General features: G+C 53.5%; 3 protein-coding genes across 16 annotated transcripts; 2 read left to right on the top strand and 1 right to left on the bottom strand.

Annotated features, from left to right (window-relative positions):
* The first annotated feature begins 15,307 nt into the window (after positions 1-15,307).
* CHRNA2 (cholinergic receptor nicotinic alpha 2 subunit) lies at positions 15,308-37,904 on the top strand. Of its 2 annotated transcripts, none has more exons than XM_006116743.5 (7): positions 15,308-15,609; positions 24,498-24,948; positions 27,136-27,287; positions 29,911-29,955; positions 30,731-30,840; positions 32,521-33,592; positions 36,512-37,904. In XM_006116743.5, exons 2-7 carry the CDS (start codon positions 24,876-24,878, stop codon positions 36,635-36,637), a joined length of 1,578 nt encoding a protein of 525 aa, XP_006116805.3. In that variant the 5' UTR covers positions 15,308-15,609; positions 24,498-24,875; the 3' UTR covers positions 36,638-37,904. The 2 variants fall into 2 exon arrangements, with proteins under 2 accessions (XP_006116805.3, XP_089633127.1); XM_089777001.1 differs by lacking the exon at positions 15,308-15,609 and adding an exon at positions 16,579-16,741.
* Positions 37,905-41,059: 3,155 nt separating this feature from the next.
* Positions 41,060-182,159, bottom strand: PTK2B (protein tyrosine kinase 2 beta). 12 transcript variants are annotated; one of them, XM_089777000.1, is made up of 32 exons: positions 182,019-182,038; positions 117,356-117,451; positions 100,917-101,164; positions 77,971-78,149; positions 77,091-77,178; positions 76,453-76,532; positions 74,838-74,900; positions 73,707-73,761; positions 72,910-73,050; positions 68,765-68,839; positions 68,375-68,476; positions 65,176-65,293; positions 64,372-64,411; positions 63,838-63,884; positions 63,061-63,114; positions 62,399-62,496; positions 61,693-61,777; positions 61,210-61,310; positions 60,482-60,597; positions 59,810-59,910; positions 59,217-59,306; positions 58,199-58,403; positions 56,469-56,577; positions 55,424-55,489; positions 53,809-53,934; positions 51,722-51,868; positions 49,161-49,196; positions 47,698-47,725; positions 47,120-47,175; positions 45,914-46,057; positions 44,420-44,500; positions 41,060-42,228 (listed from the first exon to the last, which is right to left on the bottom strand). In XM_089777000.1, exons 3-32 carry the CDS (start codon positions 101,121-101,123, stop codon positions 42,013-42,015), a joined length of 3,054 nt encoding a protein of 1,017 aa, XP_089633126.1. In that variant the 5' UTR covers positions 101,124-101,164; positions 117,356-117,451; positions 182,019-182,038; the 3' UTR covers positions 41,060-42,012. The 12 variants fall into 12 exon arrangements, with proteins under 12 accessions (XP_089633126.1, XP_075779432.1, XP_075779429.1 ...); XM_075923317.2 differs by lacking the exons at positions 117,356-117,451; positions 182,019-182,038 and adding exons at positions 108,903-109,025; positions 171,388-171,588; XM_075923314.2 differs by lacking the exon at positions 117,356-117,451 and having other exon boundaries at positions 182,019-182,159.
* A 10,456-nt stretch (positions 182,160-192,615) lies between these two features.
* TRIM35 (tripartite motif containing 35) lies at positions 192,616-204,865 on the top strand. Of its 2 annotated transcripts, none has more exons than XM_089776999.1 (7): positions 192,616-192,766; positions 193,830-194,256; positions 195,778-195,873; positions 197,209-197,388; positions 199,005-199,027; positions 200,037-200,158; positions 204,020-204,865. In XM_089776999.1, the coding sequence occupies exons 1-7, from the start codon at positions 192,708-192,710 to the stop codon at positions 204,583-204,585; spliced, it is 1,473 nt and encodes a 490-aa protein (XP_089633125.1). In that variant the 5' UTR covers positions 192,616-192,707; the 3' UTR covers positions 204,586-204,865. The 2 variants fall into 2 exon arrangements, with proteins under 2 accessions (XP_089633125.1, XP_075779426.2); XM_075923311.2 differs by having other exon boundaries at positions 192,617-192,766; positions 197,209-197,439.
* Positions 204,866-218,757: the final 13,892 nt, after the last annotated feature.

Genomic DNA, 218,757 nt, shown 5'->3' with positions numbered 1-218,757 from the left:
AAATATTGGAGACCGTCAGCCCTTGGCATGGATACAGCAGGGTTGCTGGAGTCCCAGCTTCTGCACATGGACATTCCCGGTGCAGAAGACGATTAGAGGTTCCAAGGGACAGAATCTGAGCTCTATGTGAGGCTGGGTGAAAGCAGGCTCGAGCGTATAACAGGAATGGGGAGGGGGTGATTTATATTTCTGTGGACTTCACTGGTGAGACCACGCCAGGACTATTACGTGTGCCACTCTGAAAAGGGCCTTGAACCATTGGAGAAGCCACAGGACCGAGCCCCATAAATAATTCAATGGTGGCAGAAACTCTGTGGCTTTGCCTGGAAGGAGTGGAGGGAAAGCCACTCTGAACATTGCCATTCCCCCTTTCCCGGGCTGGAGCCGCATGTGTCACCACTAGTGGTACTCACCTGCAGGCTCCACCCCCACTGCTCCCATTGGCTAGGAATTGCAGTCAAAGGGAGAAGCAGTGGGCGGGGCCTGCAAGCAAAGGGCCATGTGGAGCTGCCTGTTCCCTCCCTGCCAGGTAAGGACCCTCCTCCTGCAGCCCCCTCCCTCTCAGACCCTGCACCTGCATCCCCAGCCTGCTCCCACACCTTCTCTCCTGCCCCGAACCCCACACCTCCACCCCCAGCCTGCTCCTGTACCCTCCCCCCCACCCAGACCCTGCATCCCGCTCCCGAGTAACCCCCTCCTGCACACTGAATCCTTCATTTTTGGCCCCTCGCCAGAGCCTGGTGGGTCCCCACAAAATCTACTAACCCAGGATCCCCAGAAGGCTTAATTCAGCCCTGCCCAAGGGGTCAGATGACAGGATCGGATGGCCCCTTTTGCCTTAAGCTTTACAAAGGGGACCCTTCTCTCAAGCCCGAGCCAGTTGGGTATTTACAGAGAAGGGTTTAGCTGCTGCCCTCCCCTGGCCGGGATGTCATTTTCTGTGCCAGGCAGCAGCTCGAAAAGCCCTGAAATCTCCCCCTGGCGCAGAGGCAGCACCAGGCCTGGCCACCGCTCAAGCCCTGGCAGTGCACATCCACCCTTGCCTGAGCCACAGAGGGAAAGGCTGGTGGAAGCCCATCCAGGACGGTGTCCCAAAACCTCCAACTTCCAGAAGCTGGGAGCGGATCACTCAGTACTTGCCTGTGCAGTTCACGTCTTCTGAAGTGGCTGGGATCCTAGGCTAGATGGACCATCGGGCTGACCCAGTGTGGCCATTGGCATGAGCTTTCGCTCCAGCTCTTGTGCTTTCGCTCTCTGGTTTGATGTCCAGCTAGGGCAGCCCTCGCTCTTTGTCCTCATGCTGCTCTACACCTGGCGTATGCTCCGCTTCTGGGTTGATTGCACCTGGTCTCTGGGGACATCAGCATTTGTAAGAATGGCCATACTGGGCCCACCCATTCAGCACATACCATCCCCAAGGGCATGCACACGTAACCACCACCCTGGGGATTCAAACCGGGGGCCCTCTGCAGCTGAGCGTAGGAGCCTCTACAGCAGTGTGGCTCACCCTTTTTTTATAAAGTACCCCCTTTTCGAAAACAATTATAAGTAGGCAATGATAAGTAGGCAATTATAAGTATTAACAATGATAAACTAGGCAAATATAACTTAGATAGGGCCACGATAAGGTGGGTGCATAATTGGCTGGATAACCGTAGTCAGAGAGTTGTTGTTAACGGTTCTAAATCCTGCTGGAAAGGGATAGCAAGTGGAGTTCCTCAAGGGTCTGTTTTGGGACCCGTACTGTTCAATATCTTCATCAATGATGTAGATATTGGGATAGAGAGTACGCTTATTAAGTTTGCAGATGATACCAAACTGGGTGGGGTTGCAACTTCTTTGGAGGATAGGGACATAATTCAAAATGACCTTAGCAAGTTAGAGAAATGGTCAGAGGTAAACAGGATGAGGTTTAATAAAGAGAAATGCAAAGTGCTCCACTTAGGAAGGAACAATCAGTTCCATACATACAAGATGGGAAGCGACTGTCTAGGAAGGAGCATGGTGGAAAGGGATCTAGGGGTCATAGTGGACCACAAGTTGAATATGAGCCAACAGTGTGATGCTGTTGCAAAAAAAGCAAATATGATTCTAGGTTGTATCAACAGGTGTGTTGTAAGCAAAACTCGTGAAGTCATTCTGCCGCTCTACTCTGCACTAGTTAGGCCTCAGCTGGAGTACTGTGTCCAGTTCTGGGCGCCACATTTCAAGAAAGATGTGGAGAAATTGGAAAGGGTACAGAGAAGAGCGACAAGAATGATTAAAGGTTTAGAGAACATGACCTATGAAGCCAGGCTTCATGAACTGGGCTTGTTTAGTTTGGAAAAAAGAAGATTAAGGGGGGACATGATAGCGGTTTTCAAATATCTAAAAGGGTGTCACAAGGAGGAAGGAGAAAATTTGTTCCTCTTGGTTTCTGAGGACAGGACAAGGAGTAATGGGCTTAAAGTGCAGCAGGGGAGGTTTAGATTGGACATTAGGAAAAAATTCCTGTTAGGGTGGTCAAATATTGGAATAAATTGCCAAGGGAGGAGGTGGAATCTCCCTCTCTGGAGATATTTAAGAACAGGTTAGATAGACATCTGTCAGGGATGGTGTAGACAGAGCTTGGTCCTGCCTTGAGGGCGGGGGGCTGGACTCGATGACCTCTCGAGGTCCCTTCCAGTCCTATTATTCTATGATTCTATGAAGTACCCCCAGTACCTACAGTTTTCAGACACACATTTTTTTTCTACCGTTGCAACACATTTCTTAAAACAACTTAATCGTAGCCGGGTGGGCGATGAAATTGTTGGATGTAAAAAGGACAAAAATAATAAAGCACTGTAAAACGTAAAACAAAAATTCAGTTTTCTCCAAATTTCAGTTGTGTTGACGTACCCCCCTCTCCGACTTCTCTTGAGTACCCCCAAGAGTGCTCGTACCACTGATTGAGACACACTTCTCTGCAGCGTGAGCTATAAAGTCAGCTGGCTCGCAGCTTAGTCTGCTGAGCTCCCTCGATCCTATCGCTCGCTGTGAGTGGTCTAAGTGCCACTCCATGGGACAGTGAACCACACAGGCATGTGAATCCCCATGCTTTTGGAAGGGCACATTCCGTACCTCCACTGAGAGCAGGAGGAGGTGTCAATGTAATGTCAACTAGTGGAACTGAACCGGGGACCTCTGGAGCTTAGTGCATGAGCCGCTATCGCGGGGGCGGGGAACCTTTTTGGGGTTGGGGGCCGTTGACCCACAGAAAAATCAGTTGGGGGCCGCACACAAGGGAGACACCCCAGACTGAAAAGGAGAGAGATGCTCCCCACGGTTTCCCTGCACCACAGAGCCTAAGGAGGCCCAGGTTAGTAGATTTGACATGCTCCAGCCCCGTGGGCGGGTGGCAGAGGGAGTGAAACACCAGTGCGGGCTCCCTAATGCTGGGCAGGAGCCATGAGCCTTGGGGGCCAGATCTAGGCAATTGGGGGGCTGCATCCAGCCCCTGGGCCTGCGATCCTCCACCCCTGCTCTACCGCTTGAGCTAAAAGCCATCTGGCTCGCAGCTAAGCTTGTAAAGCAAACTCATTCTTCCTCACTCTGTAAGCAGTCTAGTCGACATGGGACGGTGCACCACACCCAGTAGATGTGTAGGTTACATCAGCTCCTGCCAGGACCTCAGGGGACAGAAGATCTCTTCACCCCACCCCCACCTATTGCTGGGGGTCCATGTCCCTGCTTTTCCCCTCCCCCCACCATTCTCACTCCTGGATGCCTCTGAGCTGGATAAGCCGTCTGCTTCCGAACTTGGAAAAAAACAAAAACGAGCTGCAATGACAGGTCCAAAAAAGGCTCAGAAAGCCGCCGACCCGCTGAAGCCTTCCCAGCCAGGAAAACATGGGAGGCTGAGATTCATTTCATAGCAAACTCTGCACAGTTCGTCGGGGGAAGTGCATTTTGCCCACAAAAGCTCATGATTCTACACATGCTGGTGCCACCGGATCACTCGTGGCTTTTAAAGTTACAGACCCACACGGCCACCCTTCTGAGACTCTGCACAGCTTCGCTCTGGGGCGATCAGACTTTGAGGGGAGGAGAAAAATCTGCCGTTGGGGGAGATGCTTTGGAAGCTGCCACAGCATGAATCCCTCCAGATCCTGGGCAGGGCAGGGCTGGGGGCGTGGAGGGGGGTTCTTTGGCTCTGGTACCTGCTGGAACTGGTTTTCCAAGTAGCTAAACAAGACCAGCTCGCTGGTAACTGGCGAATCGAATGCCTCCAATTTCTCTCTACCCGTCGGCATGAGATAAGCAAGTTCTTAAAAGCCTGGCAGAGGCAGACGAAGGAGACACCGAAGTCATTTTTCACAAGAGGTTGCGCCGGGCTCTTCACAGCCCTTGGTTCATTAATACAAACAGTTGTTGGTGTCACCATTAGAGGAAACTGAGGCACCAGCCTGGTTAAGGCTAAATCATGCCAGGGCCCCTTATGGTAGCACATGGGGGGGGGGGGGGTTAGGCCTCCACCCTTCCCGGTGCAGCTGCATCTTAGACCTGGGAGCACAGAGGCTGCTCACTTAATACAGTTGCCCACAAGTGAATGGGGGTGCCAGGGCTGGTGGGAAGAGCTACATAAGAACATAAGAACGGCCGTACTGGATCAGACCAAAGGTCCATCTAGCCCAGTATCCTGTCTGCCAACAGTGGCCAGCACCAGGTGCCCCAGAGGGGGTGGACCGAAGACAATGATCAAGCGATTTATCTCCTGCCATCCCTCTCCAGCCTCTGACAAACAGAGGCCAGAGACACCATTTTATCCCCTGGGTAATAGCCTTTTATGGACCTAACCTCCATGAATTTATCTAGCTTCTCTTTAAACTCTGTTATAGTCCTAGCCTTCACAGCCTCCTCTGGCAAGGAGTTCCACAGGTTGACTACACACTGTGTGAAGAAGAACTTTCTTTTGTTAGTTTTAAACCTGCTACCCATTAATTTCATTTGGTATCCTCTAGTTCTTCTATTATGGGAACTAATAAATAACTTTTCTTTATCCGCCCTCTCCACACCACTCATGATTTTAAATACCTCTATCATATCCCCCCTCAGTCTCTTCTTTTCTAAACTGAAAAGTCCCAGTCGCTTTAACCTCCCTTCATATGGGACCCGTTCCAAACCCCTAATCATTTTAGTTGCCCTTTTCTGAACCCTTTCCAAGGCCAAAATATCTTTTTTAAGGTGAGGAGACCACATCTGTACACAGTATTCAAGATGTGGGCGTCCCATAGTTTTATACAGGGGCAGTAAGATATTCTGGGTCTTATTTTCTATCCCTTTCTTAATGATTCCTAGCATCCTAATTGCTCTTTTGACCGCCGCTGCACACTGTGTGGAAGATTTCAGAGAACTGTCCACGATAACTCCAAGTTCTCTTTCCTGATTTGCCAAATTAGTCCCCATCATACTGTCCGTATAGTTGGGGTTATTTTTCCCGATGTGCATTACTTTACACTTATCCACATTAAATTTAATTTGCCATTTTGTTGCCCAATCACTCAGTTTGGTGAGATCTTTTTGGAGTCCCTCACAGTCTGCTTCTGTCTTGACGATCCTAAAGTTTGGTATCATCCGCAAACTTTACCACCTCACCGCTTACCCCTTTCTCCAGCGCTGACTCAATGTGTGCATAGTGCATGTTACAAAGAAGTGATCCGGTCCAGCAGAACCGTCGCCACCCTTCCCATCCAGCAGATGCCTCTGAAGCACCCTGCTTCCCTAGAGCTTACAGCGGGTAGCTGCTCCCCAACCATCTCATCCTAAACCAAGTCTCTGACAGTCACGTGGCCAGGAACCACAGCAGTGACCTCACCGCAGAGGAGCCACGTGGTTCACCTGGCTGATACAGCCCTCCTGTTACTATAGGACCTGAGCGCTTCAATTGCAACCTCACAGCCCCCCTGTGAGGCAGGACAGTTATCCCCATTGTACAGAGGGGAAACTGAGGCACAAAGCGACTCACCAAAGGCAGAACAGGGCATTGAACGCAGGTTTCTTTCAGCTTCAGGGACCCATCCACTTGGTCGTCTCTCTGCCCAGGAAGGCTGTTTCCATGCTCTCCAGAGCTGCAGCAAGGGGGGCTTTGCACCCATCTGAATGGCAAGAGCCCGCAAGCCGACACGTCTCCAGTGAGGAGGAGAAAGCTGCTGCTGTCTCTGTCATTCTTGGGACAGCCAATGCTTTCCCCCGGGCCTTCCATTCAGGCTTCATCGCAATTGACCGGAAAACACGGGGCGAGCCAGGGACAGGCCTGTGACTGGAACGCGCCCCGACGGACTCTGCCAAGAAGCCTGTCTCTGTGAGACAGCTTCATCAGGTTCAGACAGAAGGCAGGGAGGGCACCGTCTGGCCTATGGCGTTGTGACATCTCATCTCAGCAGCTGCCAGTCAGTAACTCGCTTGGTAGGAAATGCTCCTTTTCACAGAGAGAGAGAGAGAGAGGACACATGTGGCACAAGGAGGACCATGTTGCTCCAGGCCTGACAGTGTGGCCCAGTGGTTAGAACAGGGAGGGGGACAGGGCTAGGATAGTGGCTTTTTATTAGCTAGTCTATGAGCTAGTGCCACTTGCCCACTGTCTGACTGGGCAAAACATTTAACCTGTCAGAGTGAGATTGCCAAAGGAACCCAGGGGAATTAGGTAGCAAATGCGCATTGGAATTCAGTGGCAGAGGAGGCTCAAACTCCCTATAAAAATGGACACTCAGAATTGGGATCTGAGTTTCACGACGGATGCCCAGCCCAACTGGAGGGAGCAGCTCCGGTTGCAGGTGATCTTCGCCCATTCGAAATGAAATCAGTTCAGAAACTCCTCACCACGTCGCTCCAGTTGAGTTTCACTGGGAGTGCCAGGCTTCCTTCAAGTCCGAAACAAAATGAAATCCACGGGGATGCGGCACACACGGAGATGTGGGCCCGAGGAATTGCTCGACTTCACCGCAGCCAGTGTGCTAGCGCTAGTGGCCATTTGACCCTGCAATCATGACTTGTTCAAGGGCCATCAAGACCTGATTACTTCCGAAGGAAGCTGGTTAGCCCTCCAACCTTTGACTCGGCCCCTTTCTTGAAGAATGAGGTGAGGCCAAGAGGCCAAAGATAGCAATCTGGGAAATTCAGCTACTTCTCTCCCTATCCCTCCCACTCCCCCATCCAGCTCCTAAAATACTACGAGGCTCCACCCTGACGATGACAGTGGATGTGTCCAGACTTTGGCAAGAGGAGACGCAAAGCTGGAAGAGCTAAATTGATGAGTCCCTCACACAAGACTCTTACAACCAGGTTACTTTCAGCTCTAAACATTTCACCCCCAAAACTCCTGCAGGGTTTGCTCAGTAAGCGGGGTACTGGCAGAACGGTCGTGGCATGGAAGTGGGGCTAGGGAGGCGCTGAACCTGGGGGAGTATGAGGGTAGCTGCTTAAAGTGAGTCCAAGGGCACATGCGGGTCGCAGCTTGGCACTGCTGTGCACCCAGCCTCATGAGACATTTAAGGAGTCGGCTTGTGAGTGCTGATTAACCGGTGCTCTCTGACGTGACCTGGTCGTGGATTGGAGTGTCTGTGTGTTCATCAGGGAACATAGACCCTGCAGCAGAGCTCCATTGGGAGGGAATCATAGAACATTAGGACTGGAAGGGACCATGAGAGGCCATCGAGTCCAGTTCCCGGCACTCATGGCAGGATCCAGCACTGTCTAGACCATCCCTGACGTGTGTTTAACTGCTCTTAAGTATCTCCAGTGCTGGAGATTCCACAACCTCCCTGGGCAACTTATTCCAGTGTTTGACCACCCTGACAGTTAGGAAGTGTTTCCTAATGTCCAACCCAGGAGTGGGCAAGAGGCAGTTAGGGGGCTGGATCTGACGCGCAAAGCCACCGGATCTGACCCATGGCTGCCTCACTAGCACCTTAACTACAGAGCAGAAGCAGCCGCTTTAAACAGCAGGCTGCTAATTGCTCTGCAAGCTGAGCAGGGAGGAGAAAGCTTCATGTGCTGTCCCCGACCCCTAGCAAAATCCCCAAGCTCCCATTGGCCAGTTTCCAGCCAATAGGAGCTAAGAAATTTTGATGAAGGCAGGGGGAAAGGATGAAGACTCCTCCTTCCCTGTGCTGGAGCAGAGCCCCATGGAAAAGCCACCCAGCACACAGACAGGGAGGCTGCAGAGCTGCTGGCTGGGAACCACCTAGGTCAGCTCCTGCCAGCCAGAGCCTGCCTCTGGCACCCCGGCGAACTACTGACCAATCAGCTTAACTTCAGCACCGGGAAAGATACTGGAACAAATGATGACAAACTCCATTTGTCCACAGCTGGAGGAGCGTGGGGTCATCAGGAATGGGCGGCATGGATTTGTCAGGAGCAAACCACGCCGAACCAACCTAATTTCCTTCCTTAGCTTGATTTTAATAAGGTTTCTGACACAGTCCCACATGACATGCTGTCAGCCGACGGTCAGGGCAGTGAGTGGTGTGTGTGTGTGCTATACACCCGAGACTTCAATTGCTGAGACCGGGGTCCCTTGCAGCGGGCAACCTGGAGGAGGTTGACGAGTGCCCCAATTCTGCCAACCAATGGTCAGGGCAGTGAGTGGTGTGTGTGTGTGTACTATACACCCGAGACTTTAACTGCTGAGACCGGGGTCCCTTGCAGCGGGCAACCTGGAGGAGGTTGACAAGCGCCCCAATAGGTATACAGGGAGAGCTTATTACACTTCAGATTTCAGCTGCTAGAATTCATAATTCCTTCGCAGCGGGCAGCCTAGGGGAGACTGAGAAGTGCCCCAACGGAATTTGCCACCTGGGTGTGACACAAATCCAAACGCCCAAGCTCTCCCTATATCTGTCCCTTTATGACGGGCTGAAGTTCTTTTAAATTGTGCTTGGTTCTATTACAGCAACTGAAGGAGTCAGGTTAAAACTTAAACAGTTACAGGTTTATTTGAGGAGGCTTATAAATCATATGGTTGCAATGGCGATTGTTCTATTTCTTAACTACTAGCAAAATATAGATCTTAAAAATGGTTACAAAGAAGATAAAGATAGAAAAATAGAAATAATGGTACCAAGTAACAGCTTACTCTTTCTATGTGTACACTTAAGACAGAGGACCACATCCAGGTATAATTTTTACTCCCTTCTGTGCCTCTCGACTCCAGCATGTCAGGCCAGGGCCGGTCCCTCAATTCCTAGGAAAGACGAAAATACGAGGTGGGCGTCCGCATAGAACCTCGGGAGGTCAAACACCTAACCCGACCAGCAGGTAGAGGGTAGAATGACACTCCAAGTGAGTGTATGCTGGACCTATCTTATATACCCATGGGGTCACGTATTTCTCTTTCTTATCTGTCATGCCAAATGGGGCTGGTCTGTCTTTTGTGAGACCAGCTCTTACAAGGGAGTTGTGAACTTAATTTACACTTGTAAGAGAGATTTGAGATGAATAAATTGGAAGTACTGGGGATTCTTTTCTCAGTGGGAAATTCCTCTCCCAGGGACTGTGTGTGTGTTTGAATCAACATGGGTGCCAGCCGGGGGCAGTTCTCACAGCCTCGAGGCCAGCTTATTGACTTAATCACTCTCTCTCCACATATCTGTTTTTCCAGCTTCTCAGGATCAGATGAGCCAGCATAGACTATGCTGATTTTACTGCTCCTTCTCTGCCCTGTATGCTTCAGAGAGGCAAATAAGATGGATGATATGGGGGGGGGGGGGAGGGCTGTCTGGCTACACATGCTCACGAGACCACTAGGGAATTGTGGCCAGGAAGTCTGGCAGGGTGCAGAAGGGGCCGCAAGGCCATATTCAAAGAGTTGTTATCACTGGTTTGCTGTCCAACGGGGGGGGGGGGCGGGGGAAGGTTAAAAAAGAGGCCCAGCTTAGTCCTTTGTAACTGGGACCGTGGCAAGGCCCTGACCACACCCCATGGGCCCTGCACTCCTGCGGGTTAGTGTTTGCCTCAGAGGCTCACTGGGGCCCTCCACACGGCTTCCTTCTCTTCACTAGAGGCAGGGATCCCAGCCTACTGAGACACCCTCATGACGGGCTCGTTCACGGTTTGGGGAGACACCCCCCCCCCCAGTCCTGGTCTTTCCCTTGACTCTGTAGGGTCATGGGGAGGGTTGGGGGGAACCCAGGCCCGCCCACTACTCTGGGTTCTGGCCCAGGGACCCTTCCGGTCAGCAGGAAAGGGGAGTGTTCTCATAGACTCATAGACTTTAAGGTCAGAAGGGACCATTATGATCATCTAGTCTGACACCCTGCACAGTGCAGGCCACAGAATCTCGCCCACCCCTCTTAGAATAATCCTCTCACCTATGTCTCAGATATTGAAGCCTTCAAATACTTTGAAGGCCCCAACATGCAGAGAGTCCTTCAGCTGTGATCTGTGCCCAATGCTACAGAGGAAGGCGAAAAACCTCCAGGGCCTCTGCCAATCTACCCTGGAGGAAAATTCCTTCCTGACCCCAAATATGGTGATCAGCTAAACCCTGAGCATGTGGGCAAGACTCACCAGCCAGACACCCAGAAAGTTCCCTATAATGAATGGTCAATTAGTTACCAAGATCATGTTATTTCATCCAACCATCCCCTTATCATAGAATCATAGAACTGGAAGAGACCTCAGAAGGTCGTCAAGTCCAGCCCCCTGCTCTAGGCAGGACCAATCCCATCTAAATCAACCCGGCCAGGGCTTTGTCAAGCCGAGACTTAAACACCTCTAGGGATGGAGACTCCACTACTTCCCTAGGTAACGCATTCCAATGCTTCACTACCCTCCTAGTAAAATAGTTTTTCCTAATATCCAATCTGGACCTCTCTCACCACAGGTACCTCCCAGACAGAGTTCAATGGCTACAGTTCAAGGCGTGCAGTAGCCGTTCTCGGTAGGTCCCCTGGAGAGTCAGGGCTTGTCCAGTCTCCATTCCAGGCAAATAGGCCCTTGCGGGTTTCCAAGCCAGGCTCAGAAAGTCTCTCTCATCAGGGCCCCAGTGCGTTGGCTCGCTGCCCAGCCGCGGCTCCCCTATACAGACCTGTACCATCCGGCTGTCACAGCCCATTCCACTCACACCTCGGTCCACGGTTCCTGGGGAGATGGGGGCAGCTGCCCTGAATCCAGCTTCTCCGCCATTCGGCTGCTGCTTCCCCTCTTCCTGGTGCAGAGTCTTTGTGGCCTCCTCCTTCTCCTCGGCCAGGAGGAATAAGCCAGGCAGGGGGGAAGGGATAGCTCTTCTCCCAGAAGTCAGCTGGAAATTAGAGCTGCTCAGCTGTGTGCCCAGCTGGCCCTACAATCTGGGTAGTGTACATCTAGCCGGACATCCCGTCTGGTTGCTACCAAATGCAGCCTGGGTTCAGCAATAGAGTCCAGAGTGACCTGGACAAATTGGAGGGTTGGGCCAAAATAAATCACATGAGATTCAACAAGGACAAGTGCAGAGTCTTGGGATGGAAGAACCCTGAGCACTGCTCCAGGCTGGGGACAGACTGGCTAAGCAGCCGTTGTTCAGGAAAGAACCTGGGAATTACAGTGGTTGAGAAGCTGCATATGAGTCAAGGGCGTGGCCCGTGTTGCCAAGAAGGCGAATGGCATGTTTGGCTGCACTAGGGGGAGTGTTGTCAGCAGATTGAGGGAAGTGATTATTCCTCTCTATTCAGAATACATAAGGCCACATCTGGGCTGTGTCTAGACTGGCCACTTTTTCTGGAAAAGCAGCCACTTTTCCGGAAAAACTTGCCAGCTGTCTACTCTGGCTGCTTGAATTTCCGCAAAAGCACTGACGATCTCATGTAAGATTGTCAGTGCTTTTGCGGAAATACTATGCTGCTCCCGTTCGGGCAAAAGTCTTTTTCCAAAAAACTTTTGCACAAAAGGGCCAGTGTAGACAGCAGAGATTTGTTTTCCGCAAAAAAGCCCCGATTGCGAAAATGGCAAGCAGGGCTTTTTTGCGGAAAAGAGCGTCTAGATTGGCCACAGACGCTTTTCCGCAAAAAAAAAAAAGCATCCTGCCAATCTAGACGCGCTTTTCCGAAAATGCTTTTAACGGAAAACTTTTCTGTTAAAAGCATTTCCGGAAAATCATGCCAGTGTAGACGTAGCCCTGGTGTATTGCAGCCAGTTCCGAGTCCCGCATTGCAGAAAGGATGTGGACACATTGAAGAGAGTCCAGTGGAGGGCAACCAAAATGATGAGGGGGCTGGAGCACATGACCTATGAGGAGAGGCTGAGGGATTTGGGCTTATTTAGTCTGCAGAAGTGAAGAGTGAGGGGGGATTTGAGAGCAGCTTTCAACTACCTGAAGGGAGGTTCCAAAGAGGATGGAGAGAGGCTGTTCTCAGTAGTGGTGGATGGCAGAACAAGGAGCAATGGTCTCAAGTTACAGTGGGCGAGGTCTAGGTTCGAATTAACGCTGTAGTGTAGACATACCCTTAGTTGGGATTGGTCCTGCTTTGAGCAGGACCGTGGACTCGATGGCCTCCTGAGGTCTCTTCCTACCCTACTCTTCTATGATTCTGAGTCTCTGTTCAGGGCCTTTGTGTTTTTACTGGAGCCTTCCCTGCCAAGAACGAACCCAACCCAGCTGGTAAGAGCCAAACAGACTCAAGCTCTAGGGAGCCGTGCCTGGGGATGAAAGCTGCCTGAGTGTAATTAGCCTTACCCACCACCTTACACTTGGCAAGGTAACCCGGCTTCCTTCCAGATGAGTTCCTGAGGCTTTATTGCTCAAGTTCCCAATTAATCCAGAGCACGGACGCGGTGCTAGCACAAAACCAGTTGGGATAAAGGAAGCCATTGTACTGAGATCAGTCCAGCAACCAATGCGTGGCAATTCGGTGGTGAAACAGGCTCAGACTAGACCTGGATTAACTGTCCTGGGTCCACTCACCACTAGGCTCCTCTGCCTAGCCACTAGGGATTAGCTCCCTCCAGGTGCTGCACTCTCCCGTGGCCATCTATCTCTTCACCCGTTGTCCTCTCTCCTGGCCCCTCTCCGTCCAGGAGCTTTCACTTCCAGACTTGGCCCTGGCTGCTACACTCCGCTGCCTGCTCTGGGTCGTTAGGGGGCTGCTAGGGGGACCGGAACTCGCCTCTCCTCCGGGTTCCAGCTCAGGTCACCGGCCAAGACCTGCACAAACCCAGACCTCGCTGCTTTCCCCGGAGCTTTTCCTACCTGCCTGATGCCCCCCCTTGGCCCAAACTCCCTCCCCCAGAATTAACAGGAGGGAACCTGCCTCCCTCGCTCACACTGCCCCACACTCAAGCCCTCCAATGGGAGGAAGGAAAGAGGGCAGAGGCCCAGGGGCTACTGCGGCAACAGCAGTGGCTGGGACCCCGGGCCCTTTAAATCACCTCAGAGAGCGAAGGCACCCTGGACGCGTACACACCCACAGCGGCCTGTAAGAATTCCCGTGCTGGATCAAAACCAGGTGCCTTCTAGCCCAGTAGCCTGACTCTGAGGCCAGCACTGAATTTCTCAGAGGAAGACGTAGGAAACCCTGTGGGAGCAGATGGGGACTAGAGTCACCAGCTTTCTAAATACTGACAGCCAGACCCTCCCATCCCACTCCCTGCTCCGCCTCTTCCCTCATAGCCCCACCCCCTGCTCCACCTCTTCCCTCATAGCCCCACCCCCTGCTCCGCCTCTTCCATCATAGCCCCACCCCCTGCTCCACCTCTTCCCTCATAGCCCCACCCCCTGCTCCGCCTCTTCCCTCATAGCCCCACCCCCTGCTCCGCCTCTTCCCGCAAGGCTCCGCCCCCTTCTCTGCCTTTTACCCAACTCCCCCTTCCCCTTGGCCAGCTTGTTCCTTCAAGCCCTGCCCCCTTCTTCTTGCCTTCCTCATTGCTGGATTCTCTCCCTCACCCTCCCTTCCTCTGCTCTGGGACTGGGACCGGAGCTGCTACAGCCTGCCTGCCCATGTGATGCAGGTGCCAGCTCGGGTTGGTGACCTGGCACCCCCCCCCCCCCCGTCCATGGTAATCTGCCCCCAGCCCATGTAGATCTGATACTGACATCACACACACACACACACACACACACACACACACACGATTTCTCCTCTCACTTACTCTGAGCGCAAATTAGGAGTGGCACGGATCATGAAACCAGATCCCTTTGCCCAGGACTTAGGTGATGGACCAGACAGACTCCAGGCCTGAGGCCAGAGAATTACCTCACTTGATGTCAAATGTCAGAGAGAGACAGAGAGAGAGAGACGCATATGTCCGGGAGGGAGGGACTGTATCTCTGTATGTGTCAATGCGTGTCCAGGGGAAGAAATTTTGTATATTTGTGTGAGCGTTATTGTGTGTGTCCCAGGAGAGAGACTGTGTCTGTGTGTGTCAGAGTATGTTCAGGGGGGAGAGAGTGTGTGTGTTTGTATATGCGTGTATTATTGTGCGTGCTCCAGGGGAGAGATTGTATCTGTGTAAGTACATATCCAGGGAGAGAGATTTTGTGTGTGTCTGTCCAGGCTGAGAAATTGTCAGTGTTTGTGTGTATGTGTATCAGTGCATGTCCAGAGAGAGAACTGGTGTGTGCGTGCATGTCCACGGGGAGAGATTGTGTGTGTTTGTATGTGTGTGTTAGTGTGTGTGCCCCAGGGGAGAGACTGTGTGTGTGTGTGTGTGTGTACACGTCCACAGGAAGAGATTTTGTGTTTGCATGTGTGTGTTATTGTGTGTGCCCCAGCTGTGTGTGAATTTGTGTGTATAGATGTGTGTGTGTCAGTGCATATCCGGGGAAGAGATTGTGTGTGTGTGTATGTGTGTCAGTGCATATCCCGGGACAGAATGGGTGGGTGCGTGGGCCAGTGAATGCCCAGGGAGAGAGATTTTGTGTCTATATCCAGGGGGAGAGATTGTCAGTGTGTGTGTGTATGTGTATGTGCACGTCCGGGGGAGAGATAGTGTGTGTGTGTGTGCACTTGCACACACATTGTAGCCCCTTCCTCTTTATTTTACATTTGCTTCCTCCCCCCGCCCTTCCCCCAGGCCTTCTCCTACACAAGCTGCTCCGGCTGATGCGCGCCCGGGAGAGCTAGTGAGTAATTCACGCCGCCCCAGTGCCGGACAGTCTGGGGAAGCAGCTCCGGGAACTCCCGCAGAGGAGACGCCCCAGCCGATCTATTTGTCACATTAACCCTCCATCTCCAGGCCCCGACCACCCCCTGCAGCCATCACTAACCCCAGGGTGCCTCCGCCCCTTACTCCCTTCGTGTCGTCATGGCTTAGTGTAAGCGCTGGGGGGATCTTCGGCAGTCTCGCCGGCGCTGGCTGAGATGCAGCATCCCTGAGCCAAGAGGGCCTGAAAGAGAGCGAGGACCACTTTGTTACCACGGCACCGGTCGGTGAAGCTGAAGAGAGGTGGGCTGAAGAGGGGGGAGCAGGGGTGTTTGTGGTGCGGGGGAGAGGCCACCTGGCTCCTTCGCCTGTACATCTTCTCCCCTGCTCAGCCCCTGCACTTGGTGGGACCGTGGACGGTGCAAGATGCTTCCCTTTCTGCCTGCACTTTGGGTGGACGACGCTGAGCGGGGCTCCGGCTGGCGTCTCCCTAGCCTCCCCAAGGCTTCCTCCTCCACGCCCTTCGGCCGACGGGTAAGGGGGGTCTCTTGCTGATGGGGGCAGGTTGGCTGCTGGCCCAAGGGCACGCCAAGGGAGGTGGCATGCGTGTGCTTAACATCAAAGGGGCAGTGGAGCACAGCTTAGCCAGCAAACTTGGTGAGGCGGGGAGGAAAAAGACGGGGAGTTTTCTTGCTGGGGAGGGGAGGTCCTGTTAGACCCCTTCTCTCACCTGCTTTCTACACGCTTTTGTGTGTGCCGCAAACTATCTGCTTCACTTTATTGCCTGTCTGTTAAAAAGTCTCAGAGGGGGAGCTGTGTTAGTCTGTAACTTAAAAACAATGAGTAGTCCTCTAGCACCTTAGAGACTAACAAATTTCTCTCTCTCTCTCTGGAGAGAGAGAGAAATCATGAGCTTTCCTGGGCAAAACCCACTTCTCAGAAGAGTGAGGCAAGAAGGCAAAAACCACTTTGTCCTGCTACAGCCTCGGAGCTCATTAGCAGAAACAAAGCATAGATAACCTTACAATGCTCATCCATAGGATTCACACTGCAGCACCTACAATATATATATGGACCACAACATTGGTATATATGGTTGTGACAATTTTCTTCCACTATTTGATCTGAGGAAGTGGGTCTGGCCCATGAAAGCTCATCACCTATTAAACCATCTTGTTAGTCTTTAAAGTGCTACACAGTCCTGTTTTTTGTTTCAGCTGCACCAGACTAACGTGGCTACATTTCTACCACTATATGGACTCAGGCTTTCATGGTATATATTTCCATACACACACGCACACACACACCCTCTGAAACCTGTCAGAACAAGAGAACAGCGCACTATTCAAACCAAGCCTGCAGAATGCCATTAAATGCAGCAAATTCATGATCCAGTGCCTAAGCAGCTCTGTCCTTAGCCTGACCTGTCTAGGATGGGGTTAATAAGTGACTAAAGAAACGTGGCTCTTAAATTCCAGGTGAAGCAGAGTGGCACCAGGATGTGAGCCTTTGGGGAGCTCTCACACCATGAGTTGCAGCTGCCTGGGAATAAGTGTCCTCAGTTCCCTCAGTTGTTAGTGATTACAAGTGACAGGAGAGAAATGGAACCTGGCCGTTAAACACGCACCGTGAAGAAAAGGAGCTATGCAGGGCGTCCCGTTCAAAGGTACACACTGATTTATTGGGCACATTTATTTAGGCTGGAATTCCTAAAAGGCAGAGTGATTGATGCGATGTGTAGAATTACTCAGTGAAGCAAATGGAATGGGGTCCTTAGGGAATGTGTGTGTTTGTGTGTGTGTGTGAGAGAGAGAGAGAGAGAGAGAGAGAGAGAGAGAGATCTCTGCCTCTCACACATCACAAAGTCACACATCACTCATTCACACACATGACACACAAAACACAGCAGGCTCAAAACACCCATTCTCACACATTACCCAAAACAGTCAAACAACACCCATCCACACACACATACAACACATATCAGCCACACAATGCACACATTACACATACCTATCTCACAACAACACACATTACATACACACACGCATAAAAGTCAATCATGTGCACACACACACACCATCTTAGTTTCATAGGTTTTATCCTGCCTGGACTTATCTCCCTCTATTGTTTATTTATTTATCTCTACAATGTCTTCAATGGTGATGTGTCTAAAATACTCAACTTTCTTTTGCATCACATTGTATCATTCTGCCCATAGAGATGGATTCGATGCTGGCAAAGTCCCTTGTGCACTTTGCTAATTGTTTCCCTTATATTTCAATTTCTTCGCCATACCCGGGGGGATAGTCTCAGTCATTTTCTTTTCGACACACACGAACGAGCATTATTTCTTCTTTTGTCTTCAAACCCTTTTACCATCAAGACATTAATCAACGCAGCAGTAAGCTGACAACTGTTCAAGACATAGTGATGAGCTAACAAGGTCTCTTTTTTTGATTAAGCGAGTCAGGGAAAAATGAAGCCCAATGAAGCATCTTCTTTATTAAATAAACTCGTCCCGCTTCAGATTTGCTCGGAGTAAAAGCTGAGAGATCTTTAATGAACCCAGCTTTTCGGGGGTTAAAGAAGATGCCTGTTCTGGAGCAGCATCTGGCGAGCGTTTGGAACTCAGGGTCAGAGCTAAGCAAATTACAGCTACAAATGAAAGAGGGGTCTTTTCATTTTTAAACCAGCTAGAGGGACGATGCCTGCCAAAGATGCCCTGTGTATTCCCTTCCCCTTTCGTGCTCTCATCAACAGCTGCTTTTCCAGTTACTATGGTCTAGAGAGGAGAATCTAGCTGTGCTACATACAAATTCTGCCTTCTGGTCCTTTTCCAAACACTGTGAAAATCATTTCCCTCCTTAAAGGAGAGAGCTTTCCTCCTACAGCACAGAGCGGAAAGATTCCTACAATGCAGCTGAGACAATTAAAAAGAATCTCTCTTTCAGAACTGATCTATATTGGGGACTCTGTTTTCCCCCTTCCCCAAGGAGTGAGGTCTCAGTAGGTACGAGGGATGCAAGCTTTTCTCTGCTCCCTTTCAAGACCCAAAGCAAAAGGGGCGAAGCACCCAATGAATTTGTTTTCCAAACTTCAAGAAAAAAAGCAGATGGGTCCCAGGGCAGATTCTGCACTCGTGCATCCCCTTTGTGCTGCCCCATTGATGCAAAGGGGATGGAAACAAAAGCCTACTCGCTCTGGAGGCAGAGGGGGCCGTGTCCTGGACTGGAACACCTTCAAAACAGTGTCGCCACTGCCGCCACCCTAGAGCCACCCTGCCCATCCTCCGGGATATTCCCTCTGCACAACCCCCACCAGCCCTAGGGCAGCCGCATTGCTGGCCACCTCCTGCAAGCCTGCCCAGCGGGGGAAAAGCCTCGTGTGTTCTCCCCTCTCGAAGGAGACACCGAGCCCGGAAACAGCCTGGGACGGGATGCTGAGACCGGGGAAGCTGCTCTGCAGGGTCTCTGAGTGGGGACGGGAGCAGCGTCACGGGGACACTGTCCAGTGAGGGAGTGACGCCGGGGGGTCTCTCTGTCCTGAGTCCCTCCGCTCTTCCAAGGGCTACCACCCTCCCCCCATTGCCATGAGACGCTCAGATGGCTGCGCCACTGCCCGGCTCGTCGGCTTCTCCTGGCTCAACTGCAGCTGCTGAGCACGTGTCAGGGCTGCTCCGTACACACCCCAGCTGGGGTCGCGCACAGGGCGGGCCCCGTCTCCTCCCTCCCTGCCTCCCCCGGCTCCGTTGCATGGAAGCCTAACAACTATGTGAGCTCTGCAGCTTCCCTGGGCTAATAGCGAGCCGGGGTCCCTCCTTGTGGGGGAGCAGACAACCATCCACCAAGGCGTCCCCAGTCAGGGCCTCCACATGTAGGCCATACATCATGCCTAACAAGCCAGGCATCTTCTGAGCCTCCCAGACGAGTGCCACGAGGCTAGACTAGTCCCTGCAGCGCCAACAGATTCTTCTAGAGCAGGGAGGGGGAATCTGTTTGGGGCCGGGGACGTATTTCGACACACAATGCACAGTCAACCTGTGGAACTCCTTGCCAGGGGATGTTGTGAAGATCAGAATTATAATGGGGTTAAAAAAAAGCCAATTAATTAATTAATTAAACCCCCAAATCATCACAGAGATGTTCCCTGGCTGAGAAGGATAAAGGCGCTCCCCAAATTTCCGTCACACATTGGAGCCTAGTGGCTCGTGGGGCCCGGCCTAGTAGATTTTGTGTGCTCCAGCCCCCACAGTGGGGTCGCAGGACGGCTTGAGTGTCAGTGTGGGAGTCCTAATGCTGAGGGGGAAGCTCTGTGCCTCCGGGGCCAGATACACGCAAGGCCGAGGTTCCCCACCCCGTCCTAGGCTACGTCTCCACTACGAGCCTCTTGCGGCAGAGCAAATGCAAATGGAGCGCTCATTTGCATTTGTCGCGCTCTCATTTGCATTTCCTTTTGCGCAAGAGTTTTTGGCACAAGAACCGTTCTTCCTACACAAATGAGGCAGGAGGTTCGTCGTGTAGATGTAGCCCTAGAGAAACAGCAGCCTCAGCAGCTCTCGGCCCGGTCGGGTGCTGCGTGTGGAATGACTGGGAAGCCACCGTCACTGCCTTTGCCCAGATGAGCCCAGAGTCGTGTACTCTCCTGGGTAAACAGTAAAAGGGCATATGTGACGTCGGTGCCTCGGTTCTGTTTTGTAGCATCTTAGGCACTCGGGCCTAGCCCCTCAAAGGTACCTCGGTGCCCACTGCCCATGGAAATCACTGCCCCAGAGCATGAAATGGCCGTTGGGCACGAGCTGGGAGGAGAAAGACATTTCCACTGCTACCAACGAGGCACAATCCGGGTAGTCTCCTTTGACGCATGTGGTCTTGGAGAACATCAGAATGGACCAGCCCTGCTGGGTTGGATGGACCACTGGCCTATTCGGAGGCAGCCACTCCCCTGCTCCGACATATCCTCAACTATCACATCTCATGCCCCTTGAAGGTGGCAATTTGCTTCTCTCGCCCTCCTGCAGAGTGGCTATTTGGCTTCCTCTATTTTGCAGCCAAACTTGATCCACCAAGCAGGCGTGTGAGGGTTGCAGGGGCATGGGACGCTGGAAGGAACTTACAGATCTTCCCTTGTTTTTGTGATCCTGCAATCACCCACTACAGGGATGCCATCAACAAGAGCTGACCCCGCAGCCTGGTCCATCTAGCTCAGTGTCCTGTCTGCCAACAGCGACCAACGCCAAAGGCATCAAAGGGGATGAACAGGACAGGGACTCATCAAGTGATCCACCCTGAATTGTCCACCGCCAGCTTCTGGCGAACAAAGGCTGGAGACAAGTACCAGAAGGGGAGCCCTGTGACTCTTTCATGCATCTGACCAAATGGGGTTTTACCCACAAAAGCTGATGCCCAAATAAAGCTGTTCGTTTGTAAGGGTGCATCTACACTTGCTCCCTGGTTCGAACTAGGAATGCAAATGTAGGCGACTGAAATTGCTAATGAAGCGGGGATTTAAATATCCCGCGCTCATTAGCATGATCTTGCCGGCACGTTACTCCACTCAACAGCTGTTTCGAAAGTGAAAGTGCGCGCCGGGACACATTCGTTCAAACCAAACCCCTTGGTTCGGACTAACATTACTCCTCAAAGCATTAGTTTGAACCAAGGGGTTTGGTTCGAATTAACGCATCCCAGCGTGCACTTTCACTTTAGAAACAGCTGTTGAGTGGAGTAATGCACCAGTGAGATCATGCTAATGAAGTGTGGGATATTTAAATCCCCGCTTCATTAGCAATTTCGATCGCCTATATTTGCATCCCTAATTCGAACTAGGGAGCAAGTGTAGACATACCCTAAGATGCCTAAACAAGATCCTGCTTGTTTTTTGAGGCTAGAGATGCTCAGAGCATCGGGTTGCACCAAGCTTGCCCTGCCTACCAGCTATTCATGGACCTACCCTCCTTAAACATACCTTACTCTTTTTTTACCCTGGTTATAGTTTTGTTCTTCTCAACACCACTTGGCAAAGAGTTCTACGGGCTTTCTGTGCTTGGTATGAAGAAGTACCTCCTTTTGCTTGTTTTAACCTCTTGATTCTGTCGGGCAACCCCTTGCTCTTGTGTAATGAGAAGTAGTACATAACACTTCCTTGTCTACTTCCTCCACCCCAGCTGTGATTTCATAGACCTCTGTTACATGCCTCCTTTAATCATCTCTGTTCCAAGCTGAGAAGTCCCTGTCTTATTACTCTCTCCCCATATGGAAGCTGTCCCACACCCCTAGTCACTTTATTTGCCCTTCTCTGCCTCTTTTTCCATGCCAAGGTATATTTTTTCAAGACAAGGTGACCAGATTTGAACACAGGATGCAAGATGTGGGTATACCATGGATTTAGAGCCGTGGTCACCAACCAGTAGATCGCGATCTACCGGTAGATCTCGGAGGCGCTAAGAGTAGCTCTTGAGCCCTCTTTGAACTGCGCGCCTGTGCAGTACATTTACATTAGATTTCCTCATTTGAGGAGCAGCTACTCACGGAGCAACAGCACAGGTGAGTAGCTGCGAGGAATGGTGGGAATTTTTTTTAAAGTAGCAGTATAAGGATTGGGGATAGCAAGTGATGGAGAGGAGGAGAAGAGAGAGGGCGGGGCTTCAAGGAAGGGGCGGGGCAGTAGATCTTGGCTTGGTCTGTCATTTAAAAAGTGATCTTGGGTGTAAAAAGGTTGGAGACCACTGATTTAGAGGCTACATCTACATTGCACTGTTATTTCGGAATAAGCTATTCTAGAATAGTTATTCCGAAATAGCATATTTCAAAATAGCACGTCTACACTTCAGGGAAGCCTCAAAATCAGTCCGAGGCAGGCTCCCCTAATGTAGACGTACTATCTCAATTTAGAGCCTCAGGAGGAATAACTTAGAATGTCCCTGGTGAGGGGCTATCATATATATAGTAGCCCAATGTCTGAGAGTTTGTAACGCTGAAATGCTGGCTGTTCCCTCTGGGCGGCGCTGTTGCCTGAAATGCTGGCTGTTCCCACTAGGCAGCGCTGTTGCCTGAAATGCTGGCTGTTCCCTCTGGGCGGCGCTGTTGCTGAAATGCTGGCTGTTCCCTCTGGGGGGCGCTGTTGCCTGAAATGCTGGCTGTTCCCTCTGGGGGGTGCTGTTGCATGAAATGCTGGCTGTTCCCTCTGGGTGGCGCTGTTGCCTGAAATGCTGGCTGTTCCCTCTGGGGGGTGCTGTTGCTGAAGTGCTGGCTGTTCCCTCTGGGTGGCGCTGTTGCTGAAATGCTGGCTGTTCCCTCTGGGTGGCGCTGTTGCTGAAATGCTGGCTGTTCCCTCTGTGTGGCGCTGTTGCTGAAATGCTGGCTGCTCCCTCTGGGTGGCCCGTGCTGCATGGGGAGAGCGGGGCCCAAACGGCCGCTTGCTCCCCCGCGGCGGCCCGGCTGAGCAGTGCAGAAGTCAGCCGAGCACGACGGCGGGAGGCGAAGGGGGATGGGGCAGTGACGTGCGGCATGACAGCAGCTCCAGGCCCTGCCCCCGGCTGTGAATATCACCGCCCTGTCCCCCTTCGCCTCCTGCCGTGGCACTCGGCTGACTTCTGCGCCGCTCAGCCAAGCCGTCATGTGGGAGCAAGCGACTGTTTGGGCTCCACACGCCCCATGCAGCACGGGGAGTACGGCGCCCAAATGGCCATTTGGGCTCCACGGTCCCCCGAGTGAGAGGCAGGAGGGGGAGGAGAAGAGAAAGAGAGAGACAGAGAGAGAGGCAGGAGGCAGAGGAGAGCTGAGAGAAAGAGAGGGGAGACAGTAGTAGGAAGAGGAGAGAGAGAGAGAAAGAGACGGAGCCAGAGACAGAGCCAGAGCCAGAGACCAGAAGCTCAGGAGAGAAGACCAATGTGGAGGAGAGACCTGAAAACACCTTCTTATGATGGGCTAATTGGCTAGTTTTGAAATAGCAGAAGTGGAGTGTCCATACACGCCTTATTTCGAAATAGCGTTATTCTTCATAGAATGAGGCTTACAGAAGTCAGAATAAGCCGTCCGCTATTTCAAAATTATTTCAAAGTAATGGAATTGCTGTGTAGACGCGCGCATAGTTATTTTGGAATAACGACCATTATTCCGGAATAACTTTGCCGCGTAGACACAACGGCTACGTCTACACTGGCATGAATTTCCGAAGATGCTTTTAACGGAAAAGTTTTCTGTTAAAAGCGTTTTCGGAAAAGAACGTCTAGATTGGCAGGGTGCTTTTCCGCAAAAGCACTTTTCCGGAAAAGCGTCCGTGGCCAATCTAGATGCGCTTTTCCGCAAAAAAGCCCCGATCGCCATTTTCGCGATCGGGACTTTTTTGCGGAAAACAATACTGTGCTGTCTACACTGGCCCTTTTGTGCAAAAGTCTTTTGGAAAAAGACTTTTGCCCGAACAGGAGCAGCATAGTATTTCTGGAAAAGCACTGATGATTTTACAGGAGATCGTCAGTGCTTTTCCAGAAATTCAAGCGGCCAGTGTAGACAGCTGGGAAGTTTTTCCGCAAAATCAGATGATTTTGTGGAAAAACTTGCCAGTCTAGACACAGCCCCCCTGTACAGAGGCAATAGGATATGTTCAGTCTTGTTACCGTTCCATTTCCTTAATGCTTCCCAACATTCTGCTTGCGTTTTTTGACTGCCGCTGCACGTTGAGCAGATGTTTGCAGAGAACCACCCACAGTGACTCTCTCTCGAGTGGGAACAGCTCATTTGGCCCCGTCATTTTATAAGTATAGTTGGGATTGTGTTTCCCACTGCGCTTTGCATTTATCAGCATTGAATTTCACGCACACGGGCATTCCCCCACCATTTGAGCTAATGGTTAGCTCCATTAGATGGATCAGTAGTAGGTTGTTATCTTATACAAGGACCTGGCTCGTGGTGGGAGCCCCAATGACTTTGCTAATTACCTGTGCTCTGCATCTAGTTCCAAAGGAGCTGCTGTAAAGCCCTTTACATCCATTCCTGCAATGCTGCCTTTGCACCCCTGATTTAGCAGAGCAGCTTGGGGGTGCAGGTATCAGGAGGCCTCCTGCAGCGACGGTGCTCTCGGGAAGCGTGTGCTCTCACCAGCAGTGCTAGAGCCCCACTGCCACAAATCCCCGGTATAAGGACCCAAAAGGTCACTACACTGCTCCTCTTAACTAGGAAAGGCTGGCGCCGCAGCTGAGGTAAATCAGCGCGGACTCATTGAACGGAGCAGGGGCAGGTTTGCAGCCAGGGTAACTCCACTGAAGGCAGGCGAGTAGCACCGATCAAACAAGCTGAAATCTGGCTGAAAAATCAAGGTCTCCAGGGCCCATTCTGTGCTCCGCCTCACCTGGCCCAGCCCGATGGAGCCGGGTGCCTCTGGATAGGCCTCTGACAGCAGTGTCTGTTTTTTCTGGTTTCTAGGAACACGGCAGCCCGAGGACAACTCCTGTGAAGGAATGTGGCTCATCCCATCAGGTGAACTAGCCCCTGGGTCCGGCGTGGATTGAAAATCAGCCGCTGCCGCAGCCCTCTGATTAGCACCCACACTTTCAGCCCTCCAGACCGCCCGCCGGCACTCCCCACCTCCTTGCTCGAGGACACCGGCGCGTCACTTGTTCCCACGCAGGGGATACCACCGCTGGCTTCTCTGCCGATTCGCATCCGCTGCCGCCGTCCCCCCGGATTCACTCCCCGCTCGATTTTGCCTCTGGCCAAGGCTTTGCAAATGAAAGCAGCTGCCTTCCGGAGGGTCAGCGTAAGAGGAGGTGGTGGGAAGCGGTGGTGCTGGCCGCTCCGAAGATGGAGCCGTTCACCAGCAGATTCCCACCTCTTAGGATCGTGGTCGCATGGTGCTTCATCCTGCTACCCTCAGGTAAGGGGCTTGCGTGAATCAGGAGAATGACAAAGGAGCTCCTTTTGTTCCACTCCCGGTGTTGCTCCCTGAGACCTGGGCCTACGCCAGGCTCTTTAACTTCACTAAGCCTATTTCCCCCGCTGTAAAATGCTTTGAAAATCAACAGCTACTGTTTAAATGCCACCTATGACAAGCTTCCCTGCTGGCTTAGCCGCAGCGTCTTTAGCAATCCAAGTATGAGTGTCCATCCCTTGACCTATAGGTAAGGGGTGGCCCATCCATATAGGCGAACGAGGCGGCCGCCTGGGGCCCCAAGTTAAATGGGGCGCCAAATGGTGGCTCAATATCGTTGAGGGGTTTGGAGGTGGGGGCGCCGATTGTATGGTTCGCCTAGGGTGTCAGTTGCTGGCAGCTAGTCTAGGGGTGACTCCTTCAGCTGCCAGTTGTAGTAGGCTGTTATGTATCCGCCAGTGTGGGGCCCAGAGAGCCATCCCGTACCAAGTGTGGTCCTGAAGGCTCCCAAAGGAGTTCTGCAAACTGTCAAAACATTTGTTACCAAACCGGGAGGGTGTATCTAGTGGGGACTCACAGGGTCCAGTATAGTCAATATTTTCATCAATAACTCTATGTAGCAGGTTGGGTACAGCGCAGTGGCACCTCCTGCTGGCCGTCCTGGGGATTAGCTCTTTCCAGCCCTGGAGTGCCCTCTCCTGATGGCATCTCTCCTGCCATTACTTGCCTCTGCTACACTGAGATGTGTGCCGCTCCCCGACTACAGTGCTCCTTCCCTTGGGCATTGCCCTGCGGCCATGTCTGCCTCTAGAGTCCTCCTCTTTAGGGGACCAGCTATGTATAGTCCCTCCACTCATCTCAGGGACCCACTGTAGTCCTAGGTCTAGCCCCGCCCTGCAGGGGCAAACTGCATTCTACATTGGCCACACTCTGCATTGGCAAGCGTTGTGGGCCTGCTGCCTATTTCATCCCCTACATGCCCCTGTGCACCCCTTGTACGCTCTTGGGCCCTTGTGTCAGGGCCTCAGCCTGGCAGCTGGTCCGTCCAGAGCTCCCAGGCTCTCCCTGACTTTCCCCAGTGCCTCAGTGCATAACACATTTATTCCGCACATGGATGGAAAAGATTGGAGGGAACATCACTGTCCCTGCCTTCTCTGTGCCCTTCCCAGCCCGGCCAGCTGCCCAGGGACAGCGGCTGCCTTTCTCTCCCCAGATGTGTGATTGCTCCGGTCATAAAGCACCACACAGCACTTCCAGTGCAAGCCGGCTTTGTTCTGCAGGTAAAAGCGATACCAAGAGAACACGTGGAAACAAGGAACAACTCACCCTGAGTGCTAAGTTCATCCCTGCCTCCAGCCTCTGCCCCATCCCACAGTGGTATCTATAAAGCTGCTTGTTTCTCTCTTTGCGGCCCTTTTCTTTCCCTTCTTGAGTATGTTTGTCTTGTTTTGTCTTCTGGGACACTGGCCAGGTCTTTGGCCAGGTCTACACGGGGGGGAAAAATCAATGGAAGATGCACAACTCCAGCTATGTGACTTACCCTGAATTTCTGGGGTGCCCCTGCAGTGGGAGGTTGATGGGAGAAACACTCCTGTCAACTTGCCTTACTCCTCGTGACAGCAAGGAGTACCGGTGCTGACGGGATGCCCTCAGCATTTGATTTAGCAGGTCTTTACTAGACCTACTAATCAAACCCCGGAGAGTTGATCGCCAGAGCGTCAATCCTCCAGCAAGTGGATTCTTCGTCTTTAACACCAGCAATCGGAGCCAAACCAGCCCATCTCAACTAACTTCTTTGTTCCCCAAAGGGGCAGTTATTGCCCTCAGAGACACCTGCTAAAAGACTGTCCGAGGGGTGGGCTTGCTTCTAAAATCTCTCTCCAATTAAAGAGAACAAGGGATATGGTTAAAACAGAAGCATCATTTAATACGTCGTATTCCAAATGCTTTAACTGTGTCTCAGGTTCTTTTCTGTAAAAAGTTTAAAGAGTTTTTAATGGTGTGTTTGCCAGGTCGAGATCTCTGCCTACCAAACCCTGAACCTCATGTAATACTGTTTGTTGTTGGAAGCGAGAGGGTCATGCTAACGCTTTTGGCTTTATTAATATTTCATTAGGGGAGGGAGCTCAGTGTGTTCTGACTGACAGTGAACAAGCATGTCCATATGGCTTTTCTTGTCTCCCTCTGGTACAGTGTCCATCCAGGACCGGACTCACACCCATGCCGAGGAGCGCCTCTTCAAGTACCTGTTCACCAGCTACAACAGGTGGTCCCGGCCAGTCTCCAACATCTCTGATGTCGTCATCATCAGATTTGGGCTGTCCATCGCACAGCTGATCGACGTGGTACGTTTGCAAAGCTGGACTCTATTTCTACTTCTAAAACTTTCCACAGAAGGGTGGGGCATTTATACTAGCACCTGGAGTTACAGCAGGCAACTTACGCTCAGCAAGAGCTGCATCAGCCCTCATGTTTCAGGGTCCACGTGCATCACTAGCTGGGGTCAGGAAGGAATTCTCCACCAGGGTAGTATATTGCATAAGTAAGGGCTGTAAGAACTTTTATCCTTTCAGCCTTGGGGCTGGTTCCTTTTCCGTGCTCTGCCATAGACCCACTGTGTGACTTTGGGCAACTCAGTTTACTGCTTTGTACTTCCTTCCCAGCTGTAGAACGTTGGGTGTAAACTCTTTGGCTATGTCTAGATTGGCATGATTTTCCGGAAATGCTTTTAACGGAAAAGTTTTCCGTTAAAAGCATTTTCGGAAAAGAACATCTAGATTGGCACAGACGCTTTTCCGCAAAAGCGCCTGTTATATGTCATATGTATGACTGTTATTGGGGGTCCACAAAATTCTTTTGAGTTTAAAAGGGGTCCGTGGCCAAAACAATTGGGGAACACTGCTCTATGTAATATATGGAGATATACCATCTCAAAGAGCTGGAAGGGACCTTGAGAAGTCATTGAGTCCAATCCCCTGCCCTGACAGCAGGACCAAACACCATCCCTGACAGATTTGCCCCAGCTCCCTAAACGGCCCCCTCAAGGCTTGAACTCACAACCCTGGGTTTAGAAGACCAATGCTCAAACCATTAACCACCCAGACCAATATTTACTAATAACAAAGCCACAGCTGGTGACACAAAACTGAGCTAGAGGGACTGTTGATCTGTTCACTGCAACGATCCCTCTGCTCTACTCAGCCTGTAATTTCTCTCCAGCGCTTTTGGGAGACCAAGATAAATGAGCTCAGCCAGAAGTTGGCTGACCCAAGATCAAGTCGGAGCCAGGCCACCATGAGCATTTTAAATGTAACAGCAATTAACATCAAGGGACCGAGTGTTGGCTTTGGTCTGTAAAAGGAGTCTCAAAGAGAACCTGGTGACAAAGATAAAATGCATTGGGATGGGTTTTACTGAGTATCATTCATTCCACCTTCAAGATCTCAGTTCTCAACCATCTCATGCCAACCATGGCTTATTATGACAGGATGGGAGATGGTACATTGTTAGCCCCTGGGCATGCAACATGGGTCATTATCTTCCACTTAACTGAACTGTGCCTGTGGTTCCAGCTGGCTGCAGTATTCTTCTCTACTTCCTGTCCTACACTGTTGTCCAGTGTTTTTCAGCTGTTGCAGAGGTGGAATAGAAAGCAATTCCCATATATTTAGATTAATACAGTTGTCAGGCCAGAAGGGTCACCGTGATCATCTTTTCTGCCCTCCAAAACACAGGCCCCGAAGAAGTCTCCAGCCAAATCTGTAGGTCAGTAGAAAGCAAGCTGCAAAGAGGATCTCCCAAAACTGGGTGACCGGGCAACTGAAATTCACTGCTAACAAAAGCAAAGTAATGGACATTGGAAAACATAATCCCAACTGTGCACACACAGTGCTGGAGTCCCAATGAGCTGTTACCACGCAAGAAAGATCTTGGGAGTTTTTTTGGTAATTCTCTGAAAACATACACTCAATGTGCAGCAGCAGTCAAAAAAGCAAACAGTATAGGAATGGTATAGATAATAAGATAGAAAATATCATGTTGCCACTGTATGCATTTGTGGAATGCCCACATCTTGAATACTGTGTGCAGATGTGGTCACCCCATCTCAAAAAAGATTAGAAGTGGAAAAGTTTCAGAAGAGGGTAACAAAAATGCTTAGGGGGTATGAAACAGCTTCCACGTGAGGAAAGATTAATAAGAGGGGGAGTTTTCAGCTTAGAAAAAGAGACAACTAAGGGGGGGATATAACAGAAGACTGTAACATCATGAGTGGTTTGGAGAAAGTTAATAAGTGTTGTTTTTTACTTCTCATAACATAAGAAGACGGGATCACCCAATTAAAGTAATAGAAAGCAGCTTGAAAGCAAATGAAAGGACGTATTTCATCACACAATGCAGAGTCAACCTGTGGAACTCCTTGCCAGGGGATGTTGTGAAGATCAGAATTATAATGGGGTTCAAAAAAGAGCTAGATAAGTTCATGGAGGATAGGTCCATCAATGGCTGTTTGGGCACGGAGGCAACCCCACGCTCTGAGTGTCCTAACCCTCTCGTTGCCAGACGCTGGGACTGGCCAATGGTCGATAATTGCCCTGTTCTATGTATTCTCTCTGAAGCACCTGGCATTGGCCACTGTTGGAAGCCAGGATACTGGGCTAGATGGTCCATTGGTGTGACCCAATATGGCTGTTCTTATGTAATGCCCATACTTTGTCACTACTAATGGCACGCCGTTGCCACCTAGTGGCCATGTAGCAAAAGGAGATAAAATCTCTCCATAGCTGGCACTGGTTCCTCCCAGTAGCCGGGCTCTGGAGGAGGATGGGAAGGGTAGGGGAGCAGCTGGTCTTGCACCGAACTGGCCCAGAAAAAGCAGCTGGTTGCAGGTCTGCTGTTGGTTTTCTCTGTTATGATCAAACAAACGTTCCTCCTCTCTCCTGTCTCCCCTCCCCACCGTGCCCCTAACAGGATGAGAAGAACCAAATGATGACCACAAACGTCTGGCTGAAACAGGTGAGGGATGTTTTCCCAGCTGGGTGCTGAAGGAAGAGGTGGGTTTCCCAGGTCACCAGGGACTCTCTGGGGATTTAGGAGTTTGGTTCAGGGAAGTCCAGACCAGCCTGGTAAGTCTAGTCTAGCCATCCCACTTGCTGGATTTCAGTTTGTGCCTTCTGATCTGGGGGAAACCCAAGAGCCACGATGTCCCAGGGGCTTGGCAGAGGGGGCTTTGCCCATGCAGACACAGTTGAAATCCAGCCCATGTGAGAACTGGATGCTCAGATGCGCTGGTACTTCTTAGGCCAGGGTGCTGGGAACAGGCACCGAGTGACCCCCAGTGATAGAGGCTCTGCCTGGGCAGAATTTACAGCATGTGAATGGGACTGTCCATCGGGTGCTGATGACATTACAGCCTCCACTCTACCTAACCTATACAGAGGGACCTGCACTTGGCTGGACTGCAGCCTGGGCCCTGTCAGCGGCACTGAATTGCCCCCCGGTGCCCAGACGCCGTGGGGATGGGCACATTGTCAGTGAGCCTGCTAGCAATGAAGACTCATTTGAAAAGAGAAATCGGTGCAGGAGGAACCTCTTTAAGTTGAGTAATGACCCAGAGCCCCGTGTGGGAGGGGCCCATGCTTCTGGCACTACACATCCCACGGTGAGCTTGTTGCAGGAGGACACTGTTCATCTTGCAGCCATGGTGGCCCTGCTCCCGTGGAAGGCTGGATCCCCAGCCCTCCCTGGGCATCAGGCCCATCTCAGCCGTTCTCGTTCTTTCCACCCCCAGGAGTGGAGTGACTACAAGCTGCGCTGGAACCCGGCGGACTTTGATAACGTTACCTCCATCCGGGTGCCCTCTGAGATGATCTGGATCCCTGACATTGTGCTGTACAACAAGTAGGTGGCACCTCTGTGCAGGCTTGGCCAGGTACAGAGCTTGGGGATGGAGAGGGAGTCCAGGGGTCACGCCGGGCAGTACAGGACTGCCAGCAGTCCATGCCACACCTGACACCTCCAGGCCGAGCCTCACTGAGACCCCCGGTCCTGATCCCACTGGTGGTTGCACCGATGCAAATCAGGAGTCACTGCACTCAAGTCAGTGGGTTTACACCAATGTAACTAGGAGCAGAATCAGGTGTGAGGCAGCAGAGAACCAGAGTGAACCGGGGGAGAGGAGGGGGTTTCCAGTAGCCTGAGCCACAGATCCCCTTCCCACGCATTACAGCCCAGGCCTCCATGCGATTGCCACCAGGCAGGGCCCCACGCTTCACTACAGCCTGTTCCTGCTCCCGCTTCCAGTTGCAACTGGTGACTTGCTGCCACCTCCTGGTGTGTCTCGGTGACTGAAGGAAATTCTTGACCCAGCTTTAGTAAGCCTCACGGAGCAACCGGGGGACTCCTGCTGGAGATGAGTTCCTGGGTTTCAAACCTGCCCCAAGTCGTTTCATGACCGGCTGCCTTGACAGCCTGGATTTTCCTCACCTTCTGGGACCCAGGCCTGGCCATGGGGTTCCAGATGGCTGCCAGCTGCGCTCGGTTGCAGGGACATCTCAGCCCACCCCCAGGTCTGATCTCCTGCGCTGGGGCAGCCCCATGGACTTCTGCCAGGTCTGTCCAGCCAGACATGCTTGTCACCGCAGAAGCTGGGCTCCTGCCGTGGGGCTGCGTTGGGTCACTGGGCCCCTCTGTGTCTCCCTTCATCACGCATCGGAGCTCTTCCCAAGGACACGGTCCCCCCACTTCACCGATGGGGAAACAGACCCAGAAGAGTTAGGAGTGAAATTCCCCCCAGTGCAAAGGGTCAGACACTGCTAAGATACCTAAGTGGGGCATTGCGATGGCTGTCCTCATAAGAGTGGCCATACTGGGTCAGACCAAAGGGCCATCTAGCCCAGTGTCCTATCTGCCGACAGTGGCCAATACCAAGTGCCCCACAAGGAGGATCATAACAGGGAATCGTCACGTGATCCCTTTCCTGTTACCCATTCCCAGCCTCTGACAGACAAGAGGCTAGGGACGCTATTTCTGCCCATCCTGGCTAATAAGTATTGCTGGACCTATCCTCCATGAATGTATTAGTTCTTTTTTGAACCCTGTTAAAGTCCTGGTCTTCACAACATCCTCTGGCAAGGAGTTCCACAGGTTGACCGTGCTCTGCATGAAGAAAAACTTCCTTTTGTTTGTTTTAAAGCTGCTACCTATTAATTTCATTTGGTGACCTCTAGTTCTTATGTTATGGGAACAGGTAAATAACTTTTCCTTATTCACTTTTTCCACACCCGTCCTGATTTTATAGACCTTTATCATATTCCTCCTTAGTCTACTCTTTTCTAAGCTGAATAGTCTCCGTCTTTTTAATCTCTCGTCATATGGCACCCGTGCCATACCCCTCATGACATGGGATGGGGTGATTTGCACCGGGGATATGTAGCAGGGCCAGGCACTTAAACGGAGAGCTTTTGAAGCCCAGAGCTAATCTAATCACAAGCTTTCTCCCCCACCCCTGGTTGGTTTGGCCTGGCCTCTCCTTTCCCCCCACTTTCTCCAAGCTCTGACCCCTGCTCCTCTGTCCTCCAGCGCCGACGGGGAGTTCGCAGTGACTCACATGACCAAAGCCCACCTCTTCTCCAACGGCAAGGTGAAGTGGATGCCGCCAGCCATCTACAAGAGCTCATGCAGCATCGACGTGACCTTCTTCCCCTTCGACCAGCAGAACTGTAAGATGAAGTTTGGCTCGTGGACGTACGACAAGGCCAAGATCGACCTGGAGAGCATGGAGCGCGACGTGGACCTGAAGGACTACTGGGAGAGCGGGGAGTGGGCCATTATCACCGCCGTGGGCACCTACAACACCAAGAAGTACGACTGCTGCACGGAGATCTACCCTGACATCACCTACTACTTCGTCATCCGGCGCCTGCCCCTCTTCTACACCATCAACCTCATCATCCCCTGCCTGCTCATCTCCTGCCTGACCGTGCTGGTCTTCTACCTGCCCTCCGACTGCGGGGAGAAGATCACCCTCTGCATCTCCGTGCTGCTCTCCCTCACCGTCTTCCTGCTGCTCATCACCGAGATCATCCCGTCCACCTCGCTGGTCATCCCCCTGATCGGTGAGTATCTGCTCTTCACCATGATCTTCGTCACCCTCTCCATCGTCATCACCGTCTTCGTCCTCAACGTCCACCACCGCTCGCCCAGCACCCACAAGATGCCCCGCTGGGTGCGCTCCGTCTTCCTGCACGTCATCCCCCGCTGGCTCTTCATGAGGAGGCCTCCGGGGCTAGCCCCTGGGGAGGGGCCCACGGGGCAGTACGACCCGCCGGGTATCAGACTCAGCGCCTCCTGGGGCTGGCCGAGCACAGACATCGATGACACGTGGGAGGAGGAGGAGGAGGAGGAAGAGGAAAGGAGACACCCTGGACACGTGACCCTCCAGACAGGCACCCACAAACACAGTGTCCAGTGCCGCTCCAGCTGTAGCCACCACCTGGGCAGGGGGCTGGGGGCCCGGGCGCGTCGGCCGCCGGCCAACGAGGACAGCTTGGTGTTGGAGCCTGGCCTGCTACTGTGCCCCAGGATCCTGAAGGCCTTGGAGGGGGTGCAGTACATCGCTGACCACCTGCGAGCCGAGGACGCTGATTTCTCGGTGAGTGCGTCCTGCAGGAAGGACCTGCCGAGGTCCATGTGGCGCGAGCGGGCAGTCAGTGATAGGCCATGGGGGGCTGGCTTTCCTCCTATCACCACAGTGGAGCCCAAGGTGGGGGGAGGCCTGGCGCTCAGGCAGGATGAAGGGGGCTTTGGCTCCACTCATTGCCCCTGCCCCGCCGGCGTTACAATCACCTCCAGTCATTTGTGGCTGTTCGGTGAGTTCTTGGCTGGGTGTCTCATTGCCAGGGATCAGGGGAGAGCTAGGAAGAGGTAATCAAGTAGTCCTAGGCCCGCGATTGGCTGGCAGGAGAGGCCTGTGCAGTAAAGGAGCCAGTTGATTGGTCAAATGAAATGAGGCCAAATTTATTCACCGGAGGCCTGAATACCGGGGTCCGGACAAACATCGGCACACGGCTGCAGATCAGAGTCACGGGATCGCAGCGTGAGGGCCTGTTGGGCATCAGTGGGCCCGGAGAGACTGAATTAACAGACGCCCTTGCTCAGCTCTGCAGTGAGGGACCCGGTGCAACTGGCCTGGGTCTTCTCAGCGCTGGATTAAAGCTCCACGTGGCCTGCTTGGACCAATGCTGCCAGGCCTCAGTCGTTGCTCCGGCATTTCCAGCCAGCTGGGCAGGTGTAAGGTTTGGTGACCCCCTCAGAGCAGGTTTTATTTGCCCCCGAACAGTGGCTTTAAGAGGGGAGTATTGTCTCAGCTCTGGCTCTGTTCTCACACAGCCTCCCTTCCGCCCATGCTGCAGACCCTCTATCCGTGGGGTATTTAGCCTCTCCTAAGATGGGGGAGGTTGTTAGTATCTTTTACCCCAGAGCAAGACACCCAGGCAAGAGTGTGGGGCAGCATCTTTACCCCAGAGCAGGACATCCAGCCCAGAATGTTTGGGGCAGCATCTTTTACCTCAGATTTGTGAGTTCTCAGACCAAAAAGTCCTTTACTGGGTCCTTTCTTGCTCCCTCCACCCCATCCTGCCATTAACAGTTGGGCTACGTCTAGACTGGCATAATTTTCCGCAAATGCTTTTAATGGAAAAGTTTTTCCGCTAAAAGCATTTGTGGAAAAGAGCATCTAGATTAACACGGACACTTTTGCACAAAAGCACTTTTGCGGAAAAGCGTCCGTGCCAATCTAGACGCGGTTTTGCACAAGAAAGCCCCGATCGCCATTTTCGCCATTGGGGCTTTTTTGCACAAAACGGTTCTCAGCTGTCTACACTGGCCCTCTTGTGCAAAAGCATTTGTGCAAGAGGGCTTTTTCCCAAACAGGAGAATCAGTGTATTTGCGGAAGAACACTGACAATCTTACATGAGATCATCAGTGTTCTTGCGCAAATTCAAAGTGGCCAGTGTAGACAGCTGGCAAGTTTTTCCGCAAAATCATCTGCTTTTGCGGAAAAACTTGCCAGCTGTCTACACTGGCCGCTTGAATTTCCGCAAGAACACTGATGATCTCATGTAAGATCATCAGTGTTCTTGCGGAAATACTATGCTGCTCCCATTCGGGCAAAAGCCCTCTTGCGCAAATCATTTGCGCAAGAGAACCAGTGTAGACAGCACAGTACTGTTTTGCGCAAAAAAGCCCCGATGGCTAAAATGGCGATCGGGGCTTTTTTGTGCAAAAGCGCGTCTAGATTGGCCACGGACACTTTTCCGCAAAAAGTGATTTTGTGGAAAAGCGTCCGTGCCAATCTAGATGCTCTTTTCTGAAAATGCTTTTAACGGAAAAGTTTTCCGTTAAAAGCATTTCCGGAAAATCATGCCAGTGTAGACGTAGCCTTGTGGAAAAACTTGCCAGTCTAGATGCAGCCATGCTGTCCTCAGAGGTGCATCTGTGTAAGCTCACCTCCCACCCCTTGCTCACTTGGCTGTCCAGACTCACTCTGCAGTCACCCTGCTCCACTGTCCTGCTCTCCCTTGGGGTCACAACACTTAACACTGCTGTCAGCAATATCAGCTACTGACGATACAGCCTCACTGCTAATGCACCCTGAACCATTTCTTATCTCAGAGATTTTCAAGGGAGCCTTTACCAGCACTGTTATAACACAATAAACAGAGAAAGGATGTGGCAGGGTCTAGGACTTTGGGCAAACCCCACACCACTAGGTACAAATACTTTTCCTTCCTTCCTTCCTTCCTTCCTTCCTTCCTCTTTTTTTTTCCTTCCTCTTCCTTCCTTCCTTCCTTCCTTTTCCTTTTCCTTTTTTTTTCTTTCTTTCTTTCTCTCTCTCTCTCTCTCTCTCTCTCTCTCTCTCAAAACTCACTGGGCTTTAGCACCTCTGTCCCCTGCCTAGCAAGTGCTGTTTAGCTGATGGGGAGTCCCTCAGTTGTGATATGCCAGGCACAGTTGTTGCCCTGGATTCACACAACAAGGATAACAACCCATTAATACCTCTGCCCTAATAACAAAGTGACTGTTGATCCAACACAGACAAGAGCAATCATCTCAGCAAATCAGTCCCAGCATGCCATGCGCCTAGGCCAGGTGGGTGTGACCATGCAAACAAGGGCAGCTCCTGGTCTTCTTCTATAGCTTACCACTAGATGTCAGGGGAGAGCTCATTTTGAGACCCTACTTAAATAACGTTTCAGTAGACCTGAATGAGAATTGGGTTGTTTTGGGGCATTTTGGATTGTTCATGGAAAATTTTGAGATTTTTTTCAACATTTTATCATGATTTGAAATGGAAAAAAATTCCAAACTCTCCAAACGTCTTATGGGATGGAAAGACCCCTTTCCTACCCACCCCTGCTCCCGAGTTCTGCCGCAGGCCACGTCCACGCAGACAACCTTTCTCTCACAACACAACAGCCTCTCCTCCAGGTTGCTGGGCCCTTGTGACCCCTGCTGCTCTCGTGTCCCCTCCACTCCCCACTCCTCACCATGACTCTTGTCTGCTTGCAGGTGAAGGAGGACTGGAAGTACGTTGCTATGGTGATAGACCGGATATTCCTCTGGATGTTTATCATCGTCTGTTTGCTGGGGACCATCGGCCTCTTCCTCCCTCCCTTCTTGGCTGGGATGATATAGGGTCTGTGCCCTGCGCTGCTCCCAGATCTGCACCCAGGTCTGGGGAGGGGCAAACTAGCCGACCTTGACGGCTGGCTCTGTGGACCCCCTTGGACTTGTCCACATTGGAGGAACGTTGTCAATCCACGGCCCCATTTGGACTCCAGCTTCTCTCGGTGAACCCCAGCACCGCGCCAGTTCTGATGCCGCACGTCAGCGCCAACCATGTAGATGCGCACCCGCATCCGGTTTGTGCCAATAAGTGACCAGTGCAAGAAGGGGGGAACCAGGGGAACCTTGCAGTGAAATCCCATCATGATTTCTACTTGAAGAGCGGAAACTGCTTAACACTAAGCAGATCCGACTGGAAACACTCTGGGAGCTCTCTGTTTGAAATTAACGTGCCCGTAGCTACCCTGCCAGAGGGCAGATGTGTCCCCTAAGATGGCCCTGCTGTTGGAACTTTGCTCACACTGATTTGGCGACAAGAGTCCATCTCATACTATTTCTCGTAGCCATAGTCACTGAGTAGAATTTATCCCCAGGTCCAAATATAATCCAATGGGTAAAGGGTGTTAGTGGCCCCTGTCTGTACCCTGCAGCTGGGAAACCATAGATATCACAGCTCATGCTTTTCATTAGGGAACTCCCCAGACCAATCCCTGGGCAGCCATGGCATAAGCATCCAGGAGTTAATTGGGTGATTGGCACCTGGGTCACTCTAGCTAGTCACCATTTTCAGCTGCCTTCTGCCCAGAGCACCCTTGGCAAAGAAGAGCTGGTTGAAAGCTTTCCCGCCCCCTCCCCCCCACTTCCCCGCCAAGCAAGCAAACTTTTTCCTTCAAGATTCAAAATTTGTTGCCGAAACTAATCACAGACGTTTTTTTGTTCTCACCTCAAAAACGTGTTTATTTCAGGTCCCCGCCATCTTTCCCACATCCATTTTCTCAGGAGAAGGGAAAAAATAAAAACGTAAAGTTTTCCATTAAAATCTTCCCACCGATTTTTCATTTGGATTCATTTCGTCAACAAATCCAGGGAAAATTTCCAAGCAAAGTGAACAAGTTAAAGGTTCAAGTTTCTCCGTAGTAAATACGCCCCGTTTTCAACCAGCCTTACTGAGGACAAACTCAACAGGCTTTATGGCCATCTTCCAGATGGAGGAAACTGAGGCACAGAGAGAAGGTGGCAATTCACTGGAAGTCTCCTGCCAGTGCAAGGATACACACACGTGTTTTTAACGGCCCAGACTAGCACTCCAAACACGTAGCATCAGAGCTGAGCCAAGAACCCAGGCATCCGGGTTCCTCCAATTTAGCCAGCCAATTTGTACTTTAAGTCAAACTTAAGTTCTGTCTGGCCCAAGTCAGAGTTTCTGTGCATGGTGGGGTTAAAACCAGTACCCCAAAGCCCCCTACCGCAGGAGGGAAAGAGAACATCACATCCGACTTTCTGAAACATCAGAGAAAAACTCAAGAAAGCTTCTCTGTTATCCTTGCAGCTGGGTCTCTGATGTGTGTCGGAGTAGAAATAGGACTCTTGTCTAAGTCTCTGCCGAAGGGCCAGATTCACTTTCAAAGGGAGGATCACTAGGTGGGCATTAATATGGTGATTGAATAGTATGATCCTGCCTCGTGAGGCTGGGGGTCCAAGCTGTATATACCCAGCTGGATGCAGAAAGGACTGGATGACATTCCACATCAGGGTTGCTAGCGACTGCGGTATTTGGTTTTCTATTTCATTCCCAGCTGCTGGACACAGAGGGTGTGTCTAAACTACATGCCTCTATCAACGGCGGCATGTAGATTAGACAGATCGGCAAAGGGAAATGAATCCGCAATTTAAATAATCGCAGCTTCATTTAAATTTACATGGCTGCCGCGCTGAGCCGACAAACAGCTAATCAGCTGTTTGTCGGCTCAGCGCGCTAGTCTGGACACTCCCGTGCCGACCTGAAAGCCCTTTATTGACCTCCCCGTTATGCCTCGTAGGATGAGGTTTACCGGGGAGGTTGATAAAGGGCTTTCATGTCGGCAGGGGAGCATCCAGACTAGCGCGCTGAGCCGACAAACAGCTGATCAGCTGTTTGTCGGCTCAGCGCGGCAGCCATGTAAATTTAAATGAAGCCGCGATTATTTAAATTGCGGCTTTATTTCCCTTTGCCAAACAAACAAATCTACATGGCTCCGTCGACGGAGCCATGTAGTTTAGACGTACCCAGAGAGGCAGTGTAAGGCACCTAACTTTCTTTCCAAAGCTAAAGGAAGTTTGCAGCCCTCCTGGGGAGCTTGAAATTGTGAAGCACGTGCAGCTTTGAAAGCAAAGAGAAAGAAAAGATCGCACGACTGGGAAACCAGTCTCAGGATTCGGTGGAGGGGGGGAGGATATGATTCTGGAACGCTTCAGAGTGGGCAAACACTGAACCTGCGTTGTGCAAGATGTCCGACGAGGTGTTCTGTGTTTGGACAGAACCTACCAGGCCCGGAGCTCCTACATGCTCCAGTGATACAGATAATAAAGCATCATCTAAGCCTCTCCAACAGCAAGGTGATTTCCCACAGCTTTTCGGTGTTATCGTCCAAGCATCAGCCAGAAACATGCCCTACCTGCTCATTCCAACCCTGCCATGCATGTCTAAAGTATCCTTACAAACAGCAGCTTTCCAACCTGCACCTGCTGCTAGTGCTGCGCCCGATTCCCCTGGGTGCTGACCTAGGGAGAAGTGGCTGAGGCCATGTTCATCCAGGATGCTTTAATAGGAGTCCAGGGGGACGCGTTTCCAGATAGGACTATAAAGAGGGGTGCGCGTGGACACGTCTGAGTGGATGTGTGGAGGAGGACAGGGAGAGGGGTTTGTAATCAGTGGCGGCCCGTCAATACAGGCAAACTAGGCGGTCGCCTACGACGCCAAGATAAACGACCATTGAGGGCTTTGGAGGCGGGGGCACCGATTGTGCGCCGATCGCACGTTTCGCCTAGGGCACCAATTGCCAGAAGCTTGTCTAGGGCCGCTCCTGTTTGTAATAGGGATGTTAAGAGCTGGGTAACTGACACATCGTGTAGTCGATACAATTTGTCGATACAGAGCCACCCAGCTCTGACGACATTTATAGACTCATAGACTTTAAGGTCAGAAGGGACCATTATGATCATCTAGTCTGACCCCCTGCACAGTGCAGGCCACAGAATCTCACCCACCCCTCCCAGAATAATCCTCTCACCTATATCTCAGATATTGAAGCCTTCAAATAGTTTGAAGACCCCAAGATGCAGAGAATCCTCCAGCTGTGATCTGTGCCCCATGCTACAGAGGAAAGCGAAAAACCTCCAGGGCCTCTGCCAATCTACCCTGGAGGAAAATTCCTTCCCAACCCCAAATATGGTGATCAGCTAAACCCTGAGCATGTGGGCAAGACTCACCAGCCAGACACTCAGAAAATGCAGAGCTGCAGTGGGAGTAGCTCACGGACCCAGCGCAAGATGGGACCAAGCAGTCCTGGCTCACATCAGTCCGGGACCACTGAACCTCTGTGTTTCAAATGTAATCAGAGCCAGACGGCTCTTACTATATTTAAAATGTAGAGTCGCAGCGTCCCAGACCGGCACGAGCTGGGACTGCTTGGTCCCAGCTCGCACCGGGTCCATCAGCCCCCGTTCACGGCAGCCCCCCCCCCCAACCACTGCTGCTTCTGATAGAGCAGCAGTGGTGGGGAGGCGGCACCACGGAGATGGTGCTGGGGGGAACCAGCTTTTAAGCCAGCTCCCCCCAGCACTGGCTCCTGTTCCTGCCTCCCTCCCACCCGCTGCCTCTGATACAGAGGCAGCAAGGCAGGTGAGAAGTGAGTAGTCGAGTACGCAACCCGACTACTTGCTTACATCCCTAGTGCGTATGGCTTTCAATGTGCATCTCGGTGTAGCTTTGCAAGGGGAGGAGTGCGTGGAGGGGCTTATGGGAGTGTGTGAATGGCTAGAGAGAGACGTGTGCGTGAATGGGAAGGGTGTATCAATCAGAATGTTTTGCACCACTGATGTCACTACAAGAAGCAAACCCCGCAACGGCTGTAACCCGCCTCCCCCGTAGCCCGCAGAGACAAACAGAACCGGTTTTGTCTCCGTTTTCACGAGCCCTTGGACTTCAAGGTCCAGCAGAGCCTGTCCTCACACAGCGTAGCCAGCCGGAGCAAGAGCAACACTGCAAGCAAGCCTAGTCTACGGGAGACGCCTAGAGATTCAAACAACCGTGAGCCTCCAGGGCCTTGGATGCCTGCCCTCAAAGAAAACCCCTGACCTTGCATCTAGCACGCCGGGAGCTTTCACAGACACAAAGGGCCATGTGAGAAGAAGGGGGGGCGGGCACAAGGGATCCTGTGGTCACCCCCCACCCCCAAACACAGCTCTGTAGAGTCCCCGACTCACACACCACAGAAAAGCAAAGGCACAATCAAACTTTGTACATCATTTATCTCAACCAGAACAAACAGCTGCATGGGACTTACTGGCCACGGCCAAACCGTACAATTTTGAATTCAACCACAAACCAAATAGAAAGATTTTTGTTGTTGCTTTGTTGGTTTTTTGTTTTTTTTTTTCTCCACACAGAATCTTACAGAGAAGCAAAGACCAGAAATACCGTCGTCGGGGCCGGTTTGTGGTTTTCAACGTCAGAACCAAGGCGACAATTCTCAGGATCAAAATCCCCATTCGGCGCAGTCCATGCTCTGGGATCGGTGCATTCCAGCTGCAGATGAGGAGGGCTGGGAGCGGATTGGTTCCAGAGATGCACACAGATCACACACGGTCATTAAATAAACTCTTCTATACAATATACAAAAAAAATAAACAGTCTCTTCGTGGCCCAGTGGAACATTTCCAGAGCCCTGGGCATCTCATCTAACGCCCGGGTCTCTGCCAGCAACGTCCAAACACCCTAGTTTCCCAATGCCTGCAAATGTAACAAGGCAAAAAATGTCTCCCAAAGCTGCCTGCACCTGTGAAATTCGGCAGGCTCCTGGCAGCTCAGAGGGCGCTTTGGAAGCAGAATTGATATGAAAGCTCCCTGGCAGGACTGGGACCTAGCAGGTGGGTGAGTATTTCTGCTTGTCTATCCCCACCCTACCCCCATGCTGCACACCCCTCCAGTGTCCTGTGTGTATAGAATCAGCCCCAGCAGCATGTTCTATGGGACACAGGAAGACAGCGAGTTCCCCACAAGCATGCCCTGTAAAGGGGAGGAGCCAGACCAGCCTCCGCCCTGTTTTCAGAAGACGGACACAACAATATATAAGACATGAGCGATTGCGGGGAGGGAGGGCGGAACATCGAGGCTGGAAGAGATATTGAAAGCCGGGCCTTCCGGAGCCGATTCCTCTCCCGCTGCCACCAGCAGTTTGTCTTTCTCACTCCAGAGAGAGCTTCACCAGGTTGGCTTGGATCTTTGCCTGATCCACAGCATCCAGCAGGTTCTTGGCATCCACCGCCAGGGTGTGGGAGGCCGTCAGCATCTGGCGCTTGCACTCCTCGCTCAGCGAGGTGACGGCGTTCTGCTGCGCCATGCGCATCTTGTTGATTAGCTCGCCCAGGTCCTTGTTCAACAGTTTCTGGGTGCCCTCGATCTGCCAACACAAAACACATCCGCGGCAGGAAGCATCAGAGGCAGCGGCGGAGGAAGTAAATATTTATCTGGCATGATAAATGCAGAAGTGAGGGCCTGCAAATGTACCCCAAAACCTTATCTTTCCAGGCTTTGGTAAAAACCTTCCCCCCAAAATCTTAACAACCTAGATTTTGGGGATAAAACTCCGCTGCCACTACCCAAGTAGTGATAAAGAAACCAGGCAGAGATTACTTGGGAAATCTCACCCCTAAAGTACAAACCAGGACACAAAAATTAACCAATACCAGGTTAAAAGAAAAAGAAAAGAGAAAGAACTTTGATTATCACCACAACGTTCCTGTTGCAAGCATAATGACTAGATGGAAGTCACAAGTAATACTCATAGGGAAACTCCATCATGGGCCTAGAACTTAGTTACAACGGAAAGCAAAAAGCATTTTTAAATGCACAGACATCAGATCCCATATCCCAAACCATAAAACAATAAAACCTAATGGATTTCTCTAAACTTTACCCAACTTACAGAAGAGTGAAGAGTCTATTCTGGGAGGGAGACATTCTGTCTGTCCCCCTCAGTAGATGGAGAGAAACTGCTTAGGACAAAGGAGAGAAAAACCAAAATTTTCTTTGTCCCAGTTTGAAATTCCTACCTACATTCCTATTGGCCGAATCTTCCTGACTTAGGTAAGGTTAACCCCTTAGTTCCCAGGCTGCTGGCTAACCCTGTGATCATGACAAGGACATTCCCCAAGCTGGAGGCCCTCTAGTGGCTGGACCGCATGGGGGATAACAGCCTACCACAGCTGCCAGCGAATGGAGTGACTCAGCTAAGTTTGCACTCCCTCCCAGTGTGTCAGCAGTTCCTTCCAAGGCAGCTCTATCCAGGCCAGGATTTAGGGTGTTACGAGAGGCAGCACAGCCTGCTCAACTCAGTCTGAGAGTAAGAGATGACCACGGGGTCTCTCCATGTCCGGCAGCCTCAGTTAAGAATCACCTTTACAATCATTACACCTGACCCCTGCCTCTTTTCCACTATGCCTTGCCAGGGGAAGATCATGGGGAATAGACCAGCAAAACGGAGGTTCTCCCTGTTGAAGCTGCATCCTTGGATTTATCATCTGACCATGATGCCAGACTGAATTCTAATGCCATCTCCACCAAGCGGGCCTTGGCAATTCACTCCCTTTGGACAGTGAAATCCGCAAAAGGGGGCCCGATTCATGGCTGGCTAATGAGCTACACTGATCAGTGTGGCCAACTTTCCCGATGCTTCTCGAGTCTTGCAACGCTTGGTGATTTTCTGAAAGCCCCAGCTCCTCGAGTCACGCGACAGGACGGGCCTCTCCGTGTTCCTCGACAAAAAATACCCAGTTTCCAGATTTTTCTGGAGCCAAGGGGCCTCCGTAAGGCTCAGAAAGCAGAAGTCACAGACAAAGAAACCCCTTTGTATTGTCATTGATCACATGACTTGGGGGCTGGGAAGGGGGGGGGGGGGCGCGAGTCGTGATTTTGGAACATTTGAAGCCGGCTACTGCATTGCAAGGGGGGAGGGATAGCTCAGTGGTTTGAGCATTGGCCTGGTAAACCCAGGGTGGTGAGTTCAATCTTTACAGAGGCCATTTAAGGAGATGGTGCAAAAATTTGTCAGGGATGGTACTTGGTCCTACTGTGAAGGCGGGGGACTAGACTCCACAACCTTTCAAGGGCCCTTCCAGTTCTAGGAGATAGGCAATCTCCATTAATTTATAATTTAAGGGAAGTTTGAGCTAAAAACCTGCCTCCATTCATGTGGGATGGGCTCCAGCTGGCACTTATGAACAGTAGCTCAAGGAATTCTCTGACTGACAGCCTATAGCCCCTGCAAGGACTCCGGGGTGTCCCTGGGGGTGGTCTCTTTAAGGAAAAGAGCCAGGCCTGTGCTATCACCTCTAGCAGGGGGACAGTTAGGGAAGTTGCACTTCCCCTGTGACTTCAGCTGCTCCCCCCGAAGCACGCTGTGCACGGCGTCTGCCCTTGTGCTTTGTGAGCTCTGAAAGTCCTAATGGGATCTACTCCCAAGACATACGGGCAGGGAGCTGGGGAAAGACCATGTGCATTTCATTGGGATGGTCCATTACTCCAAAAGTGGGGGGTGTCCCACACGATGCCCCCCCCCCCACCCCTAGCATCATGATGTGCAAGAGCCCTACCTCAGTGCGCGATGCTGCAGGCAGAACCGGCAGGATCTCGTCCACGCTGCCGATCAGCTTCCGAAGGGACAGGCCCACGTTCTGTGAGGGGGGAGGAAAAGCAGCGTGAAAGGCGTCTCTGGCTTCTGCACAAGGCTTCGGTCACAAGGCTTCGGTCTCAGTAACGACCTGGGCCTGTCTTGGCTCGGGAGGGCCACTGCAGAGAGATGCACTCTGGGAAATGCTCCCCGCCGTTGGTTCAGCACCCCCATCAGGGCCAGGAGCATCATGGGAAATGTTCCCCACTCTTGGGTCAGGACCACCAGTGGGGAGAGGTGCATCTTGAGAACCGTGGCAAGAGCAGAGAAAGGTCTAACGTGATCAGACGGCTGACGCGGAAACCAGACGAATTCAGACTGGCAGTGAGGTGTCAATTTGGACTAGTGAGAGTAATTAAAGGCTGGAGCAGTTTACCAAGGGCTGTGGGAGATTCTCAGTCACTAGCCATTTTAAAATCAAGTCTGGCTGTTTTCCCAAGATACTGGCTCTAGGGCAGTGGTCCCCAACCATTAGAGGCTGCCGGGCGCCTGGGGGTGGGGCCACTCACACGCCAGGCGCCTGGGGGGTGGGGCCACTCACACGCCAGGCGCCTGGGGGGTGGGGCTGCTCACGCGCCGGGCCCACGGGGGCGGGGCCACGTGTCCAGGATCACCCCTAGGGCCAGGGCTGGGGCCGCCCGAGCGCCTTGCCGGTGCCGCCACCCGAGCTGCGCGCCTGGGGCCGGCACCGGCGCCGCTCGAGCACCGCACGCCCGAGTGCCTGCATGTGCCCCAGGGCTGGGGCTTCCCGAGCGCCACGCACCCGGCGCCGGTACGTGTCGCGTGCCTGGGGCCAGCGCCTCCCGTGTGCCGCGCACCAGGGGCGGGGCCGGCCCAGGTTGTCGGCGGGTGCGCACAAATGCCCCGGCGGGCACCATGGCGCCCGTGGGCACCGCGTTGGGGACCACTGCTCTAGGAATTATTGTTGGGTAGGTCTCTGGCCTGTGCTAGACAGAAGGTCAGACGGGGGGGGGAAGCCTTTTTTTGCGTCAGGGGCCTCTGACACTCAGAAAAAAAATCAGTCAGGGGCCGCACACAAGTGAGAAGCGAAGCAAAAAAGAAAAAAAAAAAAAACCCTCACTAACGTGGTCCCTGACCGAGGAGGGACAATCCCCACATTCCCCTCTCACGCCAGAGCCTATGGAGGCCCAGGCTAGTAGATGTGTGTGTTCCAGTCCTGCGGTGGGCGGCAGGCGGGCTGGAGCCCCAGTGCAGACTCCCCAGTGGTGAAGGGGGAGCCCTGAGCCTTAGGGGCCGGATCCAGGCAAGCCGGGGGCCACATCTGGCCCACGGGCTTGAGGTTCCCCGCCCCTGGTCGATAGACACAATGGTCCCTTCTGGCCTTAGGCTGTATGGGCGGTCTTAGCTCATGCCCGCCTTCCCAGCCTACCTCTCTTCCACACCCTGCGCCCTTTACCTTCACCACAATGATGTACCCCTCTGGGGGCAGCTGGCTGATCTCGTTCTTGAGCTGCAGCACCGCCTTGACCAGCTCCATGACGTTCCCATACACCGTGTCGTCCGTCCGGTCCAGGTTGGCAGTGGGGGTCGGCTGGATTGGCTGTCCAGAGGGCAGGAGAGGACACATCAGGGATGTAAAACCCCATTTCACTGGTTAAACGGCTACATATATTGGCTACGTCTAGACTGGCATGATTTTCCGGAAATGCTTTTAACGGAAAAGTTTTCTGTTAAAGAGCGTCTAGATTGGCACGGACGCTTTTCCGCAAAAGCACTTTTTGTGGAAAAGCGTCCGTACGAATCTAGACGCGGTTTTGTGCAAAAAAGCCCCGATCGCCATTTTCGCCATCGGAGCTCTTTTGCGCAAAACAAATCTCAGCTGTCTACACTGGCCCTCTTGCCCAAATGATTTGCGCAAGAGGGCTTTTGCCCGAACGGGAGCAGCACAGTATTTCCGCAAGAAGCAGTGATTTCTTACATGAGATTGTCTGTGTTCTTGCGGAAATTCAAGTGGCCGGTGTAGACAGCTGGCAAGTTTTTCCTGCAAAAGCAGCTGATTTTGCAGAAAAACTTGCCAGTCTAGACACAGCCATTGTGCAACTGGTGAATCGATTAAAGGGGAACGGGTTGGGGGGCTGGGCTGGAGCCCACGGCAGGTAGAGAGCTGCTCCAGCCCCCACTGGGTAACCTTAACTGGTAAATCTCACCTGTTAAGGGGGAGGCTTACTGGTTCACCAGTTAGCCATTCTTAGGACACGAGTCACTTGCCCATGGGGGGGGCGAGGGGGGAAGGGGCTCACCAAAAGCCCAAGGAGAAAAGATGCACAATGTAGGCCTTTCTACGCCACAGGGTGGGCTCCGCTGCCCTGGGGTGGGCTCCCACCGATCGGCCAACTAGCCGTGAGCATCAGCATGGTACATGCAGACCCCCCCCATGTCTGGGTGGAGTGTCAACCCTCCCATTGCCAAAGCCAGGCATGGGAGCATGGCGCCAGCCCTCTAATCGCTGCTCTGCGCTCCAGGCTAGGGTGCGTGCCCAGAGGCCACTCCGCTCTCCTCCCGCCAGCTCTGGGTAGCTTGGGCCTTGTTTCCAAGGGGAGGAGAAGGGGCGTGTGCAGACCGGGAGGGAGGGAGCACAGCCTGGTGCATTCTCACCACATACCTGCGCTCCTAGTCTGGGCGGCTTCTGGGGCGGGCCTGTAAATTCAGCTGAACCGTCCATAAAAGGAAAGAAAAGAAAAGAAGGATTGTTGTTCGGATTGTTATTTCTATTGCCGTCGCCCGTGGAGACACCAATCAGGCCTCGCCATGCCATGTCCTGCGGGCACCCACGGGGCCTTTTCTACACTTCGAGCGGCCCGGTGTTAATTTCCAGCTCCAGGAGACATGCCCATGATAGCACTGATCTAGTGTGCTAAAACCAGAGAGTAGCCACGGGGCCGAAAACAGCATTCTGAATGGCTATGTCACCCTCCGAAGAGCTCACAGTCTCAGATATCAGGCACTGTTGTCTACATAGGTTCAACTCCCAACACTGGTTTTGCCCTCTATGTGTTAACCAGTGGAACTCCCTGGCTCAGGGTATTATTTAGTCAAATAACTTCGAAAGCTCCCCCCATCTCAAATAAAGGATTAAACAATGTGACTGAACAGGAACTGCATATGCAGCTGGAACGGCAGCTACCAGAAACCCCACCCTTAGGCAGGAGGAGGATGGGACAGTCTGGAGTGGATACTCACTGTAGTCGGTCTCCTTCTCCGGGAGCAGCTGCAAAGAGAAACATCCACAATAAACCTGAAGAGCTGAAACAAGGGCGGGCACAAGCTGGAGTCCCCTCTGCTGCCTGGCACTAAGGGAACCCCTAGCAAGGAGCAACGACAATCTCTATGGCTGAGAACCATGGAGGTTCTGCGCCGAGACCGGCTCAAGCTGGAAACGTTGCCCCTCGAGTCCCCCTGTGAACAAAGTCAGAGAGGGGTTGGGATGACTCGGAAGGGGGGCTGTTTGGAAGCTCAGACTCCACTTCTCAAGCTCTGCCATAGGTCAGCGGCGTTGGGTTTGGACCCAGTCCTCCAGGCTGTAGAAGGGAGGGACTTTTTAGCACCAGTTTGCCCCCTGTTGGGTGGGAAGAGCCAGTCCCGTGGAAACATGGTCTGCACTTTTGTCTACATTGAACTGTGGCTCGGCTAGTGGGGGGTTTACTGTAACTTGCTGGAGGAACGTGCCTAACAGGGAAAGGCCTATGAGCAAGGTATGTCGAGCTAGGCGGAGCAATGACTGGAGAACTTGGGGGGGGGGTGTGGACGGCTGTCGAACAGCATGGCAAATGTGTAAACACCAAGAAGGGGGAGACCTGATTTGGATGGGGTGGGACTATTGTCCTGTCCACCTGTCAAGGATTATCTAGCTAGCACTTAATCCTGCCATGAGGCCGTGGGAGACGGACTCAATGACCTGTCAATGTCCCTTCCAGTCCTACGCGTCTATGAGTCTATGGGAAACTGAGGCACGGAAGGCTAAGTGGCTTCTCAAAGATAACAAAGGAAGTCTGTGGTGGAGCAGGGAAACAAATAAAGTCCTATCCGGTCATGGGCTAGTGCCCTAAGCACTGGAACAAAGAGATATCCTATCTAGCCCAATGCATGGGACAGCCAAGTCCCATTCATACTTGTTGGCTACGTCTACACTGGCACCCTTTTCCGGAAATGCTTAAAACGGAACAGTTTTCCGTTATAAGTATTTCCGGAAAAACCGCGTCTACATTGGCAGGATGCTTTTCCGGAAAAGCACTTCTTCCGGAAAAACATCCGTGGCCAATGTGGACGTGCTTTTCCGCAAAAAAGCCCCGATCGTCATTTTCGCGATCGGGGCTTTTTTGCGGAAAAGACTACTGTGCTGTTTACACTGGCCCTTTTCCGGAACAGTTTTTCCGGAAAAGGACTTTTGCCCGAACGTCATTGCTTTTCCAAAAAAGCAAGCGGCCAGTGTAGACAGCTGGCAAGTTATTCCGGAAAAGTGGCTGCTTTTCTGGAATAAGTGGCCAGTGTAGACACAGCCGTTCTGTGTCTGAAAGCAGTTTTCAGCCCAGGTTCTTAGTGTGTGTTACAAACACAGATCAAAAAGATATGTTCATAGCCTAGCCAGACAGGTCACAAGTGGGAGATGGTTCAGTTCCTATCAGAATTAGCTTTGTGTTACTCACTGGAGGAGAATTGTTGTTCAGATAGACCATGGGGTCCTGCAATGGAGAAGAATAACAAATATAAAGAGTGCAAAATCAGTGAAGAAATTATCTTTCTGTGTTACAGCTACTGTACTGTTACACCCCAAGTGGCCCCTGAAGAACTTGCAGGCTGTTATCATTGTGCTGCACATCTACTTCATGGATATACTCAGATCTTCCCAGGCCCCTCAGCTATTACCAATATAGGGCATATGACACATAGCAAACCAGTTCCAGCACGGCCCAGCAGAGGGCAGATGTATACATTAGTAGAGCTGTTTTGATATGAAACTTGGTTAAAATATCATGGAAAATTTCGTGGAAACGTTTTTGAACCCTGGCGTACGGAAGGAACTATGAATTTTGGAAATGCTTGAATACTGTTTTAATCAGCTGTAGTAGTACATTGTAAAAGTACATACAAAGTGGGTTTTGCTCATGAAAGCTCATGATAATATCTATCTATATATATATATATATAATTTGTTAGTCTCTAAGGTGCCACAGGACTACTCAATGTTTTTATTAGTACAGGCTCTTTATGACTAAATGGGTTTTTGTTTTTTGTTTTTTGTTTTTGCAAGAACAAACAAACCATTAGCAGGAAAAGAATTGACTTCAACAAATTTCCTGTTTTAAAAAATTATTGAGAAAAACGTTTCAACATTTCCAAAGCAATTTTTTTTTGCTTTACATTGACTGTTTCTGCATAGTTCATTTATAGTAAAAAAAAAAAAAAAAAAGTATTTAACTAAAAACGGATGAAACTGATGTTTTGATTGACCACGGCGGAATTTTCCCCCTGGATTTTTGGTTTACAAGCATTGTTAAGCTTTAAAATTTTTGTCCCAGTTTAGGAGAAGAAGTTTCAAAATCTTGAACATATTCCCAGGACAGGAAAACCATTTCCTGATCAGCACTACACATTAGCCATTTAGTGTTATATTGAATACTCCATAGCAAACCAAGTTTCATAGCGGAGGAAACCAAAACTAATCCTGTTTTTATCATGGGATATTTCATGTTGACAGACTTAAGGTACCGTCTACACTGCGATGCTATTTCAGGATACTGGAGTATCCCGAAATAGCTATCCCGTGTCTTCACAGCAAGCCCATTATTTCGGGCTCACTATTCTAACGTCCCTGTAAACTTCATTCTACGAGGAGTAAGGGACATTTTGGAATAGCGCTTTGTTTCTAAATTTGGCGCTGTATAGACAGCACCAAATGACAAAATAAGCTATTTCGAAATAGCATTGAAATAAGATATGCAATTTGTGTAGCTCAAAATGTGTATCTTATTTCGAGTTAACAGTGCAGTGTAGACACACCCTTAGACTGTATCTACTTTTAAAATGCCCTACTACAGATGATTTAAACACTATTCAAGCATTTCCAAAATTCATAGTTCCTTCCATACTCTAAAACTTTTCCATTACATTTTCCATGATATTTTAACCAAGTTTCATACCAGAACAATTACAGACATTTTTCATCTCCTCTAAACCAGGTTTTCTTTACTGAAAAGTGGATTTTCCCCACACAGAACATTTCTGTAACAATTTTGGTACAAATTATTATTAAAAAATGCACTGTGGAAAAGAACTGACAATTTCCAGTGCTGACAACCTTTCATGAGCAGTTTTGTGTTCTGAAAAAAGACTGTTTTTCGATCAAACAAAAAAATGGTGCCTGAAAAATTCAGCCACCTACAGATACCACGTGATGGCAACTTTACAAAATGGCCAGTATTCTCTGGCAAAGATCCCAAACTCCAGGTTAGCTGTGTTATAAGATGTAGTATATTAGACCATTAGTTTATCTAAAAACATATTTAACCCTAAAAATCTGTCTAAGGTCCTTGTTACTGTAGCCTCAGAACATTTCAGTCTTGAATGTATTTATCCTTCCAGCACCCCAGGAAATAGGGCAGTCCTGGTATTGCCATTGGACAGATGGGAAACTGAGGCAGGGAGGAACTAAGGGGAAGTGTACTGCAAACCAGGGAGCGGTGCCTAGGTCTCTGGAGTCCCAGCCCACAGCCCTGACAACTGGACCGCTCTACCAGACCAATATGCTAGTCTGATGTTGGCCATAGCTGGGCTAGAATCGAATTTTCCATATTGCTGGAAATTTCACAATTTTGAAAACTCTTCTGTTCTGACACAGAACGAAAACAAACACACAGAGATATTTCCCAAGGAATGAAATTCTGAACAAAAAACCCACCCTGTTTGGGGGTCGATCCAAAGGTTTTATTTGGAATTGTAAAATACTAAAAATGTTTTAGTATATAAAACATTTTAAGCACTAAAAGGAAAAGTCAGTTCAGAAAAGTGAAACCTTCCCTTCCAAGACTGGGCCAGGGAAGGTTTCGACCTCAGAGGGACACTCCGATCCAAGGTTATCTCTGAAATGAAACCGTCAAACTGGCCACATTCCTGGGAAACGTTTTGCTTTTGACAAAGTGGCATTTTCCAAGGGACAAAGGGGTCATTGCAAAATGTCTAGACAGCTCAACCCGCTGTACCCACTCACCAGGGACTTCTCTTCTTGCCTCAGCCACTGATAATCCTCCACCATCTGCTTCTGCTGCTTCTCAAGCATTTGCCGCATCTTGGCCCGCTCCATCTCCCACAGTTTCTGTGCCTCCTCCCTGCTGGCAGGCCGGAGGAAGTCCTCCTCCTGGGAGACAGAGCGTGGGCTGTGAATGAGGGAGTCCCAGCTCCGGGACGGCCCACCTACCTGCATGAGCCACGCACGGGCAAGAGGACACGCCTCAGAACCCACGGCATAATGTCCATAGTGACACCAGTGTGACTCCACAGGTACTCCAGATTGACCTCAGTGGAGGTTACTCCGGATCTACCACACTGTAAACGAGACCAGAGTCTGACGACACCACGCAATGGCAACTTTACGAAATGGCCAGCATCATTTCAGTGTCCACTGTTATGGTGTGTCTAGACTACATGCCTCCTTCGATGGAGGCATATAAATTAGACAGATCGGCAAAAGGAAATGAAACCGCGATTTAAATAATCGCGGCTTCATTTAAATTTACATGACTGCCGCGCTGAGCCGACAAACAGCTGATCAGCTGTTTGTCGGCTCAGCGCGCTAGTCTGGACGCTCCGCGCCAACCTGAAAGCCTTTTATCGACCTCCCCGTTATGCCTCGTAGGATGAGGTTTACCGGGGATGTCGATAAAAGGCTTTCATTTCGACAGGGGAGCGTCCAGACTAGCGTGCTGAGCCGACAAACAGCTGATCAGCTGTTTGTCGGCTCAGCACGGCAGCCATGTAAATTTAAATGAAGCTGCGATTATTTAAATCGCGGCTTCATTTCCCTTTGCCAAACAAACAAATCTACATGGCTCCGTCGACGGAGCCATGTAGTTTAGACGTACCCTTAGTGACTAGTGTCTCCGCTACTAAATTCTAACAGCCTTGCTGGACGCTTGAAGTATTTCTTTTCACGGCTGTTCCTTCACTCTATACATAGACACAGGTAAATTATATTTGTTGTGGTGGTTTACTGAGCGAGAGAGCTGGTTATTATGGTGAGTTACTGACTACACTACAGAGTTTTTCTGAAAAAACTTCACTTACGTCCACATCACAATCGTGTTCTTTCGAAAAAAAATCGAAAGAAGAGTTTTTCCGACATTGGTAAACCTCTTTCTACAAGGAAGAAGCCTTTTTCTGAAGAGCTCTTTTGGAAAGAGGCGTGTGTGGATGGGGAAATGGGAGTGCTTTCGAAAGAAGAGGAAAGAGGAAAAAGCACAGGTGCCCTGTTGGCCACTCCGTCCATAGTCATCACAGCTGAAATGCGAGAGAGCACCCATTCCGTGTGGACGCTCTCTTTCAAAAAAGCAGATTGCTTTTTCGATGTGCTTTGGCAGTGTGGACACTCTTTCAGAAGACGTTTTTGCGGAAGATCTCTTCCGGAAAAGCTCCTTCCGAGTGAAGCCTGCAGTTTAGACGTAGCCTGAGCAAGAGAGCTGTCTGCCCACATGGGGTTGTTGTAGAGGGTTACGGAGTTGCCCGCATGGGCCCATTAGAGTGGAGTTGCTTCCGAGCACTGAGTACACACTCTAGTAGGTTGTTGTATTGATTTGCACTGTGGTTGCTCACAAAGGCACCATCTGTGCTAGGCTCTGGACAGACACACGCAGTGGCAGACCCAGTCCCTAACACAAGAAGAACACACGAAAGGCCACACTGGGCCAGACCAACTGTCTGTCTAGCCCTGGTGTCCCATTTTCTGACCGCAGCCAGGTGCTTCAGAGGGAATGAACAGAACAGGGCAGTTATCAAGGGATCTGTCCCCGTTATCCACTCCCAGCTTCCGGAAGTCAGAGGTTTAGGGACACCCAGAGCAGGGGTGCTCCCGGGCTCAGTAGCACGGGTTCGTCTAGGCCAGCCGGGAATTATTTTTGCATAAGCAGCGGACACGGCAGCACAGCAAAGAGCGAGGTCACACAAGGCAGCGCCCCCTCCCCAGATGCCGGTGGCGGAGGGCAGAGCGCCCCCTGCTGGCTCACACTGCACCTCACCCCCCAGCGCTGAGCTTAACACTCCCTTGGGATCCAGCCAGGAGGCAAGCAAGCCGGCCCGCCTTACCCTCATGCTGTGGCGCTTGAAGACGTTGTGCCGATTGAGCGGCGGGGTGTGCAGGGAGTTGACTGGCGACTGGTACTCTATGGGGCTCGTGAGCGTCGGGGAGCTGGCACACAGACCCTCGGGCACCTGTTTGGGGGAGCAAGAGGCACCGGGCACAGACACAGACATGGACCATTAGCAGCAACAGACAGAAGGAGCGGAGAGAGCAAGTACACAGAGCAGGGAGCGCTTCACAGAGGGACCTTCGCACTGGGGCAGATGTGCAGGGAGGGTGACGGCTGGTGGCCCTTCAACAGAGATTTGCTTCTTCTCCCCTGCCTCATCCCACACTGCAGCACAAGGGCAGGGCTGGCCTAGTGGTCTGAGCAGAGATTCGGACACCAGGAACACTGGGCCTTTCCTCTCCTGCTTGCCCAGGGTGGGGCAGGTCAGCCAGGCTCCAGGCATCCAAGATACTGAGACTCCCAACATGTGTGGCCAGGCCTGAGCATTGTGACGTAACTTTCCAGGGCCCTGAACATCCACAGGTTCCCACACTGGGTGCTTGTCACTCTTGGACAACCAGGGCCTCTGAGGCCTGGAGTTGGGCCCCAGAAAAACAGGCCATCCATATTTGAAAATGTGGGCTAAGCCTCTTCCTGCCTCAGTTTACCCCTTTGTACCAGAGGAATATTTCCGCCCTCCCAGGACAATAATGCTTTGTCTTTCTCTTGCTTCTTCTTCCCTAGGATTTCAGAGGCCTTTACAGGCATTAGCCAGTTAATTCTCCCAACCGCACCCCCTGTAAGGTAGGTCAGGATCATCTTCCCCATTCCACAGATGGGGAAACTGAGGCAAAGGGCAGTAAAGTAACTTCACCCAGGTCACACAGCATGTCTGTGGCAGAGCCAGGAAGAGAGCATCGTGCTCCCGTGCCCAAATGCTGCGCTGGAACCACAAGACTCCACTACCCATATCTATCAGGCCTGATCCTGATCTCAGTTACAGCGGCATAAGCGAGAGGCCAGTCCACTGAAATCAGCTGAGTGCTGCTGGTGTAAACCCAGGGTGGGATCAGAATCGGGCCCCGTGGCGCTCTGTTTGTGCTGGGCTGGCACACGTTGCACTTCACTGCTGGGAGAGGTGTGCGGGCAGGCGGACCAAGCGCAGAGAGCCGACTTCCGGGCCCCGTTCAGCAGGCGTGCAGGGCGCAGAGCAGAATTCCAGTGGCCAACTCTCTCCAGCGGGCAGCAACAGAGCGAGACAGGTGGAAACTTTTTTCTCTCCTAACCCCCAGGGAAAAATCCGTGTGTGTCAGGATCCCACCCCCAGGGGGAAAGTCTCTCTTTGCGCCTCAGTGCACACACATACACTCACTTAGAGCAGCATGCCCTCCCTCCACCCCGACCTGTGCAGGACCAAACCCCAAGTGGCGCTGGGCACTTGTTCCGTCGTCGGGAGGAAGCCGGGGGGCGCTCTGCAGCGATAAGATTCGGCTCAGAGTAAGCGGCACACAACAGTCCCCCTGCCGCAATGCAAAGGTCTCATCCCACCCCGCTCTGGTGTGTGCCAGGGAGTTCCGCTAGCCACTATCCTGTGGCTTTCAGGCTAGGAAGTTACAGCCAGGAGATCTTACCTGGAACTGCAGCTTGGGAGCCAGTAAGTTGGTCTGAGGAGGTGGCTTATATTTCGGCCTGCTGGGCTGTGGGAAGACAAGGACATGGAAAAGCACAGAGGGGCGCGGTCAGTGGTGTTGGGGGCATTCGGACCCTGGCAGCAAGATGAGCCAGAGATGTCAGCCCACTGTTAGGAATGTAGCGAGAAGCAGGCCACCAAAAACCAAGCTGGACCAGCCCATCCCTGTAGCCTTGTGTCTCCCAAGGCAGCCAGGTGGATGGATACCAGCTCTAGGAGGGGAGCGCATTGCATTTTCCTGTGTCAGGACATGTGGATCCAGCATAACATAGCGTGTTCCATGTGACTGCACGTGAGGTCTGTCATGAGACGGCCCTCTGGACCATGCAGGTATAACCTCACCAGTTGGCACTGCTCTTGCCTCTAAGGGAGGCAAACCCATGCATCTTGCTAGATTTGCCCCAACAAATCTCCTTGTTACTAACCTCACCCTCTGAGCAAACGGGCTTATTGTTTTCCTGAATGCACAAGTGCACCGGTCTCTGCACAGGCCAAGAAAACACACGCCCTGCCCCAAAGAGCTTGCCGTCTAGGGGAGACGGGAAACTCAAAAGAAGGTGGACAGCAGGGATGGACCACAAGGCCAGGGTGGATTCTCCATCAGGGATGATTTTTAAATCCAGGCTGGACGGGTTTCTGAAAGATCCGCTCTAGGAATTCTTTTGGGGAGATTCTATGGCCGATGCGGATGATCACCGTGGTCCCTTCTGGCCTGGGGTCTAAGACACACCAGGTCCCCATGAATGCTCTGAGTTATTAAGGGAAATGGAACCTTGCCTGCCAGGTCTGAAAGCACAACCATGGGCCTCTTCAGCTCCATTAGGCAACAGCTGTAGTAGGCTATTATCTCTTAAGCAGGCCAGCGGCTAGAAGAGACCACATCCTCCTATTCTGAGTGAGGTGGGTTCTCTGGGGAAGGAGGTGGGCTCCACAGCCCGGGCAGGAGCCAGAAGCTTGTTATAGATGCAGCTCGGATCCCTGCTTACCTTGGGCGGGGGCTCCTGGAAAGACGTTGGCTCCATGATTTTGGGAGGCCGGTGGCGATTGTTCCTCTCCTGCTCCTTGGCGATTGCCTTCTCCGTCAGATAAATGTCACTACAGGCGGTAGCCAAGGGAGAGGGAAGAATTGAGCACGGAAGCTCCCTCCACTACAGGGGATATGCCAAGCAGCCAGTCAGCCAGCAGCGGGCGGAGCTGCTTATGCCCATCGCCCTGACAAGCTACAGGGCCAGTGGAAACCAGTGACTGTGTGGGGAGACAGGCAGAGGTGGGAAGAACGGTTGTGAGCAGACAGCTCCCCCCTTCCTGGCTGGCTGACTTGGAGTCTGCCGAAGCAGCGCAAACCCACACGCTTGTAAGCCTCGCTGGCAGACAGCTGGGGAGACGGTCTATGTCCTTTTGTCAGCCGAGTGCGAGGGGCTCGTGCTGCAAGGCCCGGCAGCAGGGCACTCTCCCCAGAGCTGGCTCACACCACTAGCACCAAAGAGTGATTCTGCCTCTCGGTCCATTCCCCAGAACTTACATGCTGGCGGGGAAACTCAGGTTCAAGTCCCTGACCGTAGTAACACCCAGGGGTGCCCCCGGATTTCCCGACTCAAGAAAGGCAGGTTTCAGTCCAAGTTGCAGTCGGGGAGGTCTAGGTTGGATATTAGGAAAAACTATTTCCCTAGGAGGGTGGTGAAGCTCTGGGATGGGTTCCCTAGGGAGGGGTGGAATCTCCAATCCTGGAGGTTTGTCTTGGCTTGACAAAGCCCTGGCCGGGTTGATTTAGTTGGGATTGGTCCTGCCTCGGGCAGGGGGCTGGACTTGATGACTTCCTGAGGTCTCTTCCAGCCCTAGGATTCTATAATTCCAGGTCTGTGAAAGGTTCTGATTTTAAGAACATAAGAACGGCCAGACTGGGTCAGACTAAAGGCCCATCTAGCCCAGTATCCTGGCTTCTGACAGTGGCCAATGCCTGATGCCCCAGAGGGAGTAAACAGAACAGGGAATCATGTGACAAAGAGGCTAGGTAACAGCCATTGATGGATGCCACCTCCATGAATTTATCTAGTTCTTTTTTGAACCCTGTTAATAGTCTTGGCCTTTACAACATCCTCTGGCAAGGAGTTCCACAGGTTGACAGTGTGCTGCATGAAGAAACACTTCCTTTTGTTTGCTTTAAAACTTCCTTTTCTTGGTTTTGTCCCAACAAAGAACGAAAAAACATCAGACACCCGAAGGCAGTCATGAAATGGGACTGTCGTCCTCAGCTCAGCCCCAGAGCTGCATCCCACAGTGTCTCCACCCCTCCCCTCCAATCTCCTTCCCTCAAGGACGCCCCATCCTGACCCACCTTTTCCTTCCTACCTTTGCTCCTTCCTCTCTCCCCCACGCCTCCTGCCCGCGGCTGGACAGCCGATCAATGCCAGGTGGGAGGTGCTGTGGGGGTGGGGGAGGAGCTGATCGGTGGGGCCCACTGGTAAGTGCTGAGCTAGGAGCTGGCACTTGTGGTCTGGGTTCAGGGTGACTGAACTCCGCAGGTAGAACCAGAGCCCTGGGGCACCACAGGGCTCTGGCTGCCGGGTACCAGGGCCTGCAGGGGCAGCAACATGCAGCCACTGGCAACAAGACCTCCCCAGCTACCTGAGTTACTAGTCTCACAGCTCCCCCTCCCTCGATGCCTTGGGCTGCCCCAGGATCTTAGCACCGACCTCCTCCCTCCCCTGCTGCCTACCTCAAACTGCAGACCAGCTCCTTGAACTTGGGCCGGTCGTTGGGGTCGTAGTCCCAGCAGCGTGTCATGAGGGTGTAGAGGATGGGAGGACAGAGGTCGGGTTTGGGCAGTCGATCGCCCTTCTCCAGCACCCCGATGACGTCCTTGTTCTCCAGCCAGAAGAAGGGTTGCTTGCCGTAGCTCAGGATCTCCCACATGCACACAGCTGGGCAGGCAGGGAATATGAAGTACACCCCTTAGGGATGGCAGGTGGGGCCAGGGCAGGGGGATGGGAAGCACTCACACAGGCGGGACGGGCCAGCGTGGGCAGAAGCAAGGCAGATGCCCCCTGTGCTGTGCCGACAGCCCAGTGATTAGCCAAAGCTCTTCTCTGCCACCGCGACCATGTGTGACCTTGGGCAAGTCACTTAGCCTCGCCCTGCCCTCCTAGTTCCCATCTGACCTTGGGGTACTCGCCCTGCCCTCCTTATCGAGGGGGTGGGAAGAGAAACACACTGAAGATGGGGAGATGCTGGGATACTACAGTAACAGGAGCCAGGCAAGTACCGTTGACAGACACAGCCAGCTTCCCGAGGGGTGAACCTGTCCAGCCTCCGCAGCCCAATTAGTCTTTGTGGTGACAACTCCCGGCTAGTAACTGTCCTGAGCCCCCCCAAACTCCTATTAGCTAGTAGCCATGCTGCACACTGAGGTGCCAGCAGGGCGGGGGTTTGCAGGAGCAGCCGGGGTGCCATTAGTTCTCCAGGTCCCTGCTGCCCTGCTGCCTCCCCGGCTCTGAGGAGGAAGCCCCACGGACAGGCTCTCTCGTGTGCCGAATCTGCACTGATCTCTGACAGCTCCCTCCCCTACCACAGGGCCATCCCTGGGCCCTGCCCAACTCCCCCTACACACTCCGCAGGCCTAGCGCCAGCGTAACGGCACAGCTCTGGGTTTACTCCCGGGGAACCGAGAGCAGAATTTGGCCAGACACCAGCTGGAGAGCCACATCCTGCCCCCGACCTCCCGCAGCCCCACTCACCAAACATCCACACGTCGCTGGCCGACGTGAAGCGGCGGAAGTTGATCGATTCGGGCGACATCCACTTGATGGGAAGACGAGTCACAGAAGCTTGGGGAGGAGGAAAGACGGTCACACATCTGCAGCACCCCCTGCTCTGGGCTTCTCCTCACCCCCAGCTCTGCCGATGTCCGGCAAACCCAATGCACAGCCCCCCACCCGGTCCTGGGCTCCTTCCGCTGTCTTGCTCCTGGGGGCCCCACTGCTGGAGCCCCTCAGTCTGACTCAAAGCCCACCCCTGGGTCCCCGCCACAGGAACACAGCCCTGCACTCCTCACCCACAGTCCCGGCACTCGAGTCCCCCACCAGCAAACGCCTGGCTATGCCAGAACCCACCCCACCGCCTTACTCTGAAAGCACCCTTTATCCCACCTCTTGCTGTGGAGGAGGCGGGGGGGAGACCCAGGATTAGAACCTCCTACCCTGCCCTCCGCAAGCGAATGCCCTAGAGACTGCGACTATTGCCATCTCTTGACCTGATGCGGCTCATTGTGCACAGCCGCTTTCTGATCTAGAGCAATGCCTCCCCTCCCCCGGGGCTCCTGCAGACTTACCTTTGTAATACTCGTCATCCTCGATGTACCGGGAGAGCCCAAAGTCCCCCAGCTTCACACAGTCGGAAGAAGCCACCAGGATATTCCTCACGGCGATGTCTCTGCGGGGCAGAGGGAGAGAGAGTCAGTCCCGTGAGGGCGTGTGGCTCCGCGGCTCTGGAGGGCTGAGCTCCGGGACCCACTCCCCCATTGTCTTGCCCGTAAGTGTGTAGCCTGGATTTCCCACAGGGAGGATTCTGATCTGTTAGCACTTTGCTGCAGCCGCGTGGCACAGCTCCTACCTCTGATTGGACAGGCCTGGAAAACGGTTTGGGGGTTTCTAGTTCTTCAAACATTTCTTAAAATAAAACTGTTGTGAAATCTAAACAAGTCGCTTCGATTCACCAAATCCAAACTCTTTTTGGAAAAAGCAGAGACTGAATCTGGGTTTTTTTCGGGGGGAGAGGAGGGTCATTTTCCCCTGCGACCGAAACAATTCATCCACGACGTACAGCGTCAATTTGCTTATGTTCCGGTCACTGCAAAGCCGCATGTTTCAGTCCCCCCCCCAAAAAAAGTTCGGATGAAAAATTGTGCCCAGTCCAGCGGTGAGGGCCTGCATGTGCTTGCCAACATGCTGGTTAATGCCTGCTGCCTTGGCAAAGCCCGTTCGTCACCCTTCCCCTACTTTACCTGTGCACGCAGCTGATGGCCTCCAGATACGCCAGGGCTTTGCCGATCTGCAGCGCGTACAGGATGAGGGTCGGCACCTTGAGGGAGTTCTTGTTCTGCTCGAGGTATTGGCCTAGCTGCACAGGGGCAAGAGAGCTGGGGTTAGGGGCAAACTCGGCAGCAGGGGAAGGGGACGACCCAGGCAGGGCATGCCAAAGACACCTGAGAGGGGGCAGGGGAGCAACCACATGGGAAAGAGGGAGTCGAAGGCAGCCGTGACCTGCACAGATCATAGAAGCTGGAGGGGGGGATCTAATGGGATGATCCGCTGGGAGTCCTGATACCTTTCAGCCTCGTCCATATAACTGTCAGACCCATCCACTCCACAGCAGAGGAATTATTATCCTTGTTTCACGGGCAGGGAAACTGAGGCACAGAGCAGTGACATGACTTGCCCCCAAGGTCATTGGCAGCACCAAGCCCGGAACCAGAGCTCCCCAGAACCCAGTTTCCTTCTCTAACCACTAGGCAACACCCCCTCTGGCCAGGGCAAGTGGGTGACGGGTATTTGTTACAGCAGCAAGATCTCCATGTCAAACACGGTCTTCTCCTGCCTGCCCCATCCTCTCCCCTTCTTCCCCCCCAAAGCAAGACCACCGCTGGGGAGGAAACGCTGCCTGATGTACGTCACCAGCAGCCCTGCTCCCCACTCCTAGCCCCCCCCCCCGGCCGTCATGTTCGCCCCTCACCTCCCCGTAGGGGTACAGCTCCATGACGATCCAGGTCGGCTCCTCCTCTGTGATGCCGATGAGCTTCACGATGTGGGGGTGGTCCAGCTTCTTCATCAGCACTGCGGGCGGGCGAGCGACAGGGGGGAGGGCTCAGGCACCGAGGCCGCACGGCCCGGGGGGGCGGGTCGACGTGGGGCCCGCCCGCAATAGGAAGGTGAGCCTCCCCCACCGGAGCGCAAGCAGCAGCTGTGGCGGAGCATTGGGGCAGGCCAGAGACCAACGCTCCCCCATTACTGCCTGGAAATGCCGCTCCAGCGGCCCCTTGTTCCCTCTCCATCCTCCTCCCCATCAGACTCCCCTCACCCTGAGCTGCTCTCCCCCCATTGCCTTGACACCCCGTGGGCCTGCCGGGGTCCCCGCCATGCGCCATGCAGGATACAGCCAGAGGCGCCCATGGGTGCTGGGGGCTGGCTGTTGCCATGGCTACGGGGCCCTCCGTACCAGCTTCGCTCATGAACTTCTCCTTGTTCTCGGGGGTGCAGTCCTTCTTGCAGGTCTTCACGGCCACGCTGGTCCGCTCCCCCTTCTGCAAGGAGAAGGGGCTTTCACTCTCGGCCTTTATCATGAGGTGACGTCCAAGGGGGTGGGGGAATTAGCGTGGCCCGGGGCTAACCAGGAAGGTCCGTGAGAGGCAGCCGAGGGGGGTTATGAGAGCACAGTGCCACCCAAAGGGGGAGGGTACCTTTCCTGGGCCAAGAAGAACCAGGGTGAAAAGGAAACAGGGTTGCAGGGGATATCCACATACCTGTGCGGGAAAAGGCCTGGGGTAGGGGGAATCAGGCCTGGGGGGTGGGGGGGCCTGGAAAGAGCCAAAAGCTGAGCGGGACAAGGGGGCTGGGTGAAGAGGACCTGAATCAGTGGCCTCAGATGCCCAGTGGCTATGGGCTGGTGCCAGCCAGGGGGGAGAGATCATTGGACTAGGGAGGTAATAGACTGAAAAGGGGCTGGATCTTAGTAGGGCCCCGCCTCCCACAGTGGTGTGCCCTCACAGCCACCAGGGGGCGCTGTGGGACTGGTACGTTGCTGCAGCTTTGTCTGTGGAGGGATCAGCATCTGCCCTGCTGCGCCCACCCCGCTAGACCCGCGGTGAGGATCGGGGGCCGCAGGGGGCTGGGGACCTGCCCTGGCAAAGGTCCCGGGAGCTCACCTGGTTGGTGTAAATGCCCTCGTACACCTCCCCGAAGAAACCTTCCCCCAGGATCCTGCCCAGAGTCACGTCCTCTCGGGAGATCCCGTACTGCTGGGCTGGAGGGACAGAGAAACCCGAGCAACAGGATTTCACAGCGGCCGCCCGCGAGTCCCCAGGTGTCTGTGCCTGGAGAGCCCCCAGTGGCCGACGGCTCCACGGGGCCAGGACAGCCCCTGCAAGGCCGGCAGCTCTGCCAGGTGTGCACAGCCAGAGACCGCTGGGTGTGACTGATCTCCAGCAGGCCGGTCCCTGTTCCCGCCCTGGGGGCTCTCGGGGGATGGGGCACCTCCCAGGGGGCTGTCCCCGATACAGACGCAGCCCTCGCTCATCTCCTGCGGGACAAGCAGGGTCTCCAGAACTAAGCCAACGTCCCCTCAGGGAGTCTGTTCCGTGGAGGAAGGTGCAAGGTGACGACAGTAGCTGAGTCTGCGGGGGGGCAACCAGGAGGAGTGGCTGGTGAACCCCTAGCTCCTCCCCCTCGTTCGGGAGCTAGCAATTAGGCGCCGCCCCGCCAGCCCCTTTCTTTGGAGCTGGCGTCCGCTCCTCCTGCATGAGGGGGTCTCCAGACTTCAAGGAGCAGCGTCTCCAGCCAGAGCCCAGCAGCGTCTCCAGCCACCTACCTCCGGACTTGGGTCTTGAGGCCTCATCGGGGATTTCAGCATAAATATCTGAATCTAGGGAAAGAAATTCAGCAGTGAGAGCAGCCACAGCGCTGGGACGGGGCAGGAGGGATAAAGGGTGCCCTGACAGCAAGGTGGTGGGACATGTTCCCATGTAGCCTAGGGGATAGGGTGCTCACCTGGAGAGGACAAGGTCATGGGTTCAAGTCCTGCCTCTCCTGGGTCTAGCAAGGACTGTGAAAAGCCAGATGGCCCCAGAGCAGGAGGGATAAAGGGGCACACTGACAGCCCAGCCTGGGGTATTTCTTTTAATAAGCCAGCGGGTCTGAGACCCCTGCAAGCTGTCCCTTACTCTGTTTGAAAACCAGGGATGCAACAGTGCGGAAAGCCCAGAGCCTCTGCCCGGACCAACCCCCAGCTGCTACATGCTGCAGTCTCCGGAGCATGAGTAGTCCCCCAATGCCCACGGAAGCCGCTGGGCAAGGAATGTGGGAACCACTTTGGTGAATCAGTCAGGGGGGCGGTCCAGGGCCATATTTCTGCCTGATGGTGGCCAGCGCCAACTGCTGCCAAGAAGGGTCTAAACCAGCAGGGAGCAGAGACAGTGGGGCTAACCGAAGATGTTGGCTTCACCCGACTCTGTGGGTGTGTAATAAACCAAAGCCGAGAATCTCTCCCCTGTTCCAAACTCTCCCCTCCCTCCATGTCCCAGCTGCTGCACCGGCTGCCTGCTCTCCCGGTTCCCGGCCTCGAGCGAGAGGGGCGAATGAAACTCACCCACGCTGATGCTCTCCGACAACATGGGTCTTCTCTCGTCGATGTGCCTGGGGGCGAAAACGAGCAAGCGCAAAGCTCAGCGCTGTGAGCCTATCACCAGCCGTCCTAGCCATGTATCCAGCTCTCCAGCTGGTCTGTCCTTCCATCTCACCCCCCTTCCACCCACCTCCAGCATTTCCAAGGGGCCCATCACCTGGGTATCCAGGCCCCAGGCTGAAGCCAGGAGTCCATGAGGTCTCTGAGGGCCACACACGGCCAGGGCTTTGGTTATCTGGCCCTTCCTTCCAACCTGGACACCAGTGTTCCCCTAAGCTGGGCATCCAAGAGAGATTCAAATGCCGCCCTGCTGCTTGGCAGAGCGCCGGCAGCAGCCGGCAGTATGTGTTTCTACTGGTGGTGCACATGCACATATGCTTCGGTGCACATAACAAAATTTATTCCACAGAAGGAGGGAAAATGGTTGGACATCCCCATAGTCGTGGCCCCTCTGTCCCGTACTGATACAGGTTCCTCTGATGGTTACATTGTACTTACTGCGTGGGGATCTGCGGCAGGCTCACCCGCTTCTCGTTCTCTGTGGGGAAAGGGGGAAAAGGGTCTTTATTTGTGCATCTCCAGCTGCCCGCTCCCCGGATTCTGGCCTCCCCTCTCCCATCATCCAGCAGAGCCTCCGAGGAAGATGTGGGACAGAAGGCAGAGGGCTAGGACTGAGCACTGCTTTGACGACAAGGAGTCCTGTGGCACCTTACAGACTAATAGATGTATTGGAGCATGAGCTTTCAAAGCTTATGTGTCTGACGAAGTGGGTCTTTTCTCACGAAAGCTTATGCTCCAATACATCTGTTAGTCTATAGCGTGCCACCGGACTCCTTGTCGCTTTTGCAGATCCAGACTAACACGGCTACCCCTCTGATACTTGACAAGCTGCTTTGAGGCAGTCAAAGGGGACAAAGAGACATACCCCCTTTGCTCAGTAACGGGCTAAGCCACAACACCCCCAAAATCTGCCACTGCACCTGCCTTTTGCCTTTGGCTGCCATCTGGGGTGCATGCCAGCATGGCCCACACCTGCAGCGAGTTTGGGGGCTCTCAGCTCAACCTGTAATTCAGCAGGATCGTGGTCATCATCCAGGGCAGGAAAAAAGGAGGCTGCTGAACAGAGCTGTGTGGGGACTCCGCACTGGAGTGGTCAGGGAGCTGGAAATCAAGGCTGATGGGTGCTTTGACCCTGCCCGGAGCCCGTCTGAACACCAGCCCTCGACATCCACGAGGCCTCAATCCCGCCCCATTGGCTCCCCCTCCGGCCTCCCTCGCGCCCGGGCTCAGAGAGCCGCTCACCTTTCTTAGGGCGGACGATGAGGGATGTTTCCTTGTCGCCCTGCATCCGACAGTAACCGTCTATCAGGTCAGCCATGTTCTCCGCCTCAGCCAGGGAGGAGGTTTTAATAGCCAGGGACTGTGAAGCAGGAAGGGGGCATGTGAAACCCAGGCGAATGTCCGCATCCCGCACCCACATCCGCACGCTCCTGGCTACACGGGGAACTGCGGGAGGCAGCCCCGAGATGCACGAGTCCAGCAGGCTAGAGAGGTGAAATGCCCTGCTGTCCTGCACCCACCCCCTTTGCTTCTGGGCCAGTGGGGCCCTGCAAACCCAACCCCCCAGGGCCAGACTCACAGATGAACCTGGGGCCCCAACCACCAGCGAAACAGCATCCATGGGGCTGCTGCTGGCTCCCAGCTTCCCCGGGGCCTCTGGGCCGGTGAGTGACACCACGCGAATGGAATCTGCATCCGAAGGCCAGGTCACAGGTGACGGGCAAGGGGGTGCACATGTCACACCAGTGCCAGGGTGTGTGTCTAACTGTCCCCCTCCCGGGCTGCGCTGGGGCAAGATGCATGCTGAAGGGGCAGCAGGAGGTGAAGGGCTACACCATGTGCCACCCTCCGAGATGCACCTGTCTCTGGCGTGGTGCATGAATATCTTTAAAGTACCCCCAGGCAAATCCTGGAGGATTGCAACTGAGGACAAATCAGGCCCCTGATGTATTGGTCTGGTGCCATCTACAGCTAGTGGCCTGTCCTCATGCCCTGTTGCAGCCGGGTCAGTCCCAGGATGTTAACAGAAGTGGGTCCCATAAAAGATGTTGCTCCGCCCACCTCGTCTCTCCGGTGGTACCGTGTGACTTACAGAATCGTAAAATGCCAAGGTCGGAAGGGACCGCAAGGGCCAGCTAGTCTAACCCCAGCTAAGAGGCAGGATTTGGCGTGTCTAAACCAGTGGCTCCCAACCTTTTTTATACCGCGGACTGGAACACTCGTTCAAAAACTGTTGGTAAACCAGCTCTGAAATATCTGCATTTTCATTAGGGTCATTTTAGCTCACGGTACACCAGGCAAATCAATGGGGCGGGAGACGGGATGGTTAACAAGAATTTGAAAACCTGCTGCACACACACATTTTAAAAAACCAACACAAACTCTTGGAGACTGTTCCTGAAGCTCCAACTTTAGGGAGCCAAACAGGATAACGGAGACTATTAAGAAGAAGGGGACTGAACCTTGCTGGATTTGGGGCGGACCGACTAATCACATGAAAAATCGAAAACCTCTACCAACACTTTATTCTTTAAAGGCCTGTTGACATCTTACATAAAGCTTTAAAATGCTCTCTGGGCCCCGGCACCTCATGGGAAAGCCCAGTGGGCAGGGAGAATTAAAAGCGGGGTGTGGTGTGGCAACATGCTACGGCCCAGCAGGCAGGGAGTCGTGGCTCGATGGTTGGGAACTGCTGGCCTGAGCCATCCCAGGGAGCTGGCTTTCCACTCCAGTCTCCTTCTGAGACCTTCCACAGCTTCCCCCGGCGCCTGTTCCTGTGTCCTGCTGTTCTTACAGTTCGGAAATTTCTCCTGAGATTTCACTAACTCTGCCATGCTGGAGTTCGAACCTGCTGCCTCTTGTCCTGCCCTCTGCGGCGAGAGAAGAGCTTTTCTCCATCCTTTCTATGGCAGCTTTTCAGTGATCTGAAGCCTTTGCTCCTATGGCTGCATCATCCCTCGGATCCTCATTGTTACTTGCACCCGGATCCTTTCCAGTGTCTCCACACCCTTTCCATACAGCAGTGACCAAAACGGGACACACGACTCCAGCTGAGGCCTGGCCAGCGCTGAGCAGAGCCGCACTACCACTCGCTCGCTAGGCCTCGGTCAATGCGACCTCCAATGGCATTTGCTTTTTGCAGCAGCAGCGTCCCACGGCTGTCCCATGCTCAGGCCAGGACCCGCCCTTACTCCCAGACCCCTCTCAGTAGTGCTGCTGCCAAGCCAGTTCTCCACGGGGCTGTGCCTGCGCATTCAGTTTCTCTTCCCCGACGTTTTATCTTGGTGGAATTTCATTTTGCTGGGTAAAGCCCAACTTCTTCAAGGTATCAAGACCCCTTTGGTTTCAGTTCTATCCCCCAAAGTGCTGGCAACCCCTCCGCACATACACACACTCCAGCATTGTGTTCCCTGCAGGTCAGATCAATAGATGTGACCCTGCGGCCTTATTTCTGTTACTACTAAAAGCACCTGACAGGCTTTATTGCAGCTATTTTTAGAACAGCCGTCTCCCAAACTCCCTGGAATTGTTCTCGGGTTCCCTTTCTCTTTGCTCATTTCTCTTTTCCAGCCTTGGCACTGGAGGGGTGGGGGGTGAGGAATGAATATTTGAAAACCATGGGTTCTTCAACCTAGCAGACCACATCCAGCCGCTGAGAGATGAAGCTAGACAAATTGAGACGGGAAACAAGGCGTCCATTTTTAAGGGCGAGGGGAACGAACCAGTGGACCATTTTACTGAGGGTCCTGATGGTTTCTCCATCACTGGCCAGTTTTAAATCATAGAATCATAGAATCATAGGACTGGAAGGGACCTCAAGAGGTGATCGAGTCCAGCCCCCCGCCCTCAAGGCAGGACCAAGCTCCATCTACATCATCCCTGACAGATGTCTATCTAACCTGTTCTTAAATATCTCCAGAGAGGGAGATTCCACCACCTCCCTTGGCAATTTATTCCAATATTTGACCACCCTGACAGTTAGGAATTTTTTCCTAATGTCCAATCTAAACCTCCCCTGCTGCACTTTAAGCCCATTACTCCTTGTCCTGTCCTCAGAAACCAAGAGGAACAAATTTTCTCCTTCCTCCTTGTGATACCCTTTTAGATATTTGAAAACCGCTATCATGTCCCCCCTTAATCTTCTTTTTTCCAAACTAAACAAGCCCAGTTCATGAAGCCTGGCTTCATAGGTCATGTTCTCTAAACCTTTAATCATTCTTGTCGCTCTTCTCTAGACCTTTAATCATTCTTGTCGCTCATTCTCTAAAGCAAGATCCGATTTATTTCTGTCCCCTCCCTTCCCCCCCCGAGATCTCAGCTCAAACGGGCACCGGCTCAGAGAAGTTCGCAGGCTCTGGTGGAGGACAAGCCAGGCACTCACAGCGATCCCTTCTTGCCTTGGGATCGGTGTGGTTGTGGGACAGTAAGAGACACTCTTTACCTGCGGGGTCCCAGTGAGCGTCAGCTGCAGCACGGCCTTGCCTTCCTCCACACTGGAGCACTTGATGGATTTGAGCTGCTTGAACTCTGCCAGGCAGGTGGGCTGCAACGCACCGAAAAGCCAATGTGATTGCCACTCCCCCCCCATGTTAAGAGCTATACCCAGCAGGGCACCCCAGAGCAGCACTGGACTTCGCCAGCATCCCCCCCAAAACCCAGAAAAGCAGCACCACCGCCGTCTATTCTGGGGTTGCAATCCCCCAGCCCAGGGCAGCTCCGCCTCCCTCAACTGCTAGAAGAGGAACATGCTCTAGGTCCCAGCCCCGGACTTGTGGGATGCTGGGGGGTGGCTAAGCCCTTTCCTAAGCATTTATGCCCCTCCCCCTCGTACCTTTGCTTCCTTGCTTGTCATCTGCCGGATGCCCTTGGGCCCGATCACCAGGTCCACCGTGATGTTCCACCCTTGCTGGAAGGGCGAGAGGAGGATGTGAGCGTGAGCTTTGCTGTGCCTCCAAAATAGCCCTTCCCCATCTCCTTTCCCATGAGCTTCTCAGCCAGGGGCTTGCTGGAGCCCCCAGTGCTGCTCAAGGGGGCCAGACTGACAGAACGGAACCTACAGGGGGTCGAAGAGCGAGATAAATTCCTGGAGGTTGGGTCCATCACTACTTATTAGCCAGGATGGGCAGGGAGGGTGTCCCTAGCCTGTTTGTCTGGAAAAGGATGACAAGAGAGGGGTCCCTCTGGCATTGGCCACCGTCGGCAGAGCCCTGGCCTGCAGGAAGCACCGTCCGGGGAGAGGGCAGCTCAGTCTCTGAGGCCCACACAGTCCTTGGCTTCTCGGCGGAGGCCGGCAACGCGAGCACCGGCAAGGGAAGGGTGGGGTGGACCCTTGCCCAAGAAGAACTGGGCTGAGACTCACCCTGGGGCAAACTCAGCTCAGGGCAGCCTTCACGCTCTGTGAGGGGACAGTAGCCGAGAGCCGGCGCAGCGCAGAGAGTAGCTCTGCCGGCTTTCCACACCCATGGCTCTGCTGGCCTATCTCTGTCCCCACCCACAGCACCCGCCAGGATGGGAAGCCGCTTGCTGGGCCTCTCGTGAGCCGCGCCTGGCGGACAGTTGGGCACCCCCTGTGGAAACTCAGCCAAAACCCACCGCTGACCTCACAGGAGGGATTCGAACCCGGGTCTCCAGACGCAAAGGAGCACCCGCCTGGGGAGTGCAGGATGCTGCCACTCAGCAGCCCAGCCTGGGACCTTGGCACCTTGGTCTGGGAGTGCAGCCTAGGCACCCTGCCACACTGCTTTGCGGAGTGACACTCCCCAGTGCCTGGCAGGGTTCAGTTCTACCCAGCCCCGCTACGCCGGCCCTGCTGTAAGGATCACAGCACTTGCCGGGCTGGGGAAGGCCGGTGTCTCATCGGCAGCTCCAGGACAATGACGGCGTCACGCCACTCGCTCCCTCACGACCGTCCAACTGCTGCGTCCTGCAGGCGGGGCGGCGGAAGGCCCCCTGTTTCCCAAGGGGACACGCAGCTGCGCTGGGGAGCCTGGGGGATGAGCCTGGGTCTACATTCCAGGCGGAAACGCTACAAAAGCCGGGGATTCAGAGATGGGCTCCAGCAAAACTTAAAAGGGCGCACAGCTGAGAGGTGCAACCGCAGGAGCAGGGCCGGCACAGTCCCCGGAGACCTGGAACTTCCCACAGCGCTTGTCACGCGCCTCGGCGGCTGCTGATCCCGCCACCTACGGCCAGGCTCACCCCGGCGCGACGTGAAAGGCACCGGGACCGGCTGCTGCATACTGGCCGCAGCTTGGGGCTTTGGCAGCCTCTGGCTGCGTGAGAAATTCTGCGCGGATCAGGAGATTTGCTAACACAAACTCAGACCCTTCCCCTGCCTCGGAGGCAGAGTCTGGAGCCACCTTTCGGACCGGCTGCAATCAGAGGGTGGCAAACTGGGAGCGGCTGAAATGAAAGCCCTGTGATGGAGCATGCCCTGTGGGGGGCTAGCTGGGGTTGCTGTAGGGGGAACAGCCTGTCTCCTCCTCAGCCCCACTTAGCCCAGCATCATGTCTCTGACAGTGGCCAAGCCCAGCTGGTCCAGAAGAAGGTGCAAGACACCCTATAATGGAGCAATATACCCCAAGGGGAAAGTCCTATTTAACCGCCATCAGTGACTGGCTTAGTCCCTGAGGAGAGAGGATTTATAATGGGAATACATTTTATGTCCTGTCAAATGGACTCGTAATTCAGGGTGTTCTTATCCTGACGAGACTGTACAGGCCTGTGTTATGTAGGAGGTCAGGCCTCTTAATCACAATGGTCTCTGAATCTATCAGTGCCTAGTCTGTTTTGGAATCCTGCTGATACTTTGCCCTCACTGATATCAAGTGGCGGTGAGTTCCACAGGGCAATTGCATAAACAAGTATTTTGTTGTATCAGTTGGAAACTGGCGGTTTTCCATTTTCATTGCCTACCCCCAGGACTGATCCCCAGCTGGTGTTAATCGGTGGCTGAGGATGTAGCACAGGGGGAATACTAGGGTTTATACTGATTTATACAATGGCCCCTACAAACATTTCAGTGCAGCTGTTATGCTGGAAGGTGGAACCGTGCAGACCTGTGGATATCCACGGCTCATTTTTGCAGAGGAGGATGTGGACGCAGATTGAGCACCTAGAGCCCTTCACATTTGCAGCCATCCACTTTATATCTGCGGGTATCTGCATCTGCAGATGCGATACCCTCGGATCAGTGTTGCAGCTGCGGCTCTGGATACCAATTTTCTGTCTGCCCGGGACTCTACCGAAAGGCACACGTGGCTGCTAGCAGGGGGTGGCCTCCAAGCCAAGGATTAAGGCTGGGTGCCAACCAGTCCTTCAGGAACAGGAGTCCCGCCCCTGGATGTGGTACAAACATCTGGGGACTTGTGGCTGAGGCCGGGGGTTCTAGGCCACATGGCAGGTGTGGGTGGAACCAGGGCCGGACGGAGGCATGGGCGAGCCAGGCAGCTGCCCAGGGCGCCAACTGATGGGGGGCACCTGATGGCAGCTGTAAGGGGCGGGCGGCATCCCTTACAGCTGCCATCAGGCGCTATGCGCCCAGCTCCCGCAGCACCGGCCCACCCACATCCCCGCAGCACCCTTCCCCCCACGGCCTCGGGGCCCTACACGGCCCAGCGCGCGCGCCAACAGCAACAGCCGGGATGGACTGGGCCGCGTTTGTGCCATAGCCGAGCCGCGCATGCGCTGTGCGCCCGGGGGTGGGCCTGTGCATGGGCCCGGAGCGGAACGAGGGCTTTCCCAGAAAATTGGTTTTGCAGCCTGTGCGCGATGGAGACAGCAAAACGTCGGCAGGAGGGGCTGCGAGCGTGACCCTCGGGAGCAGCGGGGCAGAGCTCCTGGGCATGGGGATGCCTGAGCCAGGACACGGCCTGCTCTTTGGAGCTGCTGGGTTCACGGAGCAGGTCTGTGTCCGGGCTTTGGGACTGCGCCAGGAACGGCCTGCTCCCCCGGCGCGGATTCCTCACCCTGACGGAAACAAGACCGCGAGGCCGGGCGACTCCAGCCATCGGGCCTGGGGACCGTGCTAGTCTCTGCCTTCTTCTGCATGCAGCCTGACACGTCCCTCCCTGCACTGGTACTGTTCTGGGGTTTCCCTGGGGGAGCTATTCCCCTCCTTAGGCAAGTCTCCTCCTGTAGGTACCTCCCACGGCTCGGTCACGGCCTGCCCAGTGATCCCACTAGGCATTCGCAGCTGGGACTCTGCACGTCGGCTCTGCGTCTCTGAGCCTCAGTCCTCCCCATCCAGCTCCTAGTCCAGGGCGGGCAATAAAACAGCAGCAGTTCACTGGGGTTAGCTCGTTGGGCTGCTGCCGCTAGATTTCCCTGCACCTCCGCAGGGGCCTGCGACTGCAGCTCCCATTGGCCAGGAACAGCCATCTGGGGCCAATGGGAGCGATAATCCCCTGTACCTGCGGGGGCGCAGGCAAATACGGCGGCATGGGGGCCGGACCCTGGCAGATTGGATCCAGCCCGTAGGCCGGTATTTGCCTACTCCGGTCCTAGTCACTCCCAGCAACACGCTGGGAAATAGCCTGCCACACATTGCCTGATCCATGGGGCAGCATGTGGTGCTAAGGATGCCAGGCTAGCGCTGATGCTCAGCTCCCCACGCCCATTCCCTTCTCATGCTGGTGTAAACGAGGAGTAACCCCCGTGACACGGTGTGAGAAGGAGCAGAATCAGGCCTTTGGTACGGTGTAATTCATCCTAGACCTTTGCCCCAGCCTCACGAAGGGGTGAATTTCACAGTCAGCGATGGCACTGGGCACTGGGCATATGAAAGCCAGCAAAGGTGGGAACATCGTCTCTCCCTTGTATCCTAGCACCGCCCCCCAGCCCTGCTCCCGGTGCGGGCCACGGAGCACTGCGTTATTAACCCATGGAAGATGCATTCGCAGGCTCCAGACAGGCGCTGGCTGGAGGCCTGTGACGGATCCGGGCCCCGGCGCCTTGCGGCCCCCTGCAGGGACTCACTATCAGCTCGCAGCGGTAGCTCTCCTGGTCGATGTTGGCGAAGGAGGCCAGGGTGTTGAGGAACTTGATGATGCAGTCCTCCTCCCGCAGCAGGGCGTACTGCTGGAACGTCTGCTGGATCATCTTCCGGAACTGCTTGGGCTGCGGGGGGCACCAGAGAGTCAGCGCCGGGCCCCCGGCGGGGCAGGAAGACCTGACAGCTGGAAGCCGGGCGGTCCAGGAGGCCCCTGCACGGCCAGACGCTTCCCTCTCCACACACACGGTGTCTCTGCCAATGCACGTGAGTGCTGACCCAGCTCCACCCGAGGTTCTAAGACTGCCCCACAGTTCTGCCAGGCCCCCTCAGCCCTGACCCGCAGCTTCCCCCCTTTCCCTCCCAATTATTCCACAGCTCTGCCAGCCCTCCTCAGCCCTGGTTTCCACTGACCCCTGTTAATTCCTGCAAGCGCTCCCCTGCCACCCCCCATGCCCCATGCTCCTTCCCATCGACCTGCCGTGCAGTGCTGGGCTCCCAGGAGCTCTGCCAAGGAACTTGGGTGAGTTCCCGGCTGTTCCGCTCCCTTCCCTGGGACACATCCTAGGTATGGCTCAAGTCCCACTCATGCTCGTACAGCCGGCTTAGTCCCAAGGCCTAGAGTGGCCCCTAAGTCTCGTCCCTCCGCACGGACACTGGATTTCACCCTCGTGCCTCAACCCAGCAGTGTGGAGCTGTTCTCCAGAGGCGTCCTGGCCTCCTGGGCTGGCCACATATATCCTATCTATCTCGGACTCCCAGGCCCGGCTCAGCAGCGCCTCACCTTCAAATTCTCCTGCATCTGCTTGGGGAAGAACAGATCCAGGCCCACTTCCTTCCTGAAAGGTGGTGAGAGCAAGAGATAAATGCACGGGATAAGGATCCACCAGGCTGCTTTGCAACGCCCTCTCCTTTCATTCGCATTTCACAGGGGCTTAGGGCCTCTCTAAAAGGGCGCATGGGGGTGCCAGAGGATGCGAGACAGGCAGCCAGTGCCCTGGGCCAGTGGCTTGGATGGGTCTTTTAACAGTGGCGACCGGAGTTCAACTAGCTCCGCCCACTCTGGGTTTTCTTCCCTGCATTCGAGCCAGGATGCTTTGAAGGACACACACAGGCTACGTCTACATTGGCATGATTTTCCGGAAATGCTTAAAACGGAACAGTTTTCCATTATAAGTATTTCTGGAAAAAGCGCGTCTACATTGGCAGGATGCTTTTCCGGAAAAGCACTTTTTCCGGAAAAGCGTCCGTGCCAATGTAGATGCGCTTTTCCGCAAAAAAGCCCCAATCGCGAAAATGACGATCAAGGCTTTTTTGCGGAAAAGACTACTGTGCTGTCTACACTGGCCCTTTTCCGGAACAGTTTTCTGGAAAAAGGACTTTTGCCCGAACGGGAGCAGCATAGTATTTCTGGAAAAGTGGCTGATTTCTTACAGTAGATCGTCAGTGCTTTTCCGGAAATTCAAGGGGCCAGTGTAGACAGCTGGCAAGTTATTCCGGAAAAGCGGCTGATTTTCTGGAATAAGTGGCCCAGTGTAGACACAGCCACACACTTCTGTCACATCCGGAGGGCATCCCACTCCACCCTCCTGGCCAGGATTTGGGAAGAACCCTAGAAGAACCCAAGCCCTCGGAGATCCATTCCTGGTTTTGCACTGCGCCCAGTGGATTCCACAGGGATGGGACTCGGGGATGGAGGGATGCTGGCTCTGGGTGGACATGCTCAGCAGTGCTGGCAGCTAGGTACCGAACTGGTGAGTCTCCGTCCATGCCGCCATCCAGGGAGCTGTCCCCAGGACATAGCATCCAGGAGGAGATGTTCTTTCCATGGGATTGGACACCCTGTGATCGGAGAGGGCTGGGACGCTCCGGGCCAGCAGGCGGAGACAGATACAGAACGACAAAGGGCACTTACTCCAGGAGGTCGAAGTTGGATTTCTTATCCAGGGCATTGTGGGGCATGTCCTTATAGAACCTCCTGCAAGAAGGGAGACACATCAGGCATCAACATGCCGGCCTCGTGCCTGCACATCCTCTGCGGGGGGCATGCAAGCAGGCTCCAAATGCCAGGGGAGCCGATTAGCCGTTGGCCCTGGCGGCTCATTCCTACATTCAGTATGCAAAATGAGAGGAGGCGTGGCAGGTGCCCCTTAGCGTCACACTGTGACCAGAGTCAGGAAAGGGACCATCAAACAAATGGGCCCAAATAAGATGCAAAGATAATGGGTTGGCTAACTAAGTCGCATCCCCCTTTAATGGCTCTTTTTCAGAGAGGAAACCAGCCTACTACTGCTATAGGCTAATGGAGTTATTCCTTTAGCTCAAGTGGCAGAGGCTTGGAGCAGAAAGTCCAGGGCTCTGTCTCAGCTGCTTACCTATGGTGGCCACGGTGTTACACAGCTTTGGGGCGCTTAATACTCCAAACCAGGTCTGGAGCTAAATTTAAATAGCGCTGGGCTAAATTCTGCTGTGAATTTTACACGTGACATTCCCAATGAAATCCTGGTTTGGGATTGAGACTTTGCCTTCTGGACTATGAAGAGCGACAGTCAGAAAAGCAGGCGGCTCTGGGACTTTCAGACTCAACATGGGCAGCTGGAGACTTTTGCTAACCCTCGTGAGCCTTGGGCAGTCCCAGTCTCTGCCTCTTGTCAGCAATAAGCTCACTGCAAAACTCGGAGGAATTTCTAGGGCTCTGGGCTTTGCCTTGCTGACTCTGCAGGAGGCGTGCACAATCCAGCGTGCATCCGCCTTGCTCGCCTTGCCCAAAGGCTGGGCCTGAGAGGAGCCTCCTGAAGTTGAATCTCTCCAGTGACTTTCATTAGGGCCCATCTAAACATCCGGCCACTCAAGTCCAGCTGGCCTGCCGGAGCGATTCAGCGGGAATGCGCACTCCTCCCCCAATGCTATTCCAGCTGAAGGGCATGAAAGAGCCATTCCCCACCAGCCTGGGAGCCACGGGACACTAGAGCCCACGGATCAGCTGCGCCCAGTTCTTCATCTTTCTCTCTTCTCCCTCCTCCTGAGCCTCCCGCTTCAGGCACTGGAGTCTGGCTCGAGCTTCCCAACTCACCATGTCCAAGCGGGGTGGGACTCTGTCATAAGGACCTGCCCTCCCGTCCCGAATGAAACCCGGAACTTCTCCCCAGTCCCTGTGCGGGTGGCTTGCTCCCGGCCACCCCTATTTTGCTTTGCTTGGGGCAAAGGGAACCATAATAGGAAAATGCTCTACCCTAAACAGGCCCTATCATCCAAGCCCTTTACAAAGCACGACCCCATTTTGCAGAGGGGGAAAACTGAGGCACAGGAAGGGGAAATCACTGGAAACAGCGAACCAGCAGCAGGGCCAGGATTCACACCCAGCAATCCCCAGCTCCCTGCCTTCTGCTGTATTAACCACTAGACAGTGCAGCCTCTCTGGATCCAAGCATGCTGGAAAGGTCTGTGGCTGGGCTGCACCTTTAAGAAGGGTCCTTCCCCCCTGGGAACAAGGCCCTAGTGGCTCGCCGCCTGCCCTGTAAGGTACGTACCTGAGCTCCAGGCAGCCCAGCTGCAAGGCCATGCCCTCGCTCACCTTGCTGGCGTAGTGCTGCATGTACTCGCTCCGGAGCTGCAAGGCCAGAAAGAGAGATCCAGAGGCCAGTTAGGGGTCCTGCATTTCCCCCCACAGCCCCTCCCCTTGCCTGGGGGCCACGGGCTGCAGGCCTGGGTGTGAATGCAGCTGGGACGTGTGAGGGCAAAGAGATGTATTTTAGGACCTGGAGCTGTTCAATCGCCAGGGATAACTCTTGCCCCTGGCAGTTCAGAGCTAAGGCCAGAAGGGGGCAATCCCCTAGTCTCACCCCCCGCAGGGCAGAGAGTCCCACTTCACAGCTGCGGGTCAAACAGAAGCTGCTGGCCGGGTCTTGGTACGTGCTGGGCCCCCGCCGCTCCCATAGACTTCTCTGGAATTTGGGGGTGCACAGAACATTTTTCAATCCATCCCCAGTGCGGGGAGAGCAAGAGGGCCACAGAGGACACGTGATCCCCGGGAAACAGCTGAAGCCAGGGGGATCACAGGTGGGCAGGGCTGGGAGGCCAAATTCAACACTAGCGAGACGGCACAATGCCACTGGAGTCGGGGGAGACCGGCCCGCTGTCCCGGGGAGCTAACGGCAAACGCTGTCACCTGCTGGTAGAAGTACAGTAAGGTGGTCCTGTCCTCCCGGAAGCTCTCCATGTAGTCCTCCGGGAGGTAGCGGATTTGGAGGTCATACCTTAAAGAAACCAAGCAGCCGGCTACTTGGGGTGTCAGCTCTTCCGAGGAAGGATCTAGTCCCCGCTGCCCAGCTCTGCCGATGCCCTGCAGTCCCAACCTGCCCATCCCAGTCTGCAACGGGCAGTGGGGCTGTCAAGGTGTAGTCGACTACACGGTTAACCGATAAGCCTGGTTACTCCTGCCGACTACACGTTCTCCCCCTTTGCTGCTCTGGATCAGAGGCAGCGGGGGGAGAGGGGAAAAAGGGAGCCAGTGCCCCTGAGGAGTTGGCTTTTAAGCCGGCTCCCCACGAGCACCAGATCCCACAGAGCCGCCTGCTCCCCCACAGAGGCAGTGCGGGCGGGCGGGGGGAGAAAGCAGCAGGAGCTGGTGCTCAGGGAAAGCCGGCCTAAAAGCTGGCTTCTCACCCACCTGCTCTGCAGAGGCAGACGCGCGGGGGGACAGGGAAGGTTGCCGTGGACAGAGGCTGCTCCGTGGGGCCCCGTGCTGGTGCCTTGGATACAGAGGCAGCAACGCAGGCTGGCTAGAGACCCCCGGGGCGTGGGGCTGGCTGCCCCCGGGGTCTGTCGTGCAGCCGTTACGCGTGGCTGCGGTTCCACGACTATTCAGGGACTCGACGTCTAACATCCCCAACGCGCCGCAGCGGAGAGGAAGCTGGGAGAGCCCCAGGTCCAGCGCGACGGGTCCGTGCCGCCCCTACGGCCCCCCGCGATGGCGATCTCCCGGACGGCTGCCTGTTCAGGGCAGGGAAGGCCAGAGAGCTCTCCCCGGCCACGCGGGCCCTTCCTACCTCCACTCGGCCTCCACGTGCAGGCACTCGTACTTGTCCTGCACCTCGCCCACCGTCAGCTCCGGGTGCAGCCAGTGGATCTCATCCGACTTGACGTGCTTGAGGCGCAGGCCGTAGCACTCGGCCAGCTGGATGTCGGGCCCGATCCTGCCGCTCAGCAGGATGGAGTTGATGACCTCCTGCAGCGGGGGAGGGGAGGAATGAGAGCGAGGACACAGCAGCCCCTTCCCCCGTGGCACCACCCCGTGGCACCACCTCCTTCCCTTGTGGCACCACCCCATGGCACCACCTCCTTCCCCCGTGGCACCACCCCGTGGCACCACCTCCTTCCCCCATGGCACCACCACCTCCTTCCCTTGTGGCACCACCCCGTGGCACCACCTCCTTCCCCCATGGCACCACCCCGTGGCACCACCTACTTCCCCTGTGGTACCACCCCCTTCCTCCAAGCAAGCAGTAACTTGGCACAGGTATCCTGGTGGCACATTTAACCCTTTGGGTGCTGGGCTTCCCAGGGCCTCCCTTGTGTTACATTCGCACACTCCCTGCAGCGGGAGCTGCCTACAGTTTGTCTAGTGCTGGGCCAGCCCCATGGAGGCTGGAACAGGAGGGTCTGGGGGTGTGGCACCCCGTGGCTTGCAACAGTTTTTGTCATGTCCAGAGTTAACAGGTTTGATTCACTAGCTCCCAGCACCCCTCTTCCCCCACCCGCTTTACAAATGGCCCCAGAGCCCCAGTGTGTGTGATCAGCAATGAACCATAAACCCCAAGGAAAAACAGCACTGCTGTTTTAACTACACCCACTAGAGGGTACTGGGATGCAGCTTTTAGACTGGCTACCGCCTCACAGCCACCAGCCCTGTATTCCCTGCAGGGAGATCAAACGCGGTGTTTCAACAGGCTGTCCTTGTAACGAAATACCACTGGCCTGGGGCTGAGCTTTGGCGTTGCCCTGGATCTAACGGAGCATCTGAGAATCTGGCCCAGTGACGGGAGGTTCAGGTGTTACATTTCTTTCAAATTTTCCTGTTAAAACTTTGATACACTCTCCCCATGCCTTAAAACTGCAATCAGAACATGAATGTAATGTCATGCAAGCTCACGATGCTTTTCAGAAGAAAGAAAGAAAGAAAGAAAGAAAGAAAGAAAGAAAGAAAGAAAGAAAGAAAGAAAGAAAGAAAGAAAGAAAGAAAGAAAGCTAGTAAAGCTAGTACATAAGGTCACTGAGTTGTTTGCACACTTGGTGACAAGCTGTACTAGTTTGTTTAGGTACATTCAGGATACAAACTGTGGTTTTCAGGGTCATGTTGCAGCTATCTTTGGTTCATAGTTTATCACTCAAACCTTGGAAAATCTGCAGAATTTGTTTTGCAGCTAAATAAAGGACATTTTCCATTTTTTCTTTTCCTTGCTCCACTTACGGCACCATGGGGCCAGATCCCCCCCGGCGGTAGTCAGTACCACTCTTGTTAACTTCAGTGGAGCGCTACCAATTGACACCAGCTGGCCACGTGAAAGCCGGGTGGTTGGCTGGCCCCTTTCATCACATCGGCAGCCTGGCTGCTTCGACCTTCCCCCCAGAACACTGTTCCTAGCTCTGCACTTGTGGTCTCCTCGGCACCTTCCTCCTTCTAGCCGCCCCCAGTTTGAGCCTTGATAAGCACAGGAGCTGGCGCCATGGGAAGAACTAGGACAAGAAATCCTTCTGCCGTCACTCATTTTGGCAACTTTGTGGCCACACTGGGTTGCCTCCCTCTGTCATAACAGGTAGGGACTCAGCTCACACAAACCCTAACCTCTCCTGGTCATTAAAGGTGCCCTGTCTCCCTTCTGCAAGAAGATGAGAATTAACCCAAGTGCCTTGGCCAAATGCCAGCTTGAGTAATTATATCCTGCCGGACGAATCTCAACCTGCTTTGATACGGTAACATTCGTCACCTTCTACTTTTTCCACACTGTGTCCTGTTAGCTGCCATGTTCTGCCCCAGAGGTGGCTGCATGTCAGTGCTGGGTAAAACAACCCCCTGGAAGTTGTATGTAATTTGTATACATCCATTTGGCAGCCATAAGGAGACGGAAGGCAGGTTATGAGCCAAATTATGAGTCTCTGCAACTAGACTCAAATCAATGGATCCACACCAGAGGTGGATTTGTCTCTATACACGGACGGACTTACGCTTGTTGCTGTTGTTATCTCAGCATGTTGGTAAATGATCACGGACTCTTTTTTGCCTGTTAACACTAATTCAGTTTCCTGCCTTTGTGGGGCCTATTTATTTCCAAAATGACTTTGTTCGGTTTGGAGCTACGGATTGTTGCTTTTAGCCTTTCTGTCACCTCAGCAGCCTTGTCCCTACAGAACTGACGCCTTCCAGGTGTGGGAGCGGTGAGAGCTTGTGACAGTGAAGGGAAAATACGGAAGGATGGGAATTCCCCACAGACCTCTGTGACGGCGTGTTGGGGTTTTCCCGTCTCCTGTGCCCCCGTAATGGCACGGACAGACTCCACCAGCCAGTAGAATAGAGGGAGTTTATTGCTTCTCCAGGACACAGCACAGCACAGATGTAATCTGGTTACAGGGCAGGCCTAGGATGCCTCAGCCCCTTTTGAGATGGGGGATACTGGGCCCCTAAATTCCAGCCCCTTTCCCTAGGCTGTCTCCTTCATGCTCCCAGACAGAAACCTAACTCACTCACATCCAGCCCTGCCCCCAGCCAGGGCTCCACTCCGCCTTCTTCCCATTGTTCTGCTCTCTGGGAGATACTGGTCAGACAGGTTCGAAGCCCCCTAACATAATGACTCATCCCCTGCCCTGCTGGGCCGTGCTGCAGACAGCAGCCAGTGGAGGTCACTCACAACCCACTGCCCAGCATAGCAACCACCAAGCTACCCCCCCACTACATCACGTCTTGCAAAGTTGCCTCTTTAAAGCAGGATGCCGAAGACCTAACAGTCGCACCTAGAAACTCCGTCTGCGCTCGGAGAGCCACTGTGCCAGGTGCTGTACGGACAGCAGACGGAGGCCATCCATTTCCCGTACAACATGCAGGCCAAACAAGGGAGAGAAAGGAACCGTTAGCCTGCTCGTACAGAGGCGAAGAGAGATGACATGACAGACGTGCAGTAAATCTCTGCTAGCAACAGGAATCAAACCGGGAACTCCCGAGGCTCAGCGCTGAACCACATGACGAGCCAACAAAGAGCCATCAAACTGTGCCTCTCTAACCACTCTCCTTTTGAGCCCTGAACCAAGACGTTCCATGGCCTGCAGCTAAACAGTCCCTCCCAAGGCAGGCCTTGGTCTCCCATTCGAAATGCACCAGTTGCAGATTTACGGGCTTCTCAATGCTCAGTGCAGGGCGAAGGTTTTGGAGGGAACCTCTGGGCAAATTGTTTTCAAGAGACGCAAGAGGCCCGGGACATCGGCTAAGGAAGCATCACCAGTCCCTGCTTCAGTGTATGCTAGCTCCATGGATGAACCAGGCTGAGGAGAGGAGAAGAGGTAGGCAGCAGGGTTGACCCAGGGGGTATGTCTACACTACAGAGTTTTGTCGGAAAAACAGTCATTTTTCCGACAAAACCTGAATTATGTCCACACTGCAATCACATTCTTCTGAAAGTAAATCGAAAGAACAGAAGGGTTTTTCCGGTGTTGGTAATCCTTTTTCTATGAGGAGGAAGCCTTTTTGTAACAGAACTCTTTCGGGAAAAGGCGTGTGTGGACGAGCGAGAGGGAGTTTTTTCGAAAGAAGAGGAAAGAGGAAAAAGCACAGGTGCCCTGGTGGCCATTCCACCCACACATAGCTTACATGTGAGAGAGCGTCCGTTCAGTGTGGACGCTCGCTTTCGAAAAAGCAGATCGCTGTTTCGATGTGCTTGTGTGTGTGGACGTTCTCTTTCGGAAGAAGTTTTTTCAGAAGATCTTGGTAGACAAAGCTACTGCATGATGGGCACACAGTTGGCTGAAAAACTGGAAAACCCAGAGACGAGCTGGCAGCGGCTCACAATCAAGCTGGAATGGACCCAGAGATCTGTCCCAGGTCTGATTCTCCATCCCTTCATAAATGATTTGGATAATAAAGTAGAGAGAACCCTTATAAAGCTGGGAAGGCTCGCAAGTACTTTGGAGAACAGGATCATATCTCAAAATGATCTGGACAACCTGGAGAAACGGTCTGAGGTACCTAGGATGAAATTCAATAGAAACAAACGCCAAGTACTCCATGAGGAAGGAATGATCCGTTGCATGCCTACAGACTGGGAAATGACTGCCTAGGAAGGAGTACTGCAGAATAGGGATGTTAAATTTAGATTAACGGACTAATCGAAAAGTTGACACAATTTGCATCGACTATTCGATTAGTCAATAAGGTCCCCAAGGCTGCTGTTACACGTCAAAGGCAAAAGCGCTGCAGGGAACACGGGGCCAGTGGGGGACTCAAGCAGTCTCCTGCTGGTCCCGTGCTCCTCGCGGTGTTTCAAAGCGGCAGCGCCACATGAAGCATGAGGTTAGTGGGAAGTCCCCTATTGACCCCAGGCTCCACATGGTGCTGCTTCTTTGAAACGCCGCATGGAACCCGGGGTCCATGTAGCCCAGGGCCAGCTGGGAAGCAGGGCTGCATGCAGGGTTTCAAAGCTGCAGGGCCGCATGGAGCCCAGGGCAGGGCTGCATGCAGGGTTTCAAAGCTGCAGGGCCGCATGGAGCCCAGGATCTGTCCCCAAGCTCCATGCAGCACTGCCGCTTTGAAGCACCCCCTCGCCTGTTCTCCCCTCCCCCACTGCCTCTTTCTGATAAAGGCAGCAAGGGGGGGAAGCAACTCGTTGACTAGTGTGTCGACTATCCGATAAGCATTTGCTTATCGGATAGTCAACTAATCGTTCACACCCCTACTGCAGAAAGGTATCGGGGGCTTGTACGGGATCACAATGAGTCAACAGCGTGACACTCATGCAAACAAAGTGAACATCAGTCTGGGATGCATTAGCAGGAGTGTTGTGAGCAAGACAGGAGGAGTCATTCTTCCTCTCTACTTCACACTGACTGGGCCTCAGCTGGGGCACAGTGCCCAGTTATGGGCACCATCTTTCAGGAAAGAGGTGGAGAAAGTCCAAAGGGGAGCCACAAAATGATTACAGGTCTAGAAAACGTGGCCTATGGGGGAAGATTGAAAAAACTGGGTTTGTGTAGTCTGGAGAAGAGAAGGCTGAAGGGGTGGGTGGGAGGTGAATGTTAACAGTCTTCAACACACAAAAAGGTTGCTATAAAGAGGAGGGAACAAAAAATGTTCTCCTTAGCCACTGAGGACAAGACAAAAAGCAATGGGCTTAAATGGGTTTAGGTTGGACATTAGGAAAAATTTCCTATCAGGGTAACGGGCCAACTATCAAAAGTGCTAGGGGGTTTTTGACCCCCAACTTTGCCCTAAGCCCCGTCTCCACTCCACCCCTTCTCCCAAAGCCCGACCCCATTCCAATTCTTCCCACTTGATCCCGCCTCTCCCCTGAGTGCTGCATGCTCGCTCGTGCTCCCTCTCCTCCAGAGCTTTCCAAATGCCACAAACAGCTGATCGCTAGAGCCCTGCAAGGATACCTGTGGATATAAAGGGGATACCAGCGGACCTACAGGGATTTACTGATCATAATGGGCAGGAGGCACGGGGAGGGAGGGGGAGGCACTGATCCATGGCGCCCGCCAGCAGGAAAAGGGTGCTGGGGGAGGGAGTTGCCGAGTCTCCAGGAATTAAAGAGTCATCTTTAACTAACCATTAGGTCGCGTGATAAAACCTCCAGGAACCTCCCCGACATGAAGCATGTAATAGCTTTGCAGAGCCCCCAGGCAATTACATGAGAATGGCCAAACTGGGTCAGACCAAAGGTCCATTTAGCCCAGTGTCCTGTCACCGACAGTGGCCAATGCCAGATGTCCCAGAGGGAGTGAATCCACAGGGAATCGTCAAGCGATCCCTCTTCCGTCACCCATCCCCAGCCTCTGAGACCAGCCCTGCACTTGTGACCACTCTAAGCCCCCACCAGGGGGGCATGACTCACAGGTTGAGAACCACTGGTCCACATAATACTTAGTCCTGCTTCAGGGCTATACTGGACCATACGGCCTCCTGAGTTTCCTTCCAGCCCCAGTAGGATTATCTCGCTTTCTATCCCACTTTGCACCTGGAGACCACAGCGCGTAGTCAACCTGTGGAACTCCTTGCCAGAGGAGGCTGTGAAGGCTAGGACTATAATAGAGTTTAAAGAGAAGCTAGATAATTTCATGGAGGTTAGCTCCATAAAAGGCTATTAGCCAGGGGATAAAATGGTGTCCTTGGCCTCTGTTTGTCAGAGGCTGGAGAAGGATGGCAGGAGACAAATCGCTTGATCATTGTCTTCGGTCCACCCTCTCTGGGGTACCTGGTGCTGGCCACTGTCGGCAGACAGGCAACTGGGATAGATGGACCTTTGGTCTGACCCAGTACGGCCGTTCTTATGTTCTTATGAGTGCACTGCAAGGTTACTGAAAGTGAGACACAGGGAAGTAAAATGACTTGTCCAGGCTCACCCAGCAATAAAGCTGGAACTAGAACCCAGCTCTGCTAAGCGCCAGGCCAGCACACAATCCGCCAAGCTACAGGGCCTCCCCCCCCAGCCTTTTTTTGGATCGTTCCTCTTGTTGATTCCATTGCAACGTTGCTGTAGCCTCCCCCTCTTCTCCGCCAGCATGGCTGACAGCTGCTCTCTTGAGGAGGGTGGCCCGGGCAGGGGAATGACAAGAGACTAGAACCTGCCCGTGCTGGGTCACTGCTCTGCAGCTCATCCTCGCCAGGGAGGCCCCAGGAGATGAACAGGTAGCTCCCATGCAGATCCTACCAGACAGGTGTCAACATGGGGACAGGTGTGAGATGCCCTCTTTGCAGCTGTCCCAGAGTTTGACTGGGCTCTGAGGGATGAGAAAGCCCCTTTCCACAGCAGGGCCGAATGTGGTGCAGCATGGGAGGGGCACCATCAGCCTCTTCTTTCCAGCACTAACACCTCGTCTCTCTCCGGTACAGCAGGTGCTAGGAGCACAGGGGGCGTCTGGCCCTGCTCCCCAGCCCCTAGCTCAGTCTAGGCCATGGCGCCTGATGAGGAAGGGCAGCACAGATGCCACACTGGCTGACTGGGGCTATGTCTACAATTTTTCTCAACCAGTGGCACGAGTACCCTTAGGAGTACTCGAGAGAAGTCTGAGGGGAACGTCAACACAACTGAAATTTGGGGAAAACTGAATTTTTGTTTTAAGTTTTACAGTGTTTTATTATTTTTGTACTTTTTACACCCAAAAATTTCATCGCCCGCCCGGCTACGATTAAGTTGTTTATATAAATGTGTTGCAATCATAGAAAAAAATTGTGTGTGTCTGAAAACTGTAGGTACTGGGGGTACTTACAGGATTTTTTGGGGGGGAGAGGTATTTTATAAAAAAAGGTTGAGAAACGCTGGTCTAGACTGCAGGCTTCTTTCGGAAGAAGCTTTTCTGGAAGAGAGTGTCTGCACAGCAAAAACGCATTGAAAAATTGATCTGCTTTTTCGAAAGAGAGCATACACACTGAATGGACACTCTCTTGCATTTAAGCTGTGATTACTATGGACGGAGAGGCTATCAGAGCAGAGTTCTTCTTCTTTCGAAAGAACTCCCTCTCACCCGTCCACACACACCTTTTTCCCAAAGAACTCTTTCGGAAAAAGGCTTCTTCCTCGTAGTAAGAGGTTTACCAATGTCAGAAAAAACCCTCTGTTCTTTCAGGGTTTTTTTTCGAAAGAACTTAATTGCAATGTGGACGTATGTGAAGTTTTATCGGAAAAACAGGCGTTTTTCCGAAAAAACTCTGAAGTGTAGAAGTACCCTGAAAGAGCGACATCCCGCATCTGGACCGTTTCCAGTCTCTTCTTGAGACTTCCAGCCAAGTCATGGCAGCAGCAGCCGGAGTTCTGAGTCACAGACAGTCGCCCAGAGCATTACAGAGGGGGACTGCTTGCATGGGGACCCGTTGCACCGAGTTGGGAATTTGGCTGTAGTGCCTGCGGGGCATGTATTCCGCAAGCCCTGCTCTGCTCCCGGAAGCAGGGTATCCTGGGAGGTTTCGCAAGGCCTCTGGCGTGCTCTGGGAGGATCCGCCTCGCTTCGCCTGCGTTCGCACTGGTATTAAACCAGTTCAGACCGAACCTGTTCTGCCTTATCAGCTTATTGAAGGACATCTGGTTTAACCGGTTCTTGGACCACATGGTGCATGCGGGGGGGTGGCTAAAAAGAGTGCTGCAAGCAGAGAGGGGCCGAGAAAGTCGGATGATGGTGGCAAAGGGAATGCACCCCTCCATAACACTGCTGTGCCCACAAGGCCAGCTCCCCGCCTCTCCCCAACACTCCCAGCCCCCCAGGGGAAAGTGCCTGACAGGAACATAGGGTCAAGGCAGCACCACAGTCAGCCTGTTCTCCTGAAAGGGGAGATGCAACAAGGGAGAGAAGGGACAGGTCAAAGGACACAGGGGAGATCCTGGCCTCAGACTAGATCCCCCCCAGCCATTCTCCTCATGCTCTCTGCCTGCCTTCTCCCTATCATCCAGCAGGGACACATTCTACCCCCACCCAGTCAACTACTGATTCCAGGCATCCTTGCCTGCTTTATAGGGGTGGGGAACCTCAGGCCCGGGGGCTGCGGATCAGAGCCCCCCCCCCCAGCATTGGGGAGCCTGCGCTGGTGCATGCAAAATCTACTAGGCTGCCACCCCCCGGCTCTGGTGGGCATGGGGAATGCCTTTCCCCTCAACTGGGGGCCATGTCAGTGAGGGGTTTTTTTGGCTCCTCACTGGTGTGCAGCCCCCAACTGATTTTTCTGTGGGTCAGCAGCCCTCGACCCAAAAAACATCCCCCCCCTGTTTTATACCTCCCCCCCCCTTCATCTAGCACAGGGGCAGTGGTCACAGGGCAGCCCCCCAGGAGGGGCAAGGCCTCGGGCACCAGGGGCCTCTGGCAGAAAGGGGCTGTTCCTTCTAGGTGTCGCTCGCCCCTGGCGGGGGGAAGAGACTTTGCACGCTCCCCCACCCACAGGCCAACCGAGAGCTGGGGCCGGGGAGTGCGCGAAGTCATTCGCTAGTCAAAGCAGCTGGCGGCTCCCTCTAGGCGCGGGGGAGCAGCCGGACAAGCCGCAGGCTGGATCAAAAGGCTTCATGGGCCGCATCCGGCCCACGGGCCATATCTTACCAACCCCTGATCTAGCACCACCCCTGTTTCCCAGCAGCCCCTGTAACACACCATTAAACCCTTGGGCTTCGTCTACGCTGCTGGCTTTGCCGGCAGTACCGATGCAAATGAAGCGCAAATTAGCATTTTGTCACGCTTCATTTGCATCATTTATTCAAGGGGGGTTTGCACAAAAACAAGCAGTACGGATGGGGTTTTTTGGTGCAAAAATCGCGTTTTGCACAAGATCCTTATGAATAAGAAACTTGTACAAAACGGGGGGGAGGGGAGTTGCGCAAAAAAAACCTCCGTCCACACTGTTTTTGCGCAAAAACAGCTTGAATAAATTATGCAAATAAAGTGTGGCAATATGCTAATCTGCACTTCATTTGCATAGGGTCAAGGCAGCAAAAGCCACAGCGTAGACATAGCATTGCGGGGGGAACTCGTGGACAGGGTGACAGAGCCAAGAGTAGAACTCACACCCAGGCCACGGCCTCCAACATAAGCGCAACCTTCCTCTGTCCCTTCAGCCTCCCTCTCTGCAAGGGAACCTTCTCCACCACAGCTGCAGCCTCCAGACACAGCCTCTCGGTACCTCCTGGCCTCTCTCCCCAACGTCCCAAGCTTAGACCAAAACCTTTCGTTCAGGTCTCTCGGGGATCGGATTCTGCTCTGGTCCAAGGAAGCACAACTGAAATGGGGACCAGAAGGCCCTGCAACCTTCTCAACGCCGTTTTGTGGCCCGCCTGAAAGGAAGACGCCTCACAAAGCATGTCTTAGGATCAGGCCATGTTAAGTGCCTCCTGCTCCCATGGCAGCCAGCAAGGAGCTCGGCACCCACAAGGATCTGACCTGTGGGCTATTTCACCTTGCAACATGAAGAAGAAACCACAGACCTGTGCAGAAAGTGTCAGTAGTTTCATAACTGTGGAGTGACGGCAAGAAGGAAATCCGGCGTGCAGAAGCGGCTCTGAGGCCATCGTGCGGCCCTAAGATTTGTATTCTTAGCAGAGGAGATCAAATAATAGCAATCCACTCCATTCCCGCCCTCAGATCCTTGAGTATTTTTGCAAACAATTCACTATGTCAGATCCGTAAGGTCCCAGGATTTAGCATTCACTAGTGTTCCAACAACTGCTACCTGGGCACAGGTAGAGTCCTTGCTAATCCCTGGAGAACTACAAACTTTAGCCCCAGAGAGTAGTCGGGTTAGCTTGTATCTGCCAACACACTGAGGAGTCCTGCGGCACCTCAGATTTATTTGGGCTTTTGAGCTTTATTTATTTCCAGCTTTGGTGGTTACAAACCCCTTTGTTAGGTGAACTGACAAAGTGGTGTTTAACCACGAACGTGTGTGCTCAGATAAAACTTGAGCCCATGTGCCAATCCACCAACAAACCTCCCCCAGCAGCCTGTCCCGGTTATAAAGCTTGCATTGTCCAATCAGAGAGCAGACACAATACCAGCTGACCTTGATGGCCAATCACACAAAACAAAGAGCAAGCCGTCCTGGGTTGCAATTCACTCCTGTGCCATGGGAGGCAGCACAGGGGTCTACACACCACTCAAAGGGGCCTTCACTGGTGAAACTAAAGGAAGGAAGGGATAGCTCAGTGGTTTGAGCATGGGCTACTAAACCAAAGGTTGTGAGTTCAATCCTTGAGGGGGTCATTTAGGGATCTGGGGCAATATCTGCCAGGAATAGTATTTCATCCTGCTTTTGAGGTCCCTTCCAGTTCTAGAAGATAGGCATCTCTATTCATTACTTTATTTTAAGGGAGGAGCCCCAAGGCCAGGCACCTCTCCGGAGCCCTACCCCTTAATTCCTCCTCTTCTTCCCCAGGCCCATGGCCGTCTAGGGAGCCCAGGTTGGTGTGGGAAGCCCCTGACCCTCCACCTGCCTCTGGAGGAAGGCCGGATGCTCAAGAGCAGTCCCCAGCCTGTGTCCCCACCCCCTGGGGCACGCTGACCAGGTCCATCTCAGTCCCCCCCACCCCAGCCAGAAATAGGCTGGCACCACTAGCAGGGCCGTGCTTCCGGAGTGGGCAGGGGGGTCGTGAGAGTTGACTGTCTCCCCCACTGCAAAACACAGCCCCTGCTCTGAGCCTGACCAAGGTTTGCAGTTTGGGGGGCAATGCGGCCTCCTGCCCCCTCAAATGACGCTCCTACTAAAAGGTGGGGGTGGGGCCCTCAGCTTCCCAAGACTGGGATCCAGCAATTCCAGGCCTACAAGGCAATGTGGATGCTCAAGCGCGGTCGCCGGAGAAACACCTCGCCCACCAGCCATGCAGACATCCCCTTGGCAAAGGGTTCACCAGCCACCCTCAGCCTCTAGGGGCGGAATTGGCCGCCCACGCCAGCTGGGCTTCGGTGGAGCCCCTGCCGAGTGTCAGGGTGTGGGCAGGGAATGGGGAGCAGGATCAGTTCGTGAGCAACTGGCAGAATAGGCAACCGTGTGACCCCTCAGCCTCCCTGCCCCCTCCAGCAGCTAGGCCAGGGGTTCTCGAACGTTTTCGGGTCGTGACTCAGTTCTGGGGCGTGGCATGGGGATCAGGCACTGGGTCTTGTGGCTGCAGGGGGATCAGGTGACCAGTGGGGGTGCCCAAGACTGTGCTGCACCCCAGAAGCCGATGGCAACAGGCCCAGCTCCTAGGAGGGGCGCACAGGGCTCCATGCACTGCCCCTGCCCTGAGCACTAGCTCCGCACTCCACTTGGCTGGGCACCTGCTGCAGGCTGCTTCTGGGGGGCTGTATGGTCTGTGGTGCCAGGAGAGGCAGGGAGCTGCCTTAGCACCCCGCTGCACCACTGACGGGGAACTGCTCAAGATAAGCCCCTCCTGGCCCAGCCCTAACCTCCCCTCCCCCCCAGCCAGATCCCACCCCCCTACAACCCAAATCTCTCCTCCTTAGCCCCACCCCAGAGCCCGCACTCCAGTCAAATTGCGGCATCAACAACTTTCTTCAATTGGGCCATGAGGAAAAAAAAATGTGAAAAGCGCTGAGCTAGGGTATCTGCAGAGATTGTCCCCCACTTCTCTCCTTCCCCCCAATGTTTTTCTTTCTTCCCTCATCCACCCAGACTCCCTGCAGCGGCAGATCCTCCGTGTCTCTATTCCCAAGTACGCGCTGTGCTACATACCTGCCCCTTCCAGCAACACTCTGTTCCCCGTGATGCAACACATCCAGCTGCTTTTTGGCTGCTACATTCACCCCTGCCAGTCTCCCAGGCCTGCTGACGGGAGGATGAAGCTGGCAAGGTTTTCACTGCCCTAGCAGCTCTATTTTAAAAGTCTCCTGGGTCCTGTCTCTGTGCAGGACGACGGAGCCCATGGCTCAGTGAGCAGGCTGCTGGCCCGAGAAGTGGCCTGGGAATCAGGTGTCCTGGGCCCTATCCCAAGAGCTGGGAGGCAGCGTGGCTGGTGGTTAGTGACAGACGGAAGGTCAGGACACCTGAAGGGTAGCCACAGCTTGTTGCCTTGTTGTTAAAGCACCAGGATTCCTGGGGGGCCAGCGCCAGCTGTGTTCATCTCCACAGGCAAGTCACGTAACCTTGTGATCCAGCCACCAACAGGTCTGGTGAACGTCTTTTCCCCTACCATGGCTAAGCATCTGTGCCCTTTCCTGTGGGATGAGGATGGAGCCAAGGTGTGGCTCCGTGTTCTCTGTAAGCTGAGTGCTTGGGCAGCTGCCCAGGAGAGATTCACACAGCTGGTGACCACAGCTGGTAACCTGTTTCTATAATGGTGCACATCCACACATACCTCGGTGCATATGACAAAATTTATTCGGCACACGAATGGAAAGCATTAGCGAGAACACTGGTGTGGTCGCCTCTAGAAGAGATTGCTGCAATGTACAGGCAGTCCCCGGGTTACGTACAAGATAGGGACTGTAGGTTTGTTCTTAAGTTGAATTTGTATGTAAGTCGGAACTGGTACATATTGTAGGGGAAACTCTAGCCAAACATTTCTCCAGAGCTCAGTTTTATTCTCCCACACCTCACTTCCCTCAGTCCTGCAGACCAGGGAGATGCGGAGCGGCTTTTCTTGCCGCGGAGGACGCGGGCGGCGGGACCGCGGCGTGTCTCGGCGGTCTGCTGGGGGGGGCGCAGCTAGTGCGGGGTTGCCTCACCCCGTTTGTAAGTGGGGATCCGATGTAAGTCAGATCCATGTAACCTGGGGACTGCCTGTACTGCCCAGGGGCTGACCTGGATGGGGGTCCCCTAGAAACAGGGGCTGGTACAGCACATTGCTGCACCCTGCTAAGCAGGGGATGTTGCCCAAGTCCTTCCTGAACTTCATTGCCAATTACGCCAGTCTAAGCCCAGGTCATTCTAAGTCTGCTTCCTCCAGGGCACCCTCTCGTATCCAGCAATGGCTCTACAGCAGCAATGCCTCAGTTTCCCTCCCAGGCACTTTGCAATAATTGACATTAGGACCAGCATCCTTACAATAAGATTCCCCTTTCATGGAGTCTTATTTATTCAGCCCCTTATCCACAACTGGCTAGCTCCACAGTCCCAGCTCTTCATTCCCCAATGCAGGAGTCCCGACCGCCCTCTCACAGCCCCCCAGAAGTGCCCAGCGCCCCATATTCCTGAGGGAATTCAGCACCAACAAAATACAAATTCTGTGCACAGTATTTTAAAATTCTGCAAGTTTTACTTGTCAGCAAATAAATGCGGAGGCTCCAGCATGGCAGTAGCAAGCCACTGGTTGCATGAGGGGGGTGGGAGGTGGGAGAGAGCCCCTTGCAGCCTTTCCCCTCTCCGCTCCTCTTAGGGTAGGGACTTGGCAGTGAGATCCCTCCGTGTGCATAGCAAAGCCCCTGCGGTGAAGGATGGAGTCAGCCTTAGCAGGAAGAGCGAACGGTCCCGCTCTGCACCAGGACTGTGCACCTGCTGACTCCGGCGGGGGAAGGTGCTGCAGCTCTCATTGACTTCAAAAGGACGGGTGAGTGCTCAGCTCTGCTGCAAATCCGCACAAGCTCCCCACCCCGAATCTCCAGCCCTGCCTCCCCAGCAGCTCTGGCTTCTACCAAAGCTGCCTTGGCACGCTGCGTTACCTGCCCAGCAGATAGGACCGGCGGAGGGAATTCCTCCTAGCCACAGGGCTGGTAGGCCTGTTCCATCTGCATTATAGCTGGGAGATGCAATTGTCAGCTCCAGAGATGGGCATGCCCAGGCTTTGATGGAGCGAGCACACTAAAAATAGCCGTGCTCTGCGGTGGGGCAGGCCAGTCCCCCAAGTACAGTAGCACCGCAGAGCTACAAGCCAAGCGGTCAGCCACACGCCTCTGGAACCAGAAGTGTGCAATCAGGCAGCAGCAGAAAAAAACCCAAAAACAGTGTAGTACCGTATTTAACCAGCCTCATTTCAATGAGACAAGCGCAGAGCCAATTTCTTTACCTCGGCAAATCTTTTTTTTAAATCTTTCCCTTTATTTTGTCAGTAATTTATGTTTGACATCGCACAGGACTGCCTTTGCTTTTTGCTGCTGTTTTTGGGGCTTGGCTGCCTCCTGACTGCACATTTCCTGTTTCAGAAGAGGGGTGTAGGGCTGACGAGTCAGTTTGTAACTCTGGTGTTTGTAACTCTGAAGTTCCCCTGCCCTAAAAAAATAATGAGAAAGCTTAAAAAATAGATTGGTCTGTGCTTGTTTCACTGAAATGCAGATTGCTTAAAGCAGCATTTTCCTTCTGCCTAGTAAATTTTCAAAGCTATATTAGGTCAACGTTCAGTTGTAAGCTTTTGAAAGAACCATAACCTTTTGTTCAGTGTTACAAACATTTGAGATTTATGAACAACATCCATTCCCGAGGCGTCCCTAATGCTGAGGCCATATCTATCCTTATCCGCAGATCGATGCTCTGGAAATTGATCTTCTGGAGTTCGATTTAGCGGGTCTAGTAAGGACCCACTAAATCGAATGCTGATGGCGCTCCTGTCGAAACACCTATTCCTCACAAGAAGTAAGGGAAGTCGATGGGAGGGTTTCTCCCATCAACCTCCCACTGTGAGGATGGAGCCAAAGTTCGCATTAAGGTATGTTGACTCCAGCTAGCTGGAGTTGTGAATCTTAATTCGAATTTATCCCTGAGTGTAGACTTGGCCTGAGGTCCTACTGTACGTCCCTAAGACCTTGGACTTGCAGCTGCAGCTTGGTGTTGGCTCTCACACAATCACCACCCATGGGGTGCCCCACAGTTCAGCAAACCATAGTACAGCCCAGTGTTCCCAAGCTGAGCACTTGGACAGCCACCCAGGAGAGATTCAAACACCGCCCAGATGATTAGCAGAGACCCCACAGTACCCACAGCCGGTAACTTGTGTTTCTACAGGTGGTGCACATCTACACATGCCTTGGTGCACGTAACAAAATTTATTTTGCACATGGAGGCAAAACGTTAGAGTAGCGGTTCCCAACCTTTTCCAGATGGGGACCCATTTTGACAATTCAGGAAGCCTGGGTGACCCAAGGCAATTCAAAAACAGGAGGAGGAAGGAGAGCGAAGCCACCTGGGGAGACACTTAGCGACCCTTTTGAAATGTAATGGTGACCCATATTTGGGTCCCGACCCATAGGCTGGGAAACCCTGCGTTAGAGAGAAGACTGGTACAGTCCACAAGCCCGAGATCTCTTGACTTTTCTGTCCCAGCCACTTTGGTACTGCCAGGTACACAGGACACAACGCTTCCCAGTGCTGCCCCAGGGGCCTGAGACACATCCCCGCAGGCTTCAGCAGGGCAAGAGTTATTGTCACAGACCTGGACACAGGCGCCTCTCCACACACCTCACCCAGCCTAGCACCTTGGCTGAACCCTGGCCCCAAAGCCCGTAGCACTAAACGACACCATTTGTTAATACTCCCAGAGCATCCGCATGGACGTGTCTTTGGCGCAGAGGACCAGGACCTGCACAGACCAGCTTGTACAAGATGTGCCTCAGCCCCGTTGTTCCCGAGACTGGCTATGTGACTTGCCCTGGCGTGACAGCTCTCCCCTTGCCCTGGCAGGGGCCGCTCTGCAGAACTTCCCTGAAAAGGGAACCAAAAACCTAGCAGAATCTCGGTGACTCACTCCACAGTGCCAGCAGCACAACCCACAGAACCCCGAGCAAGGAACAAGGTGCAACCGCGAGCAAGGAACAAGGTGCAGCTCCCAGCGGCCCACGCCTGGCTTGGCCGGAGGGCCGTGCCATGGCTGTCATCTCTCTGGGCCAGCAGCTGGGGAGCCAGCTCAGAAACTCCACTGACCTCGATCGCCACGACAACACCGCATCCCGCCCCACTGACCTGTATCTCTGTGACGACGCATCCCGCCCCGCTGACCCCGTTCTCTGTGACGACGGCGCATCCCGCCCCGCTGACCCCGTTCTCTGTGACGACGGCGCATCCCGCCCCGCTGACCCCGTTCTCTGTGACGACGCATCCCGCCCCGCTGACCCCGTTCTCTGTGACGACGGCGCATCCCGCCCCGCTGACCCCGTTCTCTGTGACGACGCATCCCACCCCCCTGACCCCGTTCTCTGTGACGACGGCACATCCCACCCCGCTGACCCCGTTCTCTGTGACGACGGCGCATCCCACCCCGCTGACCCCGTTCTCTGTGACGACGGCGCATCCCACCCCGCTGACCCCGTTCTCTGTGACGACGGCGCATCCCGCCCCGCTGACCCCGTTCTCTGTGACGACGGCGCATCCCGCCCCGCTGACCCCGTTCTCTGTGACGACGGCGCATCCCGCCCCGCTGACCCCGTTCTCTGTGACGACGGCGCATCCCGCCCCGCTGACCCCGTTCTCTGTGACGACGGCGCATCCCGCCCCGCTGACCCCGTTCTCTGTGACGACGGCGCATCCCGCCCCGCTGACCCCGTTCTCTGTGACGACGGCACATCCCGCCGCGCTGACCCCGTTCTCTGTGACGACGGCACATCCCGCCCCGCTGACCCCGTTCTCTGTGACGACGGCGCATCCCGCCCCGCTGACCCCGTTCTCTGTGACGACGCATCCCGCCCCGCTGACCCCGTTCTCTGTGACGACGGCGCATCCCGCCCCGCTGACCCCGTTCTCTGTGACGACGGCGCATCCCGCCCCGCTGACCCCGTTCTCTGTGACGACGCATCCCGCCCCGCTGACCCCGTTCTCTGTGACGACGGCGCATCCCGCCCCACTGACCCCGTTCTCTGTGACGACGCATCCCACCCCCCTGACCCCGTTCTCTGTGACGACGCATCCCGCCCCGCTGACCCCGTTCTCTGTGACGACAACACATCCCGCCCCGCTGACCCCGTTCTCTGTGACGACGGCGCATCCCGCCCCGCCGACCCCGTTCTCTGTGACGACAGCGCATCCCGCCCCGCTGACCCCGTTCTCTGTGACGACGCATCCCGCCCCGCTGACCCCGTTCTCTGTGACGACGCATCCCGCCCCGCTGACCCCGTTCTCTGTGACGACGCATCCCGCCCCGCTGACCCCGTTCCCTGTGACGACGGCGCATCCCGCCCCGCTGACCCCGTTCTCTGTGACGACGGCGCATCCCGCCCCACTGACCTGGATCTCTGTGACGACGCATCCCGCCCCGCTGACCCCGTTCTCTGTGACGACGGCGCATCCCGCCCCGCTGACCCCGTTCTCTGTGACGACGCATCCCGCCCCGCTGACCCCGTTCTCTGTGACGACGCATCCCGCCCCCCTGACCCCGTTCTCTGTGACGATGCATCCCGCCCCGCTGACCCCGTTCTCTGTGACGATGCATCCCGCCCACCTGACCCCGTTCTCTGTGACGATGCATCCCGCCCCGCTGACCCCGTTCTCTGTGACGACGGCGCATCCCGCCCCGCTGACCCAGTTCTCTGTGACGATGCATCCCGCCCCACTGACCCCGTTCTCTGTGACGACGCATCCCGCCCCGCTGACCCCGTTCTCTGTGACGATGCATCCCGCCCACCTGACCCCGTTCTCTGTGACGATGCATCCCGCCCCGCTGACCCCGTTCTCTGTGACGACGGCGCATCCCGCCCCGCTGACCCCGTTCTCTGTGACGACGCATCCCGCCCCGCTGACCCCGTTCTCTGTGACGACGGCGCATCCCGCCCCGCTGACCCCGTTCTCTGTGACGATGCATCCCGCCCCACTGACCCCGTTCTCTGTGACGACGGCGCATCCCGCCCCGCTGACCCCGTTCTCTGTGACGACGGCGCATCCCGCCCCGCTGACCCCGTTCTCTGTGACGACAACACATCCCGCCCCGCTGACCCCGTTCTCTGTGACGACGCATCCCGCCCCGCTGACCCCGTTCTCTGTGACGACGGCGCATCCCGCCCCGCTGACCCCGTTCTCTGTGACGACGGCGCATCCCGCCCCGCTGACCCCGTTCTCTGTGACGACGGCGCATCCCGCCCCGCTGACCCCGTTCTCTGTGACGACGCATCCCACCCCCCTGACCCCGTTCCCTGTGACGACGCATCCCACCCCCCTGACCCCGTTCTCTGTGACGACGCATCCCGCCCCGCTGACCCCGTTCTCTGTGACGACGGCGCATCCCGCCCCGCTGACCCCGTTCTCTGTGACGGCGCATCCCGCCCCGCTGACCCCGTTCTCTGTGACGACGCATCCCGCCCCGCTGACCCCGTTCCCTGTGACGACGCATCCCGCCCCCCTGACCCCGTTCTCTGTGACGATGGCGCATCCCGCCCCGCTGACCCCGTTCTCTGTGACGACGGCGCATCCCGCCCCGCTGACCCCGTTCTCTGTGACGACGCATCCCGCCCCGCTGACCCCGTTCTCTGTGACGACAACACATCCCGCCCCGCTGACCCCGTTCCCTGTGACGACAACACATCCCGCCCCCCTGACCCCGTTCCCTGTGACGACGCATCCCGCCCCACTGACCCCGTTCCCTGTGACGACAACACATCCCACCCCGTCCCCCTGACCCCGTTCCCTGTGACGACAACACATCCCGCCCCGCTGACTCCGTTCCCTGTGACGACAACACATCCCGCCCCACTGACCCCGTTCTCTGTGACGACAACACATCCCGCCCCACTGACCCCGTTCCCTGTGACGTCGCATTCCGCCCCGCTGACCCCGTTCTCTGTGACGACGCATCCCGCCCCGCTGACCCCGTTCCCTGTGACGACGCATCCCGCCCCGCTGACCCCGTTCTCTGTGACGACGCATCCCGCCCCGCTGACCCCGTTCTCTGTGACGACGCATCCCGCCCCGCTGACCCCGTTACCTGTGACGACGCATCCCGCCCCGCTGACCCCGTTCTCTGTGACGACGCATCCCGCCCCACTGACCCCGTTCTCTGTGACGACGCATCCCGCCCCCCTGACCCCGTTCTCTGTGACGACGCATCCCGCCCCGCCGACCCCGTTCTCTGTGACGACGCATCCCGCCCCGCCGACCCCGTTCTCTGTGACGACGCATCCCGCCCCGCCGACCCCGTTCTCTGTGACGACGCATCCCGCCCCGCCGACCCCGTTCTCTGTGACGACGCATCCCGCCCCGCTGACCCCGTTCTCTGTGACGACGACGCATCCCGCCCCGCTGACCCCGTTCTCTGTGACGACGGCGCATCCCGCCCCGCTGACCCCGTTCTCTGTGACGACGCATCCCGCCCCGCTGACCCCGTTCTCTGTGACGACGCATCCCGCCCCACTGACCCCGTTCTCTGTGACGACGCATCCCGCCCCGCTGACCCCGTTCTCTGTGACGACGCATCCCGCCCCGCTGACCCCGTTCTCTGTGACGACGCATCCCGCCCCGCTGACCCCGTTCTCTGTGACGACGCATCCCGCCCACCTGACCCTGTTCCCTGTGACGACGCATCTCGCCCCGCTGACCCCGTTCTCTGTGATGACGCATCCCGCCCACCTGACCCCGTTCCCTGTGACGACACATCCCGCCCCGCTGACCCCGTTCTCTGTGACGACGCATCCCGCCCCGTTGACCCCGTTCTCTGTGACGACGCATCCCGCCCACCTGACCCCGTTCTCTGTGACGGCGCATCCCGCCCCTCTGACCCCGTTCTCTGTGACGACGCATCCCGCCCCTCTGACCCCGTTCTCTGCGACGACGCATCCCACCCCCCTGACCCCGTTCTCTGCGACGACGCATCCCGCCCCTCTGACCCCGTTCTCTGTGACGACGCATCCCGCCCCGCCGACCCCGTTCTCTGTGACGACGCATCCCGCCCCGCCGACCCCGTTCTCTGTGACGACGCATCCCGCCCCTCTGACCCCGTTCTCTGTGACGACGCATCCCGCCCCTCTGACCCCGTTCTCTGTGACGACGCATCCCGCCCCGCCGACCCCGTTCTCTGTGACGACGCATCCCGCCCCGCCGACCCCGTTCTCTGTGACGACGCATCCCGCCCCTCTGACCCCGTTCTCTGTGACGACGCATCCCGCCCCTCTGACCCCGTTCTCTGTGACGACGCATCCCGCCCCTCTGACCCCGTTCTCTGTGACGACGCATCCCGCCCCCCTGACCCCGTTCTCTGTGACGACGCATCCCCCCCCCGACCCCGTTCTCTGTGACGACGCATCCCACCCCGCTGACCCCGTTCTCTGTGACGACGCATCGCCCCCCCCGACCCCGTTCTCTGTGACGACGCATCCCGCCCCTCTGACCCCGTTCTCTGTGACGACGCATCCCCCCCCCGACCCCGTTCTCTGTGACGACGCATCCCACCCCGCTGACCCCGTTCTCTGTGACGACGCATCCCCCCCCCGACCCCGTTCTCTGTGACGACGCATCCCGCCCCTCTGACCCCGTTCTCTGTGACGACGCATCCCGCCCCCCTGACCCCGTTCTCTGTGACGACGCATCCCGCCCCCCTGACCCCGTTCTCTGTGAAGACGCATCCCGCCCCCCTGACCCCGTTCTCTGTGACGACGCATCCCGCCCCCCTGACCCCGTTCTCTGTGACGACGCATCCCGCCCCGTTGACCCCGTTCTCTGTGACGACGCATCCCGCCCCGCTGACCCCGTTCTCTGTGACGACGCATCCCGCCCACCTGACCCCGTTCCCTGTGACGACGCATCCCGCCCCGCTGACCCCGTTCTCTGTGACGACGCATCCCGCCCCGCTGACCCCGTTCTCTGTGACGACGCATCCCGCCCCCCTGACCCCGTTCTCTGTGACGACGCATCCCGCCCCGTTGACCCCGTTCTCTGTGACGACGCATCCCGCCCCCCTGACCCCGTTCTCTGTGACGACGCATCCCCCCCCCGACCCCGTTCTCTGTGACGACGCATCCCACCCCGCTGACCCCGTTCTCTGTGACGACGCATCGCCCCCCCGACCCCGTTCTCTGTGACGACGCATCCCGCCCCTCTGACCCCGTTCTCTGTGACGACGCATCCCCCCCCCGACCCCGTTCTCTGTGACGACGCATCCCGCCCCTCTGACCCCGTTCTCTGTGACGACGCATCCCGCCCCCCTGACCCCGTTCTCTGTGACGACGCATCCCGCCCCCCTGACCCCGTTCTCTGTGAAGACGCATCCCGCCCCCCTGACCCCGTTCTCTGTGACGACGCATCCCGCCCCCCTGACCCCGTTCTCTGTGACGACGCATCCCCCCCCCGACCCCGTTCTCTGTGACGACGCATCCCGCCCCGCTGACCCCGTTCTCTGTGACGACGCATCCCGCCCCCCTGACCCCGTTCTCTGTGACGACGCATCCCGCCCCGCTGACCCCGTTCTCTGTGACGACGCATCCCGCTCCGCTGACCCCGTTCTCTGTGACGACGCATCCCGCCCCACTGACCCCGTTCTCTGTGACGACGCATCCCGCCCCACTGACCCCGTTCTCTGTGACGACGCATCCCGCCCCACTGACCCCGTTCTCTGTGACGACGGCGCATCCTGCCCCTCTGACCCCGTTCTCTGTGACGATGGCGCATCCCGCCCCGCTGACCCCGTTCTCTGTGACGACGCATCCCGCCCCACTGACCCCGTTCTCTGTGACGACGCATCCCGCCCCACTGACCCCGTTCTCTGTGACGACGCATCCCGCCCCACTGACCCCGTTCTCTGTGACGACGCATCCCGCCCCACTGACCCCGTTCTCTGTGACGACGGCGCATCCCGCCCCGCTGACCCCGTTCTCTGTGACGACGCATCCCGCCCCACTGACCCCGTTCTCTGTGACGACGCATCCCGCCCCGCTGACCCCGTTCCCTGTGACGACGCATCCCGCCCCGCTGACCCCGTTCTCTGTGACGACGCATCCCGCCCCGCTGACCCCGTTCTCTGTGACGACGCATCCCGCCCCGCTGACCCCGTTCTCTGTGACGATGGCGCATCCCGCCCCGCTGACCCCGTTCTCTGTGACGACGCATCCCGCCCCACTGACCCCGTTCTCTGTGACGACGCATCCCGCCCCACTGACCCCGTTCTCTGTGACGACGCATCCCGCCCCACTGACCCCGTTCTCTGTGACGACGCATCCCGCCCCGCTGACCCCGTTCTCTGTGACGACGCATCCCGCCCCGCTGACCCCGTTCTCTGTGACGACGCATCCCGCCCCGCTGACCCCGTTCTCTGTGACGACGCATCCCGCCCCGCTGACCCCGTTCTCTGTGACGACGCATCCCGCCCCGCTGACCCCGTTCTCTGTGACGATGGCGCATCCCGCCCCGCTGACCCCGTTCTCTGTGACGACGCCACTCCCAACCCCACTGACCCTGATCTCCGCTGCATCCCGCTTCACTTACCCGGATCTCTGTCAGGACCGAACATTTCACCAGCTTGAAGTTCTTCCCCATGTTGAAGCTGTTGCTGTAGAAACACACTTTGAGGATCCTCATTTCCTCCTTCTCCAGGTCGATGGGCAGCGACACCATGCTGGGGTCCAGGGTCCCGCCCAGACTCCGGAGCGAGGTCCCCCGCAGCCGGGTCAGGGCCTCCGGCATTCCCGACATCCTGAGGGGCACGGCGCTGCTACGAGGACAGCATCACTCTCCTGCGGGGACAAGACAGAGGCGGATGAATGGAGAAGGAACCCCCCTGGCTCAGCGCTGGGCAGGGGACAGGGCAGCGAGGCCGCTGGGTTCTCAGCAGTCACCCAGGGCCCAGTCCCCTCCAACCCCCCCAACATATGTGGGGGGAAGGGCAGGAGGCAAAGGAGAGCGGGGGGGAGGACCAGGCACTGGGCCAGTGGGGGAGAGGCAGGGGAAAGGCACCTGGAAGACGGCACCCTGCATGGGTGGGCAGGAGAACCCAGCACCCAGGAGAACCCCCTCCCCCTCCCCCTCCAAGCAGCCTGCTCCTGTCATGTTTACCAGGGGGAATTGGGACCCCGCTCCTGGTCTGTTTCCCAGCCTAGCGAGGAGCCCAGGAAGCGGAGGAGGGAGGCTCCGCGATTCCGCCCCGTGCGGCATGGCAGGCACGTGCTGCCGGGGGCCTGTCGGGGCATGCGGCGTGACGTCAGCCGGCCGGCGCCGCTCCTCTCCGTAGCACAGAGACCTGCGGCTCCCAGCCCTCGCCCCACCTGGACAGTGGAAGGTCCCGGCTCCCTCTGCCCCGAGGCGCAGCACGGGCCTACGAGCACCGCCAGTGCCCGAACGGGAGTGGGGCAAGCCAGCCAGTGGGGCAAGCCCCCACCCTCCAGCCCACGGCTACAAGGGCACAGTCATGGTCCTACCAATCAAGCAAACCTGCTGCTGCCTTCGCTCATCCTGCCCGCGGCTAGGCCAGCGTAACCTGCCGGCTGCTCTGCACCCCTCATGCATCCAGGACCAGAGCAACGCCTAACGCTCTCCCTCTCCACCCCGCATCTTCTGGTCTGCTTATGGCTTTCAACCTGGGACCGGCCCAGCCCTCTCCACCTGCCCCAGGCGGCCCTGGGAATCCCCCAGTTTTCTGCCTTCTTTCTTTTTAATCAGCCCAGTCAAACCCCCAGAGACAGTTTTGGATGTTTGGGGGGATGGGGAAGGATAAAATGATGGATTTCCCAGCCTTCCTCAGCAAGCCTACAATAAACACGCCGATGGGCACCGCCCGGCCTGGCCCGAACAAGCAACCCAAAAGCAGTGCGGGCAGCTACGCTCCCGTAATCAGCCCCAAGGACCGATCGCAGCCTGGCTCCCCTAAGTAACCCTGCACCGCTGTCCTTCAGCAGCAGCCCCACCAGAACACAACCGTGCGCCCCGCACAGGCGGCTGCAATTTTCTAAGTCTGCAGATCTACACATCATGCAGCACAATCTCCTTCAGTAGCTGCTTGCCAGGCCATGGGCTTCATCATCTGGCCCTCAATAAGATTTCTTCGCCGCATAAGATCTGCAGTTCCCCCTTTAGAACAAACTCCTGCAATGCCAAAGTCGATTGTGAGTCACGACGACCTGGATTTCTTCTCACTGGGCATGGCAGAACCAGGAAGTGCACAGATGGGCCTTCTCGTTCATCTCAAAATGATTCACCAAATAAACTGCAATGCGGCCACCTCTGGGGTGGCAGGCAGCAGCTAACTCACACAGCAGCTGCACAAGCAGGATTTTTCTCTCACAACACTGGGGGACGTGTTTTCATAGTATCACAGAAAGGCGGGGCTGCAAAGGACTTATCTCTTGCAGCCTCTGTGCAGACACAGAACCGAGTTACCCCAAACCATGCCTGACAGGTGTTTGTCCAACCTTTTTCTTAAAAAATTCTCCAATCACAGCAATTCTACAATCTCCCTTGGAAGCCTATTCCAAAGTTTAACTCCCCTCAGAGTTAAAAAGGTTTTTTTTCCTGATGTCTAACCTAAATCTCCTTGACTGCAGATTAAGCTCATTACAGCTTGTCCTGCCGTCAGTGGACATGGAGAACAATTGCCCGCCGCTCTCTTTATAATGGCCCTTCACATAGCTGAAGACTGTGATCAGGTCCTGCCTCAGTCTTCTCGTCTCATGGCTAACCATGCCCATTTTTAACCGTTCCTCATGCATCATGTTATCTAAATCCCTGAACATTTCTCTTGCTTTTCTTTGGACTCTCTCCAATTTATCCACTTCTTTCTTAAAGTGTCACACCCAGAACAGCACACAGTAGTCCAGCTTCGGGATGTTAAATTTCTTTTAATCAACTCATCGACTAGTCGATGGATTTTCCATCGACTAGTCGATTAGTCGATAAGTGGGGGAGGTGCAGCAGGGTTAGCGCCCGGCCTGGGAGCCAATCCCGCTGCGGCTCTGCCTTTTAAATGTATTAAGAGCCTGCTTGCTCTTAATACATTTTAAAGGATAAAGCGCAGCGGGGGGATCTGGCGCAAGCTGGACCAGCTGATTCCCGGCTCGCGCCAGGTCTCCCCCACTGTACTTCTAATTTTTAAATGTATTAAGAACTGGCAGGTTCTTAATACACTGAAAAAGCAGAAGTGCTCAGTATGGCACTGGGTCGTGCCTGGTCCCCACTACCCCGTTGCCTCCCCTGCCCTCCATGGAGACGGTGATGGGAGGAACTGTCTTTAAGCTGGCTCCCCCCACCACCGGCTACTGCTCCTCCCCCTTGCTGCCTCTGATAGAGGCAGCAAACAGGAAGGGGGAAAGCGACTAGTTGAGGGACTAGTCAACTCTCCGATAAGCTTCTGGATAGTTGACTAGTCACTTATATCCCATCTCCATCAGAGGCCTACCCAGTCCCGGGCAAAGCAGAACAATTACCTCCCATGACTTACGTACAGCTCTCCTGTTAAAACACCCTCGGAGGATATTAGCTTATTTTGCAACTGCATCACACAGTTGACTCAATTTGTGATCCATTATAACCCACAGGCCCTTTGCAAGCAGCACAGCCCCCTAGCCGCTTACTCCCCACTTGGGAGTTGTGCTTTTGATGGTTTCTCGTTAAGTGCAGTACTTTGCACTTGTCATTTCTGAATCTCATCTTGGTGACTTCAGACCAATTCCTCAGTCTGTCAAGATCGTTCCAAATTCCAACTCCTCCAAATTCCTCCACACTGCTTGCAACCCCTCCCCACTTGGTGCCATCTGCAAATTTTATAAACGTGCTCTCCACTGCATTATCCAAGTTATTAATGAAATATTAGCTAGTACCAGACCCAGGACTGACCCCTGTAGACAGCAAACCATCGAGAACTACTTAGCATAGCCTTTCAACCAGTGGTGTACCCACCTCATAGAAATTGCACCTACACCACATTTCTCTCGTTTGCTTATGAGAATGTCAGGAACAACGATGTCCAAAACCTCTCTTTAATCTCGACTGCTTCCTCCCCTCCCACACCCACTGGACCAGTGACCCCGTCAACAAGGGGTGAAGAAGATATTGGCAATCCCGGAAACGCCATAAAGACGAGGTGACCAGTGTTCCCTGTAAGCTGAGTGGTTGGGCAACCACCCAGGAGAGATCCAAAATTAGAGGGAACACTGGAAGAGACCCTGTAGCAATCCAGTCAGGGTGAAACTGAAGCATACATAAGTACAGGCCGCTTCCCTACAACTGCATGCTCTGGGACAGGCGACCCATTATCTTCCATCAGCACTAAAAAACAACCCAGGCTGACGCCCAGGGACCAGCTCTCACTTGTCCTATTCAAATTAAAGCCCAGTGTCTCGACCTGAAGCATCCATCACCTGCGATAATGAGGCAGGAGAAGAAGTGATCAATCAGCCTAGAGACAGGACTCCCTGGAGCAGAACAAGTGGCTGTCGGTTGCCATTCGCCCTCATGCGCAGCAGGGAGAGGGCTCCGTGACAGACTGGGCCTCCTGCCAAGCCTGATTATTTAGGGGCCAGTGCAGCAGTAGGAATTGAAGAAGAGTTGGGTGAATGTTACTGGAAAATGATACCTCCCCCCTCCCCCTACTCCAGGTTGTATTCTGTCGCCTGATCGCTGGTGCAAAAAGACATTTCAAAGCCATACTCAGGAGGGGCCATTCAAACCACAGCGCCTCTCCTTTTGAACACAGAGCATTTGTGTGCCGTTATCCAATGGAGGGACAGACAAAAAACCATGTGACTCAGCTAACCAGTCATGAGAGTTCAAATCCTGAAAATTCTGACATGCTCACGATTCATCTTTTGAAAGGACGAGGCTGGATTTCTGCTAAGGGTCATGCACTGCATTGTTCTGCAGGCGGGTGGCTGGATCCCCGCTCAGGGCCATGCATTGCATTGTTCTGCAGGTGGGTGGTTGGATCCCCGCTCAGGGCCATGCATTGCATTGTTCTGCAGGTGGGTGGCTAGATCCCAGGTAAGGCCATGCACTGCACTGTTCTGCAGGCGGGTGGTTGGATCCCCGCTCAGGGCCATGCATTGCATTGTTCTGCAGGTGGGTGGTTGGATCCCCGCTCAGGGCCATGCATTGCATTGTTCTGCAGGTGGGTGGCTAGATCCCAGGTAAGGCCATGCACTGCATTGTTCTGCAGGCGGGTGGCTGGATCCCTGCTCAGGGCCATGCATTGCATTGTTCTGCAGGCGGGTGGCTGGATCCCCACTCAGGACTATGCATTGCACTGGGCTATGCATTGCATTGTTCTGCACGCGGGTGGCTGGATCCCAGCTAAGGGTCATGCACTGCATTGTTCTGCAGGCGGGTGGCTGGATCCCCACTCAGGGCCATGCATTGCATTGTTCTGCAGGCGGGTGGCTGGATCCCCACTCAGGGCTATGCATTGCACTGGGCTATGCATTGCATTGTTCTGCAGGCGGGTGGCTGGATCCCAGCTAAGGGCCATGCACTGCATTGTTCTGCAGGCAGGTGGTTGGATCCCCGCTCAGGGCTATGCATTGCACTGGGCTATGCATTGCACTGTTCTGCACGCGGGCCATGCATTGCATTGTTCTGCAAGACGATGGTGCTAAGGTACATGAACTCCATTGTTTTAAGAGCATGGCTGGATCCCAGCTAAAGGGCACACGTTGCTTTGTTCTGTTCGGGTGCTGGATCCCAGCTCAGGTGCCAGCTACCAAAGAGGGCAAGGGGATGGGCTGCAGGTGATCAAATAGAGCCTCTCCATCTCAAATACCGTATTATTCCAAGTGAAGCCTCAGTATGTGAGATTTCTAGGTTTCAAGGTGCTCTGGCTAGCACACTCCTTGCACTGCCGAAGCTACAAAGCCCATGGATATGCTCAGAAACCAGACCTCATGAAGCATGTTGTGTCTGAACAGATCCCGTGCCCTGGCCGGGGAGAGGGGCTGGGCGAACGCCTAGGTCTGCTCCATCTCTAGTTTTTATACTATTGTGACGAGAAGCTCCTAGATTAGAACAACATTGCACTCCGGGCGCACGGCCACTGTCCTACCTGCCCGCCACGCCCAGATGGTTGCTGATGCTGTTTATACTTGACTTTGTCACGCTGGGAGGGGAGGGAAAGGGGGGTGATGCAGGAAGGAGCTCCCGGAAAAGGACAGGTCACTGCAAGGGAAGCGGAGCCTCACGCAGACGAAGCTACAGGAAGCAGAACTCCTGGGCCAAGAAACTGCCAGCAGGTGTGTGCTCTATCTATGCCAGAGGTATGTCTGCTGGCATGTGGCTACCAAAGGTTCTGCCACTGGATAGCAAATCCTGGGCAGCAACGAGGGGCCCGAACGTGCTGCTGCTGTTTGCAAAATGCGCCGCTATGGTTAGCCGTTGAGCATGGCAGCAGGGGGTGGGTGAAAGCAAAGTGTGGCAGCTCAGGTCACAGGCGTATTTTGTAGCAGGAGAGATAGGGTGTGTCTAGACTACAAGGTTTTTTCGAAAAAAGTGGCCTTTTTTTGGAAAAACTTCCCCTGCGTCTAGACTGCTGCCCGTTCTTTCGAAAGTAAGAAAGAACGCGGCAGGTTTTACGAGGAATAACGCCTTTCTTCCAAAGTGCTCGTTCGAAAAAAGGCGCTATGCAATGCACATTGTGCTTTTTCGAAAGAGAGCATCCAGACGGCCTGGTTGTCGTCTAGACGCTCTTTTTCGAAAGAGGCTTTTTCGAAAGAGGCCTGCCGTCTAGATGTAGCCATAGTGATTAGTTATTAGTAGGGCTCGCCGAGCGGTGGCGTGCCCCGCTCGCTAGCCGCGTAGTTCTGCACTCTGCGCATGCGCAGATCGCTCCGCGCTGGTTCTACCGGGGTGTAATCTACTCGCCACGGGCGATTAGATTACACTATTTGTCAAGCCCTGGCATTTATGATACGTGTGACGGTAGCACCCTACGGCCGTGTTAGGATCAGGGCCCCATTGCGGACACAGCTCCCGTCCCAGAGGAGAGACGTGAAATCCAAAAGGCTGGCCGAGGAGGGCACAAAGGGAGCTTCTCCGCCAGTGTAAACCCGCGCAGTTCTGTCATTGCTAGTGGATCTACCCCAGCCGACGATCCAGGCGTGGATACAACAGCAATTTTTCTTTCTTTCCTTCTTTCTCCGGATGGTACCCGCTGGCTCCTCTGACCCTTCAGGTGCCGTGAATGGGCTGAGCCGGGGATAACGAGGGGTGTGAAAAGGAGGGGGAGGATGCCAGGGGCTGAGAGGTGACCTGGAGAAGAGAGACGGGGCGGTAAGTGGAGAAGCAGGAGGGAGTCAAGACAAAAGGGAAGTGTTAGGGGGAGTCAGAGGGCTGGGGCTTGGGGGAGGCAGTGCTTGGCAGTGGAGGGGAAGGGGTCTGTGGTGGGTGAGCCGGGGCTGGCTCCTGGAGGGATGCACTTTGCAGAGGGAACTGCCGGGTGGGTCAGCGGAGGAGGCAGCAGAGAGAGAGGCGTTGCAGGCACTCGTGGGCTGGAGGCAAAGGGCCAGGAGCGGGGGCACGTGGGCGATGCTGAAGGAAGCAGGGGATGGTGCTGGTCAAAGGGGGGGGGGATGAGGAAGCGGCGTTTAGGGCAGGGGTGGGGAACCTCAGGCTTGAGGGTCGGATGCGGCCCTCGTCTTCCCCCCCCCCACCAGCACTGGGGAGCCTGCGCTGGTGCTCCAGCCCCCCTGCTACCTCCCTGGGGGCTGAAGCGCACAAAATCTCCCAGGCTGGGGCCCCCTCGGCTCTGGTGTGCGAGGCGGGTGTGGGGAGTGTCTTTCTGCTTCTCATTTGGGGGCCACAGAGAGGGGGGGTTTTTCAGCTGCTCGCTTGTGAGCAGCCCCCGACTCATTTTTCCATGGGTCCGTGGCCCCTAACCCTGGTTTGGGGGACAAAGCCTGGAGGCCCAGACAGCAGGGCCAGGCATGAAGTGAAGGGAGGAGATGGGAGACCAGGTCTGTGAGCTGTGGCCGGGCACGGGGAAGGGACCCAGCCATGCACACCAGGCACGCCCGTGACAACGCCCCAGCAGACGGAGACATCTGCTCGTCTCCGGGAGCGTGGCTAACAAGTACAGCCGCTTCCCGAGAGCCGCCGTTGGCTGGAGCCTCCTCCCGCTTCTCGGTTTCTTGCCAGTGAAATCTTTCCATCTGCTCCTCGCAGCGCTTCCTTCCTCTGCCTGCTTTTCAGGGCACAGAGCCGGCGACGAGGGAAGGAGGGAGTCTCGGTTCTGCCTTCAGCACGTTCCTCTTTTCTAAAAGGCTCCTTTGAAATCCCCCACGATGAGTCAGCTCCACGCCAAGGCCCCGGCTCGTCCCACAACGGCACGGAACCGGGGACAAGCTGCCCCGACACCATCACCTTCCCGTGGGCCTCAGCCGTGCCCCGGCAGGCAAGAGGGGCAAACCAGTCCAGCGCCAGGCTCTCGGCCGCTAGCTGTGCCGCTGTACTCGTGGCATGGTGACCTGTCGTATTAGGGACACCGCATCTCCCCCTCACCTGTCGCATGAGCATCGCACGCCGGCAGCAACCTCCGCTGGGGGCTGTGGCAGGCCGGCGGATGGACACTGGGCTCAGTGCGCCTGGGCCCGTCCAGAGTCCATCAGGAGCTGCCGCGGGTTCCTGGGAGACAGCAGGATGTCAGCAAGCGAGGTCGGGGGCTGGAGAAGGCTGACAGCCATGGAACAGCACAGGGAGATACTGGCTGGTTCTAAGCCTGAGCCATGGGCCAGGGAGGGCTGAAGGAAAGGGGAGCAGCGAGGGGCTCCCACCAGAGCGTGGTAACAGAGAGAGCCAAGGGGTCACAGCGCTTGCTTTTCAGCAGGCTCGGCCCCCTGCTTTTCTCTTTCCCCCGATGCCTGGCCCCATGGCCAGTCCTGTGCAACAGGAGCCCAAGGAGCTGTAGGGCACGTGGACACTCCACTTGCCCGGGGCGAGAGCCTAGGGACATGGGCTAGAGCTACTCCCAGGGCCCCGCCACCCCAGGCAGGTGGAGAGATCCTAGGTCGCCAGCCCAGCTCCAGCGTCTGACTTGGCTGGGGGCGTGGCCTCAGGAAGAGGTGTGGCAGGGGTGGAGCCACATAGGAGGCGGGGTCTTGTGGGGCCTCCCACTTTGGGGCAGAACCCATCACCCCTGGCTACCACTGACATCTTGCCACAGCTGGGTCCGGGGGCGCTGTGAGAGACCCAGGCACAGGGCGGGATGCTCCCAGCAGAGAGGCTGAGGGAGGCCCACAGGAAGGTACGCTGCCCACCCTGATCCTCTTGTACCAGCACAGCCTGTCCTTCAGAGGGACAGTGGAGGGCTGGCACAGAGGCCAGGAGTGGCAGAGGATGTCCGAATACAATATTTCAGAGGCCAAAAGGCGAGTGATTTTTAAGGGTGCCAAGGATAGGGACTATGCTTTGGGACTTCTGCACTTGGTTTTGTTAATGAGCAATATGAATGGACTCGGGGTAAGCTGTTCACGCTAAAAGAGAATCTCCTTCATCAATTGGCAGTATAGGGCATAGGAAACACAGTTGTGCAGTTACTACTTCATACAGCAGGGAGCAGTAGTAACACCTACACACAAAGTATACTTATTTTTCATTGTGGTGTATTGTTAACCCTATCGTCTTGCCAGCATTGCCAATTACAATAACAGTTACCATTATTTTTCTTGTAATCATCTAGTTTACGGTTGATTCTTTAACACACTTTGTTTCCTTTTCCGTCAGCTTGGACAATGGGAATCAATGAAGTGAGTATCACTTGGGTTCATAGAGAGACACAGTGAGCGAGACAATATCTTTCATTGAACTAATTTCTTCCAGAAGTTAAGATATCATCTCACCTACCTTGTCTCTCTAATATCCAGGGACCAAAACTGCAAACAACTAGAGTGCACAGTCAACTACAGGCTCAGGCGATCAGCCACCCGTGCGTAGGCTGCAAACATTCCAGAAGAATGTTTGTTTGCAAATAACTGTGTCTGAAAAACGGCACAGAAATGCTTCTGTTTCGTGTGTCTCTCTCTCTCTGGCCCCCTTTGTAAATCTGAGGCTGGATCTTTGCTGAGATAACTTCCTGGCTTTATGTTTTCACTAGATCTAAACTTTTGGGCAACATGGGTTCGTTAAAAATAGCAGGGATTTCAGACCGAAATTAGCGAAACAGAGAAGCCAGCCATTGAAATCTAACTTGAGCCTCAAGGCTGCTGTCCTGGGTCAGCCCAAGGAGTAAAGAAGAAGGAGTAAAGGGTAGGGATGTTAAATATCGGTTAATTGAATAGTCGAGTAACCTCGTGGATTCTTATCAGTTACTCAATTATTCTATAGTCCCCGGGGGTAAGGCTGGCAGCCAGTGCGCTCCGGCCCCACTCCTGAGGAGCCTCCTGCCACTCTGCACTGCTGCCTCTGTATCAGAGGCAGCAGCGTGAGGTGCCAGGCAGAAGCTGATCTGCAAGCGGAGCCAGTTTAAAAACCAGCTCCTCATGCAGACCGGCTACCTGCCACCCCGCCTCTGATAGAGGGGCAGCAGTGCAGGGTGGCAGCAGGCCCTGTTCGGGGGAAGTTGGGACTCGGCTCCCGGACTCAATGCGAGCCAGAACGGAGCTGGGCTGCCTGCCGACCTGGCTTGTAATACACTTGAAATGTAGAGCCGCAGGCTGTCCAAACCTCTCTCCCTTTGCCTAGGCAAGGATGTTTTCTAAGGGGTGATCTATGCCTGGTTTCCCCAGCCAGATGGGAACAGAAGAGGAGGTATGTGAGACTGCAGAGCAAGGCTGGGGTGCACAGGCAGTGCTGTGTGGGAAGCCCAGGGCTGGAATGGCAAGGGAGAGAGGCTAGGTGTTAGGACTGAGATGCACTGGCAGAGCTGAGTGTGGAGCGGAGGTGATTCAGGTCAGTCTTGAGGGGTATCAGCAGAACTGCGTACGTGCACAGCAAGGAGACAAATATACAGAGAGGAGAGGCAGTGTGGCCGAATGCACAGAGCGCTGGTCTCAGACTCAAAAGACCAGCTGTTATTTCCAGCTGTGCTTCCTGGGTGATCTTGGGCAAGTCACTTGCTGCCTCAGTTTCCCCCTCTGTAACACCGGGATCGTGGGGCTGCCCTCCTTTGTAAAGCACTTTGAAAATCCACTGATGAAAAAAAAAAATCACAGAAGAGCTGGATCTGTTATTACCTGCCTGCGGCATGCCTGGTTCAAAGCAGACCTATTTATTAACCCCTAATTGCCACAGAGACAGAAAAATAGCTCATCTGACTGCAGGCCACCAGGTGAGGCTTTGAAGACACATCTGTTGCATTAGGCAGTGATCCTGCCATGGGGAAATGGCTCGGCTAGTTCTCTGCAAATTTTCCCCTCTCTTTAATAGCTGGATAGGTTTGAATAACGCATGATAAATACAAACAATCTGCAGATGGGGAAAAAAAAAACCAGGCTGTCATAACTGACGCAGGAGTGGCCTTTGCTAATTATAAGGGTGCACAAAGAGGCAAGACGCCGGGGAACATGCATGCGTCATGAATACATTTCTCCTTTCATGTCTGACGAAACAGGGTTCAAACACACACATGGACACACACGGAGCTGCGCCCTCCACAATCCACACGCACAAAGGTAATTTAAACCTGGCAAAATCGGCCAGATTAGCAGCCCAGGACACTAACAGCCCATCCAGCCCTCAGGACACAACATGGGTTATCCAGCCTGCTAATGATCACTCACAGCTGCTTTTGCACTTTCTCCCCTGCAGCTCCCTACATGCGGGACACCCTCCTTGGACTCACCCACAAGCCACCACTCTTCCTTCCAGTTCCTGCCCCAGGCCTATTCGTTCCATGATGTCCACAAGCGACGGGGAAGGGGCAGGCAGGTGGAGCTGAGGCATTACACGTATCTGATTGCCTCCCTCCCCACGTTGCTCTGGAGGCTGTCGGACCGTGGGGAAGGGACTACGCCGTCCGATGGGTTCGTACAGCACCTAGCACAGTGGGTCCCTGAAGCTGGTTGCAGTCTGGGCACAATCACAATGCCAATAATACCCGTATGGGCACACTCCTCATCTGCCCCCAGCTCTGACACACGGACCTCCCTGTAAAGGCTGGAATCCACCATCCAGAGCTCAGCACTGAGGGGCCTCACCATGGATGTTCCCAAATAACGTGCATGGTGACAGCTGCACTGAGGAGGTGGCTGCCACGCCACCCTGGACTGAGACCCATCAAACTCATTTCACTAAGCCACCAAGCAACCACTTGGGAAGCGAGTTCGGATCATCATAGGCCCATCACAGCAATTAGCCCATACGGTCACAGAACTGTAGGCTTGGAAGAGACCTCAGGAGTCATCAAGTCCAGCCCCCTGCCCAAAGCAGGACCAACCCAACTCAATCAACCCAGCCAGGGCTTTGTCAAGCCAAGACTTAAAAACCTCCAGGGATGGAGATTCCACCTCCTCCCTAGGGAACCCATCCCAGTGCTTCACCGCCCTCCTAGGGAAATAGTTTTTCCTAATATCCAACCTAGACCTCCCCCACTGCAACTTGAGCCCATTGCTCCTTGTTCTGCCATCCATCACTACTGAGAACAGCCTCTCTCCATCCTCTTTGGAACCTCCCTTCAGGTATAGAATCATAGAACACTTAGAACAGCAAGGGGCCTCAAGAGATCCTTGCCCTCATGGCAGAACCAGTCACTGTCTAGATCATCGGTTCCCAAAGTGGGGGTGTAGCCCTTTGGGGGGAGGTGAAGAAATTCCAAGGGGGCCCGAGGCGAACCAGCCACCCTGCCCCTCAATACCCGCCACTACGTTTTGCTGCTACTTTTGTTTTTTGGCCCCAGTCAGTTCCCCCCCCTTTTTTTTTTGCTCAACAAGTTTTGCTGCTATTGGGGGGGAAGGGCATGAGGGTTTCTCAAAAAATGGATGTGATGCCAAAAAGTTTGGGAACCACTGGCCTAGATCATCCTTGACAGATGTCTGTCAAAGCTGCTCTTAAATATCTCCAGAGAGGGAGATTCCACAACCTCCCTGGGCAATTTATTCCAGTGTTTAACCACCCTGACAGTTAGGAACTTTTTTCTAATGTCCAACCTAAACCTCCCTTGCTGCAGTTTAAGCCCATTGTGTCTTGTCCTATCCTCAGAGGCCAAGAAGAACAATTTTCTCCCCTCCTCCCTGTGACACCCTTTTAGATACTAGCAAACCGGTGCCATATCCCCTCTCAGTCTTAGTTGAGGGCTGCTATCAAATTCCCCCTCACTCTTCTGTAGACTAAACAAGCCCAAACCCCTTAGCTTCTCCTAAGGCATGTGCTCCAGCCCCCAAATCATTGCCCCACACTGGACTTTCTCTAATGCATCCACATCCTTTCCGTAATGGGAAAGGGACAGGGGAGACAGGTATCCTGTCTCCTGCTGTGGTCATAGAATCATAGAATAATAGGACTGGAAGGGACCTCAAGAGGTCATCGAGTCCAGCCCCCCGCCCTCAAGGCAGGACCAAGCTCCGTCTACACCATCCCTGACAGATGTCTGTCTAACCTGTTCTTAAATATCTCCAGAGAGGGAGATTCCACCACCTCCCTTGGCAATTTATTCCAATATTTGACCACCCTGACAGTTAGGAATTTTTTCCTAATGTCCAATCTAAACCTCCCCTGCTGCACTTTAAGCCCATTACTCCTTGTCCTGTCCTCAGAAACCAAGAGGAACAAATTTTCTCCTTCCTCCTTGTGACACCCTTTTAGATATTTGAAAGCCGCTATCATGTCCCCCCTTAATCTTCTTTTTTCCAAACTAAACAAGCCCAGTTCATGAAGCCTGGCTCCATAGGTCATGTTCTCTAGACCTTTAATCATTCTTGTCGCTCTTCTCTGTACCCTTTCCCTGGTCAGTACTGGCTGCTTCAGAAGAAGATAGGAGAAACCCTATCGCAGGCAGCAATGGGATAACATGACCACAGGGAAAGATTTTTCTTTACTCCTAGGAGTTAGAGCCTGATGCAGGAGGGGTTAGACTCTCTTCTCAAACCTTGGATAGGATGGGGGGGGGGGCTTAATCGTCTTTATTCTAACACTGAATCACTTGGGGGGGGTAGCTGTGTGAGTCTGTAACTTTAAAAACAATTAGTCCTGTGGCACCTTAGGGTATGTCTAGCCTGCATCCCTCTGTCGGCAGAGGGATGCAGATTAGAGAGATCGACATTGCAAATGAAGCGGGGATTTAAATATCCCGTGCTTCATTTGCATAAAAATGGCCGCCGTTTTTGCCGACTCAGCACTTTGTCGGCAAAAAGCGGCCGTCTAGAGGGGGATCTGTCAAGAAAGAAAGCCTTTTTCGACAGATCCCTTATGCCTCCTGCAAGGGGCTGTCTACACTGCCCCTTCTTGCACAAGAAAAACCCTCATGCGCAATGCCGTCACGCTGATTATTTTCAGGAATAACAGCATTGCGCAAGAGGGTTTTTTGCCCATAAAAGCTCATGATACTATATATATTTTTGTTAGGCTCTAAGGTGCTACAGGACTACTCGTTTTTCTGAATCTCCTTGTTATCCATGGCAATGCCCAATCCCTCTTTGAATCCTACTATGCTCCTGGCTTCAGTTATATCTTGTGGCAAGGAGTTCCAAAGGCTGACTGCACCGTGTGTAAAAAAGTATTCCCTTTTCTTGCTTTGAATTTGCCACCTTTCCGTTTCATCTTTCTTTGCTCTTGCACTGGGAGACAGAGCACAGGGAAGTCCCCAGGACACCTTCTCTAGCTCCTTTTCTATGGGATTTTTTCCACACCTTCAATCATTCTCAAATAGCACTGGCTGTATTTGAACCCGCAACCTAGAAACAAAAGGCTCTCTTGCCCACTGTTCACCAGCCCACCGTGACTGCCCGAGCATCCTCTGCTCAGAAGTGTGATCGATTGCTCCTGCTTTACTGGGGTCTTGTGTTTAAGGTACCTGGGAAGGAGGAGACTGGGGTTTTACTGTTCCTAGTCCTGCCACTGAATCACTGGGTGAGCTGAAACAACCCCCTTCCTTATCCCATGCCTCAGTTGACCCACTAGGGAAAGGATCATTCTTGATCGCCTTTGTAAATCATTTTCTGACCCTGAGAGGAGAAGCAGCGCCTTTTATCGGGGCAGCCTCATGTGCCCTCAGAAAGCACTGAGGTCACGGCAGCAGGGTGGTAGGAGTAGGCAGGGGGCAGAAGTTTGTTAACTTTGGTGAATGAACTATAGTTCTAGCTGACCTTCAGTCTGTAGCAGGGCTGGATTACCCAATAGGCAGACTATGCATGTGCTTAGGGCACCAGCAAAGCAGGGGCACACAAAAAAAAGAGATTTTACAGTATAGGATTGTTTTTATTTTGAATTATGTATGGGGGGGTACCATAATCTTTTCAGTGCTTAGGGCCTCTAAAGGTCTTAATCCGGCCCTGGTCTGCAGGCAAACAGAACAGATGACCCCGACCCCAGCCCCAGTTGCGTGCAGCAAAAGACTGCACCCCCCAGCAGCCAGCCTGCTCCAAGGGCTGGTTTTATTTTAATTTCTATACCAGAGTGTGCTCTTTGGGGCTTTGAGCAAGGAATAATGCAAACCCCACCCCCCACTGACCCTAATTGGGCTGCCCTCCCATCTGCTGACGACATTATACCAGCAGCGTCAATGCACCAGAGTGCTTGCTGACTCATTAGGGGCAGTCGGGGGTACATTATTTCACATAATGCCTGGTTTTAAACAAATCTGCTCACCCCAGGTTGTGGCTTTGGTCCACCCAAGTCTCCTCCTATGTCTTCATCTCAGCTCGCCCCTTTCCCCTCCCCGAGTGCCTGGGATTTGGGAATGCAATTTAATCCTAAAATTGGACCGCTCTCCATCTCTCTAGCGCAGTGGTGCGCCACCTTTTTTCATTCACGACCCCCACAGGGGCCGCTGAATTTGGTGGAACGGAACAAAAAAAAAAAAAAGGAAGCGGCCCCTTTAATTGTCGGGCTGCGGCCACTCTCCTGCCACTCCCCTTGCCTCTGCCGCATGTGCGTCGGATGCCGAGAAGCCAGGAAAAGCAGCAGACCGGATCCAAGTGCTGCGACCCCCACGAAGGCAGCTGTGAACCCCGGGTTGCGCACCGCTGCTCTAGCAGTATCACCTCCCCAGCACCACAGGTTCATCATCTTTCCTTCCCTTCCCCCCTGGTTCTCCGCATTTTCTCTCTCCGGCAGTCTGGCACAGGCTACGCCACCACCAAACTTTTCAGACGGAGGCGCGATGTTCTAATCTCGATCCAAAGTTTGGCTCGTACCCATCGCTACATGCCTCAAGCCCCATTCTCTGGGCGTTGGATAGCAGCAGTCCCTCAAGCAACGATAACTAAAGGCTTAGCGCAAGCATTCATTTGGGGCATCAAAAGAATCTTTGTTCAAACACCTTGTTGTTGCATTTGCTTGTGTTGCACTGGTTGTGAACCTGATACACAAATCATTAGGTTCTACTTAAAGGAGACATGGCTGAACCTCAATACGATTCAGATGCTGAAATGTTTCCAAACGTTTGGACATTAATAGCCAGGGCTTGACAAACTATAGAATCTACTCGCCCGTGGCGAGTAGATTTCAGCCACGCGCCCCGTTTACCGGCGGCACGCACATGCGCAATGTGGCTCTTGCGCATGCGCAGTGCGGGGCTGGCGAGCGGCTTTCGCCGCTGTTTGTCAAGCCCTGTTAATAGCAATAACGAATTTAGATTTACGCAGCCTTGTAGGGTATCACCTCCCTGCCTGTCCATGCGGTCAGTCTAGCTCTTTGGCCCTCTGCTTCCACCAATCTTCATGTACAATGCCCAGTATGCCTTCCTAGCTCTGCTCCATATAACCCTCTATTCCCCCGCCCTTGTTCAAATCCCTCTTTGGGACTCAACTGTTTTGCATGGAGGTATTTAAATCCCATTGACTTCCAATGCACTGGCTACCTACCTGCCATCTGGGTCTTTGAAACATCTCCCCGCCTCATCCTGACACAGCACTCTGAATTGTACGATCAAGGCTGTCACAGAAAACCCTGGAGAATGACTAAAGGATTAAAAGATATGTCTTATTACCATGATGGACTTGAAGCACTCTATGGCTACGTCTACATGATGGCTTTTGCCAGAAGAGGCAATGGAAATGAAGCGTGGATTAGCAATTTCTCGTGCTTCCTTTGCATATTCTCTTCCGATCCATTTTTGCGGAAGGGGTTTTTGAGCAAAAACAAGCAGTGTGGACGTGTCCTTTTTGCGCAAAAAAAAACCTTTTGTGCAAGATCCTAGCGCATCAAAAAAGGAGGTATAAGGATCTTGCGCAAAAAGGCAACGTCCACACGGCCTGTTTTTGTGCAAAAACCACTTGCGCAAAAATGGATCGGAAGAGATTATGCAAATGAAGCGTGAGAAAATGCTAATCCGCGCTTCATTTGCATTGCCTCTTCCGGCCAAAGTCATAGTGTAGACATAGCCCATCTACTTACCTTGACAAAGAGAGGGGTAAAGGATGACTTGATTACTGCGTAGAAGTACATAAATAGGGAACATATCTACTATATATTTCAGAAGTTTGTCTGTCTATTTGATCAAGAACTCCTCTTAAAGGGTAAGAGCTAGGACTACCAAATTCAGTGTGCAGCTTCCTCTTATCATAACTTTAAGCAAGTTCAGGGTTTGGTCGCACCAGGAAAACGGAACGGGACTGCTCTCACAAAACCAAACAGAACAGAGACAGAACCACCAAATCGGGTACAGTCCTCAGCACTGACATAACCTCACGGATGTTGAAAGAGTCTGAGCCCAGATGAGCCAGAAATAAAGGATAAGCCTGGAATAAGGATTGTTCCTCAGTAAAACGGAGACATGTAGGCTACGTCTAGACTGGCATGATTTTCCGGAAATGCTTTTAACGGAAAAGTTTTTCGTTAAAAGCATTTCCGGAACAGAGCGTCTAGATTGGCACGGATGCTTTTCTGCAAAAACACTTTTTGTGGAAAAGCGTCCATGCCAATCTAGACGCACTTTTCCGCAAAAAAGCCCCGATCACCATTTTCGCGATCGGGGCTTTTTTGCGGAAAACAAATCTCAGCTGTCTACACTGGCCCTTTTGCGCAAAAGTTTTGCGCAAAAGGACTTTTGCCTGAACGGGAGCAGAATAGTATTTCTGCAAAAAGCACTGATTTCTTACAGTAGGAAGTCAGTGCTTTTGCAGAAATTCAAGCAGCCAGTGTAGACAACTGGCAAGTTTTTCCGGAAAAGCGGAAAAACTAGCCAGTCTAGACACAGCCGTGGAGTAGTGCTCTGGTTTGGCACAGCTAAATCAATTGGTTTGGCAAAGCTCTAGTCAACTGGTTTCCAATGTTATTGGAAACCAATGGACTAGAGCCCTTTTTGGTACAACATAGTGCATGAGAAGAGTCAATAGGGAGGAAGAAAAACCCTGGCAAACCGGAACCCTGGCAAAACTGTTTGCCCATCCCCAGTTTAGAGGATGAGCTACCAACTGTGAGCATGGCTGCCTGTATCGCGAGTGAAGCGTACGGGTGTGATGATGGGAGGGAAGCTCGCAGGGCTACTGTCTGCTGTACATCGGCACTACAAATAACCCCTGTGCTTCAGCATCCTCCAGCGCTGCATCCGCTCCCAGAAGAGAAAGGTGTAGACCGAGGACACTGTTGCAACAAGTGGTCTATGATGTCCCCAGCAGGGCACGATCCTGCGACCGCCGGCTCCAGGAGACACAGACCAGCAAAGACTGAGTAAAGGGCTAAGAACTACTCCAGGGGAACAGGCTAGATCAGGAGTGAGCAATAATTTCTTGCTGGGGACCACTTCAAAAACTTCTGGAGTGGCCCCGGGCCACTCCGGAAGGGGCAGGGCTTTGAGCAGAAGGGTGGGGCCGGGATACTTGCAGGTTTCCCACCCCTAGAACACAGTTGGTCTGGGAGTGAGGGAAAACCTTTGCCCACCTGCCCCTGTCCCCCATTTCCCCGGAGTGCCCATGCCCCTGGCTGGAAGGAGACTTCCCATGCTCCCTCACCCCCAGGCCAATCAGAATCTGGGGGCGGGGCAGCGTGTGACGTTTCCTCCGCTCTGTCCCCACCCTGCATGGCCCTTGAAAGCTTCCAAGTGCCGCTTGCTCCTGGCAAGGTGAAGAAACCTTTGCGCGCTCCTCTGCCCCCAGATCCTAATTGGCCTGGGGGCGGGGAAGCGGCAGGGCCTCTGTGGGCTGGATCCACCCACTTAGCGGGCTGGATCTGGCCCTGGGAGGCCCTTTTGCCCACCCCTGGGCTAGATGCAAAGAAAAACTCGAAGAGGGTCCATATGGGAAAGTAAAGCCCAGATGAGGCCAGCAGGAGAATAAGAGGAGAAATCTCCCTGCCCCTTTGCCTCTCCTCTCGTTTCTCTCTTGGCAAATGAACCACGTAACAGAGAAATGACTGAGCCCCTCCAAATCCAAACGGCAGCCCACACGCACACTACTGCCTCTAGGTGCACAGGCACATCCCACACTCGGTTAACGCAACTAACAAGCATGGGGAGCCTTCATTAATGCCCAAGACAACTAATCGCAGATCAGCAACTGAGTGAGGTGCGAAGCCCCCAGGACGTCTGCAGAATAAACCAACTGACCAAACCAATACGGTTCATCCGAGAGTTGTTTCCACGGCGGGTTTGCGGCTCGCGAGCCTGGTTCCACTTAGCGCTGGGAACTCAAGACGAGTGACAGGCAGTAGTGGACGGGTGCCACGGTGATGGATGCGAGGGAGACCGACTGGGTGGAAGGAAGAGGGACTTGGATACCACGGTCTTGGCTCACACATGGGAACAGGTGTTCAACCAGGCGGAGTCTTGCTCATCACTAATTTGGAGACAGGAAAAAGTCTTCCCCTGGGCAGCCTGGTGGGGTCCTTGGAGTGATGATGGGTTGTCTTTCCCTGGAGCGAGGAGAGAGGATCATGTATCAGGTCTCTTTCCCACACGGGGATCAATTCCCTGCAATTACAAGGGACGACAGAGGACACTGGTTGAGCTCCCATCTCCCTCTGAAGCTACAATATGGGCTGCAGCTGGAGACAGGATGCTGGAGAACATGGACCTGTGCTCACTGGGGTGACGATTCAAAATGGCACCCAAAATGGCAGCCATCAATGGGCACCTGATTGGCCAAAAAGCCTACGCTTGTTTCTTAAAGGGGCAACCTCCTTTTTTTTTTTTTTTTCCTGCTTGACAATTCTGGTGTGGCTCTTCGCATTTTTTCCACTGTTGTTTCGGCTCTCTCTGTTAAATAGGTTAGCCACCCGGTCCTAGGTTCTTTTTCTCTTGTTCTAGGCACATGCCTAGCTTCAAGAAAGGCCGTTTGGCTGACACAGCATGACCATGGATGGGACCTTCGTACCAGACTGCAGCACGAGGTGGCCTCAACCAATCAGGCCATGGGAGGGGAAGGCAACGGGACAGGGACAGTCTTTGGATTCTGGTATCACACAACAGTTACTCCAACACAGCCCAATCCTGCCCAGGACTCTTAGCCCTGCTGCAGCATGAACAGCTGGCAAAAATCCACATCTTAGTGCCCCTTTTCCCATGTAAATTTCAGCTTTAGCTCCCGGTGGGTCTTTCTTTGCATCCCCCCCCCCCCCCCCACACACACACACTCTCCCGTGACCTGCAGTGGAGTTAGCAGGACCTCACTGGGTTGTGTCTTGTAACATCTGGTTCCCACGCGATGGATTTAGTCCCTTTTGGGAGTGCATGGCCCACAGATCAAACTAACGTGCTAAAAACAGCAGCATGGACACTGGGCTTGGACGGCAGCTTGGGTGCCTAGCCTCTGTCGCCACTGAAACAGCAACATCCAGGCTGTTATTGTCGGCATGCTGACTTGGGCCACACTAGCACAGCTGTATCTACCCAGCCTGCAGGGAGCTTGTATCCCACTGCAGTGTGGAGATACCCTCCCAGGCTGCTGCCAACAGTGTGGCGTTTGCCTGTTGGATGCAACGGAGCCAAGGAGAACGAAGATGGGATACCAGCTCGTGCATGCTACTGGTGAGATTTAGTACAGAGAACAGTTGAATCTGATTGTGTAGAACAGTGTTTCTCAACTTTTTTTTATAACATACCCCTTTTTCAACAACAGTACCTACAATTTTGAGACACACACCATTTCTTTCTACCATTGCAACACATTTGTTGAAACAACTTAATCGTAGCCAGGCGGGCAATTAAATTTTTGGGTGTAAAAAGTACAAAAATAATAAAACGCTGTAAAAGTTAAAATAAAAATTCCGTTTTCTCCAAATTTCAGTTGTGTTGACGTACCCCCAGACTTCTCTCGAGTACCCCTAAGGGTACTCGTACCACTGCTTGAGAAACGCTGGTGTAGAACATTTAAAGCTACAGTGGACAAAGAACATCTACAGGCAGTCCCCGGGTTACGTACAAGATAGGGACTGTAGGTTTGTTCTTAAGTTGAATTTGTATGTAAGTCGGAACTGGTACATATTGTAGGGGAAACTCTAGCCAAACATTTCTCCAGAGCTCAGTTTTATTCTCCCACACCTCACTTCCCTCAGTCCTTTATTCTCAAGCTGAGGTGTCTGCTGAGAAAAGCCGCTCCGCGTCTCCCTGGTCTGCTGGGGAAGGGGCGCTAGCTTCGCGTCTCCCTGGTCTGCTGGGGGGAAGCAGCCAGTGCGGGGTTGCCTCACCCCGTTTGTAAGTAGGGATCCGATGTAAGTCGGATCCATGTAACCCGGGGACTGCCTGTACTCTATTTTCCTCCTCTGCCATGCAGGAAGGGCAAGATGGAAAGGACTGGATAGGTCGTTTCCATTAGTGAGTTCTATACAAATCTTCAGGCTATGCTCTCAGAAGGATGGATACCAGGATGGATACAAATAAGGGACGTGGTCCTTTAACGCCCTTTGAGTGGAAGTGAAGGAGAGGGAGGAAAAAATGGCTTTCACTCTTACACATTTTCCAAAAACTGTCGTCTCACTGGAAACGTTTCGATCGTTTTTTTTTTTTTATCAGAACAAAATGTTTCATTTCAATGGGAGTCGAAACAACAATGCCCAGCGTTCAGGGCTCCGTGTTCGAGTGGTTGCCCCCCCCTTTTTTCCCCTTCCTCCCCCACCATTTTCCATTTGTACAAAGGAAGTAGGGGAGGGAGGGAGGCAGAGAAATGAGTGATAAACCCCAGAAAATCAAACATTTTCACCTAGGGAAAAAAACTGGGGGGAAAAATAACGGAAATCTTTGGCCAAAAAAGGTTTTGGTTTTGTTCGTTTCTCTCCAAATTAGTCCCTCAAAATACTGACCTTATTCCACCCTGAAGAGGACACAATTAGCACACGGGAAGGGGCTCTGTTGTCAGGTGTGGCACTGACACGCTACGTCTATCTGTGGGTTTTTTGCAGAAGAGGCAAAGTAAATGGAGCACTCATTTGCATATCTTCTTCCGATCCTTTTTGCAGAAGAGGTTTTTGCAATAAAAAGCCCCGTATAAATGGGGCCATTTGTCAGAAAAAAACCCTTTTGTGCAAGATTCCATAGTCCTCAAAAAATTAAGTTTTCAGGCTCTTGCGCAAAAAGGGTTTTTTCCAACAAATGGCCCCATCTACACAGGGCTTTTTATTGCAAAAAATCTCTTCTGTAAAAAGGATTGGAAGAAGATATGCAAATGAGAGTGTGAGATATGCAAATGAGCACTCAATTTGCATTTCCTCTTCCGCAAAAAACCTGCCGTGTAGATGGAACCACATGCAACAGAAACAATCCCGAAGCTGGCTTATAGCCCCGGCCTGCTCCCACCCACACCATGCAAGATGCATGTCGAGACCCTAGTGCGGTCTGTGTTGACTTTATGGCTCTGTCTCCAGCTCAGAACTGACCCCAGCTTTTTGTCCCAGCAGCAGCCGCTCTCCTAGCCTGCATTGAGTCTCGTGTTGTCAGCCCCTCGCTAGTGGCAGGGCTGCGGCGTCTGTGCACCGGGCGCCCCACTGGGAAGAAAACATCAGCGCTGGTTTTAGGCAGGGCAGGTACAGTCTTGTCGCCATCTAGTGGCCACAGAAGTACCATACTGCTGCCAGTAGACGACCTCACCCGTGCAAGCGCTAAGAGCGCCTGTGTCTAGTACAGCCGAGCTCATGAGCAAGCCCTGCTCCCAGCACAAGCTCTCACATGGTCGCGGCTCTGTTAGAACGGGCGCCAGGAGGCGGACCCGAGATGCTCAAGGATGCACTCTGTCACATTGCCAGGAAGATGCTGTGGGAAAGGGCCTGCCCATGTTGGAGTCCAGGGAATGACTGCAGCATGGCTGGATGGGGCAAGGCAGGCTGTACAAACAGGCCAGGGACCCTGCTCCCTGCTCATGGTGCTAAAGCCAGAGGTACTGTAACAGATATGTCAAGGGCCGGCCACTTGGGAGACAGCCCTGAGTTATGTTTAAGTCAGCGATGGGCAACCTGCGACCCGAGGGATGTGTGGCCCACAAGATATCTTGTTTACCATTATCCAGGCACAGGGTTGCCAGATTCTGCTGCTTTTCATCCATATCAGAGTTTTTTTCCCCGATCACTATTACAAATTGCACACAACATTGTGATTGCGCACAACGTTGTGAGAATTATGCGTGCCCTCTGCAGCCAATCAAAGCACTGCTCTGGTTCATTCGGCCCTGCCTGCAAATCCTAGGTAGGCGAGTGCCGTGAGCCAAACGACCTATCCCGGGAGGCCATCTTGGTTATGACAATCTTGTAGCCCACTGAGATGAAGGAGGGCCATTCATACAGCCCACTCAGTAGCCGAGTTTGCCTCTGACTGGTTTGAGTGCTTCTGAGGTCCACTGTATGTCTTCGGTGGGCTGGGGTTGTATATTACCTCTCAAGGGGGAGGAGTGACCAAGTGAGATTGGGCGTTCAGAGGACTGGATAACATCAATTACCCAACTCTGGTTATGCAAAAGAACAGCCTTTTGAAGCAATCTCCAGAGGGGAGGGAGTTTTGTCAGCTGATCACCTGTTGGTAAAGGCTGAGATCAAGGGCTCAGACAGTGTAAAGAAACAGCTGCTCTGGCCAGCCAGCATTCTGGGTCAGAGACACTTCTGAACGTGTAACCATGGGGAAAACCCAACTGTGGGTTTTGAAGGACTGACATATACTAGCGCCGGAAGCTGGAGCCGGGGTGATGCCTCGTGAGCTTTTTAGCACGGGAGGAGGTTCTGTTCTTGTTTTTAGCAGGGTTTCTGCGTAAGAAGAAAGGTTCTTAGAAAGAGTTGAGTGATACAATCAGTTCCATACATACAAGATGGGAAGCGACTGTCTAGGAAGGAGCATGGCGGAAAGGGATCTAGGGGTCATAGTGGACCACAAGTTGAATATGAGTCAACAGTGTGATGCTGTTGCAAAAAAAGCAAATATGATTCTAGGTTGTATCAACAGGTGTGTTGTAAGCAAAACTCGTGAAGTCATTCTGCCGCTCTACTCTGCACTAGTTAGGCCTCAGCTGGAGTACTGTGTCCAGTTCTGGGCGCCACATTTCAAGAAAGATGTGGAGAAATTGGAAAGGGTACAGAGAAGAGCGACAAGAATGATTAAAGGTCTAGAGAACATGACCTATGAAGCCAGGCTTCATGAACTGGGCTTGTTTAGTTTGGAAAAAAGAAGATTAAGGGGGGACATGATAGCGGTTTTCAAATATCTAAAAGGGTGTCACAAGGAGGAAGGAGAAAATTTGTTCCTCTTGGTTTCTGAGGACAGGACAAGGAGTAATGGGCTTAAAGTGCAGCAGGGGAGGTTTAGATTGGACATTAGGAAAAAATTCCTAACTGTCAGGGTGGTCAAATATTGGAATAAATTGCCAAGGGAGGTGGTGGAATCTCCCTCTCTGGAGATATTTAAGAACAGTTTAGATAGACATCTGTCAGGGATGGTGTAGACGGAGCTTGGTCCTGCCTTGAGGGCGGGGGGCTGGACTCGATGACCTCTTGAGGTCCCTTCCAGACCTATGATTCTATGATTCTATGATAACTTATGATATTGGGCAGCGCCAGCGAAGTGCAAACACTGGCTTTTTAAGCAGTCTGGCTTGTGGGGGATATAGCAGCGTCGCCAGGCAACTGAGTAGCCTTGAAAACCCACAGTCAGAAGGGAGAAAGATGCAAATCTCCACTCAAGAGAAGTGACAGCTGGGAGGGATCACGAGAGGGAATACAGATGCAACTGTCCTGAAACTGTGACATCCACTCGGCTATTTTTTACTAGGGATGTGAATGGTTGACCAGTTAACCAGTAAGCCTCACCTGTAACAGGTGAGCAGCCCCTCCCCACCTGTTGACTCAACTAACTGGTTAAACATTACGTTTGACCACCTAACAGATTAAACAGGATTTTACATCCCTAGTTGGGTGACAGTTGTTTGCTCAAAATGCACTAAACTGAGCTGCCACTAAGAGGCAGGTTCTGGCTGTCCCTTCCCCCGGTTTACACTCTAGTGGTGTGATTTGTGCTGTCATTTGCAAAGCACTTAGAGACAGCTTTGATCGGCGAGGGGCCACTCTCTAATTACAGCCTGCATTGTGCTGCTGCATTGTACAGAAAGAATCCAGAGGGCTTGGCTGCTCTGCGTGCGTCTGAACTCTTCCAGGATGCTGCGTGCCGGCTCCTCCACGCTGCAAGGTTCTGCTTTTTAAAGCAACTCCATGTAATCACTGTCCTAAGAACACGTAATTACAGGTCGGGACCCTTAAAAATCCCGCCTGTCCTACAGAACACAGCGTTCTTCACCCTGCAGGGGGGTTTAAAGGGACAGGGCCTGTGTTTTTCAGATTTCTCAAAGCGGAATTTCTCCATCTGGGTGTGGAAAGTCAGAGCCACCGTGATCATGGAATTGACTGACCGCAGAAGAGGTCAGAAAGATTCGAACCCCAAATCTTCAGAACTGCCATACAGAACGCAACCATTTGAGCTAAAGGAGTTGCTCCATTAGTAAGTAGCAGCAACAGGTTGTTATCTACGAAGGGCCAGTCACCAGTCACTAAAGTGGGACAGAGCACACACCCTGCCAAAGTACAGGGTTAGCTCTTCCTCCTCCCCGACCCCCAACTTCTCCTGCTCCTGTGTAACCCTGCAGCACCAGAGCAAAGCAGGCTGAATTCTGGAGTTGCCCACCGTGTTTTGCAACATACATGATTTTCCTAGATTTGCACTGAAAAAAAGCCAGTGTGTGTCCCACCCTGTGACAACTGGACTTACACAGTTACCCTAATGCTGAGCTCAGCTGTGGAAAGTTAATAAAATGTCACCATTTTGTGTATCGACAACCGTCGACAGCGAAAGGTGAAAAGTGGGGACAGACTGAATGAGTACAAACAAAAAGCCTTCTGTTGTAACTTACTATCCTGTACGGTGAGACGTGTGGGACTGGAAATCGGTGAAACAAAACTGATGGGTCACATATGAAACCTAGCTGGTGGGCCAAATGATGAAGAGAGAGGCTATTCCTCCCATCACTCCCTTTATGGGTCCTTAAAGAGAAAAGGTTAGATACATCTATCAGGGACGATCTAGATGGTGCTTGGTCCTGCCATGAGAGCAGGGGACTGGACTTGATGATTTCACAAGGTCCCTTCCAGTCCTAGTGTTCTATGACTCTATGAAAAATTGGCTACGGAAGGAAGTTTCACCATCACAGATGCCATTCCCACCATCTCCGGGAAGTCTGGACCCCCTTCAGCCTAACCGTGAAAGTTGTAAGCAAGACACGAGAAGTTATTCTTCTGCTCTACGAGGTATCAGTTGGAGTCTTGTGTCCAGTTCTGGGCACCGCATTTCAAGAAAGATGTGGAGAAATTGGAGAAGGTCCAGAGAAGAGCAATGAGAATGATTAAAGGTCTAGAGAACATGACCTATGAAAGAAGACTGAAAGAATTGGGCTTGGTTGGTTTGGAAAAGAGAAGATTAAAAGGGGACATGCTAGCGGTTTTCAGGTATCTAAAAGGGTGTCACAAGGAGGAGGGAGAAAACTTGTTCTGCCTGGCCTTTGAGGACAGGACAAGAAGCAATGAGCTTAAACTGCAGCAAGGGAGGTTTAGGTTGGACATTAGGAAAAAGTTCCTAACTGTCAGGGTGGTTAAACACTGGAATAAATTGCCCAGGGAAGTTGTGGAATCTCCATCACTGGAGATATTTATGAGTAGGTTAGATAAATGTCTATCAGGGATGGTCTAGACAGTATTTGGCCCTGCCATGAGGGCAGGGGACTGGACTCGATGACCTCTCGAAGTCCCCTCCAGTCCTAGTATTCTCTGGTTCTATGATTTCCAGGCCAGAAGAGCACAGACGACACTGCCATCGCAACCAGCAAAACCCCAATCTCTCCCTGGGATGCTAGACTCACACTCAGCTTTTCTTTCCTCTCTCTCATTTCTCCGCCTGTCTGGCTTAGCCTATTGTGCTTTGCGTATTCTGCAACACGGCTGCACGCCTGTGACCAGAAGGAGGCAGCTAAGCGCACTGCCCTCCCCGGCCCGATGCAGGGACCAGTTTGCCTGGTCTCAGAGGAGCTGAGAAAACCACATGTTATTTTCCAGCAGCAAGTGAGAATCCACGCCTCGGCACCATGGCCAGGCTGGGGGCAGCCGGATCTAGTCGTCAGAGCCAGACTCCACGGTCACAAGTCGGCTGGGCCAGAAGCAAGAGACCAGCTGGAGATCTGCACTGTGAGTTAGGGCCCAGGGTCAGGATACCAGGGGTCAGAGGCAGGAGCCGGACAGGATCAGGAACCGGGGTCTGCCCCTAGAGGAGCGGGATGCACAGAGTCTACCATGAGCAACCTAAAGCAGGAGCAACTGGTGAGGAGGGCCAGGGGAAATGGGGAAACAGCAGCGATCAAATGACCACTCCCCATACCACCCCTAGTCCAGGGGAGGCCCAGGACAACCCTCCTTGTACCCCAGGACCCAACTCTTTCCCAACACTGCTCTATGCCCTCCCTCCATGCCCCACCTCTTCCCCCAAGCACCCCACCCCCACAAGCGACACAGCTCCGGGTATTACTGGGGCACTTGGTGCCGGTAGCAGAGGCCAGACCTCCCCACCTTCAGCACCAGCAGCAGCGGGGGGGCGGGAGGAGAACGACACGGCCTCAGCCCACTCCCCTGGCTCCTGGTGCACTGCCCTGCTTCCCCCCTGCTAGTGCGGGTAGGTGAGGGAGGCGGTCTCGCCCCTCCCGAGTGACACAGCCAGGAGCAGAGCGGGAGCAGGGGCTGGCCCGATCCCTGCTGCGGGCACCACACGCCTCCCCCGCTAGTCCCCCAGGCCACCTATAGGCTCTGACCCTTTGCCCTTCCCACCCACAGTGTTAGGGGCCCGTGCCCCCCACATGCCACCCCTGGCACAAAGCCCTGTGCCTGCCACTGGATTCTGTAGGGCCAGCCGGCTGCTCAGCAGCTCGGCCATTCAGACTGCAGGACCAGTGGGGCTGGGATTCGCAGGTCCCAGGAAGCGATGTGGGCAGGCTGCCCCCTATCGACGCACAGTCGAGGCGTGGGGCTCTGACCGGCAGGGGCTGTGTTTACTGCCTGCTGCTTTTTTCTCCTCTCTTTTGTGTTTGGTGTCATAGAAACGGGCTCAGATGTGTAACAAGTGCAGCAAGTCACCCCACCTCCAGCCCTGCTCAGCTGACTTCTCTGCACCCCCCAACGCACAGTCCGCCCCATTCAATACCGTCTACGGGACCGTCAAGCCAGCATGGTGTTTCCCTCGAAAAGCTCTCTCCAGCGGAAGGGAGCAAGGGTCGTTGCTGATACGAACGTCTGGCTTCACACGCCTCAGTCCAAAGGCTTTCGCTCGCTTACCTACTTTTTGGTCTCTTTAATGAGAGATTAGACTCATAGGCTACGTCTACACTGGCCCCTTTTTCGAAAGGGGCATGCTAATTTTAAACTTCGGAATAGGGAAATCCGCGGGGGATTTAAATATCCCCTGCGGGATTTAAATAAAGATGTCCGCCGCTTTTTTCCGACTTGGGGAAAAGCCGGAAAAAAGCGTCTAGACTGGCCCGATCCTCCGGAATAAAGCCCTATTCCAGAGGATCTCTTATTCCTACTTTGAAGACGCTTTTCCCCAAGCCGGAAAAAAGCGGCGGACATCTTTATTTAAATCCCGCGGGGGATATTTAAATCCCCTGTGGATTTCCCTATTCCAAAGTTTAAAATTAGCATGCCCCTTTCGAAAAAGGGGCCAGTGTAGACGTAGCCATAGACTCATAGACTTTAAGGTCAGCAGGGACCATTATGATCATCTAGTCTGACCCCCTGCACAGTGCAGGCCACAGAATCTCACCCACCCCTCCTAGAATAATCCTCTCACCTATATCTCAGATATTGAAGCCTTCAAATACTTTGAAGACCCCAAGATGCAGAGAATCCTCCATCTGTGATCGGCGCCCCATGCTACAGAGGAAGGCGAAAAACCTCCAGGGCCTCTGCCAATCTACCCTGGAGGAAAAGTCCTTCCCGATCCCAAATATGGCGATCAGCTAAACCCTGAGCATGTGGGCAAGACTCACCAGCCAGACACCCAGAAAGTTCTCTCTAGTAACTCCTATCATTACACGGCTGTTTGCCGTGGTGCTGCAGCAGGCAGAGGTCTCTGTTTGCCAGACCCCGCATGTTGCTTCCAACTGTTTTACGAGCGTCGGAGGCCTTAACTCCTTGGGCCCTGGGTTCCATCTAAATGAATGCAACAGCCCCCACTTTAACGCCCACTGCCCTTCAGGCTGCCTGTGTTAGTCACTGGTGGGGGCTGGCGCTGGTGAACTCTGCGGTTTCAAATCCCCACGGAAGCAGTGTGTCAGCCTGGGGAGTGGGTGTAGGAGAGGAGAACCGGCCCTGTCCGCCAGCCTGTGTCAGCCACGATCGCCTTGTCGGCAGGGCTGCTCCTCTCCACCTGCCTTTGCTCAACGGGGAGCGTTACAGAACCTCAGGTGCTCTGCGGCTGACGTTAACAGGAAGGAGACAGGTGGTTTCCTGCAGCCGAGAGGGAGCACTTGGTAGCAGCGGGCTGGGGAAGCCATGGGAGGGGGCTGGCAATCAGCGGTGGCACGCTTTCCCCCCACAGCGTGCAGCATGGGGCTGGCTGCTGTCAGGAACACAGCCCTGCTGCTCCCTGTCACTACAAGGCCCCATATGCAGGGTCCCATACGCAGGTTAGCCTGCAGCAGGGAGTTCTCACAGTGCAGCCTGCAAACTTCCCACCCCCGCTCTCTGGGTCTGGTGCTCACCATCCTCCACTTCTTGGTTCTAACAGAATGACTCATCTACATACAATCTGATTGGCTACTCTGCTTCGCCCCTAACTCCAAGAGCCAATGAGATTTCTCAGGGCCGAGTCACCACACCCAAAGGCTTCCAAAGCACCGACCTGATTCCTTAGTCAGTCTGCCCCCGAGTGCAGTCTTATTGGCTGCAGAAGCTGCACGGCCTAGCAAGGCTTCTGATTGGCTGGGGTTTTACTGGCCATCAGCCCCCAGAGCTGCCTGGAGGAGGTAAATGCCAGCGTGAGAATTGACCGGCAGGTGACAAGAAAAACGTCCTTCAGCAACGTCTTTCGAAAGGACGGCAACCCGGCAACCCGGCCCTGAGCCTGACTTGGGTACATATCCCTGCGCTCTTCAAAGGGCGACTCTGCTAGATCCCTAGCATCACACACACTAGTGACAGCAACACCCCTTTCTGCATGCTCCCCGGCCTCAGCGTTCGGCTGGCGTAGCTGGATGAAGACTTTGCCTCGGCAATTCACACTTTTGTCATTTCTCAGCTGGACTACGGCAATGCAAGACATCCGGCCACCAAGCCTTCCCTCCCCGCTTCAGCAACTGCAGCTAGTACAGAACCTGGCCACGTGTCTCCTCAACAGCCCAGGCTACACCTCTGCTCACCCTAATGGGCCTCACACCGTGGGGGCATGCCCCAGAGAAATGCTCAAGCAGGGGAAGACCAGATCAGTCCACACAGGGAGCACCTACCAGCCCTGTTCCACTCCCCGCTCTGTCATAGCCCTGCCTCCTGCTCTGTTTCCACCTCCAGCTTTAGCAGTATCTTCACTCCCTGCACCTGTCCCACCCCTAGCCTCCACCCCTGGCTGCAGATTCTCTTCCAGCCTGGGTCCCTGGCCATGGCTCCAGCCCTGCTCCCAGCTCTGGGGGCACAGCGGCCAGTGGGGTATGACTGTTAAGAGTTTGGGGACCACTGCCCCACACCTTCATCCCACAGAGTACACAGCCAAATTCAAGGTCTTGGCCCCTCTCCACAGCCGGGGACCAATGAAATGAATGGAGATGCCAGTCTCCTAGAACTGGAAGGGACCTTGTAAGGTCATCGAGTCCAGTCCCCTGCTCTCACAGCCGGACCAAGTACCATCCCTGACAGATTTTGCCCCAGATCCCTAAATGGCTTCCTCAAGGATTGAGCTCACAACCTTGGATTTAGCAGGCCAATGCTCAAACCACTGAGCTATCCCTCCCCCCAATAGGGAATACAGAAAATATGTATTGGAGCCGGTGGTTGAAACTGCTCCTTCGACACAACGGACTGCTCACCAGTACGACCCCCGGGGTCTTCTGGGAAGGAGACAGAACCGTCCTGGGCGGAAAGAGGCAGAGGGGTGTCTGGGACTGCAACGGGCTCCTCCGGGAACCGAGGGCCACCCCACCTCTTCCCACTCCTACAGCAAGGCGCATTTCGTTGACCTGCCTTCTCTGATATAAACACGGGGGAAACGTGCGCGAGTACATGTGCGCACCATTACCATTATTCCAAACCAACCCCCTTCGCGTCTCCCCTGGGGAAAGAGGACAGGACAGTGGCTTTATGAGGGACTGGAAGAATCCTAGAAATGTAGAGCTGGAAGAGACCTTGAGGGTCTAAAGCCAGTCCTCCCCTCCGTGCTGAGGGAGGACCAAGCAAACCTATTCCATCCCTGACAGGGGTTTGTCCAGCCTGCTCTCAGACACCTCCCATGACGGGGATTCCACCACCTCCCTTGGAAGCCGATTCCGGAGCTTAACGCCCCTGAGAGTTAGCCAGGCTTTCCCAATGTCCGTTAAAACCCATGGGCCTGCATGCTAGCTCCATCACACCAGGGACCGTTGACGTTCCCACACTGCCACCAAGAAGAGAGTTACCTCCCAGGAGCACTGTGGGAATTAAGTACCGCCCCAGGGTCCAGAGTGACAGAACCGAGGTCTTCTGATTGGCCAAAGCTCACTACTGCACCTTGGAGAGCGGTCCAGGCAGTCGTCTGGGCAACCACGTTGAATTCTGGTCAGTTGTGATGCTAGGCCTACTCTTGCTCTCTGATCTCTAGTCTCTGACCCTGGCTCACTCAGACCCGATTCTTGCCAATAACCCTGATCCCGACTCATGACTATTGCCTCGTGGCTGTCTTTGACTTATGGCCAATAGCCCAGCTGGGGCTGCTCAGCCAGAATGGACACATACTGCAGCAGAGGCCTCTCCATGCTGAGCAGAGGGGGACAGTTACCTCCCGTGTCTTGCACACGAGCTTCCTGTTAATACACCCCGGAAGGACATTAGCCCTTTTGGCAGCTGCATCACATCACTTATTCATATTCAGTCTGCGATTCACAGTAATCCACAGCTCCTGTCCATCAGTACCACTGCCTGGCGGGTTATTCCCCAGTTTTTTCCTTTCTAAGTGAAGTTCTTAAGTTGGGGGGGGGGGACCTTTTTCGGGGAGGGGGGGGTGCTGACCCACAAAAAAATCAGCCGGGGACCACACACAAATGAAAAGCAAAAAACAAACAAACAAACTCCCCACTGACGTGGCCCCCAACTGAGGAGCAGAAAGACACTCCCCACATTTCCCTCGCACACCAGAGCCTAGTGGGGCCAAGGCTAGTCAATTTTGCGCGCTCCACCCCTGATATTCAGCCTAAAACTTCCTTTGCTCAGTTCCTTCCTTGTACCACTGGCTGGAGGAAGCATGGTCTAGTGGTCCGAGTACAGGCCAGACAGAGAGTCAGGAGATATGGGTTCTAATTTAACATGCCTTTGGCGATTACCCACAGGGCTCAGTCTGATCTGTGTGCTGCTGGTCACTGGCCACTCCCCAAGAGGTATTAGCTAGATTAGCTCTGTATCAACTCCTATTTCCTGCCTGGGACGGCCAATTGACAGAGGAGCACCTAGAAGAGACGGCTAAATCTACCACTGCTCCCAGCAACCAAAGGCACCTGGATTGCACATAAGGGTCCTTCTACACCCAGTGCTGCTCCACGCTCCTCAAAACAAGGCAGGGCTTCAAAACAGCCCCTCCTTTAAGTTGCAGAATCTGCAGCATTTGAATTAGAGCAGCACCGTGTCCTCTACGAGATGCCCATTTCTTCTCCAGGATCTCAGCTTTCGTGCTCTAGTGCTCATGGCTACGAACTAAACCTTCAGAGTCTCACCTGAGTGGTGTTTGCCTGAGTCTGCAGGCAGCCTGCAGCAATAGCTCTGAGGGGAGCCAAGTGCACCCGTTCATGGAGGGGTGGCAGCCCGAATGCCCACTGGCTGTCACCGTGCGAAGGGGAAAGCACCTGTCACTGTCTCATGCCCAAATGACTGGGATCAGTTAGCGGCTGAGGAATTAAAAGGGACGAGGGAATCAGGCAGAGGGCTGCCGAGAGCTTTCCCAGAGAACTGCTGAAAGGGGCCTGAAGGAAGCCCCTGGGGAAGAGCTGCTTTAAGCAGGAGTTACACAGCACGCCTGCGAAGTCCGTGGCTGGGGAAGGGTTTGGTCCCAAAAGCCAGGGAGCCGGAAAAGGCTGAGGGTCAGGGAGAGCAGACTCCACAGTGGCGGGAAAGCTCTCAACTGGGAACGGATGAAAGTAGAGTGTCCAGGCAGGGAAGAGATGCAGAGACCAAGCACAGGGGAAGGGCGGAGAACTGAGCACGGAGATTGTGTTAGATGCCAGTACTGTAAATTACACCCAGAGCAAAGGGCATTATTAGGCAAAATCAAGCCTGCGGGCAGCTGATAGAAAGAGCCCCAGGAAGCGGAGGAGGCAGAGGCAGGCCATCACAAAGCCACACCCGATGAGCAGAGGGAGCTGTGCATGTCCACTGAGGAGAGGAGAAGCCCGCGGAGTCTAGCAGGGCACCTAAGCCCAACAGAGGAACAGCCAAGACTGAGGACCCATTCCAGCCACACAGGATCCAGGCCCAAATGGCTCCTCGGGACACATATTTTGAACATCTGCACAACTGGGTATCTCGCAAGGCTGGAGACAAGCTTGTGGGCAGAGCTGGAAAGGTACCATGACTTCTCCCCACCTCCAATTCAGCTCCTGAGTCCTTGTCTCTGCCAATCCTGAGCCCTAGGTGCGAGTGGTGCAGCGGGCGCTAGCTGGGACTGAGCACCGAAGTGCCCTAGAAGCTCAGACTAGTGCGTACTGCAGCTGCCCACCCTTCTGAGGGGAATGCGCTGTCAACTGGATAGTGCCCCATGTGCTCCAAGCGCTGCGTGAGCTGCTAGTAGACACCCCCGTGAAATTCAAGGTGCTGGTTGCTATCTACAAAGCCTTAATCTCCCATCTGAGCAACGTTCCCTCTGCTGCTCAGACAAATCCCCAGCCTAAAATAGCAGGGGCATTTCATCCTACTAGCCATTCCCTCTTCTGCAGAAGCGAATGAGTTAAATTGACAGTCAGAGACAAAATAAGCCCAAACCCAACACCTACCCCAGCAGCTGTCTCTTCACCACAAGAGCCTTTCTGCAATCGGTCCCTTTAGCTGTCGCAGCAGGGCTAGACACAGCGTAAGATCCAAAGAGGCATAATCTAGAGCTCCCATGCAGTCCAACCCCTTTGCTCCAAGGCATGTTTGTTCTCTTCCGTCTGCGCGGTCTGTCCAGGCCAGCTGCAAGAGGATCTTCCACCACAAGTACTGGGAGTTTATTCCACGTCCACATGGATTTCGCCGCCAAAGGTTCCTGATGCCCTGTTCTTTTACCCCTCCCCCCATCTATTTCCTACAAGGAGGGGTAGTAGCTGCTCAGAGCCCAAGTTGGGAAACAGGGCTCCAAGTGAGAGAGGTTTTGCCTTCTCTTCCCAGCTCGCGGCTCCGTTTTATTTTGCGGTGCCTCCCTAAAATAAACACTGGCAATTGGCTGAGCTGCTGTGCCCAGACACGAGGTGTCAGCGGGGCTCTCCTTTCTCGTCTCTCCCCGGGCCAGGCTCCGTGTCACACTGCCCCGCTTGTCCTCCTGACCCACGGGGGCTGGGCGTGTCTCCTTGTGGGTCCTGACCAGGCTGCTCTGAGCTCTCTGGCCTGCTCCGACCTCCCCAGGATGAGGACTGTGCGGGGAAGCACGTCTGATGGCGAGCAGCCAATTTATAGAGCTGTCTACCCTCATCTAGGCCAGGGAGGCCTCAGGAGCAGAATTCCCTTCAAGCTGTGTATGTAGGCAGCCACCCAGGAGAGATTCAAGTGTCGCCCAGCTGATTAGCAGAGTGCCCATAGCATATTTTTCTGCTGGTGGTGCACATCTGCACGATGCCTTGGTGCATATAACAAAAGTTATTCTGCACATGGATGGGAAAAAATTGAAGGAACCCTGGGTTTTATTTTTGTTTCTGACACTGGCCTGCTGAGAGAGCTTGTTATACCCTCTCTCTGTGCCTCAATTTCCCTTCCTGGAAATGACACTGACCTCCTTTGTAAAGTGCTCTGAGATCTGCAAATGGTAAGAACTTGGCACTCTTATTTATTATGGACTCGCTTTGGGGCATTGCTCCCCCTGAGCGCTCCTGACTCTGAAGGAAGGAGATAGGCTGGCGGGGAGTAGCTTCAGGGATTGGATGTGGAACTGAAAACCTCAAGGTGGCCTTCCTCCACCATGCAGGGATAGGGTTGCCAGATGGTCTCCCAAAAAATACTGGACACAGAGTATTTTTTGGTCGAGCAAAAAAAAAAAAAAGGAATGCGGGATAATAAGCCTGCCCCCCCAGAGCAGCGATCGCAAACCTGTCTCCCATTTGGGAGACGGGGCCGCCATCGGTGCTGGGAGCCTGTGATTGCACAGAAGCCTGGTGGGGGCCAGGGGAGGGGCTGGGACTCCCCCCTCGCCAGTCTTCTGCACAATCACAGGCCCCTAGCGCCGACTGTGGCCCCGCCTCCCAGCCGCTCTCCCCGCCCACGCCAGGCTTCCATCCGGTGCGCAGCCGGAAAAATCAGAGAACACCGGACATTGCACATGTCTGGTATTTTCTGAATTTTTTTACCAGACAAAGAGCGCAAATGCCAGACTGTCCAGTAGAATACCGGACATCTGGCAACCCTACGAATCGGGGAAACTCAGCTCTTGAAATATAGCAGCTCTGATTTTGGTCATTCCTTTTCTGCACTTAAGCTAGGGATCTGGGGGATTTTCAGCCACCTCTGCAGTCCCCCCATCCTGGGGCCCAAATGTGACTTCCTGGGCCCTGGGATGGAACAGATGTAGGGTTGCCAACCCTCTAGGAGTCTCCCAGAATCGGCGTTAATCTCCCAGTGACTACTGAAAGCAATGGAGATTTTAATAGGATCTTCTAAGAAAATAACATTACCTCATGTTAGGGGAAAAAAAATCTCCCAGAATAGCAGCAGCCGAGCTGGCACCCTACACCGAAGAGCGTAAGGCTCTCCAGTCGTATCCCTGCTGTACCTCGTCCAAGGGCTGGGAGCTAGAGACACCCGCAGGCCGGCCTGCCAGGGCAACGTATGTTGGCATAACTGAGTTAGGGCCCAGGTTAAATCCACTCCCAGCAGGACAAGGCTCTGCCTACACGTTCCTCCTCATCCAGTGAGCCTGGCTCTGCTGCGACAGGCCTTGTCTGTTCACTGCGCCGGGCTATCTCCCTACAGCTGTCTAGCTAGCAGGGTAACCCGGAGCTCATGAGCTTAGGGCTTGGAACACCCTGCTTTCTCCTCCGTCCCCTGACATGCCCTCCACTTCCCCAGCCTGCTCGCCGCCCATCCCCTGGGGCCGGGCGGTGGGAAGCCAAACCTTCGGTAACGGGTTCAACTCCGGTCTCTGCTGGTGCTGAGTCCCTGTGCCATGGGGGCTGGGCCCCAACCAGGCCCTTGGTGGGCACCCCTCAGCACGGCCTGCTCCCCCCACCGGCTCGGCAGGAAGGCCAACGAGGGAAGGGGCTGTGGAGCCAGAGATCCCTCTCAGCCAGAAAGCCCTGGACTGCCCCTTCCCAATCCACCCCTGCTGTATTCGTCCTGCAACCCGCCCCCTCCCTATGTCTAGTTCTGCCCCTTTTCCTGCTCCGGGCTTTCAGGGCCCCCTCGAACGGTCCTGTGGGCTGGCTCAGGCAATGGGGCAGAGGATTCTGGGATGCACCTGAGACCGACAGCTGCCCACTGCACCTGGTGGCGCTGACGGGGTCACCCTGGCAAAATCCCAGAGCTGCAGAAGGGCTATTTGGGCCGTGCCCAGGCCTGGTCCAAGGCTGTGCTGAAGGCAGCCCTGGCAGCATCCAGTCCCCCGAGGGCTGAGGCCCAGCGCGGTGCCCAGGAAGCTCACCGCACGGCTGCCCCGGTCTGCAGATACCCAGAGGATTTCAAAGCCCAAGGCTCCTTTCATGACCCCAGACACACGGAGGGCCAAAGTCAGCCATGCTGCAACTCCACTGACAGCACCCTCTTGTCTGACTGTGCCCCCCTCCCGGAGTATCGCTCGCCCCAGCCAGCCCCCTCTGCCCCCCGCCTTGTGGCCCTGGCGGGGCCAGCACCAGCCGAGCTCACGCAGACGTTGGGCAAAAGGCACCAGCGTCCAGGGCAGCGTGAGGAAAGTGCCACTTACTGTCAAGAGGGCTGCCTCCGCTCGCCTGGCTGCCTCTCCCTCCGCGGAGCCTGCTCTGACCAAACAGACACTTCCTTCCTTCTCACACAAGTGTGCAGAGAGGAATTTGCATATTGCAAAGGCGGAGAGGGTGCAGCCGCAGCAGCCGCCTCATGAGGAAAACCTCCCTGCACGAGGGCCAGGGGAGAAGGAGATTAACCTGACAGCTACAAAACCTACTCCCCTCCCTCCGTCAGGTGGGACTGTACCGGGGTGGGGCAGACGCTCCCTGACCGGGACGGTCCCGGAGTCTTTCTTTTAGGGATGTCAACTCACATTTAATTTGTTAGCCAGTGAAATGTCATGTTTAACCGGTTAACGGCTTAAACGGGGGAGAGGGGGCTGCTCTCCAGCCAGCCTCACTGAGCCAGAGCTTCTGCCCCCGCCAGTTAACCATAACCGGTAAGCATCACCTGGTCAGGGCGGTGCTTCTTGATTAACCCGTTAACCATTTACATCCCTATTTTCTTTATCCCCTTTCCTTCAGCAACTCATTGTCTTTTCCTCAGCCTGGTTTTCCCTGCTCCTTCCTTCTTGTAGGGAAAATGTCTCCCCCCGTGACAGCGCGTTGGGGGTCCCCCATCTCCTGCACCCCGAAATGGCACAGACTGCACCAGCCAGTGAAATAGAGGAAGTTTATTGCCTCTCCAGGATACAGCACAGCACAGATGGAATCTGGTCACAGAGCTGGGCTAGGATGCTTCAGGCCCCCTTGAGATGGGGGGAGACTGGGCCCCTAAACTCCAGCCCCTTTCCCTAGGCTGTCTCCTCCATGCTCTCAGACAGCAACTAACTAACCTTCTTCCAGCCCTGCCCCCCAGCCAGGGCAGCATCCACCTTCCTTTGTCCCTCTCCATGGGGGGGTGTCTGGCCATACTGGTTGAGAGATCCCTTTGCATAGTGACTCATCCTGTTTTGCTGGGTCGTGGTACCCACGGCAGCCAGTGGGGGTTACCCCAGAGCCAGCCACATAGAAACCAGCCAGGTACCCCCACTACGTCACACCCCCAAACACCAGAATCTGTCGGTCTTAAGCCAGCCCACAGAGTGGGCTAATCAGCCAGGCTTCAACTCAGTTCACTTTGCTTCGAGCTTGTGTGACGCAGGCGGCCAGCCGGATCGTGGCCAAGGTGAGGACATAGTTTTAAACCCGGGTCCATACAGGTGAGACAAACAGTCCCTGCTAGGGTTGCCAGGTGTCCAGTATTAGCCTGGACAGTCTGGTATTTGCGGCTTCTGTCCGGTAAAAAAAAAACGCATCTGGTGGGGGTGAGGAGTGTGGGATTTAAAGGCACCGTGACTTTTTTTTTTTTTTGGTGAAGGTGGTTTTTTTTTTCTCAATCAATTTTTTGCCCCCCATGTTCGGTATTTTTTGTGAAACTATCTGAAACTAGTCCCTGAAACCTGTTCAGCTGCCTCCCACCATCGTGCCTCCGTTCAGTGTCCCGGAGTGGCTGCCACAGCCTTGCAAGGCTGAAATGAAGATGAGACTCTGCCAAGCGCCTCGGATGAGACCCAGACTTGCGCCGATGCTGGGACAGGTCTGGCAGCTTTCCGGCAAAAAGGCAAACCAAGTGGCCAGGGGGCTGGCGTAGATATAGGTGCAAGTCCCTGCTCACCACAACTACCAAGCATGGTCTTGGGAGAGATGCTTCACCTCTCTGTGACTCAGCTCCCCTTCGGTACCAGGGAGTTAAGGGTGCTGGGAGGCTAAATGCATCAGAGACTGGGAGCCGCTATGATGGTAGGGGTCACTGGGCCAGATCTGACTTGTGAGCCATCCAGTCGCTGAGACTGTGCTCAGCACCAGATAACTGAAGGAAGTTGCAAGAAAACCTATAGCAAGCGATTATGCAACAACCTGCCCCAAGGGTGAATTTCTTCCTAGCCCCTGCCGGTGACTGGATTATGGGCTGAAGCATGAATGCTTATCTCCTTTATTCATCCTAGCTAATGGAATGGGGGCAAGGGTGGGGGTATAAAAGGCCCTCTGCAAACACCTGCCTGCAGAAACATGCTGCCAGCCTGCTGCCTTTGGAGTGCTGCTGCCGAAAGGGCACCCAGACCCTGCTCCTGTGTCCTGCTGTTCCCCCGTGACCACCCCTCCTCACACCCTCTCTCCTCCAAAGCCAGCGGGGGCTCAGGCAGGGAAGCCCAGAACCTGTGGCTGGGGGCAACTCAAGTCTGCCAGCGGGCTGGGACGGGGCTCTTCCACCCGTAGTGTTGGAGTTTGGGGCTCCTCTGATACCAGCAGGTTGAGGGAGAGGGCAGAAGAGGTGGGATGTCATGTGGAAGAGGCAGGGGAAGGGACTAGCATCCCTGAACAAGGAATTCACCCATGATTTCCTTATCCATCTAGCCATCAAATGCAGTACTGAATCCTCTTAAGCCAATGTCCACCATAGTATACTGTGGCAGTGAGTTCCATGGGTTAATTATATGAGGACATTATAATATTATTCTCCATCCCATTTCTTATGCAGCCTGACACCTGAGCAGAGGTTACTCTTCCCTACAGAGAGGCCTACCCCTTCTACCTGAGTCAATGTTTGTGATTTAAACCTGGCAAGGTTCAAATTGTTCCTTCCAATGTGCATTACGCTATGTCTGTCAGCACTGACTTTCATCTGCCATCACCCTACCTATTCACCTGCCACGGCTCGGTCTCTCTGAAATTCCCCACAGCCCTCTCTAGTCTTGGCAAATCTAAATAGTTGTGTGACATCTGCAAAGGTTACCATGTCACTTTCCAATGCCTGTGCTAAATATATTAAACAACATGGGATCTAGCACCGAACCTGGTGTCACCGAGTGCTACCTATTCACCTTGCTACACACTGACCATTTATTCCTACTCAGCTTCTGATGCATGGCAGGATTTTAAGATGCACATTAGGCTCCTATTGCTACAGTGTCTGAGAACCTCATAACCTTAAATGTGTTTATTCTCAAAGCACCTTTGTTGTGTAGGGCACTGCTATGGCCTCATTTTAGACATGGGGAAACTGAGGCACCAAAAACTCCATGACTAGTCCGAGGTCCCACAGGAAGTTTATGGCGGAGCATGGATTTGAACCAAGTCCCAGGCTAGCATCCCAATGAATGGCCCATCTTTCCTCACACCATATGACTACTTAATATTAGAAGTGGGCCAGAAAATGACAGGTCCTTTCCGCAAAAACTTTGGAGCATCCAAAATTTGCTTTTGCGTTGGAATAATGCCAAATTTTTTTTTTAATGGAGCTGCATCAAAACAGCCACATTCCGATTGAAAAGGTCAGATTTTCAATCTCTCCTTCTCTCTCCATCCAGGACTGGGCAGGGGTGACTAGCCCCTATGGAGGGATTTCTATGATCCCTGTTTGTTTTTTTATTGCAATAGCCCCAAGAAACCCCAGTCTGTTGGGTACCGTATGACAGTTGCCTCCCCACCCCACCGTGTAACCGCTGAAAGTTTCAATGAATTCACGTTTAACCATAAACGTGTTTTAACATCCCTACTTTGGAGTTAGGACTTTTTTCTCCTGTGTGTAGTTACAGAGCCAAGCACACGGAGGCCCTGATCGTTTTGGCCACTAAAAATAACAACAAATCTCTTTGTGAGAAATAAGGATATTAAGAGGCGGGTAATTGGCTAATCGTGTACTATTACCACATTTAAAATTCAGAGCCACAATGAGGGTAGCTCCCGGACCCAGGGCTGGCCGTGAACACAGGCTGCTCTGACAGCAGGCCCTGTTTGCGGGACATGGAGTAGTCTCTGCTCGTGGTGAGCCTCGGCCAGCTGTGGGCAGAGGACTACTTTGCAGCAGCTTCACCTGCCCCTCCCCCCATGCTGCTGCCTCTGATACAGAGGCAGCGGGCAGGGAAGGGGGCAGGAATGCGAGGAGTCGACTTGACTACCCAATGTCTTGGCTTATCAGGTAGTTGACTACTCAACTAGTCGCTTACATCCCTAGTGAGAAACAGACCCAGAGAGAAAGTGACTTGTTCCAGATCGGGCAGGGAGTCAAGTGTCACAGATTCCAGGGCCAGAAAGAATCATGATCACCTGACCCGAGTCCTCGTATTACTCCGGCCAGAGGACTTCCCCACAATAATCCCTAGAGCAGAGCATTAGAAAAACATCCAGTCTTGATTTAAACAATGGCCAATGATGGAGAATCCAGCACAACCCGTGTTCCAATTCTTAATCACCCCGACTTTCTAAATTTTACATCTTACTTCCAGGCTGAATGAATCTAGCTTCATCTTCCAGCTATTAGCTCATGTTATCCCTTTCTCTGCTAAATTAAAGAGCCCCTTATCAAATATGTGTTCCCCATGTAAAAATACCATACAACAGGTCATCTGAGGAAGTGGGTTTTGCCCATGAAAGCTCATGATACTTTTCTTCTTCTTTTTTTTGGTTAGTCTCTAAGGCAGTGTTTCCTAATTTTATTTGGCCACAGAACCCTTTTAAATTCTAAAGAAATTTGTGGAATAATAATAATATATGGAGCTGAAAAAGTAGACCACAAGTAAGTAAAGATAATAATAAACAAAAGCTAAACAAGGTCATGAGATTAACACAAATGAAAGTTGTTTTCAACACAATTCATAAATGCTTAAATGTTAATTATGATTTTTTAAAATCATAAAATGTTATTGTAATGGAATTTTCTCGCGGAACACTTATTTCCACTTCACGGAACCCCAGGGTTCCACGGAACACCATTTGGGAAACACTGCTATAAGGTGCTACAGGACTATTAGTTTTTTTAAAGTAACAGACTTCTACCTCACATTAACAAACACAGTAAAGAGGATTTAAAAAGTGTGGAAACGACACCAGTAAAAGAGATGGTTTGAGGCAAAAGGGCATCCTTTAAAATCAGAAGTCAAATCCTACTGAAGAAAAGAGAAAAGAGCATAAACTCTGGCAAGTCAAGTGTACAAGTATAATGAGGGAGACCAAAAAAGAATTTGAAGAGCAGCTAGCAAAAGACACAAACATGAACAGCAAAAAAAAAAAAGAAAAGAAAAAAAAAGTACAGCAGAAGCAGGAAGCCAGCTTGTCATACAATCTGAGGGGCCACTGGACAATTGGGGGATATCTAGACTACCCGCGGCTTCTGAAAGAAGATATGCAAATTAGGCACAAATTTGCATATCTTCTCCCGATCCCTTTTTTGGAAGGGTTCTTTTCCAAAAAAAAAAAAAAAAAAGCAGTCTAGACGGGGGTTTTCGCGCAGAAACCCCCTTTTTCGAAAGAACCCTGTAAACCCCATTTTTTAAGAATAAGGGTTCTTTTGAAAAAGGGGGTTTTCACATGAAAAACCCCGTCTAGACTTTTTTTTTTTTTTAACGAAAAAAACTTCCGACAAAGGGATCGGAAGAAGACATGCAAATTTGTGTCTAATTTGTATATCTTCTTTCGGAAGCCGCGGGTAGTCTAGACATAGCCTTGAGGAGCTAAAGAGGCACTCAAAGAAAATCAGGCCATTGCAGAAAAGCTAAATGAATTCTTTGCACCCGTTTTCACAGCTGAGGATGAGAGAGAGATTCCAACACCAGAGTCATTCTTTTAAAGAGAACAGTCTGAGGAATTGTCCCAGACTGAGGTGTCAATAGAGCAGATTGTGAAATCATAGATATAGTAGCCCAGTGTCTGTGAGTCTATAACGCTGACATACACGGCCACGCCCCCTGGCCACGTACGTCACCGTCCCGCCCCCCGTCCCCTCCCGCTGTGGCGCTCAGTTGAGTGCCACGCCCCTCAGCCGGGCTGCCACGGGGGAGCCAGCAGTACAAGGGGCCATTTGGGCTCCCCCGCGGTGGGAGGGGAAGGAGGGGCAGGGGAGTGACGTACACGGCCCCACCCTGTAGCCGTGTACGTCACCACCCCGCCCCCGTCCCTCGCAGAGGCCCAGCTGAGCAGGCAGCACTCAGCCGAGCACCACAGCGGGAGGGAAAAGGGAAGGGGGGCGGGGAGAGACGGAGGGGAGGGAGAGGAGAAGAGAAAGGGAGAGTGAGAGGCAGGAAGGGGAGAAGAGAAAGAAAGAGACGGAGAGAGAGGCAGAAGGCGAGAGAGGCAAGAGGCGGAGGAGAGCTGAGACAGAGAGGGGGAGGCAGTAGGAAGAGAGAGAGAGAGAGAGAGACGGTGCGAGAGACAGGAGGTTCCGGAGGGAAGACCAAGGTGGAGGAAAGACTTGAAAATCCCGTCTTATGACGGGCTAATTGGCTAGTAAATTGATCAACAGCAACAAGACCCCAGTATCTGATGGCATTCAACCAAACATTCTGAACAACCTCAAACATGAAAATGCAGGGCAATCAGCTGTGGTATGTCACATATCCCTTACACCAGCTTCTGGATCCGATGATGGAAAAATAGCTAACGTGACACCGCTTTGGAGAAATTGGAGAAAGTCCAGAGAAGAGCAACAAAAATGATTAAACGTCTCGAAAACATGAGCTATGAGGGAAGACTGAAAGAATTAGGATTGTTTAGTTTAGAAAAGAGAAGATTGAGAGAGGACATGATAGCAGTTTTCAAGTATCTAAAATGGTGTTACAAAGAAGGAGGGAGAAAAATTGTTCTCCTTGGCCTCTGATGATGGGACAAGAAGCAATGGGCTTAAATTGCACCAAAGGAGGTTTAGGTTGGACATCAGGAAAAACTTCCTAACTGTCAGGGTGGTTAAACACTGGAATAAATTGCCCAGGGAGGTTGTGGAATCTCCATCACTGGAGATATTTAAGAGCAGATTGGATAGACATCTATCAAGGATGATCTAGACAGGTCCTGCTGTGAGGGCAGGGGACTAAACTTGATGATCTCTCAAGGTCCCTTCCAGGTCTAGGGTTCTATGATTTTTTAAAAAGGATCCCGAGGTGATCTGGCAATTACAAGCCTAATTGCAATTCAGGGCAACCTGGTTGAAACCACAGGAAAGAATAGAATTACCATATACAGGGATGAACATGATTTGCTAGGGAAAGTCAAAATGGCTTTTGCAAAGGGACATCGTGCCTCCCCAATCTATTAGAATTCTCTGGCGGGGTCAACAAACATGTGATTCCATTAATTTAGCGCACTTGGACTCTCAAAGCTTTTGACACAGTCCCTCACCAAAGTGAGCAGTCATGGAGTAAGAGGGAAGATCAGTAATGGGTGAAAAGAAAATTATCGGGGCCGAGGGTTGGAAAAACTGCGGATGGAAAAGGACTGAAAGAGATTCCCTTGGCGAAGACACGTGAGGACTGTGAATGCCCAGGTGGCTGTTTTTGGTGGTCGAAGGAGGGAGACAAGAACGACGGGATGAAATTAAATGGGGAACATTGTGGCTGGAAGCGCAAACTGGCCAACCAGAGTTTTCTGGGTGTTCCTCGATGTCGATTAGGGATATAAGCAACTAATCGACTAGTCTCTTTCCCTCACACCCTCCCCCCGCCGCCTCTATCAGAAAGAGGCAGCAAGCAGGGGGAAGAGGAGGTATTGGGGGAGCTGGCTTAAAAGCCAGTTCCCCCCAGCTCCTGCTCCATGGGAGGGGGCAGGGGTGCAGTGGCGGCGTTCCAACTTTGAAATGTACAAGAGTCCCCTCGGAGGCTCTTGTACATTTCAAAGAGGAAGTGCCAGATGGAGCCTGGGGCCAGCGGGGGACTCCCTACTGGCCTGGGGCATTTCAACCTTTGAAATGCACAAGAGCCCCTGCTGGGGCTCTTGTACATTACAAAGGCAGAATGCCGCGCTAGTCCTTATCGACTAATCGAATAATCAATGGAAATCCCATTGACTATTCGATGAGTTAATTAATTATAATTTAACATCCCCCGTGTCGATGCTCCTGGCCTTTTGCACTGCCTCTAGCCACCCTGGGTTCTGATTGGTGGACAGGGAGCAAGCAGCGTGATGCGTGGAGCTAGGTGGGAGGCAGCAGGTGGGGAGCATGGGGAAGACACTGCGGGCCAGGGAGAGGTCATCCGCAGACTCCCACCAGCCTGTTCCCTGGCCAGCATGGAAGGGAAGGGGCAGGACGGCTCCCAAGGACAGGGACGGAGCGCTCAGACTGTAATGGCGGCGAGGGGGCCTGGAAGTAGCGACGTTCCAGGTGCCTTCCACAGAGAGAACCAAGCTAGAGACACAAGAGAGCTTCCCAAACTGGGGGGCACCCGGTGACTTCAGGGCCAGGCAGGGGGCACAGGGAGGCAGCATGGATGGAGAAAGCAACAGGACCCCCAAGGACAGAAACCAGGACTGAATACAAGAACAGCCTGGGTCAGACCAAAGGTCCATCTAGCCCAGTATCTTGTCTGCCGACAGTGGCCAATGGCAGGCACCCCAGAGGGAAGGAACAGAGCAGGGAATCATCCAGGGATCCACCCCGTCGCCCATTCCCAGCTTCTGTGGGTCCGCACAGAGGGGCACAGGCAGAGCTGTGAAAAAGGGAAAGGGGGAGGCGCCTAGACAGCTGCTTCCCATGAAACCGTATCACAAAGCACTGCAAACCCGGATCTCTCCGTTGCTGCTGGCTCTGCAGTGACACTGACACCAGCCGGCAGCGGTTTCACGTGATGCCCTCGCAGGAAGTCTGGCTTCCACCACGCAGCAGAAAGGACACGTGACACCGCGCTCCCGTCTGTAGGGGGTGATTCACCCCGGGGGAGGCGGGGAGGAAGCTGACGGCAGGCGCAGGGAAACGCCAGGCCGTGGGGATCTTTCCCGTCGCCCTCCACCCCCCAGCGCTGGCTTGGACGCTGAAGCTGGGCTGAGCCTCTCTCCCCTCGGATTTGGGCTGGGCTGCTATCCCTGCGACAGCTGGAACCAGGCTCTCCAAGAGGCAATACTTAAGGGGCACACGCCAGGCCCTGATCCAGAAATTCCCAAAGCCTGAGGAGCTCAGAGCAGGGGCCACCCATCCCAGCCGGCCCCTTGACCTCACAGGGGCTCAGCTAAAAACCCTCGGATCTACAGACAGCAGCGCTCAGGGGCCCATGAGAATGGACAGCACTGCCAGCCTGGGGTGGAGACTGGAGGCAGTACAAGGAGCTGACCTCTTCCCTCTGCCGAAACGAGCCAAGTGTGGCTCAGCAGCGTATGCCCTTGCGGGTACCAGGCTAGGCGGCTTGGTACTGCCCAAGCCGGCTTGGAACGCTCCGTGGCTGTGGGTGCGGACTCCAGGGTAGGGATGTAAGGGTATGTCTACACTACCCTCCTAGTTCGAACTAGGAGGGTAATGTAAGCATACCGCACTTGCAAATGAAGCCCGGGATTTGAATTTCCCGGGCTTCATTTGCATAAGCGGGGAGCCGCCATTTTTAAAACCCCGCTGGTTCGAACCCCGTGCAGCGCAGCTACACGGGGCACGAACTAGGTAGTTCGAACTAGGCTTCCTAGTTCGAACTACCGTTACTCCTCGTTCCACGAGGTGTACCTGTAGTTCGGAATAGGAATCCTAGTCTGAACTACCTAGTTCGAGCCCCGTGTAGCCGCGCTGCACGGGGTTCGAACCAGCGGGGTTTTAAAAATGGCGGCTCCCCGCTTATGCAAATGAAGCCCGGGAAATTCAAATCCCGGGCTTCATTTGCAAGTGCGGTATGCCTACATTACCCTCCTAGTTCGAACTAGGAGGGTAGTGTAGACATACCCTAAGAGTTTAACTGGTTCACCGATAAGCATCAGCTGACCGGTTCTGGCTGAGGTTACACTCTTCTGCTGGCGTGTGCCGGCTCTCAGCCCCGCTCCCAGGAGCCGGCTGCTTCCCCGCACTGTGGGCTCTGCTGTACAAGGCTTACACTGCCCAGCCTGCAGCGCCACAGGCACCTGGTCCAGCTCCCTTGAGTATCAGAGCCCAGTATCAGAGCCCAGAGCGTGAGGCAGCAGCTGGGTCCCCAGGAGCGGGGCCAGCAGGTGGGAGCCAGGATCTGGGAGGGAGGATATGGGAGGGGGCTGGAGCAGGGAGTTGGGTTGCAAGGTCTGGGAGGGAGGTGGAGGGGGCTCGAGGCTGGGGCAGGGGGTTATGGGGCACTTTACTCGGGCAGCTCTTCTTTCGGGAGGGACAGGGGGCTCAGCATGAGCCATGCTGCCCTGTGCCCACCTGCAGGCACCACCCCCACAGCACCCATTGGCTGGAATTCCCAGGCAATGGGAGCTGCAGGGGCGGAGTCTGAAGGCAAGGGCAGCACAAGGACAGAGCTTCCTCCCCAGCTCAGCAGGGGTGGGGGTGGACGGCAGCATATGGAAGCCACCTTCCCTCCACCAGCCAGGCAAGGCCGGTAGTGGTTCTTGGGAGAGGAGTTTTACTTGGGAGAGGAGCTTTACTGGCTGTGCCCCAGGGCTCTGTAATATTTCCGGACACCTGTAACCTTAAATAAACCACACGGGTGTGAATTAATTTGTCCCGTCATCACCAGCCATGACCCCAATTGGGGCCCTGCGAGTCCAGCCCCTTCCTTATCTAACCTGCCATCTAGATTTCATTACCCCAGTCCTCACAACTCCTCTGGGCTTCCCCTGCAAGGACTGAAATCAGCATCACCTCATGCAGCGTAAGGACCAGAACCAAGTTCCCTTCCCTTTTCCAGTCTGCTCTGCTCTCACCCATTCTGTTCTGGTTCTGTCACTGCAAGCCCCACCGTCGCAGGAAGGTCAATTATGGCCTTGGGGTTGGAGCCAGGGACAAACAAATCAGAACTCTTGGCTTTTGTCCAGCAACTGACAAATACGAACTCCAGGTCACAGCTTCTGGACAGGGAAACTGAGGCACTGAGTGCCAAAGGAGGAATAGGCGCATTTGGGAGTCTGATCTGCAAATGTCACAGAATTCCGGTGGGTTTGGATCCAGGGTTCCAGTTAGCCCAAAGCCAGGAAAGTCCCCCAGTTCCGTGTTTTCACCATTAAACCACGTCTTTCTTACGAGGTCACTTATTAACCCCTGTTTATTTAAACGGGCCTCACCAGGGAGTGAAAGATGAATGCCAGAGACATTCGAAAGAGCTTCAGGACTCCAGGTGTTCCAGGGAATGTGAAACGCGAAGCCCTCCCCTCGCAGCTCCCGTCAAACCCACGCTCTGCATCGGAGCCAAGATCGGATGGAAACAGATCTTCTTGTACCGGGCACAGCGTAACAGCGTTTATTTGGAGATGGGGAGAAGACAAAGCAGGGACCATCTGGGAAGGAATTTTTCACGAGCTGACGAGGGAGAGAGCATCTTCCGAGGCGGCTGCTGGCGGATCAGGAGGCCGCCGCAGGCCCAGGAACGATGCAGCCTTCTAAAGGTTCACAGGGGGACCCCAGATTCTGAGGACCAGACTGCGCCTGTTGAACGGAACGCTCCCCGCTCCCCGCGATCAGGGCTACTCACCGCCTGGGCTGAGGGTGAGGTCAGAGCCAGGCCTCCAGACTTCAGCGGGGCCACCCTGAGTTTACACTGCACCAGTGTGTTTACACTGCTGGGAGGGAAACCAGACCAGGCCTTTAGTGGAGTGGCTCACTTTGCATTTACACTTGGGGGGAGGGGAGCAAGCTCAGGCCTGGGCCCACCACACGGATTTCTCTTTCCTTTGCCACCATTTCTCCCAGACTCTGCCTTCCAGCCGCATCCGTTAAATTCTGGCTTCCAGGCCCGCGCTGCCGGAGGGGATGTGGCATTCAGCCCGAGTTCGCTCCTCCCTAATCCTCACACTGCTCTGTCCTTCGGCCGGGAGGGATTTCGGGGTCAGTGCTGAGGCACTGCTTTGTCTCTCATTGGACGGGGGCTCAAACCCCGCCAGAAAAGTGGTCTCACGACCACAGCCAGCCCCCTTGTATCACCATTCCAGCTGAGGGGCCGAGGAGGCTGAGCCCCAGGAGTGTGGGGCCCAAGACCTATCAAACTCATTGCATATAAGCCAGCCACTGCTTTTTAGGCACAGTCCCTCCCAGACCTCCTGTGAGGGAAATGCAGCTCCCTGACCCAGAGCTGTGTGCTACAGCCTAGCCCTACAGCCTGACAGCCGCGTGGAGACTGAATACAGGCAGTGCCGGGTGCACACAAAAACCACTGAACCCACCCCCACCGACCCAGCTAGCTTCCCATGTAGAGACACAGACATGCAGCCACACACACGCAACCTCTGTCTCGATACACACACCCGTCTCGTTACACACACACCCCCACCTAGAGACACACACAGAGAGTACACTTATCTGAGACACGCACACCTCAGCACTCTCATCTAGACACACTCGCCGGTCTAGACACCCAAAGAGCAGACACTTATCCGGATACACACCTGCATGCCTAGAGACATACTCACTGAGAATACACTCATCTAGATGCACCCCCCCATCTAGATATACACGTGCACAGTACACCCTTGTAGACACACAAGCACACCCACCTACACCCCCCCCCCTCACATGGCCACATACATCTACCCAATAGAGAAGTGAATGATTTACCGGTGGGGGCTGGAACAGGGGGCGGCTACAGCCCTGTGGGACCCGCACTCCAGCCCCGCCAGAGCAGCCCCTGTCTCCAGTGAGGGGACAGCTCTAGACTGGCCACAGCAGGTGGGGAGGGGGTTGTCCTCCCATTCGCCCCCTCTCTCCCGCTTTAATTGGTTAACCAGTTAAATGAGATTTTACATCCCTGCTACCCAAACACACAGAGAGATGCTCTGCCACACGCCCATAGTGTTGCTCCTTTTCACTTGGTGAAGGGACCGTAGCCAGCCTCTCCTCATGAGGCCTGTCCCACACAGCCGGCACCCTCCCAAGGGCCAGACCACGGTGCTCTTGAATTGCCCCCCCCCCCACCAGCCAGGGCTCCCCTTTGCACTGGCTGGGAAGAAGGAGTTAGCAGTCCCATCCCTTGTCCCCTACCTCCAATACAGCAGATGCCCAGGGTCCCGGCCGCCAGGTGCAGGCTGGTGAAAGCGGTGCCACCCTGCCTAAATGTCACCAAACCCCCTTGAATTGCCCAGGGCCCCAGGAATCGCTATCCTGGCTCAGTCACTTCGACGTGGCTTCTGTTCTCACATGCAGCCTGCACCAGAGCAAAGCCCCCTTTACCACAGTGAAATCAGGGGGAGCTAATCACCTCAGTATATTTAAAATTGGGCCCCTTAGTGCTCTGCCATCTTTAATATCCTTGTCCTCTTCGCTTCCCCTGTGAAGCTGGGCCAGGCTATTATCCCCATGGTACAGAAGGGAGACTGAGGCATGGGTGGCTAAGTGATTCACCTAAGGTCATACAGAGGTCTGTGGCAGAGCAAGGACATGCCCCATGTCTCCCAAGTCCCAGATGCAGCCTAACCACAGGACCGTTCTTCCTCATTAGTTGTTTCAGCAGAAGGTGCAAGACCCTCCCCCCACCCCTGCAGCAGGCAGAGGTGGGGTGACCTGCCCCTAGCAAAGGCCTGACCCTGATCGCTAACAGTTAGAAAGCGGGTTTAACCCTGAAACATGAGTGTTTAGCTCCCTTCCAAAGCTAGTGTCAGCATGAACGAGTATGGCACTGAGCTCGGTGCTGCTGGGATGCGGGGGACTACTGTTCTAGTCCTGGCCTGGCCTCTTAGGCAAGACTCTTGTGCCTCAGTTTCCATTTCAATAAAATGGGGATCCTGCCTTCCTTTGTACAGCAGTCTGAGATGTACCAAGGAACAGCTGGGCGATGGTACCACTATGTACCTGCACTGCCCCCTGCCTTGCTCTTCAGCAGGGCTGTGCTGGAAAACACCAGGATGTCTCCCAGCTCCATGACAACTCTTCACTCTTAGGATGCCCTCAGGGGGCAGTTCCCACCACAGCAGGGGTGACATTCAACCCTGAGCAAGCGGGCCCAAGGGGAAGCCAAAGCACCCTTCTGTCCTATCCACCCTCTGCTGAGACAGCTGACAAGGGGCCAGACGCCACGGCAGGCAGCCTGATCCCAAACCCTGCTAAGCCAGTGGGAAACTTCCCACTGCCTTGAGATCAGGGCCGTAGCATCTGGGAACGGGAAAGCATTTTGTTCTGGTAGGAGGCCGGGGGCTGAACTGAGCCACGGGGGAATCTCGTTATGTTTCAGCCGTCTGTCTACTTGGGAGAGCTGCCTCTATGCAGATACTGAGACATATAAGATTACAACGCACTGTTAGGGTACGGCTACACTACAGAGGAAGATCGAAGCTGACACTGTCGCTCTTCCAGAGTTCGAATTAGCGATCTAGTCGATGCTGGTAACGCTGCTTCCACGAGGAGTAAGGGAAGTCAAAGGAAGGGTGCTCTTCCTTCGACTTCCGGCTGCGTAGACAGCGCCAAAAGCTGAGTTAAGCTACTTCGATTTCAGCCATGCAATTAATATCGCTGAAGTTGCCTATCTTAATTCGACTTTGTCCTGCAGTGTAGATGTACCCTTATTGACCCTGTCTCCTCATGGGCAAGGAGGGCCATTTGGTCTGACCCAGTATGGCCGTTCTTAGACTACAAGCACAAGGGGTTGTGCAAATGGCAGACGGAACTCCTTTCAAACCCCGTGTTACACAGGGCATCTGTTCACCTGTGGAACTCACCGCCACAATCCCGTAGGCCGACACCTGAGCTGGAGTCGGGAACAGATTGGATATTTACATGGACACTCAAAACAGCTGCTGTTACGCTAGACAGCAGTGTAACAAAGTATGAGTGGCAGTGGGAGAAAGCCAAACTCCAGCTCTTGAGGTTTCTTACACTGCATCTGAAGCAGCTGGCGTTGGCCGCTGTCGGAGATAGGATACTGGGTAGGCCATCAGTCTGCTAAGGTGTTTCCTATGTTGCTGTTCACACAGCCCACAAGATCCCATGCCAGCACAGCAGGCCCACATTTTTGGCTTCTCAGTCACGTTCAGACCCCTTCCAGCCTTCCGCTCTCTGCTCAAAGCTCTTTGTTTAACTGTCTGCTCTGAAATTCAGAAACACAGTCCCTTGCAACAAGCGTTCAGAGCCCACAGGCAAAAGGAGGTAGCAAAGCAAGCAGCGCTCCCCTCCTCCCGCCTCCGCCCCCACACCTGGAACAGGGAAGCTGTCAAAGAAACTCCCAGCAAATTAAACAGAAAAAAAACAAACCAGCATTGGAGCTGAGGAGCGGAAAGTTCTTCTTGCTGCATTCCTGAATTCCAGCCTTGTCAGAGGAACAGCACGCATCAACCAGCCCCCTTCCTTGACAGCAGGCAGGGGTGACTCAGTGCCAGCCACGACGGAGCCCTGTGTGCTTGCAAGTTAGCATCAGGTGTTGGCTTGCAACCGCAGCCTACCCAGAAAGCAAGATACCTGTGCAGAGGAAGATGCTCTCTGCAGAGATCTGCAAGCCCATGTCACAAACGCTTCTGCTGCGTTATCGTGAAGGGATGTATCAGCCCAGCAGACAGGACCACAGGGCCCCTTTTCTGGCTCTGCCACTCACTGGCCTTAGACTTGGATTTTGGACTTCAACTTGGATTTTAGGTGTCCAGTTGAAAAGCTGAAAAGAACCATCATCGTCATCTAGTCTGACCTCCTGCACATTGCAGGCTACAGAACCTCACCCTCCCACTCCTGTGATAGACCCCTAACCAGTGTTCCCTATAAGCTGTGCACTTGTGCGGGCACTCAGGAGAACATAAGAACATAAGAGTTGTCATACTGCGTCAGACCAAAGATCCATCCAGCTCAGTATCCTATCTGCCGACAGTGGCCAATACCAGATGCCCCAGTGGGAGGGAACGGAACAGGTAATGTTCAAGCGATCTCTCTCCTGCCATCCATCTCCACCCTCTGACAAACAGAGGCTAGGGACACCATTCTTTACCCATCCTGGCTAATAGCTATTGATGGACTTAACCTCCATGAATTTATCTAGTTCTTTTTTAAATCCAGTTATAGTCCTACGCTTCACAACCTCCTCTGGCAAGGAGTTCCACAGATTCACTATGCGCTGTGTAAAGAACTTCCTTTTATCTGTTTTAAACCTGCTGCCCTATACTGCTAACAGCAGAGATTCCCATGATGGTCAGCTGATTAGCAGAGTGCCCACAGCTAAGTTTGTGTTTATCCTAGTGGTGCACATTTGCACGTGCCTCGGTGCATAAGACAAAATTTAGTCCGCACATGAATGGAAAAAGTCCACATATGGATGGAAAACATTGGCGGGAACCCTGCCTGTAACCTCTGGCTGAATCACTGGGGTCCTCAAACCATGATTTTAAAACTTCAATTTTCAGAGACTCCAACACTTACACTAATTTAAACCTGCAAGTGGTCCATGCCCCACACTGCAGAGAAAGGCAAAGAACACCCAGGGTCTCTGCCAGTCTGAGCTAGGGGAAACGTCCTTCCTGACCCCAAAGATAATGCTCAGTTAGATTCTAAGCATGTGGGCAAGATGCTGCGTGGTGCTGTGCAGGCCACGTGCAAGGAAAGGTCCCTGTCTGAATGAGGCAAAGGACCAAATCCAGTATAGGACGGGGCAGCCGAAGGAGGGGCTATCCGTAGTGCCAGCCAGCTCTTTGGAAGTCCTCTGGCCCAAATGCTCAGAGGTATTTAGGCCCCTAACTCCCATGGGGGCAAAGGAACTGGCAAAGGAGGCTGGTGACGTCTGAAAGTGAGCAGGGAGGCAAAACAGCCCACGCTGCTCAGAGCTAGTACCTGACTCAGAACCACCCAACCTGCCCCGAGGGGCGCACAAGAGGGAGGGGACATCACAGCCTTGAGTGAGCAGAGACGGGCGCAGCAAACACAGATCCCATTCCCGCGGCATGTCCTGAGCTCGTCTGTCTCTTGGACCCTGCACGCACAGGGCGTGAGACTGCAGCTCGCTTGGAGCTAGCCAATCCGGCCACCAAGGCAGTGAAGCCAAGGGCTGGCTCCATGAATAATTACCTGGGGTTCCAGGCAGAGCTGTGGGTGGGCGCCCCGGATAGTTCTCTGCGGGTTGGGATTTAGGGGTGTTGGCAGAGCTGTGGGTAGGAGCCCCGGGTGGGTAGAACAGGGCGCTGCGGGTTGGGATTTAGGGGTGCTGGCAGAGCTGTGGGTGGGAGCCCCAGGCTAGGAGAACAGGGCGCTGCGGGTTGAGATTTAGGGGTGCTGGCAGAGCTGTGGGTGGGAGCCCCAGGCTAGGAGAACAGGGCGCTGCGGGTTGAGATTTAGGGGTGCTGGCAGAGCTGTGGGTGGGAGCCCCAGGCTAGGAGAACAGGGCGCTGCGGGTTGAGATTTAGGGGTGCTGGCAGAGCTGTGGGTGGGAGCCCCAGGCTAGGAGAACAGGGCGCTGCGGGTTGGGATGTAGGGGTGCTGGCAGAGCTGTGGGTGGGAGCCCCAGGCTAGGAGAACAGGGCGCTGCGGGTTGAGATTTAGGGGTGCTGGCAGAGCTGTGGGTGGGAGCCCCAGGCTAGGAGAACAGGGCGCTGCGTTGATTAAGGTCCCACGGCAGAGCCGTGGGTGGGAGTTCTACCTCTGTTATTATCCCATCACTTGCATCAGAATCAAACCCAAAAATCCAACAAATGCTGAAGTACTAAAAATAAATCCAGCTCGGCAATGAAACCTCCCCCAGGGGAGGGGAACCCACTTCCCCGGAGCAGGGTGGGCGTGTTTCCCGGTAACCTTTCTCTGCACAAAGCAAGCGAGCAGAGAAGCACTGGCGTCCTCGGATTTTTTGCACCACGGGGAAACTCTGGGAGGTGTGATCACAGGTTCCTCATTGGTCGCTAAGCACGTTGGTCGCTAAGCACAACGGTCGCTAAGCAACCCAAGCGAAACCCCATGTGATGCGGCTGCCTCGTGTGGGGGCAAAAGAAAATAAAGGGTTTGTTTTCCGCATTTGGCTGCTTCTGAAAACCCACCAATCCGAGCAGGTGGAGGTGGAGGGAAGAAGATGGCGAGCGGCCGCACCCCTGAAAGATACGTGTGTGCCGCCTGGCTTGGCCTCTCTCTGGTCGGGCTTTTGCAAGCCCACAGGATTATGGGCACCGTGCTGGGCGCTTCACAGCCAGCCTGCCCCGATGGCCCATTTTGCCTGGCATCTCACCTCCTACAGGAGGCGAACGTGGATGCGTCAGTGAGCAAATGGTAACGCCCCTGGGATGTCCCGTAATAATTTCAGGTGCTTACAGGGTACGCTGAGGTCTCAGAGCACATTACTCAGGTGCGTGAGCATCATTCCTGCAATTTACAGGTGGAGAAACTGAGGCACCTCACGTATGAGGTAATCCATGTAATGGAGTGGCCTGGCGGTTCTTGCCCAGGGTGGGCAGAGGGACTAATTTTTGTTTTGTTTAGAAAGAGTCTTTGGCCTGGCTGTGAATCCTTCCTGGGGAAGCTGGGAGATCTAATCTTTGTGAGGGGAAACTGAGGCACCAGCTAGCCCACATAAGGCAGCACTGCTACATTTACTAAGACACCCCATATCTCCTTTCTCCCAGTCCTGAGTCCCAGGCAGTGGATGATGGTTTATACTGGCCATGCCAAGATGAGGGCAGGACCAATTCTTCCTGACCCCAGATACTGACAGCTTTTGCACTGACGCATGAGGCTGGAACCAGGCCTCTTATTACCAAAGTATGCAAATGAGCTGCACATGACCCTCATTTGCATACCCCAAACCCCTCCAATTCCTACTGCGGCACAAACCTCACGCAACTGAATCCTCTCCTACAGCTATTGCTCAGATCACAGCCCATGCTTTGCAATTAGGTGTTTTTGTGTGTGCGTTGCACAGTGGCCAAGTGGAAGAGGGCTTGCTGGGCAGGTGAGGAGTCCATCCTCGATAACCATCAATGTGACGCGTGGGCGACAGTGAATGAAAGTTCCCTAAATAGTTGTTCCCATGTTTGAAGGGGTTGTGTGGGTGTGTTTTGGCACAGAGACTCCTCAACTGGTTATTATGTGGTTCTGCTAGCAGCCTCAATAGACTATACTACATGCTTTCTAAACAGATAAGACATTCCTGTCCTGGAGAACGGATAGTGCAAAATATCCCAAAAGGTCCTTATGCCCTGCCGGAAGCTAAATGCAAAGGAACAGCCAGACTGGGTCAAAACAAAGGCCCATCTAGCCCTGCAGCCTGTCTTCCCAGACGCTTCAGAGGGAATGAACAGAGCAAGTCATCACCAAGTGATTCATCTCTGTCCCTTCCATAAATTTAAACAATTGACTATTTGCTTTCATCTTTGTATCCCCATAAGGAACACAGCAGCTGCCAGAGTGAATCAGACCCACGGTCCATATAGGTCAGTGTCCTGTCTTCAATAGAGGCCAGGCACCAGTAACAGGCATTTATGGAAGAATCACACCCAGGGACCATCAAGCAGCAATAGTGCCTAGTGGCTAGGGCACAGTCAAGAATACAGGAGCCATAGGTCCTAGGCCTGGCTCTCACCAGCTGCGTGGGCTTGTAGTCTTTGACAGTGTACAGTACTCCTGACATGAGGCTGTCTTAGTGCTATGCTTCCGTACAGTGCCTAGCACAACGTAAACCTGACAGTGCCACTTACAGCACAGACCATAATGAGGCCCTGAACTCAGCTGGGGCCTGTAGAAATTTGCCCTAATTACTACCCCATTAATTAGGCTAGCTTATCTCCTGTAGCAGGGCAGGGGGTGGGAATTTACCCCCCTTCTAAAGTTCATGTTTGGTAAGCCAGGATTTTCTTCAAAGACGCCTACTTTTGAGTTCCCGAATCCCGTCGTCTCCTTTGGAAATGGAGCTCTGGATATTTCTGTGATCCATATCTCAGACGGGCCCTTTAACACAAATGAATCCTACTGTGCTTTTAGCCCCAATGAGCTGAGTGGCACAGGCGACGCGGTGCTGTCTGCAAGTCTTTCCGTTTGGCCTTTGTCACCTTCCAGTGTCACAGACTGTGCCTTTGGTTCTGTATCACAACCAGGGGCTCACGTGTTCTAAAGTGTTTCAGTGGCCTTTACACGGCAGCACATCTCGAAGCCCAGGTCAGCTGACTTGGGTTCAAGCTACAGGGCCAAAATGGCAGACTAGACAGCCCCACTTGAACTGTAGCCTGGGCTCAGAAACACTAGGGTTGCCAGATTGTTTCAGGAAAAATACCGAACATCAACAACACAAAAACATGCCAGGAAAAAGTTTGTTAAGCAAAAAAAAAAAAAAAAAAGAAGAGTGGCCCCTTTAAAAACCACGTGGTGAAGCTTTTTGGCCCTAACAAGCTGCAAGCAGCCACCTGCCCTCTTGCCTCCCTGCGCCGGGACGGAGGCAAAAATAACAGACTGTCTGGTTCAATACCGGACACCTGGCAATCCTAGGAAATGCAGCAAATTGGGAGGGTCTCAAAGCCTAATAACGCCCATTGATCTAGGCACCTACAAAACACTGTGAATCCCACATTGGGGCATGTCTGCTCAGGATCATCAAACATTCCCCAGCTACGTTCTCTATACCCTGTTCTCTATACCCTGCGTTAGTCTGTCTACCTTTGCCACATCCTCCTTTATCGGTTACCCCCCTAAGATAAATAAGTCCAGGCTTTGCAGCCACCAACATGCTCTGTTTGCGATCAATATTTCGTTCCAGCCTCCGTCCACAGCAGTAAAATCCTTTCATAAAATGGGGGGAAGTTTACACCTCCCTGGACATTCCTGTGTCTGTGTTTCAGGCAATACATTTCCATAGCTTAATTGGTTTGTTTCATGTATAATCATTACTACGGCTGTTAAAAACAAGCGTGGCCCTGTGGCACCTTAGAAATTAACAAAGAGAGATAGATAGATAGATAGTATCATGGACTTTAGTTGACCTTCATATGCAAATTTGACACCATCTCCCTAGGCCTGGACAAAGACTTGAACCGGATGATATCTTATAAAACCGGCTTTCCTTACATTCAGCATCCCATTGACATAAACAACTAAGTACAGGACACGTTTTCAGACCACACCATTAGCCTCATTTGCACCAGCACTACAAGTCACCAGTATTTTTTTTCTCCCTCTTTCCCATTCTAAGGATCCCCCTTTTTTTCTCCACTCTAGCTCATCTCATCTGAGGAAATGGGTTTTATCCACAAACGCTCATTACACCATATATATGTGTTATTTTCTAAGGTGCCACAGGGTTACTCATTCTTTTTAAAGTTACAGGCTAACACAGCCACCCCTCTGACTAACTACCGTTTTTGTTTCTCGTGAAAGGCCTGGAAGATTTTACATAATCGATCCCTTCTGACTATATCTAGTGATTGCAACTACTCAGGGATTTGCCAATGGAATATACCGTTTCCTCAGCATTGAATTTGCCACGGAAAAATTTTGATTCTGCCAAACATTTTCAAGGTTTGACAGGAAAAATAAAAAATGAGATATTTCATTTGGGGTCTTTTTGACCCAATAAACCAATGATCCATCAACTCCAGTATCCTATTATGCCAGGTGCGTCAGAGGGAAAAACAGAACAGGGCAATTGTGAATGATCCATCTTGCCTTATCATCCTCTCTCAACTTCTGGCAGTCAGATGATAAGGACACCAAGAGCATGGAGTTGCATCCCTGACTTTCTTAGATACTCGCCATTCATAAATCTATCCTCCACGTACCTATCTAATTCTTTTTTGAACCCTATTATACTTTTGGCTTTCACAACATCCCCTGCCAAGGAGTTCCATAGGTTCACAGTGCACTGTGTGAAGAAGTACTTCCTTTTATTTGTTTTAAACCTTCTGACTATTAATTTCCATGGGCAACCCCTAGTTCTCTGTGTTATATGAAGGAGTAAATAACACTTCCTTAGTCCAGGTCTACACTATGAGAACTGTGTAGCAGGAGTCGATGTACCTTAAACCAAATTTCTGGGGCAGCCCCTTGGTGGGAGGCTGAAGTAAGAAACTCTCCTGTTTATTTCTCTCACTCTCCACGACCCTGTAGACTACTGGGCTCAACGAGAGCACCCTCAGCCTTCAATTTAGTGGGTCTTTACTAGACACGCTAAATCAAACCCTGAAACATCAATCTCCTGAGTGTTGATCGTCTCATAAGTATAGAAAAGGCCTTAATCACTTTCTGCTCACCAGTCGTGGTTTTATAGGCCCCTATCCCATCCCCCTTTTGCATTTCCCTCTCAGTGCAGTGCTTTACAGCAGTTGTCGTTTAAACCCCAATTCTATCCTGCGGAATGGGTTCCCCCCAAAGACTTGAAAGAACAAAACCAACCAGTATCCAAGCACTGAGCATGAATAAGGCTACGATGGGTATTTTTAGTAAAAGTTGTGGATGCGTCATGGGCAACACACAAAAATTCACAGAAGCCAGAGCCTGTCCCTAGCTTTTACTAAAATCATCCCTGACAAAATAGGGATATGCATATGGCAGATGGAAGCTGAAGCCCTCAGCCACAGGCTAGGAACTGAAGGAGGCCACTTGTAGGGTTAAAGCTGGGGGGCCGTCCCCCAATGGCTGCTACGACTGGGAACAATGGGGTCCCTCCCACACCCATGAGGACTGGGCAGCTGCCAGGATCCTCCCACCTGCAGTGGGGGCTGGGATCCTGCTGCACAGCCCAATATTGCAGAGGCTGTTCGATTTCATTACTTCCGTGAACCCATTACATAATCGTAGCTTTAATTGAGGAAGCCCTGCTGAGCTGGACAGAGCAAGTTACCAGAATGGGTGTTGGAAGACGCCCAGAAAAAGTTTTCAGTGGTGAGCTGAAACTCAGAGCACAAGAGGGGTAGGTAAGAAAACCCCCAGAGACGCACCCGTTGGCTGAATATCACCTCTTACTGCCTAAATACTGATAATGTCAAAGATGCAGCCAAGGACCGACCCGAACAGAGACCAACCAGCAGTAAAGGCTGCACACACGGTGAGGAAGCTCGATGTGAAAAACTGACTGAAAAAAAGGGCCAACCATCACGTGAAAGCATCCATGAGCACCTGCACGTTCCTGTGTGACATCTGTTTGTCATCCTGCTCCTCAAGAATCGGGCTACACAGCCACAGGAGAACACGTTTGAGGCCATGATGTCACAATCGGGCACACTTAAAATATACCCAAAATGCAATGCAGTTTTTCCTATGACCAAGCTGTCTCATGCATCATGGGCATCGGAGGATTCTAAGGAGAATGAGTGCCTCAGTCTCCCAAACTACATCTCCCAGAAGGCAGTGCACCTGCATAGAGTAACATTGAGTTTAAGATTGAACTGACTGACTATATTGACTCTCTCTTCAGACCCTATGCAGCCAGCACACCTAGCTATCTTCAAGACACCACTGACTTCCTGAGGAAACTTTTCAGTCATCTTCCTGAAAACACCATCCTGGCCACCATCGGCACAGAAGCTCTTTACCCCCATATTCCACATGTATACGGATTACAGGCCATCAAAAACACCATCCCTCATGACATCACTGCACACCTGGTTACAGAGCTCTGCGACTTTGCCCTCACCCACAACTACTTCCGATTCGGAGACAATTTGTATCTTCAAGTCAGCAGCACAGCCGTGGGAAACCCGCATGGCCCCATAATATGCCAACGTCTTTATAGCTGACCTCAAACAACGTTTCCTCAGTTCTCGACCCCTAGCGCCCTTACTCTATTTACGCTACACTGATAACATCATCATATGCAGGGCTTGACAAACGGCGGCAAAATCTACTCGCCAGCCCCGCACTGCACATGTGCACGACCCGCATTGCGCATGTGCGCGCCACTGGTAAACGGGGCAACCAGCTGAAATCTACTTGCCACAGGTGAGTAGATTCAGTGATCTGTCGAGCCCTGATCATATGGACCCACGGAAAAGAGACCCTTGAAAAATTTCAGAGGGATTTCAACAACTTCCACCCCACCGTCAACCTCAGCCTGGAGCAGTCCACATGAGGGAACCATCTCTTTGACACTACTGTACAATTACATGACGGATACATTTCCACCACCCTATACCGGAAACCTACCGACCGCTACACTTACTTTCATGCCTCTAGCTTCCATCCAAGACACATTTCTCAGTCTATTGTTTACAGCCAGGCCCTAAGATACAACCGTATTTGCTCCAGTCCCAGACAGAGACAAATACCTACAGGATCTATCTAGAGCCGTGGTCCCCAACACGGTGCCCTGTATGCGCCCACCAAGTGCTCGGGGCTGACCTAGCCCCGGGCACATGGCGCACGGTGAGCGCCGGCCCCGGGAGCGCCGCGGATTGGCCGCCCGCGCTTTGGGCACGGGGCGCTTGCAGGGGGTGCCGGCCCCAGGCGCGCGGCACTTGGGGGGGGGAGAGTGCCGGCCCCGGACGCGCGCGCTTGGCGGGGAGAGCGCCTGCCCCGGGCGCGCGGCGCTTGCCGGGGGGAGTGCCGGGCCCGGGCGCGCGGTGCTTGAGGGTGGGGGCGCCGGCCCCATGCGCGTGGCTATGGGGGGGCCGCCCCCGGGCATGCGGCACTTGGGGGTGGGAGAGCGCCGGCCCCGGGCGCGCGGCGCTTGAGGGTGGGGGCGCCGGCCCCGGACGCGTGGCTATGGGGGGGGCCGCCCCCGGGCATGCGGCTATGGGGGGGGCGCCCCCGGGCATGCGGCTATGGGGGGGCGCCCCCGGGTGCGCAAGTGTCCCCGCCCCCTGGCGCCCGGCGGGCGAACGGCCACGCCCCCTGGCGCCCGGCAACCTCAAATGCTTGGGGACCACTGATCTAGAGCATTCTTAAAACTGAAATACCCACCCAGAGAAGTGAAAAAACAGATTGACAGAGACAAAAGAGTACCCAGATATCAGCTACTTCAAGACAGGCCAAGAAGTGAAAACAGCAGAATTCCACTTGTCGTCACCTACAGCCCACAACTTAAACCCCTCCAACGCATTATCAACAATCTACAACCTATCCTGAAAAATGACCCCTCACTTTCACAGGCCTTGCAGGGAAGGCCAGTCCTCACCTACAAGCAACCCCCTAACCGCAAACAAATTAATTCCAGTAATCACACAGCACACCTCCATCTTAATCACCCAGGAACACACCTCTGAAATCAGCCCCAGTGCCAACTCTGCCCACACATCTACACAAGTGATTTCATCACTGGACCCAACCACATCAGCTACTACATCAGGGGCTCATTTAACTAATGTGATCTATGCCACCAAATGCCAGCAGTGCCCCTCTGCCATGTATATTGGCCAAACTGGACAGTCTCGACGGGAACGAATTAATGGACACCAATCAGATATCTGAAAAGGCAACACACAAACCTGTTGGAGAACACTTGAACCTGCCCGGGCACTCCTTAATGGATCTCAAAGTCACCGTGTTGTTTCAGGCCAATTCCACAAGCTAAATACACAGGGAAGCCTTGGGACTTCACTTCGCTTACAGGTTTGGGACCCATCACAAAGCTGTGTATAAAGACATCACCTGGCTAGCACACTGCCTTCCACATCCTCATGACTTAACCAACCAAACAACGGGCCCTTAAGAACCATTTGCACCTGCTCTATCGACTTCATGTAACATGAAAACTCTGACTAATTTTTTCCCCTTTTTCCCTTCTTCTCCCCTGCCCACATCTATTTATTTTGGAGCTGGACCTTTAATAACTCCATTCATCTGAAGAAGTGGGTGGTGCCCATGAAAGCTCACGATACCATCTGCATCGGGGAGAGAGGGGGAGGAGGGCAAAAGCCTCTTAGTGGGCTACCTAGGGCTTTGATCCGGCCGGAGAGGCAGTTTCAGACCCTAATCCCAAGCGCGGGGGTCGGCAACCTACGGCATGCATGTCACTTATGGCACGCAAGCAGATTTTCAGTGGCACATGGGAGGGAGCTCAGCTCCGCCCCTCCTCCCCTGCGCAGCCATTGGAGAGCGCTCCCTCCTCCCTGCAGCAGGTTAGGTTGCAGTGGGAGTAGGCTGTGATGGGGCAGAGGCTCCTCAGCCGGGACCAGAGGTGCCGCTGCTGCAGCCACGTGGTCCAGGGCTGGTCTGGGAGGCTGGAGGTGCCGCTGCCACAGCCACGTGATCCATGGCAAACCCTGGAGGTACCACTGCCACAGCCACGCGGTCTGGGGCCGGCCATGGAGGCTGGAGGCGCCGCTGCTGTAGCCACGTGGTCCAGGGCCACCCCAGAGGCTGGAGGCGCCACTGCCATGGCATGGTAGTGGCAGCCCCAGCCTCCGGAGTAGCCAGGACAGCATGGCTGCAACCATTGCTGCAAGGCGGCATGAAGCCAGGGAAGGTCCCCCCTCATGCCCAGACCCCCCCCCCCACACACACACCCCAATCCCTCCCAAGAGCCAGCACCCCCAGCTTTCTCAGTCACCCTCCCTTGCTCCTGCTCCCTCTACCTGGCCAGACACACTACTCCCAGCCTGTTTCAACACCTCAGATCCTGCACCCCATCCCCATCCTACTTACTGGCAGCCCTGCCTCATGCACTGCACCCCTCATTTTTGTCTCTATCCCAGAGCCTAAGGAAGTCCATAAAATCCACTAACTCCAGAACCCCATAAATCTGGTCTATGGGAAGCCCTGAACCTCAGTGTGTCCCCCCCATGGGGGGGTCTCTTCATCTCACCCCATAAGGCTAGATCAGAGGAAGAGTGAGATGTCTCAGTTGGGACCCCATCAGTGAGCACTGGGGAATTTTTGGAGGATTTTTTTGCTTGTCACTTGTGTGGTCCCCAAATGATTTTTCTGTGGGTCAGTGACCCCCCAATCCAAAAAAGGTTCCCCACCCCTGCCATAAATAAAGAAAAGATTGAAACCTTTTGTATTGGACAGAATATTTTACTTTATTTAAAAAGAAGTTTGATAAACTAACAGGAGAAAGTTGAAACGCTTAATCTGTTTCATAATTTAAATTAAACCGTTCTCCCTAGCTGCAGCTGGTTCAGAAAATAAGGTCACCAGACCCAGCCTGCCTTGGCCAACCCTCCCCGCTCCTCCCCCAGCACACAGATCCGGGAATAAGTTAAATCTGAGTATGCCACTTCTGAAAAGCTGCTGACCCCTGCACTGAAAGGTAAGATCTGCATCTTAATTTATTTATTAACAAAGCTGCTAAGTAGGACTATTATTGACTTTAAAAAGTATCACCAGCACTCGGACCCGTGCATAGAGGCGAATAAGTCAGATCTTGGCACTCCATGTCTGAAAGGTTGCTGGCCCCTGCCCTAGCATGTGCTTGGGAGCTGAAGATGCTCAAGCCCTTTCAACTGCTTCTATTTAAAGGGCTCACGCTTGCTGGGCAGCTGTGTTGCCTGGCGGCCACCCAGCACACACAAGCCTTTTAAACAGAAGCAATTGAAAGGGCTCACAGCTCTCGGGCTCACTGGCCTGTTCCCTGGGAACTGCCTGGGAGGTGTGAGCCCTTTCAACTGCTTCTATTCAAAGCGCTTGTGCCTGCCGGGCAGCTGCCAGGCAACAGGTTAGTAGCGGGGCCAGGAGCTGCCAGCTGTGTTATGTGAATTCTAAGCCTACACCCCAGACAACTCTGGGAGGAGGCTCGCCCCCAGCACCCTCCCATCTGCTCCAGGTCCCTCCCTTTGGCCAGAAGTCAGGGGGCAGGGACCCCAGGCCAAGCAAAGCTCCCGATAAGGAAGTTCTCAACTCCGCCCCTTCCACCTGAGGCCCAGGGCCACTTCCGAAATTTGTGAAGTGGCCCCCTTCAAAAAGTATTGCCCACCCCGATCTACATGTTTTGTTAGTCTTTAATATACTGCTAGACTATTCCTTGTTTTTTAAGTTTTTCCAATTACAGACTAACTTGTCCGCCCCTCTGAAGCTTTTTAAGCATGTTGTCTCGGTCCAATAAACCCAAATGAAGCATCAATTCCGGGATTGTCAAAATGTTTTCTTTGGACTGAAATCTGGAAACAAAATGTTTCCATATTTCCAGACGGGAGATGTTTTGGAATTGCCATTCCACACAAGAGTTCAAAACTTCAACTTTTCCTCCTGATTTGGGATGAAAACAAAAGTTGGAATATCTCAGGGGATGGATATGCCGGATTTCCCTCTACTCTCCTACAGTAAGGCCCACGCGCACCCCACATAAGACCTATTTTGGGGTGTGTGTGGGCCTTGAACAGTGTGTTTGCCTCTGAATGGAGCGTCAGCACAAATTTTATCCTTTATAGGTCAGATCATAACACACAGCAATGACTAGTCCACAGAAGGGAAAAATACCAGTTGGTAGCGATAAGAGATGGCGTTTCTCCCTTGGCTCAAGTAGCAGAGGTGCAGGCTTTTAAAGATGAAGAAGGATCTTCACTTCAGTGAGGTAGAATTTATCGAGTAAATCTGCCTGTTGTCTGTGGATGTAAATGGTTAACTGGTTAACTCTTAGGCTACGTCTACACTATGAGTTTTCTCAGAAAAAATATGCTAATGTGGGACTCATTTGCATGACTCACATTCTCATTTGCATATTGTCTGCCGATCTGTTTTGGCACTGGGGTTTTTGCGCAAAAACAAGCAGTGTGGACGTTTTCTTTTTGCGCAAAAACAGACCAGCAGAAAATACGCAAATGAGATTGTGACTCGTGCAAATGAGCCCCTCATTAGCTTATTTTTTGCTGAGAAAACTCATAGTGTAGATGTAGCCTTAATGGATGAGGCTTATCGGACCCGGTTAACCAGTAGGCGCCGGAGCAGCTCCCTGCCTGCCTCAGGAAAGGGAGTGCTCCAGATCGGCCCATCATATGCAGGGGCTGCTCCAGCCGGCCAGCCAGAGCAGCCCCTGTCTATGATGAGCCAAGCCTGGTAGGTAGCCTGGCTCAGTTCCAGCTCGCACCAGGACCGGCAGCTCAGACCCTGCTCCCCGGACAGGGGCTGCTGCCTCCCCATGCTGCTGCCTCTGTTTCAGAGGCAGCAGCGTGGAGTGGCAGGCAGCTGGTCCGCAAGGGGAGCTCGTTTTTAAATTGGCAAATTTAAATCCCCCTCAAATCCCCCTCGCAAACCAGCTCCTGCCTGGCACCCCACGCTGCTGCCGCTGATACAGAGGCAGCAGCCCGGAGTGGCAGGGGGCTCCTCAGGAATGAGGCACTGGCTGCTAGCTCCAGCCACGGGGACTATAGACTAGTCGAGTAACCGATAAGAATCCATGGGGTTAACTGACTATTCAATTAACCGATATTTAACATCCCCAGGCCTGCCGGGCTCGCATCTAGGCACTGCTTAAGCAGAGGCCTAGCAAGGTTTGGAGGTTTACCCTGTCTGCTCCATGGACTCAGGCTGTTTGGTATGAAACTCATCCCCGTCAGGGGCAATCAGGAGGCATGAAACCAGGGACCCTCAGCACCCTATGGACAGGCCTCTATCGTTTGAGCTGAAAGAGCAAGACAGTTTTACAGCATGTGTCACTATCCGGTTTAGCCCTGTCAGAAGGTTCACAGTGTAACATGCTGCTACTTCCCATGAACTAGGCCTGTTTAGGGATTTTCCATCAAAAACGTGTTTTTTTAAACAGGAATTGGGAGGGGAGGTTTTGGGGGGGTTTTTTACACAAAGCACCAATTTCACATCAACCGTTTTGTTTTTACTTGTTAGTGACAAGCTGAATTTCCTGACAAATTCTGAAATGCCATCTCAGTGCCTCATGGGGGATGTAGTTCAGGAGCCTCATTCTTCCTCTATAGGCTGGGCTCTCCTGCTGGACTTCATCTCCCATGATGTGCTGTCTGCTCTCACCAAGAGGCGAGACCAAGGGGCATCATGGGGTATGTAGTCTGGCCAGGCAACCCAGCCTGCAGAGGAAAACTGGCAGCACGAGACACGAGAACTACAACTCCCATGAGCCAGTGGGATCACATATCCAAATTGAAATATTTCCGTTTTTAATGTTTCATTGAAAGTTTTTCCATGGTTGTCAAAATTTCTATGGGTGGGGAAAATTTTTTTTCCAGCTAGCTCTTCCATCAGTTGAGGGCATTACTGCTGTATCACAAGCAGAACAGGTTCTAGGCTCTTTTCTATTCCTGCCATAACCACACTTCTGTACAGTGAGAGCTCAGGGGTATTACTCTGATGTTATTATAATTTTAAGAATTATAAGCAAAGCTCCGTGCAAAGGCTTCACTCCTTTGCCAACCCATCATGAGTAAGAATTATGCAGAGGAAAAAGCAAAGTGATTCAGAAGACATTGCCCTCCCTGCCCCCATAGCCCCGAGGACTTTGCACGGTGCATATTAATAACAGCCCCAGCGGGAAGACAATGGAAAAGCAGAAGCTGGAGGAGTGCTGCCATTTGTGCTCCACAGGAAGAGGTGGAAGGTAAAAATTACACACCCAGCCGGAGAGTTTTCTGAACAAGCAGGAGCAGCACCCTGTGCGGGGACAACAGTGGGGGAGGCTTTTCCATTCAAGGAGACACAATAATGCACAGAGGGAGAGAAGAGGGGGGACACCGCAAAATGCTGCTCTCCAGGACTTGCCAGAGTCCCAACAGCTCTAGGGAAAATCATTCCCATGGCCACTGTCTCACCTGCACATTGACCCACGGCTGTCTCAGAGGGAAACTGTCCCTTTCCCTTCTCACACAAAGCCAGTCTCGCTCACACTCACACACCCCAATGGTGTCTTTTGCACACACACACGGGGAAAGACCCCCATGGACACAGCAGAAGACGCACACTGTGTCTTCCTCTCTGGCTCCTTCAGACATACACTCTAGCTCTATCAGCTGCAGTTTTTAATTCCAGATCCCATGCTTAGAAGTGTCCCCCCCACCCTAGGATTCTGAGCTAGAGACCTCCTGCAAAGATGGTCCCAAGCTGGTAAGGGGGGGGGGGGTTGTGGTGGCTAATTTAAGCCCATTCTAAGAATCTATTGCTCTCTTGAAACACAGGCTTCTCATGGGACCTGACAGCAGTTCTCAGAGATGACCACAGCTCTCAGATGCAGAGACAGATAAGCCTGAACAGCCCAGGACGGCTTGCAAACAGGGCTCTCACACTCACCCAGCGGAGAACAAGCGGTTGCTTTTAGTCACCCAACTCCAAGAGCGGGGAGGGGCGGCGGGGGGGGAATGAAAACAAAGTCTTTACTTGCATCTCTGATGACTCACAAGGGAAACTGAGGCCCAGGATAAAGAGGAAGGATAACCCAGTGGTTAAGGCACTAGCCTGGGACCTGGCACTGATTTCCTGTGCGTGGGTGAGCCTTCCCGTGCCTCAGTTTCCCCTTTGTGCAACAGAGATATTAGCCCTGTCCTGCCTCACAGAGGCAGCACGTGAGGCTACATACATTAAAGAGAGTGAGGTGTTCAGACCCTGCGGGATCAGGGGCTGTACAAGCACCGGGTGGTGGGGAGCATAGAGGGGGGTGAATGGGTCACAGACCCAGAACAATCATGCAGTAGCCACCATCTTGGCCAGAGACCGGCGGAGCAAGAAGCCCACGCTTGGGCTAATGCACAGAGACTCTCTCGCCGGGGCTGTGACAGTCTCGCGTCTCCTGTGATTCAGCAGACATGCTCTGAGGGGTGACCCTGGCCCGGTTCTGACCACGCCGTGTGGGGAAAGCCACCATCCTCCAGGGCCATCCGCATGGAACCTTCCCTCCTTTCCCCCCTCTCCCTGAGCACACATGGAGGATCCTGCAGCATCCCAGGGCACCTCACGCCAAGCCCTTACTTCTAGTTCTGTCATGCCTCTGCAGGCAGATTCCCGGGCCAGATGCCTACCGGGCGTAAACGGGCTCTGCAGACTGCAGCGGTTTACGCCAGCCGAGGCCGTGGCCCTGGATGACAAGGCCTGAGGCGGCGTGTTTCTGCTATGAATGGCATGCGCTGGGCAGGAGCCAGCAGCATCGGTAGCATGGGGGAAAACCAGCAGCGCCTTCACTGCCGGATCGGGGCTTTTTCAGCTCTGGGGGAGGGGCTTTCCTAGGGGCCGTATTTCGGGGGAAGGGGGGAGAGGAGGAAAAGTCCGGCAAGCATTTTAAGACTCATTTCTGTTGTCATCGGAGCAGTGCAGACGCCGTGCGGCACCGTAGCTTCTGCAGCCTTTAGGGGACAGAGGGGAAGAGGCGAAGCAGGGAAGGAGTAAGAAACAGGGGAGGAAACTCACGGTGCATGAAATGCCAGCAGCATGTGATTTCCCCCTCCCTGTCAGCGCACAGGGGAACTCCACATGCTCGCTCCAGACCCATCACCCCGAGCGCTGGGGAGCCCCGTGCGGCGTGCAGACGTCTGGGCCCACCAGTGGGGGTAAGAATCGCACTTTGGGACCTGCCAGCTCGCCGTGGGAGCTGACCCAGGGACGTTTCCTGGACGGGACCAGTTTGTGTCACTGCAGCTTCGGGCGGCGTTTGCCCCTCTGTTTGCAGACTGGCCCCTCCAAGGCAGGTCGCTCCCCAGGGCACCAGCACCCGTGTGTCTGCCGGCTGGCGGCCAGCGAGTCGTCCAGCCAGCGGCTGGGCTCACTGAGGTGGGCACCTCTCCTTGCAAGTGGCAGGCTGAAGCCAGGATTTCCACAGGCAGAAACCCAGCCCCCTGTGCAGGGCGAGGCGCCGGCGTGTCTCAGCAGGCAATGCTCTTGGCATCGGATCCCACACATCCGGGTCCATCCCACGACACGAGCCCCTTCCCTGAGTAAACAGCCCTGCCCGGTATCCCCTCAGAGCATGCCCCTGCCCCCAGCTCTCCTGGATCAGGCGCTGGACGGAAGGGCCGGTCTCAGCCCCTTTTCTGGGGCTCTCTCACTAGTAAACACCAGGAGCCAGGCTCCCCCGGACAGTTACGTCAGGGACGGATTTGGCCCAGCCTAGCAAATATTTGCACAGGTATCGGAATGCCAGTGGTGCAAGGAGATCCGTGCCATCCCATGGCAGATCCAGCCCACCGCCGGGCCCCGTACACCTCGGGGCGCAGCCCCAGCCGACAAGCTACGGCGCCCTCACACCAGGGACAGGAGGAGGGGGAGGATTTTGCACGGAGTCAGAACACACACACACGTCCACAGTCCACACACACACACACACACACACTTCCACCGTCGGTGCCAGGCGCTCGGCCTCAGTCACAGCCACCCCCCCAACGCCCCAGGGGGGCGATCGTCACCCCTACACAGGCCAGCATGCTCCCGCAGGCGCTACCCGCCAGGACCCTTCAGCACCCAACCCCTGGACGTCCCCTCCCAGCGGGACACACCGGCTCACTCCAGGTTAACCATCTCCTACCTTTTCATCCAGCTTCAGGGGAACCAGCTGCCAAGGCAGTAGGGAAAGAGCCGTGGGTCCACAGGGCCCCCCCCTCCCTGCCCCAAGATGGGCACGGGGTAGGGACAGAGGTATGGAAAACGGGCTCTCCCTTCCCTAGAGGCCCTGAAGAAAACACCATGGGAGTTTACACCCCGTCTGTGCTCTCACTTCCTGGTCTGGGCTGTCCTGCATTCCTCCCGGCACCGCCCTCTCTCTCTCTCTCTCTCTGCCTTCATCTCCTGCCAGCCCAGCAGGACCCTCGGGTGCAGAGGCTGCCCTGTTCCTCCCCGGAGGCTGGCAGATCTGCCTGCAGCACCCTGCTGCCTCCCAGGAGCCCGAAGGACTCACCTACGCGAGGGGCAGCCAGAGCGAGACCCCGGGGGACCTGCGACGAGTCCTTTGTTCCTCCTCTGGGCAGGTCTCTGGCTCACCAGGCCAGAGCCGACCTGAGGGACTTGGAGGATCTGGCCCGTGCGGGAGTTTGTGCTAAGGGGAAGGGCATCCTTCTTACTCTTACTGAAGCCACACCTCTGCTGCCGGTTGCCCACTTCCTGGAAGGGTGAGGGGTGCGGGTGACACGGCTCCTCAAGCCTGCACTTACGTGAGAGCAGACGCCCCAACCAGGGTGAGATAGAGAGCAGACTGCCGGATGCCCTGCCCCAGCAAAAGGACTCCACAAACAAGGAGCTCTCCCCTCCCCACCTTACTGAGAACTCGGGTGTGTGGGTCTGATCCCCAGCCGGACACACGGAGAGCCAGGCCTGAATCCTCAGCTTCACCAAAGGAAAACAGAAGGGCCTTTCAGGCCAGTGGTTCTCAACCAGGGGTATGTGTATCCCTGGGGGCATTCAGGGGACTACCAGGGGGTACATCCGCTCATCTAGAGATCTGCCACGTTTTACAGCAGGCTGCATAAAACGCACCAGCCAAGACAGTCCCAACTAAACTTTTATACGCACAGCGACTTGTTTATAGTGCCCTAGATCCCGCACACCGAAATGTAAGCCTACGACTTATATTTCCAACTGATTGGTAATTCTATGGTTAAAAACAAGAACGGCAGCAGTCGTAGAGTGATGTGGCACTTATGTAGTTTTACGTCTGATTGTGTAAACAAGTTGTTTTTAAATTAAATGAAACTCGGAGGGTATTTGAGACAAACCAGATGCCTGAAAGAGACACCATAGTCTGGAATAGGGTTGCCAGATACTTTCGCAAAAAATCCCAAATATGGTGGGTGAAAAAATTGGTTGAGCAAAAACAAAGGTCACTGCACCCCACGCCAGATGCGCCAGAAGACTGTCCCCATTGGACTTCTGTCCGAGAAAAACAGAAAATAACAGACATTTTACATGTCTGGTATTTTCTTTTTTTTTTTTTTAACCGGACGGGGCCACAAATACCGGACTGTCTGGGTGAAAACTGGACACCTGGCAACCCTACTCTGGCAAGGTCGAGAACCATGATTTAGGCCACCAATGGGCTTCCCTGATCCTGGGCCAGGTCTGCGCCAACCAGTCCTGCTGCGTAACTAAGAGCAGCCACGGGGCTACTCTCCACTACAGACAGCCCTCTCTGGAGAAAGCAATGGATAGACAGACATTGCTTCAGCCTCTCTTCTGGGGTGAGACGCAGCGGCTACTTCCCAACAGTCAGCCATGCTACACCACAGGCTTGGCCAAGTCAACGTTGAAAGATTGCGTCCAGCGGAAACGGAGGCCTGCTGGGGAGACAGCACATTCATCAGCTGGAAGGTGGCCAGACCTCGGAGTGAACCCCACAGCCACAGGGAAGTGCAGGAGCAGTCAGGAATTATTTGACAGGAAATGTGGTGTCAAAATCCAAACCTGTTGCTGTCCATAAGACTTTCGCTGGAAAGGTGTCTCGGGTGGTGAACGTCTGGGCAAGAAGAAAACAAGGAGGCCAAGCCATTGACATGGGCTCTGGCCTCAGACGTGAGTGAATGGTGCTCTTAATGGACTGCCCTCCGCTCTGGGCTACAGAATCAGCCTCCAGCTGGTCCTCAGTATTAAGTAATGTACACAAAGTGGAGCAGCTTCAACAAGCAAGGGAGAGACTGACTCTGTAGTACCCAGTGGCAGGGACTGCAGACACATCGCAAGACACAGCCCGGCATCAAAGAACTAGCAGTCTGTACAGGTGAGGTATTACGGTGTTACAGACCAGGCACTACAGACTCAGCATAGAGAGGGAACGTGGCAAGACCAGGAATGGAACCCCAAGGTCAGGTCAGTTCTTTAACTGCATGGCCTCCGGCCTTTCTGCCCCAGGTTCAGCTTTCTGCAGCCCAAGGGATACAACCATGGGTGCTGCAACCCATCAGCCTCATTTATTTACACTGGGTATGTGTGATAGTATGTATTCAGCCTCAGGAAGTCACCAGAGGTCCAGCCTCCTTTCTTGGGTCTGTGTTGGGGCTGGCTTTTTCCTCCCTCGCTGTACACCGAGAAGGTGCAAAATCCTGTATATACTGGAAATCACTTTCAGCCCATGTCTCAGAGGGGTAGCTATGTTAGTCTGTACCTGCAAAAACAACCAGGAGTCCTGTGGCACCTTAAAGATGAGCAGGTTTATTTGAGCATCAGCTTTCGGGGGTCAAAACCACTTCGTCAGATGCAACCAAGATGTTTGCTTTAGAATGCATCTGAGGAAGTGGTTTTGACCCACGAAAGCTTATGCCCAAATAAACCTATTCGTCTTTAAGGTGCCACAAGACACGCTGGCATATTGTAGACTCTATCTGCTTTACTATGCATTTATACGCACCTGACAAAAGGGGACACCAGTCACAACCTCTAGGCATCACTGCTATTTAATAAATAACTAGGCTTTTCATCTACAGATCTCAACTCACTCTATAAAGAGGGGCAAGCATTGCCAGCCATATTTTTCCAATAGGGAAACTGAGGCATGGGCATATGAGGTTCACAGCAGAGCCTAGCTTCAAACACAGGAGTACACTTAGCTGGGGGGGGGGTTCTTTCTTTTTTGGCATAAAATAATATGGATTTGTCAGAACCAATGGTTTTTCACAAAAGTGGGTCTGTTTCAGCCAATCTCCTGACACAAAACAGTTGTGGAAAAAAATTTCTCTGAAATTGCCTGAATGTTCCATTTCTGTATTTTCCACCCACAAAGTTTTGGTTTTACACACAGAATTACTTTCTGGTTTGAAATTTTAGTAGAGTTAGACAAAAAAAAGGTTAAAAGAGAAAAGAGAATGAAACGAAAATGAAACAACCCCTTTTGAAATGATCAAAACAAGATGCGCCAAGTGATCCAAACTGAACTTTTTTTCTCCATTTCTGAAAAAAAAATTATTCCCCAATTTGTAACAGGAAAAAAAAATGCAAAATTTTGTGAATGCTTGTGGGCCCTTTCCTACCCAGGTGTCCTGCGCCCTCCTCCCATGGGCTTCTCATCTGAAAAGTAAATTCTTGGAAGGCGCCCAGTCCAGATCCTTCAACATCACCCTCCCCCTGAGTTCCTGCTGCACACTGTAGCATCCTGGAAGACGAGAAAGCCTTGCAAAATCCACCCCAGGTTTTGCACAAGACCCAGCATTTACCACAACAAGATGCTTGAGCCTCAGCTGCAGACAGCCCTCTGGTCTGTAAACCAATGTGAGGGGCCCAGGGTCTGGGATAAAGCCACACTGGCCCGTCCTACATCTCCTCATTATCCACCTTCCAGGATCCCCCACTCCACTGCCCCTTACTCAGACCTTCTAGGACCCCAAATGCCATCCACACATGGCCACCTTGGACTTTACATCCTGGAGATCCTCCATCACCACAGTCTGAGCATGCATTGCTCTCCAGAGCCACTTTGACTGGGGCATAGCTGCATCATACCACACTCCAGCCAAAGGGGGCTCAAAGAGCAAGGCAGAAACCGGGTCCTGGGTGCAATGGGTGAGCAGAGGCTGGCCTAGGTAGGAAGCCTAGATCCCAACCACAGTCCCTAAGGTGGCAGCACCAGCTTGCTGAGCCAAAGAAGGGATTGGTTGGGTCACAGGGCAGCCCCCCCCCAGTGCTGGATGGAATTGGACCTGCTCACTCGTGCACGATGGCACAGGCAGGTTACAAGCCCTAGCACACTCGTGCATATCCTCCGAGCACGCCCCTGTCCCCAGACTAGCAAGGAGAGCCTGCGTTTAACAGCTGCATCCTGGTCATGTAAAGGTCACACCGCTCCACCCCAGCAGTGGCAGGGCGGCTGTTTCTCTGCGCCCCCCTGCAGTCCACAGCCCCGCCTTGCCAAAGGGAGAGGGACCACAGGTCCCACTGCTGCCCCCACATCCTTACACGGCAACAGCGGTTGCTCCTCAGCCTCCCAACTCCTCCACCGGGGGCTCCTGCCCACCCCTGCAGCTGGCCCAGCATGGTACCACCTCTCTCATGGTCAGTCCTGTCTTAGCTGGCGGCCACGGCGGTGAATCCACTGCAGATGGTGCCCTGTGGACCCGTCGTTAAAGCCGCTAAACGAACACAACTGTCCAGACATGAGCACGCTGACTGCAGAATAGTCCCAGTGGCTGGGGGTGCAACTAACCAGCAACGGTGCCTTTGCTACACCGGGATTAGCACTGGGTTAGGAGCCACTCGCCCGGAGACGTGGGGGATGGTGGTGCCACTTTCGGCTATGCTGCTTCATGCCTTCCCCCTCCTCTCAACAGGGCCGGGGCCAACTAACCTCACCTCGGAAGGGGATGCGACATCACGGCATTGGCACCGTTTGCAGAGCGCCCTGATGTTGCAAACTTCCCGGCCCCTTGGTAAGTGCTTTTCAGGCATAAATCACAAAGGAGGAGGCGAGTAGCCTAGTTCAGAGAGGGGAAACTGAGGCACGGAGAAGTCAAGTGACTTGCCTAGTGCCAGAGTGAGGGCTGGGCTCCCAATTCCCAGTCCCTTTCCCCTGGGCCATGCTGTCTGTCCCTGCACAAGGCAACAGTTGTGTGATAAGCCTTCTGCAAGGATACAGGGTATGTACAGCTCCCTGCACCGCTACTGGGCTGGCAAAACCTGGCCTCAGCACAAGCATAATAATAGCAGGGTGGCCATTCTGGTACCATAAGAACCTTGCACGCTGTCCGATTCGTCGCTGGCGAATGGGACCTTTTTACCTAGGGGTGCCATCAGGGAGATCCAGGGCACAGACTGGGGATTATGGTAGTGCCCAGTGGAATTTGGGGGTGACCGGGAGCTATCTTTGCCTCTCCATCTCTGCCAAAACCTGCTCTGGCACCCAGCCTCCTCCAAAACCTGCTCTGGCACCCAGCCTCTGCGCCATGTCTCCAGCGCCTGCACTCCCACTGCTGCGGGAGAAGATCAGGAAGGGAGTTGCAGGGGAGCCATGCAAACGGACCAAGGGGACTCGCTCCCCGGCCAAACTCCCTAGCCTGCCAGGCTGTATGGTAGTTTTAAATGGGAGGCGGTAGACAGACAAGCAGAGAGCATGCCAGCCTACAGACTTCTCGCAGCCACGCTGCCCGCAGGCAGGCAACCCCAGCCCCACTGACCAAGCCAAGCACGGGCAGCAGCAGTGCCAACGTCCCCACACCGCACCCGAGACCAGCTTGGCTCAGTGCCTGCCTGGCACAGCCGCTCGCTCCGTCCCGGATGGCTAAGACCAGGGACAAAGCCGCTTGCTTCACCAAAACCCAGACGGTGCCGCACCTTAGACGGCAGCAGCGTCACATCGGCCTCCACCCAGGCGGGCTTGGGACTTGGGACCTGGCCCAGGAGCCCACCCTGGGGGGGGGGTCTCCACTCGCATCTCCAAACCACTGGCCACATCCCCCTTTCTGCCAGCCCTGGAGGGAGCCACAAAGCCAGGAGCAAGCCCTCCATACCCCCCAACGATGCCTCTGCAAGAGCAGCCAAGCCCAGGGTGCGGGACGGATGGACGGATGGATGGATGGACGGACAGACACCCCCCCCCCCCAACTTACTTTGAAGGGGAGGCGTCAGGGGCGGCCGAGCCCGGGTAGGAGCCAGCTGCTTGCCCCGGCGGCAGAAGCCACGTGCGAGCCGAGCCGGGCTGTCCTCGCCGCGGCAGCGCTGGATCGCGTCTGGAGCCGGCTCCGCGGGGCCGGGGCGGGCCAGGCGCGCAGCTGCCGCCCCCGCGCGGCTCTACGCGCACGCTGCAGGCGCGGAGCCCGCTGCGGGTCCGATCCTCCTCGGGCGGGGCGGGGCGGGGCGGGGCGGGCGCTGCAGGGGCAGAGGCGCGGGGCTCCGGGCTGAGCGGATCCTCGGTCACGACCGGCCCCGTCCCGGGAATCCACGTGCGCGGGGCGGCCCTGGAGGGGCCCCGGGCTGGGACGCTGACGGGCGCCCATGGGGAATGTGAAAGGGGGGGGTCACCAATGCAACGAGTGGTTCCGGCCTCAGCTGGCGGCGTTAAACCCACAGATGAGAGAGGCAAAGGGAAGGGGGCAGCCCCCAGGGGCCAGAGGCAAACTCAGCTGCACCTGTTGCCACCAAGGCGGAGGGGGCAAAAAACGCTGCCAGATCTGCCCCTCCTTGACCCGCACTTTGCCCAAGCACCGCCGTCGGACGCCCGAAGGTGCCACGGCCCTCCGGCTGCCACCCGGCTGTGCCTGGGGTCGGCCATTTAGACCGGGCGCCCCAGAAGCAGAAACCGTGTCGTTTCCCTCGATCCTAGACAGCCCTGAGCACCCAGGGCCGTGCTTCTCTTGTCAAGGAAAAAGACTATTAGCAACACTAGAAAAACATGGGCCTGAGAGCCAGGACACCTGCTTCTGTTCCTGGCTTGGCCTCTGACCAGCTAGGAGACCTCCACTAAGCCACTTTCCCTCTTGGTGCCTCTATTCCCCATCCCTTGCCTTGTCTAGCTCTTTGGGTGGGGAAGACCTCTCAGTAGGGGTGTGTTTGTATAGCACCCAGCACAGGGGATCCTGATCTCTGCTGGAGTGTTCCCCATGTATGCGACTGTCGGGGTTCCCACTTCTATGGCAACTCTCACCATCCTTAGTGGGTATCCCCAAGACCCAGCTGCTGGAGTCATGGGAGCGTCTGAGAGCTCAGCTGTCTTTTAAGTAGGCTTCTGGCCTTCCTGTGGCAGGGAAAAGCTTGGAAGCATGCAGGAATCACCCCCCGAGGGCTCAAAGCCAGAAGGCAGCAAAAAGGGCCTAAAGGTCATTATTTAACATCAAAGGCAACCTTTGCCCAATCTCACGATTTGTGAATGTTCTGGCTTGGCAATACTGAATTACTCGTGAGTTATGCTCCCCATTCAATATAACTCAGTGCACCAGAACCAGTCCTGCAAACATGTACTGCTTGGCCCAATGTTTGTGTAACGGACTCGGGGAAAGCCCTGTGCTCTGACCTTCTTCTGAATCACAGCTTACCTCTCTTTGCTGCAGGCTGCGGGCCAGAGGTTCGTCTTTTCAGGGTGTAGCTTTATCTATACAGAGTTCAGTCTCCAAGGGTGTGTCTAGACTACAGGGTTTTGTCGACAAAACTGTACCTGCGTCCACACTGCCTTTGAGTTATGTCGACGTATGTAAAGCTCATTCTACGAGGAATAACGCCTTTTATCGACAGAGTTCTGTCGATAGAAGGCATTATTGCATCTACACTGTCCTTTGCATCCACACTGTTATGTCGATAAAGCGGCTTGCTTTGTCGACAGAACTAGATGTAGTCTAGACGCTCTTTGTCGACAGAAGCTTTGCCTACAGTATCTATCGACAAAACTTCTGTCGACAAAACCCTGTAGACTAGACATACCCCAGGAGAAGCAGTGACAACATTTGTAGAGGCAAAGCACTTATTAAAGCTGTATAGATTCTACCTCTCTAGTCCAGCACTCTCTGGTCTGGCAACATCTGTGGTCCGGGATGATTTTAGGTAGCCTGATGTCCACTGATCATAAGTGTGGCCAAGTTTCCTGTGGTCCCCTAAAGTTTGTTTACAGCCACCAGTCTTGGCTCTCAGTGTTCTGTGCTGTTATTTAGCTCTAATTTACCCCTAAATGTCTTCTAAGAGCCCAGTAATCAGTGGAAGTGTTGGTGATGCTGCTAGACAATATTGACCTCCCATGGTCCAGCAAATTCTTTGGCTCAGCAACAGTCAGATCCCAGGGATGCCGGACTAGAGAGGTTCAACCTTGTACTTACATAAGAACATTAAGAATGGCCATACTGGGTTAGACCAAAGGTCCATCTAGCCCAGTATCCTGTCTGCCGACAGTGGCCAGTGCTAGGTGCCCCAAAGGGGGTGGACTGAACAAGGATCAAGCAATTTGTCTTCTCCAGCCTTTGACAAACAGAGGTCAGGGGCACCATTCCTTACCCTGGCTAATAGCTTTTATGGACCTAACCTCTATGAATTTATCTAGCTCTTTTAAAAACTCTGTTATAGTCCTAGCCTTCACAGTTTCCTCTGGCAAGGAGTTCCACAGGTTGACTGTGCGCTGTGTGAAAAAGGACTTTTTTATTCATTTTAAACCTGCTACCCATTAATTTAATTTGGTGTCTCTAGTTCTTATATTATGGAAACAAATAAATAACCAAACTGGGTGGGGTTGCGACTTCTTTGGAGGATAGGGACATAATTCAAAATGACCTTAGCAAGTTAGAGAAATGGTCAGAGGTAAACAGGATGAGGTTTAATAAAGAGAAATGCAAAGTGCTCCACTTAGGAAGGAACAATCAGTTCCATACATACAAGATGGGAAGCGACTGTCTAGGAAGGAGCATGGCGGAAAGGGATCTAGGGGTCATAGTGGACCACAAGTTGAATATGAGTCAACAGTGTGATGCTGTTGCAAAAAAAGCAAATATGATTCTAGGTTGTATCAACAGGTGTGTTGTAAGCAAAACTCGTGAAGTCATTCTGCCGCTCTACTCTGCACTAGTTAGGCCTCAGCTGGAGTACTGTGTCCAGTTCTGGGCGCCACATTTCAAGAAAGATGTGGAGAAATTGGAAAGGGTACAGAGAAGAGCGACAAGAATGATTAAAGGTCTAGAGAACATGACCTATGAAGCCAGGCTTCATGAACTGGGCTTGTTTAGTTTGGAAAAAAGAAGATTAAGGGGGGACATGATAGCGGTTTTCAAATATCTAAAAAGGTGTCACAAGGAGGAAGAAGAAAATTTGTTCCTCTTGGTTTCTGAGGACAGGACAAGGAGTAATGGGCTTAAAGTGCAGCAGGGGAGGTTTAGATTGGACATTAGGAAAAAATTCCTGTCAGGGTGGTCAAATATTGGAATAAATTGCCAAGGGAGGTGGTGGAATCTCCCTCTCTGGAGATATTTAAGAACAGGTTAGACAGACATCTGTCAGGGATGGTGTAGGTCAGGGGTCTCCAAACTACGGCCCGGGGGCCGGATGCGGCCCGCGAGGCCCTCTCATCCGGCCCGTGGAGACCTTTTTGGATTCAAAGGCAGAAGAAGTGAGATTGTTTCAAAACCCATTTGAAGCAGATGTGGCCAGTTGCCCAGATGAACTGCAGCTGGAAGTCATTGAGTTGCAAGCAAATGACCTCCTTAGGGACAAGTTCAAGTTCCCAAGTGTTAGTGTTCAAATGCAAATTATAATTACATGCACCTACACACATACACTCCCCTAGGGCAGTGGTTCACAACTAGGGGTACATGTACCACTGTGGGTGTACAGTGGCCTTCCAGGGATTCATCTCATCATCCAGATACTTGCCTTGTTTTACAGCAGGCTGCATAAGAAGCACTAGCAGAGTCACTACACATTCAAATGTCATGCTGACAATGACTGGTTTATACTGCCCTATATACTCAGCTGCCTTCAGGGGGTAGCTGAGTTAGTCTGTACAGGATAAACTCAAAAACCAACAAGAGGTCTGGCAGCACTTTAAAGACTAACAAAACATGTAGACGGTATCATGAGCTTTCGTGGGCACAGCCCACTTCTTCAGATGACCAGAGTTATGAGTTTAGGATGGGCAGACCCAAAATAAATAGGGGAGAAGGGAGAGGAGGGAAGGAAAAAGAGAAAGGGGGGGGGGGGGGAAACAAGGAATTAAAATATCAAAGGGGTAAATAAGTAGGCAGAGCTGGTGCCTATAAGCACCTGAAGATTGGATAGTTAAAAGGAAGCAGATAAGGATCAAAGGGAACTGACACTAGAATCCACACAGAGAGGATTCTGGTTGATAATGAATGTCAGGTTGATAATGTCCCAGTCATCCATTGTCCCAACTGAGAAGATGATGATCAGAGTGAGAACTGAATTTGTGGATGAATTGTAATTCCAATGCCTCCCCGTGTATTTGACAAGACAGCCATATATGTTCTATATGTTATACTGCTCTGTATGTTCAGCGTTTCTCAAACCGTGGGTCAAGATCCCAAAGTGGGTCTCGAGTTCTCTTGAAAGCGATTGCCAAGGCCAGCATCAGACGTGCTGGGGCCCAGGGCAAAAAGCCAAAGCCTGACCCCACCACGTGGGGCTGAAGCCAACGCCTGATTTTTTAAGTGATGGGAAATTTGAGGTGCCCAAGGCAAATCAAAGGGCTGAAAAGGGGTACAGGAGTCTGGGAAGGCTGAGAGCCATGGCCCTAGGGGTCTTCTCTGGGTAACTTACCTGTCTCAGGCTCTGCAGGACGGTGTCCATAGGGCACGCCAGCTTCTTAAAGTTCGGAAACAAGTTGTCACAGAGGAGTGGGGAGTCACCAAGCCCTGCACCCGCATCCATAGCCAGAAGTGAGACTCAGCCAGTGGATGGAACAGAATGTTTATCATTCCCAGGGATACAGTATAGAACACTTCCTTACTAGCACAGGAACCGGAAGCATCCAGTACAATCCAACTTGGGGAGAAGGGGGCCCAGAGCCAGGGCCGTGGGCCCCCTCCCTGCATCATAAGCCAGCCAAAACTAACTCACGCTCAGCAAGGGGGCCCAGCCCTGCAGGCAACCTTGCCTCCTCCTTTGGCCAGCTTCCTGGGCAAAAGGTGTCACACACCCTTCCCAGGCTCAGGTTACTGTGAGCCTGGGTCATTGTGAACCCGCTGGTTTCAGTGGTCACATCTAGAATTCCCATCCAGATAGTAGTGCAGTGCCCAGGGAAACTGAGGCACACACACAGTGCTACCCCAGAACAGCAGAAATCGCATGTAACATCACAAAGGGAATGGAGTAAACACAATCCCTGCTTTGTCGCACGAGTGAAAGTCTCACACACTGTCCTTAAGTCTCTTCAGCAATAGACTGCAGCTTGCCCAGCCTGCCGTGGCTCTAGCCCTCTTCTTGTCCAGCGGGGTGAGGGAGCCTGCCCCTTCCAAATCCAGCAAACTGTCCCAGTCCCTCAAACATAGCCTGGCACTGCTCCTTTGCAGAGCTTTCCAGACCACTCCTGTTTATTCAGGCCTCGCCTCTCCCCTTGGGCTCCTCCTCTGGGTGCCACATCAGGACGGTGACTTGGTGTATCCTGCCAGGGTCCTGGCCCACAGTGCAAACCATCCAAGGACCTTCAGTCAGCTCATGAGCATGCCCAGTGCCCGCTGCACCCAATCTACATTGCTCTGCCCTGCCCTGCAGAGTCTCGCCCCCCTGCTCTGTCACAGCACACAGGGACACGTTTTCAGGGCTGGCCCTACAGGTGGGTGACCCAGCCACCCAGGGCAGCATAGTTGGGGGGCCCTGTGACCAAGAGACAAGTAATATATGGGGGGTGTGGGGCTGAGGCTGCAAAGGCAACTTGGGGCAACTGGGGAGGGGAGGCATTGGAGGCCGGGAAGGACGGGTGAAGATGCAGGGAGGCAGCAGGGGCCAAGGCAGTGAGGGGTTGGGAGAAGCCTGGGGAGACAACGGGGACTGGGGCTACCAAAATGTATATTTGCCCAGGGTGGCATTTTCCCTAAGACTGGCCCTGCACATTTTTATGTCTGGATCTGCTCCTACCTGCACCCTTCCTGCGCCATCTAGCGGATCCTCCTGCAATAACAAGTGAGCGGCTCCCTGTGCATTCTGAGAGCAGGTGAGGTCTTGTCACACACCAGCTGCACAGTGTGGAAGGAGGAACACAGCAGCCTTTGCACAGGACCAAAGAATTCTCTCTGCCTTCATTATTATTTGTATTCACCGGATGACCCCACCTCCTCTGACTCTTGTGACCCCCCCCTGCTGCTTGCGACCGCTGGCTCCTGACAGATTCACACTGTGACATGCTCACAGACAAGTGACAGATCCCAGAACAGCCCAATTGTCTTGATTTTTGTCTCTCTTTTTCTCTGTCTGCACTGTTCCTCTGACCGCCAGCCTCTAGCATCGCCCTGCTCGGGTTTTCTGTTAAACGAAGTGTCGGAAGGTGATAAACTGGGCTGTGTCTACACTGGCCGCTTTTCCGGAATAACTTGCCAGCTGTCTACACTGGCCCCTTGAATTTCCGGAAAAGCACTGACGATCTACTGTAAAATTGTCAGTGTTTTTCCGGAAAAACTATCCTGCTCCCATTTGGGCAAAAGTCCTGTTCCGGAAAACTGTTCCGGAAAAGGGCCAGTGTAGACAGCACAGTGATGTTTTCCGCAAAAAAGCCCCGATCGCGAAAATGACGATCGGGGCTTTTTTGAGGAAAAGCGCATCTATATTGGCACGGACGCTTTTCCGGAAAAAGTGCTTTTCCAGAAAAGCATCCTGCCAATGTAGACGCACTTTTTCCGGAAATACTTATAACAGAAAACTGTTCCGTTTTAAGCATTTCCGGAAATGGTGCCAGTGTAGACGTAGCCACCATGTTTCCGTGGCGCCACTCTGTAATGTAACATTGATGCATCTAGATTGGTCTTGACACGGTGGCCTTTCCCTGTAGCCACTTTATTATTTGACCACCATCTTCCACCCACCCATGGGATTGGGGACAAGGGTGATTTGCAGCAACATGTAAATCCACACTTCCCTGTAACCTGCTTAAATGCATGCCTGCGATGCTGCCGCCCACGGTCTGACCCTACTTGGTCTGCCACGCCATGTCTAGCAAAAGTAGACCTGACATGCAGGATCATCTGTTATGCTGCAGTATCTGCAAATAACCTCGTAAAAATGAGAATAATAGTTCAACATTTTTCGCCAGTCAGCGTAAACAACTCTATGCTGTTTTACCCCAGGGAACAGATTTTTTTCCTTTGTCACCAGTATGGTCACTTTCACTTGACTTTGACAACTTCCTCTGTGTCACTATTCATCTGAGGCCAATATAAAACATCTCTGGCCCTTCTCTTAGATTTTTCAGTCCTAAACGTCCTTGCTGTATCCTTTGTAATACATAATTTCTCTGTAGTACTTAGGAATCACCAGCCTGGTGTCTTTAAACCAGTAATACTCAGAGTTGTGCTTCAGGAGCCAAATTATCAATCAACATTACCCAAAAGAGCCACAGTATGTGACAAAGAGGGGAAATCTTTAGCTGTATGTAATCCTCACAGCAAATAAGTGAATAACTTTGTGCAAACTGATAACTTAATTAATAACATAACAAAAACATCCTGCTTGGTTAATAACTTTGGGTAATAAATTCAATCATTTAAATAATACTTAAACAAAACAGACACACGGTGTTGTAAAGGCATGTGCTGTGAAGAGCTGCAGGAGACACATTAAAGAGCCACAGTCTTAATATTGCTGCTTTAAACAAAATCCCACCTAGGACCAAGCATTCCCCCTGCATTGGTGATAGGGGCTTTCTTGCCGGTTCTCATCCTGAGCTATTTCTCAGGCAATCAGAGTCCACATTTCAATGGAGACTAAATAGTTGCTTTTTCTTGGGGGTTTTTAAATTGGTTTTGTTTTGCTTTCAAATCAAAATGCTATGTACATTATCTAGCCCCAGGTTTTGCTCCACAGCACTTTTGCCTCCACCAATTCCCTCTCAGCCTCTTGCTCCCAGCAGGAAATCAAGCGAGTGATTTGCTCGCTCCGTGCCTCAGTTTCTCATCTATAAACTATGGATAATCATACTTCCTTTGTCTGGTCTTGTGCATTTAAATTGCCTGTCTTTGGCTGTGTGTGTGTGTGTGACCTGAACCCCCACAATGGGACTTCTCGGTAATACTGTAGAATATATAACCATATCATAAAAAGCGTGCTCCGACAGCAAAAGAGAAATCCAGGATAAGATCCCTGGACTAAAGAACCCAGAGCTTAGAGCCAAATATAAAATACATTGTGAGCAATTTCTTCACCAACGTAGCCCTCTTATTTAGTGTGTGGGCTGCATATTTGCTTCCTGTGAATGTTCCGAAGAACAGAACGTCACTTGCGCAAAGGCTGCAAAGAGTGTGCGGAAAAGGCATGATATGGCTGGGCTGAAACACGACAGCGACTCCATGGCAATATTCTGGGGAGAGCTGCGTGGCTGAGGGGTGACAGCTGCATTTCTTCGGCGGACTACTGGGGGCAACACGAAGAGCCCTCTAGCATCCATACAGGGACGCGTTGTTTTCCTCCCTATTGCTGTCCAATATTAGTGCATTTCCAGGGCCTTCCAGTTTTACTCCCTCGCCTCCAAAGCGCGGGCAGCCAAGGTGTCTTCTGCCAGAGAATTCCCTGCTTTGGGCCCCACCAGCCTTTCCTCATGTCTGCTTCTCCTTTCCCGCCTGTGCCCTTTTGTCCTGCCTCTTGGTTATGGGCTAATTAGCTCGGTAGCTACCCAGCCCCAATCTGACCAGGCCATCAAGACTCCTCTCCTTGATCGGGACACTGGGGAGAGTCTAGCTGGTTGAACAGCGATCCTGGCGCTGCTGATTCCCAGGTCTCTGTTATGCACCTTGCACCCATGCCTAACGGAAAGGGGCTTCTATCTCCAGGCCAGGGATGTGGTTTGAGGCCATTGGGGGAGAGGGGAGGTTCCCCCTTTCCGTGCACCTGCCAAGCAACCAGGGTTCTAGGCTTCCATTACACATTGTTTTCAAGGCTCTCCAAATGACCCGGGTCCTTGGGCACACGTCCTGTAATAAGCCCAGTGGTTAATCCGTAAAGCCCTGCATGGATACAACATTTGTATCCGCATCCGCATCAATATCTGCAAAATTGAGCCGTGGATATCCGCACTGATATCTGCGGATACAATACCTGCAGATATAAGGTGGATATCCGTGGATTTGCAGGGCTCTGCTCATCCGCCACTGCCCATAACGCCCCTTCAGCCCACACAGATCCTCACACTAGGGCACCCTGCGGGTCCATGCTTCTCGTTCTTGCCCTTTTGGCTTTGTAGAGGGGTCTGCTGGTGTCCTTCCTCCTCCTAGTGACCCCATTTCCCCACGTGCTCTTGGGATCCCCCCACGTGGCTCTCCAGAGGCAGAAGCTCAGATAACTTCTTGACCACTGTTAACGAGCTCCCATCATCTTTATCCCCTGGGGTTAAAAGTGCCTATGGAATATTTGTGCTGGCCTCAGCAGGACTATTCCCGCGAACGAGCATCACTCCCGTGCACCCATTCACTAGTGAGCAGCAGGTCGCATGTGAGCTAGGGAACACCGCAGGACTTTCGCATGTGCGTTGATCTGGGAGGGAGCTCCCTAAGCAAGTCAGCCAGGGCCCAGCTGGCAGGTTTGCCGTGTAAGCACAGGGGCAGGGTGGGTTAGGGTTGCCAGATGGTTTCAGAAAAAATACCGAACCACCACCACCACCTAAAACCATGCCAGGAAAAAGTTTGTTGAACAACAAACAAACAAAAAACCACACTACTGTGGCCCCTTTAAAAACCCCACAGTGAGGCTTTTTGGCCCTAGCCGGCTGCCGGTGGCTTTCCGCCATCTTGCCTCCCTGCACCGGGCCGGACAGCTCCCCTGCAGAACTTGGTAAGCTCTAGCGTTGCCAGGCTGCCTCTATACTGAGCCGGAGAGCCTGGAATTTTCGCCTTCTGGCCGGGAAAAAATCAGAAAGTATTGGACATTTTAGGTGTCTGCATTTTCTGAAATTTTTTACCGGACAGGAAGCAAAAATACCAGACTGTCTGGGTCAATACCGGGCACCTGGGAACCCTAGCGGCCATGGCTCATCACCAGGCAGCAGCTATCCCCACGCCCTGGCAATGGGACACTGGATGGGGAGGGCTCCAAGTTACTACAAAGCCCTGTCGTGTGAGGTCAAGGAGCAGAGCAATTGGCACGAGGGGGGTGAGGCGGGGGGAGTAACCCCATGCTTAAGGCACTGATTTGGGACTCAATAGAAATTAGAAGCCTCAGTCTAGGGGCACCATTTCAGATTTTGGTTGAGGGGCGTAGACCTGTGCATGCTATGATGGGAGGGGGAGAGTGAGAGCATGGGGGGGTTGAAGACAGAGGCATCAGGAGTTTTATTGAGCATGCTCAGTACAAGCCAAGCACCAAATGGAGGGAGGGAAACCAACCGCCTTCCTCCTCCTCCCCCCCACACATCACCTGTATCCAGGAGCTACTAAGGCCCAGGCAAACTCTACTTTTTTGGCATACAACTTAGCAATTAGCCTTACCATTTTTAATGTATATTTTTGCTGTGTTACTAACTCTGTGGAGAGACAGACAGACAGACCCCATCAGGACACCTGGGCGCTCTCTGAGCTCTGGAAGGGGAGCGGGTCTAGTGGGTTACAGCAGGGGGCAGATACATTTTGGCTCTCTATAAGAACTTCAGAATGGCCACTGGGTCAGATCAATGGGCCTTCTAGCCCTGTATCCTGTCTTCCAACAGAGGCCAATGCCAGGTGCTTCAGAAGAGGCCCTCATCATGATCCATCCCCCGTCACCCATTCCCAGCTTCTGGCAAACAGAGACTATGGACACCATCTCTGCCCAGTCTGGCAACATGGACCGATCCTCCTTGAATTTATTTTGTTCTTATTGGAACCCTGTTATGGTTTGGGCCTTTCCACCATCTCCTACCAAAGAGTTCCACAAAGTTGACCATGAAGAAATAATGTATTATGCTTGTTTTAAATGTTCTGCCTGTAAATTTAATTGGGTCGTGAAAGAATGAATAACATTTCCTTATTCTATTTTTCCACACCATTCATGATTTTCTAGACTTCTGTGATATGATATCCCCCCACCTTTTAGTATTTTCTTCTCCAAACTGAACAGTCCCAGTCTTGTTAATCTCTCCTCATATGGAAGCTGTTCCTTACTCCTAATCATTTCTGTTGCCTTTTCGGTACCTTTTCCAAATCCAAATAGCGTTTTTTTAAGATGGTGACCAAATCTGCATATAGTACAGTAAACTTCCAATAATACGGCACCTTTAGGACCCAGGGGGTGCCAGATTATCAGATATGCCGGACTATCAGAAGGGGGGGCTATGAGGGGTCTGGAGTGGGGTGGGAGGGGATGCCACCCCAGACCCCTCATAGCCCCCCCTTACGATAGTCTGGCTCTGCCTCAGGCGTCCCTGATTCAGCTGCTGCTGGTCAGTTTCAGCAGCAGCTGAATCGGGGATGCCTGCAATAGAGCAGCTAGGGTGCTGCCGGGTTGGTCCTGCAGTGCTGAGGGGCAGCGCTACAGCACCAACCCAGCAGCACTCCAGCTACTCTTGGGGACGCCCGGTACAGAGCAGCTAGGGTACTGCCTGGTTGGTCCCATAGCGCTGCCCCTCGGGGCTGCGGGATCAACCCAGCAGCACCCCAGCTGCTCTTGGGGACGCCTGGGGCAGAGCAGCTGGAGTGCTGCCGGGTTGGTCCCACAGCGCCAAAGGACGGCGCTGCAGGACCAACCTGGCAGCACCCCAGCTGCTCTGCCCCAGGCATCTGGATTCAGCCTGCTGGTCAGTTTCAGCAGCAGCTGAATGGGGGAAGCCTGTCCAGCTGTCCCAGCACTTCCGGGTTCCTGATGGTGCCGGACCATCAGGAGTCCCGGAGCACTGGATGCCGGACTAATGGAGTTTTACTGTATTCAAGATGTGGGCATACAATGACTTTATAGAGAGGCAATATGGTCTTAGCTATTCCTTTCCTAATGACTCCCAGGCTACGTCTACACTGGCCCCTTTTCCGGAAGGGGCATGTAAATTTCAGCAGTCGTCGTAGGGAAATCCGCGGGGGATTTAAATATCCCCCGCGGCATTTAAATAAAAATGTCCGCCGCTTTTTTCCGGCTTTTAAAAAAGCCGGAAAAGAGCGTCTAGACTGGCCCCGATCCTCCGGAAAAAGTGCCCTTTTCCGGAGGCTCTTATTCCTACTTCAAAGTAGGAATAAGAGCCTCCGGAAAAGGGCACTTTTTCCGGAGGATCGGGGCCAGTCTAGACGCTCTTTTCCGGCTTTTTTAAAAGCCGGAAAAAAGCGGCGGACATTTTTATTTAAATGCCGCGGGGGATATTTAAATCCCCCGCGGATTTCCCTACGACGACTGCTGAAATTTACATGCCCCTTCCGGAAAAGGGGCCAGTGTAGACGTAGCCCCAGTATTCTGTTAGCTTTTTAGTTTTTAGACTGCCACTGCACATAGAGCAGATGTTTTCACTATCCACAGTGCTTCCAATATCTCTTTCTTGTGTGGTAACAGCTATTTTAGAGCCCCCATTTTTGTATGGATAGTTGAGATTTTATTTTGCCATGTGCATTACTTTGCATTTAGCAACACCAAATTCCATCTACCCGTGTGTTGCTCAATCACCCAGTTTTGCAGTGCCCTTTGTAGCACTCTGCAGCCAGCTTTGGCTTGGAGACTGTTCTGAAGAAGTGGGCTGTACCCACAAAAGCTCAAGATACCATCTACATGTTTTGTGAGTTTTAAAGACGTTGCTAGATCATTCCTTGTTTTTTCAGTTTGGGGTTTGTTTAGTTTAGAAAAGAGAAGATTGAGGGGGGACATGATAGCAGTTTTCAGATATCTAAAAGGCTGTCATAAGGAGGAGGGAGAAAACTTGTTCATCTTGGCCTCTGAGGATAGAACAAGAAGCAATGGGCTTAAACTGCAGCAAGGGAGGTTTAGGTTGGACATTAGGAAAAAGTTCCTAACTGTCAGGGTGGTCAAACACTGGAATAAGTTGCCCAAGGAGGTTGTGGAATCTCCATCTCTGGAGATATTTCAGAGTAGGTTAGATAAATGTCTATAAGTGATGGTCTAGACAGTATTTGGTCCTGCCATGAGGGCAGGGGACTGGACTCGATGACCTCTCGAGGTCCCTTCCTGTCCTAATGTTCTATGATTCTAAGTTTTACCATTTTCAAGAACATTTATAAGTTTAAGAGCAGGTTTTTTTTTTGGTTAGTCTCTAAGGTGCTACAGGACCACTCCTTGTTTTTTCCGTTTTTTTAAGTTTAGCAGCAGTAATTCAAATGCAAATCTCAGCACCATAATATTCATTCCTGTTCTTTTATTCTCTTCTATCTTTTGAGTACCCAGCAATATTTTTGTGATGATCTAAGGATCCTTCAATTACCTCAATGCCCAGCCTTTTGTTATTGTTAATCACTCCCTCTTCTTATAACAAACTCCCTGTCCCAAAGGCAAACCTGCAGGCAGGTCAAACTCTATTGCAGTTAAGAGCTGCCTCTAGAGCCAGGGCATGCAGCTTTAAGCAGACCTCAAGCATGAAATCCAGGGGATTCAACTCAGGAGGGGGGGCTGCTACCCTCCAGCCCTTCATAAATGGTGCCGTGCTTAAGTCTGTGAAACTGGGCCTTCATCTCTCTGGGCTGCAGTTGAGAGGTAAGGCCTTAGGGAACAGGGCTATCCCTCACTGTGCATTTGGATAGGGCTCAGCACAATGGGGGTTGAGGGGCGAGGGGGGGACATCGACACTAGAAACTTTAGCAGAGCTACAGTTGATTGACTTACAGCCACGGCAGGAATTACTGTGGTCACACATGTCCACACTACCCTCCTTGGGTCAGTGGCACACATCCTCACCCGCTTCCACCAACCTCAGAGAGGCAGTCTGGGGAACCGAGAGCCCAGACCCTCAGCTCTGCTGGCAGCTCCTTGTAGAAGCCCAGATGTCCCCACAGGCCCCCAGGCAGGCTGTCCTCCCTCCACCTTTATCTTCCCATTCCCTGCTGGATGCAGGGAAAGCCGCCCCATCTGCCTGCCCTGGCTTCTCATGCCCCCCAAACGCCTTGCGCCAGGCAGCCTTGTCAATTTCACAGCTGAGTCATGAAATTGACAAGACAGCTCAGGTTCCCAGCCTCTGCACTTCTGGCTCTGGCCTCCAGCTGGGACTGGGGTCCAGAGCTGTGGCTTTGCAAAGATACACCACCACTTGGGCTGTGTCTACATTGGCACCCCTTTCCGGAAAAGGGATTCTAATGATTTGCTAGCTAAAATTCACTTTGCGGATTGGCCACTGAAGTCATGTGATATGGTTTCCTCTTTCCTGATTGAAAGAGCAAAACTCTGAGAACTCTTTTAAACCAGCATCCAATTGTAATTTAACAGTGGCATTACAGAAGACCCCCAACCAATCTACTTTATAACAGGGGTACTCCAATGCCCTGCACCAGCCAGATGTTGCTTTGAGCTCATCTTACCTTGGTTTCTGTAGCCAACGGTTATGGGGGTGAGCGGGCTAGCACCACAGCCAGCCAACTTGGGCTCCCCCAACGGATCAGGTCCCTCTGCGCAAGCCCAGGCAGACCATCTGGGATGGGAGCCAAGCACCGGCCTCACCCAGGCACTGTTGCACCAGGCTCCACACGTGGCTGGACAAGCACTAATATATTTCCACTAACAAACCCCGCTCCGGCCATTGGCTAGGCCACTGCAAAGTGCAATTAACACAAGAGTAGCCCAGTCCCCCCCCACCTCCAGCGGATCCCAGTGCAAGGAGACCAGTGGAGCCTGGGGATCAGTTAGGACAGCGGTTCCCACACTTTTCGGCATCCCGCCCCCCTTTTTGATTTTTGAGAAACCCTCATGCCCCCCCCTCCCAAAAAATAAGCAACAAAACTTGGGGTGGGATTGATGGGGTGTGTGGGGGTCTGGGTCGCCTCGTGCACCCCCGGAATGTCTTCACGCCCCCCAGTTTGGGAACCCACGAGTCTCGTGCCCCACCCCCTGTTCACGCCCCCCAGTTTGGGAACCCACGAGTCAGGTGTAGGGGGGGGGGGCCTCCAGGCCTGGCTCCTTCTGCTGCAACCTCCTGGTTCAGTGTTGGAAGAGAGTCTCTGGCAGGGCTGTTTTGCGCCCCCCCCCCCTTCTGTCCTAGGGGAGACTCGCGGCTCCCGGGCCCCCCACCCTGGCGTGGGCTGCGGGAGCCGCTCCCCAGCCCTGCCGGGGGAGGAGTCCGCGCCAACCCAGGGCCATAAAAGGAAAGGCCCGGGTGCCGCGGCTGCCTTCTCCCGGGGAGGCCCGAAAGCACCAGAGATGCCCGGCGCCTCCGCCCGGCTCCCGCGCAGGCAGCGCCGCCCGCCCGCCGCCAGCAGGTAAATAAAGCCCCGGCCCGGCAGCGGCGCAGGGGGCGGGAGATGGCGAGTCCCCCGCCCGGCTGCCGGTGCCCAGTCGTGGCGTGTGTCCCCCCAGCTCGCAGGGGAGAGGAGCTCCGGCAGCAGCGGGGCAGGGCGGCCCCTTTCCCGCCCCCTTTCCCCACCCACGCGCGAAAAGGGGGGGGCTTTTCTCCCACCCCACGCACGCCGGGAGCAAACCGCTCCCTTCCCCCCACGCACACGCGAAAAGAGGGCGGCCCCATTTTCTCTCCACGCGGGAGCAGCGCCCCCTCCCCACGCACACCCACGCGGGACAATCCGCTCCCTTCCCCCCCCACGCACACGCGAAAAAGGGGGGCCCTTTTGTCCCTCCCCACGCACACACAGCGGGAGGCTCCTCTTCCGCCTCCCCGCACACGCGGGGAAAGAGCGGGTGGGGCCCCCTTTTCCCCACGCACGCAGCCGCGGGACAGACGCGCCCCCCCTTTTCCCACGCACGCAGCCGCGGGAGCAGCGCGCCCCCCTTTTCCCACGCACGCAGCCGCGGGAGCAGCGCGCCCCCCTTTTCCCACGCACGCAGCCGCGGGAGCAGCGCGCCCCCCTTTTCCCACGCACGCAGCCGCGGGCCAGACGCGCCCCCCTTTTCCCACGCACGCAGCCGCGGGCCAGACGCGCCCCCCTTTTCCCACGCACGCAGCCGCGGGACAGACGCGCCCCCCTTTTCCCACGCACGCAGCCGCGGGAGCAGCGCGCCCCCCTTTTCCCACGCACGCAGCCGCGGGCCAGACGGGCCCCCCTTTTCCCACGCACGCACCCGCGGGCCAGACGGGCTCCGCGCCTAGCCGCGCCCACCACCGTGGCGCTGCGGCGTTCCCCCGCCTGCCGCCGCGCCTCCCACTGGTCCGGCGCCGTGTCACTCACTCGGCCCCGCCGCTTGTGCCCGCGGCCGGGCTGCCGAGCGACGCGGCTTCCTGCGGCTGAGTCAGCGCCCGGCCCGGCAGCAGGGCGGCGGCAGCTGTTTTTCCAGCCGGGGCGCCCCACTCTGCTCCCTTCTCCCCTCCAGCAGGGCCATGGAGCCGGCCGCCGCCCCGGCCGCCAGCCCCCGCTTCAAAGAGGAGCTGCTCTGCCCCATCTGCTACGACCCCTTCCGCGAGGCCGTGACCCTCTGCTGCGGCCACAACTTCTGCAAAGCCTGCGTGAGCCGCTCCTGGGCGCACCAGCCGCGCCACGCCTGCCCCGTCTGCAAGGAGGTGTCCTCGCTGGACGACCTGCGCGTCAACCACACGCTCAACAACCTGGTGGAGATGCTCCTGCGGGAGGAGAGCCGCAGGGGGGCCCAGGCGGGGCCCGCCCTCTGCGCCCTGCACGGCCAGGAGGCCAAGCTCTTCTGCCAGGAGGACAAGGAGCTGGTGTGCCCCGCCTGCCAGGCCTCCAAGCCGCACGAGGGCCACAAGGTGCGGCCCGTGGGGGAGACGGCCAAGGACTACAGGGTGAGTGGGCCCACGCGGGGAGGGGGGGGGGGCGTGCCCCCAGTGAGGTGCCTGCGGGGGTGGGAAGGATGGGGGAGGGTGTGTGCACCACTGCATGGAGACCTGCAGGACAGGCGTGTGGCCAGTGCTGCATGGGCACAGGGATTTGCCCTGGGCACGTGGGGTGGGGCTGCCCACCGGGTATTCAGCCCGTGGTGTGTGCGTGTGGCACCACTGATACACGGATGCACCCAGTGGCACTTCCAACCGGGGAGTGGGCCGCTTGCACTTCGGATGCTGCAGAGAGAGGTGTATGGGGGTGCACAGTACCCCCCCACACACACACACCCTTGCAGTAGGACAGGTATGTGCTGCCCTTCCTTCCGTGCAAACTGCCTGAGGCCCCTGGCCTGAGATTTTTACCGAGCTGCCCTTAGTTGGTCTCTGGAAATAGGCGTGGCTCTAAGCAGCCAGGGGCAGGACTGTGTTTGGGCCACAGGTGTTTCCCAGATAGATACCCTGTCCGTAAGTTAGCCCTGCCGCCTCCCCTCCCAACTGCATGGCCCTGCTGTGCGGGTGCATTAAAAAGCTGGGGTGCTGCATGGCCCTGCCAGTCCCCAGGCAGGAGACCTAGCGCTATGGCTTGTCCTCTTGGCAGTATGGCAGAGCTGGAGAGCGCTCCGGGAGGGGCCCTGCCTCTGCTGTCCCCCGTGCGTGTGTCCTGGAACGGTGACTAGCCCCGCCAATGACCCTGCCATGGCCCCATGCCTGGAGAGTGGGCCCGCGGGGCAAGGGCAGTGAAGTTTGCTTAGCGCTGGCATGGTGGGTGGCAGAGAGACTGTGGCAGAGAACCCGCTCGGGGCCCCCTCCCACTCACGAGTCCGGAAAAGGGAAATTGGAGCTGCTGTCGTCACTGGCCGAGTGAGTCACCGGGAAGGGCCGTGCCTTCATTCAAACGCTGCTGCAGCAACAGCCGTTGGGACCGGCGCTGAAATCTGATTCATAACCCCGACCGACAGTGAGCAGGGTGGGCAAGCGGGGGTAGCGTGGCCTAGTGGTTGAGACACAGCCCTCCGAGTCAGGCCTCCTCTGCGGTCATCCCAGCCGTGCTGTGAGCGGGCGTGAGTCTCGGACTCTCTCACGGGAGGGTGCCTGCCTGCAGAACAGGGAAAACAAGCACTGGGCGGGGGGGGGAACTTGCCAGACAGGATCAGGCCTGCATCTCTCTAGCCAAGGGGCCTGCCTCTAACAGTGGCCAGGACCAGATATTGAGAGGAAGGTGCCAAATACCCTGCAAGGAAGCCCCTTAGGAGTTGTCTTAGGCACTGCAGCAGGGGAGTTCAGACTCTTGAGAGCCTGGTGCCGTTAGACTGAGGCTTGTCAGGCTTGGAGATCCTTGGGGGAGGGCCTAGCTAAATGCCAGCTGTGACTGTTGGTGAAGAGGTGTGATTTCACTCTGGTGAAGGGGGTGGGTGTCTACCTGTGTGTCTATAAAAGGGCGTCGGGCCTGGTTCCCTGACAAAGAGCATCCCCACCTTGCAGGCCAAGTGGAGGAACATGGAGAACTCCCTGCGGGACAAGGTGAAGGATTTCGGGGCGGTCCGGCGCTCCTATGAGTCCATCTCCAAGCACAACCAGGTGAGCCGCCAGGTGGAAGCGGGTTGGCGGTTTTCACAGTCCCTGCCCAGACAGCCTGCGGGGGGGGGGGGGGGGCGGTCTTGGCTGCTGGCAAACCTACAGCCGGCCTTGTTGTGTGTGGAGCCTGACCCACAGGCAGGCGGCTGCGGAGTCTCTCACTACTACCAGGAGGGGTTGGTTGAGCCACAAGTTGCTGAGTTGGTGCCACGGCCCAAAGCCCCCTGGTCTCTCTGGGTGACTAGTGCCCAATGGAGCCTTTCCTCCTGGAGGATCCAAGGGTCCTTTGCAAACTGCATGTAGAGGATTACGCTCCTGTGGCAGGAATGCAGCCACCTCTGGGGGGGAGCGCTGCCCCTAGCCTGTGCCAGCAATCCCTCACACCGGTGTCAAGGAGGCTAATGGGAGGAGTGTTGAGGCAGGCAGGCTGGGTGGCAGGAGTGTTGAGGCAGGCAGGCTGGGTCACAGGAGGCAGAATCGGCCCCCGTCTGCTGTGCCTTGGGGTCGGGAATCTGCATCGCGATGGGTGATTGGGAGGGCGGGACCAGGAGCAACATGGGAACAGGGCGGGTTATGGATCTTCACACCGGCACAGGTGCCATTTGGCACGTGGCAAGTGGCTGTGAGCCCAGGGCTTTGCGCAGCCTGGGCAAGCCAGCCTAGATCCTGGGGACGTACCAGAGCAGCCTGGGAAGCCGACCTGACCGGCGCCAGAGGCCCCGACGAAGCTACCGGACACCCACCGCCTGAGGAGGAGTAGAGATTCCCAAGCGCACAAATGGGAGAGGGGTACTGGATTCCTGTGCTGTTTCAATGGGAGAGAGGCCGCCCTCTGCCGTGTGTCGGTTGGGGAAAAAATGAGACAAAATGTTCCGGGTTTTTTTTAATTGAAAAGGTTTAGTTTGGGCGGTCGGCTCCTGGCCCCAGCTAGGGCTTTGGTCCTTCCCTCCCGCAGGGGGCCCGAAGCCCCAGATGTCTTTCATCTGCGGCAAACAAAACTCAAACAACTGAAAGCGAGAAAGGCAAGTCAAAAAATCGCAAGCCTTTTTCAGCCTTCGATGGTTTTAGTGCAGCCAAGGTTGTGTCAGATTTTGCTTTTTAACGGAAAAGTCATTAGAAAAACTCCGATCGGTCTCTCTTGATTGCAGACTCCTTGGGGCAGGGCCCCTACGGCTGTGTCTGAGCGGAACCCCAGGCATACACATCGCCCTTCCTGTCCTGGAGTGGGGCGGCGTGCGGTCTGGGGGGCAGCTCTTGGGTGCAGGGACCCCCTGGGTGTGGTGAGGCCCTGGGTTGTCAGGTCGCCGCTGTGACCCTGTGATTCCTCCCGCCGGGCAGGTGGAGGTGGCCAGGCTGGAGGGTCAGATCAGGGAGGAGTTTGAGAAGCTGCACGAGTTCCTGCGGGGGGAGGAGAAGGCCGTGCTGTCGGAGCTGCAGGAGGAGGCTCGGTGCAAGCGGGGCCTGATCGAGGGCAAGATCAAGAAGCTGTCGGAGGACAGTGACGCCCTGCTGCACGAGGTGAACCAGCTGCAGTCTGACTTGAAGGAGGACGACCTCTCCTTCCTCAGGGTAAAACCCCCTCCCATCCACTTCCAGTGCCTACAGTTGCCCCTTTTCCCTGACTCCAGTGGGGCAGTGTGGTAGGGGGAGTGGTAGAATGACACCAGAGCTCCGCCCACGTCCAGAGCTCCGCCCACGTCCAGAGCTCCGCCCACAGTGTGTGAGAGCTAGAGTTTTCTGCTCAAATGATTAGCCGTGCAGTGGTTGACTCAGCTCTAACTTTTCCATGATTGTCCTTAGTCTTCAGCTAGAATAAATGCGGCCACCTGCCTCTCCTGGGACCAAGAGCAGCTGGGTGCCCCTATGTAGGCACCTCTGTACCCCTGAGAAATAAGAGGCTCTAGTGACAAAGGCAGGAGGTAACCTGCAATCCGTCTGGGAGCAGTAACCCGAGATGGCACGTGGCAGTGTACGGGGGCCGAGCATGGACGTGAAGGGACAGTGGAAAAATTACTTGTTGCCATTTGGAGTTGGCGGTGCAGAAACCTCCCCTCTGTCCGGTCCGAGCTGCTCCAGCAAGGCCATGGGCAGATGACAGAGAGTTTGGGGAAAGTGATGCCCAGAGCCACGCAGGATCAAGGACTGAGGCAGCCTGGGGTTTTGGGAGCTAGATAGGCACAGCTCGGTGAAGGGGCATCAAACCTGATCCAGGCACCCCTGGATGGTGTAAACCCAGCCTCGTGTGTGGCTTTCAATGGAGCACCCCAACTGACACCAGCTGCGGACTTGTCCCTGTATTTGAAGGGTGTGATCATTTTGGATTAAGCCAGTTTGGGCTGGTCTGCCCTAGAAGATGAGATTGGTTCACCTGCGTCGCTTGGGGTGAGAGAAATCCCACACTTGAGTGGCATAGTTAAGCCAGCCTGAGTCTCTGTGTAGACAGCGCTGGAGTGATGAAGGAATTCTTCCATGGAGCTAGCTTCCACCTTTCTGGGGAGTGGATGACTAGGCAGCTGGGGAATTACAGCTTCAGTCTAGACGCTACGGAGCTGTAGTATCTCAAGTGTAGACGGGCAGTGTTCCCTCTGATCTCTTCCATCTGTGTGTGGAATACATTTTTTTTGTGTGCTGAGGAATGTGCACCACTGGTAGAAACAAAATATCCTAGCTTGCGATCTCTCCAGCACGCAAGTTTGCAGCTTACAGGAACGCTACAGACAGGCCCATAGGCGCTACGGAAGGGACTGGGCAGAGAGGAGACCTCAGAGAAACAGTCTGCAACCAAGCAAAGGAAAACTTGCCCGTATTCTGCATGCGTGCGGAGTCAGCACCTCCTCCAGGCGGTTTGGGTGAAACAATCCTGTTTTCCATGTAAATTGTGTCTCAAACCTGCTTAGAAGCCTATTGCTTTCTTGGGGGGAGTTACACTTTGGATCGCCCCAGTCCTGGGTGTAAGAATTTAACGCCCATCCCCTCCACATTTGGGAAGTCAGGTGCTCCAGTGCATTACAGTCCTGTCCCCAAGGCCCGATTCTGTGTCCCCTCTCCCCGCCCCTCCCCGTTGTCCGTTCCTCTTTTCACTTAAACCGGCCCGAGGCGCGTTTGTAACGTGAGACGTCTCTTTCCTCTTTCAGAAACACAAGAACCGCAAGCGCAGGTAGAGTGCCGTCCTGACTGGTTGAAATCCTGACTGTGCACTGGAGGCTTGTTGGGGAACACGTGGCCCTCTTGCGCCAAGTCCGCTGCGTTCCCCATCCCCAGCATAGTGGCTTTGTCCCTTGTGAAGAGTTTCCTGGGGAAGAGGGAGACATGAAATGATCACACAGTACATAGGGCTACTGCTGTGACTAGGTGGAGGTGGTGCTTTCCTAGAGGGCCTTGTTTTCCAAGGTGCGGAGTACCTGCCACTCCTGCAGGGGCCCAGCGCCTCTGCCTGTGCAGCCCATAGCAATGTGCCCTCTGAACTTTGTCCATCCATGTGCGGAATAAATTTGGTGCACCCAGGCAGGTATGGATGTGCACCACCATGGAAGCACATGATGATGGCTGTGGGCGCTGTGCTCATCAGCTGGGCGCTGTTTGAATCCCTCCTGGGTGGCTGCCCAAGCGCACAACTTACAGGGAACACTGGCCCAGGGTGTCTTGGGTCCTAGAACGATTTACAAATTGGATGGGTAGAGATGAGCCTGAGATGCAAACTCTGGGTCGAAATAAGGAATCGCATCCTCTGTGCCACGTTGGCCTTTGAAGGGCCGGTCTAGGACTGATCTCTGGTGCCAAAGACAGGAGTTGCAGCCCCGCCCCGCCCCGGGAATGGCTCTAGGCAGCCCTTCAGGCTTGGAAATGAAGGGTCCCTTCTCCAGCTGACTCTGGAGGGACAGTGGCAGACAGGCCGTAACTCCCCAAGCTGGAATCTAGCCAGGGAACGGCTGAGGATTTGGTTTCAAAGCCCCGTTGGAGAGACAGCCCCTCCCTCAGCACAGCAGCCCCTAGCGTGGTGCTGGTCGGACCCTGAGAACAGAGCACTGTCCTGACTCTGCTGTGCCTTGGTGGTCTCACCCCTGTCCCAGCCGTGTCCTCCCTGACCCAGGTGATGCTTTGCGGTAACCCCCTTAGAACTAGCCTCCCCGGCTGGATCCGTCTAAACTGCCCCTGCATGTCCCCAGGATTGCCTGCACGGCCGAGGAGCCAGAAGCCATCCCACCGGGGATGCTGGTTGATGTCCCCAAGTTCCTGGGGTCCCTGCAGTACAATGTGTGGAAGAAGATGCTGGACATCATTACCGTAGGTAAGGTGCTGGGGGCACGGGGCAGCGAGTGAGATGGGCACCGGGGAACTGAGAGCCACAGGGACGCTCAAACTATACCGGATAGGAGCCCCTTGGCGCTCTGCAGGCAAACTTCTTCCTTCACAGCCTCCTTGTAACACACAGAGATGGGTCCACCTGGAAGCTAACAACCTACTACTGCTGAAGGCTTGCTCCTTTAGCTCAAGTGCTAGAGGCCCCTGGCACTGAAGGCTGTGGGTTCTCTATATCCGCACTAAAATTCATCATCCAGTGTGTTGCCCAGTCACTGAGTTTTGTGCAAAACGCCGTCACTCTTTGGTCTGCTTTGTACTTAACCATCCGGGGCAGGTTAATATAATCGGCAAACTTTGTCATCTCCCTTTCTCCAGCTCATTTATGAATATAGCTGACTGGTGTGTCTCCCCATACTAGGGTGTGTGTGTGAGACTATGCGTCCTCCCCTCTCCCTGGCAGCCAGACGCTGAACGAGATGGAGCCGCTTCGACTTGAGAGAGCCTGGCTGGGAGGCAGCAGCCTTCTCCCTGCCCAGGGTCGGCTGCCAGGATGAGCGTGTGTGGGAGAATCACAGCCACTGAACACTGGGGATGTGATTGGGAAAGTCCCCAGAAATCTCACCGCTGGGGTGGATTTAGAGGCAGAAAGGAGGGAGGGAAGCAGGCCTGGGGAAGACACTGCTCTGGCACTTGGGGATCAGGGTAGGGTCTCAGTTCTGCTCCAGGCTCTCTGTAGAGCAGCAGTGGGCAACGTTGGCTAACAGGTGAGCTGTAGGAGTGGCCACCTTCAGCTTAGTCGGCTGTGAGATGATTGTAACCAAGCCGGTCTCCTGGCACAGGGCAGTTTTGCTCACGACACTTGCGTACCTAGAATTTGCAGGGGGTGCTGATGGAACCGTAGCCGCGCTGGGATTGGCCACAGATGGAGTGCACGGCTCCCGCAGTCCATGCTGTGTGCAATCCACACGCCCCTCCCTTCACGTGCCCCGGCCTTACGTGCACGTCGCTTTAGGAATACCGGTAGGACACAAACGACGTGCGGGGGAACCAGCGGAGTCTGGCAACCCTGTGTGTGGGCAGCAGTACACGGAATGTCTCGCTGGCCACGCACGTACCCCCGATGGGCCGCCGGTTGCCCACCGCTGTGCTAGGGCTTCAGAAGTAGCTAGACTGTACAGTTCCCTGTAGGAGCAGGCATGGCAAATGTATCTGTTACCGTAATGCCTGCACACCAACTGCAGAGCCGTGTGGGGCGCTGCACAAACACCTTGCAAATGAGAGCCCCTGCCCCAAAGAGCGGACGGTCGTCCAAGTGAGAGCGAGCAAGGGGGGAAAGCGGGAGGGGGAGACGGGGAGGTGCAGGCGATAGGATCCAGGTAGTGCTCTGCCTGTTGGGAGCGGTGCTAACCGCATGGTGCCTGGCGTTCCCTGTGGAAGCTCCAGCAGGGGGCGGTCTGAGGTGGGACTCAAAGGTGGTTTTTTGGGGGTCTCTGAGTTTGGACTGGAGGCCAGCCCTGGCTAGGAGGGGCTGATCGCTTGAAGCCACTGGCTGTAGCAGGCTGTGAGTCAGCCACAGGCCCTACCCCACACCTGGTGCTGTCCCGTGTGCAGTCAGAATCTTTCCCTGAACATGAGGGGTGGGCTGGGGGACCTCAAAGGTGCCTGTGGGAGAGGCTGGGGGATGGAGGCTGGCAGGTGGACTGTTTGCCCAAGGCTGTGACTAAACAAAGGCCTCTAAGGCTATCGGTAGACACCTGGCACCAGCCTGACTCTAGCTCCACAGGCAACTCCTGGGGCCTCCTGACAAACCAACTATTCCGATGTGTCAGAAAGATAGAAAATATGGCAAAAGACCGCCGTGGCTTAACCATGAGATCTTGAATGATCTAAAAATAAAAAAGGAGTCCTATAAAAAATGGAAAGTAGGACAAATTACAAAGGATGAATATAGGCAAACAGCGCAGGAATGCAGGGGCAAGATTAGAAAGGCAAAGGAACAGAATGAGCTCAAACTAGCTACAGGAATAAAGGGAAACAAGACGTTTTATAAATACATTAGAAGCAAGAGGAAGACCAGTGAGGAGGGAGAAACAGTAACAGGAAACTTGGAAATGGCAGAGATGCTCAATGACTTCTTTGTTTCGGTCTTCACCGAGAAGTCTGTAGGAATGCCTAACATAGCGAAAGCTAGTGGAAAGCGGGTAATTTTAGAAGGTAATGGAAAGCGGGTAATTTTAGAAGGTAAAATTAAAAAAAGAACAAGTTAAAAATCACCTAGAAAAGTTAGATGCCTGCAAGTCACCAGGGCCTGATGAAATGCATCCTAGAATACTCAGAGCTGATAGAGGAGGTATCTGAGCCTCTAGCTATCATCTTTGGAAAATCATGGGAGACAGGAGAGATTCCAGAGGACTGGAAAAGGGCAAATATAGTTCCCCATCTATAAAAAGGGAAATAAGAACAACCCAGGAAACTACAGACTAGTCAGTTTAACTTCTGTGCCAGGGAAGATAATGGAGCAAGTAATTAAGGAAATCATCTAAACACTTGGAAAGTGGCAAGGTGATAGGGAACAGCCAGCATGGATTTGTAAAGAACAAATGTCAAACCAATCTGATAGCTTTCTTTGATAGAATAACGAGTCTTGTGGATAAGGGAGAAGCGGTGGATGTGGTATACCTAGACTTTAGTAAGACATTTGATATGGTCTCGCATGATATTCTTATCAATAAACTAGGTAAATACAACTTAGATGGGGCTACTATAAGGTGGGTGCATAACTGGCTGGATAACTACTTTCTGAGTATGGTTATTAATGGTTCACAATCCTGCTGAAAAGGTATAACAAGTGGGGTTCCGCAGGGGTCTGTTTTAGGACTGGCTCTGTTCAATATCTTCATCAACGATTTAGATATTGGTATAGGAAGTACGCTTATTAAGTTTGCAGATGATACCAAGCTGGGAGGGGTTGCGACTAATCTGGAGGATAGGGTCATAATTCAAAATGACCTGGACAAATTGGAGAAATGGGCTGAGATAAATAGGATGAAGTTTAACAAAGACAAATGCAAAGTGGTCCACTTGGGAAGGAACAATCAGTTTCACACATACAGAATGGGAAGTGACTGTCTAGGAAGGAGTACGGCAGAAAGGGATCTAGGGGTTATAGTGGACCACAAGTTGAATATGAGTCAGCAGTGTGATGCTGTTGCAAAGAAAGCAAACATGATTCTGGGATGTATTAACAGGTGTGTTGTGAGCAAGACACAAGAAGTCATTCTTCCGCTCTACACTGCGCTGGTTAGGCCTTAATTGGAGTATTGTGTCCAGTTCTGGGCACTGCATTTCAAGAAAGATGTGGAAAAATTGGAGATGGTCCAGAGAAGAGCAACGAGAATGATTAAAGGTTTAGAGAACATGACCTATGAGGGAAGGCTGAAGGAATTGGGTTTGTTTAGTTTAGAAAAGAGAAGACTGAGGGGGGGACATGATAGCAGTTTTCAGGTATCTAAAAGGGTGTCATAAGGAGGAGGGAGAAAACTTGTTCATCTTGGCCTCTGAGGGTAGAACAAGAAGCAATGGGCTTAAACTGCAGCAAGGGAGGTTTAAGTTGGACATTAGGAAAAAGTTCCTAACTGTCAGGGTGGTCAAACACTGGAATAAATTGCCCAGGGAGGTTGTGGAATCTCCATCTCTGGTGATATTTAAGAGTAGGTTAGAGAAATGTCTATCAGGGATGGTCTAGACAGTATTTGGTCCTGCCATGAGGGCAGGGGACTGGACTCGATGACCTCTCGAGGTCCCTTCCAGTCCTAGTGTTCTATGATTCTATGATCTCCTCTCTCAGTTCCCTTCAGCTTTGACCCCAACTCCGCCGCAGGCTGGCTCTCGGTCTCCAGCAACCTCACCAGCGTGACCAACGGCAGCTACAAGCTGCTGGTGGACAACCCAGAGCGCTTCTCCTCCGCCCCCTGCATCCTGGGCTCCCAGGGCTTCTCCAAGGGCTCCCATGTGTGGGAGGTGGACCTCGGAGGACTCACGAACTGGCGCGTGGGCGTGGCCAAGGAGCGCAGCGGCCGCCGCTGGAACTTCCACCACGACGCCCGCTCGGGCTTCTGGTACATCTACCGCCTGCAGGGGGCAGACAACGAGATGTGCCGGGCCTCCAACTCGGCCAGGTCGGAGACCGTGCTCCGGGACCTGAAGCGGATCCGGGTGGAACTGGACTGCGACGAGGGCGAGCTCTCCTTTTACGACGCCGACCACAAGAGCCACATCTACACCTTCCACGAGCACTTCAGTGGTGAGGTCTTCCCCTATTTCTATGTGGGCAACCTAATGCCTGATACACCTCCTGGCTCCCTCCGGATCTGCCCTTTACGCATCCGGATCAAGGAAGACCTCCCACTTTAGGCTGCTCCGTACAACCAGTAGAAAGGCTCCCCTTCTGGCCTGCCATGTTCCCATCCTCCATTGCCCCGGCCTGCCTCTTCCAAGTGCCTTTCTACAATGCCTTCCACGGCTGTGTCCTCCTCCAACGGACCAACCCCCGCCAGCCCTTGACTTCCAGCTTGGGCTTTCTCAGCAGAAACTGTTACCGCTCAGTTATTTTCTACTGTTTGCCTTCATAACCAATTTTTTTTTTTTTAATAAACTTCTGTGGTGGCCGGATAGTTTGGGTCACACATTTCAAGTGTCTCCTTTCAAATCTTTGTCTGGAACGGTTCAGTGAGCAGCCAAACCCCATCCCCCTCCCTTTAAAAAAAATCACCGAGTTGGGAAAACATTTCCTCTTATGGGCTGAGCCTGTGGAACTCATTGTCACATGATACTGAGCCCCAGAGCTTCCCAGGTTTCAAAAAATGGGTGTGGGCCTGTGGCCTGTGTCCCAGGACATCAGCCTGCTCCCCGAGGCCAAGTGACAGGTATCCTCTGCCCCGAGGGAGTTTATTCCTGTGTGAAATTTCTTGCTCCTTCCTCCTTGAGCAGCTGATGTTGACCGCTGTTGAGACAAGATCCTGGACGAGCTGGACCTGTGGTCCAATACAGGGCAGTGTATAGATCCTCTTCTTCGCTCTGCCCTGGTCTGGCATAAAAACAACCCCTACCTCTCGTGCTAATAGCTTAATGATTTTTTGAAAGGCAGAAAGCCTGTAGCTGTTTTTCCTTGTGATAATGGCAGAGGGGAGTGAAAGCCTCAAGGGGTTGGTCATTATCACCTCTTAGTCCAAGGTCATTGCTTCACATCCAGGCTAAGTCACTCCCTGTGTTCTGGCCATGCAGCTTAGGGGATCCTGAAGGTTTCCTGCCGCCCTGGGCTGGAGTACATGAAGGGACACGACCCTGAACTGTGGCCTTTCCTTGCTCTTCTGCCCTGCACTCCTGCTCAGTTCAGGGCCTTCCCTATGGCCCTGCTCCCATCCTGCATCCCCATGCCATTCATGTTTCTGTCCTGCTCTGCCTCTTCCTCCTGGCTCCACCCCCTCCCCTATAGCTCCGCCCCTTCCTTGCTCCTTTCTGAGACCCCTGCTGCAGCCCTGAGACTGGAGAAACTGGGCGCAGGCCACAGTGGGGAGCGAGAGCTCCTCTAGCCTCAAGGCTCTGGGGGGGAAGGAGGGAGATTTTTCTGGGGGTCCCAAATTGGCAGGGGTGCCTGGGGGTAGGCCCCATTGGCTTGTCATCTGCCACTGGTCCAGACGGGCAGCTGGAGAGGCTAGTAGCTCAGAACTGTCTAATGCAGGGTGAAACTAATCCCCCACAGAGTGGCACCAACAGGGGTGATAAACCTTGTATCCTTTTATCTTTAACTTCTCAGGAAGCCACCCTCTTCCCAGCTCCTGCGGCTCTTGGCCGGAGTCACCAGCTGCCTCTAGCCAGGCTTACAATAGCGCTTTTCACCAGGGCATCTCAAAGCCCTTCAGAAAGGAAGGCAGGCCCCCCTTGGGAAACCAAGGCACGGGGCTGGCCTTGACTAGCCTGGGTCCCCTAGCAGCAGTGCTGGGCATAGGACACAGGTCGCCAGAGGTTAGCCACTAGTCTGTGCTCCCCAGTGTAGTTTTTCCTGCCAGTGGGTGAGAGAGGAAGTAAAACAGCCCCTAACCCACCTGGCTTTGGCAAGTGCGAAATTCAGCTCCCCCTTAATGACCAAGCTGCAGCGAGGATCTCCCCAACCCGCAGCGTCTTGTGTCCTGCACAACTCCAGTGTTTCATCTGAGTGTGTTAGGTCCTTGCACTGTCATGCACATAGTGGAGAAGGCAGGCTGTGCAAAACACAGCCTCGGAAGCTTCTGTGTGCTGTACCGCAGGGGTGTCTGAGAGGGACCTTAGGTTGGGAAGAGTGGCTTTTCACCCCTCCCTTGTCAGGTTTCCCTATAAGCTGTGTCCTTGTGTGGCTGCCAGTGCTTTTTTTGTGATGGTACTGCCCAGTACACCGTACCGGCACCTCTAGTCAGAGCTTACCTGGAAAGAACAGAGAGTACCGGCACCTCTGTAATGAAAATGACCGACCATCGGCTGGGTCTTAAAAAGTACCGGCCCTTTTTTTTTTTTTTTAAACAAAAAAAGCACTGGTGGCTGCCCAGAAGAGCGTCAGATGCCGCCCAGCTAATTAGTGGAGCGCCCACAGCTAGGTTTTGTGTTTCCACGGGTGGTGCACATTTGCACGTACCTCAGTGTACATAAAAGTGATTCCGCACAGGGATGGAAAAGGTTAGAGGGAAAACTTGTTCCTTGTCAACCCTCCAAGTTCTGAAGGACTGTTAACTTCTGGAGCACCAGAGTCTGAGTTTGACCTCACGCAGGCTTTCGGGTGGTCTAACTCTGTTGCTCTCTGTAGAGTTATTCCTGGCTTTCCGCCAGGCACCTGAGATCAGAATCAGACCCTTTCTATAATTAGGAGACATGAAGTGTATTAAATCACAATGTGCCCAAGATTTGAAGATAGCCATGGCAGATTTGGGGGGAGAAAAGTAAGACACGATTTTAAGAATTTTTTTCTGTTACTTTTTTCCACCCTTCAATGAACTCCAGGTTCCCCTCCCCCCCAACAACAAACACATTTTTCTCCAGGCAGTGGGGTTGCTCCTGTGCAAAATTCATTGAGCTGAACCCTGCATGAGAAACCCACCCACCTTTCTTTCTATTTTAAGCTATTTACATCTAGCTCTGCCCTTTCCTGCCTGTCCCTTAATTCCCAGGGAGAGTCAGGAGAATGGAGGTGGATTTGAATTGAAATTGACACGGATTCAAATCGCATTAGGTCGCCGGGTAAGAGATGCTGCATGGTGCATCATGTATGGATTACCTGTTACCTAACTTTAGTCACATCTAGAATTACTGCGTGGACGAATGTAACCTGAAGAGCGCTCTGTTGTTATAATGTGGTAGCACTTCGAGGCCAACCAAGTCCGGGCCTCGCTGTGCCAGGTGCTGTACAAATGTACCGAATACTTAATAGATTTCAAGGTCAAAAGAGACAGTTGTGAGCATGTAGCTTTGCCTGGTGCAAGAACACAGAGCTGTGAACTTACTCCTCTGGGTCTCCCGAGCCAGTGGCTTCCATACCCTGCGGCTGTGTCTACACTGGCCACTTATTCCGGAAAATCAGCCGCTTTTCTGGAATAACTTGCCAACTGTTTGCCCTAGCCCCTTGAATTTCCGGAAAAGTACTGACGATCTCATGTAAAATCATCAGTGTTTTTCCGGAAAAACTATGCTGCTCCCGTTCGGGCAAAAGTCCTTTTCCGGAAAACTGTTCCGGAAAAGGGCCACTGTAGACAGCCCAGATTTCTTTTCTGCAAAAAAGCCCCGATCGCGAAAATGACAATCGGAGCTTTTTTGCGGAAAAGCGCGTCTACATTGGCAAGGACGCTTTTCCACAAAAAGTGCTTTTCCGGAAAAGCATCCTGCCAATGTAGACGTGCTTTTTCCGAAAATGCTTATAACGGAAAAGTTTTCCATTTTAAGCATTTCCGGAAAAGGGTGCCAGTGTAGACGTAGCCTGCCTGTGACTGTGTCTGCCTCAGAGAGTTGACAGAGCAAAAGACTAGGCCGAAGAGGTGGAGTAAACATTTAAAGGTAAGAATTGCTACTCCCTTTCCTGTAGCTTGGGATGTTAAGAGTCTCCCTTAAATCTCATGTGAGTCTCTGAAGGCTTTGAGCGCTCAGATTTTTCCATGCACACTTCTCCTCAAGGCCTGGGCTGCACCAATGTAACTCTTTCGTAACTCTTTCCATTAGGGGTGTGATTTAGTTGTCTATATAGTTATAATGGTGGTTGTGACGGGCTCCCCAGGGTACAGCCTGGAAACAGGGCACCATGGTGCTCCCTTAACGCTCCACCCCGGGCTCTCTGTGCTTTGCTAGTGACAAGCAGCCAGCCCTTCCAGGCCCTGTTATCACTCAGCACAACAGCATGAGATGCCCCACATCCTGCTAACGGGCGTGAATGCTCCCATGTTCATTCATGAATCGCACAGAGAAAGGCACCAGCAAGTCTTCTCCCTCCTTCCCCCCATCTTGTACCCTGGAGCTGTGCTGCCCTGCCCTGCCCTGGCCAGAAGCCTGACCAGTGTAAGTTTATTACTCAAGGTGGGAAGATGCCAGGACAGTGTCACTTTAAGGGCCCGGGCTCAAGAGTTGGGTAGGATAGGATGGGGCGGGGCTTCCCTGCCTTTGGGCCAATCAAGGGAAGCTTTCAGAAGGAGGGTAGTATATATGTGCTGCCTTCTTTCTCAGGACAGGGTATGTGCAGGTGAAGGAGGAAGCCTGAACCAGGATGGAGAGCTAGGCTTCTGCTGATGGGAATGAGGTTTCCAAGCTCAACAGCAATATTGGGAGAGGGGGGAAAGAAGGAGGGAAAACAGAATTGGGGGTAGGCCAGGTATATAATGGAGGTGTAAGAGAACAGGTTGTCTGGATGACTATGAGGGTCAAATTAGGGCGAATTGCTTAGAATCAGGCCTATTTACGGCCCAAGACGGGAGTTCTCTTCTAGAAGGCACCAAACTAGTCACACAGAGCACTGCTCCTGCTACTCTGGCCAGCAAGAAGTCTCGTCGGCAATCCCCTTAGACAGCCCAGCGTTACCTGCGCCACGACCAGCAGACGGACCGGGCCGTGTCTGGGCACAGCTGAGGGCATCCGCTCAGGGCGAATTGCTCAAATCCGGGGCTCCTTACAGCCCCCAGACTGGTGACCTCTCCAAACAGGCCACAAACCAGTCCCACAGAGCACTTCAGCAGCCTGCCTGAAGCCTCACGAGCAAAACCCCTCCGACACCCCAGCAATATCCGTGCCCCAGATGGCCCCGGGCCTCTTACACGGGTGGGGGGTCCTAGCACCCAATCCCACCTACCCTGAACAAGTTCTGTCCGGTTCCAAGAAACCAGCCACAGATCCCTGGTCAATTTACCCTCTGGACCTTACCCACAAATCACGCTGGGCCAATCCTTTAGCATCTATATCTAAAGGTTTATTATTACAATAAAGAAAAGCATGAGAGTAAGGTTGTTAAAGAATAGTATGTTACATGCACCGAATCTCCCAGTCCTCGATGCAGGCTCTAGCAGAGATGTTACAGCTGCTGGTTTAAAAGTTCTTGTTGCACATCCTAGGATCAGGATGGGTTCACAGGTCTTCCGGGCTCTTCGATCCCTGCAATGCTGCCTCTGGGATGAAGTGCTGAGCTGAGAACAAAATGGCATCGACCGCATGGCCTCTTTATACCTCCTTCCTGGCCTCTTCTTGTATGCAGCAGGTCACCTGGTCAGAGGCCAATCTCTGTGTTTCCTGCTGGCTGCTCTCAGGTGACAGCCCCTATTCTTTGGGAGTGTCCATAGCCCATTGAGAGCCATTGTTCCACAGGGCCTCGGTAATTAGCATGTCCACAGGCTCGGCCCTGCCCAATGCTTAACCACATGCAGGGAAATCTTCAGTATCCACACAAGTACATGCTCATAATTGCACACACAGACATTATACAAACACATGAACAGCATACATAGGATTATCAGATAATAAGTTTCTATTCAATACCTCACATGGCCCCCTTCTATACCATTTTTGGGGCCAACACCCCCACCTATGGGTGTATCAGTGATCTGGCTGCTCTCCTCAAGATCCAGCAACGTGACACCGCTCCTTACATGGGAGAGAGTGTGAAAACCAATCTCACCAACTCCAACAGGTTCTCCTGGTCCCATAGGGCCTGCCACAGACCGAGGTCACTATATACCCCAGATCTTACCCAACAGAGCCCACTGGGCCAGTCCTTTAGACACTAAACTCTAGGATATGTCTACATTGCGCACGCTTGCCCAAGAAGATATGCAAATGAGGCGTGGCGATGAATATGGCTGCACTTCATTTGCATACCTAATGAGCCGCCATTTTGTACAAGGGGTTTTTGCACAAGAAGGAGCCGTCTACATGGCTCCTTCTTGCGCAAAACCCCCCTCTTGCGCAAGAGCCATTCTGCTGCTTATATTCTGGCGGGGGAATATCAGGGTCCAGTGCATGAGGCAAAGGGGCCTAGATCAAGTGTGAATATTGAATCGTGCATTTTATGCGGGCTCCCATGCTTAACTCCCCTTCATCCAGCTGCCTCCAGCCCTGGCCGATGCGATCGCCTACTCGTACATCATTTCTGAGGGGGTTTCAAAATCTGCCACCTGCTTTTCTTATTCCTGTAACGTCATCCGACAGGTTGGACGAGGTGCGCTCTGGGAAACAGGGATGCAATTGTCAGGCCACCCTAAAATAATTGAATTGCAGCTGCCTGCCAGCTTTGAGAAGAAGCAGGGTCTGTGTCTGACTCGGATCCTACAGTCGCTCCAGATAGACTCTGTTGACAAGGGGCCAAGGAAGCAGATAGATTTGATGCAATTAGCACTTAATAAAAAGAGGTGCAGGGGGCAGGCAAAGAGACAGTGATGAGAAGCCAAATGGTTATAGCAAAGTCTTCTCGTGAGCTGGGTGCCCATTATGGGGAGTGAAGTGAATGGGCAAACAAGCTGGCCTTAGATTGTGGGAGCTCTGTGTTCGGCTCATGTGTGTCATGAGTGTAGCGATCTCAGCAACCATGTATTATTATGAAAGTAGCAGCTAGAGAGCCCAACTGAGATCAAGCCCCCGTGTGCGATGCGGCCACATGGCGAGGGAGTATCCCTCCACTGTGGAATGCCCAACCTAACTTGACAAAGAAAGTAATATTACCCTCATTGGCCAAATGGGTAAACCGAGGCACCTTAGCTGCACACCCTCCTTTCTTTCACCTGTGGGGTTTACCTTAATGACAGAATAACCAGACAGGTGGGAAGTCCGGCTTTAAAGTCTTTCTCCTGAAGTTGGTAGGGGGTGGACCAGGTCAGGCCTGGCACGTGTCAGAATAGATGCGGTGAGCAAGATTTTCATCACCTCTGTCGGCTGGCGCTCAGTGGTGTGTAGACCAAGCCTGGGGCCAAAGCGATGTTGCAGAGCCTTTGACAGCATTGTGTCTGGCTTTAACCAGTGCAATTAGCCTGCCTGTTTTAAATTGTGTCCCAGAATTAGAAATAAAATTATGCATCTAACCTATCAAATCAGTTCCAGAAATGTGATCGAAAAAACCACAGCTTGCAGCCGGATCTTTCCCTTGGTGTATCATTGCTCTACAGATATGCCATAGGGTCATTAGTCCTAAACTTTCCTCGCTTAAGAGCTTGCCTGGGGTGTCGTTCATTGACCTATTGGCTAAGACCTGAGTTTCCTTTCTAAATCCGAAAGCAAAGATGATTTAGGTTTAACATTAGGTGAGTGACAGCTCCTTGTACTTGCTGTGCGGTCAGTGGCATGTGAGTTGAAGAAACATTTCTTCGCCCTGCTCCAAGTAATAGTTTCTGTGAACTTGCTGTTACCAGTCCATCAGGCATGAGAAGTCCTCGTTTCTATCATCTTACCTCTTTGTGTCTCATTTTCCCCTTCTGTCAAATGGAGATACTGAGCCTTCCCTTGTTACATGCTTTAGAACATCAGAACGGCCAGACTGGGTCAGGCCAATGGTCCATCCAGCCCAGTATCCTGTCTGCCAACAGTGGCCAATACCAGATGCCCCAGAGGGAGGGAACACAACAGGGAATCCTCACATGATCCCTCCCCTGTCACCCATGTCCAGACAAACAGGCTAGGGACACCATTCCTACCCATCCTGGCTAATAGCCATCGATGGACCTAACCTCCATGAATCTATCTAGCTCTTTTTTGTACCCTGTTAAAGTCCTAGTCTTCACTACATCCTCTGGCAGGGAGTTCCACAGGTTGACTGTACACTGAGTGAAGTAAAACTTCCTTTTGTTTGTTTTGAACCTGCTGCCTATTCATTTCATTTGGTGACCCCAAGTTCTTATATTGTGGGAACAAGTAAATAACTTTTCCTTATTCACTTTTTCCACACCAGTCATGATTTTATAGACCTCTTTGAGAGCTATGGATGAAAAGTGCTGCGTGTTATTCCTTAGTTACTATCACTTACTATTTGGTTTTTGCATTTTGCTTCCCTTAATCAGTTTCACTGTCTCTAGTCAATTTCCTGTTCTGGTCATTAGTCGCTGTTGCTTTTGGGTTGCCAGTAATGGAGGTGAATGTCTCCAATCCTTCCCTGTAAGACACACCATTGCTTACATTCATTTTTCCCCCGATGAAAACATTTCCATTCTTTTATCAAAGCAGACCTGCTAAAAACCCAAGCTTAAACTATGTTGTGTTCTTTTAAGCCAAAATTGTTAGTATTTACTGACAGATCCTGCTGAAACAGCAACATAACTATATTGGTTTCATGGGAGTTATTCTGAGTTTACACCAGTTATGCCCAAGATTCCAGTCTGGCCTTGTGCAAAGGACTCTGCAAACAGAAGCCGTTTCCACTCATGTTACCAAAGTGTGATTGATCCTAACCCTTGTATTTACCAACTGAAATCTTGTCTCTCTGCTCCTGTGAATTTTTAAAACAAGATGCCCCGGAGAGGAACATGCTATAGCTCATTCAGATCTACCCCATCTGTATTACAGTGTGCAGTGCGATTACACAGTGTCGCTGCTGGCCAAGGCCGGGCACCACAAAAGGAAGATATTAGCCATTGGTTTCCATGGTTTCGACTGCTCTATTTGCATAGGATTCTCCTTAGGAACAAGGAACCCAGGAGTCACCAAGCTAAATACAAAAGGAAGATGTTCAAGCAGCATAAAAAGGGAGGAGGAAGCCACTCCAGGGGGCTGAAGGAGAAAGGGTGGTGCTGAATGCAGCCTGGAAGATTGATGTTAAGCTTGGATATTTTTTCTCTGTTGTTTTTTTATACACACACACACAATTAAGTGAGTTGTGTGGGTGTCTCAAAGTCTTCCCATCAAAACAGGTGAGCCCCCATTATGGGGCATCAGAGATGTTAGCAATGAAGAAGACCTATGGAACAGCCAGTCCTCCAGCTTCCTTCTGCTGCAGAATAGCTTGTTGTTATCCAGTCCTCATGCGCTGTATAAGGCATATGACCTAAATCCGTGGTCCCCAACACGGTGCCCGCGGGCGCCATGGCACCCGCGGGGGCATTTGAATGCGCCTGCCAGGTGCTCGTGGCTGGCCTGGCCCCAGGCACATGGTGCACGGGCGCTTGTGGAGGGGGGGAGCGCGATTGGCGGAGGGAGCGCCGGACCCGGGCGCGCGGCACTCGGCAGGAGGGGGGGAAGCGCCAGCCCCGGGCATGTGGTGGGGGGGAGCGCCGGCCCCGGGCGCGTAGCACTCGGCGGGGGGGGGAGCGCCAGCCCCAGGCATGCGGCGGGGGGGAGCGCCGGCCCTGGGCGCGCGGCACTCGGCAGGAGGGGGGAGCGCCGGCCTTGGGCGCGCGGCACTCGGCGGGGGGGGGGAGCGCCGGCCTCGGGCGCGCGGCACTTGGCGGGGGGGAGCGCCGGCCCTGGGCGCACGGCCCTTGGAGGAGGCCCCGCCCCCGGGCGCGCGGCTGGGGGGGGCCCGCCCGCCCCTGGGCGCGCAAGTGTCCCCGCCCCCTGGTGCCCGGCGGGCAAACGGCCACGCCCCCTGATGCCCGACAACCTCAAAAGTTTGGGGACCACTGACCTAAATGGTCCCAGTGTTGTCAACCCCAACCATTCAAAAACCTTCACGCACGCTCCCCAAATCATCAGATTTTAAAATAATAAAGGCCGGCTTCTTTTTATTTGGCCCATGGCTTGTGAGGAATGCTCACCAGAAAGAAATCTTTGCCCGATTCTGTGAAAACTTTCAAGAGCTCAGCTCTTCTTCCTGTCTGGGACAAAGAGTCCAAAGTCTTGAAAGTTGTCATATGCTCAAAATCCAGAAGGAAAAAAATCATTTTGTGTCCACTGAATTTTGTTGTATTTTTTTTGGCGGGGGGGGGGGGGGAGGAATTGGCTCTAATTAGCTTAAATTTTGAAACAAATGAATTGTTTTGAACCAGAAAATCATTTTTTTATGTCAAAACAAAACATTTCAACCATTCTGAAGTTTTCTCAATTTTTTTTTGAGCCAAGACAAAAAACCAGGGAATCCTTTCTCGCAAAGTTTCAGTTTTGATGAAGCAGCATTTTTCCCTCCTCTCCCAATAGTTTCACTGTCAAAATTCATGACCCACTCTGGTTTTGAGTCTGCAAGGTGGTCATGTTCTCAGACTTTTCTCCATCACTGGAAGGCTAGACATTCACCTTTCCTTCCGTGAAAGCAGAGAGTCTCACATAATCCCATGCTTCCAGCAGCAGGGGGCTTCAAGGAAAACTTCATGTATTCCAAGACTTGTGATCACAAGGGATATTTATGGTCATCTTGTCTGCGCTCCTGCATAACATACATCAGAGAATTCACTCTGCAGCAAACCCAAAGTTTGCAGTAGAAACATAAGAGGGTAAGAACAAACATCCTGGCTACGTCTACACTGGCATGATTTTCCGAAAATGCTTTTAACGGAAAAGTTTTCCGTTAAAAGCATTTTCGGAAAAGCGCGTCTAGATTGGTAGGATGCTTTTCCGCACAAGCACTTTTTGCAGAGAAGCGTCCGTGGCCAATCTAGACGCGGTTTTCCGCAAAAAAGCCCCGATCGCCATTTTCGCGATCAGAGCTTTTTTGCGGAAAACACTACTGTGCTGTCTACACTGGCCCTTTTGGGCAAAAGTCTTTCAGAAAAAGACTTTTGCCCAAACGGGAGCAGCATAGTTTTTCCGGAAAAGCACTGATGATTTTACATTAGAGCGTCAGCGCTTTTCCGGAAATTCAAGCGGCCAGTATAGACAGCTGGCAAGTTTTTCCGCAAAAGCGGCTGATTTTCTGGAAAAACTTGCCAGTGTAGACACAGCCCGTGTCAAAGCAAAGATCCATCTTGCCCAGTATCCTGTCTTTCAACAATGGCGAATGCTGCTCCTGATCTATATGGCATTGTACTCTTCCCGGCCCAGTACATCTGCCATCCATTGTGATTTTTTAAAAACATTTATTTCCTATTTATTGCCCCTTCTTCCAACCTAATGTCCTGTTCTGGCAACAGTGATATACTCCTGTCAGTGATAGCAGAGACCAGGAGCATCATGGATTGGCTTCCCACTGGAGGAGAAATCAGTGATTTGAGGACAGGGTATATTCAAAATCTAACATTTTTTTATTTTCACAGATACTCCAGTCATGGAACAGAGATGATCGTAAACAGCACAAGGGATATTGCTTCTTCCAGGAATCTTGTTTCAATCCCAAACCAAGTTTCTAAGGAGCCACTCTGCCAGAAGACTGAGCTAGCTGTGTTAGTCTGTTTCAGCAAAAACACGGAGTCCTGTGGCATCTTTTATTACAGCATAAGCTTTCGTGAGTTGCAACTCACCTCATCTGATGAAGTCACAACTCACGAAAGCTTATGCCACAATGAAATTGTTAGTCTTCAAGGTGCCACTGGACTCCTGGTTGTTTCTGCCAGAAGAACTGATCAGGGAGCCAGGCAGAGTTATTCATCTTGATCCTGGTGGTTGACTAAGAAATCCATGTGGCCATTGATTCTGTAGAGGTGGAGTTACAAAAATAGTGTCCTTGCACCACCAGATAGTGGTGATTATGCACAGACTTCAGACTCTTGATTAGCAGGCTCATTCTTTGCAGACATCTTGTAATGGTGTAGGCTCTTTGAGGATCTAGTGCAAATAGCGAGAGAGTTTGCGCTCTCCCTTAATTTCTCTCACTAGACTCAATTCTGAATGCAGTGTTGGTTCCTGGGAACCATGCCCTGGTGTTTGGGCTCAGCCTCCGTAAGCAGGGGTTTACCTGCATGTTGTTTGACCACCTCTGTTCCAGGACTGGTGTATAGGGGGTAGGTAAAATAAGTTACACCAAGAAAATATCCAGATGCTGCATCCCTGATTCTCCTCCAGCAGGAAACTGACCTGTAAGCCCCTTGCGTCTGCTACCTCTCAGTAGAAGGTAACAAGTGACACCAAAATGAATTAACGACACTTAGGTGGCTTCTGTGATCCAGTAAGTCTGATATTTACTTGTGCTCCATGAACTACTTTGGCAAAAAAAAATCTTTTGGTAGAAAATGCAGAGTTAGCAAGCGATGGGATGTATTGACCTGCCAAGAAGGGCTGAGAGGAGACTGAGAGCATAAGCACATCAGAACGGCCGTACTGAGTCAGACCACAGGTCCTTCTAGCCCAGTATCCTGTCTGCCGACAGTGGCCAGCACCAGGTGCCCCAGAGAGAGTGGACCGAAGACAATGATCAAGCGATTTGTCTCCTGCCATCTCTCTCCAGCCTCTGACAAACAGAGGCCAGGGACACCATTTTATCCCCTGGCTAATAGCCTTTTATGGACCTAACCTCCATGAAATTATCTAGCTTCTCTTTAAACTCTATTATAGTCCTAGCCTTCACAGCCTCCTCTGGCAAGGAGTTCCACAGGTTGACTACACGCTGTGTGAAGAAGAACTTTCTTTTATTAGTTTTAAACCTGCTACCCATTAATTTCATTTGGTGTCCTCTAGTTCTTCTATTTAGGGAACTAATAAATAACTTTTCTTTATCGGCCCTCTCCACACCACTCATGATTTTATAGACCTCTATCATATCCCCCCCTCAGTCTCCTCTTTTCTAAACTGAAAAGTCCCAGTTGTTTTAACCTCTCCTCATATGAGAGCCGTTCCAAACCCCTAATCATTTTAGTTGCCCTTTTCTGAACCCTTTCCAAGGCCAAAATATCTTTTCTGAGGTGAGGAGACCACATCTGTACACAGTATTCAAGGTGTGGGCGTACCATAGTTTTATACAGGGTGCAGTAAGATATTCTGGGTCTTATTTTCTATCCCTTTCCTAATAATTCCTAGCATCCTATTTGCCTTTTTGACCGCCGCTGCACACTGTGTGGAAGTTTTTAGAGAACTGTCCACGATAACGCCAAGATCTCTTTCCTGATTTGTTGTAGCTAAATTAGCCCCCATCATACTGTACGTATAGTTGGGGTTATTTTTCCCGATGTGCATTACTTTACACTTATCCACATTAAATTTCATTTGAGAGCGCCTCACCTGGTTACACCTGAAGGGTGTGCCAGGCTCAAGGAGGAGCTGAAAGGAAGGAGTTCGGAGAAGTTGGGAGGAGGAGATCCAGGAGGTGGCTTTGTTTGTACTTCGCCTGGTGCTGGGGTTCGCCTGAGGGCTGGGGAGGAAGCTGCTGCTTTGAAGGAAGAGTGAGATGGAAGAGGCGCCCAGGAGGAGTGGGAGATGTGGGGCTTGCCCAGAAGAGGTGGAACTCTCCCCTGTCCTGGATGGAAGGCCACATCCTCCCCAGAGCTCTGAGGTCAGGAGCAAGAGAGCCACGTGGAGTCACTGAAATGCCAGATCCTGTCACTAGGGGGTGCTCTAGGACAGTAAATTTAAGGCCTGGTGCTACTGACACTGATGCATCAAGTGCCCATCTGAGCTTCAAAGACCTTTCTCATGGGGAAAAGCTTTGCAGGTTTAGTGCCTTGTCCACAGTGTTCATGCCAGGTGTCCTGGGAGCTGCATGAGCCTTCCCCCCGCAGACCTATCCTCACAGCCAGCCCAGGAGCACTTGGTAACCCTGCAAGGAGCTGAACAGACTGACCAAAATTAAACTCCCCCCTCCCAATCCTCAGAAAACTCCAGGTACTCACTGACCTTACTGGAGCTAATCAATCTTACTCCCACTAATTGGAGAGGTGGTTTTTTTTGTAGCCACAGCTCAGGGGAGTCTCAGATTTAGCTTGAGAAATGAGAGTTTCTGCGTGGCCTTTCTTTTTTCCTCTCCAGCGAAGTGGCAGCAGGAATTAGGGCAGGGGTGTGACGCGTCCTGGTTTTCACAGACTAGTCCCTGTGCTCCTAGCACCACACTGTGCCCTACAAAGTGTTCTGATGGCCCACATTACACAGACACCCTTGTTATCGGTGGGGAGCAAACCCAGACCTGCTGGCACTGCTACCCCCCAAGCGCGCAGAGCAACACGGGGAGCTGGGCAGTAGTAGTAGGTTGTTGCAGTTACAAGGCTCAGCCACTAGAGGGAGACATGATGCCACCTGCTGGGCCAGGGTATT

This window comes from Pelodiscus sinensis, chromosome 3 (assembly GCF_052426305.1).
Source record: "Pelodiscus sinensis isolate ZL-2025 chromosome 3, ASM5242630v1, whole genome shotgun sequence".
Taxonomy (NCBI): domain Eukaryota; kingdom Metazoa; phylum Chordata; order Testudines; family Trionychidae; genus Pelodiscus; species Pelodiscus sinensis.
Note: the sequence above shows the minus strand (reverse complement) of the source record. Positions and strands in the feature narration are given on the sequence as shown.

Coding starts and splice junctions, on each gene's coding strand:
- CHRNA2 (XM_006116743.5), top strand. CDS start 24,876: ATGGAGCCGTTCACCAGCAGATTCCCACCTCTTAGGATCGTGGTCGCA. Junction 29,956..30,730: donor CAAACGTCTGGCTGAAACAG/GTGAGGGATGTT, acceptor TTCCACCCCCAG/GAGTGGAGTGACTACAAGCT. Junction 33,593..36,511: donor CCGAGGACGCTGATTTCTCG/GTGAGTGCGTCC, acceptor GTCTGCTTGCAG/GTGAAGGAGGACTGGAAGTA.
- PTK2B (XM_075923314.2), bottom strand. CDS start 101,123: ATGTCGGGAATGCCGGAGGCCCTGACCCGGCTGCGGGGGACCTCGCTC. Junction 73,051..73,706: donor AGATGCAGGAGAATTTGAAG/GTGAGGCGCTGC, acceptor TGCCCCCCGCAG/CCCAAGCAGTTCCGGAAGAT. Junction 49,197..51,721: donor GGCAAGAAGAGAAGTCCCTG/GTGAGTGGGTAC, acceptor TCTCCATTGCAG/GACCCCATGGTCTATCTGAA.
- TRIM35 (XM_075923311.2), top strand. CDS start 192,708: ATGCCCGGCGCCTCCGCCCGGCTCCCGCGCAGGCAGCGCCGCCCGCCC. Junction 197,440..199,004: donor ACGACCTCTCCTTCCTCAGG/GTAAAACCCCCT, acceptor TTCCTCTTTCAG/AAACACAAGAACCGCAAGCG. Junction 200,159..204,019: donor GCTGGACATCATTACCGTAG/GTAAGGTGCTGG, acceptor CTCCTCTCTCAG/TTCCCTTCAGCTTTGACCCC.